Genomic DNA, 251848 nt, shown 5'->3' with positions numbered 1-251848 from the left:
CCCCAGTTCCATTTTAGGGACTTTGGCAGCTATGGAAGAAACCAAAACAAAATGAAGGACAATGTGTCAGAGAAGGACAGTGCAGTGTAGCTTTAGTATTTTTATTCCACTGCATGAAGGACTTGGATTTAGTTCAAACTTTATATCAAGGAACTGGAGCAAGTTAGAGCAATCACAGACTGGAACATCGCCTTAAATAACACTGCACGAAGCAAGCTGAAACTGAGAAAGAATATTTTAACTGAGCTAAGATGTTGTAAATATATTGTTCTCAACATATCTAGACAAGGGTTGAAGGGTTTCTTTGAAACTATACACCCAGGACACGTCTCCACTGTTAACAATTTGGAATAGTCCACATGATCCCCAGCAGCATAGTTCACTTCATGTGTTGAGTTGGATGAGTTGGGGAATCTAATGGATTTGTTGGTGTGATAGCATTTCTACTGCCATTTTGTGAACAAATCATATTTCTGTACATTGGAAAGGAGTTAGGGTGCAGTTGTAGTTGCAAATTATCCTCAAAAACGATTTACCACAGGTTCCCCTAATATTACAAGTAGCACAGAAACCTCAGTTGGTCAAGCTCAAAACTGAGACTTACAGTTACAAGACCTTTATAATGACAGGATGATTCTTAAAAGAAAAAAAGCTGCAGTTTCCTTAATGAAAGGCCTTTCTTTCCCACAGAAAACAACAATTTTGCTTATCAACAGTGCTACATTTTGTATATCTATACAGACTTTAGTTAAGGCATCTTTAAGTTTTGGCAGATCAGATGCTTTTACTGCACACACTAACACAAATGAGACTTGTTTCCAAGATAAAAGTTCTTAGTTCATTATATTTTCATCAGAGACATTTTCTCTCTCTTTTATTTCCATTTTACTTGTTTCTCTGTCTCAAGTCCACCTTCCTGGGGAAGGATTCCGAATTCCATGGGTCACCATTCTGTCACCAGTAGGTTTCTTGTTTTGCCAAAAAGCTCTGAATAATAATACACACGCTGTTTAAAAAAAATTGATGCTATTTGCAGAAATAGACATCAGTACGCTAGCAAACTCCGATATTCATGTGCTCGGCTCAAGAGTCATATTGAGATCATCATTATCCAAACAGGTCAGCACATAATATATTTCTCAAACATTGCACTAGACTCATTCTCCCCTTAGAAGTGTGTAGGCATGTTTCTTCCTATCATATTATTTTAAAAGTCTCAAACAAAGGATTTTGCAGCTTTTAAAACTTTTTTTTTTTAAGAAAAACTCCATTTATCATATTTTAAAAAGCACAAATCCATGTAGCTGTTGACAATTTTTATTTAATTAAAAGAAAATCTTTATCCCCTGAACTAGAAATCCAATATAATTTGCCATTAATTTATTGAATTGGATTTTGGACAATGCTTTCATAGTGTAGATCCACACCCCGGTATCTTATTTTCTATGTGTAAAGAAACAAATCATAAAACATGAAAAACAATTGAGATTATGCTTGCATAAACTCTAATTTGCACAGTTCACAGCTACTCCTTGTGCAGTAAATTGCTTTATGCGGCTGTAATCAATAACCTGTGAAGACAGCACATCATCTAAACCCCATTCCAAATAATATTTCTGTGTAGTGTTAGCTGTGAATTTACCCTGTACAGCTCGATCTCTATAAATATAATTCCATGTATTAATAGTCACAGAAAGGCTGTAAGTGAGCAACTATTTTTATGAAATGCACCACTATGGATAAATTAACTTTTACAGAAATCTTGTTTACTGTATGATAATCTAAACCACTGTCAAATAAAATATATATATCCAAAAAATCTTTTTTCAGCTGTACATATTGTGTATTAATTTTGAGTGGTTTTTAAGTGGGCTACCAAGAAATAAATGTTTGCATGCACTGGACTGGAAATAACACACAGTTTCATTATGCAAAAGATATTGCCACGTTGATTTCTGATTCAGAGGAAGAATACAATTTCTGAATTAAAATGCAGGCAGCCAGTACAGATACCAGAAAGAAAATGTATTTCGTATGTCTATATTTAGAAACAGCAAAAGCTCAGCAAACGCCCCCCCCTTAAAAAAAAAACACCTGAACTCTCCCTTCCCTTTTCCCCCCAATCATGAGATATAGAGATGGTCAGCCCCACAGCACTGGAAGTCATCGTTTGTGCTTATCTAGTGTGAACAATTGGAATTTGGCAGTCTGAGCATTCTAAAGGTTTGCTCTCCAGAGTGGATTGTGGGGCATGATTTAAGTACCAAGTTACCTGATAGAAACAGTCTATCAGAATATATCAAGAAACATCAGAGAGTAATTTTGTTGTATTGAATGGATTTAGGACACAAGAATGTACGTTATGGGGGCCTTCTCCTGCTCCCATTGAGCTGAATGGAAAAACTCCTGTTAAATTCCGTGGGCACAAGATTCGGCCAGGAGTATTATGTAATTTGCTAACTCGTGACACTTTAGAATCATGGACACTAATAACTAGAGTTGATGGGGAAACTGAGTTGATTCCTACAGATACGACATTTTGAAACAAAATGACAATTTTTGTTCCATTTTATCTTAAAATGTTGTTTCATGTAGATGTTTGGAATCTGGAAAATTTCAGTTTTCCATTTTCAGTATTTGGATTTTTGGCAGGGGCAGAACTCCCCTCCCCTCCTTGCCTTTGGACCCTTTTTTCCATTGGTAAAAGACAGAGGAAGTCACTGTTTAGCAACTGTTTCCCAACTTTGTCTAACTGGAAAACAAGCAAACAAATGAGAACAAGTGGGCTTTTTTTCCACGTTCCCCACATTTTAAAAGTTTTTCTTACCTGTTCCATGGAGGGGTGGGGGGGAAGAAGGGGGAGGTCTAATAAAGGAGGGGGAATACAGAAACCAAAAATGAAAACTTTATTTTTTTCAGGGGGGAGGTTAAAAAAAATCAGAATTTTAAGTTGAAGCAAAACAAAAATTTTGTTTGTTTCAAATGGCCATTCAAAATTAAACAAAACTGTTTTGTTCTGAAATTTCCAGAAGGAAAAATCAGAATTTTTCATTTAAATTACAGTTTGCCTGGAAAAAAAATCTTTTCAATTAAACCTCATTTGTCAAAAGGAAAATTTTCCACATGAAAATTTCCCACCAGTTGTACTAATAACTTTGTTGTTTGTTACTGTTACAATACCTAGCAAAACAAATACACCATGGCTTTAGAACTCTGGACGTAAGTGGAACTCTCTATCATTCCCATGTCTAGATTGGTGAATAAGGGTGTGATTCAAATCCTACTGAAGTCAATGAGAATTCTTCCATTGACTTCAAAGCACTTTGTAACAGATTCTAAATTTACAGGACTGAGTGTTTCCCTCGCTTTTACATACTCATTGCATTTTCTGTTAGCAATGATACACAGCAAGATACGTTTCCCAAGGGGTTGTTTTACTTCCAGAGAAATTAAAATTCACCTGGTTTTTGGACTCCTCTTATAATACCACCTACATCATCATGTTATCACTCAGAAGCATATTGCCCTTAGTGTTGTTTTTGCTTACACATCGTTTGATACCAATCTAGTAACACGGGAGATTGAATAGTTACACGGATTTTCCAAAATTGCAGCATGTAACATAATTGGCTGTACACTAAGAAACAGGTCCTTCACAGCAGAGCCTATTGTTATAGCCATGTGGCATGCATGTGATCAGGAAAAACAGATTTTGGGGGAGGATTTTGGCCAAATTAGCACTTTCTCCCTACAACTGTAACATTGCTGTGAGGAGCTTAGCAGCATGAGGCATATTCTGTTTGTCTCTTCACTTGATCAATGGCTGATATTTGGATGGACAGAGGAAGTCTTATTAAAATGCTAACTATGTTATTAAGGAGAAATGACCTAGGAGCAGGTTTAACTATTGTTTATACAGCGCTCAGAGTGTTTGTGGTGTTCAAGGTCTGATGTAATGAGCTGCAGACAGGCAGACGTTTTATACAGATCAGCTGGGCTTGGTAAGGTAACAGCTGCATCTGCTCACCAGTCATGCACCATTTCTCTGCCTGGTTCCACACCAATACAAATCTGACAGGACAATGGAAGTTAGAGCCTGGCCTCTTGCTGGGCATGCCCTGGATGGGGCATTACAGGTTGGGTGTCACACAGACAAATAAGGAAACAAAGTGTTGGCCAGAGGCATTTACATTCAAACAAGCTTGATAGAAACCCAGAAAAATCCCTCAAGCTGCACAGTCTTTTCAGCTGATGCCTTTTCTTTTAGTGCTTGTGAATGGTGCTCAACAGATGGCCAGGGAGACTGACAGTCTCTGTTACTTACAGGACAAATACATATGGGCAAAGGCACTGCAGGTTTCCCCACAATGTCCACCCCATATGTTTCAATCCTGAACAGGAGGGGCCACCTGTAGAGGTGCGAGTCCCTTTAGTGCTGACTGTAGAAATGATTGGGCAATGTAAATATTTGTCCAATGGGAACTGGCCTGACACCAACTACCCAGCTCATAATACATAGGTCTAACCATGGCCCCTTTTCTCTTCTCGCATTCACCACTAAACCAATTGAATGTGCCATCTACACCATTGTCCTGAGTTCCTCTCTTTCAGCTCCAGCCTGAAGCCCATTCAGTCTGGTTTCATCGTCTCCATTCCACTGTGAAAGTTAAGAACTTTGCATCGGAAGCTGCCCCAAGTACTCACACCCTAGTAGCATTATTTGACTTCTCAATAATGGAACCATTATGTATTCACAGGGCTGAGATTAAATGCTCAGTTACCTTTATCATTAACACAGCTATAGAGTCCAGGGTTTTTTTTTAATATACCAATACTCTTGTGTCTGGCTCATTTATTCATGTTTTACTTAGAAGTGTTCTTCTGACTTGGTCAGTTTTGTGAGACCTACTGGCTCTTCCATTGTCATGCACCAGCTGAGAAGGTGATGCTCCTGTAGTTATGTATTCAGCAGCCATGCTTTTTTGTCCATTGTTCCCTGCTATACATACCATAGGTAGGACTATAGTACTTACACAGAACTATCATCACCACACAAGTAGTGCTAGTTTGCCGAAGTAAATGCACTACTACCAAGGACTTCCTGGAAGTGAGTAATTATTCTGGATTTACATCAGTGCAGGAGATTGGAATTTGATCCAGTCCCCTGAGTAGTATCATTAAGTACTGCATCTACATTTGTTTTAATAAGCATCATGTACTATATATTTTATGAAGGTTGAGACCAAGTCTTTGAAGGTTGAGACCTTTGTCTTCACAGCTAGCCCTTTCCAGGTTACATTTCAGTTGGAAGTAGCAACCAATATAATAGTTCTTCATGCTACCAGTAACACCATATTGTGCTCATAGAACTTTTAATCTTCAACACAATAAACTCCAACAAGACTCTGCTGAGTTAAGCTGGTATTATGATCCCCATTTTACAGATGGGGAAACTGAGGCTGGGAGGTTAAAGTTGCAAAGGGCCAGAGTGCGTCTGTGGCAGTGTCAGGATCAGAACTCATAATTTTGTGGTTTTCAATCCTGAGCGCAAGCCATAGCTCCCGCTAAGAAGTTGCCATTCCTTATTTAGGACTGCCTCATCTGCGACTGTGGCCACCTATCTTCTCTGCCCCATTGCCCTCTACTCTGTACAATGAACTAAATACAGTGAGCCAGCTGGACAATTAATTGCTACTCCCAAGGTTTGGACTGCACTCCAGATGCTGGACTGATGTCAAACAGTAGCACAGGTCAAGGATTTTTCCTGTGGTCTGCTCCCACAACCACTCCAAGCACAGAAGTCCCATGGATTCCATTGGGAATTCTATGCATGGAAGGCTTGCAGGGTCAGGCTTTTAGAATGGCCATAACTCCTGATAGTTTATTATCACTTCTTTCTAGGAACCATAGCCACGATTCACTGGCATCATGGTGCCTGCTCCAGTTTCCTGAAAGGTCAGTCAGATCTGAATGTGCAATGCTTTGAATTGGAAGAGGCGGGGGGAAGAGAGGTTACTTACCTTGTACAGTAATTGGAGTTCTTTGAGATGCTCGACTCCTCTGGGTGCGCCACTTCAGGTCTGCATGTGCCCTTGTGCCTCCAATCAGAGATTTTCAGCAGCCCCTGTTTTGGTCCACATATGCGCCCTAGCTATCCTCGTGCCCTTACTGAGAGTATATAGGGCTTCAACAGACAAAGCACCCTTGGTTCCTTCTACACCACGCAGATGAGCCTCTGAAGCAGCGGGCGGGGGCCGAGGCATGGCAGGTGCTGCTGGAGATCCCATAAGAACAAACATCTCAAAGAGCTCCAGTTACTGTACAAGGTAAGTAACCTCTCCTTCTTTTTCAAGTAATATCCCTGTGGGTTCTCCAGGGGACTCCCAATCAGTATTCTTCACAGGAGGAGGGGGCTTCAGAGTAGGATCTGAAACTGACTGCAGAACAGCAGACCCAAATGCAGCATTCACTCGGGATGCATGCACCAAAGCATAGTGTCTTGAGAATGTGTGGCTGGAAGCCAATGTGAGGGTGTTGCAGATTTCTGTGATATAGGTGCCCATCAGTAGGGCGACAGTGGTGGACTGAGAGCTGGTGGAATAATCTATTAACTTTTGCATTTCATGGGACATCAGCAGCTTCATAGCAGGAGAGGGTACAACTGGAAACCCATTTGGAAAGTCTCTGGATGGGCACACGTGTGAATTTAACTCTGTCCACAAAGGGAACCACTCATTGAGGAGAAGCCTTCAAGGGTCTAGGTCTGTCCAAATAGAAAGTGAAGGCTCTCCTAATGTCCAAGGTGTGAAGGACAGCATCCCCCTTAGATCAATGAGATTTACAGTGAAAAAGAGGATGATGACTAGTCTGAAATACGAAAATCTGAGGTGCCTTTGGGTAAGAACTGGAAATGTGGTCAGAGGGATACTTTATCTTTAAAGAAAACAATAAAAAACCTGGCAGTGGTTTGGATTTAAGTAATTTGGACTTAAGTAATCGAATTTGTCAGAGTAAGAAAATGGTCTTCTGCTAGGTAAGCTCTAGCTGTTGTAGCATCCGGGATGGCCCCTAATAACTCTATTTGCTGACCAGATAAGAGAGAAAGGACCTCTTGGTGTTGAGCTGAAGTCCTAGCAAGCTGAATAGGGTTGTAGCTCTCTTGATGGCAACTTGGACCTCAATGTAAAAACATCCCTTCAGTAGCCAATTATTGAGGTAGGGGAAGACAAAACTGGGCAGCAACTACTGCCAGAACCTTTGGAAACACCATGGGTGCAGTAGAAAGCTGAAGAGAAACATTTGTATTGAAAGTGGACTTGACCAATGACAAATCATCAAGAAACAATTTGTGAGAATACATCAAGGGTTGCAAACCAATCCCTCGGATCTAGACATGGTATAATAGCTTCAAATGTTATCATCCTGAACTTCTGACAAATGTATTCAGCATCCTGAGATCTAGGGCTGGGTCTCCATCCATGCTTCTTTTTGGGAACCCTTTCCCTCTTTCGTGGTTCCATAGCTTCTATTCAGAGAAGGGACAGAGCTTCTTTCCTCAGCAGAGGTTTGTGAGGTGTGTCCCTGAAAAGGGACAGGACAGGAACATGGGAGAAGTGCATGGAATGGAAATGGATGGAGTAGCACAATGTTATAACGTTCAGAACCCCTTGTCAGAAGTAATCTGCTCCCATAAGGTATGAAAATGGGAGAGATGATCTCCAAAAGATGGAAAGCTGTGGGCAGGATAATGCAGGTTGAAATCCAAAAGGTGGGCATGTTCATGGGATCTCCAACCAAAATATCAAAATGAACACTGAGCTGATGAGGACAGTTGCATTGACACAGGTGGAGCAGCTGAAGTTTTCCACTTTTGTACCCTGCTTTTCTTTTTACGAGGGTCCAATGATCTGTAGTATGTAAATAATTGAGATGGGGAGGTCTTTGTGTCATCTGTGATCTACTAAATCTCCTCTTGTTTGCAGATGTATACATTCCAGGTGAGTGAAGGGTTGTCCTTAAATCTTTAAGAGAGTGCTAGGACTCATCTGTGGACTTACTAAACAGCTTGAGTCCATCAAATGAAAGGTCCTTGACCATGCTCTGAACCTCTCTTGGGATTCCCAAGTACTGAAACCAAGAGGCTCTGTGCATTACAAAAGACATAGAAATGGAGCGATCTGCCCTGCCAGTTGTGCCAAGGAAAACTTGCACTGCTGTTCTCGCCAAGAGCTAATCTTCAACAATGATGGCCTGAGTCTGTTCCCTCTGCTTCTGGGGCTGATGTTCAACAAAAGAGTTAAATTTGTTATAGCAAGAAGTGCATGGTAACTAGCAATTCTGAATTGCAGAATGACAGATGCAACTGAAGAGGTCTATACATTCTGGTCCTTATCGTGTGGGGCAGTTTTTGAATGATGTTGCCTATTGTGTTTGTTCACTGTTTCCACAACCAAAGATTAGGCACTGAACCTCTAGATGAACCCTAGAGAGGGGGGTGGGCTTCATCCCAAGCTGCCAGCTTCATCCCAAGCTCCAGGCTAAGCTGCAACTTCAAAGCACTCTCTAGTGCTTCAGCATGAGCGCCACTAATCCAACCCAGGCTGAGAGGCTGGCTCCTGCAGGCTTGTAAGCATACCCAAAATGTCCCTTGAAGAGAAAGCTCCAGGGCACTCAGGGCAAGGTTGATCAAAACAACCTTGACTAGAAATGTTGGACTCCAAAGAGCTGTAGTTTCTATAGACTACAGGAGAGGCAACCAAAGGTCGAGTAGAAGATTGTCTGATATGTCCTGTGGGTAACGGGAAACCATTTGCTACAAGCAAGTGATGTGGTACTGAGAATCTTCTCACACTCAGTAAAGGAGATTCAGGTTCATCACCGTAGACAAGCAGGTCTTTGGATCATTTGTATTCCTGCAGGACTGAGTGGACCTGCATAGAAGCCTGATGAGTCTGAGCAGTAGGAGCCTTGGGTACTGAGGACAGTGCAGAGTGCATTGGTACAGACTGACTGGTAGATCTGGCTACCGTAGATATCTCTGAAGGTCACCGTCAGTAGTATTTTCAGCATCTCTGGAGTCCTTAACACCTCGATAATCCTCAGATGGTACCGAGGAATGCTTTGCTACTGAGCAATGGGTACTAGAGGGTTTGGCTGTACTTATGGGTTTCGATGCAGATATACCCTTTATAGTGAAAAGAAAAGGAGTACTTGTGGCACCTGAGAGACTAATAAATTTATTTGAGCATAAGCTTTCGTGAGCTACAGCTCACTTCATCGGATGCATTCCTAATGGTTTGTAGAAAGTGGTGTTGGAGAGCTGCCTAGCAGCCTCTTGTTCATATTCTGACCTATTCATGGTGACGACAGCACCTCCTCTGTCAGCCTTTTTGATTATGATGTCAGAGTTGTTTCTGAGACTGTGGATGGCATTGTGTTCTGCACGGCTGAGGTTATGGAGCAAGTGATGCTGCTTTTCCACAATTTCAGCCCGTGCATGTCGGCAGAAGCACTCTATGTAGAAGTGCAGTCTGTTGTTTCGACCTTCAGGAGGAGTCCAACCAGAATGCTTCTTTTTGTAGTCTTGGTAGGAAGGTCTCTTAGTATGTTGTTCAGAGGTGTGTTGGAAATATTTCTTGAGTCGGAGACGTCGAAAATAGGATTCTAGGTCACCATAGAACTGTATCTTGTTCGTAGGGGTGAAGGGGCAGAAGGAGAGGCCCTGAGATAGGACAGATTCTTCTGCTGGGCTAAGAGTATAGTTGGATAAATTAACAATATTGCTGGGTGGATTAAGGGAACCACTGTTGTGGCCCCTTGCGGCATGTAGTACTTTAGATAGTTTAGTGTCCTTTTTCTTTTGTAGAGAAGCAACGTGTGTATTGTAAATGGCTTGTCTAGTTTTTGTAAAGTCCAGCCACGAGGAAGTTTGTGTGGAAGTGAGCTGTAGCTCATGAAAGCTTATGCTCAAATAAATTTGTTAGTCTTTAAGGTGCCACAAGTACTCCTTTTCTTTTTGCGAATACAGACTAACACAGCTGCTACTCTGAAACCTTTATAGTGAGACCACTTGGGCCTTCAGCAGCACCCTTCATGGGCATGAGGGCTCCAGTATGGCATGTTTCTTGTGGCCAAGTTAATTCAGAGGAGATTTAGGGCTCCTTTTGCAAAAGATTGAGTGTATCACCCACAGATCTCTCTCACGATGATCTAGAAGGTAATTGAGTTGCAGAAGTCAAGGAGATACTGTGGTCACTTGAAGACATCTGCACGGAAGGGTCTCAAGGTGTGAATCTGATGCAGGTCAGAGAGAATGGTCCAACATTAGGAGACAAAGCTTTACCTCTCTCTCTCTCCTAGAACAGCTCTTGAGTCCTGTGCAAATCTTGGACTTGGATGACACATGAGTATCTCCCGGACAGTGGATACACTGTGAATGGCTGTCACTAACTGCGGTGGAATCCCAGCAAGTAAAGCAACACGTAAATCCTGAGTATTTAAGCATATCACAAGGAAAAAAAGCTCCTTCAGGGAAAAAGAGGTCCCCTGAAAAAGGGGGTGGGGGAGGCAAAGCCTCCCAACACACACACACACAGAATAAAACTAAACTATTAAAAATAAAAAACAGTTAAACTAGTCTGTTAGGACTAGGTAAACTAAAGAATAAGTAAACAGAGAAACTGGTAGCTGGCTAAATAAGCTGGCACCACTGACTGCTCCATCTCAGGTCATAGGCAGTTGACATGGAACTGAGGTTGCTTCATTCATCACAGCCCTGTATACTGTTGGTATGGGGCACAAAGATAGCTGTGGCATATGTGTGGACGGAATATGCACTGCCGCTGAAAATTTCCGATCGAAGGAGCATGGGCAACTGGCACATCCATAGGAACGTTACTTGAAGAAGAATGTAAACTTTAGGAGCACAAATATGTCACAATGCACCAAAGCAGCAAATAGGTACTAATATGCTGACAGATAGTTTGTGATGGTGCCATATATTTATATACTGTATTGGAAAATACTCCATGTCCTCAGAATATTATATTTGCATAATATGTACCTATGTTCTTCCCCTCTTCAGGCACCTCTGCTTTTCACTGTGATGTGTGTTAAAATGGACTCCTGACAACATTTCAGCAGTTTGCCACTATGGGTATGTTATAAAATGTTTATTTCTACCAGACCACATGTGGCCTCTCTTAGAAAAAATATCCTGGCCCTGAATCATTACAGATTTTTTTCCTTATTATTATTTTTTGTGTGGATCCCATGAGCCCAAGCACTTGCTCTCTGGCTTTAATAGATGGAGTATCTTGCCAACTTTAATCACTTCAAAGCTTTTGGGCTGTTAATTTCCTTCATTTTTTAGTGAATGCTGCAGGTTCTAAATATTTGTGTCATTTTTTATTAGCATCATTATTTTATTTAGAAAAGCTTTTCTAAAAAGATTATTCCGATTATTTTAAAAACTAAGTCCAAGTTTCTCAAGGAAGTAGGGGCAGTGACCTTTCCATTCACGTCCCAGAGATTATGGGGAACACCAGCTGAGGGGGTCTCCTTTACTCCCTGGGAGATGTAGGTGCAACTGCACTTATACTCCACTGCCCACCTGGCATGAGAGTTACACATAGGGGTAATAAGAAGGCGCTTGGCTGGCCTTCCCAAGACATGAAGAAGAGGATCTATATACACCCAGCCACCATTGACAGAACCAATAGATAAACTGCTGCACAAGTGTAAGAAACCATGACAATCGGCACAAACAGGCCAGTTCTGCCCCCACTAAAGTCAACAGGTGTTTTGTCACTGACTTCTATATGAGCAGAATCAAGCCTGAAATACTGCCAGATGGAAATCTGATTGGTTGTCTACCATGAATACTAATATATGATCGCATTTGTCATGGGTTAACAATATGCTTTGGCACATCACAAAGACATTCTCCATTCAGAAGGGAACACAAGTAACTAATTAAATATAAAACCCTTCATAAAAACAATGAGGAATTCTTTAAACCTCTTCTGGCAAGCAAGAGCAATGCCTGGATAGCTACACCACAGCTGAATCTCTCTAGTGCCTTGATGTTATGAGTTCAAAAAGGCCTGTTAGGGTCACAAACATAGGTGACAGCCAGTGTTCCTTGTAAATGGCTGCGCTGCAATCGTCTATATAATACGCAGGTCAGAAACTATGCTGCTCAAATCTCCTCTCTGCAGCCCTGGGCCACTTAAAACCCTGCTCTGCTCGCCCCATCCTATGACAGGGCACGTGTGACCCCATCTCCTCGCTGCGGTGGGTGGAAATGCTTCCCACGCTGGGGTCAGCATGAGGAGGTGGTGGCTCTGGGTTGCCCCATGTGCAGGAGCTCAGGGGAGGGGCCCGGCTGGCCACTGCAGTGTTGGCTGGGTCAGTGGAAGCTGCAGAGTTGCAGCCTGATGGGGCCAAAGCACCAACAGCCCACCCCCGACAATTGCTTTCCAAGGACATGGGGATTGCTGCTGCTGAGAGGCAACGCAGTGGGGAGCTGCAGCCATGGCCCCTTCAGCAGCCTGGCAGAGGTGTGATCTGACACCCACCCCCATCCCTGCACAGAATCCTGGCCAGGATCCTCATTCTGCAAATGGCAGGGACAGGGTCTACAGGGACTAGTGTCTGAGACTAGTGAGGAGCAACCCTGGAGCAGCATGCCTCCCCCTGCACATCCCTGACCCCCCCCACCACACACACACACACACCCTTCACACCTCTGACCAGTACCCTCCCACACACCTCTTACTTGACACATACACACACCCTATACCCCCAACCCACACCAGCCCCTCCACACACACATCCCTACTCACCCCCGCACGAACATATACCCCTACATGCTCCTTACTCCCTCCCCACTCCTCACTCCATACATACATCCCCTGACCTCCATACACGCCCTCTACACACACACACACCCCCCTTGCTACCCCACCCCAACATCCTTCATCCTCCACACAACCCCTCACACACACACACACGCCACTGGTCTGTGGGGCGGGGGTTACAACCTTGCCCCATATACACAATCCCCTCACACACACACCCCCAACACACACAGGTAAGATTGATTGCCCAAGGACAAAAAAGTAATGGTCAGTGGAATTCATAGCCTGCTCAGTACAAAGAACAATTAGGAGGAACATTGGTGACAACTGTTATCACATTGCAATATATCCATTCTCAGAACAATATAATAAAATAATAATAATATTTCATGACATGCTGAGTGTCCTTAGTGGGGTTAAAAGAGGATTTATTTTCCTCAACCAAAAGATGGCAGAAGGGATTGAACTGCTGATGACTCAGAGTAGTCCCCATTCACCACACATAGGTGGACTGTATAGTACATGCTCCACTTGCATAATTGGCTGCAATTTATATTTTCAGACTGATTTGAGCACTAATATTTTCAGCTATTGTCTCACAAACTGTTACTGTTACCAAGTAAGGTAATGAATAGTCACTGTAGGTTAGGAGAACTGGCTGGGCTTTATGTTGATTGCTACTACTGGGGATGGGGGGCATATGCAAGATCATAAAGGATGCTGTGCAATTTGATAAAAACCAGAGGTAATTTTCTTCTTAAAGAGTAGGGAATTTTTTTGAGAATTGTAATTTAAAGGTGAGGTTTTATACCTTAATCCTGAGTACTAGCACAGAATTTGTATCCACTTTGAATATTCCTTCCATAGAAGAACAAAGACTTTGAATTTAACTAATGTTTAGTTGATGATTGCTTCATAATACTAAGGGAGGCAGCTATTAAGGACTCTAACAATATTCGGAAACTAGCCTGACCTACATTACAGAAGGTTAATAAATCACTTCAAATGCAAACCTCTGTCTGCTCTCACCTTGAGGTCTGAATACCTTTAATCTTGGAACATCATAGAAATTTTGATCAAAGGATCTAACGGCTTCAGGGTTGCCAACTCTCATGATTTCTTCATGAGTCATTTCTGTTCAACTGGGGCCAAACTCTCACCCTCTTGAGAATTTCAGCCTTGGCTGGGGAAAGTTCCAGCTGATTGGCTGTTTTATCCACTGCCCCACCTCCTGGAGACGATCCGCCAATCAGGGCTGCTGAAAAAATCAGGCAGCGCTCTCTCGCCAGGAATGGGCACCATTCTCATCGGATGGGAGTGGCTCCCCTCCCCTCTTGTGAGCCATGGAGCAAGCACAGTTCCTCTGTTGCTCACCCCTTTCCTCTCCCTCCCTGCAACATGGGGTGTGACCTGAGAATGAAGAGAGACACATATGGCCTGCACCCACCCACCCAAGTGTGTGTGTGAAGAACTCCAAAAGCTGCAGGAGGAGCAAAGATGGGGCTGAGGAGAAGCAGCAGTGAAGGGGACACTGCGGGACCAGAATTAATTGGCATCTGAGGACAGAACTGATGGGGGGGCCAGAATTAATGGGGAGCTAAGGTGTTGATAGGGGAGCCAAAGGGGAAAAATTATTGCTGGGCAGAGGGATGGGCAGCTGTGAAGATAAGAACTCTTTCATCAAGGACCTAAATCACCTTGATAAATTTAGGTGCATTGGTAACACTCCCTCTCACCCCCCACACCCCCCAAGGGTGGGGCAGGTAGAGGTAAAAAAATCAACACACAGCCCGACATGACATTTTTTAAAAAATCACTAGATTTGTGGAGGTCTTGACTCTTAATTTTGAGCCTTGGCTGCTTGCAATACTGCAGAGTGGAACTGCAACTTGGTAAGAGTCTTAAAGTTTGGACTATTTTTTTTAAGTTTGAAATTCCGTCTCTCCGAAAACTATAAAGCCTAACAAAGAGATGGAGAAGATTTCAATATTTAACAAAAGGCAAGATGGCTTATAAAGCCCCAGTATAGCTGACACCAAGATGCCAATGGGACAGGAAGGAGTCAGGGACTTTGTAAAGATGCATGAAATCAAACGCTGGGCCATTCATGATCACAGGTTAAGGAATAGTATGGAACGTATTTATGTCAGCCTATTGCAATGACTGTTTTAGTCTATAGTATAAATTCACTACCTTTGGAAGAGACCCACTGAGCCTCAGACTTTGGAGCCCCTGGTCCCAAAAGACTTACACATAAAGATTTGAAGCTGCAAGTGAATCCTGAAGGCAAAGCCCAGGCTCACAAACTTTGGAGAAGACAAAGAAATGAATCTTTGAAGATCCTGTTAAGAAGTCTGAAGGAAGCTGCACTATTGACCTTCTAAGAATATTGTCCCATACTAACTCTGCGTGAACTCTTTTGCCAGCAGTGACGAAGTGGGTATTCACCCACGAAAGCTCATGCTCCAATATGTCTGTTAGTCTATAAGGTGTCACAGGACTCTTTGCCGCTTTTACAGATCCAGACTAACACGGCTACCCTTCTGGTGCTTGACATCATTCTTTTAAATGGGTCTGGCAAGTGATAAATACAAATTTTTAAAATTATACTCTCAAAAGGGTGGATTTTATAAAATTCTTAACAAAAACATAAGTCAGTGCAAATTCCACACCAGATACTAGGTGAAATCCTGGCCCCATTGAAGTTAATGGCAAAATTCCCTTTGACTTAATGGGGGCAAGATTTCACTCAATAGTTTTAAAGGTAAGTCAAATGTTATGTCCAGTCTATCACAGTAACAGCATGTGTGATTTTGGGACAAGTCATTTAAACCTTCCTCTGCCTCAGTTTCCCTCTCTGTAAAATGGTGCCAATACTGGCACACCTCTGAAGATTTCACAGCAATCGATAATTAAACTTGCTATATGTGTGCAAAGTATTATGGGGGACTGGATATTCTATCACTTGGGCATTTCAGACTAGACTGACCACAGCACTAGAATATGTGTTATAGGGACCAATCCAGCACTGACTGGGAGATGGACAGAATCACTTCAGAGAGCTTTTTCATCTCTAACTTCTATGACACTATAATACTTATCCTACCAATCCACTTCGGGTTTGCTTTGGAACATCATTGCACTTGGTATTTATGCAATCCATATGTTTTGTACTGCAGTATTTAATTGTTTTGGTCCAAAACAAGATTTTGACCTATGAGGGAAGATTGAAAAAATGGGGCTTGTTTAATCTGGAGAAGAGAAGACTGAGGGGGGACTGGACACCAGTTTTCAAGTACATAAAAGGTTGTTACAAGCAGAAGGGAGAAAAATTTTTCTCCTTAACTTCTGAGGCTAGGACAAGGAACAATGGTCTTAAATTGCAGCAAGGGTAGTTTAGGCTGGCCATTGAGAAAAACTTTCTGTTAGGGTAGTTAAGCACTGGAATAAATTGCCTAGGAAGGGTGTAGAATCTCTGTCATTGGAGCAGATTAGACAAACACCTGTAGGGGATGGTCTAGATAGTACTTAGTCCTGCCGTGAGTGCAGGGGACTGGACTGAAAGACCTCTTGAGGTCCCTTCCAGTCCTATGATTCTATAAAAGAAAGGGAGAGAGCAATGGGGAGAAGACGTGGATTTTAATTATACTACTGTGTCAGCGGGGCATGCACTCAGCTCAGCAGGCCACAAATATACAGAACTACGGTTTGGCAGTTACTGCACATGCTCAGCAGCTGTTACTGCAGCTGTATGGGAAGTTTTCATTGTGAGCAAGGAGTCTTGCAAGTCCCACACATATTCACTAGTTGAAGGATGAGCCAATCAGAGTGTGGGGGAAGAAAGGGCACAAGATTATAAATATAGGAGTTAAAGACAGCCCTGTGGACTCAGTGAATGATCAATGTAGGGTTAAGAGATACGTCTGCTATGACGGCTGGGTCTCAGTACCTGTACCACTTTGGATAGAGGTGCATGCTAGTCCAGCTTTGCTTACTAGGGAAGCCCTCCATTAGAATAATATTTGGCCCATTGTTATGTTCTTTATGGACCTGGAAGGAGAGCTGGGGGAGGGAGAGAAATTGTCACCTGTAGGGGCTACATTGTTTATGGAACTTAACATTTAGCTGGTTTCAGAGTAACAGCCGTGTTAGTCTGTATTCGCAAAAAGAAAAGGAGGACTTGTGGCACCTTAGAGACTAACCAATTTATTTGAGCATAAGCTTTCGTGAGCTACAGCTCACTTCATCGGATGCATACTAAACACAGTATGCATCCGATGAAGTGAGCTGTAGCCCACGAAAGCTTATGCTCAAATAAATTGGTTAGTCTCAGTATGCATCCGATGAAGTGAGCTGTAGCTCACGAAAGCTTATGCTCAAATAAATTGGTTAGTCTCTAAGGTGTCACAAGTACTCCTTTTCTTTTTGCGAACATTTAGCTGTTAGCTAACTGGTTTAAATTGGGATTTTGTCCCAGCCGGAGAGAGAATGGGACAGCCCAGTGAGGTGAAGATTTTTAAGTTCTTACCTGAATTTACTGGGTATATGGGGAAAAAAGACAGTGCCCTATAGAAATCCAAATAATGTATATTTTATATGATAATCCCACTGTCTGTACCATTTTGGATACTGGCTACAGATTTCTGAGGAGACCAGTCAACTATTTGATTCAAGGGCTGGAATGCTGCTAACTGTAAGACTTGTTTGCTGACAAGGCTACAGTTTTCGGAAAAGAACCGAGATGCTGCCATTGTTCTCTAGGTCTGAAGAATCCAGATGACACACACTGTATATTAGAGCTGAACTACAGAGACTGAGAAATCATCTCTGAAAGAAGAGCAGAGTGTGTGTACTAACCGATAGAAGTGTTAATGTTACACTGAAATATTCCATTTAAATATATGTAACAGCAACAAAGGTCTGTGTAAGTAGATTTACCACCTATTATCTTTTGTTTTAGCATTATTCAAAAGTATTCCAAATACAAGTTACAAATGTTTGTGTGTATTAAATGTTTGTTTACTAAGAAATTGAATCCTCCTGTGTCTTTGAAGCTGACTGGGAACTGTTGTTAACAGGTACAGTCAACAATGTAATGTTTTCTTAAAAGACAAACCCCTTGCCTACGTTTCAGCAAAAAAGTTAATCTGAGGTGCAAGAATGTTATATTTACAGAAGGTAAAGCACTGCTTACATGCAACTTCTCTTGAGGAAGACACATCTTACAGAGGATCTCTAGTTGGTGTCTTGTTTATAAAATAATAGAATCATAGGACTGGAAGGGACTGCGAGAGGTCTTTTTGTTTTCTTATCAGCTGCTCATTTCTCACTACTCTAGACGCTGTCTACATTAAAGAAACATGTACTAATATAACTAGCTCAATACCGTTACACCAGTGCAAACCCCGCATGCAGACCTGCTGCCTGATGCAAAGAGGTGCTTACACCAGTGTAGTTGACTTGGGTATGTTACCAGTTTAAGCTGCACGTGTCAGCCTTGCTTTGCACTCGTGCAGAGTGTCTTCATCTCAATGCAGTGGTGTCGTTATGTCAGTTTAGCAACACATATGCAAATGTTCTTAAGTGTGTACAAGGCCTGTGCTTTCTGATTTCCCCATAATGAAAATCTGTGTGGCCAAAAACTCTGTAATAGGAATAATCAACAGGAAATAAAAATAAGGTAAATACTGAGGATCCGGAATGTGTTGTCTCTGAGAAAGAAGCTTAAAAATATAAGCACTAAGCAAAATTAATAGCATTTGATTTATTTTTTCCTACTGCTCAGTAAATCCATTGCTGACCACTGCCAAATACACATATTTTTGGAGCAGTATTTAACTTTACTTATTAAACTCTGTTTATGTATGTTTCAGAGAGGCTGGTCCTTTTGTTATAGTAGTTTATGATGATATGCTATTAGCACTCCTTATGTTTATCCTATTTCACTGGAGGGTTTTAGAAAAGTTTTGTGAGGTCTCTGCAAGTGGAAGGAGTGCAACTTGTTAATTACTGCACTATTGTCTTCAAGAAATTGAGGCCTCCAACTGTCTTGGGAAAAGGCACAGTCTAGCTTGCAAGGGATCAGATGCTGCTTTCAGGAAACAAGCTGCAGCTCTTAGATGTAGGAAGCTCAACTTGTGCATTACTCAAAATGCAGCTTTCAATCTCCATCTTCAGGCAGAGCAGAACAGTGCACCCCACCATCTGAACTGGGCCATTGGTATGCAACTGTATGCTATTACAGTTATATGATAGAGAATGTCCTATATTGAACTAATCATGAAGGTGAACTGAAAATAAAATCTTAAAAATCCACCTAGTGCAGAAATGTGTCCCTAGTACCCTGGCTAGAAGGACTATTCATCACATTACCACTTACTAATGTTTTTATGGTCAGGTCCTCTTAAGTTGCTACAAAATGATGGCAGTCTAGAACTCTGCTAGAGCATGGAGCTGGGAGATAGAAGCAGATTTTAAAAATACACACACACACACACACACACACACACACAGATGTGAATTTATGTAGAATTTATATACATATAAAAGGACAAAAAGTAATTATTGTTGATATGAAGGGAAAATATCTGTGCCAAGTAGTTTTAAAAGGGCATCAGTCCTAAACTACCATAGTCTGGCTCCTTGTTTTGGTGATATTCCATACAGTAGCTGTGGTATCACAAATCCAGCCTTTTTATCCATCCACACACCTAAAACTGTCATCTGAGCTCTCATCTCATGTCTGAATTACTACCAGAGTCTTCTTTGTGGCCTAGACAAATGCAATCATGCCCCATTCATATCCACTCAGACTAAAGGTCGCTTTGACCATGCCACCCCCCTCTTTGCATCCCTTCCCTGGCTTCCCCCTTCTCTATTGTAATCATAAGCTGCTTTTCTTCACGTTCAAGGCCCTTCACAGTTTATCCCCATCCCACTTATTTTCTCTTATTCAGTATCGAAAGGTCGAGTCCCATCTCTGATTGGCCCATGATGCCAGCCTCCACCTCCCATTTGTTAATCTTTCAAACAAGCACCTTTGTGTTTTCTCCCATGCTGTGCTGCATGCTTGGAAGTTGCTCCCCAAAAGCATCTGCAAAATTACCTCATTATCCAACATCAGATCCCTCCTCAAATCTCTTTTGGCTGGAAGCCTACAAAAAAGTGACACTAGTTAAGCTGCTGATGTGCTAAGACTATATCCTATCATGCTGACCAAAATTGCCATTGCTTCCTTGTATTCCACAATCCGAGCGTAACCATCTGTTGTCTTTTGCCTTATACTTGGATTGTTAGTTTCTTGGGACAGGGACTTCCTTCTTTTTCTTTTTGTTCTGTGTTTACTAAATTTGGTGTCAATACCCCAGGGCAGCCTATAATAATTTTTCTTACTTCCTACCTTTAGAAGCAGTGGATTGGAGGCAACATTTTAGTCTCCGCCCAGGGCAAAAGTAAGTGGTTCTCAATCACTGCTTTTAGGTGACACAGACTATTCCCATTAGCTGTTGAAGCACAGGGAATTTGGAGATTTTATTTGAAGTTTGCCTTTCTGCCCTTTCCTTGTGTTTGGAGGTTTCTACATTATCTAGGCACATTCCTTTGCTTACGGACAGGCAATTCACTAATATATTCAATATTATTCAACCATGTCAAAAGTAATTTAAAATCCTATCAAAATTGAAAACCTAAAAGAACATATTTCCCCAAAATTCCACTTAGTCAATGACTCCGGTTTTACTAGGACTTCTTAATGAAAATGAGTATGTAATAAAGAGCTTGCCTTAGGGTGCTTGTGTTTATTATTATTGTGATACAATTCTTTAATTACTTCTGCTATAAAAAATTAATAGTGACTTTTCTCTATTCTATCTGCCCAAGAATATGATTTTTGAGGATGAATAAGGAACTTAAATATTATTATAAAATATCTTTTCGGATTTTTCCATTTGATTCACAATATCTGCAGTAGATAAGTCAAAAACAGCTTTCATCTCACTGCCGGAATGGAATTAATTTACTATGGCTGAAATTGATGGCAGCATCAAAAGTGTTCACGGTGACTAACATCATGAATATGAAAAGCTATTTTGTCTGAACCTAAGTTGCAGATGGGGCTTGGCAGAAAATAAGTTAAAGGAAATGAATGTAATAATTGCAAAAATATGTAAGAATGATACAGATGCAGAGTCTAGACAATGTGAGATGATTGCCATGTTTTCCAGTTTAAAATGTTAAGATCTCTTATCATTTGTTTGTTCTGTGAGTTTAATGTGCAGAACACAAGTCACTCTTTGACTCTGTATGGTCAATTAATTTGCCATATGTTCTAGTACACCGAATGAGCACACTGAAATGTACCACCATTTATACAACCCCCCCAACCACCGACTCCAAACCAGCCATCTATTTCTAATACATTAACCAGAATTATAAAAACTGCCCTCCCTCTTAAACCACATGAAAATATGAAGGGACTTTCCTCAATCCCAACACCTTCCTTTTCTTCTCCTTTGCTCTCATTCTCTAAATCCCTCCACAAGCCCCAATATGCCTCCCTTTCTGCCTCATGACTACTCTTAACCGCTTTCGTCCTTGTGTCTTTATCCTCTCACTCTTGTGTCATCTTCTCACTCCTCAGAAAACCACACCCACCTCGCTAACCACCAGCTCATCTCCTGTCTCTAAAATAAGAGTGTGCTGCTCACAACCATTGCCTGGAGTTTCTCTCCTCCAACTCTGCCTCACTTGCTTCTGTCCTGCCCACTCCACTGAAACAGCACTAACGCAATGGCCTTTCTGTGACCAAACTTCAGGGCCCCTATTCCATCCACATCCTCCTTGACTTCTCAGCTGCTTTTGGCACTGTCAATCATATCCTACTATTCAACATGTCGTCCTTCTTTGAGGTCTGTAGCTATTGTCTACACATTCCCCTCTTACCTCTTTGGTGGGCTCTTTCAGTGGGTCAGCCTCCTCCCTTCAAACTTTTCCATAGTGCCCAATCCTTGGCCTTCTATTTTCCTTCCACTCCTTCTCGCTAGATGACTTCATCTGCTTCTGTTGCTTAATTTCTTTGTTACTTTACTTTTGTTAAGACAATTGAAATTTAAATATGTTTGAGACTGGATTTAAGGAAGGAATGGTGTTCCCACAGCAATCTAATGCCATCCCAGCCTGCTCTGAGTATGTTCTGCATAACATACAAACATAAAAACAGCCATAGTGGGTCAGACCAAAGGTCCATCTAGCCCAGTATCCTGTCTTCTGACAGTGGCCAATGCCAGGTGCCCCAGAGAAAATGAACAGAATAGGTAATCATCGAGTGATCCATCCTGTCGTCCATTTGCCATTCCCAGCTTCTGGCAAAACAACCATCAGCAATGTACTGCATAAACATCTCTTTCAATCTTACTCAGACATACTCCCAAAGGATCTGGAAGTGATTCTCAAGTAATAATTAAATCAGATAAGGAGTATATCAGGAGATCATCAGATTGACCTTCTTATTGATTTATGTTCTGCATATCTCCTGGTTTACTTTGTATTTCTGTTGCACCACAGGTCTTAAAAAAAACATAAAAATTGCCATTCAAAGTGATGTGTTCTGTGCGTTACATTAAATTTTGGAAGGATACACTGAAAATGAAATTATAGGGCTTAGTTTTCAAAATTAGGAATGTTCAGTTACAGTTGCTTAAGGACATGAAATGTTGACATGACTTCACCCATAAACTCGGTAAGTCCATGCATAACTAGATAGTCATGTGACTAACCACACTGCATGTAACTGCTTTGTTTTGGAGAAAGCAGAATCTCTCTGTGCATCAGATTGAAACTCCAAGGGGTGAAATCCTGGACCCACTGAAGCCAATGGAAGTTTTGTCACTGATCTTGGTGAAGCCAGAATTTCACCCCAAGTCTTTCTACAGGGGATCTTAGTGGTACCAAAGTTTCTGCAAAGTAAATCACTAACCTTGATATCTTTTTCTACCTAGTTCACTATTCGTTTCTCGTGACCTCATCTCAGTTATTTTTGATACTTTTGCAGGGCTGGGTTTGATACCTTCCGTGAGTGAAAGTCACATCCAAAGAAACTGTTAGGCTCAAACAAGCAATATTTTGGGGACTAACACCAAGTTGGTACACAGAAGACAATGTTACCCTAGTAGACTGTTCTCCATACACATGTAAAACAGATACTTCCACAGTGCATTACGACAATGAGAGAAAACATCTTCTGCTAGCTTATGGAACATATGCACATAGTATTGCACCAACATGTGGCTGACAATCAGAAGGTTAAGGGCAGGAAAATTGCCCAGATAGTCTTCTCCTTTGGGAAAGTAACCTAAGCTGATAAAGCATATGCCGGGCCTTGAAAGGTACAGGGCAAAGTATTAGGATTTTCCATTTTGGAAATAAGGTGAAAAAATTTAACTGAGAGTAATTCACCATTGGAACAACTTACGAGAGGTTGTAGTGGAGTTTCCATCACTAACCATTTTAAAATCAAGATTGGATGTTTTTCTAAAAGATCTGCTCAGGGTATTATTTTTGGGAAGTTCTGTGACCTATGTTATTCAAGAGGTCAAATTAGAGGATCACAATAGTCCCTTCTAGCCTTTGAAGCACCTGGCACCGGCCACTGTCAGAGACAGGATACTGGGCTAGATGAGCCATTGGTCTGAGCCAGTAGAGTGGTTATGTTGGAACCTCTGAATCGTTTGTGTGTTGCTACATGGCAAACTGAACACCAGTTTTAACAATTAGACAACTTTTAATTTTCCGTGTGGAAGTTCCAAGCACTCTGTTCACTGGTAGCCAGACACTCAATGGAGGAGATGATCATTTAGCAGAGATTTCTGTGGTTTACTGTACATGGATGGGCAAGCGCGGTAGTAACTGAGAAAGAGACACAATCCAGGCTTCTTTTGTGCCCCAAGTAGCATCTCTACCAAGTGATCCAAGAAGGAACTTATATGAACTGTGCTACTGAGCTGCACTAAGCAGTATTACAGTGGAAATCACTTCTTGCACAACTTGCAGTGTATATTTTTAGAGTGTGCATGTGTGAGTAGTAAAGAGGAAGCAGTTTTCCTTATTTTATAGCCCCACCCTAGTCTTGCCCCAAACAGAAGGCCCGAGTGTGCATGCTAAACCGGTGCATTGGCTTAAACTAAGTCGCCTGTCTCTTGCAGGAGAGGCTGCTAGCACAAATCCAGGGGGAAAATTGTAAAGGGATTTAAATAAAAATCATAACCATTTTAAATTTGTCTAATGACAGTATGGGTTAGTGTATATTGTATTGCTTCTCCTGCTTTTTTGAAGTCTTAATGAACCAGCACGTTTGAAAGGTTAATGCTGCCCAGAGTAGATACAATCAATCAGTGAACCAGTTTAGGAGGTCCAGTAACCAATTGCTGCTATCTACTCAGTGTAAAAATGTATCTTTTATTAAAAGAATACATGGAGAACTTTCTTACAGCTATTGTCGAGCTTATGCAGTGCTTGTTTCTCTGCTGAACCCGCACATGATACCTAACTCCTCCAAGCACACTAGATATTAACATTGAACTGTTTGACAGCACAGTGATCCAGTGTCTCAGCAGTCTGATGGTAGATTAGCTCAGGGGATTCTGGAAAAACATTCAAGTAATATAGGCAGCCAAAGTGCAACAATGTGCACAGCACTGTCGGTTTACAAAATAAGTAAACTATTTGCCATCCATTCACTGGTCTTAATTACATTGAAAATAAGGACCATAAAATGAAAAATAATTTGTCATTTGCCTGCTGTCTTGAATGAAGTAATGACTGTTGAACAGAGTTTCACTACCAGACTTTGGTAGCAAGCAGGGAAATGATTACCATTCCCAAGACTTGTCCTAAAGAAGAGAGGTTGTGGGATTTTTTGTTTTTTTTAATACATAGAGCCAAGATTGTAAACAATGAATCACCCAATATTTTCATGTCCTTGAGATACTGTTCTCTAATTACTCTCAGTATATATTTTATTCCTCCTACAGAAAGCCAATCTCCTGGAAAAGACTGATAATACCCTATCCCAGAGACCAATAGCTGTCTCAAGGAAAAGGCCCATAAAGGCTTGAGTTGTCCTGGCAAATCTGAGTTAGAAGAGGAAAACGAATAAAGATTCCATGTGGGGACTGAAGTCAGCAGTTTGAAACATAGACATGTATCATGCAATGATAGAGATAATAGCATAATTTGTTCCCAGACAAGTGGAACCAATTATACATTCAAGCCCTATCTACCATCAGAGGTACATTATGTACAATGGGAATTTATTCCAGTTCCTCTTCCCCCAATATGAAGGCCTCTATTCATCCCAGAACAGGGTGGATATTACAAGAAAAACAGCAAGATTTTGTAATGTTGTGTTCCCACTGGCAACCCCGCCTCACCCACCAACCTGACTCTCATCCTGTTTTCAAGAATACCATACCACCCAAGATCCTCCCCCTTCTGAGACCAGCTTTTTTTCCTTCTCTGTGTTGGACAAAGCATATCTCCTGTCATTTGGGTGTGTGTGGTGAGCTAGAGGCCAGCCCCACAAGGCTAGGTGCGGATGGAGTGTATTCAGACTCTGCCTCGCTCAGTTCAGACAGTGACTTTGCTACTCTGCGTCTCCATCTGCCCATCTGTAAAATGAGAATACCAGCCTCACAAGCTTGTGAAGGTTAGCTGATGCTGGCCCTAATGCTTTACCAGACATTTCCAACAGAATTCTGCTCACACAATTGGGGCCAGATTTTCAAAGGAGCTCAGCTCCCATTTAAGCACCAGAATAAAGGGACAGGTTTTCAGAAGAACTCAGCATATTGGGGGCAGCTAGCTACTGAGCAAGCTTGAAAATCTGGTCTCTGTTTAGGTACCCATAAGGAAGCAGAGCTCTCCCGAAAATCAGGCTGAAGTCATGGATGCTGAGTACTTGAACATGTGGCTCAAACAGGGTTCTTAAAAGAACTAGATAAGTTAAAGGAGGATAGGTCCATCAATGGCTATTAGCCAGGATGGACAGGTATGGTGTCCCTGGCCTCTGTCAGAGGGTGGAGATGGATGGCAGGATAGAGATCACTTGATCATTACCTGTTAGGTTCACTCCCTCTGGGGCACCTGGCATTGGCCACTATCAGTAGACAGGATACTGGGCTGGATGGACCTTACTGACCCAGTATGGCTATTCTTATGTTCTTAAGTTCAGTAATTCAGGCAAAATCTCTTTATTTGCCTCTACCTGCTTTTCTGGTACTAGCTCCAAGTGCTCTGTGCTGTTACCATTTCTACCCTATTATGTTCCCAAGCTGTTAAGCAGCAAGTTACAGAAGTGGGAGGATGCAGCAACTGTACTGATAAGCAGGTTTCCACAATGGAAATTAGCTGCTGTAATCCTAAAAAGTTACTCAGGGAGCTACTGCAGGGGCACTTAGGGTTAGCTGCCCTGAATGCACTCAAACAAAACAAAACAAAACAAAAACAAAAACAAACAGGCAGCATACAAGATGTGGATGCAAAAACCTTCATGATGGCAGAAAAGCTGTGCTATGAACTCAAAACATTTTTTCTTGTGACCAGTTAAGATTACTGTTGTTCTTACTGGTTACAGAATCATGGTTGTGGCTATATGCAAAGTGGCCCCAGGTGACTTACGGAGCAGAGATAGAAAGAGCCTGGTGCACTGGTCCTGGTGTAAGATTTGAGGCCTGAACCAGAGGCTGTGAACCAAAGTCAGGCCATGTATTAAAGCAGATGTTTACAAGTTCACTGTTCAGTACATAAACGTGGCAAAGTTGTTGCTAGTACTCTAGGCACCAGATAGCTACGTAAATATATTTAATCTAGTACAGACGCACCCCAATCTAGTACAAGATAAGATGGTTTGACAAAATAATGAATAGGGATGTTTTGTTCCAATTATCAGGAACAAGGGAGCTAACAAGCAGATGTCATGAAATATGTAAGGTGGTGTGTAAGTTGTGTATTTTAGTTCTCTATTTTATCCTATAAATGTCATGATACTTTGTCTTGTTTGTTCAGCAAGGGGATAGCAGAAATTCCTGCTGCTGACTGAGCCATTCCTTGTCACAGGGCATTCATGTGTTAGCGTACTGTAACCAAGGAGCCAGGGCACTGGGACTGTCTTTTGATGGCAATAAAACTGGCTGAGTGCCTTTGTCACTACAAGAACTGTGCTTGTAGTCTTTCTTTATGAGTAACATTGCAGTCTGCTGAATGAGCGGGCTGCCTTATCTACTCCAAGGATAGAAGCAGTGGGCAAACTGAACAGCATTATTCAGGCAATGACACTCCAGCCTTAGCACATAACACTGTGTAATACTATCGATGTCTGCTAAGCTAACTATCTGTGCAGAGCTGGACAGCATACTGACAGGACACAAACGCAAGCCAACTGACAACTCCTCACTAGTTCAGAGAGAGAGAGAGAGAGAGAGAGTTACTATTAGAGGTAGAATTCCAGAACTCTCCCCTCCCAGATGGTATACCCAACTTCTGCTACGACTAGCAATGTCGCAGTAGTCTTTTGACTTAATCAAAAACGAGAGAGTAAATGTACACCTATGTCAAATTTTATTGGCTATTTAATTTGAGATTTATATTCTGTGTTTGAATGACGAGAAACCATTAGGTTTAGTCAGATTAACTGCATCTGTCAAATAGTGAAGTGACTTGTGCTCCATTCAGTTGTGCTTATAGAATAAAGGGTAAGCAAAAGATCATTTAATTTACTACTACACCTCTAGTGGCTTTGTTTTGGATTTTTATTTGGTTGGGAGGCAGCTAATCCCTAATAAAATTTACTTTCATTACCAGAAAGATTAAGCTCAAGTGGGAGATGCTTGTAAATAATTTCTAAAGACTGAACAAAAAAAAAAGGGGGGGGGGGCGCACAGGGGAAGCAATTACAGTTATCCCTTCTAAATAAAAAAATAAGTCAAATGTAGTAGGTCAAATGAGCTTCACTAAGGGAACAGTCCAGTCCTTGTTTATTAGCAGATCCTGTGAGTAAACATGTACTTTATCTAAAAAATCCTTCCTGTAACATAAAAGCTCTTTATGTTAATCTCCTTTATGATGCTAACAAATTGATAATTCATAATGGAAGAAAAGTGTGATGAAAATTTGATGGTATTTTAATCATTCGGTGAACTCAGGTGTCTGTTCTGAAGATTGTTCTGCAGCAGTTTCAACCTTGCCCAAAGGTTGAAAAGGAAGAGAAAAATCCAGCTTCCGATTGTTCTCCCTGAAGGATCCCCAGTTATTGATAGAATGAGATATAGCATTGCTGACAGCACAGCTATAGCAGAGACCATGGGTTTTTCCATTATAAAACCCAATTTGCAGCAGTTTCAAACTGCATTGGGCTGAAACTTGAGAAACTGTCAGCTCAAATGAAAGAATGGTTTAAATCATTTAAGTCCTTTGCCGTTAGAGAAGGGCAAACCAAAATATCTGGACTTCATTTCTAGGTTTGGGGGTTTTTGGGAAGCACTTTAAGGAACAAGTTTTTATGAAATACGATCACATTCTGATCTTACTTACAACTACATTAATCCAGTGTAAATAAAGTTACATCTTGCACATGTGTAACAGACACAAGGGGGCAGATTTTTGAAGGTATTTAGGCTCCTGGGAGTTAGACATCTAAATACATTTGAAAATCTGAATCTAAATGTTTAAATAATGACTTGTCAGAGTGCTAACAAAAAAGTATCAAACAAACAGAATCCAAACGTTTTTATACCATTCACTGCCACAGTTACACTCTAAATTCTCACTGCTGTAATTGAGATCAGAATCTGGGCTTCAGCCCTTAAAACAATTTACAAACTTTAAAATCTTGCCATCCTTTATGAAGTTAGACACCAACTTGGATACCCTTTGTGTTGAAATAGTCTAACCCAGTGCTACTCCAAGTGGTGGTCTGTGGACCGGTGCCGGTCCATGAGCCATCAGCTGCCAGTCTGAGCGCACATTGGAAAAAAAATTGCCAGTCCCCCACATCAGATAGCTTGAGAAGCACTGGTCTAACCTGTAACTCTGTCAGCAAAAGCCATAAACAACTTGGATTCTAAAGGATTTAGTTCTATTAAGGCAGAACAACAAGCCCTTCCAACATTAAGAGTGTGCAGTTTAGCTTTCCATGGAAAAAAGTGAGACTTGGGGAAGAAAACTGTAAAATTGATTCAGAGGAAAATCAGATTTTGGTGTAAAAACTTGGGATGAGGTTTGAGAATCACCTTACTGCTATGAACTACTACATAAAAGGGGGCCCTAACATCAAAGGCTGATCTCCCTTATACTTCAGGATGAAGCTATAGCTACCATGAAGGCAGTCTTCAATAGGAGATATAAGGGAACAAGTTGCTAAGAGTTCAAGAGGGGGCCCATTACACATGTTAACAGTATACTGAGATTCTGAGGGGCACCTAGATTGAGGAAAAATTAGGTGCCAGACCTTTAAGAAATGTTGCAAATGCTGGCTGAGGAAAAATGATATGGCCCTGATTCGGAGGGTGGTGAGTCCAGATTGCAGCTAAATGTACCCTCTAGGAGCTATTCGAGAGACCTGATTATGTACTAGCCCTGAAACAGTCCAAAATAACAGAAATTGGGGACTCTATGGATAGCAGGTGATGCTGAAAAAAACCTCTTTCACTTTACTTTATAATTCAGTCTAGTAAAGTTTTTTCTGCTACGAATCAGAATGTTTTGAACTTCAGTTGCACAGCTCCTGTCAGGAGCAATTATCCAGACAACATCCAAACCGTCAGATGTAATGATGTTGGATCCAGGTGCAGGATCTCACTGAAGTTTTGAAAGATTACATTGGGTAGAGCTGGTAGGGTGATTGCAGATTTTGAATACAGAAGCAGAACAGAGTACAAAAATTGTCTGACCTACACTGGTGCTATTAAGATAATGAAGTCTGCCTCCTGTCTGTTTTTCTCAGGACCTTCAGTGTTAATGGAATGAGAAAAACATCTGACAGGGAGCCTGGACTCAAACCCTCTCTGGAACAAAAGTATTCGACATTTCTTGTTTTGATCAGTGGCAAATATATTGATCCTGGGGAATCCCAACCAGCAGAAAATCTTCTGCAAGATTGATTCTTGAGTGAACACATTTATGCTAGAATTCTATGCTTCACAGGGAAACATGAGTGTGAGACGCTATTCCCATCTCCTTCTGTACAAACTACAATCTAAGCCTGTCTCTCTGATGACATCTTGTGAATGTCTACTCATGAATTCAAGCTCAACATGGTTAAAACAGAGCTCTTAAACTTCCTTCTCTCCCTTCCCTTCAATTCTTCCCACTACCTCCTTTCTCAATTACTATAGAAAACACCACCATTCTATCTGTCCCTCAGGTCCATAATATGGGTGTTATCTTTGATATAGACTCCCTCTAAAGCCTCACACCTAGGCTATGTCTCAAGTCTTTCAGATTCTTTCTGCACAACATCTCTAAAGATACAGCCTTTCCTATTCATCCACACAGCTAAAACTCTCATCCAGGCTCTCATCTCGTGTCTCAATTACTGCAACAACCTTTTCTCTGGCCTAAATAAATGCAATCTTGCCACACTCATCCATGCAAAATGCTGCTGCAAAGATCATTTTCCTAGAGGTTCACTTTGAACGTCACCCTTCTTTTTGCATCGCTTCACTGGCTCCCTCTTCTTTATTGTATCAAACATAAGCTGCATATATTCACTTTCAAGGCCCTTCAAGACCTATTCTCAGCCTCCCTTATCTCTTATTCAATAAGGAAAGGTTTACTTACGCCTCTAATTGGCCCATGAGGTCAGTCTCCATCACTCACTTGCTAAATTTCAAAATAAGCACCTTCGTGCTTTCTCCCATGCTAGCCCTCATGCTTGGGAGAAGCACCCCATAAACATCAACAAAACGAACTCATTAGCCTTCAAAATCTCCTTTGCTGTGATGCCTATAAAAACCTTGACAACAATTAGGCTGTTGGTGTTCTGAGATCACTGCCTATTATTCTGACCAATATTGTTTCATTGATTCCTTGTACTCTCCCATCAGTATGTCTGTATCCATCTGTTGTCTCTTGTCTCAGTTAGATTCTAAGCACTTTGTTTCAGGGACCAGCTTTTGTTTTGTGTTTGTACAGCACCTAGCACAACAGGGTTCTGGGTCTATCACTGGAGCTCCTTGGCACTATGATAATCCAAATAATAATAATAATAATGAGAAATTTGGTACCAATAAGTCAAGATGCCATGTGTGATGTACAGTCAGTGCTGGGGCATCAGTGGAACCCAATTCTGGCTGGTGACTGGCCTTCCAATTGTGGAGCATGATACAAGACAGAGCTCTAACGACTATGGAGGGAATGTGCTTAATCTGCTCCTTGGAATGATGCTCCTACTCCTCTCAGTCATAGATGGAGTCTGGATCATGAAGACCTTTTTTGCCCTTCAAGCCTCAGCTGCTGACAACTGGGTTTAGTTTAGTAGAGAAAGCAGTTCTAACACATGGGCTAGAATTACGTCTCACTGGGGCACTGCTGAAGTGGTGGCTTAGAGGAATAGTCCTTATGAAGCTCTCTAACAGTCATTTTAACTGCACATCTCTCGCCTTCTGTGTACACTTTAGAAAATGAGCAACCAATAGAACAGCAGTCTGGAATCTGCTCTTGACCCTGATTAAAAGGCACTCAGAGTGCCTGTTATTAAGGGGTATGGTAAGCTTCACAAAAAGGAAAAGATTTAAAGCCTAAGGATTTTGCTTTTGTAAACATCTCTGTGTTGACATTAACATTGTTTTTTCATATAACTGGTTGGAAATTTTCCAACAGAACAATTTTCTCATCAGAAAATGTTGATTTGATTAACCTGAAATATTCCATGGAAACATTGATCTAATCAAATTTTTTCTTAAAAATTATCTAAGTGCTTCATTTCAATGAGTTTGAACTGGTTGTTGACTACCATTTTTTGACTTTTACGTTACAAAATATCTATTACATTACGTTATATTGCAGTGTAATATAGAAGTCAAAATGTAGTGTTTCAACCATATCGAAACAAAATGTTTTGAAAAGGGCTTTTCAATATTTCCAGAATGAAATTTTCTGGGATTTTTGTTTTGTTGGAAATTTCAGCTTTTCATTCTATTTGGGACAAAAGGAAATATTGAAATGTCTGAACTTCTAGTGGAATGGAAAATTCCAAATTTTGACCAAGCTCTATAGCAGTGGTCTCCAACCTTTTTACGCACAAGATCACTTTTTGAATTTGATATGGTCTCCTACAGTATTCTTGCCAGCAAGTTAAAGTAGTATGGGCTGGATGAACTATAAGGTGGATAGAGAGCTGGCTAGATCATCGAGCTCAATGGGTAGTGATCAATGGCTCCATGTCTACTTGGCAGCCGGTATCAAGCTGAGTGCCCCAAGGGTTGGTCCTGGGGTTGGTTTTGTCCAATATCTTCACTAATGATCTGGAGGATGGCATAGATTGCACCCTCAGCACTTTTCAGATGACACTAAACTGGGACGACTAGTAGATATGCTGGAGGGTAGGGATAGGATACAGAGGGCCCTAGACAAATTAGAGGATTGGTCCAAAAAAAATCTGATGAGGTTCAACAAGGACAAATGCAGAATCCTACACTTAGGATGGAAGAATCCCTAGGGGGGACTAGGGACCGAGTGGCTAGGCAGCAGTTCCGCAGAAAAGGACCTAGGGGTTACAGTGGACCAGAAGCTAGTATGAGTCAACAGTGTGCCCTTGTTGCCAAGAAGGCTAACAGCATTTTGGGCTGTATAAGTAGGAGCATTGCCAACAGATCGCGGAACATAATCATTCCCCTCTATTCGGCATTGGTAAGGCCTCATCTGGAGTACTGTGTCCAGTTTTGGGCCCCACACTACAAGAAGGATGGGGGAAAATTGGAAAGAGTCCGCAGAGGGCAACAAAAACGATTAAGGGCCTGGAGCACATGACTTATGAGGAGAGGCTGAGGAAACTGGGATTATTTAGTCTGTGGAAGAGAAGAATGAGGGGGGATTTGATAGCTGCTTTGAACTACCTGAAAGGGGGTTCCAAAGAGGATGGATCTCGACTGTTCTCAGTGGTAGCAGATGACAGAACAAGGAGTAATGGTCTCAAGTTGCAGTGGGGGAGGTTTAGGTTGGATATTACGAAACACTGTTTCACTAGGAGGGTGGTGAAGCACTGGAATGTGTTACCTAGGGAGGTGGTGGAATCTCCTTCCTTAGAGGTTTTTAAGGTCAGGCTTGACAAAGCCCTGGCTGGGATGATTTAGTTGGGGATTGGTCCTGCTCTGAGCATGGGGTTGGACTAGATGACCTCCTGAGGTCCCTTCCAACCCTGATATTCTATGATTCTATGATGTGCAGTGCATAGGTGCAGCCCCAGTGGACACTGCTGACCTGAAGAATCAAATTTCACACACATGGGGTGCATGTGCACTAGAAGTGGGATCCATGTGGACAAATAACTCCAAGAAGAATTAAGGTTGTGGGTGCTCAACGCTGCCCTATGCTGCCCATTAGTGAAATGAATCAAATAAGAGGTAACCCTTTATGCCTGAAATCTACACTTCCAATTGCAAAGCTCTTTGCTGGTAAAATAAGCCACTCTGCATGAACAAAAACTATCCTGAGTACATTTTTCTGTTCCTTTTCCATGGTTAAGAGGTGTATTATTGACAATTGCATTTCACAAGCCACCTCAAATTTTTAACTTGAATTCTTGCTTTAAGCTCCCTTTTCCTAAGGAGGACACTCCTAATTCCAATAGAATAAGCGTTATCTGACCCTTTACAGCATCACAAAACTGGATTTAGGTCAAAGTAAGCAAATAAATTCAATAGAAATATGGTGGAATTACAAGAAACACAGACCATTGCACAGTTTTAGACCATCGGCCACAGAATGCTTTATTCCAAGCCTCATCACACTTTCAGTTACAAAATGTGGCAAAAAACAAAACACAAGATCCGCCATATTTCTACTTACCTCTATTTTTGTACTGGCTTTTTCATATTAAGGGATGTAGAACATTTCTCTCATTTATTTCTTGCATTATTGATATACCTAATGACAGCAATTTACATGTGTCTGCATTTACTCTGAAGTACCCTTCACTTCCTTTTACAAACCCTCATTTTATTCTCCCCACGTTCCTACTGGTAGTGCAACAATCCAGCATATCACCAGTTGCTGAGGTATATGTAGTTACAAACTAATTTCCATCTTCAACCCAAACTGTTTTTTTTTTTAAACTGAAAGCAGTATATTCAACACAAATTTCTCAAAAATATTTCCATTCTGGAAAAATTAGTTTTTATAATGACAGGCTGTGAAAACCAACAACCTCATCTTTTAGCCCTACACAATTCTTGCTGTACTCTCCCTCCCCCTCCCTTTAAAATATATTCTGTGCAAAATTAAGTTTTGTGTAGGTCTGTACCATATTTTGGGGTGGAGGGGGGAACCTATTTATAAAATATACTTAATTCCTAAAAACAATCCCAACATCAGATAACAGAGGAAGAAGAAACGGATCAGATGCAGCCAAATTTATCACATGAGAAACTAAGTATAACATGTTCTTAAAGCTCCAGTAATACATTCCTTCAAAAACCAGAATGCACTTTGGTCATTATTAAACATTAGTACATAGGCAAATAAAATACAAAATGCTTGTTTGCGTTGCTTTGTATATAAAAATTTTTTATACCACACAAGTTTAAGATACATTGCCTCCACTATTTAATGATTGAGGATTAGTAATATGTCATGTATGATGGATTTTTGTATGCATGTATGTATCACATAGCCTATTACATTTTCTACCCTTTCCCAATCTGAGGCAGATGATTTTTTGAATTCTAATCATAAATATATTCCCCTAAAAGTAAAATGTTTAAGGATACTCAAACATGATATTGGCCCTCCTAATACAGTTTTGTAAGTGGGATGTTGTTATGTTTAAGCACAAACTAACTAGTAACTCTGAAGGGATGAATACTCTAAGGAAATAATTGGGCTAATCTAAAATGTAAACCCCAAAACAAATCTGTCATCAAAATCATGCTCCTTAAGTAGCATCGGGGTTTAGACTGGAGACTTGGCAACCTAAATAAAAACACTGAGGAGGAGCTTGGTGATGCTAACATTAGCAGCATGTTTTTAAAATTGCCTTAACTACAACAACACTGCATACTAGCTTTAGTTGATAGATTTTGCAAGCTACATTTTTATAACTGCAAGAGATGTGGGCATGCAAACAAATAAGACTTAAAGAAGAAATGTTTCTATATAATGGAACAACTGTTCTTAAAGTTAAGTGTGGTATAAACAGCATATACTATAGTGTACTATGGGAGAGTATTTGTCCTATTCTTGAGCGTATATAATTTACCATCTTCCATTAACAACTTTTTGACTCATAAGTGACGTCCAAATACTCAGGTTGCAAAAATAATATATTGCTCCACAGTCCACCATAATATATTCCCTTTACTATATATAAAGGTCCTAATTAAAAGTAACAATAAAAAGTGCACATACTGAGCATGCACAGTCGGATCTATGCAAATAGCCCAGTGTTTCAAATAAATACAATAGTTAATTTTATCAAAATATCTTACAGCATGTTAACCATTTACAATTATTGCTCTAATAAAAGTGTTATTAAAGAGCACTTGTTGACCTGTGATGTAATATCTTATTAATATCCAAAGGTGTTTAAACTGCAGCTTAATCAGATTAGATCCTGGACTCACCAAAAAAGTAAGAAACCAGCTTGTTTCTAGCGTTAACATAAAATATTTCCATTACCTGTCATACTGTATTGTCAGTACTTCAAGTTATTTGTAAATAGGTCTCATTTCTACTGCAACAATCAATCTACAAATATAAAGTTTTTACCCATAAATTATGAAGTATAAAAGCTTAGCATTGGTATTTAGCTTTCACCATAGATACAATAATTCAGTGTGACCCATTACCAGGATCTCAAGTATCTGGATATCAGTTTTCTAACCCTTTCAATAACTAAGCATACCAATACTTGAAAATAAAATACAAATGTCAGCTAAAACAGAAAAAAACAGTGAGATGATAAAATAAATATAAAGATTGCACAAGACAATCAGATGTAAACACTTCAGTTTTCCAAACTACATCCTTGAAGAGGCCATAACTTCTGAAGCACAGATTCAGTGACTGCTCTGAGGCAGTTTAGTCCATCAGTGGATTTTGCCAGAATACTGTGCTACATCTTCTCTTTGTGTATTGTCATGATTTGATCTTCCAGAGCTGAAAAAGTGAAAGCAGCAATGAACATTTTAAGTCTTGCATGAATTTTCAGTTAAATATTAAAGTTACAGTGCATCTCTGTGTTTACATTTAAAAACATACCGCTGTGTCTAAAGTGTACATTGTTGCATTCCTTTACTTGTGAAAGAACACAGATATTTTTGATTATCATGCACATTGTGTAAAGAGTTGTCACTTTGGATGGGCTATCACCAGCAGGAGAGTGAATTTGTGCGGGGGGGTGGAGAGTGAGAAAACCTGGATTTGTGCTGGAAATGGCCTAACCTGATGATTACTTTAGATAAGCTATTACCAGCAGGACAGTGGGGTGGGAGGAGGTATTGTTTCATATTCTCTGTGTATATATAAAGTCTGCTGCAGTTTCCACGGTATGCATCTGATGAAGTGAGCTGTAGCTCACGAAAGCTCATGCTCAAATAAATTGGTTAGTCTCTAAGGTGCCACAAGTACTCCTTTTCTTTTTACAGATATTTTTGTAATCTATTTAGAAAGATGAATGGCTAAGCATCAGGACTAGAGCCCTGATACTACTGAAAGCTTTTGTAACTGATATTCCCCTATCTCCTGAGTCTGGAAATTATGACATCTCATGCAATTCAGATTTCAGAGAGTGTTAAATTATCAGTTCATTTCTCTAGTCATGATGGAGTGACATGATGCGTAGTATGACAAGGTGATCCTACATCGTGTTGTGACATCATGTATATTGTGGGGCAAGAGGTGATATGTGCATTTTCTGTAGCACTCCAAGAACTGCAAACAAGCTAGCAGTAAGAAATAATGGCCAAGAGGCAGAGATAATTTCCTAAATTAGATGTAGGTCTTGTAAGATTAGTTAAATAGATTAACTGAGCCTGTACAGAAGTATATCTGCTAAATGAAGGCCCACGGTTGGAAGAAATAAATGTGAAAAGCTGGTGGTTGATGTGTTCTAAGAATAGAATAAATTTTATGTATTTTAAATTTGATGAAATTATTTTCAAACAATATTCATAATTTTACTATGTATTTTTACTGAGGTCACTATGCACATTCAATTGTGACATTTTGTGTGTTCTGGATCAATACATGGTACTGGAAGCGGTCACCTTTAGATTAAATCCAAGCAAGTCACTGATAACACCAGAAACAGCAGACAGGATGACAACTTGGGTGATGTTATAAAGCAGTGGGTTCATTGTAAGCCCATATAACCTGAAGGGGCTGTCCAATTCCTACCGATAGAAATATATTTACATAATTAAAACACAGAAATTATACAAAAGCAATTTTAATGTCAGGAAATATGGAACTAATACCTCTATGATCACATTAACAAGATTTGTGATATGTAATTTTGAATGCTTTTGAGGCTGTAAAGTGGTCACAGTATTGACAAATAAGACAAAATATTTTAAGGAAAAAACTGCTTACAACTCCAATTACTGCACCAGGACAGCCAAGCAGCTGATTTAACTGCCCGTTTGTATGTGCTTGAGAAGCATCTTGAAGTTCCAGCTCTGGATCCAACAATACTAAGAAAACTAGACTTCCAAAAGAAAGAGGGTGCTATGCAGTGAAAAGGGCAAGAATTCAAGGGCTGAGCAGAATACTAGGGAAAGTTAAAGAGCTCAGTCATTTCAGACCGGCTGCTGTACTGTAAAATAATGTCAAAGAGGGTTTAAAAAAAACAAACCTCATGCTCTGATGCCTCCTCACTTCTGCTGCAAAAACAAAAAGAAACCTACAACTTTTCATGACAAGAGTTGAAATATTCTGATGCTGAGCAATAATACATAACACATTAGCTCTTGGCAGAAGGAGTGCTATCTATTGTGTCAAAGGGTTAATATGACAGTTATCTTATTCTTAGTATAGGACAGAAATTAGTACTACAAAAACATTAATTCAGTTTGTTATGCAAAGGGCATGTCTCCAGGTGAACACACTTATTTTCTTAGTATGAAAAGAAACCAAATTTAAGAAATCACTTAAAAAAAATCAAGACAACACAAACAAATGCATAGCAAATATTCATAATGCTGCAGTGATTACCTTGTTCACTATTGAACAATGGTTTTATATGAAATGGTGTTTTCTGACACTTTGCATAGTGCCAAAGTTATTAAATTATTTTAAAATATTATTATTGTTTTATCTTTGACTCATAACTTTCTGTAACAAACAGTTGTTTACATTTGTCCAAAATACCTGTTGGTAATTATAAAAATCACGTTTTACAAATGGCATCCCACGTTAATAACTATTATGGCTCATTTGTTATTTATTACTTGTATTACAATGGTTCCTAGAGGCACAACTAAGACTGTGGCCCCATTCTAGCAGGAGCTATACATACACATTGTAAGGGTATAGAGAGTAAGAGGCATGATGGGTTTAAAATCTAAATAGAGAGGCAAAGGGTGGGAGAAAAAAAATTACTGTTCCCCACTGTGCAATTCTCACAAAGGCATAAGTAGCAAAAAATGTCATCAACTTTCAGGGCGTGTGAGGTTGAGAAGCTCATAAAAATAAAGTTGCTTGTCTCCTGCATGCTCATATTTGTTTCTGATCGCTTTCCCCCCACAAACTTGCTAAACAGCACAATTCAGTAATATGAAATAAGTACTAAATTAAGTGCCGATTAAAGGTTCCACTATACTAGTGTATATGAGGAAAATATCTAGACTACATGGTGTCTCACCTGTTAATTGATATTCTCTGAGTAGCCCTCTTCAGTTAGTGTGGAAGATCTATCCACTTGCTTCTGGAGGCAGGAATATGCAAATTTATTTTTCCAGGTATCAGATCCTGGCCTTTCAGAGTCACTTTGGCACCCAAACACCTAGAGAATGCTTCCAATGCTAGAAAACATAGGCAAGGAACCTAGGAAAACCACAAAGGGGGAAGGATGTTCCACACTGGCAGAGGGTCACTCCATAAGAAAACCAATTAACAGATGAGACTAAATTGGGCTGTTCTCTTAGAGTGGCCTCCCCCCAAATCTAGGTACAACTACTGGGGAAATAGCAAACAGTAAAGTCAGAGAGAAGGAAAATGAGAAAAAAACCCTCAAAACAATATGTAACTATTTAATAACCAATCTTCTGAACTTTGTTTTTAGATTCCGCCATTTAACAAAGTTCAATCAGAAATATTCTGCACCCAAAGAAGGTGCCTAAGGAGACTTCCACATCAGCTTTGTAATGCTTGGTAAATGAATGGAGGCAATTTCAGAAGGATGCATTTTTTAAACTTAGTACTGCAGAACTCTTTGATAGCCATCTTGGCACATCTAAAGATTGTAGCTTTAGAGATTTTTGGCCCTTTACTTAAGTAAGCATAGTTACCAGACTTTTGGAATAGGCTCTTTTGATTTTAAGGAGAATTTGAGAGCTCTGGCCATGTAAGGAGAACTATTTTGTTCAAGTGAAGTGGTTTATGATGACAGGAAGAAAAAAAAATGAATAACTTCTTGGTGAAGCTGTTCTAAGTGGTTCATAGGAAACCTTCAATGAGAGTATAACGTACCAAATTAAAACTCCATTTATCTTCTGGTTCTGAGATATTTGACTGCCTTGAGGAAATGTGAGACATAAGGATGAACTGCAAGTCAAATGCTAATGATGTATAGTCAAGTCAAATGATGAACCACCTGTGAAGTTCCTTCTCCCTTTAGGAGAAACTCTAGCAAAAATCCAGTGGAGGCCTGATGAGGATGAAAGATGATGCCCAACTATGTTGGTAAGCCCAGGCCAGTTGAGGGCTTTCTGGAAGGAAAGAGAATCTCTATTGCTCATGTGGAAAAAAGACTGGAGTATCAACCAGACAACCTCAAAGCTATTAAATGTATGACTCTGGTTCTGATGAAGCACTGATTTCTAATGCACAAGTACCTGAGAGAGGTGAGGAAGCCACAGCTCAAAGACTCATCTGAAAGATTGAGGAGCAAGGGTTTCTGGGGGCGACAAGAGGACAATAAAATTATCTTCGCTCTGGATTTTCCTGACTAAAGAGGAGGAGCAGGGGAGTTAAGGCAAGGAAGGTGTCATTCAGAGATCAGAGAAGTTGAGTGAAAATGTGTCCATTCTCCACACCTGGGGATCAATCTGGGTGGAATAACTGCTTGTTGAGCAGGCAGGCAAGCAGATTCGCTTGATGGAGATTTTTAACAGAGAGGGCTGTTAACCATTGGAACAAACTATCAAGGGAAGTGCTAGATTCTCCATCTCTTGTTTTCTTCAGATCAAGACTGGATGCCTTTTTGAAAGGTATGTTTTGGTTAAACACACATTACTGGGTTCTATACAGGAGTAATTGGGTGAAATTTAATGGTCTGGTATATACAGGCAATCAGACTAGAGCAGGGGTCTCAAACACGTGGCCCTCCAAGCTCCCACGCACCGCGCCTCCCCCCCCCGCCTGCTGCGAGTCCCATGCCACTCCCTGAAGCGGCCGGAATCATGTCCCAGGGGGGGCGGGGCAGGGGCAGCAGCAGAGGGCTCCATGCGTTGCTCTCACTTACAGGCACTGCCCCCCAAAGCTCCCACTGGCCGGGAAGGGGGAACTGCTGCCAATGGGAACTTCGGGGGAGGTACCTGGAGGAGTGGCAAGAGCAGCACACAGAGCCCTGTGCCCCCACTACCCCAGGGATGTGGTTCTGGCTGCTTCCTGGAGTGGAGCAGAGTGGCGCGGTGCCAGGGCGGGCAGGCAGCGAGCCTGCCCTGGCCCCAGTGCGTGCCGCTGCCACCCCAGAGCCGCCCTAGGTAAGCGGCGCTGGGCCAGAGCCTGCACCCTGAACCTCTTCTGCACCCCACACCCCAACTCCCTGCCCTGAGCCCACACACACCCCAACCCCCTGCCCAGAGCCCCCGCCACACCCTGCACCCCAACCCCCTGCTGCACCCCTCACCCTCCTGCACTCCACACCCCAACTCCCTGCCCTGAGCCCCTGCCACACCCCTCCTGCACCCCAACTCCCTGCCCTGAGCCCCTGCCGCACCCCAACTCCCTGCCCTGAGCCCCTGCCGCACCCCTCCCCTTGGGGGGCAGGAGGGGGGCAGAGTTGGGGTGGGGACTTCGGGGAAGGGGTTGGAATGGGGGCAGGGAAGGGGTGGGAAGGGGTGGGGCCTCATGGAAGGGGTGGAGTGGGGGCAGGACCAGGGGTAGCAAGGGGGGTGTCAGTAATGCGACCCTCGGGCCAATGCACTAGTCCTCATATGGCCCTCGTGGTCATTTGAGTTTGAGACCCCTGGACTAGAGGATCTAATTGTCCCTTCTTGAATTTAACAGAAACTGACAAAAGCTCAGCACTCTTTAGTTTGAGTTTGGTATTCACACTGGATTTTCACCTGGATTACAGGATCTGAAAGGACATTGTGCCCGCATGAATGTTCCATCCATCCAGACTGGAATCTGCTGCAATTGAGGGGTAGAGGATCTGACAGTTTTCCTGACATCTGTTGTTTTCCACAATAGCCATGAGCCCAAAGATCTCTGGACTTCAGTGGTCAGTGTTGTCAGGGACCGTTTCTTGTGATCTCAAACTAATAAGAGGAAGGCCCAGGAGTTTATGGGTATGTCTACATAGAAATACTACTGCAGCACATCTGCAGTGCTTAAGTGTAGACACTTACTACACTGACGGAAAGGGTTTGTCTGTCTCCGTGGTAAATCCAGCTCTCCAAGAGGCAGTAGCTAGGTCTACTAAAGCGTTCTTCTCTCATCCTAGTGGTGTATACACAGCTCCAAGTAATGTAGTTAAGCCAACCTAACTTTGCAGTGTCGATCAGCCTCCAGTCTGTACAGAACAGCTCACTGTCTGTATGTGTTTAGACCTGCAGAAGAGCTCTGTGTAAGCTCGAAAGCTTGTCTCTCTCACCAACAGAAGTTGGTCCAATGAAAGATATCACTTCACTCACTTTGTGTTTAGAACATTAGAAACAGTTGGTGAGCTGTGGACTTGAAATGTAGGCCTGGAGCATGTGTTGGATTTAAGAGACTTTGTCCAACTGCTGAGTCAACAATCAGATCCTGTAGATGTATCACAGCCTGAACTAAGAAAAAAAGAGCTTATCTTCCAGCTGATGGTGGATCTGTGAGTTTGGAGAATGAAGACAATCCATGGAGGTAAATCTGGGTAGGTTAGAACAAAGAAGTTTTGGTCAGGAGATCACCCAAGAAATTAAAAATATGGATAAATCAACAAGGCAACACGTGCCAGCCTCTTCAACTCAACAGTACTGCCAGCAATGCTGTATGGCAGCGAAACATGGGTTCTGATGAAGACAGGAGCAGCAATTTGTCCGTCATGGAGAGGGCATGGAAAGAATTCTGTGAACTTCAATCCACGACCGAGTCCCCAATGAAGTGATCAGACAGCAGAATGGAGTGAAGGATGTCGTTGTTGAGAGCAGGCATAGTAAAATGTGATAGGCTGAGCATATACCGACGCTCACCAACAATTGATGTACTGCAGCTGTTGCCAAGCAGTACCCACTGAAACAACCACTCTGCCGACTTCCAAAAAGATGGGAAGATTTTATTGTGAAAAGACATGGCCGCACACGAAGAAGAAAGGCCACGATATGAGAAGAATGGAAGATGTGTTGTGATCGGCGCAATCTATATGAGGGCTGAAGGACTGATCGATCAAGGTGATCAAGGATACTTCCCTTCCTTAGGGAATAAATAAAATAAAAGGAATGGCCACATACTAGGAGTTCCTGTTCATAACAAGGGTATTCTAACAAGTGGTTAACCAGGTGAATGTATACATAGAGATATGCCTCCGAGATCCACTGAACATAAAGTCCTGAGAGATGATCTTTTGGATGAGGAACACTAGCATTTCCACCCTGAATATGGATTTCTGGGCATGGAGATATGGGCAGAAGAGATCCAAATTGTGACAAAAATTCCATCCTTCTCAGATAACAAAAAGTACACTGTAGACACCTGTGTTCTAGTATGCCACTAGGATATGAACAATTACCCTAGTGCGCAACAGGATGCAATCTGTGTCCTTGTTTTTGCCAGATGCACAGACCAAGTCAAAATTGTATGGTAGGATGTGATGCTGATGAAAACCTGGCCTAATTATCTACAAGACTCATTTGCCATTGGTCAGCTAGGATTCTGAAACACCTCACTCTCTCTAGGCAGTCAAGGTTGGCCTAGGCTAGCACAGCCTCATTGTAACCTGATGGTATTCTCCTGACTCTTTCACTGGAGATATTGAACTAGTCCTTTGCTCTAGTGGAGTGAAAGGGATATCTGTTATCTCTTTCCAAGATATACCTAGGAGAGATGAAGCAAGAGGGTTTTGGTTTTTTTCCCTTCTCCAGAGCAAGTAATCTGAAAAACTTTCTTCAGGCTTGAAAGATTTTATTTGTATAAAAGAAATTACTTATCTTAAAATGGGAAATACAGGTAGAATCACTTCTCTCTCTCAAACAGGTAGAAACTTCTTAATAACACCCACTGTAGTAGTTTTAGTTCAGTGGTTCTTCACTGTAGTGACCAGTACCTCACCAAACAGTTTCTTGCCACTGAATAGTGTATGGATCTAGATTTGGTATCTGCATTCCAATACAGTCAGGTTGTGCTGTACAGTTACAGCTGTAGAGGTTCAAATCACTGGTGAGTTGTCAAAACCAGTCTGATACACCAGGACTTTTACGATCTCATCAGAAAAGAAAAGAAATTGCATAATCCTTCCTCCAGAAGCAAGTGGGAAGAGTTACTCCAGTAGCTGTCTCCATATTCGCAGAGAACAAGTAGATGAGAATAATGAGTAAGGTGCATTAGAATACAAGGGATTCAGAAGGTTCTGGTGAATGACTTCCTAAATCACAATCAATCTGACACGTGAACACTTCCATCCATTCGATCATAATCCATTAATCAGTTGCCAAAAGGAAGTATAATATTTCCAAAACACTCCCCATGATGATTTAGTGATATTAATTCTATACCTTGTGACAAAGTTCCTCCTCTACCTTGGTGGGTCTTGCGCTTATTGGCGGATTTGCTCGCCTCGGAGCTTCACGTCAGCCCTCAGTTTGACCGTTTTCGTGATCCACAGTCCAGGTCAATTCCTCCTGTGTCTGACCAGGAGTTGGGAGGTTTGGGGGAAACCTGAGCCCACTCTCTACTCCGGGTTCCAGCCCAGGGCCCTGTGGAATGCAGCTGTCTAGAGTGCCTCCTAGAACAGCTGTGCGACAGCTACAACTCCCTGGGCTACTTCCCCATGGCCTCCTCCCAACACCTTCTTTATTCTCACTATAGGACCTTCCTCCTGGTGTCTGATAATGCTTGTACTCCTCAGTCCTCCAACAGTACACTCACTCTCAGCTCCTAGTGCCTCTTGCTCCCAGCTCCTCACACACACACCACAAACTGAAGTGAGCTCCTTTTTAAACCCAGGTGTCCTGATTAGCCTGCCTTAATTGATTCTAGCAGCTTCTTGATTGGCTGCAGGTGTTCTAATCAGCCTGTCTGTCTTAATTGTTTCCAGAAGGTTCCTGATTGTTCTGGAACCTTCCCTGTTACCTTACCCAGTGAAAAGGGACCTACTTAACCTGGGGCTAATCTATCTACCTTCTATCATTCTCCTGTAGCCATCTGGCCCAACCCTGTCACAACCTACACAATGAGTTCACCTGTAAAAATGTGACTGACTTTATGCACAGGCATAGTCTCATTTACTTAAGTATCATTTACAACTAGATCATTTAAAATGTAGACTGGATGAAATACTCTGCAGCTGGCATAGAAATGACCATGACTACAAAATTATTTTTTTAAACACTTCTCTCACTTCTATAACAGGATTCTTAAATATGTAAAAATAAGTTGATTTTAATTTTAACAGTAACTAACCAACAACTGTTGCAGCATTTAGGAGGATTAGCTTTACAGAAGAGTATTAATGTTACAGTAATTGACTACTTAGCACCTTATATAGTGCAGAGATCAAAAACAAAGCAAGCTTAAAGACTCCGCCTTCTTTGGTCCAGTGTATTGCCACCTATCCCAAAGGCTCCCCTCACTATACTCTCCATGTACTGTTGGTACAAAGTGAAACTTAACAATGATTTTAATAAATTTCTATTTGCAATCCACAGTGATGACAGAACACAACAGACTGAAGCATATTAGAGAAAGTGTCCTGATGACAACACAGACTATTAGGGAAAGTGGGTTTAAAGGGGAAGGGTTTCTAGTGCATACTACAGAAATGCTAGAAAGGTGACTTATTAAGCAAGATGTTCTCTTTCTTGATCATGTATAATACTGTAGTACTCCATTTTCATTCTTACCTTCAGGAGTTTAGTAGCAAGTTTTAAAACATTGTTTACTAGTGTCAGCTCCTCCTTCTTATTAGGCTTCTTTTCCATTTTCAAATATAGATTTATCTATATAAATAAAATATTGATTTAATACCTCAACTGAGTTAGCAAGAATCTATTTTAAAACAATTGTTAATGGGATAAGTGATTAGTCAGTAATAATATGGTAAATGCATAACTATTGTGGAAATCCAGGGTGGGTTTTTTTTTTAAGAACGAATGTTTGTATGAGTAATACTATAATAAAACACATTTTATGATGTAACAAAATAATTGTGACTCTCATTAAGACAAAAATTGAATCTGTAATTTGACACATCCACAAATCTGATTGGAAAGAAAGAACAATAAAAGTTGCTGAAAGGACACAAGATTCTCTGTTCTCTCTGGAGTCTTAATACTCTGACAAAATTCTCCGGCTGATTATCAAATATGCTAATGAATGAAACTCCTTATTGAAGCAGAAACACAGAACACTGACAAATTCAATGATCTTGCAAGACATTTTTGATGACATCATTTTCCTGAAAGTATAGCTAAAAATTATAATTTAACTCCCTGTTCCAGGCCTTCTAGAAACTCTGGAACACAAGCAACTTTTGTTTGTCTTCAACACCCAAAACGTGGCAAAGTTCACTTGGTAATTGTTATAAAGGGTAAACCCCTTTGAAATCCCTCCTGGCCAGAGGAAAAACTCCTCTCACCTGTAAAGGGTTAAGAAGCTAAATGTAACCTCGCTGGCACCTGACCAAAATGACCAATGAGGAGACAAGATACTTTCAAAAGCTGGGAGGAGGGAGAGAAAAAGGGTCTCAGTCTGTCTATATGCTGTTTCTGCCAGGGATAGACCAGGAATGGAGTCTTAGAACTTTTAGTAAGTAATCTAGCTAGGTACGTGTTAGATTATGATTTCTTTAAATGGCTGAGAAAAGAATTGTGCTGAATAGAATAACTATTTCTGTCTATGTATCTTTTTTGTAACTTAAGGTTTTGCCTAGAGGGGTTCTCTATGTTTTGAATCTAATTACCCTGTAAGGTATCTACCATCCTGATTTTACAGAGGTGATTTCTTTACTTCTATTTACTTCTATTTCTATTAAAAGTCTTCTTGTAAGAAAACTGAATGCTTTTTCATTGTTCTCAGATCCAAGGGTTTGGGTCTGTGGTCACCTATGCAAATTGGTGAGGCTTTTTATCCAACATTTCCCAGGAAAGAGGGGGGTGCAAGTGTTGGGAGGATTGTTCATTGTTCTTAAGATCCAAGGGTCTGGGTCTGTAGTCACCTAGGCAAATTGGTGAGGCTTTTTACCAAACCTTGTCCAGGAAGTGGGGTGCAAGGTTTTGGGAAGTATTTTTGGGGGAAAGACATTTCCAAACAGCTCTTCCCCAGTAACTAGTATTTGTTTGGTGGTGGCAGCGGCCAATCCAAGGACAAAGGGTGGAATATTTTGTATCTTGGGGAAGTTTTGACCTAAGCTGGTAAAGATAAGCTTAGGAGGTTTTTCATGCAGGTCCCCACATCTGTACCCTAGTGTTCAGAGTGGGGAAGGAACCTTGACAGTAATTAATAAAAACAAACGAAAAAAATTTTTAAACTTGGTAACTTTTTATACGTAAAAAAAAATCAGCTTCAGTGTAGAATAAAATGAGCAATTTAAAGATAGACTCCAGACAGACAAACTCACAGATACCAAGTAGCAGAGGAAAAAATAAAGAACCAAAAGAATCTAATCTGGCATTAACATAAACTGAGGGTCAAACATGAGGAATGACCCAATAATGGCTACTAGCATCCAGACAGGGAAAAATGCATTCCTACTCAATGCTACTGATTTTACTTCTGAAAATAAAACAAAAAAGAGGAGAGAACTTGTCAGGTACAATCATATTAAACTTCTAATTTACAGTCAGCCCACTTAAAATGTGCATTCTGGTTTTAGACCCAAGACTGATTTAAGCAATATTCCTTATAGTTAAAGTGGGAATAGTGCTGAAACCAAAACCATCTCTAAAACAGGAATGAAGTGAGCTAACTGTATTTAGCATACTTAATAGTACTGAGAAAGTAATAACTAAAGGACACTGTGGCAATACAAAGATCCTTTGGCAATAACCAACCTCATGGCTAGTTTACAAAAAAAAAAAAGAAAAAAAGAAGGGCTGATTCCTAAGTCTGTGGAACTCTCAGGGACACAGAGTCTCCATGTTTTCATAAGTATGTTAAAGTATGCCCTGAGCACAAAGAGAACTTTGATCAAAACATAGCACATATTTTATACATCAAGGCACTAGACAGAGGCACTTTACTTACAAAAGCAATTGAAGGAGGTTTCAGAAGGACTTGACAAGCTGATAACACTAATGTCAAAGTGTCAATGGAAATCTGACTTGACCTAACTAAAAAAAGAAACTATGGAATCTCTCCTTTATTTCTCCAGCATGACTGATACCAAAACGGAAGTCCATATGCTGAACCCAGAACAGGAGGAAGCAGTGGAAAACTTAGTTTATGGAAGGCAAACTTAAGTTCCATCTTATTCATGTAGCATTTAAAATTGAAGATTTCTCCAAATGTGAGTTTGTTGTATCAATAGACAGAAAACTGGGGAACACAAAACATGAAACACAAGATGGTTGAATTCAGAATTTTGTTAATTTTTGAAAGATGTGTACTCTGTCCAGTCAGTTCAGTATCAACTAAGTTTGTTTTTAACACATATAAATTGCTTCAGTCAAAGCTACATAATATGCAAAATGCTCATAAGTTGATTAATTGTTTAAGATGGTTACTTACCTTACAGTAACTGGTATTCTTTGAGATGTGCTGTCTAAATGTATTTCACTCTTGGTGCACGGCAGCCCTCAGTAGTGAGATCAGAGCATTTTGACCAGCAGTGCCTGTTGGCCCAGGCCTGTGCCCTAGCTACCATCACACCTCAGAAGGCATAAAAGGGCACAGCAGGGCCAACTGCATCTCAGTTCCTTTGCTACAGAATCTCATAGTGAGGAAGGAGGGCATGGATTACAACTAGGTAACACATATCAAAGAACATCAGTTACTTTAAAGTAAGTAGCTGCTTTTCTTCGAGTGATTGTTTATGTGTATTACACTCCTGATGATTCCCAAACAATGACCTCCTGCTAGAAGGTGGGTCAGCAATCTTAACCAAATGGGGATTGAAAAACTGCCTTGCCAAAGCAAGCAACAGCTCAAAAAGCCTCCCCAGTAGCATAGTGTTTCATGAGTGTATGAATTAAACTTCAGGAGGCAGCTTTACAAGTTTTGGAGATGGGGACATTTTTAAAGGAAGCCACAGATGCTACCTGAGCTCCAGCAGAATGAGCTTTTATCTAAGCAAGGAGATCAAGCTTAGTTATTTAATAACATAGTCTAATACATTCTGAAATCCATCTGGATAACCTCTAGGAAGAAACTGCTTTCCCTTTTACTCTTTCAATATAGGCTATAAATAATATAGAAGAGACTCTAAATGGTTTGGTTATATGATAATAAAAATACAATGTTCTCAAAATAACAGATGTGTGTAATTTTCCTTCAGAACTGCTAGGATCAGATTTGGGAAAGAAAACCAGTAAATGAATATCTGATTAATATGAAAGTCAGAAACCACTTTAAGAAGGAATCTCTGATTAGGCCTAAAAGAAACCTAATTTCAATGAAAAATAATGTACGATGACCATGCCATTAAAACTTTAATTTTGCCAACCAGACAGGCTAGAGAGAATAGCCACTAAAACCAATGTTTCCACTGAAAGATGATGTAATGAACTCAGCAGCCCTACTAATACTACATTAAAGTCCCATGTTGGAGGGGGTTTCCCTAATCGGGGTGAGAGGGAGGTGGACTACATACACTAAGATCCTTAAAAATCTAAAAACCATAAGGTGTGAAAATATTTTTTGATTTCAAATTTATGAATTATAAGAAGATACGGCTGCTAGATTCTGTTAATTCTATAAAAGTGAAAGTCCAGATGATTTAGTGAAAGCAGGTAGTCCAAAATGAATGGAAGGTCTGTAGAAAAGGTGAAACACTGTTGTGCCCATACAGTAAATTTTTTCATTTTTCATTTTAAGTAGATCTTTTAGGGTCCTGTGATACTGCACCCCATATTTTCATAGTGATATTATGATATGATTACAGCATAATTATGATTTATTTTCTGCAAGGACGGGTCATGTAAGGTGTCATTGGAAAAGTTATGATTTGCTGAATATGATTATCCTATTTGTATACATGTATCATTTTTGTATCTGAATTTATAAATATTAATTATGTATCTGTACTTCAAATGTAATTACACCTGGGTAACGCCCACTAGACAAGGTGCTTTCAGTCTAGATAGTTGGTTGGAAAAGGCTTATTCAGGGCAACGAGCCATTAGGGAAAACAACAGGCCTTAGGAGAAGCTTATCTCCCACCTTTCTGAGAACACTCCAAACAGCCTGTAAGTAATGGCTGCTATGACTTTACAAGGATATGTAACCAAGCCACATGATTCTGGACTCCATCTTGGGATGTCGGTATTTTTCCACAAACTGCTCTGGGAACCAAGTTTTGAAACACAGGGTTCCTGCCATATGCTAAAGCTATATAAGGCAGGGAGTGACATCATCTGTTGTTCTTCACTCCTCACACAAGAAGATTCCTGAAAACACCTGAGGAACAAAGACTGAACTGGGGGAAGTGTTGGACTTAGGCTAAAGGGATTTCTAGCCTGTGTATGAAAGACCTGGGGATTCTAAGCTGCAAAGCAAGTGTAGTTTGTGCCTTAAGAATCTGCAGCCTGCTTGTATCATCCGTCAGGGTGAGGGATTCTTAATTCAAATCCTACCTTTCTCGCATATTAAGCTTAGATCACATTTTTCTTTATGTACTAAGTCATCTGCTTTGATCTGTTTGCTATCACTTATAATCACTTAAAATCTATCTTTTGTAGTTAATTTATTTTATGTTTTAATCTAAACCAGTGAGTTTGGAGTGATGTGCTTGGGAATCTTAACTTGGAGAGGCTGTTGCATATTCCTCTTCACATTGAGGGGGAGGCAAACTGGATAATAAATTCATGCTGGTTGGGGTTTGGTCCAGGGCAGGATGGTACCACTCTGGGGTCCCAGGCTGGAAAACTGGGGATTATTTTGGCTGTAGCCTCTCTACTGTTGGTTCACATGCCGTGGCTGCTGAGAGAGCCTGCATATAACTGCAAATGGTTGTGTCCCTACCTGTGAGTATGCTGGTGGAAGTGTTAGGCCGGGAGCGTGTCTGCAGCTTGTCACAGCAGCACAGAGTGAGAGGTAGCCCAGGCTGATGGGTCAGAGGGCTCAGCGGTACCCCAGTTCCAGACAGAACCCCGGGGGGAACCCATCACAGGTCCTTTCTACTATTAAAATATTTGGTATATCCCTGGAGCAAGACTTCTCTACATCTGGTTAAGCAATAAGCATCCAAGCTGTAAGGTGCAGTGTCTTCCTGTCATCTTGAAACATCTAATTTGACAGTAAAGGCAATGTTACTGCAATCCAAACTGACTGTGTCAGCAGCTCTGGGAACAAAATTTGCCTGGGCCAGGATGGAGCAGTTTATTCATCGTGGCTGTGGCATCCTTGGGCCTTCTCAGAGTATGCAAAATTAAGGGGGATAGGTGGACATCAGGAATCAAGATCATGATATTAGGAAGGCACCTGATGGAGATCCAACTCTGACCTCATGTCAAGCAAAAGATGTTGCATTTTTGTTCACTTCTGTGGCTAACAAGTCTATGATCTCTTACATTCAGTTTTGGAAAATGTGCTGAGTTCTTTATGGACCACACCTGGCCAGATCAAAAATGCCTCCCCAGCTGAAACACATGGGTGTTTATTAGTTTTGTTAGATGGATAGCAGTGACATATACTAGATGCCTTATGCATCACTCCCATAGCTGGATTACTTTCTGACACAGAAGAGGCCCGTTCCTGCCTGTTTAAATAAAACATTTCAGCAACGTCTGTCATTGCTGGAACTGACTTGCCTTGGATTAGAGGCAAGAACACAACATGTCAGACATACTGCTCTGAGCTCCAAAATATTTATGTATAGAAGAGATTCAACTTTTGACTACAGACCTTGAGTCTGATGACTTAAATGTGCTTCCCAACCTAGACTGGAAGCATCCATCACCAGTGTTAACAAGGGGAGAAGAGGTGCAAGAGGGACACCCTTGCATACATCAATCAAATCTTTCCATCATGGAAGTAAAGAAAGTACAAACTGAATAACCCTTTCCAGTATATCTCTATGAGGTTTTACTGGAGCGTAAACCGATTTCAGCCAGTCCTGCAAACAATGAAGGTTAAGTCTGGCACGAAGAGTGATGAATATGCATGACGCATTATGCCTCAGAACTCTTAGTCATGATCTTACTGTTGTGCAAGGGTTGCTCTGCAATTGAGTAATGATTCACACTGTGGTCTCAAATCTGGATTGATACAGAAGTGGAATCCAGAAGATCCCCTAGAATTTTATTTTGTTGTGATGGAGTCAGATTTTCCTTGTTTACTGCAAGCTCCAAACTGGTGCACAGATGGAGAATGTACCGAATGTTAAAAGAAACTTGCTGAGGAGAGGTATCTTGAATCAGCCAATCATCAATGCAAGGATAAACTTGAATGTTCTGCTTTCTGAGGGCTGGTCTACACTACACAGTTAGGTCACATAAGGCAGCTTATATTGACTTAATTATGTCAGTGTCTACACTACACCCGTCCTCCCACTGATGTTAGTGCCTTAATACACCAACATAAGTCCACCTCCATGAAAGGCATATGACTTAGGTCGGTGTAGTTAGGGCGACGCAGTGTTTGTGTAGACACTGCATCCTTTACAGGAGCCGTGAAATTGACAAGCAAGCCCCCACTACCTGGAAAGCTAGGCAGCTTTGGACCCTGCTCTCGTCTGGAGCCCACACAGCTTAGGACCCCACTCCTTACCGGGAGCCAGGCAGCCCTGTCAATTTCATGGCTGAAATTGACAAGGCTGCCCAGCTCTGGGTAGGGAGCAGGCGGGAGGGTACTGCAGCTGGAGCCTGTTCCCCGGTGGCAAGAATCCCCCAGGGTGTCTTGCCCCAGCTCCTGGCGGGGAACGGGGAAGGGGAGAAGCACCTGGCAGGGCTCTGGCTCCGAACAGGGCTCGGGGGGACAAGCCCGGGTGGCTTCCCCCAGCTCCTGGTGGGGAACAGGGAGTGGAGGAGGGAGGGCAGCCTGCCGATAGCCTGTGGAACAGCCAGGGTCCTGGCAGGAAGCTGCCACTGGAGCTGAGAGACCAGGCTCTCAGCTCCCCACACTGCCACTCTGAGGACAGTGGAAGTGCTCCTGGTGAGGATCTGCACTAGTGATCCGAGGATAGTGTGGACATGCACCACTGCAGTAATTACTGCGGTGGCTGAAAGTCGACCTAATATAGGCTGACTTAGGTTTGTAGTGAAGACATACCCTGAGAAATGCCTCCACTGCTGCCAGAAATTTTGTAAACAGCCCAGGGCTGCTGACAGGCTGAACAGAAGAATTCTGTATTGGAAATGTTGTGTACCCAACTATGAAATAGAAATATTTCCTGTGTGCAGGATGGTTGGAAATATGCATCATGGAGTTACAGAGTTGCGAACCAATTTTGTGGATCTAGGCAGTGGTTCTCAACTCTGGTTCACCGCTTGTTCAGAGAAAGCCCCTGGCAGGCGAGGTCGGTTTGTTTACTGGCCGCGTCCGCAGGTTCGGCGGATCGCGGCTCCCACTGGCCGCGGTTCGCTGCTCCAGGCTAATGGGGGCTGCAGAAAGCAGCGCGGTCCGAGGAACGTGCTGGCCGCCCTTCCCGCAGCCCCCTTTGGCCTGGAGCAGCGAACCACGGCCAGTGGGAGCCGCAATCCGCCGCTCCAGGCCAATGGGGGCTGCAGAAAGCGGCGCGGTCCGAGGAACGTGCTGGCCGCCCTTCCCGCAGCCCCCTTTGGCCTGGAGCAGCGAACCACGGCCAGTGGGAGCCGCAATCCGCCGCTCCAGGCCAATGGGGGCTGCAGAAAGCGGCGTGGTCCGAGGAACGTGCTGGCCGCCCTTCCCGCAGCCCCCTTTGGCCTGGAGCAGCGAACCACGGCCAGTGGGAGCCGCGATCCGCCGCTCCAGGACAATGGGGGCTGCAGAAAGCGGCGTGGTCCGAGGAACGTGCTGGCCGCCCTTCCCACAGCCCCCATTGGCCTGGAGCAGCGAACCACGGCCAGTGGGAGCTGCGATCGGCCGAACCTGCAGACATGGCAGGTAAACAAACCGGCCCGGCCTGACAGGGGCTTTCCCTGAACAAGCGGTGGACCAGAGTTGAGAACCACTGGTCTAGGGACAGGATTATTGAGGTTACGGACATGGTTCGGAATCTGAATCAAATGTATTTATTGAGTCTGCCTAGATCCAGAATGGTTCTCCAATCTCCTCTGTTGGGAAGCAGAAAAAAAATGAAAACAAGAGACCTTTCCCCTGAACTGAAGCGGAACCTCTACTATTGTTGTGAGGGACTACACAGATTGAACTTCTTGTTGTAGAATCCTCCAGAGGAGTCCCTGAAAAGGGATGGGGAAGGTGGATGGGGTGTAGGGATAGACTGGAACTGAAGAATATAACCAGGCTGGTTAATCTGGAGGATCCATTAGGCTGTTGTAATATTGTTCCAGGCTTCACAGTTATAAATGAGACTCTCCAAAAAGGGGTAGAAAAGAAAAAAAAAATTCAAAATGATTGGTTTGGAACAGCTCTCGACAGAACTGTTAAACCTGCTGTCTCTTCGTTGGTGACAGATATGAAGAGGTTGTCAGATGAAGCAGATGGATCCCTCTTATGGAAGCACTGCCTCTTTCAGCAGGTCTAGAATATGCATAAAAGGTTGAGATGGCTGCTTTGATTAAGTTTGGCTGTATTTTTTTTTAGCTGCAGAGTGTATACACCCAGTGATGGAAATGTTATTCAACCTGTGCAGTAACTGCAGTTCTTTGAGATGTGTCCCCCGTCAAGGTTCCTTCCCCACTCTGAACTCTAGGGTACAGATGTGGGGACCTGCATGAAAGACCCCCTAAGCTTATTCTTACCAGCTTAGGTTAAAAACTTCCGCAAGGTACAAACTTTGCCTTGTCCTTGAACCCTATATGCTGCCACCAGCAAGCATTTTAAACAAAGAACAGGGAAAGAACCCACTTGGAGACATCCTCCCGCAAAATATCCCCCAAGCCCTATACCCCCTTTCCTGGGGAAGGCTTGATAAAAATCCTCACCAATCTGTACAGGTGAACACAGACCCAAATCCTTGGATCTTAAGAACAAGGAAAAAGCAATCAGGTTCTTAAAAGAAGAATTTTAATTAAAGAAAAGGTAAAAGAATCACTTCTGTAAAATCAGGATGGTAAATACCTTACAGGGTAATCAGATTCAAAACATAGAGAATCCCTCTAGGCAAAACCTTAAGTTACAAAAAGACACAAAAACAGGAATATGCATTCCATCCAGCACAACTTATTTTACCAGCCATTAAACAAAAGGAAATTTAATGCATTTCTAGCTAGATTACTTATCAACTTAACAGGATTTGTAAGTCTGCATTCCTGATCTGTTCCTGGCAAAAGCATCACACAGACAGACAGACAGACCCTTTGTTCTCCCCCCCCCACCTCCAGATTTGAAAGTATCTTATCCTCTCATTGGTCATTTTGGGTCAGCTGCCAGCGAGGTTACCTTAGCTTCTTAACCCTTTACAGGTGAAAGGGTTTTCCCTCTGGCCAGGAGGGATTTTATAGCACTGTACACAGAAAGGTGGTTACCCTTCCTTTTATATTTATGACACCCCCTATGGGTGCTCCACTTCAAGTGCGCATGCACCTCTCGAGCCGTCAGTCGAAGATTTCTAGCTAGCAGCATCTGTTTGGCCCATACATGCACCCTATGCCTCCTTGTGACAGATACCAAGGCTACATAGGAGTGCGTGGATTAATCGCCCGCGGTTCCTTCTGTACTCATTCATCCCCTAAGGAACAACCAAAGCAGAGGGGAAGGAGGGCGAGTAGTAGAGCACCTGTAGGGGGACACATCTAGAAGAATCACACTTACATCACAGGGTAACATTTCTTTCTTCTTCTAGTACTGTCCCTATCGATGCTCCACTTCAGGTGACTTCTGAGAAGTATCCCTAGAAGAAGCGGTGGATCAGCATCAGGAACAGGATCCAGAACTGAAGATAGTACTGCAGAGCCAAGTGACATCAGATCTGACAGCATGGAGTAGGGTGTAATGCTTCAAAAATGTACAAATTGAAGACCAGGTAGAAACTCTCTCTCTCAAATACTGGGACATTCTCAAAAAAAATGCAGCAGATGTCACCTGCCATCTGGTTGAATTCACTTGGCTGCAGGGGGGTGCTGACCATCTGCAGACTCGTAACAGTAGCAATACAACCCAATATCCACTTTGAAAGTCTTTGAGCAGAAATGCAAGCCCTCTTAGACCTATCTGGGAAGGATATGAAGATCCTAGGAGATCATAAACTGTTTAGTCCTACCAGTTAAAAGGCTAAGGCCCTTCTAATGTCCAGGATATGGAAATAGGATTCCTACTGAGAACTGTGAGGTTTTGGAAAAAACACTGATAGATGGATAGATTGGTTGAGATGGAAATCCAGGGTAACTTTGGGTAGGAACCTTGGATGTGGATGTAAAGAGACTTTATCATGAAAGAACATGGTAAAGATGGGGATCTGCTATCAAGGTGCCAATCTCGATGGCCCTACAAGCTGTCTTCATAGATACATGAAATAGGGAGCAGGTCACCATTGGTTCAAATGGAGTTCTCGGAAGGTGGTTGAAAATCAGGTTGACGTCTCAAGATGGGGCGGAGGGTCTAACATGGGGAAAGAGATTACCCAGACCAATGAATCTTGATGAAACCAGGTGAGCAAAAATTGATAATTCCTCAACCAGGGGAAAAAAGCAACAAGATGTACTTTGACTGAACTGATGGATAACCTGGAGAAGTTCAGATCCAGCAGGTAATCTAGGATAAGGGAAAGGGGAACTGTTTCCAGCTAGACGTAGTGACAACCACACCAGTGGACGAATCTCCTCCATTTCTGCAGATAAGTAGCATGGATTGACACTTTTCTACTATTTAATAACACATACTGCACCTCTGTAGGGCAGGAAACCTCTATTCTGGAGAACCATCCAAGAGCCAGACCCCGAGACACAGAACTGCCAGTTTGGGGTGAAGCATGTGACGCACATCCTAAGGCAGGAGATGAGGAATGATCAAGAGCTTGATCGGCATTTGGACACAGAGCTGAAGTAGGTAAGAGTACCACGCTTTTCTTGGCCAGGTAGGCACTATGAGGATAAACTCTGGTCTGGTACTGCCTGATCTTGTTCAGCACCCTTAAAATTAAGGGCATTGGAGAAAAGGCATAGAACAGGGTCCTTTTCCATGTTAGAAGGAAGGAATCCCTCAGGGAGTGGTGACCCAGATCCCTCTTGGACAGAAGAGAGGACACTTCCAGTTATCAGAGGTGGCGAAAAGATTGATCTTTGGCTGTCACCATCTTTGAAATATGCATAGGAGGACCTGAGTGTCCAGTTCCCATTTGTAGTTGTGGGAGAAGTGTCTGCTAAGGGCATCAGTAGTGGTGTTCCAGATGCCTGGACTGCTGAAATCTGGATACAGTTGATTATGCACCAGTTCTAGAGCTTTATAACTTCAGTGCACAAGGAAGGGAATCTTGCACCTTCCTGCTTGTTGATGTAAAACATACTGGACATGTCTGTCATGATCCTGATCATTTTGCCCTGATGAAAGGTAGGAAATGGAGGCAAGCATTCCTGATCACCCTGAGTTCCAACAAGTTGGAAACTGATTTTGTGGGCTGTCCATCTGCCCTGAAACATGAGGGTGTTGAGTTGCGCTTCGGCTGTTAGAGTCACTGATAGGGCTGGGCAGCAGAAAGGGACGCTTGCACAGACATGAGGTTGCTCCTTCCACCAGTTTAGTGAGTTCTTTATGTGCACGGGACCCGCCCACGCAGAGCAAGGTTGCCTTCTCCAGTTGATTCTGCCAGATTTCACACACAACAGCAGCCTCGTGTTTCTCCTTTGCAGCATTAACTCCACACTTGTGAAGAACAACTTCATCACACGGATCTTAGTCCTGCCTTGAGTGCAGGGGACTGGACTAGAAGACCTCAAGGTCCCTTCCAGTCCTACAATTCTATGATTCCATAAACGAGACACCAACAAGAGATCCTCTGTAAGATGGGCCTTCCCTGAGAGAAGTTGCATGTAAGCTGTGCTTGTTTAGACACCTTATGTAAATATAAACTATACGTTTTAAAAACAGAATTCTTGTTGCTTTCAGCCATAATGTCCCATTAGCTTTTGGAACACCAACAGTAAGAGAAAAACAGTTAAAAGAAAACTTCTCTCCCCAGTATACCTACCTCTTCCTGGGCCACCTTGAAGAACAATTTCTGAACAAATACACCTGAGATGTGTCAATATTTTCATCCTCTGGACAGATGACCTAAACTCCCTCATAGATTTCCACTACAACTTCAACACTCTCTAGATAGCACTCCCACAATACCATCAACTTCCTGAATACCATGATCAGGTTCATGAGTCAACAATGGACCCACAGATAACTACATACAAGAAACCCACACATCATCATCCCTACCTTCACTACCCCAAATACATCAAGCTATCCCAAACACACCAAGAAATCTGTTATCTACCCCTAGGCAGGCATTCACATACCACAAAATATACTCTGAGAAAAAAGTCCAGGATATGCACTTTAACCCACAGAAAACCACCTTCACCAAACAACGACATTCCACCAGAGAAGTAGATCTCATCAGGGAACAGACCATACAGATATCCTGAGATTACCTGCTTCAATACAGAAATAAAACCCACTTCTACCCCACACGTCTAATTGTCTCCTACCATACCACACTGGAACCCATACAGGGAAGCATCAAACAATTACAACCCGTACTTGATGGGGTCCCATCCTGAAAGAAATCTTTCTCGAACTCTCTTCTGGCCTTCGTACAATCCCCAACCTCTCCAAGCTCATCATCAGAAGCAAGCTCCCCAGAGATCAGGACAAACCAACTCAAAATGGCACCAGACCCTGCCAAAACAACAGATGCAAAACCTGTAGACATATTTCAACTGCTATGATGATCAACACCTCTCACAACACACCTTTCAAGATCCATTAGTCCTACACATGCCTATCACAATATGTGGGGGACTTCATCCAGTGCACTAAATGCCCCAATAAAAAATGTGTGGGTGAAACCAGACAATCACTAAGCTCTCAAATGAACTCACAGAGAAAAATGACAAAAGACAAAAACATCCTATCACCTATGGGTGAACACTTTCCACAAAGCAATCACTCCATAACTGATCTCTCACTCATAAATCCAATCTATAACCCACTTAAATCCCAACCCCAGCATTTTTCCCCCTTTCCCGACCTATGACTTCACCTTGAATTGTCCCTTGAAATATGTGTTGACTAAATATGCTAAACAATCGGTTTCACCTTGTATTTAGCTATGACACTGAGTACATTTCCCAGACCCGAAGAGCAGTGTGTAAGATCAAAAACTTGTTTCTCTCATCAACAGAAGTTGGTCCAATAAAATAAATTACCTCACCCACTTGGTCTCTAAATTTTAAAAAACCCTTTTTCTTATAGGAAGCCCATTCTACTAGGGCAACAGGAACTTTTCCAGCAGCTTCTGCAGCTCGCCTGCAAAAGACTACTGTAAGATTTGTGAAGCGGCTATGTGAACCTTAAAGCACTTTTTACTGAGCATTACTCTAGATTTGGCACTAGAGAAATATATGGGAACTGAGCTACATGTTGTATATGTCTTTAATACCATGATTTCACTGAATTCAGGGCTGTTTAAAGTCCATGTCCCATGGACTCCCAGACTAAAGACATGTGGAGAGAGAAATATGCAGGTCTACGTACATTCTCACCTGCTCAGTAAGTAATATTGAGGTATTGCTGTATTTTTTACTTGTTTCAGATCCAAGTGTAACAAATCTTAGGAGAAAGAGAGTTAATGAAATGCACCAAATCACTAGTTCCCAATTGTAGTGACAATCAAGGAAGATCTCATGTACATGAAGCAACTGAAAGCAAAGAGAAAAAGCAAAATTAAGAGTTATTGAACTTCAAAATAAAGGTTAATGCTACAGTAAGATAAAAACTTCAGTTCATAATTTTTTTTCTTGTAAAAAGTATGGATCTGGTTTTTACTTTATAATAGACTTTTTAAATTAATTTATATTTCAAAACCAACATTCTATTAACCAAGATAGGTTTTCATATAAGGGCTGAGCAGGCCTAAGAGTAATTTAGGAAGGTTTGGCCTCTTTAGCATGTAAGTAAAGCAAAAAAAATATTTTAATACAAAATGAAGAGGTTTGAACTCCTGAAGTTATCGCATTTGCTTGAAAACAGCAACATACTTATCACTTGGATTAAAAAGAAAACTGAATCCATATTAAGTTGCTAAACTTAAAATTATGTTCATATTAAAATATGTATGATTAACACTACGATTTTGGTATGGAGGCCATGGGGTTCACAATAATCATGCATCTGAATAAAAACTGGCATAAGCCTGTCCCATGGGGCTGAACCCAGCTCCACAAGTGCCAGAGACAAGGGGGGTGGAAAGCCCAAGAGCCACTCTCCTCTCCCCCACCTCATTTTTAAAACTAGACCGCAAGGGAAAGTGCTGTGGCCTAATCCATCTGTCCAGCAGACAGGTCCCACTATATGTTGTTCCATGTGCTGATAACTGGGCTCTCAACTGCCAGTTGCCGAAACCATGGCAGTACCTCTCTCTAGGTGCTGTGGACCATCTGAATCCAGGAAGAGGGACAAATGTGTCCAGCAGGGAGAGTAAGGTAAGGAGCGGGCAAAGTGGAGGGTCGGGCTAGTGGAGCAGGGCTCCCTCGAATGACCTTTGCACCTCTGCCATGAAATTTACTACAAGTTTCCATTCCAAAATCATAGCCTTATTTACATTATATACCAGGAAAAGGCAGTGAAATTATTTTTGGTTAAAAAGGAAATGGAAAAATGATTGCTAGTCGATTCAAATGACAGAGCCTCTGGTGGTTATCTGCAGACATCCAAGCAAGTATTTTCAGTAAATACCAGGCTATATAAACATAGGTTTGCTTATTCCACTAGAGGGCAGGCTAATACTAGCATACTAAACAGTGCAATCTTTCCTGAAGAGTTCTGTGTAAGCTCTCTCACCAACACAAGCTGGACCAATAAAAGATATTACCACACATCTTGTCTCTCTAATATACTGGGACAAATATGGCTACAATACCACTGCATTTCCTATATCTCACAGAAATCAGGATGGCAATTTATAGCAACAGAATGAAAAGAATAGGAGACAGTATACAAACACTGGGAATGCAAATAATTAAGATGCTTTTAAAATATCTCACTGAATACTACTATATTATACCTTTAAAATCCCCAATTCATCCCTCCAGATTAATCTTATTACACAAAATGTTTGCAAAATCAGGTTTTTGACAGGTTGTGTTTTGAAATCACTAAGATCCAAAATTCACGGGGGACAGGAAAAAACTGGATGAAAAAAATTATAACAGATATTTACTTTTAATTTATACTCTTGGTAGAATACATTTAGCAATACACTGGCGCTTAAAAAGTTAAACTTCTAAAATAGATACATTGAGTAATATACAATAGAAATTAATCTTCTGAAAAGGCACTAACCATATGATAGTTATTTTCACTGTATATCTTCCAGCCTGGAAGGCTTGCTTATAAAGTGAAACATTTTTAAAGAAGCATTCTAAAGTCTTGGCTGCCTTTGCATAAATGAGGTATCCTCACCTGAGCACAGCAGGTAAATACAACTGAAATTGTCAATAAGAAGGCAGATGAAACTATTACATCGACTGACCGCTGAGGACCTCGCCGCTGAAAATAAGGGAAACATACTGAGTGAAAATCTCTGTAGTAATTGACCAAGAAACTTTGTAGATCGAGTCAGGTTCACATCCCCAGCACAGGCTGATTATGGCTCACAGTGGCGTAACCTAGAACTTTAAATACAAAACGTTGTATTTTAATTTTACAGTGTAACTACACATTAATATTTCCTGAGACAATGCATCACCAATGAAGAAGAAAGGGGAAGCGGGTGGCTCAGGGAAACTATAATAGACTATGAATCACTAGTACACTGGTTTCCTCAGTGATCAAAAGTTGCTTCTACTTTAATAGTTTTCCCTAAGCACCCTATAAATGGAAAAGATATTCTGCCTCAGGCCATAGCAAAGAACTGCCTCAGGCCATAGCAAAGAACTAAACTTGGGTTGACAGCAGAGTTGAGATACAGACCACTGCTACCAACATGCCATCTACATGCATCAGTGCAACAATCTCTTTCAGTACAAGGATACTGCACTGGGATACCAAAAGATTATCCCACATAGCCATACTACATTTCTACATGTGAAAATTCTCATGAGGAAGGGATGGAAAAAAAGAAAGGTCTGGGACAGGATAATATGACTGGAAAGGCATGTTTTTATTGTTTTCAATAATCTCACTCCTGGTTCCATATACAGCAAGATAATCCTGTAATACTGTTTTTGGTTTTTTTTTTCCTTTCAAGAATTGAGTGCCCTCTGCTGGATTGAAAAATATGTACGTTATGAACATACATTCATTTTTACTTCCCATCTTTCTTTTCCCTTTTCAAAATTTTACTTCTCTGTTGCATGAAGATGAGAAATGTAGGAGTTTTTGATGATGAGGCATTATATTTACTTATTTGGGACACACTTAGAACCCGAACAAACAAGACATATAATTTCTCCTGAATCCAGTGACTCCATTTTTTTTTCTGGATAATGATCAAAGTGAATATTGAGAACAGCTTGTCCTAGCACAAAGCAGGGTATATTAGTGCATGTGTGACAATTGTGGAAAAAACAAAAAAGGGGAAATGAAAATATCACATGCGAATGTCATTCAAAAATCTCAATGTCTTGAATCACAACAGAACATACAAGCTGCATCAAGGCAGTGTCTCTCTTTGCTTCATAACTCCCCACATTATATAACCCACAGTTTGCACAAGTTGGCACAGTTGGCTCAAAACAGGCTCTGCAGAATTATACAAATCAAAAATGAAGTACTTTGGCAAAACTATCCAGGAAATCTTTACAACACAACGCATCTGCATTCTGGATGGCTTTTGGCAGCGTTTTCATAAAGCAATACATTCATCCACAAAAAATGCATGGGAGGAGAACTGACAAATTTTTGTTTTGGACTACAGTGTAGTCTACAGTTTATCAGTCGATTTAATATGTTACAGGGGCCAAATGAACTGCATATACAGTGAAACAAAATTTTGGCTCTTGATAGGTTGAACACAGTTATATTAAACAGTCTAAAGTTCTACTAAAAATAGTTCTGTACTTTTTTCTTTTAAATAATTTCTTTGGATGACCGTAATGCGCTCTGCTTAGGAAAATACCTTGTGACCATTTGAAGATAAAGTTTGTGCAGACTGTCTGATAACATCTTGTCTGATACACCAGTGGCTCTGGGCTTACAGGTAGAATCCAAGGTTTTTATTTTGACCTTTAAAGCACTCCTATATGGTTTTGGTCCAATGTTATTTTAGAGATTGTCTCTTTCATTATTCCATATTATCACAGTTGTGATCAGTAGATTTGCTTGAAATGGAGGTCCCTTGACAGAGATGAGAAGCAGCTACCAGAAAGGTACTCTCTGTGAGGGTCACTCAGCTATGGAATAATGCTTCCTTCTTTGGTCTTCCGGAGTCCAAACTGGTTAGCCTTCCAGACATGTCGCAAGACTCTCCTATTTTCAGGGATATGTGGGGAGGGAACAGGATGAAGTGAGGAGAATTTGTGAATTATGCTATAATAGTTACATGGTGGGAACAAAAGTATAATTATATAAGATGGTAGTGAATTTCCACCAGTGTTATTGGAATGAAACCCCTAGATACTGAACCCGGCCCTTGTTGCTGCCAACTCTGACGGGCAGAAGGGTTACAAACAGAAAAACTTTTAGCTTACAAGGAAAGGCTGTTGCTTTCTTCTTAATGATACTTACAGCTTTGTTTACAGCCCATCACCATATTTCACTGGCCAAAGCCATTAGGTGGCATGATGGGCTTAGCAATGTTTATACCCTATGCCTTCCCCCCTGCCTTATCCTGCTTCAATTGAAGTTAATGGCAGGAATGGGCCCAGAGAGTCCTTCATTGGCACAGTACCACATACTGCTGTTGGGGCCATGTGTAATGCAAAAAGAGGAAATGCTAGGCTCTTCAAGGCATGGATTGTCACTTCCTGTTTGTTTGCACAGCACCTGGCATGTGAGTGAGGCCTCTAAGCACTATTGCAACATAATTGATAAATAATAAGTGTTTCAGAAAAGGGGAGTGAAGATGGGAATTCTAAATAGATGGATGGTATCAGTGAGAAAACAAACCTGAACTGGAAAGATTAGCAAAGAGAACAGATAGGCTCTCAAGAGTGTGATGGTGGAGTGAGCAGTCAGGAGAATAAGGGGATTGAAGATGTATTAACAATTACACATATTGGGCCAAATTCATCACTGACTTACTTGTAATTCAAGGGCAGAATTTAACCCATCATGTAACATTAAATTGAAAAAAATTAAGTAGTAAACTCTTCATATATGCTCTTCACATTTGTCTGATATACACTACAAATGTGCTGTAGCAAGCATGTTGTAGCAAATTTCTCTTTCTAAATCATGCTTTCTGAAATAAAATTACCAACTTGATGATTCAGACTTCATAGTGGAATTCTTAGATGCAGAAATCAAAAGGCAAATTGCTAAATTCAAGATAGTTCTGAATTTCCCAGAGCTAAAGAAAACACTCAAACTCAACTGATTGTTACATATAATGAAAGGAGAGCCTGAAGCAATGGACCGATGGTCCTAGTAGGTATGGATTTCTTTTTTTTTTAATCGCAGTGTTGAAACACAAATACTGCAGTACTAAGTAAGTGACTACATAAAGTGAAACTGTTTTCCATTGTCGGAGAGGTGAGAAATAAAGAGCATAAGTAGTAACAAGTGAGCTGTATTTCAAAACTATTATACAATATTAATTTAAATATTTTAATAATATTAGTAATATGGGTAAACAAACTTGTTTACAACATTTTTAAGTTGACAGTTCCCTTTAAGAAAGTGGTGTTGAAAGGGTTCAAAATGAAGTCATGTCCTGACCTTTCTGAAATGGAAACTTGGTGGAAGCAAAGGGGAACAGACCATTTCAGATCACAAAGGAAAGCAGAGGACCTCCTTGCCTCCCAGAAAAAAAAATGCATTTTTAACAATGGTATACTCTGGATAAAGTTAGCATTCAAAGATATAACTAAATTGAGAAGTCTAGACATTGTAGCTTTTTTATATTTAATCTTAGAAAGGAAGCTTATTTCATTAAAAAGTCCAAATAGAAAATTTATTACTTGACATTCTTTTTCTGAGACTAATCTCTTCCCCCGACAGTCACACTACACCTCACTTCCTGCAAAGGCTGGAGGCAGTTTAGTCTTTTCCATAAGGCTCTAGGGCTCAGCCAAACCCTGGAGAATCTCTGTGCTGGAAACTGAAGCTGCAGATAAAGACGGATGGAAGACACCAGATTCTATGGTACCCTAGAAATCACTATCTGCATCTTAACAAATCTTATAAATATGAAGGAGGCATCACAGCAATAAATTCTGCTACTTCTGATGTAGCCACCTGGCTCAATCAACTTCAGGTGAAATTGTAGCTGCTGTTCTCCACCAGTCATATGAAGGAAGAAGATGATCTCTGTTGTCTACAGAGGAAAGAAGTTCCACTGATCAGGGCACTAGCCTGGGATTCTGAAGTATTGGATTTGATTCCGTGCTGTCCCACAGACTTCTGTGTGTCTCTGGTCAAGTCACATAGTCTCTATGTCTCAGCTTTCCACCTATAAATGGGGATAATAATACTTCCCTATCTGAGACGTTTTCTAGGCATAAATACATTAAAGATTGCAAAACACTCAGATGCAGTAGTAATGGATATCTATTGTGGGTACTTGTATAGTAAGATTAGATAGACTAGATAGGAAAACTAGTTCTATGTTCACCTCAACTATTAGGTGGATTATTCTTGAAAGAGGATCAGGGAATGCTCTTTCAAGTTTATGATGAACCTATGTACTTGGCATATAGAAGGAGTCCTTTGGGGTCACTTCCTGCAAGATCTTCGAAAATAGTATTCTGGTAAATATGTCGCCTAAGAGCAGGTTTAAATGAGCCTGCAGAAACCTTAGCTGAACTGTTAGCAGAACCAACATCTTTATAAACATGCTGTGAATAAGTGGTTAGAGAACACTCCTGAGTCCAGAACTTCCATTTGGAAAGCAAACTGAAAATTATTTGCTAAGCAGCTCAGTTACTTAATTTAAGAACCTGGGATGATATCTTGAGTTTTTCTTTTGGAGGTGGACTGGACCTTGGACTTGGGTGGGGGACAGGGGGTGAAGTTTTGGGCTTTACGCTGAAGAATTGATGATCAGGAAGGATGATTCACTTTGTGGAGTCCTAAGAAGTGAAGAAGAGGACTGATCTGCCCTTATGGAGGAGTTTCTGGAAGACCCTTTATTGGTATGATGGGAAGCAGAAACCTTAACAAGCCATTCCTTGGAAGAAGAAGGGTTTGCAAACTGGGAGTGATAATGGCAGTGCTGTCTTTTTATGACTCTTGAGAGAGTCTCCTTGTAGATGGAGCTCCTCCTTATCTTCTGATTGTTCCATCTGATTTTACTCCTGGGGGCATTCTACGTCAAAACATTAAAAATTCTGCACTCGATATTTTAAAATTCTGCAAAACTCTGCAAATTGTATTTGTCAAAATAACATTATGTAATCATACCAGTTTCAATTATTTTGGTAATTTATTTCAAAATACCGGTCAGCAAGTATGTCTGTAACAAAACAGACACACAAAAATTCCCCCAGAAGTAGAGAGTTAAAGAAACCCCTATGACAACCCAGTTCCTGTTTCTCTGACCCTTCCCTCCCTTCTCCCAGAGTCCAGCAGGGGGCCAGACACCCACAACTCCTCCCCCACCCAGAGCCCACCAGCAGGGCCCCCCTCCAGCCAATACACCCACACCACCTCTTTCCCAAAGCCCAACCGCAGGCTCTCCCCACCCCCCAGCCCAGATACCTGCACCCCCAGAGCACAGCTGCAGAGCCCCCCTTTGCCTATACAACCATCCCACTCCCCCCCAGAGCCCAGGGATCCACAGGGAGAAACAGCTTAATGCTTGGTCCCAGGCTTGCACAGAGTTTCCTACGTGCCACCCTCTCCCTTCCCTCAGGGCATGCTGGGAACTGCAGCTGCCAGGAACCTTCTAGTTCCCTCTCCCTCCTCCCAGCAGTGTCTTCTATGTGCAAGCTGGGGCTCTGCTGAGTCCAGTGGCCCCCAGTGGTGACTAGCAGCACTGCAACCCATTTCTGTGGGGGAAAGGAAATTCTGCATGTACAACATTAATTTCCGCAAAATTCTCTGTTGCGCAGTGGCAATATATCATATTCCTGGGGGAATTTTTCTGTCAGAAGGGAGTCTATGATAAGAAAGGAGACTAAACCACCACCACTGGAGTCAAAGAAGGGCACAAAGGGCTTGGTCAGGACCAGGAGCCTGTTGGAAAAGTCTGAGCTAGCTTTGTTTATTGCAACAGGCGCAGCCCAAATGTCTTGGACTAGGAGAGAAGTGAGCATATTGAAAAGAAATTAGCAATTCACAAGAGGGCAGACCTCAGTGCAACAATATCATCAGCTTTCCAGCAATGGGACATGGATTTATATTAACTGTGTAAGAGTGTTAGGAAAAAATATAGTCATTCTACCTTCAGATAGGACCGGAGAGAGAGCCATATTTTTATATTTTGCACTTTCTTCAGCCGGAAGTGAGGAATCTCTGATTTTCTTGCCCTTCTAGCAGATGTTAAATGACCAAAGAGTTTGGCAAAAAGAAGCCTCTAAAAGAGATAAACAAAATTTTACAGTTAAGTGATTACAAATTCATTAAAAAAATGCAGTGAAACAAAGCTGAGCGCAACATGGCTTATCAATTTACTTTCATATATTAAACATGCTACTTTAAAGAGCACAAATAGAGGTAGTGCTATACTAAAAAGAATACATCAATAAATTATATGAATCCATTAATGCTACAGAATAGGAAAATTTAACTGTGCTTGCCTGAAAATTTGCATTTTACACAGATCCATTACAAGTAGAGCTGTGCAAAAGTTTATTTGCAGAAAAATGCAGTATTGGGTCAACCAAAAGTATTCACTAATTCATGTCACGTTTATCAAATAGTTTCGACCATACACACACAGAACAAAACAAATAAAATCCAGAACACATGCTGAGTGAGATTCCAAAGAAGCAGGGGTTTCTTCCTTTGAGAGGACTACAGAGTATAATGCACCTCTCATTGATTTTTCCATCAGGAAGAATTTTAAACACAGTTCTCTAGCTTTTTGGATGCATTCTGAAAGACTTATAAAATCACATACTTTCTGGGCTTATGGCCTTTTCCCAGGGGGGAAGAGAGGCATTTATTGTGTCCTTCATTTACTGGAATGATGCACAACAGATAGGTTTCAAAACCTGGAAATTCTGAGACAGCCATAGGGCTGATAGACTTGGCATTGGGACAGCTAAATAAAAACAACACAATTCCATCTCTCTCACATATACACAAACACAAAGATATATATACACAGACATATATTTATTTTTGTCAATGGGTTAACAATATATATATGAAAATAAAGAAAAACTAAGTATAGTAACTACACTAGCTATATAGCCACACAGAGACTACAGTAGCTAAAAAGACACTGAAGTTGGTCTATCTCACTGTCACAAGCTGTAAGAAAAAAACTGAGTAGTGGTTCAGGGGCAGCTCCACCCTTTATGCCATTGGGGGTGTTTGGTGGGGGTGGAGAGCAGAACAGCATGCAGAGTTCATTTGCAGCTCTAATAGACACTGCTAGTTAAAAGATTTCCATTCCTGTGTATAGGGCACGTATGTACTAGGATCCACATGAGCAGATACTCGAAGAAGAATCTGCACATTTAAGCATGGCAACCCAGAGTGATAGCTGAGCCAAACAGCCTGGTAAGGAGTAGGTGACCTATAGCTAGTTTCTTAAGTGTGGTAGGAAATCTCCATCCCTGTATCTTCCTAGGGAAGATGGGGAGGGATAAGTAGTTATAGCTTACGTACAGCAGCCACAGACCTCCTAATTACAGTTTCACAGAACTCAGTATTCTGCCTAAAAGATTATCTGTCTTTTTAAAATATATTACTGTATTATTTAATCCCTTAACTCTGATATGGACAACTGGCCTTCCTTCCTTCAGGAAAAATTTCCCCCTCCCACCCTTCCCTTCCTCCCCTCTCCCCCCCCCCGCCCCAAGTCTTTGGTTTGGTCTTTTCTATCTTTATGTGCCAACCCCCGCTCTAAGAAGAGGAACAGGGGAACCAGAGCGGATTTCAATTATTTACATCCCCTTTGGGAATCTGTCCCTACAATCTCGCTTCAGAGAGAGGAACACAATTAAGCTAAGACACTCTTCCAAAAAGATTTTCAAGTGGTTAGCAATCTCGCTGCCCTCAAGCAGGCAGGGCTCATTGCCTTGTCTCCCCAGTACAGATCCCTTCTGGATCTCTCAGGTAAGGTACCGGGGGATTCAAGAATGGACTCCCCAGAGGCTCTAATCCTATCTAGTGTACGGAATCTATAAAAACCAGATGGTTCTACATTTCCCTGGATGGCCTCAGCCTAGGATGTCAGTAGGGATCTCCTGAGAGGCCTGTTATTGAGACGGCAGCAGGGAGATGAAGCTGGGCCCGACTATCCAGTGTTGGCAATGTCCATGCTATAGCCAATGCCCTCCATACACTGCCTGAGGGGAGGCAGAAGAGGAGAAGACATCTGAGCTCCTCAGTCAAGAGTGTGGCTGCTGACATGGGATCTAACGATTTAGACACTATTTTCCATCTGGAACACGGCCTATCTGGCATCACTCCTGTTGTGCAAATAAGGGAGGGGGAGCTGCTTGCCCCTGGAGATGGCTATTCCAATCCTGCCTGACTCCTTTCCTGTAGGGGGTACAGGGGGACTGAGGGAAATTCAGCTCTGGGACATTGCTGAGAATTAGTTGGAGAATTATTGAGCTAAAGTGTTAATCAGAAATTTGAAATAAAAAGGTGAAAGTTTTCCTCAGGAAAAACTCTGTAGCAGGGATATCTTAATGAGCCACTGGTTGTAAAGGAGGCTGATAAAACTAAAGGAAACTTCAAAGGGCAAGGTGTTCCCCTTCTGCTAGTGACTGACAAGTCTGGTTCTGCCCCCCAAGAGAAGCAGTCTGAAGTGTCCACTGTAATGGATCTATGGACCTTAGAAGAAACAGTTTACATTGTTTATGCCCAACAAAACTCATCAAGCATAATACTTAGTTTTCTTTTTCTTCCACAAAGGAATGTAATAAAGAGAGGCTTGATAGTATACTTACCTGTTTGTATGTTCTCTCTGCTACACATAGCAGAAAAAAGAAAATCCATACAAGGGACACACGGACTACAAAACTTATTATAACCATAGAAAGAACCAGTATGTCTCCATTTGACCCAAATGCAATAATATAAAGTTCAGTAGCAGAATGTGTAGCTAGCTGTTCCAAATCCTTAGCTTGGGAAAGTCTAAATATAAATGGAGTTAAACCCAGGATTAAAGAGATTACGTTTCCAAAAATCTGGTATCCTATTCCTGGCATGTGGCTGTTCACCTAAAAATGGGAGAAATAAAGTTATCCATTAATTACAAGAATTAAGCTCATGCCTATTAGCATCAACAACTTAGTTATTACTTCAGTTTAGCAATGACAGTTCCAAAAAAAGCCATACAAGATGTAAAATATTTATTAAACATCTTCTAAATGTACTGTTTTAGAAAAAGTATATACCTTAAATATACAAAATGACAATGAAACTGAGGTTGAGGATGGATAGGTAGCTATGAAAATAGTTAATCCACACTGAAAATAAAGTAAGTAAATAAATTTAACCTATACATTATTGTTTTTTATAAGGAACTAAAACAGACGATAGACTCAGGGGCAGCTAAGTAATTTTATTAAAAATAAAGACAACAGTGAAGCAACATATGCGCCAATCAACCTAATTGCTTTGCTTACATGTGTGTACCTTGTTCTCCTTCCTTGCATCTTTGTCTTTTTAGATTGTAAGTTCTTTGCAGGGACAATGTCTTCCTAAATGTTTGTACCCCACCTAGCACCACAAAACCCCAATCCTACCTGGGTCTGTTCGTGTTATCACAATATAAATAAATAATAGAGGGCTATATTGTCTATATGGATAAGGCACATGTGGTTCACCTAAGCGTGTAACTGTACTGCCTTCTAATGGTTTGCACACAGAGAAAAACGCTCTCAATACTGCTAAAACAAATGAAGGGTCTCTTTAGCTAAAGTTGTGTATGTCTGGATTTGGTATTGAAATCTATTATATCTCTGCTGGTGTCCATACTGGTTGTATTGGTACAGCATATGAAGGGGTAGTCAATAGGTGGACCGCAGGCCAAATCCAGACCATCAGATGCTTTTGAACGGACCCAAAATCTTTTTATTTACTTATCATTATAGTTATTAAAAAAATTATTCTGGAGTCTGGACCTTGACCAAGAAATTTGGACCTTGACAAAAAATAACTGACTACCCCTGACACATGGGGTCATATTGGTCTTCTCTTAAGAGGAGAATTTTATTTGGGAACATTTTGGTGCATCAGACATAGCATCCATTTTCTTAAAGATTTATTTCATAAAGTAAGCAATATTTTTCCAACCTTAACTCTAGTTTTCAGATATTTATATCTCTAATATATTTCTAATTTTTGATATTCACATAAAACCCAGAAATGAAATTGGTTGTTCCTAAGAGTTGGGGGACCAACATTCACAGAATGTTCAAGTGCCTGAAAACAAACCAAATAAAGACTAACAATTAAGCTCACTGTGTGGATATATAGTAATTCGAATCTAAAATGCATGGTTTTAAGATCTGAGATTTAATAACTCTTGTAACCACCGATGGTGACAAAATGAAATCAGAATGAGATCTCACAGAGCAAGACTTCTAAAGATATTTCCTGGAGATTATCAGAGAGAAAATCTGCCCAAAACATGATAAATTCTGAGTGCTAATTATAGTTTGCATGGAGTAAAAAGAAAAGAATACTCACTCTGTTCATTATCATGCCGCTGATTTCAAGTACTGACATATCAGCTTTCTTGCAATCATTACCCTCCCATACAATAGCGCTTACTTTTTCTAGTCCTGGATTGGAACTATGGAGCCAGGGCAAATGACTCTATAAAAAGCAAGGATATTCATTTGTATATAATAAGTATTGTATAGTTCACCAACAAAATTTATTTCAGTGTCAATACTTCTGCTGACAAAAGTAATTACATCAGATTCTGTCTTGAATATTGTTGTAAAGAGCTTTCATATGTACCAGATCATCATAGAATCATAAAAATGCAAGATTGGAAGGGACCTTGAGAATATCTAGTCCATCCACCTGCACTGAGGCAGGACTAAGTACATCTAGACTATCCCTGACAGGTATTTGTCTAGCCTGTTCTTAAAAACCTTCAATGACAGGAATTCTACAACTTTACTTGGAAGACTAGTCCAGTACTTCACTTTTCTTACAGTTAGAAAGCTTTTCCTAACACCTAATTCTCTCTTGCTGCAGATTAAGCCCATTATTTCTTGTTTTATCATCTTCAGTGGACATTGAGAACAACTGTTCACAATCCTCTTTATAACAGCCCATAACACATAAGAAGATTATCAGTACTCCCCCCCCATCAGTCTTCTTTTCTTAAGACTCAACATGCCCAGTTTTTTGTTTGTTTGTTTTTTTAAAACCTTTCCTCATAGGGTGCCAGTCAGTTTTCAGAATCTACTTTCCTACTCTTTCCTCAATCGCCTGCATCCCTTCCAGTTGGCATGGTCACGAGTAACCTCAGACCATTGGGTGTTCAGTATATCTGGGCTACACCCTGCAATTCCTCGAGCGCATCCTCAAAAGGAGTGCTTCTGGCCTCCCTGGTGTTTCGCAAGGCCAGGCTGAGTGGTCAGACGGGAGCTGGAGGGGCAATGATGACTGAACCCTCTGTCTTCAGAAACCCTACCAGGGAGGCAGGGGATAGCCGGAACTGCTTTCTTGCCATCTGCTGCATATGCAGACCGAGCGAGCAGAGGGTGGCTCAAGAATTGTTGTGTCCATGCAGCCTCGCATCTGTTTTCTCTGAAAAGAGCCCGTTTCCTTCAATGGGAAGGTTATGGATGGAGGACTGTGTTTCCTGGGACAACTTGAGGACTGAAGCCAGGAACTGTGCCTCATCACTACGTCCGAGGCAACGACCCTGGCCGTCTAATTGGCTGTGTCCCAGGCCCTCTAGAGAGAGCGCCTTGCCACCGCAGTACCCTCCTCCAGGAGGGTAGCAAATTCCTGGCCCAAGTCCTGAGGCAGGGAGTCTCTGAACTTCTTGAGGAAGTCCCACAAGTTAAAACTGTATCTCCCCAACAAAGCTTGGTGGTTCAACACTCTAAACTGAAGGCTGGCTGTTGAATAAGCTTTTCTCCCAAAAAAGGTCCACCCTCCAGGTGTCTTTGTTTTGGGGGCTGGAACTCACTTACCCGTGCCTCTCCTTTTCGTTGGCCGCAGATACGACAAATGACCCTGAGGGTGATGGGTATACAAATATTTGAACCCCTTAGTGGGGATGAAATATTTCTTTTCTACCCCCTTGGAGGTGGGCGGGATAGAAGATGGGATGAGCCACAGGGCCTTAGCGATCTTTAGAACCCCTTCATATACCAGCAGTGCAACCCATGATAGGGCTGCCACCGTTAGAACATCAAAAAAGTTGTCTGAATGTTCCACCAGTTCCTCCACTTCTGAGCCCAAATTCAAAGCCACCCTTTTAAGCAGGGCGTGGTGCTCTCTAGTCATCGGGAAAAACTAGCATGTGAAGGCCCCGCTACTGCCTCATCTGGTGATGAGGATGATGATTGCACCACTGTGGAAGGGCCTGGAGCACTGTCCCCCATAGGGGAGGGCTCCCTTGGAGTGCACACCAACTCCTCTACCCCAGCATCAGAGTCTGTGCTGTGCACCAAACTTGGTACCGTTGGTGGAGGGAGTTGCTTCTCTGAAGCCACAAGGGAGGACTGGTGCGAGAAAGGCATCAGCATCGCCGGCATGCCCCACACGTTTCAATAAGGCCATTGGACTGGCCACTGGCCTCTGCTGCCATGCTGGCACTGCAGGAGCCAAGACAGTCTCTGGTACCCACAGGGGTTGCTGCTGCCGTGGCAAGGGGCTAAAGTCCTCTTCCGGTGACCAAGGTGGAACTGTAGATGCCTGGGTCTGGCAGCTGATACTAGGAGCGGCAGAGCAGTGCCTCGAATAAGGTGATTGGCACCTCTCTGAGGACTGGTGCCAGGGACGTAGATATCGGTGCTGCAAAGGTAAGCAGTCCCATACCAGTGGAGAATGATGCACGGATGGAGACCTGCGCTGGGGCATCAGCTGGTGGGAGGACAATCGGTGCCTCACTGCGGGTGATCTGTGCTGTGCTGGTGGAGACCAGGACCGCGGTGCCAGCAACCTGGACTGTCTGACCAGAGACCTCGGTCATGGAGTCGGGGAGCGCTGCCTCTGCTCTGGGGACTGACAGCATTTGACTGCCCTCTGAGGTGGTCCCATGACTGATTTTCCCTTAGCGTGGGGAGCCTTAGGCACATCCAACATCGTACATGGCTCAGGCTTCACTGGAAAGGCTCTCTGGTCCCTAGCCACCAGAAGGGCCTCAGACGTCAAAGGCACTACCAGGTACCTGGGTCCCCTAATGCTCCCAAGAGTTGGATCCCTGGGGGGGAGGGAAAGAGGGGCTGGGGAGTCCAGATGGAGAGGCACTCCCTTGAGGCTCTGGAATGAGCAGGCAGCCTGAACTGGGTCCTTTGCCCAGCGCCCATTATCCTTTCTTGCTTGGTGCCAGGGAGCCTCGCTTTTTCAGGCGCTTCTTGGGCACCAGCAAAGGGGAGCGGTGCCGGGCGGAGCCCAGTGCCAGCGGTGTCCTCTTCACCAACGCCAAGGTGCTTGGCGTGGAGTTAGAGGAGGAAGGCTCCAAGACTGGACAAAGCATGGACTCCATGAGGAGGGCCCTCAGATAAATGTCCCACTCCTTTTGAGTCCTGAGACGAAAGTTTTTGCAAATTCAACACTTGTCCTTTGTGTGCAACTCTCCCAAGCACTTTAGGAATCTGCCGTGGGGGTCGCTAACAGGCACAGGTCTATTGCAGTCTGAACAGGGCTTGAAACCTGGAGGCTGGGGCATGCCCTCTCCGGGGTAAAGTGCCTGCAAGGACTCTAACTTGCTAACTCTTACAACTTAACTCCTAATTACTAACTAACAGCTATATACAAAGAGAAGAGACAACAGGTACTAGAAAAAACACTATCCACTTGGGAGGCAAGGGGAAGGCGCTCCGACCTACGCGGCAAGAAGGAACTTAGTGGTTGTCGTGCCGGCAGTGCCTCATATACTGGTGCATGAGCACAGCACTCCAGATGCCCCCACAGCTGGCCCAATGGATACTGCTAAGGCAAAAAATTCTGACAATTGTGCATGAGGTCATGCACACATCTAGAATGGAATTGACATGAGCAAGCACTCAAAGAAGAATCTGTTCATCTCTCTCCATTGTGCAAACTGACTGTTTCCCATCTTTCAAGCAGTTACTGGTCCTCCCAGTAGAGAGAACCTTCCCTCTTTGCTTAAGAGCTTTTGGTGAAGGACCTTGTCAAAGGCTTTCTGAAAATCCAAGTATACTGTATCTACTGGATCACTTCTATCCGCATGCTTGTTGACTCCCTCAAAGAATTTTAATACAGTAAAAGCTTCGTTACCCGGCATGTTCAGGGAAATGGGGGGTGCCAGTAAATCAAAAATTGTGGTTAACTAAAAGGGAGGGAGTTTGGGTGAAGGAAAGGGCTCAGGGCTGGGGTGAGGGAGGAGGAGCGGGTTCTGGGAGGGAGTTTGGTTGCAGGAGGGGGCTCAGGGCAGAGGGTTGGGGCACAGGAGGATTTTTGGGGTGCCGGATTCAGGCGGTGTTTACCTTGGGCGGCTCCCTGCAAACAGTGACATGTCCCTGCTGCTCCTAGGTGGGCGCCGGCTCCCACAGCTCCCATTGGTAACGTTCCCCAGTCAATGGGAGCTGCAGAGCACGGAACCCCTGTCACCATTCCTCTGCCTAGGAGTATTGACTGTGACCAGTGGGAGCTGCAGGGGCGGCGCCTGCAGGAAGAGGCAGCGCGCAGAACCACCTGGCCATGCCTCCAGATAGCAGCAGCATGTCACCGTTTGCGGGGAGCCGCCTGAGGTGAGTGCCGCTCAGATCCGGCACCCCAAAACCCCTCCTGCACCAACCCCTTGCCCTGAACCCCTTCCCGCACCCCAACTCCCTCCTAGAGCCCCCTCCCAAAATGCCAGTTTATAGAGCTTTCCAATTGGTAAAGTGCCAGCTAACACAGTTTTTACTGTATATTGGTGAGGCATGATTTCCCTTTACAAAAGCTGTGTTGACTCTTCCCCAACATATTGTGTTTATGTAGGCGTCCGATAATTCTATTCGGTACTATAGGTTTTACCAAGTTTGCCCAGTACTAAAGTTCAGCTCAACCAGGATCTCTGCTGAAGCCTTCTTTTTATTTATTTATTTTTTTAAATCAGTGTTACATTTTCTACCTTCCAGTCATCCGGTGCAGAGGCTGATTTCAGTGATAGGTTACATACTACAGTCAGTAGTTCTGCAATTTCATATTTGAGTTCCTTCAGAACTATTGGGTGGATATCATCTGGTCCTTAAGTGTCATCCGGCACTTAATTTGTCAATTTATTCTAAAAAATCTTCAACTGATACATCAATTTGGGACAATACTTCAGATTTTTCACCCAAAAAGAATAGCTCCAATGTGGATATCTCCCCCACATCCTCTGCAGTGAAGACCAATGCAAAGAACTTATTTAGCTTCTCTGCAACGGCCTTGTCTTCCCTGAAGGTTTCTTTAACACCTTTGTCATATAGAGGCCCCACTGCCTAAGTGGCAGGCTTCTGATGTACTTGCAAAAACTAACAGTAATTTTTTTATCCTTAGCAAGTTGCTTCTCCAATTCTTTTTGGGTCTGCATTACATTTTTACGAGTTACTTACCAGAGTTTGTTCTCCTTCCTATTTTCCTCATTAGGATTTGAATTCCAAATTTTAAAGGAAGCCATTTTGCCTCTAATGGTCCCCATTACTCTGCTATTAAACCATGGTGGCATTCTTTTCATTCTACTGTCTTTTTTTATTTGGGATATACATTTAATCTGAGCCTTTATGATGATGTTTTTAAATAGTCTCTGTGCTGCTTGCAGGACTTTTACCCTTGTGACTACTCTTTTTAATTTCCATAAGTGAAGTTAAATGTTATTGAAGTGGTGTTTTGTTGTTGTTTTTAATATTTTCCCTTCCTACAAGCATGTTAAATTTAATTACATTATGGTCACTATTACTGAGCTGTTCAGCTATAATTATTTCTTGGACTAAATAAAGAATTGCTTCTGCCTTTGTGAGTTCCAGGACTCGCTTCTACAGGAAGCAGTCATTTACGATGTCTAGAAATTTTCTCTGCATCATGCCCTAAGATGACATTTACCCATGCAATATGTATATAGTTGAAATCACCCATTATGATTTCATTTTTTGGTTTTGTATGTTTGAAGGTTGAGATGTCATTAATATATTTATGCTATCTGGAGCTTTTTAGAAGTTTAAGGCTTTGTCTATGTTATATCTACACTTGGAGTGATTTACCGGTGTACGAATACTGGCAAATGCTCCTATTGGGAATGCAGCTATGCTTGCAAAACAGTCTATATTTGGGGCTTTTGTTGGCACAGCTATGCTTTACCTCTGAAAATGCCTTACCCCAAAATACAACTTGGGAAGGCTACAGAGTAACAAAATGTCTGGAAGTGCTGGTGATCTTGGAGAACCTGGTTCTTTCAGAACAACGCCCGCAAAGACACTGACATTGGTGTACTTTAAGGCCCTATCTATACTGGCAGTGGTATGCAGGGTGTGTTAAGGTACATGCTGTAGTAAAGCAGGCTGTGTCCACACTGCAGCATGTAGCTACACACAGCAATGGCAGCATGTAGCTACACACAGCTGTGGCAGGGAGGAGGCAGAGGGAAGTTGCCAGAGACTTTCCCTGTTGCTACCCACTGTGACAGGAAAAAACTCTGGCAGCTCTCTGCAGCGGGGAAAAGCTCCAGCAGCAGGACGAGAGACAATGGACCATGGAAAGGCTCTAGCAGCAGGATGTTAGACTGCTAAAAATATCAGTGTAGACAAGGGAAGCACTGTTTGGGTGTGTAAAGAGCTGTGTAGGATATATACTCTGAAGTTGTGGTGTGCCTTTACACATGTAAGTACTGCCTCATTGTCTTCACTGCTATATACACACACCTGTGCTAGGGGTGTGTGCTGCATATGTACGTTACACACCATCATAAGCGTAGACATAGGCTAAACCAGGTATCTCAAACTCAAATCACCACGAGGGCCACCTGAGGACTAGTACATTGGCTCGAGGGCTGCATCACTGAAAACTTTTCATACAACGATACAAAAGTATAGTCAAAAATGAAAAAAAGGAAGAGTAATATAGTATGCTATTAAAAGTCAATGTATTAACTTTTTAAAAACTGTAATGTGAAGAGGAGTTTTAACAAAATATAAACACCTGTAACTATTCCTTATGTGGTCAGTAACACTGATGACAATCTACACTAACAGTCTATCAACATAGCTGTAATGGCATGAACTTTTTAAAGTAACTATTCATGCAAAATATGTTGCCACTTTTAACAAACATTCTTCCCAACTACTCACAAACAATCAATCATACATGCTGAACTTCATGCCTCAGGCTGCTCATCTAGTCCATGAGGCCCTGCCCCACTTCTTACCATCCCTTCCCTACCCCCATTCCAACCCCTTCCCCAAAGTCCCCACCCCAACTCCGCCCCTCCCTGCCCCTATTCCAACCCCTTCTACAAATCCCCGCCCCAGCCCCTCCTCTTCTCCGCCTCCTTCCCCAAGCGCACCACATCCCTGCTACTCTCCCCCTTCCTGGAAATGGAAAGTCCTAAGCGGCGCCAAACAGGTGTTTGGTGGCGGGAAGCACTGGGAGGCAGGCGGAGAAGCGGAGACGCGGTGCGCTCAGGGAGGGAAAGAAGGGGGGTGGGGGGAACGGAGCTTGGCTGCCAATGGAGTCAGCGCCTATGGAGGGCTGCAGGAAATAACTTCACGGGCCGCCGCGTGTTTGAGACCCCTGGCCTAAACCAAGGAACAGCTGGGCTGGCAAAGACTGGTAACAATAAGACCAAGTTGAAGCTGAGGAATGACCCCGAATGTGAATATGAATATGAAGAGCCAGGGGTTCTCACAAGAAATTTTTTGGTGGCCTCAGAGTGTGGCCACCAACTCTTGCTGGTGGCCGCTCTGACAATTTTTCCTAAAATACTTTATTAACTTTAGAACAATAAATATGCACATATACATGTCTAAATCATAATTTACGTAGGTTTTTATTGCACTCAATAATAAAAATAATGTACAGTTGTCTCTATTCTTTAGTGGACCAAAACACAATATAAACAAATAATTTGCTTTGCATGGTCTTGTCTTTTTGTTGTTTCTTTTGCCCCCCCGCACCTCCCTTTTTTTTTTTAAAAAAAGACTGGCTAGCTCATAAGTCTGTTTCTATGAAAAGTGTATGTTTGTTAATACTGCTTTGCCTCCCCAATGACAACCCAGGAGCCTGTGGCTGCACAAAAAGCTCCTGGTGGCTGCATGCGGCCACAGTGGTTGCATTTGAGAAACACTGGCCTATAAAAACACTTGAACAATGGCGTAATACTCCCTCTAATTGAAGAAATTTAAAAAGAATACTGAAAGAGTATAGCTTACTAGTTTGCCTTGTAATAAAATTACAGCTAATTTTTTAACTGTTTAAAGCTAGATCTTTTCACAGAATGGCTTTCCTACTATTCATTTGGATTGCTACTCACTCACTGGTCAAATCTTCAGTGTTACTAAACAGAAAGTGAACTACATTACTAAAATGACCTTTAAATCTGGTTAGTTGCAGGGACAGAGTGGAGTGAAATTTAAAAAAAAAAGATAAAGGATTTTCTTTTCATGGAGTAAAAACCACTGGGAGCACTCTTTCTTTTTTTTAAATCAACAAATGAACATTTTCTGTGCAAAAACAAACATCTGCAGAAAAGTAAAGACAGCACATCTGGTATAATACCATTCTATTGTAAGTTTACTTATTTTATTCTTGATCTGAAATTTAAGCAAAGTGTAACTATAAATAGAACAAAAGATAGTAAATAGTAAAACTAAAAGCTAAACTGCAATCTCCATTTTTGTTAAAATGCAAATTGCAAAATTTTGTTAAAATGCAAAATTTGTTAATATGCAAATTAAAATATTCAGTTTATATTGGAAAGTTATTTTTTCATTTTTTTTTTAAGTTCTAACAATACAGCTACTGTATTTGTTTAAAAATAACTGTTTAGGAAGTATACACAAATCATAAGAACCAAAATTACAATATTAATCATTAGAAAACAGAATATATATTTTAGAGAAACTGATGAATTTTAAACACTTAATGCCCATATTCTCTAAATATGCATGTGAATGTATACAAATATTCATTTACAGTCCCATAAACTATGTAAACTAAGAATGTCTCTAAAAAAGTCCTGTTTGATCTGTGTCTAATTCAAAGATTAGTTTCCTAAATCTGCACTGCAGTAATGAAGTATAATAGCTCTGCTCATCATGTCATTCATGAATTGTATGACTGTCTTACACTTATCTATTAATAGATATTGCCCTTAAAACAAAAAGTTAACCTAAAATAAAATATGTTAAAGTTATGCTGAGTTAGAAGCAAGTTAAAAGCTGTGGTGCCTTATAGGAGTTGTACTTTTGGTGCTTCATGACCCCCATATTCCCTCTATGGACTAGGCTCCCTAGCTGGACTACATCTCCCATGATAAAATTTTCCATGTTTTAAAGGATTTAAATCAGAACTTTGCTACTAATTCAGCATTTAATTTCTGTTATTTTCATTTAAAGTAAGTTTCTCTCCCCAGTTCTAACTCCTGAACACTTCATAAAGCTGTTAGGACTGCAGGTTGCAAGTACTCCATTAGATAATAAAAATAATTACAGGACACCAACCTGATGAAATGGGTCATCTCTATATTCCTTTTTCACACAAGGATTAACTTGAGGGTTTTCTACATCTGTCTCACTGGTACAGGAAGACCGGCACTCTGCACAGTGCAACAGATCTTCCCATAGCACATCTTCTGTTTCCGATTCAGGCCTTGTGCTCTCAGAATCCTGTCTGGAACTTGAACAGCGTGAACTGCAACTAGTACCTGATTTAGGGGTATCCTGCAATTAAGATATACACTGGCATTAATTCAGTTTACATACTCTACCCTGTTTATTTAAAATGCCAATTACTAAAGTCAACTATAATAAATCCACTCATTTTAATTTTCCAGTTTCACTGGAAATATAACAACAGTACAGGTTTCAGAGCAGCAGCCATGTTAGTCTGTATCCATAAAAAGAACAGGACTAACAAATTTATTTGAGCATAAGCTTTCGTGAGCTACAGCCCACTTCATCGGATGCATAGAATGGAACATATAGTAAGAAGATATATATACACACACACACACATACATACAAAGAACATGAAAAGGTGGAGTAAGAGGCTAATTAATTAAGATGAGCTATTATCAACAGGAGAAAAAAAAGTTTTGTAGTGATAATCAAGATGGCCCATTTAGACAGTTGACAAGAAGGTGTGAGGATACTTAACGTAGGGAAGTAGATTCAATATGTATAATGACCCAGCCACTCCCAGTCTCTATTCAAACCCAAGTTAATGGTATCTAGTTTGCATATTAATTCAAGCTCAGCAGTTTCTTGTTTGAGTCTGGTTTTGAAGCTTTTCTGTTGCAAAATTGCCACCTTTAAATCTGTTACTGAGTGGCCCAAGAGGCTGAAGTGCTCTCCTACTGGTTTTTGAATGTTATGATTCTTGATGCCAGATTTGTATCCATTTATTCTTTTGTGTAGAGACTGTCCGGTTTGGCCAATGTACGTGGCAGAGGGGCATTGCTTGCACATGATGGCATATATCACATTGGTAGATGTGCAGGTGAACGAGCCCCTGATGGCATGGCTAATATGATTAGGTTCTATGATGGTATCACTTGAATAAATATGTGGACCGAGTTGGCATCGGGCTTTGTTGCAAGGATAGGTTCCTGGGTTAGTGTTTTTGTTGTGTGGTGTGTGGTTGCTGGAGAGTATTTGCTTCAGGTTGGGGGGCTGTCTGTAAGCGAGGACTGGTCTATCTCCCAAGATCTGTGAGAGTGAGGGATCGTTTTTCAGGACAGGTTGTAGAGCTTTGATGATGCGCTGGAGAGGTTTTAGTTGGGGGCTGAAGGTGACCGTTAGTGGCGTTGTGTTATTTTCTTTTTTGGGCCTGTCCTATAGTAGGTGACTTCTGGGTACTCTTCTGGCTCTGTCAATCTGTTTTTTCACTTCAGCAGGTAGGTATTGTAGTTTTAAGAATGCTTGATAGAGATCTTGTAGGTGTTTGTCTCTGTCTGAGGGATTGGACCAAATGCGGTTGTATCTTAGAGCTTGGCTGTAGACAATGGACTGTCTGGTATGTCCTGGATGGAAGCTGTAGGTAAGTATAGTGGTCCGTAGGTTTCCAGTATAGGGTCGTGTTTATGTGACCATCGCTTATTAGCACAGTAGCCTCCAGGAAATGGACCGGTTGTGTGGACTGGTCTAGGCTGAGGTTGATGGTGGGATGGAAATTGTTGAAATCATGGTGCAATTCATAGATATTAAGGTCAGAAGGGACCATTATGATCATCTAGTCCAGCCTCAAGGGCTTCTTTTCCATGCGTCCAGACGATGAAGATGTCATCAATGTAGCGCAAGTAGAGTAGGAGTGTTAGGGGACGAGAGCTAAGGAAGCGTTGTTCTAAGTCAGCCATAAAACAGTACAAGTATTATTAAGAACTGAAGTTACTCAGTTCCAATTTCACTGTTGTCTTTGTAGGCTACATTACACACTACAGTTTAAATATTCCAGTCTACCTCTTCCACATAAGTATTCTAAATGTGAAAGAGAAAATATTTTGAGTTAATCACTTGAGTTAACTGTGATTAGTTGACAGCTATAATTCCAGCTGATTCTTTCAAATGTCCTTTACCACCACAGGCTGGATTTATAGGAGCAGTGATTCTTCAAGTAGATGCAGCCATGTATTCCACTAACTGGAAATTGAGGCTTGAGTTATGTACATAAAATTAACATAGAAATATGACTGAGAATCAAGAAACCTTCATTCATACCAATATTTTAACAGAAAAAAGAAAAAATTTAGATGGACTTTTTTTTGTCAGCATTTGCTGATTTATCAAAATCAAAACATTTCAGGGTACCATGTCAATTTTGATGAAATTTCCCCTGAAACCAGGGGTTGTAGATGAAGGCCGCACATTGAGTGGATGTTTTCAGAGAACTATCCACAATGACTCCAAGATCTCCTTCTTGAGTGGTAACAGCTAATTTAGATCCCATCATTTGATACATATAATTGGGATTATGTTTTCCAATGCAGATTACTTTGCATTTATCAATATTGAATTTCATCTGCTATTTTGTTCCCCAGTCCCTATTCTTGAGAGATCCTTTTGTAGCTCTTTGCAGTCTGCCTGGGACTTAACTATCTCAAATAGTTTTGTATCATCTGTGCGTTTTGTCACTGCACTGTTTACCCCTTTTTCCGGATCATTTATGAATATGTTGAATATGACTGGTCCCAGTACAGACCCTTGGGGGACACCACTATTCACCTCTCTCCAGTCTGAAAACTGACCATTTATTCCTATCCTTTGTTTCCTATCTTTTAACAAAGTTACCAATCCATGAGAAGATCTTCCCTCTTATCCCATGACAGCTTACTTTGCTTAAGAGCCTTTGGTAAGGGACCTTGTCAAATCTTTCTGAAAATCTAAGTACACTATATCCATTGGATCCCCCTTGTCCACATGCTTGTTGACCCCTCAAAGAATTCTATTAGAATGGTGAGGCATGATTTCCCTTTACAAAAAACATGTTGACTATTCCCCAACAAATTATGTTCATCTACATGTCAGATAATTTTGTTCTTTACTATAGTTTCAACCAGTTAGCCTGACTTCAGTACCGGGCAAACGGGCCTGTAATTCCCAGGATCACCTCTGGAGCCCTTTTTAAAAATTGGCATCACATTAGCTATCCTCCAGTCATTTGGTACAGAAATTGATTTAAATGATAGGTTACAGACTACAGTTAGTAGTTCTGGCAATTTCACATCTGAGTTCCTTCAGAGCTCTTGGGTCAATACCATCTGGTCCTGGTGACTTATTACTGTTTAGTGAATCAATTTGTTCCAAAACCTCCTCAATGAAACCTCAAGCTGGGACAGTTCCTCAGATTTGTCACCTAAAGAAATTAAACTTGCTACCATGGTATTGAAGAAGACTGATCTTCTCTGAATTGGAGAACGAAATGTTAATAATGCTGCCAGATGCACTTTCAATAAACTGAACACAAGCCCCAATGACTGAAGGTGCAGCAGGTAGTCCAAAATGTCCTGGATAGAAGCCAGTGTTGGTTGGATTCCACAGGCTAATGACCACACTGAAAATCACTTCCATTTCACTGAACAGGCCATCCTGGTGGATGGTTTTCCACTGTTAAGGAGGACTTGTTGAACAGTCAAACACTGCTCTCCTTCCTCATTTACTTACAGTAGAACCCCATTTATCTGAGCCTCTGTTATCCGGCTCTCCGTGTTAACTGAACTATAAATAGTTATATTTAATTGAGGCCAACAGCAGCGGAGCTTGGGTGGTCTGCTCTGGGTGGCTAGTAGTTTGGTTAACACAGAGAGCCAGATAATGGAGAGCTGGATAAACGGGATTCTACTGTATATCAATAAAACACTGTGTTCAACTGATAGCTATATATATTGTGGCTATGAAAACTGAAGTTCAGTGTTCCATTTTAATTGCATTAAAAAAGCAGATATTTATTTATTTTTAAATCAGCAAATTTTGGATTTTTATCACGGAAAACTAGAATCCCTGCTTCTGAGTGAGTAGGTTGGGACAGGGAAGAAGCAGTACGGAAAGTTGAATACACAGTGAAAGAAGGTCAGAGAGCTGGCATTATTTCAGCCACACTGGGGTAATGAGAATAAGCTTGGTCCAATCCAGCTTGAGTTTAAGGATGAGCTGAGGGATGATTGGCACTGAGGGAAAGACGTACAAGAGAGCTGACCACCAGCTTGGACTGACGCCCCCCTTGAAAACAGAACAGACGACATTTCCTGTTGTCCCTTGGAATGCCTTGGCAAACATGCTCTAGATGAATCCACCATTACAAGGACCCCAGAACCACCAGAGGAACACAAACCAGTCTGTCTAGAGGATGAAAAGTAGAATGGTAGATCATCCTGAACTACATCTGAAAGGAGCAAAGGCACAGCCTTGGAAACCGGACCACCTGCATGTGGATAAGAGGATATGTAGTCCAAGAGCCTCAGTCATGTCCAAACTGTCATGGAAGGCTGAGACAGAAAACTAAGGCAAAGAGGGTGAATTATCTGAAAATGGTCTGTTGGCAGAAATGCTTTTGACATCAAGGAATCTAATATAGCCTTAATAAACTTGATTTTTTGAGTGGGAGTCAAAGTTGACTTTCCAGTGTTTAGGATGAGACACAGATGGTCAAGCAAGCATAACGTGACACTGATGTGAGCAAGAACTTCATCTCTGGATTGGCCCCTCAGTCAAGTGTCATCCAGATATGGGAAGATGTAAATTTCCTTCTTCTTAATATTTGTTGTAACAATGACTATGCATCTGGTAAAAAACAGGGGGACAAAAGAGTTGAACAGAAACACTGTGTACTGAAAGAGGCATTCCATCAAGGTGAACTGAAGGAGCTTTCTAAACCACTGCATGAAAGTAGGCATCCTGAAGGTTTAGAGCAGCAAGCCAGTTGTTCTGAGACACTGAGGGAGAATAGTCTATAGAGTGACCATTTGGAACCTCATGTACCCAATATATTTGTTGAGGCTGCAAAGGTAGAGGATGGCTCTTACTCCTTCCTTGGATTTCGGTATTAGGAAGTACCAGGAATAGAAGCTGTGATCCTGGTGTTCTGATGGAACCTCCTCCTTCACTCCCAAAGCCAGCAGAGCGCAGACCTGCTTGAAGAGCAGTATCTCATGAGTGGGGTCCTTGAAGAGAGGCAGGGAGGGAGGTTGTGGAGAGGAATTAGATGGCATAACCCAGTCTGATGGTGCTTAGCACCTAGCTGTCAGTGATAATCGAGCCCCAAGCATTGTGAAAGCAGGCCAGCCTGTCCCCAAAAGCAGCGAGATGAGGAGAGAGGAGCAACGATTGGAACAGTGGTCTGGACAAAGAAGTCTGCTGCTGCTGTTGAATGCCGTAGTGATGCTTCCCCACCACTGGTGTATACACCCCTAAAGACTGCAGCGTAGCCCTCTACCAGCTCATCAGCTTTGCCTAAAAACAGCATTTGGCTGCCAAAGGGCAAATTCTTAATGGCTTGTAGGACATTGCAGAATTCAGGCATTGCTCCAGTCAGGCATTGCTCCTCCTCATCGTGACCATGGAGGCCACCACCCTGGCATAGGTGTCTGCAACATTCAGCACAGATTGCAAGGATGTCTTAGTCACCAAGCAGCCTTCAGTGACAAATACCCAAAATTCCTCTCACGAGGCTTTGGGCAGCTAGTCTGCGAATTTTGATATAGCGGTCCAGTCAACAAAACTGTACATGGACAGCAAGGCTTGCTGGTTAGCAATTCGCATCTGTAATGAAGAGGAGGTGTCCTGCCCAGGAGGTCCACTCATTTAGAATCCCTATCCTTGGGCATGGACCTAAACCTGCCCTGCCGAGGTCTATCATTCACCACAGTTGGAACTAGGAAATTTGGGGCCAAATGGGAGTAAAACCCCTCAAATCCTGGCACGGGAATGAAATAGCTCTTTTCCATCACTTAGCTGCAGGCAACACTGAAGCCAATGTGATCCAGAGGGCCTTAGCCGGTTAAGAAGCGCATAATTGATACGGAGAGCGTCTGTCCCAGGTCAGATGGCTGCAAGACATCCACTAATTTATGGGTGTTCTCTTAGAAGAGCTCCACTTGGATACTGAGGGAAGCAGTTACACTGCAAAAGGTCTTAGTACACTTAAAATCCTTCAGTACGGAAGAGCAGCACAGAATTATCCAGAGATGAAGGAGAGGCCCTTCACTGAGCCAAAGCAGGATCCTGTTCCAGGGCTGACTACTCTGGAGGCTTCACAAGGAGGACTGCCAGTGCCTGGGCCTGAGGCGGATCGATGGTCACCACTGCAGACCTGGCCAGTGATCTCGCCTTCAAGCGAGATGAAGAGCAGGATCTCTGCAACCGAGGAGCATCTCAACGATTCCATGGAAGTTACTGGCATGGATAAGGCATTGATGGCCAGTAGACATGGGGCCAAGGGCCTCAATCCCAATCACAAGATGAGCGTCAATCCTGCTACCCATTTCTTCAGAGAAGCGCCTTCCCTGGAACATGAAGCAGCAGCACTCTCAGAATCAGAGGGTGATCTTCAACCAGATGCCTGCTTCTGTATGGAGGCCCTCAACATGGCCTATTCAAGCATGTGCTGTTTCAGGCAAAGGTCCCGAGCCACTTGAGTCCATTTTTTGAACAATCTGCAGATCGCACAATGCTCTTTAACATGGGCCTTGCCAAGATAGAGCGGTGGGAATCATTGTTGGAGATCACTGTCCCACATGAAGGACAATGTTTAAACCCAGTGAGGGAATCACCAAGGAAAACAAACTAATATGACGAATATTAATCTAACAGTAGGGCCACGTTTACACTATAAACTTACACTGGTATAACTACGTTGCTCAGAGCTGTGAAAAATCCACATCCCTGAGCGATGCAGTTATACCAACCTAACCTCTGGTGTAGACAGCACCGTCAACAGGAGGCCTTCTCCCATTGACATAGCTACCACCTCTTGCGGAGGTGGATTGACTACGCTGACAGGAAACACTCTCCCAATGGCATAGTAGTGTCTTCACTGAAGCAGCACAGCAGCACCAACACAGTTGCACTTCTACAGCATTTTAAGTGTAGACCTGTCCTCAGGGTACTACTAAGTATCAAAAACAAGGGAAAAACTAAACTAGTTGATAGGTTGTGAGGTTAAGACCACACTGAGCTCTGACTGCAGCCACAGGTGGTAAGAAGGAACTGAGAGGTGTCCAGGCAGTGCTGCCTCATGTAGCATGGGGAGGGGCAATGGCCATGAGGCATGAGCATCACCCCTCTACAGGCGCAGCTAGGCAAACTTCTCCAGATCCAGTTAGTGGAATACATGGCTGCATCTACTTGAAGAACCACTGCTCCTATAAATCCAGCCTGTGGTGGTAAAGGACATTTGAAAGAATCAGCTGGAATTATAGCTGTCAACTAATCACAGTTACCTCAAGTGATTAACTCAAAACAAATTAACTTGATTAACAAAAATTACCGGGATTAATCGCAGTTTGAATAGCACTGTTCAACACTAGAATACAAAGTGTACAGTGCTCACTTTAAATCATTTTTATTACAAATATTTGTACTGTAAAAATGATAAAAAAATAGTATTTTTGAATTCACCTAGACAAGTACTGTAGTGCAAGCTCTTTATCGTGAAAGTGCAATTTACGAACGTAGACTTTTTTTAATCTAACTGCATTCAAAAACAAAACAACGTAAAACTTTAGAGCCTACAAGTCCACTCAGTCCTACTTTTTGTTCTGTCAATCGCTAAGACAAACAAGTTTGTTTACATTTACATAATGCTACCTGCTTCTTATTTACAATGTTACCTGAAAGTGAAAACAGGAGCTCCCACAGCACTTCTGTAGCTGGCATTGCAAGTTATTTACAGGCCAGATATGCTAAACATTAGTATGTCCCTTAGGACACCATTCTAGAGGACGTGCTTCCATGCTGATGGTGCTCGTTAAAAAAATGTGTTTATTAAATTTGTAACTGAATTCCTTGGTGGAGAATTCCATGGTTTTACCCCCATTCTGCCATATACTTCGTGTTATGGCAATCTCGGATGATGACCCAGCATATGTTGTTCGATTTAAGAACACTTTAATTGCAGATTTGACAAAATGCAAAGAAGGTACCAATATAAGATTTCTAGAGATAGCTACAGCACTCAGCCCAACATTTAAGAATCTGAAGTGCTTCCCAAAATCTGAGAGGGACAAGGTGTGAAACATGGTGTCAGAAATTTTAAAAGAGCAACACTACAATTTGATACTACAGAACCCAAGCCACCGAAAAAGAAAATCAACTTTCTGTTGGTGGCATCTGACTCAGATGAGGAATATGAACATGTGTCAGTCCATACTGCTTTGGACAATTGAGCAGAACCCATCATCAGCATGGAAGCATGTCCTCTGGAACAGTGATCGAAGCATGAAGGGGCATACATGTTTAACATATCTGGCATGTAAATAACTTGCAATGCCAGCTACAACAGTGCCATGCAAACACCTGATCTCCCTTTCAGGTGACATTGTAGATAAGAAGCAGACAGCATTACCTCCTGTAAATGTAAACAAACTTGTTTGTCATAGCAATTGGCTGAACAAGAAGTAGGACTTAGTGGACGTCCAGGCTCTAAAGTTTTACATTGTTTTATTTTTGAGTGCAGTTATGTAAAAAAAATAAAATAAATAAAAATCTATATTTGTAAGTTACACTTTCATGATAAAGAGCTTGCACTACAGTACTCGTGTGAGGTGACTTGAAAAATACCATCTCTTCTGTTTATTTTTTACAGTGCAAATATGTGTAATAAAAATAAAGTGAGAACTGTACACTTTGTATTGTGTTGTAATTGAAATCAATATATTTGAAAAATGTAGAAAACATCCAAAAATATTTAAATAAATGGTATTCTATTATTGTTTGCCAGTGTTATTAAAACTGCGATTAATCGCAATTAATTTTTTTAACTGTTTGACAGTCCTAGCTAGAATACTAAGTATTCACTAGTTTGCTTTAAAGCCTACACGCCTTTAACAAAAGGATACAAGTTGTCACCTGAGAATTCTATTTCCACTTGGTTCCCCACATCTGAATTTCATTTCTATGAAGGACTCCACCAATAAGGGAGTGCTGGGTTGCTGCTCTGCTCTTTAAATCAAAATATTGGAACTTCTTTTGTTGCCATGCAACAGTTGTGGCTTCAATAGCATACCCCATATTCTGAGTAATTGAAAAGAATGTTACACACTCATATCCAGGAGAACCTCCACATTGGTGGATCCACTCACAATAGAGCTTGTAGGTAGAATCAAATTCTCTTGTCTGCTCAGAGTTCCCCTCATATGGGCTAATGGACTTATTGGAGATGATGGTAAAAGAAGCTAGGGTGCAGTCTGAACTATTTTCAGAGTAACAGGCGTGTTAGTCTGTCTTTGCAAAAAGAAAAGGAGTACTTGTGGCACCTTAGAGACTAACCAATTTATTTGAGCATGAGCTTTCGTGAGCTACAGCTCACTTCAACGGATGCATACCGTGGAAACTGCAGTAGACATTATATACACACAAAGACCATGAAACAATACCCCCTCCCACCCCACTGTCCTGCTGGTAATAGCTTATCTAAAGTGATCATCAAGTTGGGCCATTTCCGGCACAAATCCAGGTTTTCTCACCCCCCCCCCCCCCCAAACTCACTCTCCTGCTGGTAATAGCCCATCCAAAGTGACCACTCTCTTCACAATGTGTATGATAATCAAGGTGGGTCATTTCCAGCACAAATCCAGGTTTTCTCACCCCCCCCACCCCCATACACACACAAACTCACTCTCCTGCTGGTAATAGCTTATCTAGAGTGATCATTAAGTTGGGTGAGAAAACCTGGATTTGTGCTGGAAATGGCTCAACTTAATGATCACTTTAGATAAGCTATTACCAGCAGAAGAGTGAGTTTGTGTGTGTATGGGGGTGGGGGGGGTGAGAAAACCTGGATTTGTGCTGGTAATGGCCCAACTTGATGATCACTTTAGATAAGCTATTACCAGCAGGACAGTGGGGTGGGAGGGGGTATTGTTTCATGGTCTCTGTGTGTATATAATGTCTACTGCAGTTTCCACGGTATGCATCCGATGAAGCGAGCTGTAGCTCACGAAAGCTCATGCTCAAATAAATTGGTTAGTCTCTAAGGTGCCACAAGTACTCCTTTTCAGTCTGAACTATGACATGGAGAAAGCACTAGCATCAACATAGTAATGACTAAAAGTGCAAAACAGATTAGGAAAGTCTGCTAAATCTCTGGCAAGAAAGCTTTCTTCCTCACATAAGAGGAAACTAATTTCCTAGATGAATACACCTCCAAAGGAGATGGTTGCTGCATAATGGGGCTGCTTCTGGAAGGCAAAATAGAAAGCAGCGAAGCTCTGACGTGATGGGGTGTAAGAGCATAGCAACAGACCAGTTATTCATATTGTGGACAACTGTCCCCACCCAAAGAAGTGAAAAACATGCTAAGTTCAAAGTGATTCTTGTGCAAACTGGACACCAAATCGCAATGATTCCCAAAGACAATTACTTCACAGGAATATTTTTAACAAGCGTCAGGAATTATTAAAATGGACAAGATAACCACTAAATTCCAATGATCCAGAATGTGTTCAGAAGAAATAAGCTCAATGGAGATGTTGACAAACCAGTTACAAAAAGGACTTCTGGGAAAAGAACATACCTCCACAGGGTAGTGTTTCTTATAATGGTGGGATTTCCTGCTTCGAAGAGCACAGTCACTAGAAGCACGTTCTACATTACGGCGTAAGGGATATCCAGATTCAGGTCCCTCCTCACTTGAAACTTCATCAGATACATTTGTTACTGTCCTGTGTGTATCCTAGACCAATTAACAATTTACTATTAGTAAATCACACTATTTTTTCATAATGGTCTTTTAATTCATTTTAAGTACTGCAATCAATTTTCTCTCATCAATTCTTTTAATTAAAAAATATTTAATAATCCCCTTTTGCTGAGTAGGGCATAGAAAACAGTTTCCCTCTTTTAGGTTGTTGACTGCATGGAAAGGTGGTACCGGAAGTGATATACAATAGAAGATTATAACATACTAAAGTGGGTGATTAATCATTGCACAGCAGTCTTGTGTCAGGCCAATTCATACTATACGACAGAATGGATTCAAGATATTTATGTTCCAAGTGATGTTTTAGGTGCAGTCACAGCAACCCCAAATGGTATATCACTGTGACCTCAAAAGAAAAAAAAAAGTGACATTCTATTCTTGGTTTTGTCATCTCAAACATAGTAATTTATATTACCAGCTTTTTCCAATCTTAAAATGTAATTTATTTCTACCACCTCTCCCACCAAACCCAAAGAAGTGTAAGTCCATAATCAACCATAGAATGCTTGGACTGTGAGCATATCATTCCCTGGTTTCATGCTAATGTAGAAGCTGCCCCCACAAAAGGAAAATGGTAGGAGCGACCACCAAGAAAATTTCAGTTTTCATTCTAAAGGGTTTTTTTTTTTTTTTAAGAAAAATATACTAGTTTCATAGAGGACAACAATGAAAGTCTCTTTGGCTTCTGCCCTCCAATTTCTAAATTTCCAAGGGTGATTTTTACTTCAGTGCGCTGCCAGGGAAAGAAGCATTCAACAGCTGATTGTTTTGTCATAAAGACCATTATCACAAAAATATCCATTACTGTATTTCATTCCACCTTTTATTTTCTGTTTTTTTTCTTCAAACAAGTGGCTCCAACAGGTATGGGACGGAAGGAAAGCATTATCCCAGAGGAGATTCTGGGTGGCTCAGCTGCTCTAAATCAACCAGAATAGTGTATTGATTTTTTATGCTTCTGATGGACAGTGGCCTCTTGCAAACTGAACTGTAAGAATCATTATGCTACTCAGAAGTTACTATGTTTCATATTTTTTTCCTAAACTGTATTAGTATGGTAATTAGCAATGACAACGGTAATTGACAACACTGGTATGCAGTCTTCAGGCTCATTTTTTCCTCTAATTTTACATTATTGCTTCAATACAAAGTTCTATATTTTTACTCCTGAAAGCTCTCGCTTGTTGGAAGGGCAGATACTGGTCAATCTTATCTTAGTACCTCTAAGAGTATGTCTTCACTACCCGCCTCATCGGCGGCAGCGATCGATCCAGCGGGGATCGATTTATCGCGTCTAGTCTAGACACGATAAATCGACCCCCGAGCACTCTCCCGTCAACTCCTGAACTCCAGAGCTGCGAGAGACGCAGGCAGAGTCGACGGGGGAGCGGCAGCAGTCGATTCACCGCAGTGAAGACACCATGGTAAGTCATAGAATCATAGAATATCAGGGTTGGAAGGGACCTCAGGAGGTCATCTAGTCCAAACCCCTGCTCAAAGCAGGACCAATCCCCAACTAAACCATCCCAGCCAGGGCTTTGTCAAGCCTGACCTTAAAAATATCTAAGGAAGGAGATTCCACCACCTCCCTAGGTAACGCATTCCAGTGTTTCACCACCCTCCTAGTGAAAAAGTTTTTCCTAATATCCAACCTAAACCTCCCCCACTGCAACTTGAGACCATTACTCCTTGTTCTGTCATCAGCTACCACCGAGATCCATCCTCTTTGGAACCCCCTTTCAGGTAGTTGAAAGCAGCTATCAAATCCCCCCTCATTCTTCCCTTCCGCAGACTAAATAATCCCAGTTCCCTCAGCCTCTCCTCATAAGTCATGTGTTCCAGTCCCCAATCATTTTTGTTGCCCTCCGCTGGACTCTTTCCAATTTTTCCACATCCTTCTTGTAGTGTGGGACCCAAAACCGGACACAGTACTCCAGATGAGGCCTCACCAATGTCGAATAGAGGGGAACGATCACGTCCCTCGATCTGCTGGCAATGCCCCTACTTATACATCCCAAAATGCCATTGGCCTTCTTGGCAACAACGGCACACTGTTGACTGATATCCAGCTTCTCATCCACTGTAACCCCTAGGTCCTTTTCTGCAGAACTGCTGCCGAGCCATTCGGTCCCTAGTCTGTAGCGGTGCATGGGGTTCTTCCATCCTAAGTGCAGGACTCTGCACTTGTCCTTGTTAATCCTCATGAGACTTCTTTTGGCCCAATCCTCTAATTTGTCTAGGGCCCTCTGTATTCCATCTCTACCCTCCTGCGTATCTACCTCTCCTCCCAGTTTAGTGTCATCTGCAAACTTGCTGAGGGTGCAATCCACACCATCCTCCAGATCATTTATGAAGATATTGAACAAAACCGGCACCAGGACCAACCCTTGGGGCACTACACTTGATACCGGCTGCCAACTAGACATGGAGCCATTGATCACTACCCGTTGAGCCCAACAATCTAGCCAACTTTCTATCCACCTTATAGTCCATTCATCCAGCCCATACTTCTTTAACTTGCTAGCAAGAATACTGTGGGAGGCCATGTCAAAAGCTTTGCTGAAGTCAAGGAACAACACGTCCACCGCTTTCCCCTCATCCACAGAGCCAGTTATCTCATCATAGAAGGCAATTAGATTAGTCAGGCATGACTTGCCCTTGGTGAATCCATGCTGACTGTTCCTGATCACTTTCCTCTCCTCTAAGTGCTTCAGAATTGATTCCTTGAGGACCTGCTCCATGATTTTTCCAGGGACTGAGGAAAAATCTAAGTATGTCAACTTCGGCTACGTTATTAATGTAGCTGAAGTTGCGTAACTTAGATCAATCCCCCCCAGTGTAGACCAGGGCTAAGAAGCATTGGCGGGTTGCTAGTAGCAGCCAGACATCAGGCAGAAGCAGGTTTCTTCCTGCTCTGCACTTCCACCTCTACAAATTCATCTACTCTCTTACAGATTAATGGTTGCATAAGTAATGCCAAGTACAACTATTGCATTTCTTTGTGTGGGGTTACATGTTTCTCACTGGGTAATTGCGGTTTCTCTGGTTGTGCATGTGCCTTTTGGACTTTGAATCAATGACATGGCAGCATTGCACAGGGTACAATTACATGGGATGAGCATGGGTGGCATGCTAAACTTATTGTTTATTTTGTCCACTGAGTTGCAACTTTGGGTGGGTGGTCCTAAAAGCAGGGTTTAGAATAATGGTGTGGCAATGACCGGGTCTCGCAATGCTACAAAAATTAGGATTTGCAGTAATGCCTTTTTTTCCTGCAAATCAGGCACCAGGCCATTGTTTGTACTGAAGGGGATTGGTTCAGGTTCTTTCTCCATCACCTGCAATGCACAGAAGGCTTTGACTAGGCCTGAGAATTAAACAGCTTTACTAAATGCATTGGATTTATAGTCTGATTAGGTCTTCAACAGTTGAGCTGTTTAGCATTTGATTACTGAAAATTGGACAGGTCTGACACAGCATGAGGTGAGTGTTGCTTGTCACTTTAATATACTGCCAATTCTGGTTGTCTTTTTAGATACTGTGTTTGTTGTTCCAAATTACAATAAGTTTGCAGGCATTTGGACAAAAGGTTAATGCTTCTGTGCATCCTCATTGAACTCTGCCATTCTCAAAGTTTCTTTTAACAAAGTTATTTAAAGGAATAAAAGGCAACTTAATTTAAAATTAGTTATTAAACAGATAACTCATCCATTAAAATTATAATAATGGCTATCATCTGCTCTTAATATTGTTTGTTCATAACCCTGCTTTCTGAAGTTTTTTCTTGTTAGCTGCAGGAGTTCTGCTTTGAAGCAAAGCATCAAGACTCCTTAGGCAACACAAGCTTTTAAAATAGTCAGACTTCAAAATGCTGAATTAGCAAGATTTAGCAATAATCAATCATATTTTCTGATTTCTTTAATAAATAATGAAAAATACTTTTCCTTTTTGCTGATGTTAACAGGTATAAAGGGAAATGTCACATAAGAAGTTTAATTTCTTTGGAAATATAGTTTACCTCAACTTTTTTCATAGTTTATTCTAAATATAGAGAGGTCTTTGTTTTTCCAAATAAGTAGACTATATACATATATAATTATCCAGAAAACTGTTTACGCATGTATAAAAAGTGTTATGAGAGCCTGGAACTTCAAAAACTTGCTCACCATTTGAGTGAGATAAAGCACACTGAGGAAACTCATTTTTTACAGAAACATTTTCACAAGTCTTATTTTGTCTTCAACATACTGTAAATGATGATGCCAGAACAGATAGTGATAAATCAGTGAAAGCATCCTAAAATTTCTCAGTAAATACAAATTAAGTGTGCCAATCAGTAGAATGCTCAGCAAGGGACATGATCAAGGATAAGCATGAAACAAACTACCGTATACAAATATTCTAAATCTCACCTGCCCAAGTGTATCAAAACCTGAACTAGGTGTACAGAAAGAGTGTATACGTTACACTAGCTATGGAGCCTATCTATGGAAGATCCCAAAATGGTTCCCTCCATTAAAAATGCATCTCATTGAATGAAGCCATTGTCTCACTGAAACTTTCCTTAGGCAAAAATTCCTGTTTTACCACCACCATCACCTTCTATGAGGTAGAATAATAGGCTGCTCCTCATTTGCTTCCCTTCGCTTTCCTTAAATGCTGCACTTCCAAATCTTCATGTCGCAATAATGGTAGAGTTGTTTTGGAGGAGAATGAAGTAAGGTAAAATAGGAGAACTGAGAGCTATCAGATCTAACCAGTCAAGCTCCATGTTTAGCAACACATCCTTCCTCCTCATTATGCTCTACTTTCTGAAGACTATCCTTCTTCTCATCAACCCCCTCTGAGCTCTGCATTCCAGAGAGCTTTTTCACTTCCATGGGGAAGGGAAGGAAAGAAAACACTTGCAGATCCCTGCACTTATCCACAGGAGAAGGGGAAGGAGAAACTATGAACATGGAGGATTGGCAGGGAAACCCTTTGAAGGTGTGGGGGGTTGTTTGAATTTTGGAAGTCATCATTACTGTGAAGTTTGTCCAACTGTAGCAGAGAAGCAGACCCATCCCAGAGAAAAATCTAACAGCAGCAGGTGAGGTAGAAGCAAAGCCTTCTCATGAAGACTAAAACAAATAAGAAATACAAGGATACATGGTAAGTCAAGTTAAAGAAAATCAGAGAACCTAAAGGTCAGTAAAATGAGGTTCCTGTGGTAGGAGTCGAGCCGTAGATATGGACTTTCCGAATCCTGGGTGACCAGTGCCGCTGGGGTTCTCCTATTGTGTCTATGGCAAAACATTTATGAAGTGGCATTCACATAAATTACCACCATTTAGATATAATATTTCTGAAAAGCAGTATTTTTGCCTTTGGGATGGCCTAGGTTGTACAACATGGTATGTAATTTCCCAACACATTATGCCAGGGAAGGATGACTGCAGACATCACTACGAAAAGGTTTCAAGTCATTTATGCAAAATTCAGTTGCTTGCAGTGCATTCTGTCTACCTGCAGATATTTTTCTTTTATTTCTTATTAAAATATTGCCCTGAGATTTTGGTGGAGATTTCTTCTTGAAGGAAGAAAATATTGATGGGACAGTGAAGAGAAAACATAAGGAAAAATTTAAGAGCAAGAAACCCAGAACTAGATATTGCACTTAGGCCCTTAGTGGCCTAACACAAGTCCTTTTTTTTTTTTTCTTTTTAACTTTAAAAAACACAGGGTCAAGATATAAATGGGAACCTATCCAAACTGCTGTGGGAATACAGTGTGCATGTAATTGGACACACTACTTTTAGTTATGAAAAATGAACCATGCTTACTTTGTGAGGACTATGATTGTTGTATGTGTTTCTCACAGTTCCTGTGCTCCAAACTCCCTCTTCTGGCCTAATCACTTTACAGTGAGGCTCATGGGTCTGTACTCCATCTTCACTGCTTTTACCTGTCTTTTTCCCATCAAGGGAGACATAGCCATTATCAGTCTCTGTTGATTTATCTATTGAATTCTTTGCTTTCTTTGATCTAGATTTAAAACAAAACAAAAACAAACATGCACATAAAATTACTATATGGCTATTATTGTCTATGTCCTTCTCCCCGAACTATTTGACTTAATTGTTGAGATGGATGAAAACTAGTAATCTAAATCAAGCATCTGATACAGTAGTATCTGTGCTACTTTTCACCATTTAAAGCTTATCTGTTACAACTGTAGGAATACAGAATATCAAATGAAACAACCAGCACATGAAAGAATATTATATAGAATACTACTGAAAGACGAGACAGAGACCAAGAAAACCTGTATGTTACCATATAAGGCTTTATAACAGCAATTTGACAAAGGCAACTGCAAATTCTGAAGGGAATAGATTTCCTCGTTCACATTTTTGTATCAAACACAAACGTAAAGGTATGATCAAATAGCTGTTTATTCTCAGGAATTTTTAACTGATAATTATTGAAACTTAAATTTCATATTCCTGGCACACCCATGCATGAAGCGTGAATTAATCATATACTGAATTAAAATGAAAACCGCTATCCAAAAGTTTAACTTTTTAACCTAACTTCACTTTGCTTCATCAGCAATCTAAAAGTTCATGCTAATTAAGAGATTTTCAGAGGAGTAATCCAGGTTGTTGTAGTCTCCCATATTACCTGGCAACAGTATGACTATTAGTGTTAAAGTTCCAGGCCTAAGTCCTCCCCTTCCAAAGCACAAAAGAGTAGAGCAAGTATATACAGCCTATTTCAAATGACACACTAAGTGGAGGAAGGAAGGAAGGAAGCAGGACAGAAATAGAGAGAGAAACTAGAAACTAGAGCAATTCTAGTTCTACAAATTAGAATAACCTTCCCTGTCCTGTGTCCGTCTCTTCCCATCCTACACGCCAACATCTTTGAGTAAGCAGCAGACATAGTAACAAGCAGAAACTCTAAAGAAAGGCTTACTACAGTGGATGACTGCACTTCCAAATTACAACTTGGTATCTACGGTGGCTTCTAATGGATGGTAGTGGTGAATGTGTACAGGAAAGAGCAGGTGGCTAATTTACCAACTGATGAGGCAGATAGCTCAGACCTGCAAGCCTTTGAGGTTGACACACTTTGGACACAGCTTATAGACACGGGTGGCACTGTTAGATCAAAATCTTTACCTAGTGAGCAATGGAGATCTTGTAACAGGACAAGGTGGCACATAGCTATATGAAGCAGGTAAACGGCTGCATTTTAGATTTCTGGATTACTAGTGTATGTCCAGACCATCTCTGAACACAAGGTAGGTAAAACTAAGTTATTTGAGTTCTTTCTTCTGTATATCCTCACTAATGAGAAAAAATGGTTGTGCAACTGGACCACCACTAGATCTCCCAGTATTTGGATCATACTAAGGCTCCTCTTGAAGAACTCCCACTGTTGGCAAGTAACCTTCATCTGAACTTTAAAAGTATTGTGACAAAGTTCCTCCTCTGCCTTGGTGGGTCCTGCGCTTATTGGCGGATTTGTTCGCCTCAGAGGTTCACGGCAGCGCTCAGTTTGGCCACTTTCATGGCTCAAATCTGCCATTCACTCAGTTAACCTCATCACTGGCCAGCATGGGGAAAAGGAAGAACAATAATCCCTGCAGTCTCTGCTGATCCATCTCGTGGATCGGGGAACAGGCCGGAGACCTTCCTCTCTGGTGGAACCCACAGTCCAGGTCAACTCCTCCGGTATCAAGTAGGGAGTTGGGAGAATGGAGGGATGGGGGGAACCTGGGCCCGCCCTCTACGCCGGGTTCCAGCCCAGGGCCTTGTGGATTGCAGTTGTGACAGCTACAACTCCCTGGACCACTTCCCCATGGCATCCTCCCAACACCTTCTTTATTCTCACCACAGGACCTTCCTCCTGATGTCTGATAATGCTTGTACTTCTCAGTCTTCCAGTAGTACGCCTTCTCAATCTCACCTTCTTGCGCCTCTTGCTCTCAGCTCCTTGCATGCACATCACAAACTGAAGTGAGCTCCTTTTTAAACCCAGGTGCTCTGATTCGCCTGCCTGTCTTAATTGATTCTGGCAGCTTCTTGATTGGCTGCAGGTGTTCTAATCAGCCTGTCTGCCTTGTTTCCAGAAAGTCCCTGATTGTTCTGGAACCTTCCCAGTTATCTTACCCAGGGAAAAGGGACCTACCTAACCTGGGGCTAATATATCTGCCTTCTATCACTCTCCTGTAGCCATCTGGCCCGACCCTGTCAGTATGAAATAAATTTGAGGGGCCACATGAGGAAGCAGCACACCCCTTGATCTGGAAAATGTGAAGTTAGAATGGAGACACAAGGAAACTGAGCTCTCCCACCTACAAGCCAAAGTTATGACAACTAAAAACACTTTTTAAAAATAATCCTCATAGGTTCAAATGGGGACTCAAACACATTAAAAACTAAGCACTCTAAATAATAGATTATGTTTTGGCTGTTGTAAAGAAAAGAATGCATGTTGTTTCAGGAAGGGTTTGGGATGCTTTATCCTGCTACCCAAGGCAGACTCATGTATTGTAGAACTTGCTGAAGAGGGCACTTATAGGGAATTCACCTTAAGGCTTATCAACAGGCATTGAAGGATGCAGGAATAAATGTCATTGCCCTTCTCTTTCCCAGAAGAGATAAGATTTCAGTGACTAGAGCAAGAAGTCATCCAGGTAGAGGTATACATGACACCCCTCCTGGGGCAAACTGGCTATGAGGATGAAGAGTCTCTCAATAAAGATGGAGTAAGGATGAATGAAAAGAAAGAGCACAGAATTTGAAATGAATATCCAGGGCAAAATACAGGTAACAGTATTGGGCTGAAAAAATGGAGATATGAAAGTCCATCTTTCAGGATGACCAAATGATGAAAATCATTCTGCAACAACACAGAATGAGATATGAGAATTTCTATGAAAAGCTTCTTCTGAAAGATTTGATGGTTGAGAAAATGAAGATCTAGGATCAGACTGAAGCCTTCAGCCCCTTATAAACTAACACGTATTGATAGTAGAATCTCCAGCCCCTCTGTGCATTGGGGGGCAGGGAGGAGGGAGGAAGAGGGAAAGACAGAGAAGGATCTAAACAAGTGGCCTGCTGATGAAAGAAATCTTTGATTTTTGCTCCCAAATAGGGCAACGTCACTGGAATTACAGTTCAGGCCATAGCCAAAAGCCCCAGAAATCCCAGGTCTCTGTAAATCTGATTTTGACCACCCTGTAACAAAACTGCTCGACAAGAGTCTGCAAAGAAATGAGGATGGCCCCCAATAGGAAAAAGCTGATTAAAGGGGATTGGGTTAGCTAATCTTTCAGTGATACTGCTTTGGAGGCTGGGAGGGATAGGCAAAGCTTAAAAAAAAAAAAAAAAAAAAAAAAAGAGCTGTCAGTGGAGGAACTACACCTAGAACAGGAATGGCAGAAGCAACATTAAGTTGTTCTGTTCAAAGTTTTCTCCCTCAAAGAGTTTTAACCCTTTGGGGGTATGTAGACATGATTAGTCCTAGCTTCTACCTAGGAGTATGACAGTTCCTCAGCCAAATACACTAGCAACACACTGTAGATAGACCCAGGGATGTAACAGCTATTCTACTGCCATTAAAGGATTCCTGAAAAAGACAGAGCACCTTGAGTAGAACTGGACAATGTGCCCAAGGCCTTCATGACTTTACTTAAGGGAGGAAGAGAGAACATGGTCAGCGGGAAGTCAGGGAAACTTGCCAGTGCTGCCTGGAGAGGAGCCATCTAAACTGAATCTTACCATCCAGTTGCCCTAAAAGTTTATTGGGACCAATGCAATAGAGTGAACTGGAGAGGACAGTAGGTCTCAAGACCACCAAGAACACTACATCCCTCGTTATTTTTCTGAATAGCTTCTGACAGAAACCCAGGAAGGAGACAGCTGTGGCAAGAGATAGAGCTATGACAGAGGAATTTATTTTCATACTTCTGCTCTTCTCGATAATTTTTCATATCTACAGTTCCTTAAGGCTCTTTCCTCTTATTCGAGCTGCAGAAGTGCCCCTAGTATAGTAGAGGCTGAGCAGAATAGCCACTTATGAACTAGATGAATTAGAGTAGCAAGCTACAATTTTATCAAAGGGATCTATGGGAGTCTAATTGGGTTGGAGAAACAGAAAAGTTTGGTTCACTTGTGTCTGTTTTGGGCTCTGCTTACAATTATAAGGCCTCAGTTTGGAGTTCAGGCAGACCCTGCTAAGCAAGATTTTTTCAAGAAAGGCATTCCCCAAAAGCATTTTCCTTCACAGGGCATTTTGCCTCAAGAGGTATTCCCCAGAAGTTCCCCCCAACATTAGAAGAGGAATCATGCTGTAATATTTTTGAAGGTCTATTGTATTTTGCATGATCTTTTTTTTTTCCCCCACAAACTGCTTCAGCACAGAATGGATGTAGTCTTGGGATTGCCTACTTTAGCCCTCACTACTCCAACAGATGTACAATCTAAAAAGACACAGGCAGATGAAGAGTGAGAGGAAATATGCACAAAAAGTGATGGGGTGATGAGACTTTTTCCTGTTTTGTTTTAAGGAGAAGGATGTATTTTGTTTCAGTAAAAAATATTAAAAATTACTCCAAATCACAATTAAGCCCTTTTGACCATAATTCTCCTTCACCAATTCCCAGTTTCAATTCCACTGTTTTTATGTCCCTCTCTCCACATTTGATGAACAATTTATTCATGAGATAAATTAAACATATATGCAAGTTGACTTAGCTAGTCGTTTTGTTGTGTTGTCTATGATGTTGATCTACAGGATGGATTTAAAATAAGGACAGTCGATTGGCAGAATGCCCTTCCATGAGCTGTTCTATGTATAGTGTGACATGAAGAGGGCAGAAAGATGGTTGTGGAGAACTGGGTGCAAAACAGGACAAAGTTGGAATCATATGTGAGACTGGGGGTGTGACAAAGTAGAGTCTTTATTCAAGTTGCCCGTCTTCTGTTTCCCTCACTTAAATTTTTTTGCATAAGAAAATAAAGAACTGGATGAGTAAGTGGTTTAATATAAGTGCCACTCCATGCCTTCAGTATGCAAAAAGCAGACAAATGAGGAAGAACTGAGAACTAAAATTATGCAACTGAATGACAGAACTTGCCTCCTACTTACTGCCTGACAAACAGAACCATAAAGCTGATAGTCAGGTTTACTACTGGGTAATATGGGAGCACAGAAATGTGAAAATCATTGTTTCTGACATAGAGTATATGAATACTTCTAAAGGATAAGCTTCTTACTAAAAGCTTAAAGAGAAGAAAAGATGGCAAAATTTTCTACCCTTGCAGTGAACACCTTAAAAAAACCCCTCTGAAGACTCACTTGTAGGCCTTCTGCTTTTTTCTTACGACCAATGCTTTAGCCTGTATACATATTTTGACAGGGTCGGGCCAGACCCTGAGTGATAGAAGGCAGACAGATTAGCCCCAGGTTAAGTAGGTCGCTTTTCACTGGGTAAGGTAACAGGGAAGGTTCCAGAACAATCAGGAACCTTCTGGAAACAATTAAGGCAGACAGGCTGATTAGAATACCTGCAGCCAATCAAGAAACTGCTAAAATCAATAAAAGCAGGCTAATTAGGGAACCTGGGTTTAAAAGGAGCTCACTTCAGCTTGTGGTGCGTGCACGGAGCTGGGAGCAAGAGGCAAAAGAAGCTGAGAGTGAGAAGTACAAGCATTATTAGACATCAGGAGGAAGGTCCTGTGGTGAGAATAAAGAAGGTGTTGGGAGGAGGCCATGGGGAAGTAGCCCAGGGAGTTGTAGCTGTCACGCAGCTGTTACAGGAGCCACTGTAGACTACTGGCCCTGGGCTGGAACCCGGAGTAGAGGGTGGGCCCGGGTTCCCCCCATCCCCCCAACTCCCTACTTGATACTGGAGGAGTTGATCTGGACTGTGGGTTCCACCAGAGGGGAAGGTCTCTGGCCTGTTCCCCGATCCACTAGGTGGATCAGCAGACTGTGAAGATTGTTCTTCCTCCTCTCCCCATGTTGGCTAGCGATGAGGTGAAATGAGTGAATGGCAGATTTGAGCCGTGAAAGTGGCCAAACTGAAGGCTGCCGTGAACCTCTATGGTGAGCAAATCTGCCAATAAGCACAGGACCCACCAAGGCAGAGGAGGAACTTTGTCACAATATTTATTTTAAAAACTTTCTAAATACAGATTAGTCTGATAAAGTCCACTTGAACACACTATTGAGGGTTTAGAAAAAAAAAACATGTCAAACTACCCAAAATAGGTACATTAAAATTTTGCTTTGGTGCAGTTCTACAGTGTTGAAATTATTTAGTTAATAGATGAAGAATAGGCTAGAGAGATAGAAAAGGAGGTGCATATGAAACCTATAATTTATGTTTATGGAAAATGGATTACTAAGACTATGAAAGAAAGCAAATCAACCCTTGGGTGCTAGCTGGCCATGTTTGCAAGAGAATGTGCTTCAGGAAGTCCCAACTTCCAGCAATGAAGATGCTAAATAAGATAAAAGGAGCAATAGTGACAAAATAGTCGCAATAAGAGGGAGGCAGAAGAAGCTTATTTTAATGCACTAAAACAATATTTTTGGTATATTTTCTTCTTCATAGCTACTGTGATTGAAAAGAAATGCAAATCTCATGAGACACACAGTTAGTAGAAATTCAGAATAATACAAGACAATTAAGTGCTCAATTCTGATCAAGTCTACCACAAACAATTTGCTACAATTAAACATTAAATGATAATCAGGTAATTCAATTCCTTAGAGCTTTTTTCTGTGTACAGTATATTAATAAAGAAACAAAGCTCATTAAATGTCTTTTGGCAGACAGAGCATCAAAAGTATTAAATTAAATAAGTAGTAATAAATATGAAAATTCAATCCAGTTCTTTTAGATAGCGCACAGATAAAAAAAATGCAAAAGCCTAACCAGTGAGACTCTGCTATTCCACGACTTATTGAACTGATAGGAGGTACAGTTGTGATAATTCTTCCAACTTTGATTCGAAATGCATTCACAGGCCTTTGTGTAAAGTTCACAAAGGTTCTGGTTCAACTAAAACCTGGTTTTCCCCATGATCAACTTTCACTGCAAAGATCAGGTTAGACAGGTTTGAACATCTCTGCACACGTTTACAGGAACTGGAATTGGGATTAATGGTCACACTGGAAAATATTATGCTCATGTGACCTTTCCCAGAAAAAACATTGTTTGAACTTGAAAAGTACTGGGAAAGAGCAATCCCAAAGTACTCCCCAAAAACCACATTATTTCATTTTTTTCCCCACTTCACTGTGCTTTAAAAATTTCACCTGAGGTGGAGAACATGTGTAACTCTCTATTAGAATGTTAATACATGTCTATTATAGACTACTATATGAAGTGTGAAAAATCTAAAGGAAATATATAGGGGGATAACATGAACACTTGTAGGAATATGAAGGTGTTTTGCGATTTACAGACATACCAAAAGACAGGACAGGCCAAGCAGTACTTTGACATGGTCTTCTCTCAGGATTAGCTAGAGGAAAGTGTTAAGGAAGGCTTAAATAAGGTTTCTGGAAGACAGATTTTCATTATCATAAATTGGGGGAAGGAAGGAGAGAAAAAAAGAGCAAATCTTCTTTCTGTAAATGGAGAAATATTCTGCTCCCTTTACTTTCATTTTGTACTGCTCTTAAAGATTCTCTCATGACCCAATCCTAGAGTTGTTCAAAATTCAGAACTGGGGTGTTCCATTTTGTGTGTTCTTTGAAGCAGATACTGACTTATTTATTATGAATGTGTACAGAGCTTAGCCCAATGGGACCCTGACCTGGTTGAGATTTCTAGGTAATATCAAAATATAAATAATAAATTATACAGTTTGTGCAAGGTTTCCCTCACCAAAATGATATTCAAGACGGGGTCAGAATTTCACAAATTCATTCTTGTGCTGGATGAAAATCAAGTATTGAATGTTCTACAAGCTATTAACAATATTGGACTCTGCTATTCAGAAAGGATATACTTCAAACACTTCCAAATTATTTAGGTTTGAATGTATGTATATATTTGATAAAAACTGTTTTCTCTCTATCATGTATTTCAATTTACAATATACTCCAAGAACAATACATCCACTTCTGTAAATACGATCCACTGGTTCAGTCAGCCATTATAATAAAAGTACATAATGAACTAGCAATGTGGAGAGAGTACTGGGTGGGGGTTTACAACCATGAAATCTGTTACTGTGTAAATTTCAGCCTTTCTTGGAAGAATCATTGGGGCACACTTCCTCCACACTCATCTCTCAAAGATTCTGCATTGTGAACTTCCTGCCTGAGAATGCTGGACTTCTAGAGCCTTTAAATTCTGACCTGCATTTTTGCCAGAGAAGAGAGACATTGCTAGAAAATCAATGAGAAGCACTCCATCCCTCCAAGAGGTGTGTATTCTGTCTCTTCAATGCTCTCAGCCCCTAGTATACATACATTGCACAACTACTAGATTGGTGGCCAGCCCCACTTCTAGACCAAACTATATACATTTAACAATGTTTCTGATACTTTGTTCCATAAAAAGTAGAGTTGTCACCTTTGGAAATTAAGCTCTGAGGGAAGACAAGACTGTTGGGCAATATATGTTAAACTGCTTAATTTTATTTCTTTCAAAATACTAACAGAAAGAAATGAACGTTTTAAAATGAAAAAAGCATTGACAAGTCCCAGTTCCTAGGTGCCATTGTAACGTTGACAAACCCCACTTGTCGGCAGGCAGGACTGAACCTGGGATCTCTGGAGCTTAGTGCATGAGCCAAAAGCCATATGGCTGTTAACTAAGGCTGTAGAGCAGACACTCACTCTCTCTCTCAAAGTGGTCTCCATGCCACTAGATGGGACAGAACACCACAGCCAGTAGGTGTGTGGGTTACACCATCACACACACAACTCATTATTGTATTCAATATTTTAGGTGTTTGGGTGGAAAAAACCCCATGCAAATCATTTCCTCTATAGATGAAAAAATGCAAGGGATTGACTGAACAGCTCATACACAATGAATCATGCAGGTGAATATCTGGGCAACGATGTTAACAATTCCTTTGGTATAGAAAAAAGCCACAAATCAAATTCAGTTCAATTTGTTCCATACCAAAGGCTATGCTAGCAGCAGTATTTTCTACACTGGTAGCTCTGTATCAGCAGGAGAGCAATAAATAGCATGAAGTTTCACCACAGCCAGCGTCCATGATTCTGTGTGTTGACTGAAATTAGACCTTTCTGACTAAGGAAAATGGAAGTAATCATGTACATTTAAATGTTGAACATGCCTTCAACTACAGTGCTAAGTGCTTGTCTACATGGGAACATCCAGGAAAGTGAATCCAAACTAACAAACTGTGTGAATTTGAAGTGGCTTTGTTAAGCTGCATAAAATCCCTGTGTGGATACTGTTATTGAGAATTAAAGTGGCCTTAATATGGTTTAGTTGAATTCACTAAATGAACTAAACTAAACTGAGTACAAACCCACCTGAAACCAGGAGTATGCCCTCAGCACAGCTCAGCCCTGCCTCCGCTACCGCTACCCATACAACCGCAACTGCACTGCTGTTTACACTCATGTTAGGTTGATGAAAGCAAATGCTAATGTGTACACAAGCAAGGGAATCACACACCCCTAACTCACAGTGTAGACAAAGACAACTTGAGCCTTCCTAATGACCTAGTAATAATGCTATGCAATGTGCCATAGGAGACATTGCAAACTCAAATCTAATCTGTTTCCTGAGATGGGCTGTCAAAGAACCTCTAGCCTTTCAGGATGGGGTGCAGCAAGTTCTTCTCATTGCTTATAACCCTGAGATTTGATTAAATGATGTAAATAAGCTCTAAGGTGAGACACAGACAGTCCTGCTTAACTAGAAAGATTGTGTATGTGATGTTGACCCTTGAGAAAGTGAGGGGAAATTCTGGGGTGCTACAGGCCTGATCCTGTGTGGTGGTAAGTGCAGTTGACTTCTATGAAAGTAAAAGATTCAGCACTTTATACAATCTGCTCCAAATGCACTGGAATGGACTGCACAAAGAACAATTCATTTAGATGTGGGCTTACTCAAAAAGATCACCAGTTTGATGTTACTTTTCAAAGCCAGTTTAGTTTACATGATGAAAAAATGTAAATAAAGTTTATATGCAATTTTATCCCATTTTAATTTTAAGTGCTTTAAAATATCTAAAGGACTGCAGCTCAATATGATGCTCCTGGTAATTAACTTTAGAACAACTGAATAATCTTTATCAGAGTTAAAGAGCACATAATCACAAATATGAAAGATGTAGTGTAGTAATATTGACTGGACTTGCACAATAAAACATACATGTAAGAAAGTGCAGTATCTCTTTTCTCAATTTTAGACCACCTTACAGGACAGTATGTGATGTAACTCCTCACTTAAAGTCGTCCCGATTAACTTTGTTCATTGTTACGTTGCTGATGAATTAGGGAACAAAGTTGTGCAATGCTCCCTTATAATGCTGTTTAGCAGCCGCCTGCTTTGTCCACTGCTTGCAGGAAGAGCAGTCCATTGCAGCTAACTTGTGGGGGCTTGGAACCAGGGTGGACCGGCAGCCCCCTTCTCTCCTAAGTTCCCTATGCAGCAGCCGCTCAGCAGGCTATCAATTGCAGGCAGTTCAGCTGTCCCTCCCCCCTGCTGCCATGTGAGTGCTCCTGCCCTCTATCTTGGAGTTGCGGAGAGGGAGAGAAGGGGAGCTAATGTCAGGGTGTCCCGTCCCCCCCCACACTTATCCCTTCTCCTTATAGAGTAGGGTGGGGATACAACAGGGCTCAGGACAGAGGGAGCTTGCTGGCCGCAGCTGCTGTCTCAACTTCCTGATATACTTAAAAAGGCAGTGTACTTAGAGTAGGGTCAGTGTACTTAAAGGGGCAATGAGCATCTCTCTCACTCATACACATGGTGTGCGTCTCCCCTCCCTCCATACGTGCTGCCTTGCAGAGTGTGAGGCTACATTAACGTGTTAGCATTCGGCTGAGGCCTCTATGGTTAATTCATCATTTAGCAGTAAGGCATCCCCTGGGAAATATCCCACCCTCTTACTTGACCACCTCAACTTCACAATCATCATTGCTGTATATAGTATTGTTTGTTTAAAACTTATAGTGTGTGTGTGTGTGTGTGTGTGTGTGTGTGAGATATAAAAAAAGATAGTTTTTTGTCTGGTGAAAAAAATGTCCCTGGAACCTAACCCCTCCCCCCCATTTACATTAATTCTTATAGGGAAATTGGATTTGCTTAACATTGTTTCGCTTAAAGTCTCTTTTTTCAGGAACATAACTACAACATTAAGAGAGGAGTTACTGTATCCTGAACTGTTTCTAAATGCCTCCCAATTTCTAATGAAGATGTATAGTGCACTTGCATTTGGATTCCAGAGAGCTATTAAATGTTTTTACGTAAGTCTTCTGAGGACTATTGTTTGGATAGATTAATTGTTTGCAAAAGAAATAGGCTACTGAAGGGCATAATAACTATATTTTACCTCCAATCATATAAAGCCTTAGTTTAAAAAAGAACTGCCTCTTGCATATTTCATTACCTTAAGTGTTCTCTGGTCCTTGCTGAACAATAAAAGCGTATGGGTATTTGACACTTTGCCTTTTTTTTTTTTTTTGGCACACAGGCATAGAGTTAGAGCAAAGAAATACATACATTTGAATTTGTCATGCCATGGAATTCCATTGCCACCACTAAGTTATTCTCTGACAGGATTTTAAAATAGAGAAACTGAAGTGTCTTATCTTTGATAGTCCTTATATAATACTTCTCCCTCAAGCATCAAACACATCTGTAAAATTAAGACATTAATTTTGTATTTCACAGGGATTATTTCACTAGAATTTGCCAAAATAAAGACTAATGTCTACACAAGCTCAAATAATTCAGAGTATGTTAGAAACACAGAAAAATATTCTGTTCAATAGAAAAACATTTGATAGAAATACAGATCAAATTTTAATTTTTCAGAAAAGGGATAGTGCATATCTAACGTACATAGCCTTAAATAAATACAAACCCTGATAAAAAGAAAGCAGCATGCCAGATATCTCTGAAGACGGCGCCAATACTGTAAGAGGTGCTTGTTCCGTAGCTCTGCACTGTTCCCTCCTGCATGTTATCTGTGGTACTAGAGCCATCTCCTTCCCTATGTACTTCCAAATGTGCTGCTTTCCTTAATTTCCTTCATCAGAAGAGATTAAAATTGGAAGGCATCTTCATAAATGTAATCCATTAGCTCTATAATGTGTTCAGCAATTTTTGTAAGCATGCAAAATATGAGACTTTTCAAAATATATTTTAATCTAGTAATTTACCATTTTGCTTTAATAAATATTTTAAAACATTTAGCACATTAGAACTGTCCATTTTCATTATATAATTTCTTCTAAACAAAAATGTAATTTCACTAAACACTAAAGGCTCAAACCCACAAAAATTACTGTTGAGTAGTCCCACCAATTTCAACAGGATTACTCATAGTAGTAAACCAATTCACTTAAGTGTTGGCAGGATGGGGCCTATGTTTGTGGTTGCACTGTTATTCTTTTAATTTGTGCCTCCAACACAAAGATTATTGATCAGTATTGAATACTGAATAATACAAAGTTTATAGTCATATTTACAGAACAGTCTCTACCAATATTTAGTAACAAACAATTTGAAGCAAAAGGTAAGGTTCAATACATAGCCAAATAAAGACTAAAGTTTTTAACAGCCACTTTTAAAGATTAGTAAACATATAAACAGTACTCAAATTTCTTACAAGACAATGCATAACATCATACTCTGTAGTAGACAAAACCTTGCAACATGGTTCAGAGATTGTATATTCCAAAATAATTTCATGTACTCATGAACCTAACTCATAGAAAACATTTTAGTATAGACTGTACCTTCTTCTTTTACCCCCTGTGCTAGGTGGTGGTTTAGGAGTTCGTGTTGAAACAATCTGGCAATGCACAGTTCCAAGTAGCAACATTAGCCATATTGGCCCAATTACTTCAGTCAAAGGTATGTTATGTGGGCTTGCTGCTGTATAGAATAATACTATTGCGGTAACTGCAAAAAGGGGAAAAAAATATTCAATTCAAAGTCTGAATTATCTTGAAATACTTTACTGGTCAACAAACATGGATATTTCACAAAATTAAAAAACTGTTCACATCTGTAGAGATCTTTTTACACATCCTAACTGCTCTTCACCTAACTCACTCAAGCTAAATATATCCTCGGATACAACTTGCATTGCTAAATGACAGGTTGCAGATTCTACTCTAATCTTAGAGGTAGAACCACACCCATTCTGATATCTTAATTATATGGTGCAAATATAGATGTCATTTCTGACCCAGACACATGGAAACAATTTTCAGGTCTGGTGATCTCAGAGGTTAATTGGAAGAAATCTTTAAATAGGATTACTATAAGAATTAAAAATTACTTACAACTATAGGACAGTATCACTTATTCATACTGTCACATCTATTACAAATTTATTTTCTTCTGTATGTAGACCACAGCATGTTTACACATTTTGGAATTGTAATAAAATGGATCAATGTATTTGATTTTATGGGACATTTTTGATTATATCTCACAAACACCACATGAGCCCTCTGAACTAGAATGTCAGCTTGTTACATGGAAAATGTCTTGGTGCAACTATTTCTTACAGTTGGTCAGAAGAAATCTATATAAACTGAATATTCATGGTTGAAGAAATGTGTCACCTGTGAAAACATTTAAACTAGAAAGTGTTCATGCTTCCAAGAAAATTCTTGAGGTGCATGAGCTCATGGAATCCAACACTCAGAATAAAGCTCATATATAATTTATTAAAACTGGCCTCTGTGCTGAAAGTTATGAACAAACTCATTTCTTTAGAAACAGCAAATATCGACTGAATAGGAGATGACAGGATCAAACCTGATCATACAGCCACAGTGAACATTTTTTTCATTTTACATTTCCTAGTTGCTCATCTTCTAGAGTTAAGTAAAACATATTGTACATCTACAAAGAAAGATTTCTCTAATTCTGTCAGAGTCCTATCACCCACATTGTCAGATGCAATGAAAGCAGATCTGGACAGTACACTTTCCCTTGCTGCCATGACAAAAGATATGGTGACACAAGTAAGTGTCTGTAATTCCCTTTGGAAAGAAGGCACAAGTCCATGTACCACTGCTATCTTGGCCATGCTTGGGCAATAAGTATCATCCTGGCTGATCATCTTCACAATCTTCCATATTTAGGTGAGCAGATATCCCGTTTTTATAGGCACAGTCCCATTTTTGGGGACTTTTTCATATACAGGGTCCTATTACCACCCACTCCCTGTCCCAATTTTTCACAGTTGCTATCTGGTCACCCCATCCACATGAGAGGTAATGGTCAGAAAGCATACATCAGCTCTGTACCCCAATGTAGGAGGAATGTATCTGTTAGAGTGAGCATCTGCTGCTGCTCTTGAACAAAAGGAAGGGTACTTAGTGTTAAATCTTCTGTAAACAGATCTTTATCTGAAGTACCCCAAAGTAGCTATGAAGCCCCGAAGTACCATTTGTGCATCTGGGAAAAGTCTCTGTGTAGTTGGTCCACTGACTCATTGAGAGACCCTGCCACCTCTAATATACTGTTATACTGTCTGTGGCTGCTTGAACCACTGATCTTTGCACTGGAGTACTGAATGATCTGACCAGAGAAAGGAATGATCTGACTGCCAACAAATTGCTCTTAACTCCAGAGCACGGATATGAAGGCAAGACTCCCGGTGATTCCAGAGACCTCGTTAAAAATCTCCAGTTAGAGGCACAGGGGCACAGATACACCTACAGTGGAGCACACATAGGGACACTACTCAAAGAAGAGCTTTTGGATGCATCTGTTCAGCCCTGGATCCAGGATGGGATGAAGATCTCCATCTTCCTTTGGAATTAGGAAATAGCGGGAGTAGGAACCCCAGTTTTTGAGATTTTCCTGAACCTCCTCTACTGCTCCATCTATTAATAGAGTGTAGGATTTCTATTCTTAACACCAGTTTGAGAGAAGGATGCATGAAAAGAGAGGGAGGAGACGCTGATCTGGAGGGAAGATTTCAAACTGTCCTTTTATAATATCCAAAACCCATTTGTCTACAGTATCTTTTGCCACTTGCTGTAAACATGACAAAGAGTCTCCAATTGTTCAGGGAACTGAATTCAAGGTTGTTTTGTTGCTCTTGAACTTCATGTCACACCTGCACTTTAACTGCAGGTACAGAAGTAATGGAGGACAAATTCCTTTCTCTCATCGTGGATTTAAAGGGACATCTTTTATATTGCTACTGAGAAGCCGTGACTGCCTTTGTTGAAATACAAAGATGAAGAATAAGGTGGACAATGTTGCCTTTGCTATTTGCCTTTGCTATTTGAAAGCAGGTATAGGAATTTCCCTCTTAAAAGGTTGCAAGAAACCCTGATGTATAGCTGTTGATCCTATCTCTTTCATTTTCTCTAAGAGTCCATTTGTTTTAGAACTAAAAAGTCCATCCCCTTCAAGTGCAAGGTCTTCAATGTTTGACCTTGTTTCAAAGATTAATTTTAATGTAACATGCATGATACTGTAGTAAATTCTTCTAAATGAAGATGGCCATTATCTTTGAAAACTCATGGTGACCCAAGGAAGCCCCGGACGACTGGAAAAAAGCTAATGTAGTGCCCATCTTTAAAAAAGGGAAGAAGGAGGATCCTGGGAACTACAGGCCAGTCAGCCTCACCTCAGTCCCTGGAAAAATCATGGAGCAGGTCCTCAAGGAATCAATTCTGAAGCGCTTAGAGGAGAGGAAAGTGATCAGGAACAGTCAGCATGGATTCACCAAGGGCAAGTCATGCCTGACTAATCTAATTGCCTCCTATGATGAGATAACTGGCTCTGTGGATGAGGGGAAAACGGTGGACGTTTTGTTCCTTGACCTTAGCAAAGCTTTTGACACGGTCTCCCACAGTATTCTTGCCAGCAAGTTAAAGAAGTATGGGCTGGATGAATGGACTATAAGGTGGATAGAAAGTTGGCTAGATTGTTGGGCTCAACAGGCAGCGATCAATGGCTCCATATCTAGTTGGCAGCCGGTATCAAGTGGAGTGCCCCAAGGGTCGGTCCTGGGGCCGGTTTTGTTCAATATCTTCATAAATGATCTGGAGGATGGTGTGGATTGCACCCTCAGCAAGTTTGCAGATGACACTAAACTGGGAGGAGAGGTAGATATGCTGGAGGGTAGGGATAGGATACAGAGGGCCCTAGACAAATTAGAGGATTGGGCAAAAAGAAATCTCATGAGGTTCAACAAGGACAAGTGCAGAGTCCTGCATTTAGGACGGAAGCACCCCATGCACCGCTACAGACTAGGGACCGAATGGCTCGGCAGCAGTTCTGCGGAAAAGGACCTAAGGGTTACAGTGGACGAGAAGTTGGATATGAGTCAACAGTGTGCCCTTGTTGCCAAGAAGGCCAATGGCATTTTGGGATGTATAAGTAGGGGCACTGCCAGCAGATCGAGGGACGTGATCGTTCCCCTCTATTCGACATTGGTGAGGCCTCATCTGGAGTACTGTGTCCAGTTTTGAACCCCACACTACAAGAAGGATGTGGAAAAATTGGAAAGAGTCCAGCAGAGGGCAACAAACAGGGGACTGGAACACATGACTTATGAGGAGAGGCTGAGGAACTGGGATTGTTTAGTCTGCGGAAGAGAAGAATGAGGGGGGATTCGATAGCTGCTTTCAACTACCTGAAAGGGGGTTCCAAAGAGGATGGATCTTGACTGTTCTCAGTGGTAGCAGATGACAGAACGAGGAGTAATGGTCTCAAGTTGCAGTGGGGGAGATTTAGGTTGGATATTAGGGAAAACTTTTTCACTAGGAGGGTGGTGAAACACTGGAATGCATTACCTAGGGAGGTGGTGGAATCTCCTTTCTTAGAGGTTTTTAAGGTCAAAGCCCTGGCTGGGATGATTTAGTTGGGGATTGGTCCTGCTTTGAGCAGGGGGTTGGACTAGATGACCTCCTGAGGTCCCTTCCAACCCTGATATTCTATGATTCTATGAAGCGTATATACATTTATTCAATATTTAAAAAAAAAGGAAGGTCCATTTGTGGATATTTGTTGGGACACATATTTGCATGGTTTTGCAGCATGTTAACATACTTTTAATCTGATTTTAGGTTAGTGAACATATTACATGAAAAAATACACCCAACTATCCCCAGACTGCATCTATCCAGAGTAAAATCTCTCCAGTGATTTAAAATATACCCAGAATGCACAGCTAATTATAGATCCTAAATGCAACATTAATTATGAATTTTAAATACACTTAGAAACAGGGTATACATAAAGGCAAGCAAAAGGAAATAGTACTGGGAAGTGGAACTAGAAATTTGGGCAGCAGCGAAAAATGGTGGAGAAGAGCTACTGGAAGGGTGCTGACGAAGTTATTTTCCTCAGGGCTCAGAGTTCTAGCATTCCCTGGATGTTCAGAAAACTCTTAATATTCATATTCATCATAGAGAGAATGGAAGCACAGCACAGATTTCACTGTTCAAGTGGAAGGGGAGCTAGAATGGCTTTAAGCCTCCATTATGCCCTCCCAATCCTGGGTTGTTCCATGCCCCCCTGTGTAATTTGAAGCCTCTCCCTGATGCCTACTGGCCACAATGCTGTGTGCTGCCATCAATGCTCTCTTCCCCACATTTTTCAGGACTTACGAGGGGGTCTTTGGAAAGCAGCCTTTAGCTGGGGTAAGCTGTGTAAATTAAAGGTGCATTATTAGGACTGCTCAGCATTTTGAAAATAGTGTATCTTGTCAGTACTGAGTGAACTTGACAAGATACAGTATTTTCAAGATTGTTAAAAACAAATGTTTGCCGTTATATTATCTTATTATCCAATTATACCTTGTAGAAGGTAAAGAACAAGCAGCCAGAAAAATATGACGTTTGATGTCACTTGTAACCACCACCTACAGAAGAATGGAAAGAAAACTACTCGAACAATTCCTTTTCGGGTCAGAGAGGTCCAAGGACTTTCAGGTTTTGCTTTAGCAAAGGCAGATCCTAAAATTAAAAGACAACTGAAGTTATTCTTAAATACACTTATCTAATAAAGTTTTGGTTATCATTTTAGTACAATATAATCACAAAGCTGTCTTGTGTATAAATGCACCCATAGAGTACATATATATACACACACACATGCACCAACCAGGTTGTATAAAGGCAACCTACTTCAGGATTCAAAATTTCAAATCCACCTCCAGTACCTTGTAAAATAAAGCAATCATTAAGGATTTTTGTTGAAAAGTGAAAGTTTATTTTCAACTGCATGATTTTATTTTGCTCTATTAGAATAAAGTTACTCCTATGTGTTATGGATAACTTAGTTTTTCTACCTGAATTACCTAAAACACATTACAAATAGTCAAATGACCAGGAATTTAAGATTTACATAGACTTGGCTAAAAATACATTTTATGGACACAACTGTTAAATACACTAGCAACCAACTGGCAAACACACACTTTTGGAGACTTTGGGTAGTAATGTGGTAGACTGTATGGGCAACATAGGCATGCAATTTTCTCATGTGCTAAAACTTTGTATTTCCATATAACGTTCCTAGATTCTGTGGATCATCACAGTGTCTCCCACGGTCAGCATTCTGAAAACAAAGAATCTTTCACTAAGATACTGAAAAGCAAATAACGTAATAAAATAATCAGGGCTTGAAAAATCCACTTGCTAGTGGTGAGAGAGAAGTTTTTCCTGATGAATGTGGTTTCTAAGCCATCAATTTCTGCAGAATCACAGCAGTCAAGAAACGCTATGCATTGTGATAGGGTAGAGTATCAAAGATCTTTCCTCCTCCCCTTAACTCTTCCCAAGAAGTTTTGTGGGGGTCTCAAAGAAACAGAAACAAAGCACCTTAACAACAAATTGAGAAGGATGAAAGTTCAAGTTTACCAGTTATCTACTAGCTAGGCAGAGGCTGATACTTGAAGCCACTAAGCAGGGTCCAGGGACAACACCCTGGTGGAAATCCCAACACCTTCTCTTTTCCCAGAAAATTGATGCGACAGGGGATGGGTTTCCCATCAGTGTGATGCCCCTGGACCTTGTTGGTGGAAACCCCACCCTTATTTTTCATGTCTACATCTGGCTAATATTTAAAACTGGATAGCAGACATCTGGTTAGTGTTTCAAGCCTAAACAGATACTTTAATAGACATAATCCTATTAAAAAAAAGAATATGCTGGTGAGGAGATAAAAATGTGAGCATACATAGGATCCATATCTTCTATATGGAAAAATCAGGAACAATAAAATATCCTTCCCTGCACCCATAACGATAAATCTGTTTCTACCTTACACCAATGGGAAAGGTTTGGAAGTCTCGGCACTAGTTTAAGACCTCAGAAGCAACTATTTGTTACATTATTTTAGCAGGTAGTATGTTCATTGTACTTAGTTCAACCATGGTCATAATTAATTGTACATTTTATGCATTTGTTCGTATACATGTAGAATATTTTTTCCTGAAAAAAAAAAAAGCAGCATTTTTTAAAAAAATCATCAGAAATAAAGAGTTTTTTTCCAGGATCCACAAAATCTTGCTTAAAAGCACTGTACCTCGATATATAGCTCTACATTTTGGTTAACTAAAACAAAAGGAATTTTCCATCATGATACATGCGCTTTACTGAAGGGCATAATAATAAATGTATGTGTAAGAGGGGGATAATTATACTTCCTTTTTTAAAACACTGAGATCTATTGATGAAAAGCACTACATAAGAACTTAGTAGTATTATTATTGGCAGTTTGCTGCAATGCCTAACCCTGTGAATTAATTCTAGAATTTCTCAGGGTGGCTGACCCCCGTAACTGAAGTAGGTCCATCTTCCCTATGCCAGAACAGGTGCTCCCAGTTGGGCAAATTAAGGGGGCAGGGCTGCACCTGCAGTTACAAAGGTCAGACAGAGAGCCAGTGATGCAGAAATGGCTGAGAGAGAGCTAGGAAGATGCAGGAAGCAGAACTGCCTGGGAAGGGAAGAAGTGAGAACCTAAAATGTAAATGGTCCGCTGCAGAACTGTTTGTGTAAGTTTGGATAATAAACCTGCCTGAGAGATACTGTGGGTGTGGTAATGAGTCCATAGCAAGTTGGGAAGAAGCCGTCCTTCTGATACGTGGAAGAGAAGGCTAGCACTGAAATTGGCCCCGGTACAGGGGAGAGCGAAGAGGATTACTGGTGCCAAGAAGAAAAAACGGGAAATTGAAGCCCCAGCATTGACTGAGCCCACCTAGTTTGGCTGATTAAGAAAGATGGAGGAGATGATACATCTATTGATGATAGCACAGCAGCAACAGGAACAGCAAAGACCCAAGCTATGCTCCTACAGTTGATAAACAGGCTAGAGAAGCAACAGAGGCACAACTTGCTGCTCAACAGCACTGGCTAGAGGCCCCCCCCTCCAGCAACAGGAATGGCTACAGAAGCAGTTGGGTCAAGAGACCCAGGGGAACCTGCTTGGTGATGGAGAGGGAAGCTCAGGTCACCTAGTCCCTTGCCTGGTGAAGCCGGGCCAGACCATAACCCACAGGCCTTCCTCCATTCCTTGGAGACAGTGGCAAGTGTAATGGGCAGGGAGTCGTCAATTTGGATAGCTTACACAGCACTGTTCCTGATAGGCAAGTATTATACAGACAAAATTGCACAGGATCGTTTCAGGCGACAAGATGTCACGTTTATTATAACACAATTTGACTTATGACCAATAACTAATATCTAATACCTATGTATACACACACACACACCAAATACTCTGCAGCTGCTAGATAGTTACCAGTCCTGAATGTAGCTTGAGTTTGTGGCTTGGGTTCGTAGCTTGTGGTGGCTAACTGGCCAGGAAAGCCAGGCACAAGGAAGAGCTGGGTCTCATGCACCAATGCCCTTCCATGTTGGCAGCAGAATGTTACCCTCCAAAGTCTTCCATCTCACCCATCCTTTTTGTAGGCTTTAGTTTGAATCCAGAGTCTATAGGTCTTGCTGTGTCACGCTGCCTCTGGGTTCGGTGTGATTCATCACCCTTCAATTGCAGACATGACTTTCAGCCTAGGACCTAGCTTTGATGTTTCTTCAACTGTACTTTTGTTCTTTTCTTTTTAGGGTGGACTCTTTCTTGCTTTGTCAGGGCTGTTGTCTACATCTTCAGCTGTTGGTATTTACACTTTATTTCATCAGGACAGGCTGGGGCTGGAGGTTGATTCCATCATCCATACATACCTCATTCACACATCTAAACTACACTAATAAGATTACATCGGCTTTTGCAAAAATGAAGGTTTTGCAGCAAGCTTTTACAAAATGGAGTGAGCATTTTAAAATGGAGTTTGGGACAAGTTAAAATGGAGTTTGAGTTACAATATGGACAAGTGTAAGGAATGGCAAACAGTGAACAGAAGTTACAATGTTGAAACGGTGTAAGTTTCAGTGATTTAAGCAGCAATTGGATTGAAAGTGAAACTCAATTAGCCAGTTATTGGGGTAACCGGTTTTATGAATGAATGTTGTTTCATTCATAAAACTTTGCTTATGAAGTTATATTAATAAAGTGAACAATTAAAAACAATTTCATTGATCAGTTCTACATAAGGCACAGGCAGTATACCAAGCAGTAAGTGACAAGCAGATAGGCTCCTATCCTGAGGTGAAGGCTGCCATCTTAGATAGACTAGGACTGACTTCAGAAGTGTATAACAACGGTTTGGGGCTGAACCATTTCCATGGGGGCCATGATCACAGGTAGAGGTCAAAGATTACAAGACCTCATGGCTTGGTGACTATGTCCAGAGACCAGTTCAATTGAGAAAATCATGAACCAAATCATCCTGGAACAAATTTTTAAAAGGTCCTACTCAAGTGAGCTGATTTAGACAATGCTAGCATATCTCAGTGTGGGAGGCAGTCAAATGGGCAGAAGCCTTCTCTGTGGCTGAAGGAGAGGAGCAGCCTGAATGATATGGCAGAGTAAGAGTGACCCAGCAGGAAGCTCTCAAATAGCCCAAAACAGGGGGCTATTTGAGTAAGAGAAAGACCCAGTGAGGCAGAACTGACTGAGAGAAAGCTAGAAAGCTGCAGGACTGCCAGAGTTTGGGAGAAGAGACAGCAAGAGCCCAATATCTAAAGAGTGAGCTGAAGAATTTTTTGTTCGTTTGTTTTAAGTTTGGACAATAAACCTGCCCAAAAGAGCGTAACCGTTAGTCTGTAACAAGCTGGGGAGAAGTCCTGCCTTGTTTCATAGGTCTACAGATGATAAAGCTTCCCAAGCATAACAGAGTAATACATTTTAGATGTTTCTAAATATAGCCTATACTCCAGACTTCTGAAGCAATGGACATTTACAGATATTATCACCACGAATCCCATGTCGTCTTATAGTTACAGTGCTTTTAAACAGATTCTTGTTCATATAATATTATGTATAAACACATATGACCCCTAGTCCTAGACCAGTACCCTAGTATACTAGTTGCTATATAAACATAGAACGGAAAGGTGAAAATTTAACTGATTCCTGTTCTCAAATATAATTAATTTAATGCAAACGTATTTTAAGACATCTATTGAAAAGCATGAAGAGCTATAAAGTAAAACTAATATAAAACAAAAATAAAAACACTGACACATATATAGGACTATATATAGTCTGTTCCAACCAAAGGATCTGGTACAGGGTAAAACCCACCACCATTCAGGCAAGTCACTAACAAATGAGAGAGATCAATTCCCAGTTAACACAACCCCTAGGGATGAAAAGGAGGTAACAACATGTAAGAGAACAGAAGAGAGGGATGATGGTTCTAAAAGGATAGCCTGCCAAAAATAAATGGGATCTGCACTGCGTCAAAGACGGTCTCAGGAAGACTTGTTTCAAAGAGAGCTCCACAGCCTCAACTGAGACACTCCTGTCCCTGACCCAGTTGGAGAGTGAGCATGCCCTGCCTGATTTTAACTGTGGAGCAGAGGCGTAAGGGTCACAGATGATTACATCAGTACTTAGGGACTGTGAGGGGCTTTATACAATACTATGACCTTGAATTGTTTTCATTCTGATCATAATCTATGGATATTTCCACAGTGCCTAACACAATGGAGTCCTGGTCCAAGACTAGGGCTCCTAGATGGAACAATAATACAAATAAAATAAATAAACAGCTCTGCAGTGCTAGCCACTCATATATTCCTGGGAAGAACTACTCCTCTGTAGATTTCACTTTCAAATACTTAACAAAATACCAATAAATCTGGTCCTTCAGCTTTATATTGCCAAACAAACATTGCATTTCATGTTTCACTTAAAATAACTACAGGGTATTACAAGCTAACAACAATCCTTAGGTCTCTGAGTTTATTCACCCAAGGATATGGTTATTACTGAGTTAGCAGAAAATACTCATGCTATACTGAAATGGTCTCCACCTTCTCTCCCTTTCTTTGTTCCCAAAACCATTAGTCTTTTTTTAAAACTGACTTGTGTTTATTTTTTGTTGCTCCTTTACTTTGTACTCCCATCTTATCCTTTTAAAAAGTGAATGGGAGCAGCCCTCCATCAATTGAGACACTCCATCAATTGAGCTAGTCTGAAATGGGAACACAGGCACTTCTCAGGGGCACAGCTCAGTTTTCAAAACTCCTCAGAGCTCTTGTTGTGTCACATAGGGACCAGCCCCATTTTGCTGCCATCTCCTGATTCTGACTGACCCCTCACAGAGCCTCACAGGATTGCTCAGCATTTAGTATTTAAAAGGGAGTTGAAAGAGAGGAAGATGAAAAGAGGCGTTGGTGTGAAAAGAGGGGAGAAGGGAAGCTAAAAATATAGTAAAAGTTACTTATTGGGGTGGCGTGTAAACCTTCCCAGGGTCAAGGAGCAACAGAGATTCTGAAATCAGAGTGAGGCTGGTAAGCGACAGGGTGATATGCACACGTCTGTATATGCATTTAGATTAGGAGTTCCAAAGGCAGCAGCCAGTCAGGACAAGGACTTGTACTCTGAGGCTAAGAGCTGTTATTAGCCAATAAGTATGATCAGATACACCTGTTTTACAGGCAAGAAATAACTATACAGCATCTCCAAACACCTTCTCAGACTATGCTCAAGCTTACTCCTTGAAGTGCCCTTATCAGGATTTCTTGAACTTTCCTCTGAAGTTTCTTAAAATGGACACTATCAGATAGAAAACAATTAGTAATTGTTTCCTCTTTTCTTAAGCCTACGGCGATAATAAATCTACATGATCAACTACAGCTACAATTTAAGGAAACTAAACTGATTTAATTTTAATTTTGATGTGAATAGGAGACAACTGTTTTCTGGTGATATATGCTATTATGTGCCATCAATGCCCCTCTGCCATGTACATTGGCCAAACCAGACAGACAGTCTCTATGCAAAAGAATAAATGGACACAAATCTGACATCAGGAATCATAACATTCAAAAACTGGTAGGAGAACACTTCAGCCTCTCTGGCCACTCAGTAAAAGACTTAAGGGTGGCAATTCTGCAACAGAAAAGCTTCAAAAACAGACTCCAACAAGAAACTGCTGTGTTTGAATTAATATGCAAACTAGATACCATTAACTTGGGTTTGAATAGAGACTGGGAGTGGCTGGGTCATTATACATATTGAATCTATTTTCCCCATGTCAAGTATCCTCACACCTTCTTGTCAACTGTCTAAATGGGCCATCTTGATCATCACTACAAAAGTTTTTTTTCTCCTGCTGATAATAGCTCATCTTAATTAATTAGCCTCTTACAGTTTGTATGGCAACTTCCACCTTCTCTGTATCTATCTATATACATCTTCTTACTATATGTTCCATTCTATGCATCTGATGAAGTGGGCTGTAGCCCATGAAAGCTTATGCTCTAATAAATTTGTTAGTCTCTAAGGTGCCACAAGTACTCCTGTTCTTTTAGCCATAGGGTTTCTTCTCATTTTTATAGTTATACTCCACTCTTCTGCTGCAAGGCTATCAGGATAAAGGCAATTATTTTTATAACTGTCCCCATAAGGTCAAATTACTGACAAATTCAGCATTTACTAGCTCAAGCCCTACCTCTTACAAGATCAACATCTATGAGGTCTGGCTTCACGTGTCCTGTTTTCTTTGGCTTGTTCCTCAGACCCTGTAATATGCACAAAATATTAGAACATAAACACCAAAACAGAAGATATACATTAGCTAAAAATAGGAATGGGGTCAGTAATTGTCTTTCACTTTTTTTGAAAAAATTGAAGAAAATGCCAAATTCACAATTTGAAATCTAAAGTAACAAGTACTCCAAAGAACAATGTACCAGGTATTAAATAAAAACAATGTGTTAAAGTAAAGCCACAATGGGGTATAAAAACATTTTACAACTAATCGGATAATGTAATGAAAATTAATCAATTACTGCCCCCTTAGGGTGAGATTTTCAGTAGTGCCTAAAAATTCTTATTGACTATGATAATGCAAAATACTATACACACATTTGCCAGAGTTAGTAATATACTTGGATTGTGGTTTATTATAAAACACTACACCCTTTTTCTCTTTAATTGCAATCTATATATACTATGTAGCTTTTAGTTCTCAAAGGAGTACCAGCTAAAACAACTAATGACAAACAACGTTGTGCTCGGCAATCTGCAGGTCAACGGCAACCTCCTTTTAAGATTGCTAAATCCCAGTGACAGCAAGGGGTAATAAGTTTTCCTGACAGGTAACAAGGATCTGCCATAAAAAGGCAGAGATAGGCAAAGGAAGGTGGTCTTTTTGCTCCACCAGTGGAACACACATACCCATTATTAAGTGACTGTCCCACAAGAGATTGCTCAGTTCAACACTTGCTTTTTCAAGCCTTAGAAAACTATGCATGTATTATGGTTAAGGCTCCGTGTTAGTCACGGAGGTCACGAATTCCATGACTTTCCATGACCTCTGCAGCAGCCCAGTGCAGCTGGACCGGAACCTGCTCGGGCAGCCCCTGGGCCGGTCGCACTGGCTGCTGCTGGTGCAGTCTTGGGCCCCCCCGCCCCCCAGCAGCGGGAGTTTGGGTGGGGGGGGGACCTCAGGGCTGGGGATTGGGGTGCGGGGCAGTGCTTACCAGGAGGGAACTCCCCTCCCTCAGCTCCTAGCTCCACATGCTGCCTCCGCCCGCAGGCACTGTCCCCGCAGTTCCCATTGTCGCGGTTCCCAACCAATGGGAGCTGCAGGACTGGGGCTTGGGGTGGAGCAAAGGCAGCACATGTAGCTTGGGGCTGGGTAGGGAGCCTGCCCCAGCCCCACCAATACCCCTCTGCACTTCCCAGGCCACAACTCTCCCCACCAAGTTTTAGTCAGGGGTATATAGTAAAAGTCATGGACAGGTCAGTCTGTGAATTTCTGTCCATGACTTTTACTAAAAAATACCCGTGACTAAAACAGACTTAATTATGGTTCATTTGTTTTCTGAAATTTGAGGTCAATTACATTGGCCATATTACGTGGATATGGACTCAATGGAGTACAGTTTTTACAGATTGAGAGTTAATATTTTGTTCTCAAAAGATAGCAGGTTAGTGATGTGGAATTACCATCAGGGATTGTTGAACCTTATCCTTCTGCAGTTCTTTTTAAACTGATGAATAAACTGCAGTTGCCTTTGTAAAACATTTAAGTTTTTATTTTCAAGAATGTTAATTTCATTCATAAAATTAAGTATACAACCGTACTATTTTACGTAAGACTTAAAAGGTATATCTACACTGCAATAAAAAAAACTGCAGCACTCAGTTTTGGCGCCCAGGTCCATTGACACAGCTTCACAGGACTTGGGCTGAGGGGCAAAAAATTGCAGCACACTCATCTGGGCTTAGGCTGGAGCCCAAGCTCTGAGACCCCTCCTCCCTAATGGGGTCTCAGAGATTAGGCTCCAACCCAAACCTTAACATCTGCATTGCAATTTTTAGCCCTGTGAGCCTCAGTCAACTTGCTCAGGCCAGTTACAGCAGTGCGAAGGGTCTTTTGTTGCAGTGTAGACTTACCCAAAGTCACACTATACTTATGGCAGAAGCAAACAAATGTCAGTGATAATTAGTCATATTACTGTAATGCCAAAACTGGCAAATTCATCTTATGAAAAGTAGATGCAAGAATGCATGCAATTTTCTCCATTTAATTTAAATGGGTAATTTCAGTTTGGCACGCTCAAACAGAGGTGATGCTGGTAATGCTGAACAAGACAATGCTGTTTCTACACTTTTGATTTAGCTGATCTAAATCTGTAGCATGCTGGAGACACAAACAGGAGAAATTAATCAAAACAAAGCAACATACCATAGAGCACAACTAAACATGGTTATAGCAAGTTAAATATATTACAAGACCGCACATATGGAAAAACTAGCTGCATGTAAAAATTAAAACACTGTCAGAAAAGTCTTGTAAAGAACATGATGTGTAAAAGTCTTCCTTCAGTCTGCACATCAGTCTCATTTTTGAGATATGTTATGCTGAGCAAGAAAATAAGCCTCCATAATGAGAAATGGGAATCTTAATAGATACAAAATTAGCTGTAGATCACTGTGAAATCTGAAGAAATACAGCTCCAAATGTAAAAGGAAGTTCAACTATCACAAAAAACCCACTATTTTAAACATGTATAATTTTGGGGGTGGGGAAGAGTTTTGTATCATGGTGTGAATCCTTCCAAAACTGATATCTTACAAGGGCGTGGTATGTAACTTTATCAACAGGAAAAACAACGAGGAGTCCTTGTGGCACCTTAGAGACTAACCAATTTATTTGGGCATACGCTTTCGTGACGAAAGCGTATGCCCAAATAAATTGGTTAGTCTCTAAGGTGCCACAAGGACTCCTCGTTGTTTTTGCTGATTCAGACTAACATGGTACCACTCTGAAATTTATCAACAGGAAATCCTGTTTAAGTCTCATAGTAGTTTAATGAGCTTAAGGCAGGCTTTATTTAGGCCTTGCAAAATAAGTTAAAATGAATAGTAAAAGGGTTTTTTTTTACCAATATAAATAAAAGGAGAACAAGAAAAGAAGTAGGGCTGCTATGGGGTAAAGCAGTGGTTTTAAAGCTTTTTTCATTTGTGAACCCCTAAAATATTTCAAATGGAAGTGCAGACCCCTTTGGAAATCGTAGACCATCTACGGACCCCAAGGGATCCGTGGACCACAAGTTGAAAACCAGTGGGGTAGAGATTAAACAATCTAGGTATGGCTCACAAACTAAATGAATACGTTGCCTCAGTTTTCAATCAGAGTGATAATGCAGACCATGGGGGCAAAGGCAGGATGCTAATGGGAGCGAGTATAATGACAGAGGGATAGAAAGACCTGGATGTATTAGTCAATCACAGGATGACTAAGCCACCAAAATGATGCAGTTGTGGAAAAGGAAAGTGTATTCCTAGCATGTATGAAGCAAGGTATTTCCAGTGGAGATGGGGAAGTATTAATACTCTTGTACAAGGTACTGGTAAGACCTCATTTGATATACTGTATACAATTCTAATCATGCATGTTCAAGAAAGAATTTGTATTGGAGCAAATACAGAGAAGGGCTACTAAAATGAGCAAGGAAATGAAGACCTGGAGAGCCTACTTTACAAGAGGAAACTTAAGGGCTTGGCTTGTTTAGTCTAGCAAAAAGAAGGCTGAGAGGGGATATGATTGCTCTCTATAAATATGTCAGGGGGTAAACATCAGAGAGGTAGAAGAGCTATTTAAGCTTGAGGACAACATTGGCACATGAATAAATGTATATAAACAGGCTATAAATAAAGTTAGGCTGCAATTTAGCAGGTTTCTGACCAGAAGTCCAGTAGGACGGCGGTGGGGTGGGGGGGAGGGGAGAAGAGACACGACAGGGGAGAAACCTAACTACTTTTAAATTGGAGCTTGATATATTTATTTACAGAATTATATGATGGGGTTGTTTGCAACAACAGTGTACTGGACCTGATAGGATTGGAAGGGATCTCCTGGGTTATGTCCCTAGATTATTTTAAGTTTATACTGTGAGGTCTCTTAAAATATAGCACCAACTTCATAATTAAACATTCTAATAGGAATCTTAGATACACTTTATAAAGAGTAAAGCTACATTATATTTTGATTTCTATGGCACAAAATCTGCAACTTTCAACAGCATTTTCATTTTATTACTAATTGTTCACTGCTTATGAGAATATAAGTAGTGAAAACACTTCCTTGTAACATGCTTAGTAAATTAACTAGAATTCCCTAGATCGGGGTGGGCAAACTTTTTGGCCCGAGGGCCACATTGGGGTCGCAAAACTGTATGGATGGCCAGGTAGGGAAGTCTGTGCCCCCTCCCACTTCCCACCCCTTGACTGCCCCCCTCAGAACTCCTGACCCATCCAACCCCACCCCCGCTCCTTGTCGTCCCTGCGGGACCCCACCCCCATCCAACCCCCTCCCCTCCCCCCCCGGCTCCCTTTCCCCTGACTGCCCCGACCCCTATCCACCCCCCCTCCCAACAGGCCCCCAAGGACTCTCATGCCTAACCAACCCCCCCGCATTCCCGTCCCCTGACCACCACCACCAGGACCCCCAACCCATCGAACCCTCTCTGCTCCTTGTCCCCGACCCCTCCCTCCCAGGACCCCCTGTCCCTAACTGCCCACCAGGACCCCACCCCCTATCCAACCCCCCCGCTCCCTGTCCCGACTGCCCCGCCCCCTATCCACACCCCTGCCCCCGACGGGACTCCCACACCTATCCACCTGCCCCTCACTCCCTGTCCCCTTACCATGCCACTCAGAACAGCAGGAGCTCAGAGCCCTGCCGCCCGGCTGGAGCCAGGCACGCCATCGCACTGCCCAGCAGGAGGAAGGCCAAAGCTAGGGCAGCTGAGGCTGTGGGGGAAGGGGAGACAGCAGGGGAGGGGCCGGGGACTAGCCTCCCCATCCGGGAGCTCAAGGGCTGGGCAGGACAGTCCCGCAGGCCAGATGTGGTCCATAGTTTGCCCACCTCTGTCCTAGATGGAATAGAGTTTGATAGAACCAGTAGAAAACACTCAAACAATTTAACTATCTCTGCTGTTCAATTATCTTATGTAAAGTGGCTATGAGATCAATACACAGGCTAAGTTATCATACTTAAAGAATCTTATCACATAAAGCAGCCATTAAATTTGTTAAAATGTAAAGTTGCAAGTATTTTCTTCTCTATAAACTGTAAGCTAGTAGTCAATGAATTCAACTAAATCTTTTGAGGTTTATTCGCTATTTTACAATCAGTTAATTCTGTTTTTTTTTTTTTTTTTTTTTTTACTCCTATTAGCCCTGCAACGCTTCCACAGGTAGGACTACTTCTTCTTGTGCATTATCACAACTGTTTACTAAAGCCTGGTATACAACCACACAATTAGGTCAACGCAAGGCAGTATATGACCACCTAGCTGTGGGATGTGTCTACACTTAAATTTTGCTCCCACTGACTTAAGTCCCTCGCTACGCCAACTTAATTACTCCCTCTCCCCAAGCATCGTAGACTGAGGATCAATGTAGTTAAATCAACGCAATGTCAGTGCAGACAGTGCATGACTTATGTTTACTATTACTGGCCTTCAGGAGCTGTCCCACAATGTCTCACACCAACTGCTCTGGTCACAGTTGTGAACTAAGTTGCCCAGGGGTCAGGTGGACAGGAACCCACCACTCCCCTTTAAAGCACTGAAAATTTTTGAAATGCCTTTTCCTGATTGCCCAGCTTTCTGAGCACATCTAGCAGCTCTCCCCTGTTGAGTGTAATTGTCCAGCTGACCATGCTGGCTTCACACTGCAGACATGCTCCTGCCTGGAATACACAGGAAGTGTTGGATCTCCTGTGCCTGTGGGGAAAAGAGGCTGTGCAGACACAGCTCCAGTCCAGCCATAGAAATGTGGACATCTATGAACAGATTGTTCAGGGGATGCAGGAGAAGGGCTACAACAGGAACCAGCAGCAATGCCACATGAAAGCCAAGGAGCTGCGGTAGGCACACCAGAAGGCCAGGGAGCCCAACAATCGATCCAGTGTGGAGCTGCATACCTTCCTTTTACAAAGATCTGCATGGCATCCTCAGCAACTTCAGAGGAGCCCAAGTGACAGACCCCTACCATGAACAACAAGGAGGAGGAGATGGACAAGGAAGAGTTAGAGTAGTATAGAAGACAAGCAACTGGGGGATCCAGCTGCTCAGCAAGCCAGCCAGCCATGTTTTTGACTTCACCACAGTCCAGCATGGGCACGCCTGACGCAGGGGAAGGAATCTCCGGTAACCCACAAAGTAGCAGGACACCTTTTTATTTTTTAAAGGCAAATCAGAAGAACAAAGAAACAAACCTGTGCTAGAAGAGGTACTGAAACAATCAAGAGAGGTAGAGTTGCTATCCGCTTTTCATTCTCCTCTGGAGTTAGGCAGAGTGAGCCATGCATAGCTGCTTGTTTATGTGCACCAGGATGTCCTGTGAATCCTCCCTGGGGATCTTGATGAAATTTTCATGGAGGTACTCTGCAATCCATTGCCAAAGGTTTCTGGGGATGGCTGCCTTATTTCTTCCACTGCAATAGGACACCTTCTGCAAGCTACCCAGCACTGACATCAGCAAGCATCACTGCAGTACACAGGCTAGCAGTGTACGGGCCCAGGTGGCAACAGGACGCCAGCTGTAGCTGTGCGGTCTCTGCCTGTTACTCTCAGGAATGCGATATCAGCTAAATCAGCACCACCCATGGAAAACGGTGCCAGTATTCAGTTCCATTGCCCTACACAAATATACTCATGCCTGTGTGCTATTCCCCACTCATTTCTCCCCCACTCCCTCCCTGAGGGCCATACGCTCCATGGCTGGTGCTGTGCTGTATCAATGCCAAGGAGAAGGGAGAATATATTGCTTACAATGTTTGGGGATCAAGGGAAGTGAGTTCAGTATCCTAAGTTTTTATTTCAATGGTGAATACACTGACAATGGTACCTCTGTCTGTTGTATCTGCAGTTGCTGCCATTGTGGCCTTCAGGGTCTCCTCCTCCACATTCACAGAATGCTTGATCCAGATAAGAAGAAAGAAGAGGACTAAGGAAAACATGTTCCAGGAGATCCTGCAAGCCAGTGCTGCATTAGAGAATGAGCACAGGGTCTAGGATCACCCTTGCAGACAGCATGAAGGATCATTAAGAATTGACTGGAGAGGAAAAAGGGGCAAAAAAAGGAAAAGGACATGCAGCAGGAAATGCTTATGCTTCTCAGACAGCAATCAAAGACGTTGTGGACTCCGGTTGGCTTGCAGGTTCAACAATCTTGTACTCAACACTCACTGCAGTCCATAGAGAACTCAATATCGGGATCTCTCTCTCCCCCCTACCCCCCCAACATTCCACGTGGCATGACTGGTCACTGCACTCTCTCTACCACTCCACAGGACATTAAAGACAATCATAGCTGCACATACACTGATCTGTGAAAGCCACAGTTGGTGTATTTGTACTTAAAATGCAGTGTTCTTTCCCCTTCATAAGTTTTGTTCCCTTAATTTATTAAGTTTTAAAGATGGTTTTTTAAATTGCCTGGTTCATGTTACTGAATAAAATTATATTTTTTTAATCAATTTTCATCTTTATTAGTTCAAAAAATATGCTGTCTGGTGCCAAGCAGGTCTGACATGTACCGATTTACTATTACTTCATTTTGTCACAGAATCTATAATATTCACAGACAATATTAATAGGTGCATTGATGTTATATTCCTACAGACACAGCAATCTCTACAAGATTCATCCTGGGCTACAAAAGAGCAAGGCCAGATAGAGCACACTACAGCAACACACTATTCTGGCTCACTATTAAAATGGTCTTTCAAAGCCTCCCTGAGACTTACAGCTCCACACTGAGTTCTTCTAATAGCCCTTGTATCTAGCTGCTCAGATTCAGCAGAGAGCTGTTCCACCACCACCCTCTACCCCAGCAGAAACTTTTCCCTCCTCACTTCACAGAAATTATGCACGAAACAGCAGACTGCTATAACCAATGGGAAATTTTTCACACAGAGGTCCAATTTTGTGAGTAAACAATGCCAGGTGTTCCTTCAAATGACCAAAAGCATATTCAACTATCATTCTGTACTTGCTGAGCGGGTAGCTGAAGTGTTCCTTCGTGTTGTCAAGATGGTAGGTGTACAGCTTCATGAGCCATGGGAGCAAGGGGTAGGCTGGGTCTCCCATGATCACTATTGGCATTTCAACATTCCCAATGGTAATTCTCTGGTTGAGAAAGAAAGTCCCTGCTTGCAGCTTTCTGAACAGTCCTGTAATCCAAAAGATGCACACATCATGCACTTTCCCTAACAAGCCCACACTGACGTTGGTAAAGTGCCCCCGGTATCCATTAGAGCCTGTCATTACTATAGGAAAAATAGTCCTTTCTGTTGATGTAGTCTGTGGCAAGGTGGTCTGATGCTAAAATAGGGATATGCATGACATCTATTGCCTGACCACAGTTTGGGAAGCCCACTGCTGCAAAACCATCCATTATGTTCTGCATGTTGCCTTGACTCGCAGTCCTGCATAGCGGGAGGCGATTAATAGCCTTGCACACTTGCACGGTAACAGTCCCTCCGGTAGATTTCCTGGCTCCAAATTGCTTCTGATCAATCTGGCATTGCAAGTTTCCACAGTACAAATCACCACTTGCTTCTCAACTGTCAGTGCAGCTCTCATTTTGGTGTCCCTGCACTGGACAGCTGAGACGAGTTTGGCACACAGGTCCAGAAACGTGGCTTTATGCATCCAAAAGTCCTGCAGTCACTGCTCATCATCCCAAAGCTGCATGACAGTGTGATCCCACCAGCTAGTGCTTGTTTCTCAAGCCCAGAATCGGCATTCCACCATCTCCAGCTGCTCTGTAAACACCACCATCAATAACCTTGAATTGTTCTTATGTCCCAAAACAATCTAGCCTCCAAAGAATTGTCATGTTCCCCACGACTCCTCTTGCAGCTCTGCAATACAGATGCCCCCCGGCTTACGCAATTGTTCCATTCCAGAAAGCCTTGTGTAACTCGAATTTTGCCTAAGTCGGAAACGTATATCCATACGTTACGCAAAAATTTCCGCAACTCGAAAATCCTATTTCTGGCTTATGGAACTTTTTCTGTAAGTGCGAATTTGTGTAAGTTGGGTCGTGCGTAACCCAGCAAGCGTCTGTACTGCAGAATCAGGCACCCCATGCTGGCAATTCTCATGACAAGCTGCAGAACTGTGCAAGCTCCATGCTTCTGTCGGAGGGTGGACAGCAAGGAGGGACATGCACAGGTTTGTGGGGATTTTGAAAAGATGCACAAAATATTATGGAACGCAGATTAAATTATGGGATGGAGAACACTGCATTATGGGAAGTTGACCCCATGCTTCCAGTCACCCCTGCACAATTCATTTCAGCCTCATGAGGCACTGCAAAAGCTTCCCAAAACACTCTACACTGGATGGTGCAGAGTTGCATAAGAGACTTATCAATGGTGCACTGGAATGTGCATCGATACAAGCACTCTTGTGAGATGCATACCACCAACACAAGAAGCATAGCACGCATAAGCACAAGCAATGAAATAATTTTGTAGTGTAGACATGCCCTAAGTTCCAAGCAGCTTTCACAGGTAAAGGGGATGCACAGATGTCATTTAAGGGGAGTTGGGCTGTAGACATTTTATTCAACATGTTGAAAGACGACAACATAAGAACCCAGAATGACTTAAAAATAGAGTTTGCATGGTTAGCGCTTATTTCTTTTAAAAAAAATCATTTTACGTGTAAATAGAGCAAATTTGACACGTGAACCATTCAGACACAACATATATGGAACCTAAACATGTCATTTTTAATGGAGTCACTTTCTAGAACGGAACCACACTTTAAGTTATACTAACATGAAATGTTACATTTTCAGGTTTAAAATAAATGAATTTTTATACCCTGCCATCTTGATCATGCCATATAAATCAGACTATTAGGTTTGCCTCCTTAATGGATAGATAGGCAGACAAAGCACAAAGAAGAAATTCTGCTACCCATTTTCTTCCCTCTACCTTTGCTCTGCTATTCTCTAGGTGAAACCTTTCAATGATTTAGAGAAATGTTAGCCTGTCCTACCTACCACTAAGGACAAAGACATCCATTTCCCTCCAAAGCTTTCCCTCAGATAAGTGTTTGCATGCCATTTCAACCAAGACATAATGATCAAACTAATAAAAAATGGACACCAGTTTTTGACTCTGTGGTCTTGTTTCCCATCACAGATGGTGAATTTCTCTACAGCTATTTCCCTCCCACTCCCCCCCAAAAAAGTGTGTTTGGAGAGGGAGGGGAGACAAGATCTGGATACCACAAAGATCAGATAGATGAGATACCGGCCAGAAGACAAGGAAAATACTATGCTACAAAGGGAGAGTCAGGGGATTAGACAAAGCATTACTAAATAATTTTCGCAGAAATGGCTAACCAGTTATTCAATATTTTTATCCTCATTCAATATGGAGCCCTGGCCTTATTTATCACATACCATTCAAACTCTGTATAAAATAAAAAAAATATTCATTTCCTCCTTAGCATTTCTAGAGTGCTTTTGGGTCAGCACAGGTGTCCTGTGTGTCCCTCGTGCCCGACTCCAGCTGAAGATAGAAAGGGTACAGTTGCTCCAACCCCCTCAGTTCCTTCGAACTGGAATCCTGGCAATGTCAACAGTGTTCTTTCTTCATAGTCTTGGAAAACATAAAAATTGTTTATTCCTATCAATATAGAAAGAGTAGCCTGTGCACATCTAGAATGAGAAGTCTGTCTTCATCTTAATGGTTTTGAGGCATTTGAAAAAAATATTGGTAGATGAATCATTTGATTCAGGAGCAAATTCAATACCACTGTAAACCAGGAATTTGATGTGAGATCTTGAAGAAACTATTAATAAAGTTTACATATGAAGGTCCCATCAACAGATCCTGTAACTCTCCCACTCTTCAAGTAGATGTTATTACCACAAAGGACAGTCTTTGCAGCCAAATAAGAAAAAAAGCAGGCGGCTAGTGGTTCAAACAATGGCCCCATGAACATTGTCAACACCAAGTCCCAGGGTCTGATGGATTAATAAATAGGAGGATAACCTCCCACTACTCCCTTCATGAACCTACCAACCAAGTGAGACAAGGAATCATGAATGGGAGGGTGGATTGTTGAAGATGGCTGCCAAATGAACTTTTAGTGAGCTCACTCAGAGGCCCAATTCCTTCAAATGAAGGAGGTATTCCAAGATACGATTAATTTGCATTTCAAACGGGGACAAATGGTGCCTAGGAGACCAAACAGAAAATCTCTTCCTTTTCACAAGGTAAATTGTCCTGGTGGAACGCTTTCTGCTTTCAGCTCTCCCTGCTGGGTCCCCAATCTTGGACAATTGTGGGTACAGATATGTAGATATCTATATCTATATCTACACCCATAATCATCCATGACTGGGGAGGATGATTCAGGGTAATGAACCCCCTCCTGCTGTTCGCCTCTGGCACTGGGTGCCGGCAACGTACCTTTTTGTAACTGTTGCTATTCATATCTCGAAAAACTGGTAGGTAACTGTTTTTTCTTCTTCGAGTGCTTGTTCATGTCGATTCCATTCTAGGTGACTCACAAGCAGTATCCTTGAAGGTGAGCTTGGAGTTCACAGCATTGCGGCTTGTAACTCTGCTCTAGCCAGCATTATCCCAGAGGAGAACGTGTGGACGGACAACCAGGTGGCCACCCTACAGATGTCTTGGATAGGCACTTGGGCTAGGAAACCCTACCGAGGAGGCTTGCATCCTGGTTGAATGGGCAGTTACAATCACCGGATGTGGCACCTCTGCCTGATCATGGCAGCAGTGAATGCAGGCAGTGATCCAAAAAGCAATTCTTTGAGCAGACACTGGACGACCTTCCAACCTGTTGGCCACTGTGACGAACAACTGCGCTGATTTGTGGAATGGCTTGGTCCTTTCAATGTAGAAGGCTAGCACCACCCTCCTGGCATCTAGGGAATTCCATCTACACTCCTCCTCCAACTTATGTGGCTTTGGAAAAAAAAAAAAAGACAGGCAAGTAAATGTCCTGGCCTGTATGAAACTGTGAGACCACCTTGGGCAGAAAAGGTGGGTGTGGCCACAGGTGGACCCTGTCTTTGTAGAAGACTGTGAAGGGAGGTTCCAAGGTAAGCGCCCTAATCTTAGAGACCCGGTGGACGGATGTTATCACAACTAGGAATGTGACCTTCCAGGACAGAAGAAAGAGAGGAGAAAGCCAGTGACTCAAAGGGAGATCCCATGAGCCATGACAGCACAAGATTCAGGGTCCCTTATGTGCAGGCAGAGGCATTCGAGGCCCTTGAGGAACCTGGCAGACATATCCTAGGCAAAAACTGATCTACCCTTGATCAGTGGATGGAAAGCCGAAATAGCGGCCAAATGGACCGTGACAGCTTAAAGGGACAGGCCTTGGAGCTTGAGATGCAGAAGGTAGCCCAGGATCAACTGAAGCGAGGCCTGCTCAGACCAAATACCTTTATCCGAGGTCCAACAAGCGAACAGCTTCAATTTGGCCAGGTAGGTTGTTCTGGTGGAGAGCTTTCTGCTGCTGAACAGGACCTGCTGAACAGTGGCAAGCACTCCTGCTCCTCCGCATTTAACCATGCGGCAGCCAAGCCGTCAGGTGCAACGTTACCAAGGTCTGATGCAGAAGACTTCCGTGGTTCTGGGACAGCAGGTCTAGCCTCAGTGGCAGCTGTAACAGAGCAGCCACCGAGAGGTCCAGCAGCAGGCTGAACCAGTGCTGGAGCGGCCAAGCTGGCGCTGAGGATCACCTTCACTCTGTCTTGCTTGATTTTCATGAGAGCTCTGTGAATCAGCGGCACTGGAAGGAAGGCATAACAGAGCCCCCGACCACGGGAGCACAAAAGCATCCAACAGGGAGCCTCAATCCCCCCAAATCGAGCAGCAAACGTGGCGTTTGGAACTGACCACTTCCCGGAGGCGGGAACCACTCGTGGCGAGACAAGAAGGTCCTGCTGAGGCGATCTGCCAAAGTGTTCCTGACCCCGAGGAGGTATGCGGCTACAAGATGGATACAGTGTTGTACACAGTAGTTCCATAGCCTGAGGGCTTCCTGGCAAAGGACAGATTATCTGGCTCCGCCCCGCTTGTTGATATAGAACACAGCCGCTGTATTGTCCATCAGGACATGGACCACCCTGCTTTTTAATGAGGCAGGAAGGCTTGGCAGGCCAGGTGAACCACTCTGAGCTCCCTAACGTTGATGTGTAGTGAGTGATCATAACTCAAACAACAACCTGGCGTGCCAAGATCGCCAAGGCGGGCTCCTTACCCCAGATCTGAGGCATCATAGATGAGGGTCACCGGCAGGGATGGAGCCGCAAAGGGACCTGCCTCCAACACAGATGCAGGACTCTGCCACCAGGTGAATGACTACAGTATGTGGTCTGGGACCCTGACCACGTGGCCCATGCTATGTCTGTTGGGGACGTAGACCGATGCCAGCCACACCTGTAGAGGCCTGAGGCGGAGCCACATGTGCCAGACCACTTAAGTGCAGGCTGCCATGTGACCCAACAAGTGCAGGCATGTGTGAGCAGTGGTAATAGGGTGACTTACATGCACAAGATGAGGTCCGCCATGGCTTGGAACTGAGCCTCAAGGACCGCAGCAATGAACTCTATGCGTTGTACCAGGATTAAGGTAGACTTTTTCTCGTTTATTAACAGCCCCAGGTCGCGACAAGAGGAACAAGCCAGATCAAGATACTGTCGCACCTAATCCTGGGACTGACCCTTTATTAGCCAGTCATCAAGGTACGGGTAAATCTGACCACCCTGGCATCTCAGGTAAGCAGCCACTGGGGTTATGCACTTCGAGAACACTCTTGGGGCTGACAAGAGACCGAAAGGCAATGCCGTGATTGGAAATGGCGCTGGCCCAGCATAAAACGAAGGAAGTGCCTGTGCCTTGGGAAAATGGAAACACGTGTCCTTCAGGTCGAGGGCAGCATACCAGTCTCCCAGATCTAGGGAGGGGATGATGGAGGCCAGGGAGACCATGCACAACTTCAACTTTTTGTGAGACTTGTTGAGATGGCACAGGTCCAAAATGGGTCTGAAGTCCCCTTTTGCTTTCGGGATTAGAAAATAGCGGGATTAGAACCCCTTTCCTTTCACGTCTCGAGGGACCTCCTCCACCGCCCCCAGGCGCAGGAGATTCTCAACCTTTTGGACGAGGAGTTGCTCATAAGAAGGGTCCCTGAAGAGGGTCCGGGAAGTGGGGTGGAAGGGAGGGTCAGCCATGAACTGCAGGGTGTAACCTGAGGATATTACTTTGAGCATCCAACCATCTGAGGTCAACCACGACCAGGCCAACTGAAAGGGGTGGAGGCAGTGGAGGGGGAAAAAGAAAAAAATAAAAAGAGTGGGAGGATGGATCCTGGGAGGTGACTGGGGCATCGTCCTTGAGCACACCCTCAAAATGACTGCTTCTGGCCTCCTTGGTTCCTGGAAAGGTCAGGCTGAGTAGCTGAATGGGAAGATGATGGGCGTCGCCACTTAGACCCTTTCTCCTGTAGGTGCCCAGCCAGGGAGTCCCCCCAGGACCTAGGACTGTGGAGTCAGAGGAGATGGAGAGTGGAATGGCTTCCTGGCCTGCTGAGGAGTATGGAGGCCCAAGAAGCGGAGAGTGGCACGGGAGTCTCAAGTCCGTGAGCTCGGAGAAGAGCCCTGCACCCTCAAACAGGAGGTCCTGTATAGTGGACTGCATCTTCTGGGATAACCCAGAGGACTGCAACCAGGAGCTCCACCTCATGGCCACTGCGGAGGTGACCACCCTGGCTGCCGAGTCAGTAGCATCCCAGGTCATTTGAAGGGCCTCCCTTGCCACTGCTGTGTCTTCGTACACGAAAGCGTCCTGGGCTCGGTCCTGCAGGAGGGCCTCCTTGAATTTGTTAAGGGAGTCCCACAGATTAAAATTCTACCTGCCTAACAGGGCCTGGTGGTTATACACCCAAAATTGCAGGCTTGCTGTTGAATAAATCTTTCTGCCAAATAAATCCAGTCTCTTGATGTCTTTATTTTTCGGCATGCCACTGACTAGACCCTGCCTGTGCCTTTCATTAAGCAGCAGACACAATCAGTGGTGCTGCTCGAGGGAGTGCATACAGATATTCGAACCCTTTCGCAGGGACATACTACTACTTTTCCACCTTCTGAGAAGCAGGCAGAATTGAAGAGGAGGTCTGCCACAGCGATTTGGCAATCTTAAGGACCCTCGGGTGGATGGGCAGTGCAACGTGGGCTGGGGTGGAAGAGGGAATAATGTTAAAGGAGGTCATTGGACTCCTCTGTGACCTCCTCAAATTTTTAAGTTCAAGTTGGTAGCCACCCTTTTAAGGAGGTCCTAATATTCCTTGAAGTCATCAGGGGAAGCTGCCCATTTGGGAGGGACCCATCACTGCTTCGTCTAGAAAAGATGACAACCACCAGGGAGGGGTGGGTTCCCCTTCCGTCTCCGGGGACGGCTCCTTAGGTGCTGGACTCTGATGCCCTGCCCCCACGTTGGATTTGGTACCATTTCCAACTCCAGTGCTGGCAGTGGTTTGTCCAAGGCAACCAGGGAGAACTGGTGGTAATATGGGACCAGCATAATGGGCATGACCCAAAGGTTCCAATATGACCATTAACTGGGCCACTGTCCCTGCTTCCATGCCATCACTGCAGGTGCCAAGCCGGCTTTGTGGGTCGGCGGTGAATCACCCCTCCTTGGCGAGGGGCTAAACTCCTAGTCCATGTCCAACCATTGCCCTTCCAGTGACCAGGGCAGAGTTCTCAAGGCTTGAGTCTGCCGACAGACCCGGGTGATGATCGGTGCCTGCCCGATGAGCAGTGCAGGAGGGATGGAGACTGGTGCTGCGACAGGGAGCAATCCCGCCCCAGTGGGGACCGACGTCTGGGAGACCGACTGGGCGAGGGTGACCTGTGCTATGGCAATCTTTGACAGGAAGCTCACCAGTACTAGTGGTACAGGGACTGGTGCCTCTACTCTGGTGTCCCATTTCTTGTAGGGGGAGAGCGCAGGGGACCTGGGCCTTCTGACCAGAGATGTGGTGCCGGAATCCTAGGCCCCAGAGAGGAGGATCTATGCCTGCGTTCTGGGGATGAAGGGTGCTCCACTGTCCTATGGGGCAGTCCCATGATCAGCCTGCCCTTAGGAGTTGGGGCCTTAGCCGAGTCTGGCACCTGGTGCCGTGTCTGTGGTGCCTATCTGACAGCTTTTCTTTTAGCCTTCTCCTGGGGCCACTTCGGGCAACCAGGGCCCGAGGAGAAGCCAGGGTCCCCTGCCACTCCCAGGAGTTGAGGCAGATCCCTGGCCAGGCTGGCAGGGGTTCAACCTCAGTGGTACCCCCATGATACCTTGAGGCGGGCACATGTCCTGACATAGGTCCTTTGCCCAAGGCCCCTTTATCTTCCAGTGCCGGGGGGCTCTTCTTCTTTTGCCACTTTTTCAGTGCAGGCGAGGGGGCACAGTGCCGGGCAAAGCCTGGTGCTGGCGGTGCACTACGCACCGATGCCAAGGTGCTCGGTGTGGGATCTGAGCAGGAGGGCTCCAATGCAGGAAGAAGCTCAGGCTCCATGAAGAGAGCCCTGAAGCAACCATCCCTCTCCTTTTGGGTTCTGGGGCGAAAGTTCTTACAGATTCTGCACTTGCCCTTTCTATGAGATTCCCCTAAACAACTGTCATGGGGGTCACTAATAGGCATCAGCATGTTGCATGACAAGCATGGTTTGAAGCCGGGAGAGTGGGGTATGCCCCACCCAGGGGCGAAATCCCAGCTGGTACTCTAACTACCAACTTTGACCCCTCTCTAGGTCCTCACATTCAGGCTTTATCTAAATCTTGTTGATATTTTTTCTGCATAACATCTCTAACACAGAGACTTTCCTATCCATCCACACAGTTCAAACCCTCATCTAGGTTCATCACCTCACAACTTGATTACTTCAACGTCCTTTTCTCTGACCCTGACAAATGCAGTCTTGCCCCACTCACATCCATTCAGAATGCTGCTAAAAAGATCATTTTCGGAGACTGTCACTTTGCCCATGCCACTCTTCTCTTTGAACCCCTCCATTGTCTCTTCACTTCTCTATTAAAAACAATGTAGCATGTATTCACTTTCAAAGCCCTTCACAGTCAATCCTCACTCTACATATCATCTCATTAGTTATCAAGCTGTCAATTCTCTCATCCAATTGGCCAACAAAGCCACCCTCCACTGCCCACTTGTCAAATTTTCGAACAAATATCTTCATGCTTTCTCCCATCCTGTCCTGCACCCTTGGAGTATACTCTCTGTAAATATACGTAAAGCTACCTCATTTATCCACCTTCAGATCCCTCTTCAATGGTTAGGCTGCTAGTGTGCAGAGACTACTGGTTTCAGAGTAGCAGCCATGTTAGTCTGTATCCGTAAAAAGGAGTACTTGTGGCGCCAGACTCGGCTAAGGCCCCAACTCCTAATGGCAATTTGTTAGTCTCTAAGTGCTCCTTTTCTTTTTAGAGACTACTGGCTATCACTGAACAAATATTGTCTCATTGTTTACTTGGGACTCTTCCCCTCTGTCCATCCATCTGTTGTCTCATCTTACTCAGATTATGGTCCCTATCCCGGGGTCTTATCTTTCTGTTCTATGTTTGTATGACACCTAGCACAATGGGGTCCTGGTCCGTGACGTGGGCTCCTAAGAGCTACCGTAATACAGTGCCTTTCCCAAGCTGAGGAAGGCAAAGATCTTGACCTTTGCAATCTACCCAGAGAAGCCTCTCACTGCTCTGGAGTCAGAAGAATAGGAGTATTCTTTAGGTAGAGGCGATTCAGTGCTGGTCGGGGTGCCAGGCAATCTAGAAAGTCTATGCAGCACCATGAGAGTTGAGGGTACTGAGGCCAGTATCAATGCCGGCATTGGGATGAACACTGATGACAGCACTAAAGGAAATCTTGAGAACGCAGGTTGTTGCAGGAAGGAGGAGTTCCGCACTGATAGGCAGAGCAGATTCCTAGCTGTCAAATAAGCCTGTGTAATCCCATTAACGTTGCAAATATATTTTAATTAATATTTTTAATAGCACAAAGTTAGAACTTGTTACACTGAAAATGACAAAATGCAACAGCTCAAATATTAGAGAAATAAAGTACTTGGCAACATTAACCTTGAAACTAACATTAGTGGATGCCCAGCCATGACACCACAGTTAGCCTGGCCAAGTTTCTAGAAAAGTGACAAGGTCATTTTGGGTGTTTCAGTTTGGGGGGCTTGTTATGAGACACATTAAAGGAGCCAGATTTTCTAAAGCTTGAATGCTTATCACTTTCTGAAAATCAGACCATTTCAGGTTGATCACACAAAAATTGAGGCATATAAAATTACTTATTTTTTAAAATCTTGGTCCTTGTTCCTTTCAGAATCTATCTGCAAGATGTTACAATGTATGTTTACTCTTTAGAAACTTCAAAGCAGGTATGTTTTGTGTTATTTTTTCAGTTAGAATATTATCTCTATTTCAGTCAATTTGAATAAAATATGCACTTAGTAGGTAAAACATCCCAAAAGAACGCACATATCAAGTTTATGTGGGATTTTAGCCCAATATATTAAAAATTGACTAGTGATGATAGATGCCCAAACTGAAATGGAGCCAAATTTTCAAAAAGCACTCATGCTAGGCCTCAGAAAATCAGGACCCTTTAAGATGTCTCAAGTTGGTACCCAAAAATCAAAGCATCCAAAACTACTAGTTATTTTAGAAAGCCTTGGCCTTAAATTCTTTTCATATAGTTTTATCTTTAGAAATAAAATGCAACAGAAAAGAAAAAAGAGAATGTGAACTGAATTAAGCAATTAAGCAAGAATGCAAATGCACACTAAAAAACTTAGTTGCACATTTTCAGTTAACATTTACTGTAAACTAGAACTTAGTTTTAACATGGACACCTGAGAAATAATTGATCAATAATGAACATTTTCCAGCTATGGAGATATTTTATTTTCCTACATAAATTACTGAATTTGTATGTTTACGCAAGTTCTTTTATAACAGCAATACAACAATGCAGGAGGGTAGGTCTGAAGTTGTGTAAAGCCCCAGCTACGTATTGTAATAAAGGCATGTTACATGAAGCGTAACTATACTAAACTCTCACAATATAAATGTGAGAGTGAACAGCATTATTTTAATCACTCATGTATAATTGCTTAATTATTGTAAAATAGGACTGCCCAAACAAGAGCTATCCCTGATACGCATGCAGCATGTTTTCAAAAGAACATGATGCATATGAAACAGTTTATTTCAATTTCTAAATTTATATGATCGTTATACTACTGCAGAGGTAATTGTTGGTTTTCATTGAAATGACACTTCAATTAATAAGTACTGTGCCCAATGTCTGGATTTGAGATTATAGGTAGTTATTGTGTTGAATGCTTCTGAAGTCCCACCACTCCACCCACCCTTTTAATTTGAACATTCATCAGTCTGCATTAGACAATGTCTGTGTAAGACACAGGTCTTCTGATGAATCAGAAGACCCAACACCCAGACATCCTCCCCACTGTAACCCAGAAGGACAAACTTGAAAGAAGACACTTGTATACAAATTATTTTGCTACCTTTCTGAGGTCAACTAGTGATACCAACTGTAGAGCTCTGGTTGAAAGAGGGTTTTTAGAGCCATATATCTGTAACATATGGTCACCCTATACGTGTTGCCAAATCAAGAGAAGTTCCCACGTGAAAGGTGCTATAAAGCAGTGGTTCTAAATTATAGGTACGTGTACTTTCATAGATATTTAGGTCAGAAGAGACCATTATGATCATCTAGTCTGACCTCCTGCACAACGCAGGCCACAGAATTTCACTCACCACTCCTGCGAAAAACTGAGCTATTGTCTGAGCTATTGAAGTCCTCAAATCGTGGTTTAAAGACTTCAAGGAGCAGAGAATCCTCCAGCAAGTGACCCGTGCCCCATGCTACAGAGGAAGGCGAAAAACCTCCAGGGCCTCTTCCAATCTGCCCTGGAGGAAAATTCCTTCCCGACCCCAAATGTGGCGATCAGCTAAACCATCAGCATATGGGCAAGATTCATCAGCCACATACTACAGAAAATTCTTTCCTGGGTAACTCAGATCCCACCCCATCAGGCCTATTTACCATGAATATTTATTACCAAAACCATGTTATCCCATCATACCATCTCCTCCATAAACTTATCGAGTTTAATCTTAAAGCCAGACAGATCTTTTGCTCCCACTGCTTCCCTTGGAAGGCTATTCCAAAACTTCACTCCTCTGATGGTTAGAAACCTTCGTCTAATTTCAAGTCTAAACTTCCTGGTGGCCAGTTTATATCCATTTGTTCTTGGGTCCACACTGGTACTGAGCTTAAATAATTCCTCTCCCTCTCCGGTATTTATCCCTCTGATATATTTATAGAGAGCAATCATATCTCCCCTCAACCTTCTTTTAGTTAGGCTGAACAAGCCAAGCTCCTTGAGTCTCCTTTCATAAGACAAGTTTTCCATTCCTCGGATCATCCTAGTAGCCCTTCTCTGTACCTGTTCCAGTTTGAATTCATCCTTCTTAAACATGGGAGACCAGAACTGCACACAGTATTCCAGATGAGGTCTCACCAGTGCCTTGTATAACGGTACTAAAACCTCCTTATCCCTACTGGAAATACCTCTCCTGATGCATCCCAAGACCACATTAGCTTTTTTCATGGCCATATCACATTGGCGGCTCACAGTCATCCTATGATCAACCAATACTCCAAGGTCCTTCTCCTCTTCAGTTACTTCTAATTGATGCGTCCCTATTTTATAACTAAAATTCTTGTTATTAATCCCTAAATGCATGACCTTACACTTCTCACTATTAAATTTCATCCTATTACTATACTCCAGTTTACAAGGTCATCCAGATCCTCCTGTAGGATATCCCTGTCCTTCTCTAAATTGGCAATACCTCCCAGCTTTGTATCATCCGCAAACTTTATTAGCACACTCCCACTTTTTGTGCCAAGGTCAGTAATAAAAAAAGATTAAATCATAGAAGGTTAGGGTTGGAAGGGACCTCAGGAGGTCATCTAATCCAACCCCCTGCTCAAAGCAGGACCAATCCCCAATTTTTGCCCCAGATCCCTAAATGGCCCCCTCAAGGATTGAACTCACAACCCTGGGTTTAGCAGGTCAATGCTCAAACCACTGAGCTATCCCGCCCCCACATTGGTTCCAAAACCTATCCTTGAGGAACTCCACCAGTAACCTCGCTCCAGCCTGACAGTTCACCTTCCAGTAGGACCCATTGTAGTCTCCCCTTTAACCAATTCCTTATCCACCTTTCAATTTTCCTATTGATCCCCATCTTATCCAATTTAACTAATAATTCCCCATGTGGCACGGTATCAAACGCCTTACTGAAATCTAGGTAAATTAGATCCACTGTGTTTCCTTTGTCTAAAAAAATCTGTTACTTTCTCAAAGAAGGAGATCAGGTTGGTTTGGCACGATCTACCTTTTGTAAAACCATGTTGTATTTTGTCCCATTGACTTCAATGTCCTTAACTACCCTCTCCTTCAAAATTTTTTCCAAGACCTTGCATACTACAGATGTCAAACTAACAGGCCTATAGTTACCCAGATCACCTTTTTTCCCTTTCTTAAAAATAGGAACTATGTTAGAAATTCTCCAATCATACGGTACAACCCCTGAGTTTACAGAGGTATGCAGAGGTCTTCCAGGGGGTATATCAACTCACTTAGATATTTGCCTAGTTTTACAACAGGCTATTTAAAAAGCACTAGCGGAGTCAGTACAAACTAAAATTTCATACAGTGATTTGTTTATACTGCTCTATATACTATACCCTGAAATACAAAGTACAATATTTATATTTCAATTGATTTATTTTATAATTATATGGTAAAAATAGGAAAGTAATCAATTTTTCAGTAATAGTGTGCTGTGACACTTCTGTATTTTTATGTCTGATTTTGAAAGCAAGTAGTTTTTAAGTGAGGTGAAACTTGGGGTACTCAAGATAAATTAGACTCCTGTATGGGGTAAAGTAGTCTGAAAGGTTGAGAGCCAATGCTATAAAGTATTTCATTCTTACTCTCAATGGCTAAACCATTTAGTTCATAATTTAAAAACACCTATATGATGCAACAATTTAACTGAAGCATTGCTATCTTATTAGTATACAGTAATGTGCCACCTAAAATATATTTATATATTCGAACATTCTTCTCATTAAACAGATATAAAGATAGGAACATTTCAGTAGAAAGCAATTATTGTGCAGAATGAAAGGGGAAAAACAAACAAACAAAAAAAGCCATCTATAGTGAAGTCAGGGTCACAATTACACAGTCCAGGTCAGTCTCAGATGTGTTAATGCAGCTGAATTTCCACTTAATAAAACATGCCTGAAGCGCATCAAAATCCCCTATTCATTTTCATCCTATGCATTTTACTGCCCAAACACTAAAACCCAGTGAAATCTTAAGCAAATTTATATGTTATCAGAATTATTCGTGCTAAAATCAGCAACAGCTTTTAGCCCAGGCAATAGTAGCATATTTACCAGATGCAGAACTTGAGGAAAAAAAAAGTTGGTATAATAAATTAATTTGCAAGGAAAAATTAGAACTACTTCATTTCTATAATCATGTAACATAATTATGCATAAATTCCATAAAATCATAATCTATTAAAAAAAGACTCCTACCAATTGTTATTTTTGCATAACAAGTTGGCAGCATCAAACACTGATGACATTCTGTTAGTCACCCCAAAATGCAGAATTACAGTTAAGCATAGCAGCTTATGCATAGTAACACAAAACTACCAACCCGAAGTACTTACCAGTCCAATAAACTGTACAAAACAATGACACCATCAAAAAGAAGGATATAAGGTGGTACAGAGTAACTAACTGAAAGTAAAAAACAGCTCAAACAACTGACATTAGAATTCATACAAAGAAAATTGAAAGTTCTTGCCATGAACTGTGGATTGCTAGCGTTTTTTTCAGTAATTAGGAAATAATATACGATAAACATACAAACTACTTATTGTTATACACTGGAATTCAGAACATTATGAACATTACTTTTTCATTGCAATAAGAATTTTAGGAGTGTAAATCACCATAGTTATGTAATTTGAAATTTAAGATTAAGTTAGCCATAACCTACACTATGAACAAAGAATTATTAAAATGTTACCTTGATTTCTCTTTGCTCAACAGATTTTTCCCATATTTGTTGATCATATGCCCCAATCTAAAAAGAGAACAAAAAATATCTGAATTAAATTACATTTAATGAAACATTATGCAACAAAAAAACAAATCTGTTTTCACAGAGGTAAGGTACAGCATGAACACACAAAACAATAGACCATCGTTTCCTTGGGCTTGCACCTTATGCTGTTGCACAATCCCATAGAGGGCAGACCCGCCCCCCAGACCTTCCTCATTCCTTCTTGAGGGACTCCAATATACAGGGAAAGGAGAGTGGGTCATGCAATGGGCATGTGCAACATCTCAAAGAATCACAGATACAGACCAGGTCAGTAACCATTTTTTCCTTCAAGAGATTGCATGTCCATTCCACTTTAGGTGACTCTCAAGCAATTCAATCCAGAGGTGATTTTGGAGACTAACTGAACAATGAATGAAGGATTACTCATCCAAATTTAGCATCATCTCTGGAATATTGAGATATAGCACAATGAGTTGTAAAAAGTTATGTACCAATGACCAAGTTTATTCCTGGGGCAATTCGGTGCCAAAAATTAAAAATTCTGTGCACAATATTTTAAAATTCTGCAAATTTTATTTCTCAAAATAAAACTACATAATCACACCAGTTTCAATTATTTAGGTATTTATTTCAAAACACCTGTCAGCCAGTATGTCTAAATATTGTGATAGACCCAGACCAGTTGGGTACAGCAGAGTAGTAGAAGGCAGATATACTGGCCACTGGATAAACAGTTTTCTGTTCCCTGACTGACCAGAGCAGGGGCTACTACAGGCTAGGGTGGACACATGACTCCAATTAGCCTGCAACAAGTCAGGTGAGGCTGTTAAGCTAATGAGAACACCTGATTCTAATTAAGCCCCTCTGATACTATAAAAGGGCTCACTCTAGTCAGGCCGAGGAGAGCAAGTGCGGCTGAAGGACTGAGTAATGAAGACACCCTCAAGCCACTGGAAAGGGAGCCCTAAGGTAAGGGTGAAGGCGGCGTTAAGAGAGAGAAGTGGGGGAGCTGTGGGGAAGTGACCCAGGAAAATGTAGCAACTCTGGCAGTGAAAGGTCAGCTGCCAACAGCTGCTGCCATTAGGGTCCCTGGGCCAGAACCCAGAGTAGAGGGAGGGCCCGGGATTCCCCCAACCTGCCACTATAGAAACACCTCCTGGGAGAGGAAGACAGGCCCCGTCAGGACAGGAGACTAAACTGTTCTGGAATAAGCCCATAGGGACAACAGAGACTGGGAGTTCTCTGACCAGCCTCCCTGCTGGCTTATGATGAAAAGGGCTCAATAGACTGTACCCTGGCTCTAGAGAGAGAAGGTCTACATGGTGGGTCGCAGTGAGCCTCTGAGGCTAGCATAAACCACGTGAAAGCGTGGGACCCATGGGGGCAAGGTCGGAGCTCTGCCACACTATACACACACACAAATTCCCACAGGAGTAGAGAGTTAAAGAAACCCCTATGACAACCCAATTCTTGTTTCTCTGCCCCTTTCCCTTCCCCTCCACTCAAGTCAGGGGGCCATACACCCACAACCCCTCCCGACCAGAGTCCAGCCACGGGGCTCCCTTTGCCCTGATACCTGCATCCCTTCTCCCTTCATAGCCCAGCCACGGCCCCCTTCAGCCTAGACAGCTGCCCTCCTACCCCTCAGAGCCCAGGGATATCCAGAGGGAGAAACAGCCTGATGCTGGGTCCCAGGCTTGCATGGAGTTTCCTGCGCGCTGCCCTCTCCTTCCCTCAGAGCGTGCAGGGAACGGCAGCTTCCTCCTTCTCCCCGACAGTGTCTTCTATGTGTGAGCTGGGTTTTGCCAGGTCCAGTACCCCTAGTGAGGGCCAGAAGCACTACAGCCCATTTCTGGGGGAGAAAGGAAATTCTGCATGCACTTTCATTTCTGCAAAATTCTGCATTGAGTAGTGGTGCAGAATTCTCCCAGGAGTACAAGTTGCAGCTTTATAAATGTCTGGTATAAATACCTAAGCCCAAAAAAAAGCTATAGAAACTGTCTGAGGTCTTGTAGAGACTACTACGCTACTATGCTGCTTGGAGGGGGCACACTGGCAATGTCATAGCACAAACATATGCGGATTAAATCCTCTGTCAAGACTGGAAGGCCTTTAAGCCAGTCTGCAAAAGTCACAAACAGCTGTGGTGAAGATCTAAAAGATCTGGTTCTGTCCAAGTAGAAAGCCAACATCCATCTACCATTCAAGGTGTGCACTCTCTCCTCAGCCTTATGAGAATGGGACTTAGGAAAGAAAGTTGACAAGTATATGGCTTGATTAAGGTGGAATTCTGGTGCTACTTTAATTCTGGAGCAGCAAACAGAGGACAGGTGAACAGAGGGAATTTGCCTGGGAACTGTCTGGGAGGAGCTACAGTGAGTGCTGCACTGGGGGGGGCTGTGTTGTGAGCAGTTGAAGTGAATATACAAGTGTCTGTCTCCTGTGACTATTCGTTTGACTGGAGCTGGTTGCCAGGACTGTATGACCATGTGGTTATTTGTTTGAAAAAGTGTGAATTGGGAGTACTTTGTTCTAGGTGGACCTTGAGTGGTTGACTGGAGTGAAGACTGAGCCGGGCCAACTGTTTCAAGACAGCAGCCTTATAAAAAACAGCCAGTTCTGAAACAAGTGAGCAGCAAACAGAGGACAGGCAAACAGAGGGAGTTTGCCCGGGGGGGGGGGGGGAGATTTCCCACACAGAGGGTTTTTTTTTTTTTTGCTTATCAGGCTTCTGTGAGCAGTAAATACAACAACATCTGCAGAGGCTCTTAAAAAGGAAGATATCACTGACAGTGAGCCATCAGATATTGTGACCTGCACAGGATGTGCCATGTTTGTCTTTCTCTCAGGAGGATAGAAGCGAATTCGTCTGTATGAAGTTCAAGCTGGTCTCCATATTGGAAGACAAGGTTAAAGGACTAGAGACCCAAATATTAACCCAGCACTGCATCAAAGAAAATGAAGACTTTCTGGACAGAAGTCAGCGTTTGGTACTGCAGGCACAGCATGCTGAAGAATCAGAGTGTGCGATGCAGAACGGGGAAGAAAATTGGTAGCATGTGACCTCCAGAAGAAAACCAATGTATCCCCAATGCAGACAGGGATAAGAAACAGTTTTCAGGTTCTCTGCACAGGTACTAGGGCAGAGAATGGTTTGGAAGAGTCATCTGAGGGAAGGGATCAGAAGGAGACCCCAGTGAACGGAAGGTATGTGATGCATTGTCCTAAAGATGGGGGTTCCATGACCACCACTCTCAAGGGGAGGAGACGGGTGGTGGTCGGGGACTCCCTCCTAAGGGGGACGGAGTCATCCATCTGCCGTACAGACTGGGAGACTCAGAGCGTGCTGCTTGGCTGGAGTTAGAATTCAGGATGTGACAGAGTGCTTGCCGAGACTGATCAAACCCTCGTACCACTACCCTTTCCTACTTCATGTGGGCACCCATTAGATTGCCAAGAATGACCTCGAGCGGGTCACTGCAGCCTACGTAGCTCTGGGAAGAAGGATAAAGGAGTTTGAGGTGCAAGTCGTGTTCTCATCCATCCTTCCTGTTGAAGGAAAAGGACCATCAAATTGTGGAGGTAAATGTGTGGTTGCACAGGTGGTGTCAGAGAGAGGGCTTTGGATTCTTCAACCATGGGATGTTGTTCCAGGAAGAAGGATTGCTAGGAAGAGATGAGATCCACCTAACTAAAAGAGGGCAAAGCATCTTTGCAGGCAGGCTTGCTAACCTAGTGAGAAGGGCATTAAACTAAGTTCACCAGGGGTTGGTGACCTAAGCCCAGAGGTAAGTGGGGAAGTGGGATACCAGGAGGAAACACAGAGGAGGGTGCAATGGGGAGGCCTCCTGGTCCATACTGAGAAAGTATGGCAATCAGCTAGTTATTTTAAGTGCCTGTACAGGAACGCAAGAAGCCTGGGAAACAAGCAGAAAGAATCGGAAGTCCTGGCACAGTCAAGGAACTATGATGTGACTGGAACAACAGAGACTTGGTGGGCTAACTCACGTGACTGGGTACAAACTGTTCAGGAAGGACAAGCAAGGGAGAAAAGGTAGAATAGTTGCACTGTATGTAAGAGAGCAGTATGACTGCTCAGAGCTCCAGTATGAAACTGGAGAAAAGCCTGTTGAGAGTCTTCGGGTTAAGTTTAGAGGTGAGAACAACCAGGGTGATGTCGTGGTGGGCATCTGCTACAGACCACCAGACCAGGAGGATGAGGTAGATGAGGCTTTCTTCAGACAACTAAACAGAAGTTTCCAGATCACAGGCCCCGGTTCTCATGGAGGACTTCAATCACCTTGACATCTGCTGGGAGAGCGATACAGCAGTGTACAGACAATCCAGGAAGTTTTTGGAGAGTGTTGGAGACAATTTCCTGGTGCAAGCACTGGAGGAATTGACAAGGAAGAACTGGTAGGGGAAGGAGAAGTAGGTGGCAACCTGGGCAACAGTGACCATGAGATGGTCGAGTTCAGGATCCTGACAAAAGGAAGAAAAGAGCAGCAGAATACGGACCCTGGACTTCAGAAAAGCAGACTTGACTCCCTCAGGGAACTGATGGGCAGGATCCCCTGGGAGGCTATATGAGGTGGAAAGGAGTCCAGGAGGAGAGCTGGCTGTATTTTAAAGAAGCCTTAAAGGGCGCAGGAACAGGCCATCCCGATGTGTAGAAAGAATAGTAAACATGGCAGGCGACCAGCTCGGCTTAACAGAGAAATCTTCGGTGAGCTTAAACACAAAAAGGAAGCTAACAAGAAGTGGAAACTTGGACAGATGACTACGGAGAAGTATAAAAATATTGCTCGAGCATGCAGGGGTGTAATCAGGAAGGCCAAAGCATAACTGAAGTTGCAGCTAGCAAGATATGTGAAGGGTAAAAAGAAGGGTTTCTACAGGTATGTTAGCAACAAGAAGGTAGTCAAAAAAAGTGTGGGACCCTTACTGAATGGGGGAGGCAACCTAGTGACAGATGTGGAAAAAGCTGAAGTACTTAATGCTTTTTTTGCTTCGGTCTTCACAGACAAGGTCAGCTTCCAGATTGCTGCACTGGACAGCACAGTAAGGGGAGTAGGTGAGCAGCCCTCACTGGTGAAAGAACAGGTTAAGGACTATTTAGAAAAGCTGGACATGCAAAAGTCCAGGGGTCCGGATCTAATGCATCCAAGGGTGCTGAGGGAGTTGGCTGATATGATTGTAGTCACTACCATTATCTTTGAAAACTAGTGGCGATTGGGGGAGGTCCCAGACAATTGGAAAAAGGTAAATATAGTGCCCATTTTTTTAAAAAGGGAAGAAGGAGAATCTGGGGAACTACAGACCAGTCAGCCTCACCTCAGTCCCTGGAAAAATCATGGAGCCTTCAATTACCTGAAGGGGGGTTCCGAAGAGGATGGAGCTCAGCCGTTTTCAGTGGTGGCAGATGACAGAAAAAGGGAGCAATGGTCTCACGTTGGAGTGGGGGAGGTCTAGGTTGGATATTAGGAAACACTATTTCACTAGGAAGGTGGTGAAGCACTGGAATGGGTTACCGATGGAGATGGTGGAATCTCCATCCTTAGAGGTTTTTATGGCCCAGCTTGACAAAGCCCTGCCTGGGATGATTTAGTTGGGGTTGGTCCTGTTTTGAGCAGGGGGTTGGACTAGATGATCTCCTGATGTCTCTTCCAACCCTAATCTTCTATGATACTTTAGTCAGGAATTTTGGATGTAGACATATGTATACCTTTTCCTTATTAAAAAAGCTGCATTAAGGAGAGTCAACTACCAAAGCCTGTAATTCTGTCACTCTTCTCGTGGAGGTAACAGCTACCAAAAATACTACTTTCATAGAGAGATGTAGTAAAGAGCAAGTAGCCATTCGTTCAAAGTGTGGAACCATCACCTGAATTAGATCCCATTCCTTGCTTGGACTCCAGGGTGCTACAACATGGGGATTTAAAGTGTCCAGACTCTGTCCAGATCTGATTGACACAGGATTAGAAAATTCCAGACAGCCCATAGTTGGAGGGTGGAAAGCAGAAACAGCTGCCAGATAAACTCTGATGGACCTAATTAATAGGCCTTGTTGTTTTAGGTGGAACAAATAGTCCAAAACATGGTATAGATGCCAGGACTGGTGAAACATCCTTTTGCTTTGACCATAAGGATAATCATTTCCACTTCAACCAGTAAGCATGTTTAGTAGGTGACTTTCTGGTATTCATGAGCATGTTTTGCACATTCCCTGAACACACTGCCTCCTGAGACATTAACCATGGAGCATTCAGGCCATCAGATGAAGCAGGCAGCCATGGTCCTGGGAGTTCAGATGAGCTTCTGAAGGTAGTATCAAAGGAGCCTCGGCAAACAGACTGGTGAACCAATGCTGGTGAGGCCACGTTGGTGCTATGAGGATCATGTGAGCATGATCCTGCTTGAGCTTGAGCAACATCTGGGGAGGTACAGGAGTGGTAGGCAAACAGTAGTTTCTCTTTCCAAGGCCGTACGAAAGAGTCTGGTCAAAGATCCTTGATTAAGACCTTCCTGGAACAAAAAAGAGCTGGCATATTCTGTTGAGACAAGTAGCCAACATGTCTAGGAGACACATTGACCCCCCCAAAATTTGAAAAATGAATCGCACTATATCCTGGCTGAGAGACCCCTCATGATTCTCATGGATTGTTCTGCTCAGGCGATCCGCAAAGCTGTACTGAACACCAGGAAGGTGGAAGGCTTTGAGATGTATTGTTCTGGTGACACCAAAACTCAAAGATGTATCACTTCTAAACAAGGACTACCTGATCTGGCCACTCCGTGCCTGTTCAAGTAGAAAACTGTTACAGTGTTGTCCATGAGGACTTGTAGGGTCTCTCCCTTGATATGAGGAGAAGTGCCAGATGAATAGCTCACAACTCACATGTTTTTCTGGAGAGCCCAAATCTTGAGGAGACCATAGACAGTGAGTCCGTAGATTTCCTAGATGAGCTCCCCAACCTAGAGAATCATAGGGTTACAAGGGACCATAAGGGCCATTCAGTCCAACCTCTCTCCAAGATGCAGGACCTGTTGTGTCCAAGCCATCCAAGACAGATGGCTATCCAGCCTCCTTCTGAAAACCTCCTCCAGTGAAAAAGCTTCTACAACCTCCCAAAGCAGTCTGTTCCATTGTCCTACTATTCTTACAGTTAGGAAGTTTTTCCTGAGATTTAATCTAAACCTGCTATGCTGTAATTTTAACCCACTGCCTCCTGTCCTACCCTCTGTGGCAAGAGAGAACAACTTTTCTCCATCTTTTTTGTGGCAGCCTTTCAAGTTCTTGAAAACCGCTATCATCCCGCCTTAATCCCCTCTTTTCCACACTAAACATACCCAGTTCCTTCAGGCTGTGCTCGTATGGCTTATCCCATTCCTTTTATCTTCGTCACTCACCTCTGAATTCTTTCCAGTTTCTCTATATTCTTTCTACACATTGGTAACCAACACTGGACACAGCACTCCAGCTGACGCCTAACCAGTATCGAATAGAGTGATACTATCACCTCCCAGGTCTTGCATGTTATACACCTCTGTTAATGCAACCTAAAATTACATTTGCTTTTTTTGCAACAGCATCATATTGTTGACTCATATTGTGGCTGTGATCCACCACAAATCCCAGATCCTTCTCAGCAGTGCTGTTGTCAAGCCAGTTTTCCCCCATTCTGTATTTGTCCTTTTGGTTTTTCTTCTCAAAGTACAGCACCTTATATTTGTCTTTGATGAATTTCATTTTGGTGTCTAGTTCTTCAATTTATCAAGATCTGAGTTTTAGTGCTATCCTCCAAAGTATTAGCCACCCCATCCCCAGCTTTGTGTTACCTGCAAACTTGATTATGCTATCTATTTCTACATCCAAGTAATTAATAAAGATGTTAAACAACACCAGACCCGGAACAGATCCCTGTGGAACCCCATTTGAGACCTCCTTCCAATAGGACATCATTCCATTAATAAACTACTCTGAAACATTCCATTAATAGTTACTCTTCATTTGCAATTGTTTAACCAATTATGTGTCCACTTAATGGTAGTTGTATCAAGCCTGCATTTCTCCAGCTTACTTATCAGAACGTTATGTGGGACTGTGTCAAAAGCCTTGCTGAAGTCCAGGTATATTATGGCCACCACATTCCCCCTCTATCCACCAAATCAGTTACCCTGTCGAAGTAAACCAAGCTGGTTTTGCATGATTTGTTCTTGGTGAATCCACACTGGCTGCTAGCAATTACCCCTTCATCTTCCAGGTATTCACAAATTGAATGTTTTATACATTGCTCTAGTAGCTTTCCAACTATCAAAGTCAGTCTGACAGGTCTATAGCTTGCCAGGGCCTCCTTTCCCAGCTTTTTAAAGATGAGCAGTGCACTAGGCCTTCTCCAGTCTTCTGGGACCTCTCCTGTCCGCCACGAGTTTGTAAATATTATTGCCAGTGGCTCTGAGATATCTTCAGCTAATTCCTTCAGTATCCTCAGATGAATAGTATCCAACCCCACTGGTATTATTTCATTCAAATTGAATAAAGTGTCCATAACCAGAGTCAGCGTGGGTAAGGGAGGGGCAAAGGAAACACCCATACATACATTGCCCAGATCCATCCACCAGTCCAAGAAGGCTAGTACTCTTGTGGGCACTCAACCCAGCATGTCTAATTGGTGACGAGCTAGGGAGTACACTGATTTTAACCAGCCCTGCAACTTTCCCAGATGAAATCTGGCATACCGAATCACATACATACACATACCCAGTAGTCAGGTAATTGCTCAATGTTGAAAGCAGATGGGCTTTGAGCTCTATGGTAATTTTTAACGTTGCCTGGAATCTGGCTTGAGATAGGAACACCTTTGTTACTGTAGAATCCAAAACTTCCCCAAGTAAATTCTACTCTCTGAATCAGGGAGAATATGGTTTATCAACTGACTCTGAAGAGGGATCAGATCTTGGAGAGACTGACTTCTGTTTGGAGCTCAGATCAACCTCATACCAGCCAATCAGCCGTCTAGGTAATAAAATTCTTTCCGCCCAGTTTTCCTTAGGTATGCAGCCACTGCCACGATTCATTTTGTAAATACTCATGGGGCAGTGGACAGACCAAAGGGAAAGACTAAACTGATAATGGGTGCTGGTGACCAGAAACTTAAAAGGAATCTCCTGAGGCTTTAATGGATAACCACTTGGAAACATGTATCCTTCAAGTTAAGAGCAGCATACCAGTCTCCAGGATGCAGAGAGGGGATGGAAGCCAAAGTCACTGTGCAAAACCTAGGTTTCTTTATATATTTGCTCAGATTTTGCAGGTCAGAAAATGGGCCCGAGGCCTCCTTTTGCCTCTGGAATCAAGTAACATGAATAGAAACCCTTCCCTTGGAGAATGGGAACAACCCTCTTCTTTAACCCCCAAATGGAGGCGAGACTGGACCTTCTGGAAGAGCACAGGCTCATAAGAGTGGTCCCGGAAGACAGATGGGAAGCGGGGTCGGAGGAAAGAATGGAAAAACTGCAGGGTGTATCCCTGATCCACAACACTTAGGACCACACAAATAGGAAGTGGGATAACCTGTTGGAAAATAAATAGGGGAGGGAGGAACTCAAACAAAGTGATCTGGCATCCTGTCCTCAACAAGGCAGTCAAACAGACTGCTTCAGATTTCCAGACTAAGAACCTGCTGCAGAAGAAAACTGAGGAGGGTGAGGTCTTCTGTGGTTTCCTCCTGTTTCTGGAATGGCCAGGCTGCCAAAGTGGGAAGAGGGGATATCTCCACAGACAGAGGACAGAACTGCTTTTTTTTTCCCCCCCGCCCCCAAAGAAAAAGTATAATTCCCAATGATTTCAGCATAGCCCTCGAACCCTTCAGAGCGTGGAGCTCCTCATCCATCTTCTGTGAAAAGCGAGTAGGTCCTTCAAAAGGGGAGATCTTGGATAGTCTGCTGGACATCCTGTGGGAGACTGGATGGTTGAAGGCATGAACATCTGTGCATAGTTATTGCAGATAACATGGCTCTGGATGTCAAAACTGCCCCATCTAAGGCAACTAGCAGCGAGATCCTAATCTCCAATCTGCCCACTTCTATGATGGCCTAAAAATTCCCGTCAGGGATCATCTGGCAACTAGTCTGAGGACTTCAGTATATTGTCTCAGAGAGAGAAGTCATACCCAGCCAGTAAGATTTGCTGGCTAGATATTAAATTGTTGGCCAGCTGTGAAATAAATCTTTCAACCAAAAAAAGATCACCAAAAGTCTGTGTCTTTGTCCTTTTGGAGTAGAAGGCCATGCCTGACATGCTCTTTCATTTAATGCTGAGACAACAAAGGAACCTGACAAGGAATAGGCAGGAAAAATATTCATAGATTTGAGAAGGGACATGGTACCTTCTCTTGGTTATCTTGGCTGTTAGAGACAGAGAGGATGGCATTGGCCACAAGGATCTTTTAGGTTCCAGGAGGGCTTCGTTGATAAGGAGAGCCACTCTCGAACGCCCTGCTGAACCCAGAACGTCCACAAGACTATTGACCACCTCTACAGGTATTTCAAGAGAGGTAGCAACTCTCCTTAGAAGATCTTGGTAAGCCCTCTAGTCATCTTGGACTAGTGAGGTATCTTGAGGAGCTACAGTCTGAGCATGTTGTGAAGACAACAAATATAAAGGAGGCTGAGGCTGATCCTCTTGTGCTGTAGTGGGTGGAGGTGTCAAAGCCTGCAGGCCTTCAGGGTTTTGCTCGGTATTGACATCGGTAGTGACGCCTGGTAGGAGATCGAAAAGACTGAGGAACCAAGTAGGATCTAGAAAGAGGGGGCATTCCTCTGGGTTCCCGATGGGTCATGGGTACAGCACAGGACCACAACCATCCATGCTCCAAGTTTCTCTCTGACTGCCTCTGGACATCTGGTGAGTATCAGTAACAAAATTCCCTTGATGAAGGAGAAAGGGAATGCCATCATTTATGTCAAGAGAGAGGAGCATAAGAACCTACCTCAGACTCTGTAGGTTCTCAGTCCACCACGATGGTGTTGATGTCCGGGTCACAGCCCTAGGGATATTGGTACCAGGGATATCGCGGTAGGTCAACCTCTAGACTAAATTAGTTGAGAAAATGCTTGATATTCCAATGCTTTGTCCCCCATGCTGGACTGACAGCTGATCAGAAGCCTAAGGTAAGTCTGTAGCCAGGGCCTGAGGATGCATCAGTACAGGGTGAGCCATTTCCTGTACCATTAAGGATTCCGGCACCGAAAGGCAGAGTAGGTCTCATGTTGCTACGTATGCCTCAAGCATTGTTGGTACTGAGAGAGATTTTCTTGTTGTTGATTTTGTTGCACATAAGGTCAGTACTGTGGAAGGAGATGGTCTAGACGGCCCAAATATTAGTGCTGGAGTCAACACCCCTTACGTGAAAGGGTTGGTACCAGCGAGTGTCTTTTGCAAGAGAACCCATTCCCCTGTCCTCCTGAGTGCTTACTAGTGGATGGCACTGGGGACCTTGATGATCTAGCAGAGCTAAGTCTTGGCTCCTTGGATGATTTCAACCCGTCGTGTTTCTTCCTCGGCACCAAGGAAGCAAATCAGTGCCAATGATTCGAGGAAACGTCCAGAGGACAATCTTCACCAATGACCAAGCATTCTGTGTTCTCCTTAAGCAGGAAGGCTCAGAAGGAGCCTGCATGACAGCCTTCATAAGGATGTGGCGCAGTCTCGCGTCTCAGGTTTTCTTCATTCAGCACTTAAAGTCTTCACAAATTTGGCAGCAGTCAACCTTATGCAACTCTTACCAAGGCATTTTAGGTAGGTGGAATGAGGATCCCTTGCCAACATACATCTTTTGTAGCCGGCACAATGCTGAAACCCCAGAGAACGAGGCATACCTCAGTACTAGCCATTATCACCCAAAAACCAGAGGGAACAGATGTTCCAAGAAAATAAAGAAAAAAAATTAAACCTATACTAATCTAAACTACTATTGAACCATACCACCTATTTATAGAAATATAAGATAAATTCCCTGTGAAGGAAAAAACTTGCAAAAAGCAAGCCAACACATTCTGACTACCAATCATGGCTGGTAAGAACGAATTCAGTGGGGTCTGGGGCGGCTCCTCCCTTTATGCCATCATGCAATAGCAAGAGGCAGCAGAAGGTGCATGTGTCCCCACCTCCCCGACTGTTACCACTAAGGAAAAAAATATCTGACTCTGATGCACTTGGCACACAAAACACCTGAAGTGCAATGGACATGTGCAGTCACTTGACGAATCAGATTTTGTATTACTTCCACATATAGCAGTGTTCCTAGGTAATACCCAGTGACAGCTTGTTTTCTGTCCAATGAGGTTTATGCCTACCAGTTATGATATACTGAAGCTTTGACCATGAACAGTGAACTTAAAGAGAAAAGGCATTCAGAATAACGTAATGTTCCTTAAAAAACAAAATAATTAAGATGTATTACTAAAGCAATCAAACCTAAATGGAGTTTTCTTGAAACATTACATACAAGACAAAAATCACTATTTCTGTAACTGAAAATAACCCTTGATTGTGAAAGGGAAATTTACATTTTAGCCATTAGCTCATTTACTGTCTATTTGCCGTGACACAGAGGTCAGAAAAATACTGTAAGTATTTTTATATGGGTCCAGGAAGAACTAAGTGTGCCTACCTGAACTGTATAAATAAACCTTATAAATTTAACTTAAGGTGTGGAAGACCAACACATCAAAGAAAGAAGAGAAGGCTTTTCCATTTTTTTCATTTAGCAACAGATGCCACACTTACAAGTCCCAAAGAATGAACTCAATACAAAGGAAAGGTACAAATCAAAGCAGCATAAATTCTTGGTTTCAGATCCTTTAGGCTAAGTTTCAATCAAGCGCTATTAATTTACAGCAATATTAATAATGAAGCATATCATTTCTGGACAAAAAAGGGTCTGATTAACAACGTATATGGGAAAGAGTATATAAGAAAATTCAAGCTGACACCAGTAGATTCAGATTTATAATTAAATAAAAGAAACTAATCAATATACACTCAGCCATTTAATTTAGGTACAAAAGGAATGTCTCAAATCATTACTGACAAGTGTGACGTCGCCTCAATTAGATGTTCATATAAATACGGAAGTACCAGAAATAGTGGATATAATAATAAAACCTTTCTTAGGAGAAATTGTATAATTGTGATTTGGACCCTGCACTGAAAAGGCAGGTACATTAAACTTTTTCCAGGCTTCTGCAATCATCACAGAATTAGAATTATAAACATAGTGACAAGCTAGCATATTTTACATGCTTGTTAATATTTATTTCTCCGTACACAACCATATATACACCAACATTAGTTGTGAGTACTAGTCAAATTGAAGTAGCTGAAAAGTATGGTTGCTTCTGTTTTGTTAAGTGTTGATTAACCAAAGAGAAAGATTATTCAAAAGAAAAGGAAACATTTGGCTACCTTTTAAATGCAAAACATTTTTCAGAGTTTATATGCTATTACTCTATATGCAGACTGAACTGATTCAGTTAGGTTCAGCCAAAGTCCTGAAATGAATATGCTTTGTTATATTGTGTAAGCAACCCTCTCTACTCTCAGATCAGCTATTGCCAGGGAAAATACAATACTATCTAATAAGCACAACATGTTATTGTGGAACAAAATAAACCCAATACCAGAGAATCATGTGTGGCTATGCCCAAGTAAATGATTAATTGTAAAAACAAATCAATTTTAAAAATGAATTGAAGATTTTATTGGTATTGTTTGAGCTGAGGAACTGATCATGTATCATATATCAACTGTCAAGGGTTATTTGGCTATCTTTCCACCAAGCTGTTAATTGCCAGAGTAAATTAAAGGATTCTGATTATCTCCATGCTTGGGGACATGCATATGATTTTCAGCTTCTATGTGCGACCAAGCAATACAAATGTAGATTCTTCTGAGTTTAGGCCAGTATTAGCCTCTGAGGTTCTAGAAATCCTCAAAGAGATTTAGTCTGCCACCTGACAGTTAAGTCCATATTCTTCCTGGTTTGTAAAGTTCTGTGGGGAAGCACTGAGTTCATTACTGGAGAATCTCAACATTTCCCTTGGCAGCGTACCATTGCCTTCTTGAAGAGGAATTATTTACCCTTGCTTAAAATAAATTTATTGAAAGTGAGGATTTTATCAGTATCCCAGACTTCTTTCTTAGGCTGTGTCTACACTACGAGTTAAGGATGTGATTCTCCTGTTTATGTACATGTATTCACATTACCTCAGTGAGAGCTAATGTAAGTATAAACAACTGCAGTAGCATGGTTTCCAGCAGCAGAGGGACAGCAAAGCCATGCCAAGAACATTCTCACCAGTTTCAGGCGGGTTTGTACTCGGCATGGCTCAGCTGTGCTGCCACTACCAGTGCTACTGTGGCTAAAAAACTGCCCTTTATACTTGCGCTAGCTCGATGCCTTAAAAGGCAGCCAAAACTATCTTTTCCCCACAAACCATCCCTACTTGCCCCATTCTCTGACCACCACCCTCCTCCTCCATATTCAGGCCCATAATCTGGAGATCTTTTACTCCTCCCTCTTCTGGGCCATGTTCAAATTTCACTATTTCTTCCTCCAACGTTTCTCACAATCCTTTTCTTTCAGTCGTTACAGCTAAAATTCCTATTCATACTCTATCTCCCATCTCGATTACTGTAATTTCATCCCTCTTTGGCCTCCCTGATATCTACATCACTGTCTTCTCCTCAATAAAAAATGCTACCACTTCAACTTCCTTGCCCAGTATCTCTCTCTCTCTCTCACACACACACACACACACACACACACACACACACACACTCTTTTAATCCTGCCACTTCATTAAAATACAAACTTCTTGTCCTTTCCCTTAAGGCCTGCATAATTCTGCCTCTCCCTCCCTATCCACTTGTATCTCTTATCCACTGGTAACTCTTTTCAGTAAATTCACAGGGCCAACAAAAATGCCAGCCTTAATACACCATATGTGCTTTCCTCCATGGAATGCCCTTCCTGAACGGATATGAAACACCGTATCCCTCCCCCCCTCAAACTTTAAAAATAAGTTAATTGCTTTCACAACTTACAACCATTATTGACAACTGCCATCAATGGTTTAAGTTGGCTGAATCAACTAGTGATATATTTAAACTTGCTTGCACTGTGCAGCTAGTTAAGAGCATGAAACATTTCAGCAAGTTGTGTAGGAATATAATGGAGCCCTAATTACACCACCGACTTTACTTTGGAATCCACCATTTACTTACTGCTGGTGCAGAACTGTGCTCCAAAAGTTAAGATTCCACTTTGTTTTTAACAACAATCTTTCTAGCACTAGTATTGCCAATCCTGAGCACTCAAAAAATCATGAGTCAGGCCCTCCAAAAAAAATAATAATAATTAATACATAATAAATTATAATAATGACTCAAAAAGTAACTTTTTAGGAGAGAGTTTATTTGCCTTTTAGTGCTGAAGCATATAGGGATCAACATTTTCAGGTTCTTCTCCAGAACTATCAGGATTAAAACTTTTTTTTTTAATTATAATTTTTAAATGAAAGTGGAGATTCTCGAGTACACTGTTTCCAGCAGCTGGGGACTTTAAGGGAAAAAAAACAAACCAGAAAACAAACTAAAAATCTTGATAATAGGCAACCGCTATGTCCCTCATGATTTGAAAGATACCCTTTTAAATAAACCATAGAATATCAGGGTCGGAAGGGACCTCAGCAGGTCATCTAGTCCAACCCCCTCAAAGCAGGGCCAATCCCCAACTAAATCATCCCAGCCAGGGCTTTGTCAAGCCTGACCTTAAAAACTTCTAAGGAAGGAGATTCCACCATCTTCCTAGGTAACGCATTCCAATGTTTCACCACTCTCCTAGTGAAGAAGTTTTTCCTAATATCCAACCTAAACCTCCCCCACTGCAACTTGAGACCATTACTCCTCGTTCTGTCATCTGCTACCACTGAGAACAGTCGAAATCCATCCTCTTTGAAACCCCCTTTCAGGTAGTTGAAAGCAGCTATCAAATCCCCCCTCATTCTTCTCTTCCGCAGACTAAACAATCCCAGTTCCCTCAGCCTCTCCTCAGAAGTCATGTGCTCCAGCCCCTTAATCATTTTTGTTGCCCTCTGTGGACTCTTTCCAATTTTTCCACATCCTTCTTGTAGTGTGGGGCCCAAAACTGGACACAGTACTCCAGATGAGGCCTCACCAATGCCGAATAGAGGGGAATGATTATGTTCCGCGATCTGTTGGCAATGCTCCTACTTATACAGCCCAAAATGCTGTTAGCCTTCTTGGCAACAAGGGCACACTGTTGACTCATACTAGCTTCTCGTCCACTGTAACCCCTAGGTCCTTTTCCGCAGAACTGCTGCCTAGCCGCTCGGTCCCTAGTCCTCCCTAGGGATTCTTCCATCCTAAGTGCAGGACTCTGATGAGGTTCAACAAGGACAAATGCAGATTTCTTTTGGCCCAATCCTCCAATTTGTCTAGGGCCCTCTGTATCCTATTCCTACCCTCTAGCATATCTACCTCTCCTCCCAGTTTAGTGTCATCTGCAAACTTGCTGAGGGTGCAATCTAAACCATTCTCCAGATCATTTATGAAGATATTGAACAAAACCAGCACCAGGACCGACCCTTGGGGCACTCCACTTGATACCGGCTGCCAGCTAGACATGGAGCCATTGATCACTACCCATTGAGCCCGACAATCTAGCCAGCTTTCTATCCACCATATAGTCCATTCATCCAGCCCATACTTCTTTAACTTCCTGGCAAGAATACTGTGGGAGACTGTGTCAAAAGCTTTGCTAAAGTCAAGGAACAACACGTCCACTGCTTTCCCCTCATCCACAGAAGGAGTTATCTCATCATAGAAAGCAATTAGATTAGTCAGGCATGACTTGCCCTTGGTGAATTCATGCTAACTGTTCCTGATCACTTTCCTCTCCTCTAAGTGCTTCAGAATTGATTCCTTGAGGACCTGCTCCATGGATTTTTCCAGGGACTGAGGTGAGGCTGACTGGCCTGTAGTTCCCAGGATCCTCCTCCTTCCCTTTTTTAAAGATGGGCACTACATTAGCCTTTTTCCAGTCGTCTGGGACCTTCCCCGATTGCCATGAGTTTTCAAAGATAATGGCCAATGGATCTGCAATCACATCCGCCAACTCCTTTAGCATTCTCGGATGCAGCGCATCCGGCCCCATGGACTTGTGCACGTCCAGCTTTTCTAAATAGTCCCAAACCACTTCTTTCTCCACAGAGGGCTGGTCACCTCCTCCCCATGCTGTGCTGCCCAGGGCAGCGGTCTGGGAGCCAACCTTGTTCATGAAGATGGAGGCAAAAAAAAGCACTGAGTACATTAGCTTTTTCTACATCCTCTGTCACTAGGTTGCCTCCCTCATTCAGTAAGGGGCCCACACTTTCCTTGACTTTCTTCTTGTTGCTAATATACCTGAAGAAACTCTTCTCGTTACTCTTAACATCTCTTGCTAGCTGCAACTCCAGGTGTGATTTGGCCTTCCTGATTTCACTCCTGCATGCCTGAGCAATATTTTTATACTCTTCCCTGGTCATTTGTCCAATCTTCCACTTCTTGTAAGCTTCTTTTGTGTGTTTAGGATCAGCAAGGAGTTCGCTGTTAAGCCAAGCTGGTCGCCTGCCATATTTACTATTCTTTCTACATATTGGGATGGTTTGTCTCTGTAACCTCAATAAGGATTCTTTAAAATACAGCCAGCTCTCCTGGACTCCTTTCCCCCTCATGTTATTCTCCCAGGGGATCCTGCCCATCAGTTCCCTGAGGTTGTCAAAGTCTGCTTTTCTGAAGTCCAGGGTCCGTATTCTGCTGCTCTCCTTTCTTCCCTGTGTCAGGATCCTGAACTCGACCATCTCATGATCACTGCCTCCCAGGTTCCCATCCACTTTAGCTTCCTCTACTAATTCTTCCCGGTTTGTGGGCAGCAGGTCAAGAAGAAGAGCTCTGCCCCTAGTTGGTTCCTCCAGCACTTGCACCAGGAAATTGTCCCCTACACTTTCCAAAAACTTCCTGGATAGTCTGTGCATCGCTGTATTGCTCTCCCAGCAGATATCAGGGTGATTGAAGTCTCTCATAAGAACCAGGGCCTGCAATCTAGTAATTTCCGTTAGCTGCCGGAAGAAAGCCTCGTCCATCTCATCCCTCTGGTCCGGTGGTCTATAGCAAACTCCCACCACGACATCACCCTTGTTGCTGACACTTCTAAACTTAATCCAGAGACACTCCGGTTTTTCCTGCAGTTTCATACCGGAGCTCTGAGCAATCATACTGCTCTCTTACATACAATGCAACTTCCCTACCTTTTCTGCCCTGCCTGTCCTTCCTGAACAGTTTATATCCATCCATGACAGTACTCCAGTCATGTGAGTTATCCCACCAAGTCTCTGTTATTCCACTCCATCGTAATTCCTTGACTATGCCAGGACTTCCAGTTCTCCCTGCTTGTTTCCCAGACTTCTTGCATTTGTGTATACGCACTTGAGATAATTTGCTGTTTGTCCTGCTTTCTTAGTATGAGGCAGGAGCCCTCCCCTCTCGCACTCTCCTGTTCATGCTTCCTCCCGGTATCCCATGTCCCCACTTACCTCAAAGCTTTGGTCTCCTCTTCCCAGCAAACTTAGTTTAAAGCCCTCCTCACTAGGTTAGCCAGCCTGCTTGCGAAGATGCTCTTCCCTCTCTTCATTAGGTAGAGCCCATCTCTGCCTAGCACTCCCTCTTGGAACACCATCCCATGATCAAAGAATCCAAAGCCTTCTCTCCGACACCACCTGCGTAGCCATTCATTGACTTCCACGATTAGACGCTCTCTACCCAGGCCTTTTCCTTCCACAGGGAGGATGGACGAGAACACCACTTGCACCTCAAACTCCTTTATCCTTCTTCCCAGAGCCACGTAGCCTGCAGTGATCCGTTCAAGGTCATTCTTGGCAGTATCACTGGTGGAGAAGCAGGAAGGGGTAGCGATCAGACAGCTTCATGAGTCTCTGCAGTCTCTCAGTCATGTCAAATCCTAGCTCCTGGCAAGCAGCAGACTTCTCAGTTTTCCCAGTCAGGGCGGCAGATAGATGACTCAGTCCCCCTGAGGAGAGAGTCCCCGACCACCACCAGGCTCCCTCTCTGTAAATGACTGTAAATAGATTAAATATTATCTTCCTGAGTTTGTATGCAGCCTGAAACAATAGTCCTGCAAAGAATAAACGGCTCCACTCATCTCAACGGAATAGGAGCTCTGAAAACACAATGTTAATATTTGTATGTATAAGATCCAGGGTCTGAGTGTGCATGTGTCTCTACAGACAGATCAGAGGGGAGGATGGTAGTCATTCGTGTCTTAATATTATGCAGAAGCCAGTGCTCTCAGCAATCAACACTTTTGAAGTGGTAAGTGAGTGGCCCATTACAGACAGTTCACAAGAAGGTGTGTCTGTAATGGGCCACTCACTTACCACCTCAAAAGTTATTTTTCCTCCCTTGGTATCCCGCTGTTAATTGATTTGTCTCGTTAGACTGACCTCACACTTGGTAAAGCAACCCCCATCCTTCCATGTATTTATATCTGCTCCTGTACTTTCACTCCATGCATCTGATGAAGTGGGCTCTAACCCATGAAAGCTTATGCCCAAATAAATCTGTTAGTCTCTAAGGTGCCACAAGGACTCCTCGTTATTTTTGCTAATACAGACTAACACGGCTACCGCTCTGAAACTGATGTTAATGATTTTTAATCCCTCACGTCCCTTAATTTCTCTGGTCACATAAGTGCTGAAATTAAGGGTCCTGGGGGTGCTGTCACACCCACTGGCTTGAAGTGGTTTCCATTATATACAGGGTTTACAGTTTGGTTCAATAGCTTTCAGCACCTGCACTATACAAATTGTTTGAACCCCTGTCTGGTCAATCTTTCATCCATGTCTGTCATTATTCACCCTGGATTTTTGAATGCCATCTCAAATGCACACAAAAACTTAATTTTTCCTCCAAAGCTTTTTCCTCAACTTTACTTCACCATTACATTTAACCCTGTCAAAGAGGCTCAATCTTCATTTGTCTCCTATCATTCACTTCACATGCATTCAAAATTTTGCCAAAACCAAATAAAAGTATACTTCTAAAAAAATAGTTTGTTTGAATAAGGATACAGTGGACCAAAACTTAAAAGTTAAGAGTTGCACTAGTTTAACTGAGCAGAATATGGCTTAGAAGATCTTTAACAAGTTACAAATAACAGCTATCAGTTAACTGACAGTAAACTTAATATATTGATACTCTAAAAATTTTTTTTTGCTAGTTTATGCACTCAGTGCCTTACAACCGATTCACAAAGCAATGTACTTTACTAAGCAATGAATATGATTTACCAGGAGATACTAAAAAACTGCCAAACTACTGAAGGGTAAAAAAAGAAAAAAAAAACAAAAACACCAAAAACCACCACCATTTCTTGGCTACTATTCAAAATTTCTAACCACTAATCCACTTGAGCAACTGGATAGCTACATTTTCCCTCAAGAATATAAACTTTAAAATATGTCTAAACTCACTCAACCTAAGAGCTGCAGAGACACACAGAGCCAGGTAGGGATCCCATACCAGCCCTGCCAACCCTCTTCCTCCCAGTACCAGCAGGGGTCCCAGGCCATGCCCCCACATCTCCCCAGCACCAGCGGGGGTCCTGGGCCACCTCTCCCAGCACCCCTGACCACCACTCCCAGAGCACCTCTGACCCCCCGCCCAAGTTTTAATTAGGGATATATAGTAAAAGTCATGGACAGGTCATGGGCTGTGAATTTTTGTTTACTGCCCGTGACCTGTCCATGACTTTCACTAAAAATACCAGTGACTAAAATGTAACCTTAACTGTAAGTGATTTTGTTTATAAACTTCCCAGACAAAATCATTCAGAGAATATAATTTATATAGCTTTACTTAATTTTAATTGATATATGGATGGTGCCTCTAATACAGCTCAAATAATGCTACTATTTGGTTTAAAAAAAAATCTAATTTTATAGCAATTGATATGAAATAAGTTCTCTTTGACCAATGTGTCAATTTAGTTATTTCAAAGACAACTAATCTGTGATTTAAGTAATGCCTCATGCTAGCTGTGTTTGCATTATAAATTATTTCTTCCCAGCATCTTGCTCACGAATAGACAGAATAAATAAGCCTTATGTGCACCAAGACTGAATTTGAGCTTTGTTAAGGACACAAATATTCACTTTAAGCTAACATAGCAATGGTATCAACATGTAGTCCAATACTCACAGCACCTTGTGATTCTAACGGAATCAATTAATATTTCAGGAGTCATTTATAATTTAATGTCCAGGGTAGGCTACCATTCTCCAAGATTACATTTCTGAGAATACATGCTTGCTCTTTCATTATATATAATGTTTTAAAGACTTAGCACAAAAAACAGTTAATACATAAGGGGGGAAAAAAAAAAAAACAACCATACTATAATTTTTCTGCTTAGAAATTCTGAATAAGAATGATGCATCACCATATTTAGTACCAGAATTCCAAGATACTAAACACAATCCCAAGAGCAAATTCATTTTTAAATTACCAGTAGTTTCTATGGACCTTCTGTTCCAGAAATAAAAAATAAAACTCAATATTTTATTACGAGAGCCTAGCATAACTGCATTTACTAACATCCTTCAGAAGTTATTTTATTCTTTCTTTAGTGATCTACAGGGCAGAAGTGGTAGCAAGTCAGTAATACAGCAGTACCACAGACTTCGCTGTAGTTTACTTCTGTACACTATGGATAAGTCTCTCTTTGTTTGGAGATGGGCAGAGCTTGTTCCTAGGTATGGACTGTGTTAAAGGAGACAAGAGAATGGAGTAGGGAAATGGAGCACATGTGCAGGAAAAAAGTGGTCATACTGAGGATGGGAAGAATGCTCCAGTGGTTAGGATGCTAGCCTAAGAATAGGGAAACCTCAGTTCAATTCCCTGCTTTGCAACAAAACTTTGTGTAACCTTGGCAAGTCACTTAGCCTGTGTGTCTCAGCTCCTCATCTATAAAACAGGTACAGTATAATACCTTCCCTACCTCACATGGGTACTGTGAGGATAAATACACTACAAATTGTGAGGCACTCTGAGATCTACTGATTAAAAATACTTTATAAGAAAGGTAACAACACTACATTAGCTGATACTGGGAAGTGAAATAGGGACTTCAATTTTTCACTATTCAAATGGGACGGAGAGACGGAAGTAGACCATACAAGTTGCCCACCACACTGTTCAGGACTTCTAACCTTTCAGCTTCCTGATGTGAGTCCTGACTCCCAGTACACAAACAGTTAACCACCAATGACTAAGAAGAGAGGGTTATTCACCTTATGCAGTAACTGAGGTTCTTTGAGATGTGTGTCCATGAGGGTGCTCCACTTTAGGTGTTCATGTGCCCCTCTGCTCGTAATTGGAGATTTGTGATAACAGTGCCCGGTTGGGTCATACATGCATGGTCCCCATTTCGCGCCACTTCAGGTGGTTATTTGGTGCTGTGCAACCATCCCCCCCCCCCTTTCCTTCTCTACTGCAGAGCACTTAACCCAGGTCCACGCTACGAGTTTAGGTCAAATTTAGCAGCGTTAGATCGATTTAACCCTGCACCCGTCCACACAACGAAGCCATTTTTGTCGACTTAACAGGCTCTTAAAATAGATTTCTGTACTCCTCCCTGACGAGGGGATTAGTGCTGAAATAGACATTACTGGGTCAAATTTGGGGTAAGGTGGACACAATTCAACGGTATTGGCCTCTGGAAGCTATCCCAGAGTGCTCTATCGTGACCGCTCTGGACAGCACTCTCAACTCGGATGCACTGGCCAGGTAGACAGGAAAAGCCCCACAAACTTTTGAATTTCATTTCCTGTTTTGCCACCATGGCAAGCTGATCAGCACAGGTGACCATGGTCACCTCTGCTGATGAGATCTGCACAGAGTCCCAGAATCACAAAAGAGCTCCAGCATGGACCGAATGGGAGATACTGGATCTGATCGCTGTATGGGGAAGACGAATCCGTGCTATCAGAACTCTGTTCCAAAAGACAAAATGCCAAAATATTTGAAAAAAATCTCCAAGGACATGAAGGATAGAGGCTATAACAGAGACCCGCAGCAGTGCCGCGTGAAACTTAAGGAGCTCAGGCAAGCCTACCAAAAAACCCAAGAGGCAAATGCCTGCTCGGGATCAGAGCCTCAGAGATGCCGCTTCTATGATGAGCGGCATGCAATTCTAGGGGATGCCCCTAGAACTACCCCACACCTGCATGTGGACTCCTGCAAGGGAGACTCACACAACAGGGATGAGGTTTTTGGGGACGAGGAAGATGAGGAGGGGGAGATTGAAGATAGCACACACCAGGCAAGCAGAAAAACCATTCTCCCCGACAGACAGGAACTTTTTATCACCCTGGAGCCAATACCCTCCCAACTCGGGCTCCCGGACCTTGAAGGCAGAGAAGGCACCTCTGGTGAGCGTACCTTTGTAAATATAGTATACAGTTTAAAAGCAAGAGTGTTTAATTTGCCCTGAAGACTTGGGATGCATTCGCGGCTAGTACAGCTACTGGAAAAGTCTGTTTACATGTCTCTGGAGGATTTCCGCTCTATCCCCAGACATCTCAATGAAGCTCTCCTGGAGGTACTCCCAAAGCCTTTGCAAAATATTTCTGGGGAGGGCAGCCTTATTGCGTCCTCCATGGTAGGACACTTTACCATGCCAGGCCAGTAGCACTTAGTCTGGAATCATTGCATAAGAAAGCACGGCAGCGTGTGGTCCCGCTGTTTGCTGGCATTCAAACAACATACGTTCTTTATCTCTGTGTTATCCTCAGGAGAGTGATAGCATTCATGGTCACCTGGTTGAAATAGGGAAATTTTATTAAGGGGATATTCAGAGGTGGCCGTTCCTGCTGGGCTGTTTGCCTGTGGCTGAAAAGAAATCATCCCCGCTGTTAGCCATGTGGTGGGGGGAGGGGTTAAGCAATCAATCATCCCAGAGAATTAGTGGTGGGGGGGGGGCGGGGGATTAGTTGGGTTTGTGCTGCATGTTAACCCGAAAACATCAGCCCTTCCTTTTAAATGGACAATGGGTTTTTCAATTTTACTCTCCCTTTTTCCCCCTCCCGCAGCTGCAAATGTTTCAATGCTGCCACTAGCATCTCCATCCCAGAAGCTAGCGCAGACAAGAAGGCGAAAGCACTTCTAAGAAAGCACTCGTGATGAAATGTTCTCTGAGCTCATGCAGTCCTCCCACACTGAAAGAGCCCAGCAGAATGCGTGGAGGCAGACAATGTCAGAGTCCAGGAAAGCACAAAATGAACGCGAGGATAGGAGGGACGTGCGAGAGGATAGATGGCTGGAACAACAGGAGAGGTGGCAGCAGCGTGATGAGAGGAGGCAGCATGCAATGCTGAGGCTACTGGAGGATCAAACTGATATGCTCGGGCGTATGGTTGAGGTGCAGAAAACGCACAGACCGCCACTGCCATCCCTGTGTAATCAACCGCCCTCCTCCCCAGGTTCCATAGCCTCCTCACCTGGAAGCCCAAGAACATGGGGGGGGGGGGTGCGGCGCTCCGGGCACCCAACCACTCCACCCCAGAGGACTGCCCAAGCAACAGAAGGCTGGCATTCAATAAGTTTTGAAGTGCAGTGTGGCCTTCTCCTCCCCCACCCCACTCGGTGCTTCCCTCTTCTCCCACCCCTCCCAGGCTACCTTGGCGGTTATCCCCCATTTGTGTGACGAATTAATAAAGAATACATGAATTTGAAAACGACTTTATTGCCTCTGCAAGCAGTGATCGAAGGTGGGTGGAGAGGGCGGTTGGCTTAAAGGGAAGTAGAGTGAACCAAGGAGGCGGGTTTTCATCAAGGGAAAACAAACAGAACTGTCACACCATAGCCTGGTCAGCCATGAAACTGGTTTTCAAAGCTTCTCTGACGCGCAGCGCATCCTGCTGTGCTCTTCTAATAACACTTCTGTCTGGCTGCACGTAATCAGCAGCCAGGTGATTTGCCTCAATTTCCCACCCAGCCATAAACGACTCCCCCTTACTCTCACAGAGATTGTGGAGCATACAGCAAGCAGTAATAACGGGAATATTGGTTTCGCTGAGGTCTAAGCGAGTCAGTAAACTGCACTAGTGCGCTTTTAAACATCCATATGCACATTCTACCACCGTTCTGCACTTGCTCAGCCTACAGTTGAACAGCTCCTGACTACTGTCCAGGGTGCCTGTGTATGGCTTCATAAGCCATGGCATTAAACGGGTAGGCTGGGTCCCCAAGGATAACTATAGGCATTTCAACATTCCCAACAGTATTTCTGGTCTGGTAAGTAAGCCCCTTGCTGCAGCTGTTCATACAGACCAGAGTTCCTGAAGATGCAAGCATCATGTACCTTTCCCGGCCATCCCTCGTTGATGTTGGTGAAACGTCCCTTGTGATCCACCAGTGCTTGCAGCACCATTGAAAAAGTACCCCTTTCAGTTTACGTACTGGCTCCTTGGTGCTCTGGTCCCAAGATAGGGATATGCATTCCGTCTATCGCCCCACCACAGTTCGGGAATCCCATTGCAGCAAAGCCATCCACTATGACCTGTACATTTCCCAGAGTCACTACCCTTGATAGCAGCAGCTCAGTGATTGTGTTGGCTACTTGGATCACAGCAGCCCCCACAGTAGATTTGCCCACTCCAAATTGATTCCCACTGACCAGTAGCTGTCTGGCGTTGCAAGCTTCCAGAAGGCTATTGCCACTTGCTTGTGAACTGTGAGGGCTGCTCTCATCTTGGTATTCTTGCACTGCAGGGCAGGGGAAAGCAAGTCACAAGGTTCCATGAAAGTGCCCTTACGCATTCAAAAGTTTCACAGCCACTGGGAATCATCCCAGACCTGCAACACTATGCGATCCCACCAGTCTGTCCTTGTTTCCCGGGCCCAGAATCAGCATTCCATGGCATGAGCCTGCCCCATTGCCACCAGGATGGCCAAATTGCCGGGGCCCAGGCTTTGAAAGAAAAGTTTGTGTCCAGGTCCTCACTCTCGTCACTGCGCTGCCATCGCCTCCTCGCCTGCTTTTGCAGGTTCTGCACATACTGCATGATAATGCATGAGGTGTTTACAATGCTCATAACTGCCGCAGTGATCTGAGCGGGCTCCATGCTTGCCGTGGTATGGTGTCTGCAGGAGAGCAGAGTTGCAGGGGAAGCGGTGGTTGGATGACCAGATTTGCAGACCTACTGCACCATCTGCTGCCAGGACACAACAGCTGAGCGGGCTGCACGCTTGCTGTGGTATGGCGACAAGAGCAGCCGAGTAGAGTTGCAGCGGCGGATGATGACGGTTATATAGAGGACCCGCGAGACCACCAGGAGAACAGAGTGGCAGCAGAAGCAGTAGTTCTAGGAGGACGGTTTGCAGACCTACTACTCCGTCTGCTAAAAGCAGTATGGTGCCCTGACGGAAAAAAAGGCGTGAAATGATTGTCTGCCGTTGCTTTCATGGAGGGAGGGGCAACTGATGACATTTAGCCAAAACCACCCGTGACAATGTTTTTGCCCCATCAGGCATTGGGAGCTCAACCCAGAATTCCAATGGGCAGCGGAGACTGGGATAGCTACCCACAGTGCAATGCTCCAAAAGTCGACGCTAGCCTCGGTACTGTGGATGCACTCTGCCGACTTAATGTGCTTAGCGGGGACGCACAATCGACTGTATAAAATTGCTTTCTAAAAAATAGACTTCTATAAATTTGACCTAATTTCATAGTGTAGACATACCCTTAGTGTGAAACTCTGAAGTAGAGGGAAGGGAGGGTGGGTAGTGGGACAGCCAAAGGGGGACATTTCAAAAAAAACCTCAGTTACTGAACAAGGTGAGTAACCCTCTCCTCCTCCGAGTGATGTCCCTGTGGGTGCTCCACTTTAGGTGACTTCAGAACAATGCCCTTCAGTGAGGAAAGGGGCTTCAGTGCTGAAGTTGTGGCAGATAATATGGTGAGTCCGAATAGTGCATCGGATACTGAATGCTGTTCTAGTGCATAGTGTTGGGTAAGATGTGTGGTCTGATGCCCAAGTTGCTGCTCTACAAATGTCCAGAACATTCTTGGTGGCATGTATACGAATGTCTGTAGGGGGTTGTAGGTCATATCTGTGATAACACAATTTGATACAACCTGAAATCCATTTGAAAAGCCTCTGTTTAGATATGGTGTCCCCTTTGGATCATTCAATTATTGAGACAAATAAATTTCAGAGACCTGCAGAAGGACTGTTCTACGTAAATTGTGGACATCCTGCATACGTCCAGGGTATGGAGTGTTGACTCATCTATGCCTGTGGGGTTTTGGATAGAATGTCAGTAGACTGATGGGTTGGTTGAGGTGGAATGATGAGGCAACCTTAGGCAAAAACTTGGGATGCAGCCTCAGGGAAACTCTTTGAAAAAAAGATTATGTATGCTGGGTCTGCAATGAGAGCTCCCAGCTCTCCGCCTATCTGGCGGATGTAATAGCTACAATAAGTGCTACCTTCATCAAAACGTGAAGGAGAGAGCATGTTGCCATCGGCTCAAATGGGGGGCTGGTGAGGACTTGAAGGACTAAATTGAGCTCCTATGCTGGGGAAGGATTTCACACTTCAGGGTAGATGTTGTTGAGGCCTTTGAAGAACTGCTTGGTGAGTTGGAAGGTGAAAAAAAAAATCAATAAATCATCTACTTTGTGGTGGAACGTTGATAGCTCAGAGATGTACCTTGATTGAGCTCATGGAGAGGCCTGATTTTTTAAGTTCTAATATTAGAGGTAAGGAGACGGAGATGGATACAGTCTTTCTGTTGGCACCAGGTATCTAACCACTTCCATTTGTGTAGGTATGTGTGGGTGGGGTGGTTGTTCTGCAGCTGTTTAACAAAATGTTTTTTACTTCCTTCAACCATGTAATTTCAGATCCTTGGAGCAACCACGCTTTGAGATTGAGTATTTCCAGGTCCGGGGGGGAAGGATTTGATCTGCATCCTGGGACAGGAGAAGAGGTAGAATTGGACATGTGCGTGGTGAACACACCGCCATTTTGAGAAGGTAAGGGAATCAGGTTTGCAGAGGCCATGTGGGGGCTATATTAGTATTACTTTGGACTTTTCCAGTCTGATCCTGTAAGGAACCCATGCTAGGAGGGGGGAAGTAGGAAAGGCGTATAGGAGGGGAGCATCCCATTTGATAAGAAAGGCATTGTCTAAGGAGTGAAGACTCAGCCCTGGCATTTGGTGTTTTGTGCAGTTACAAAGCCCCAATGCCTAAATACATTGTGGAGCACACGTGTGTCCAGCTCCCACTCATGGCCCTGAGAGAAGTTCCTGCTTAATGTATCTGTTGTGGTGTTTTGGCATCCAGATAAGTATGATGCTGTGATGTCAATATTGTGCGTGATGCATCAGTGCCAGAGCCACATGGTCTCTATGCATAAGCAGCGTGAGCATGCTCCCCCTTATCTGTTTACGTAAAACATGCATGCCACCTTCTCTGTGAGGTCTTGTATGGTCTTGTCTTTTTTGATGGGTAAGAAGTGGGAGCAAGCATTGCAAATGGCTCGTAGTTCTAAAAGTTTAATGTACAGAAGGGATTCAGTTGGGAACCAACAGCCCTGGAAAGAATGTGAGTTCAGATATGCTCCTCAACCCAAAAGTGAGGTGTGTCATGATGGTCATCATTGGGGGATTCTGTACAAAGACACCCCACCCCAATGCAGATGTTGTCTGGCTGTGTCCAGAGTATGGAGTTTTTTTTTCTTGTTTGGCATTGTGAGGCATTTGTTTATATTGTGCCTGTGCAGGCCATCTCACATGTAGTCTCGCATGCTTGATGACAAAAGTCGTGACAGCCATGGGATCCAATAGTTGCAAGCAAGTCCTGGAGGTTACTTGGACTGTTTCGTGGTGATCAGATTGGTTATGGTAGAGAGGCCATCACCTCAGGAGAACTGAGGTAGGCTCCGATGAATTCTAGTTCTTGTACTGGTGTTAGCATTGATTTTTGTGCGTTTATTTGGAGGCCTAGTCTTGTAAAGAGAGCTACCGTCTGTTCGGTGGCCTCTAACGCTGTTTGTCGTGTTGACACTTTCAGTAAGCAGTGTCCAAGAAGAAGAATACCATGATTCCTTTTTTGCGGAGGTAAGCAGCCAAAATTACGAGGCCCTTCGAGAATACCCACGGGGCAGTAGATAGGCTGAAAGTCAGGACATTGTACTGGAAGTGATCCAGTCCAATAGCAAATCGGAGAAACCTTTGATGTAACAGGTGAATTGTTATATGAAAATACACATCCTGGAGCTCGAGGACCAAGAAACAGCCCTCCCTTTCTAGTGCTGGAATTATGGTGACTAAAGTGTTGGGTCTTCACAAACTTGTTGAGTTGTCTTAGATCAAGAATGGGTCTCTCCATCCTCCTGTTTTTTTTTCCCCTGTGTGAAGAAATAATGTAAGCAAAAGCCCTTCCCTCTGTGTTTTGTTGGTATGGGTTATACTGCTCCTATGGGCTACCTCCTGATGCAGCAGATGTTCATGAGAGGGGTCGCTGAAGATGGGTGGGGAAGGAGGGTGGGTACAAGGGTTGGAGATAAAAGGGATAGAATACCCAGTCTCGATTTCTAGAACCCATCTGTCTGTTATAATAGTTTGCCAGATTGGGTAAAATGGAGTCAGGTGTTCTCCAAATGGTTGGGAAATGGTGCCAGCGCTGAAAGATGTGGGAGGTCTCAGACCCTCGACCAAGGCTGCATATTTGCTGTCTGGATGTTGATGGCTGAGACATGGTAGTCTGAGGACTAGGTTGTTATCTCCTCGAGGGTCTCAGTTTCCACCCATGATGCTCGTATTGTCTGTGCTGTTGAGTCTGGGAAATGGGCTGGAACCTCTATGGAGCATAATTTCTTCATCTTTTCTTGGTCCTATATGTATAAATGGGACCTCAATGTCACCCTCAATTCCTTGAGTGTATGGAGGGGCTTGTCTGTTTTGGCTGCGGAGAATTTGGGACCATGAAACAGCAAATCTTTGACCGTCAATTGCACCTCTTTGGGGAACCCAGATAGATGGAGTCAAGACACCCTTCTCCATCAGCACTGTGGTGGCTACAGACCTCGTTGCTGTGTCCACCGAGTCCAGGGCAGCCTGAAGTGCTGTCCTGGTTGTAAATAGACCCATTTAGATCCTTAATATCAGAGGGACATTCTCCTCCTCTGGAATAAATTCAATAAATTCCAAGAATTTAGTGCAATTATTATGATAGTACTGGACCAGTAACGCTTCATAGTTGGCTAACCTCAAGTGCAGAGATGCAGAGGAATATGCCTTGTGGCCGAAGAGGTTGAACCTCTTCCAGTCCTTGTCATAAGGCATGTTTTCAGGGTATCGTTGTCTGCCGTGTTCATGTACTGCCTCCACCACCAATTAACTGGGTGAAGGGTGCGAGAAGAGGAACTCCCTTCCCTTCGCCGGTACATAATATTTTTTATCCAACCTCTTGCACGTAGGTGGGATCATTGCAGGGATTTGCCAAATTGACTTAACTGGCTCCATGATCATGTCGTTCACAGGAAGAGTGATTCTGGAAGAAGCCGCTGTATGTAAAATGTCCAGGAGTTTGTGCTGTTGCGCCTGGACCTCTTCTAATGAGATATCTAGTGAGCTCGTCACTATTTTGCGGAGATCTTGAAATTGTTTGAATTGATCTCCTTTGTTGGGATGTGGTAGCATAACAGTGTAATCGGGAGAAGATGAAGGTAAGTGGGTTGCTGGCACCATCTCCTGGACAGAGAGTTCTTCCTCCTGATCACTGCCCTCTTCTAGAGATTCCAATGGTCCTGGTACCGGAGGTGCAGGTGGCTGATGTATGGTCACCCTGGGTGGGCTGGAAGATTTTTGTGGTGGGGGGGTATGATGCCCATGGGTTCCAATATGCCCACTTTGGGGGGAAAATGGCCTGGGTGGTATCCATGTGTGACCATACCGGTGTTTGTCTTTGGTATCAGTGTAATAGCCCCTGTGCAGACTGTCTGGTCTGTGTGGATCGTGGACCAGAGAATATATTTCTCCATCATCCCCATCGCTCAAAAATGGTAGAGCGGATCGTGGTGGAGTCGGTGCAGAGAATAGGGGATTCCAGCATCAAAATAACTATGAGGTCTTTGTGGCGCAGGAATTGTTGTGGTGTTGGGGCATCAGCACTGCGGAGGACAGTCATCAATACCCTACTGATTGTTGCAGCATGGTTGTCAGTGCTGGTGTGCACATCGAATGTATGATGCTGGCAGAAGGTGGTGCCATCATGTGCAGCGGTGCACAGTTGCTCAGTGCTGAGAGTCTAGTTGGCTCCACCAATGCCAAGGCATGGGGTTTCAGTTTACCTTTATTGCCTATGTCAGAGCTCACTGGCTTAGGGTCTTTCACTCTCGTGGCACCAACAGTCTGAGATGGTCCAGCTACTAAGGCCATGGAAAAGGCTGGTGCAGTAGGTACCAAGGGTATTTGTCCATTTGAGGAATGCCATTTCTTGGCCGATTCCCAAGTCGGAGAAGTGGTAACGTGCTTCTTTGCCACCATCTTGGCAATTTAAAACAACTTTTATGCACTCATGCACACCCTCGTTGGAATCCATATAGCGGCCATCGCTTGAAGAAGAACTTTGCCTTAACAAACATATATTTTTAAAACATTTTAATGGTGGTGCTCAAGTTATTAACTAGTGAATTATTTGCTTTTGGTGAGAACATTAACAGTGTTAAATTTTGAGGGATTCACAGAACTAGAATTTTACTGAGGCTTACATCCCTATAACATTTCTGAAGTAGACAATTACCATTATGAAAATAATGACATATTTAAAATGATCAATAGTGGAGAAGTGCCTTCAAAGTGCAATAATGCATGTTATTGAAGTGTTTACAATAAACGTATTCACAAGTATCTAGGATCTAAGCATTGTCAGAGGAAAAATATGACTCAGTCAACCTTATTCATTACACCGGTATGAATGCATCCAGTTGGCCTCATTAGCATTATTTCCCTTTCTAGTGACACACCTTGGATTTTGCTATTTCAGCTGCCCACATATCTCAAGCCTATTCTGGCAGCATCAGAAGACTACAAAAAAGCCACAATTTGAGAGATACTTTATTCTTTGCTCTGCCATTAAACTATAGCACTACCCTTATTTAGAACATATTTTGAGATTTTTATCTTGAAATTACTTGACCTTAAATTATACACTAAATGTTCCAAGATATCAAAACTAAAGTCCCCTTAACACCCTTTCTCTTTGCCTTATGTCTGAGGGTAACATAGCAGCCCCAAAGTCAGAGATGCTTCAGAGATTATGCCAAAAAGAATGCTGCAGCAGTATTTCTTAAATCTGATTCAGACAATCTCCTGGTGCTAAAATTTTAATCAACTTGTTCCAACAGAACAAAGCTGTTACTGAAAGAGCAACTGGTACCAGCTTAGTATCCAATCTCATCAGTACACAGGAAACTCCAGATCCAACAACTTCTTTAGAAGGCAAAAATCAGCCGTGTCACTGATGAAGTCTGGCACCAAAAGGACTGTTTCTTTGAGCTGATGTAATTTTAGTACCCATTGAAGTCTTTATACAGTGTCGTCACAAACCCAATCCATCTGGCACAGACTTCTTTGGTGCCAGGGCCACCCATGACTTGACTGAGTGATGCCAAAGGTGGAGTGGAGGAGCTTTGTATACAATTCCCTTATGCATAACAAAATTCTGCTATTTGCGTTCCTTTTATCTTGCCAAACTCGGGACAAATTTGGTATTGATGCACAATATACTACAGATTTAAAATTAAAGATGCATGTAAACAATCCTAATTCCACCATAATCTATGCAAACCTTACCTTTTGTTAAATAAATCTACTATTAAAAACTTGAAAGAGAGCACTGTGACATAGCAAGGGCCCAAAATGTGTTCCCATCCTTCCCCTAAACTTCATTCAAAACACCCTGTATTTCAAGTGTACATTCTTGAAACGTACAGACTTTTGATACTCTTCATAACACGTTCACTTAAAAAAAACAGCAAAAAGGTGAGCTTTAAAACCAATTAAGTTTTAAAAGTTTTCCTGATCCTCAACAAATACATTAAATCAGTCAATATTAAGAGCTGGATTTTTCCAGTTTCAGAATGGAGCAGAAGGGGTCACTGGCATGAAAGGATTATGATGAAACTATTTAGAGAGGAGATATTTATATAAAAAACCCAATTAATACAAAAAGTTAAGGTCAAGCACTCAGAAGCTATGAAATTGAAGGTTTGCCCTCACAATACTTCCAATGTTGTAAACTCTAACCATTTTATCAGGAGTCCCAATATACTGCGTACTTGTGGCACCTTAGAGACTAACAAATTTATTTGAGCATAAGTTTCATGAAGCCGATGAAGTGAGCTGTAGCTCACAAAAGCTTATGCTCAAATAAATTTGTTAGTCTCTAAGGTGCCACAAGTACTCCTTTTCTTTTTGCGAATACAGACTAACACGGCTGCTACTCTGAAACCTGTCGTTATACTGAGTGTTTTTCTTAAGTCTGAGTCTTCATTTTCACAAAGTAAGTTTCTAGTTCTTGCGGTTATACAGAAAGAAGGGTCATATTTTCAAGCATAAGTGTAGCCTAAAAAGTCTTAAACTAGAAGGCAAAGAAAGAATTTTTTTTTAAATCTCATGATTTTGAGGTCTGAATCACAATTTTTGAATGTTTGGGTTGACAATACTGTAACTGCCATATTGTGCATCATGTATGTTTTACTATATATATATATATATATATATATATATATATATATATATATACACACACACACACACTCAAATAAAGTAAGGCTCCAAAACTTGCAAATGACTGAGTACTTGGGAACCTCTGTATTCAAGTGAAGCTTCACTCACTCAAAGTTAACTGACATGCAGTCAGATGCAGAATCAAGGCCCAATTCATTAAGATCATTAATTCATTAAGATCTACTTTTTCCAGGGAAAGAGGAACACAAATATTAGGTATAGTATGCACGTTAATATTTCAAGATAAACCTTAACTTTAAGAATTCATTATTGAATGCTGGTCTTGCAATCTTAACACTACACATTAATGTTACATTCTTGCATTTAAATTCCCCCAGCATTTAAGAACAAAGAAAATCCAGAGATAAGATGCTGAGCATCTTGTAAATTTCTTGCACGGCGCCAATTCAACTTGCTCACCTAACAGATCACCATCAACTTGAAAATTATGCCTGTCTAAAATTTTTGTACCTATTAGTTAACAAAAATTAGTGAAAAACTGTCAAAGTTTGTGTATTTCACAGCAAAATTAGCAATAGGTCAAATGCTGTTTTCTCTTTGAGGACCATTAGTTTTTCCTTTGCTAAAAAGGAAAAAAAAGTGGAACAGATTTTTTTAAATTTATTTTTTATTAAAAGCAATGCAGAACAAAACCAGGAAAAACTGAAAAAGGTGTTCAGGTAGACATGCGAATTGTTTAAAATAAGGTGGATTTGATTTAAATCAATTTGATTTAAATCAATAGTCAGGAAGACTCGATTTAATCATGGATTGCTACATAAAAGTACATTCTTGTTGGTTGTTATAACCTTAATACATATTCTTCACAACTCAGAGATAGATGTAGGTTTCATTTTTAGAAGGTACACACTATACATTTATAAAGTGATTTATTTTGAAAACTTTTCAGATTAGCTTTTACAGATATATCAGAAAATGAATAATTGTTTGGTTACTTCATTTACCAAAGGCAATTGAAGCAGATATTTATGAAGTCATTGGGATGTGAACAATCTCCAATTCAACAGGTTAATCATTAATATTTGGAGGATTTTCTTGCCATGCTGTATTAAGGAGAACACTACCAGACAGACACTTAAATTGTTTTATTTAACAACAAGGTTATGTATTCTGGATTTTTTTCTTCAACAGCAAACATAATATTTTAACAAAACAATCATATGCATTTTTGAATTTAGTTAAACATTCAAGTTTTTTAAAATCAGGTTTGTTTGTTAAAATTGTTTTTAACAAAAATAGTCAATTTAATTTAATAATCAGCCAGGCGAACATGAAAAACTTAAAATATTGGCTTCTGCAGCTAACTCAGTCATCTTCATCCTCATTTTCCTGTTTGTTCATAATCTGGAAAAGAAAAAAAGCTTTCCTGCTTTTTCAGATCCCAAACGATTTCTCAATTTAGAGTGAATTAGTCCAAAGGAAGAAAATCTTTCTACACCAGCAGAAGAACCTACTGCTGTTAAAAATGAGATCATCACTTCAGTCTCTGAATCCAAGTGCTTAAGTGACTTACACCAGTTCACTGGTGTGACTTTCTTTAAAACATCCCCAGCAAACATATTTCTTGAATGGCTCACCCTTTAGTTCTGAAGTTTATTATAGTTGGCATTATGGAGGGATGATTGCTGGATGCCCATGTCACAGCCAACTCCCCTGCTTCAGCAGTTAAGGTTTGATCCTGGTACAGAGTATTGAGAATATTTGCAAGAAAAGGAGCTGGAGACCGTGCTTGTCCCATTTGGTTTTTTTAATGCTTGTAATTCAACTCTGTCATTGCATATTTTTCTTTTTAAGATCTCACTCAGTTCCTTCCAAATTTCAACTGTGTCAGCAAATAAACAGCTATTTCTCTGCATTTTGTTCAAGGCTACAGAAATAGGCTTCAGGGTACTCGGCATGTGTTCAACATTTCTCTTAAGCCCAATGTTGAGAACTTGGGCTGTGACAGTGCCATCTATTTTTTTACAATTTTGTTCACAAACCGTCATCAGATTAGGCCAGTTCTTGAGATAGTGCTCAAAACAGTCCACCACTGAGTTCCATCGCATGTCTTGTGGGAGAGTTAGCTTGGTTCCTCCCCCTTTTTTCAGAGCAGCTGCTGTAAAGTGGTTGTTACAGAAGTATTTTGCAATTTCAACAACGTTCGCCTTTATTTCTGGAACACTAAAGTCTTTGACTAGAAGGTGCATTAAATAAGTACTGCAACCATATGTTATTAGCTTGGGACTCTCTTCACGCTTCTAAATAAATTCTTCTCATCTTGGATACATTTGCAGCATTGTCTGTGACCAACCTGCGTATTAGACATTTGAATTTATCAGTTTGTTACAGCTTTTACGGCTACTTCTTGTAAGTATTCTGCTGTGTGCGTGCATTTCCTGATGTATCAACTGTTTCTGTAAGGAAGACATTTCCTTCTTCTGTTGTCACACCAGCACATACAACAGGATCATTGTGGACATTGCTCCACCCATCAAGACTCAGGTTAATAATTCGTCCTCTAGACTTTTTGCACACTGCTCAATTTCTCTTCCATACACTTTATCCAGCAGTTTGCCTGTGACACCTGCACTGTTGGGTGGACTGTATCCTGGTCTTGATGACTGAACCATGTTAATAAAGTGTGGGTTCTTATTTATACGGAAAGGAGAGTTAGTTGCATAAACAAACTGGGCAATTTTTTCATCAATTACCTCTTTTTGTAATCTGCTGGTTCTTATCAAAAAGATATCTATGGTTGTTTCTGGATGATGGAGATTTTTTTTTCCCCTCTTTGCTACAGTTGATTACTGTGGCTATGTGACATACATGATGTGACTGAAACGCCATCATTGGCAGATAACTCTGAAACTATAGAAAATGATGGTGATCTTGAAGGTGGAGTTTTCAGAATCCTGTATGTTGAGGATGGATTCTCCTAAACAAAATAAGTCAATGCAGTTATTTAATTATTACCATACTGCTCATATAGTATTACTCCATTGCATTCACTGACACTGGGTACTACTTTAAAGGTGAAACTGTAAAAGGAAGACCTACCTATTTTAGCTATTTATTTTTTATCAAAACTGCATCTAAAATGATAGTACCATACAGTAACAACTATATTTTTTGCTCAAACACAAGAATTCAAGAATAGTCCAGAAGGAAGACAGGCAGTCCTTAAGAAAGAAGTATGAAATAAAAAAAGTTTATCAACCTGAAGATCTTGCATGTTCAGACATGTTCCTTTCATCATCTTCGAACGCAGCTTCCTCCTGAGAAGGAACACTTTTCATGATGTTGTTTCATTTGGGAAACCAGGCCTTGCATTTCTTTGTTGCACTGTTTGTGTCAAGGTTCCTGCCCCACTCTGAACGTACAGATGTGGGGACCTGCATGAAAACCTCCTAAGCTTATCTTTACTAGCTTAGGTCAAAAAGTTCCCCAAGGTACAAAATATTCCCCCTTTGTCCTTGGATTGGCCGCTACCACCACAAAACAAATGGTTACTGGGGAAGAGCTGTTTGGAAACGTCTTTCCCCCCAAAATACTTCCCAAAACCTTGCATCCCACTTCCTGGACAAGGTTTGGTAAAAAGCCTCACCAATTTGCCTAGGTGACTACAGACCCAGACCCTTGGATCTGAGAATAATGAAAAAGCATTCAGTTTTCTTACAAGAAGACTTTTAATAGAAATGGGAGTAAATAGAAGTAAAGAAATCCCCTCTGTAAAATCAGGATAGTAGATACCTTAGGGTAATTAGATTCAAAACAGAGAATCCCTCTAGGCAAAACCTTAAGTTACAGAAAAGATGCACAGACAGAAATAGTTATTCTATTCAGCAAAATTCTTTTCTCAGCCATTTAAAGAAATCATAATCTAACACGTACCTAGCTAGATTACTTACTAAAAGTTCTAGGACTCCATTCCTGGTCTATCCCCGGCAAAGGCAGCATAAAGACACACAGACCCTTTGTTTCTCTCCCTCCTCCCAGCTTTTGAAAGTCTCTTGTCTCCTCATTGGTCATTTTGGTCAGGTGCCAGCGAGGTTACCTTTAGCTTCTTAACCCTTTACAGGTGAGAGGAGTTTTCCTCTGACCAGGAGGGATTTTAAAGGGGTTTACCTTTCCCTTTATATTTATGACAGTTTGCATTTCACATGCATGCCTGTCTTACCCACGGGTAGAGGAACTTCATTAAAATATTCCCAAACTGGGTCTCTTTTACACCCTGCTGCCATTATAGGTTTTCCTTTCTAGAGAGAGGATGGTACGGTAGATCTCAAATCAATGAAGGCTACGCTCAGAAAGACCTCAAGACTTCTGGAATATGCTGCTCTTAACAGTTTCACTTTTGTTTCTACTGCCTGTCCTTCCCTTCAGGCTTCTCCTTGTCCAGATCTATTCTGCCCCCAACAATCTTCTATTCATTCAACTTTTTGAAACTTTGCACTTTTAGAGAGGTAAGGGATTGACTCTGTGTACACAAATTTGCAGAGGAATAATAGGGTTGAGGTCTGTTATTTCTCACCTCTATATATATTTGAAAAAACATTTTTGCTGTTAACAATTAACAAGCATATTATCTTGGAGACACAAATCCACAGTTTGAGAACTGCAAAACTAAGCATCTCTGATGGTATCTTCTAGACTGAGCACTGAGTCCCTTTGGATAGATAGAAAGATTAACCAAAATAATCTATACGGAAGCCCCTGGAACCCCATAAAATTGGGTCCCTAATCCATGAACTCATTTACAAAAAATGTTTCTTAAACATTACATGAATATATTGTCTCATACTATAGAATTAGAATTTATAATCCCTATACCATGAGGAGATATCTTAATTAAAAACTATCTTTAGATCGTATTTTTTTGATAAAATGCTTTGAGGAAAAATACGATTTAAATAAAAAAAATCGGATATTTTTTTTAAATGTCATTGATTTCATCCACCCTAGTTTAAAATAAATTGACAGTGTTTGTCAAGTTTCTCAGGACTTTTCAAGAGGAAATGTTTCTGTGCAGCTATTCATCTATTCAAGTTGTGGTATGTGAGTTCAGTGTATTAGTATACACATGTAGACCTACGGACATGTTCTGACAAGCTACATATACAATTTTGAAAGGGTTCTCTTAAGTAAAACTAATGGTTTCCCCTCCTCCCCAAAGCAAAAGCATTTGTTTTCAAAGTTGCATCCATGCCAACTCTCCTGATCAAACTTCAGGCATTTTTGCTTTAACTTCCATCTTAAAAAGAAAAAATGATTATGTCTCCTCATGCATACACCTTTTTCAAAGTTCAAAATCAGCTGAACTAATTTTGAAGAAACTTTCTGGAAAAGTCACTTTTGAGCAGAAGCAAAGCAATGAAATCACTATTAAAAGATAAATATTTCAGAAAGGGGAATATATGAAAAACAGATCATCAATTAAATTTGAACATGAACTGTAAGCTCCCACTATAAATATTTTATAAACCTCAAGTAGCGTGGATCAGTCTTAAAATTCTTAAGAGTAAGGAAATTCTGACTTAGTCACCATAACAGATCATGTTATGATACTTTTCCAGATCACTACTACAGACAAGAGCTCACATGCAGTCTCCCAAGACACAATACATTTATTGTAACAATATAGAGGGTATGAATTTTAAAACACTTAAGTACAAAAATAAACTTTAATAATCTGAGCAACTCAATTTCTGCCAATGGGACTGATCATATGAGTAAAGTTAGTCATAAGTGTTTGCAGGGCTCAGAGGCAATACGGACAATTGGTAATGACACTAACAGGGTAGCTTACTCCTTTAAGGGCCAGGGGCATGGAGTCAGCAACCCTGTTCAATTATCAGGCCCACTTGAGAAGGGGTCAGTGATGCCTATAAAGCAGACGTGGGCAAACTACAGCCCTCAGGCCACATCCGGCTTACGGGACCATCCTGCTCAGTCCTTGAACTCCTGGCCAGGGAGGCTAGCCCCTGGCCCTTCCCCTGCTGTCTCTCCTCCCCTGGAGCAGGGGGCGGTTGGATGGGGTGGAGGTTTGGGGGGCTGGATGGTGGGAAGTGGGAGGGGGAAGGGGCCAGGCTGTTTGGGGAGGCACAGCCTTCCCTACCCGGCCCTCCATAGAGTTTCGCAACCCTGATGTGGCCCTTGGGCCAAAAAATTTGCCCACCCCTGCTATAAAGGGCTGAAAGAGATACGTTGGAGGGAGAGCTGTAGGAAGGAGACTGACTCCTGTGACTGGTCCTGGAGCAGAGAGAGATATCCAGAGTGACAGGCCTCTGGGCCCCTGCAGGCTATACTAGGCATCTGAATAATTTTGTATTACTTTGAAAGCTTTTTGGTTTAAATTAATAAACCATACCCTTCATATTTAGGTTGCCTAATTCTTTCCATTTAGAAAAAGGTCACAAAATATTTCATTTTTGCAAATCTCTGAACACCTCTTTTCTCTACAGAAGGCCTTTGAATTTCAGCTGGGAGAAGAATCCTGGGGGGCAGGGGGGGGGTTAAAAAACGGCCTTGTCTTCATCCATGAAATTCCATTCAAGTTTTAAACTGTTAGAATTGCCACTTCCCTTCTATCTCTTATGACATTAGCAAAATTTGGCACCATGCCAAAACAAATGAACATAAACATGGTCCCACGCCATTACCAAAGTAACAACAGCACAATACATGCTACTTTGGGAACACCAAGATCAAACAGTGTTTCCAGGGGTAGGGAAGAAAGAACTGGTTCATGTTTCTCCCCCACAACTCTTTTTCCTACCCAGACCCAAAAGCCCATCTCTCCAGCGGCTTAATTTGTAATGAAAGAGGTGCCGGGGCTCAAGCATTTTTGTACTTTCATAACCGATGTGGCAAGTGGTGCCAGTGCTATGAATTGCCAAACCTAGAGGTGTCGGGGCTCAGCCTTGGCACAAATTAAGACCTGCACCTCTCCTTCTAGGACCACCATATGGAGGAAGAAGCTTACCCCTGCCTCTCAGTATAGAGGAAAAAGGAAGGTAAGCCAGGTGCCCCTAAACAAGGTACAAGACCCAAGGCATGGCCCTACTGATCCCCTCTCCTCTCTAGAGTACCACATGGAGCAGGAGTTTCCCCTTACCCCGCCGTCTTCTGGGGAAGAAGAAAAACAGGCAGGCAAACAGATGACAGAACAAGGAGTAATGGTCTCAAGTTGCAGTGGGGGAGATTTAGGTTGGATATTAGGAAAAACTCTTTCACGATGAGGGTGGTGAAACACCGGAATGCGTTACCTAGGGAGGTGGTGGAATCTCCTTCCCTAGAAGTTTTTAAGGTCAGGCTTGACAAAGCCCTGGCTGGGATGATTTAGTCAGGGATCGGTCCTGCTTTGAGCAGGGGGTTGGACTAGATGACCTCCTGAGGTCCCTTCCAACCCTGATATTCTATGAAACTCCCTGACACCACTTCCCAGGACAAGAAAAGCTCATGGCCCCAGTGGCCCATTTCCCCCCAGGATAAGCGCTTCCTGCAGCAGGTCCTGTATTTCACTTGGCAGAATTCCATGCTGAAGGAAGCTTCAGGGTTTAAAGCTTGAAGATGATGCATGGGGGGGGGGGGGGGGAAGGTTATTGTTGCACAGAATATAATTTTTCCCTTTTTAAGTACAGGCTAGGAAATAAACTACAGTAAAGATTGTTATTTAATATATTTTATGTTGCAAAGTCAAGCACTTGAAAATATTCAACATAGGGAATGAGACATCTATTCAATGGTTGTTTTTATCTTCATCATTCAGTGTGCAGTCCCTACTTTATTTAATGCAAGTTATCCAGATTTTGGACTGAATACAGAATTATTTCCTTGTTGTCTTTTCTAGGGCATTCACATATTAATGAATTTATCTCCCCAGTGAGATAAAAGTATTATTCTCCCCATTTTACAGATAGCATCAGGCAAACCTCTCAATTTGGCCATCTCAGGGCTTCCTCCTGATTTCCACCCCTGTTCTCATTTGATCAGCTATTTTACCACCAGAGAAGCTGAGCATGCACCACTTCCATTGACTTTAGTTGCAGTTGTGAGGACTCACCACTTTCTCACAGCGGGCCCAGGAACACAATATTAACATGAAAATAAAGTATCCCTGTGTGCCATTCACCTGTCTTAACCACAAGACCATCTTCTCCTTCAGTAGTTCCTTACCTCATTCCTTATATATCTTCCAACTTCTAAAGCAAATGAGGCAGGAATCCTACAAATAGCCTAATTTCACAACACAATTCTGAATCATTCCCTGAACACCATCCGTCTTGATCTCCGAATGGCCAGGGTGCAGTGGGAAAAAAAATAGGGGGTGATCATGGAATTAAAGACTATCAAAAAACATACCACAAGAGGACTGAATTAATGTTGCATGGGAAATGAATGAAAATATTATCTAAACTTTCAAGTCAATTACTTTACAACCTAAAATATTATTTTAAATATGGGGGTAGTTGGTATGTAATTTTATCTTAGAATGTTCAGACTCGAAGGTTTACACCAGACTTGTAAAAAGACTTGCAACTAGTACCAGAGAGAAGAACACACACCTAAAGCTTCAATCTATTTGTCAGTAATTCTTCCATTAGTTTTCCTTACAACAAAAGGTTCCTGCACTTTTAAATTTAGATATTTTATTTTATTTCTTCTAGCAAAGACCTAAATAATGGGAGACAGGGATAACTGAAGATCACTGAAGTAGTCTTCATTCACTAGTATGCTCTGAAAACATTTTACAATTAAATGTGTTTTAATATAACCAAAACTACATTATAAATAGCATCTCATTTGTTATCAAGGTTTTAGATTTGCCTTTTCAATGTCGCGTTATCCACAATTGTAAAGGTTCAACACAATAGTGCAATGAAAACAATAATTATTGCGTATCTTATATGTAGGATAGTGAACCATGATACTGAAACTGTAAACTGCTGTCACCCTGCTCATAAAAATGAGATGTGTATTCTCAACAGGTTATCCCAAGTGAACAAAAAATATTAAGAGTTGCTGATTTACAAGCAAATAAGGGTTTTTTTTAAATCCAAAAACAAAAACAAAAAAACCACCACACACAAAAAACCCATAACTTTTCATTAGAGCCTAACTAAATATAGTACATTTTTAAACTAATATGCGTTATATAAGACAGTCCTTCCTGGTTTAAATCCTAGCATCAGAGTACTGAAATCATGAATTCTAGCACCGTGCTGCTTTATAACTGAAAAGCAGTTCGAATTCTAAAGTATATTAAAAAACTGTGGCAGACTAAGTCATGAATGATACAGTTTGAAATTGTTGAGATTTTAAAACCAAAATATGGAGCAACATTTAGCAGTTTTCATGTACATTAATGGAATAGGTTAACAAATCCTAGAAACACAATTGTAGATATAACGGATAACTTAAAAAAAAACACACACCACATATCAGTACAAATAAAAAAATTTTTAAAATTTGAATATTCTGGAAAGCAGAGCCATTAACCAATGAGTTAAAAGATAAATGAAATCTTTACTTTCAGCCTTGCAGTTTGCTTTTCCTTCAAATAGTGTTATTTCAATACTTTTTAAAGTACTACATAAACTGTAAATTCTCCTATACACCAATGTTTTAGTCTACAACCAATAAATGAAAACTTTCCTTCAAAATCACATTTTTCCTTTTAAGAAAAAAAAAAAAAAAAAACCAAGCAGCCCAAAAGGAATCAACAAACTTTTTAATAGAAGTTTCATTGCCAGAAGTACTCTTAACATATGTTTAATCAAGCATTTTTGGAAAAATAGTTTGAGCTACTCATTTCTAGAGCCTACACAAATCAACACTTCAAGAGAAAAAAAAAAACTTCATATAAAAAAAGACAAAACAAAAACCCAACCACCACCACCAAAATCCCCCTTACTTTCTTTTACCACTACCACCAGCACCAACACCACATTTTAACTAAAAAGCTTACCTTCTTCTGGTACCAGACTATAGCATCCGTTACTTTTGACGCCATTTATTCTACTGCATTCGCACAGTAGTCATTTTAGCCTGTTGAAAGACAGACAATTTTTACTTCCACCTTCCAAAAAAAGACTGATCAACAGGCATGTAAACTACTCTAGTTACCTGCAGAGGAAAGTGGTCTACAGGTATACTTACATCACATTTGTCTTATTATTTTAGTAATAAGTTTTCCACATCTAAACAAAAATCTGCTGCCATAGTAAGGAGACAGAAGTTTCTATTACAAGAGCTTTCTCCACTCTGTAAAGTAATGCATACCTGGCAAACAAAAAGTAAGCTTTACTGCCCAGCTAAGTCTCATAGGATACATCTATACTGCAATAAAAAAAACCCATGGTACCAAGTCTCAGTCTGGATCAACTGGTTCATAGGCTCATAGGGCTTGGCTGCAGGGCTAAAATTTGCAAAAGACATATGGGTTCAGGCTGGAGCTCAGGCTCCAAGACCCACCCCCGTCATGGGGTTTCAGAGCCGGGGTTTCAGAGCCTAGGCTCCAGCCTGAGCCTGAATATCTACACTGTAATTTTTAGCCCTGCAGTCTGAGCCCTGCAAGCCAAGCCAGCTGACTTAGGCCAGCCGCAGCCATGCCATAGGTCTTTTATTGCAGTGTGGAAGCATAGGCCGTTAAAGCCAGAAGGGACAATCATCATCATCTAATCTGACCTGCACATTGCAGGACACGGAAACTCATCTACCCACTCCTGAAATAGACCCATAACCTGTGTCTGAGTTACTGAAGTCCATGACCCACACTGTAGAGGAAGGCAAAAAGCCCTCAGGGTCTCTGCCAACCTGATCGGGTGGAAATTCCTTCTCAATCCCAAATATGGCAATTGGTTAAACCCTGAGCAGGTCAATGATGCCCACTGCCAGACAGCTGGGAAAGAATTCTCTGTAGTAACTTGGAACCCTCCCCATCTAGCATCCCGTGTCCTGCCACTGGAGATATTTGCCAATAGCGGTCAACAATGGGCCTCATGCCATTGTACACAACCTCATCATACAATCCCGTTCATAAACTTATCAAGCTCGGTCTTGAAACTAGTCTGGGTTTTTGCCCTCTCTTCTCCCTTTGGGAGGCTGTTCCTGAAGTTCATTCCTCTGATGATCAGAAACCTTGATTTAATTTCAACCCTATACTGGTCGATGGCCAGTTTATAACCATTTGTTCTTGTGCCAACATTGGCCCTGAACGTAAATAATTCCTCTCCCTCCCTGGGTGTTTATCCCTCTGATATATTTACAAAGAGAGCAATCATCTCTCTCCTCAGCATCTGTTAAGCTCAGCAAGCCAAGTTCTGTAAGCCTCCTCTCATAAGGTAGATTCTCCATTCCTCAGAGTATCTTAGTAGCCATTCTCTGCACCTGTTTCTTAAACATGGGAGACCAAAATTGCATAGTATTCCAGATGAGGTCTTATCAATGCTCTGTACAACAGTAATAACCTTCCCTTTCCCTACTAGGATATCTCGCCTGGTGCATCCTAGGATTGCATTACCCTTTTTCACAGGCTCACTGTCACCCTGTAATCTATTAATACACCCAGGTCTTTCTCCTACTCTGTTGCTTCCAACTTATAAATCCCCAGCTTAAAGCAAAAATTCTTGTTGTTAGTCCCTTGCATTTAGCACTATTAAATTTCATCCCATGTCTTTCTCCAGTGTTCAAGGTCATGTAAATCTTCTTGTAGAACATGCCAGTTCTCCTCCTATATTAACAATACCTACCAATTAGGTGTCATCCACAAATTTTATTAACGCTCCCTTTTTGTGCCAAGGTCATGGATGAAAATGTTAAATAAAGATTGGTCCCAAGACCAAACCTTAAGGAACTCCACTAATAACCTCTCTCCGGACTGGCAGTTCACCTTTCAGCATAACCTGTTATAGTTAAGGCTAAGATTCTGTCATGGTTTTTTTTAAGTAAAAGTCGCGGACAGGTCACAGGCAACAAAAAAAAAATTCACAGAAGCTGTGATCTGTCTGTGACTTTTGCTGCTGTGGCTCCATGATTTCCCCCACCATCGTGGCGGCTGGGAGCTGTGAGGGAAATCATGGGAGCCGCAGGATGACCATATTTCCCAAAGGAAAAACGGGACACCCCAGCCACTTGCCCAAGGTGACCCACTCCCCCTGGGCAAGCTGTCGCCTGTAACTGGAACCCTGAGGAGGGGCTCCCTCAGGAGTCTATCACCTGTGCTGGAAATTTGCAGGGGGGGCCCCCCTGTCGATTGTCGCTGTAACCCTCCCAGGGCCACATTACTGTCAGCTCCAGAGTCCTGAGAATGTCACGGAGGTTTCTGAAAGTTGGATTCTGTAACTTCCATGACCTCCGCGACACAAACATAGCCTTACTTATAGCCTCCCCTTTAAACTAGTTTCTAACTCACCTTTCAGTTCTAATTTAATCTCCATCTTCTCCAATTTAACTTAACTTCCCACATGGAACTGTATCAAATGCTTTACTGAAATCCACATAGATTAGGGTCTACTGCTTTTCCTTTATCTAGAAAATTGGTTATCTTCTCAAAGAAAATCACAGCATTTCTTAGGAATTTAAATACCAAGATTCACATTGTTTAAAAAAATAAAGATGATTTTACGTGCAATGAGAAGTTGTATCCATTGCTTTATATTATTGCCTTGTTAGAATTTGTCAACAAGTACTTTTCCATGGAAATAGTGGCACTTAGTGAAGTCAACAGTATATTCAAGAAAGTGAACCAGAACATTATAAATGCAAAGGAGGACCATTTCAGACTTGCAGCCAGATATTTTAACAAAATTACTGTTGGGACCACGCTAATTATGATTTTAAAGTCTGCCAATTTTCTCACTGAAAGGGTAAACTAAAACTATATTAAGGGGATAGGCAAAGGCATTTTTTAAACTATCAAATGGTAGTATTTACTACATCCATGGAATTTTTTTTAAAATTATGTAAACATAATGCCTAAGAACGGCCATACTGGGTCAGACCAAAGGTCCATCTAGCCTAGTATCCTGTCTTCTGACAGTGGCCAATGTCAGGTGCCCCAGAGGGAATGAACAGAAAAGGTAATCAAGTGATCCATTCCCTGTCGCCCATTCCCAGCTTCTGACAAACAGAGGCGAGAGACACCATCCCTGCCCATCCTGGTTAATAGCCATTGATGGACCTATCCTCCATGAATTTATCTAGTTCTTTTTTGAACCCTGTTATAGTCTTGGCCGCCACATCCTCTGGCAAATTGTTCTACAGGTTGACTGTGCGTTGTGTGAAGAAATACCTCCTTTTGTTTGTTTCAAACCTGCTGCCTATTAATTTCATTTGGTGACCTCTAGTACGTGTGTTATGAGAAGGAGTAAACACTTCCTTATTTACTTTCTCCACACCAGTCATGATTTTATACACCTCTATCATATCCCCCCTTAGTCATCTGATTTCCAAGCTGAAAAATCCCAGCCTTATTAATCTCTCCTCATACAGAAGCCGTTCCATATCCCTAATCATTTTTGTTGCCCTTTTCTGAACCGTTTCCAATTCCTTTTTTTTTTTTTTTTTTTGGGGGGGGGGGGGAGTGAGATGGGGTGACCACATATGCACGCAGTATTCAAGATGTGGGCATACCATGGATTTATATAGAGGTGATATATTTTCTTATTATCTATTGCTTTCTTAATGATACCCAACATTCTGTTCATTTTTTTGACTGCCGCTGCACTTTGAGTGGATGTTTTCAGAGAACTATCCACAATGACTCCAAGATCTCCTTCTTGAATGTTAACAACTAATTTAGACCCCATCATTTTATATGTATAGTTGGGATTATGTTTTCCAATGTGCATTACTTTGCATTTATCAGCACTGAATTTCATCGGCTATTTTGTTGCCCAGTCACCTAGTTTTGAAAGATCCTTTTGTAGCTCTTTGTAGTCTGCATAGGACATAACTATCTTGAGTAGTTTTGTATCATCTACAAAAATTTTGCGACCTCAGTGTTCACTCCTTTTTCCAGATCATTTATGAATATGTTGAATAGAAGTGGCCCCAGTACCGACCCCTGGGGCACACCACTATTTACTGCTCTTCATTCTGACACTGACCATCTTTTGGTTCTTATCTTTTAAGAAAATTACCAATCCATAAGAGGACTTTCCCCTCTTATCCCATAACAGCTTACTTTGCTTTAGAGCCTTTGGTGGGAGCTTGTCAAAGGCTTTCTGAAAATCTAAATACACTTATATCCACTGGATCCCCCTTGTCCATATGCTTGTTGACCCCCTCAAAGAATTCTGGTCAACTGGTGAGGCATGATTTCCCTTTACAAAAAACATGTTGACTACTCCCCAACAAATTATGTTCATCTACATGTTGGATAATTTTGTTCTTTATTATAGTTTCAATCAGTTAGCCTGACTTCAGTACCAGGCAAATGGGCTTGTAATTGCCAGGATCACCTCTGGAGCCCTTTTTAAAAATTGGTGTCACATTAGCTATCCTCCATTCATTTGGTACAGAAGCTGATTTAAAATGATAGGTTACAGACTACAGTTAGCAGTTCTGCAATTTCACATTTGAGTTCCTTCAGAACTCTTAGGTGAATACCATCTGGCCTTGGTGAATAACTGTTTAGTGTATCAATTTGTTCCAAAACTCCTCTAATGACACCTCAATCTGGGACAGTTCCTCAGATTTGTCACCTAAAAGGAATGACTCGGGTTTGGGAATCTCCCTCACATCCTGAGCTGTGAAGACCAATGCAAAGAATTGATTTAGTTTCTCTGCAATGGCCTTATCATCCTTGAGTGCTCTTTTAGCATCTCTATCATCCAGTAGCCCCACTGGTTGTTTAGCAGGCTTCTGGCTTCGGACATACTTAAAAAAAATTTGCTACTATTTTTTGAGTCTCTGGCTAGCTGTTCTTCAAATTTTTTGGCCTTCCTAATTATATTTTTACACTTCATTTGCCAGAGTTTATGCTCCTATTTTCTTCACTAGGATTTAACTTCCATTTTTAAAGGATGCCCTTTTGCTAATGTATAGCTAATTTTAACATTAAAACTGAAATTTATTAAATATTAAATGTTGATCTCAGGAATTCTAGAGTGCATAAGAGGTTTCCCCTGAAAAACAAGCTAAAGAAGTCTTTGCTCCACTTAACTAATTAATAACGTTGTAAATCTAATTTAAAAAAATGAAAATTCAGCACAAAATAAAGAACCCTATTTTTAGAAGAGAGATTTTTTTCTATTTTATTGTATAGAGAGTCCCAAAAGTCTAAGCACCGGCTCAAGAATCATTCAAGGGTTGGTGGAATTTGCATAAGTTATGTAATGCATCTATAGTCCTACAAAAAACACTTTCATCTGGATTTTTGTATATATAGTTAAAAGAACAAAATAAATTACATGGTTATATTAACTGTTCTCTTACCTATTCAGTGTCCATAAAATGCAGCGTAACAAAAGGACAGATGAACTGAGAATTAAGGGAACCTGTTTTTAACGAAGTGTTTTGAGATAATATCCAAGTTATTTAATTAACTATGACAATCAAAGGAATGATTAAGACAAATTGTTACAAGGGCATTTCATAAATGTTAGATAGTTAAGGTTTAGAAATCAAGAAATTTTGGATAGCTGCATTCTTAAAATTAAGCACTTCACTATTTCAATTTAGTTATTTTTAGCTGTTTGAGACTCTTCCAGACAAACTTGCGATATTTGTAAGCCATCTATTTGTCTAGGGCCTCTGGGCTTTTATGGCAGACAGAGAAGCCACACTTTGGGGCCTCCACACAGGCCCAGGTAGGCTGATGTTTAGCTGGCCACTGGAGTCTGGCCAGTTAAGATCATTGGAACTGTACTTAGATGAATCTAGTGGGCAGGTACCCCATTCACTAGGATCAAAAAAGTTGCAAAAGGGTTGAAATAGCAGTTGCTTAGGTGCTACACTGTAACCCCACAATTTGCTCCCAGGTTGAAAGATTAATTCCATCATCCACAAACATGTTATTCTAGCTTTTTGTGGGGAGAAGTGATTTTTTTTTTTCAACCTATGTAAACAGTTTTATACTCTGAAGAGGAGAGAACGGATATGTGACCACCCAAGAACAGTGGGGTCACGTGGAAGAGTCAATCTTTTGACCCCTCCTGGGGCACTGAGCAAGCAGATTTGCCATTCTTTCTACAAATATGTGCATTTTTCCCCTATAATAGCTATACCCTTAACAGCTACAGGATACAAGGTGGCTGAAAATGTTCAAACCCCATTTGGTACAATTGATCAGTTGTTTTAGTCACAAGGCAAGATACAAAGATTGAGGCTAGGTTGAGATACAAATGCTGAGCTGGTTTGAAAAGATCTTCTAGCAGGACCTGAAGTAATTTGCTCAAGTTCACCTGCACAGTATATGCTTACAGTTACCAAGCCTATGACAGATGGCTCAATACTTCCTACAATTTATTTATAATTTGTAAACAGTGTAGAAGACATTGTGACAGAAAGCAACTAAGCGACCATAATCCAGATGCATACATTTTCCCCCTCAAGACATGCCCTGACAAACTGCCCCTGAAGTAGAGGCACTGAGGAAAAAGGTGGAGATAGGACAGACCAGGTCAGGTCAAAGAGATTGATACAGTCTTTCTACATCGTTATTTTGGCAAGGAAAAATGAGGTGCAAGCTTCTCTAGGGATTTCTTAAACTGTCCTAGATCATTAGGGATATGGCAGCTGTAGCCCATAAATAGTCACACAAGTCATGAAGCACACGGTTCACAGGAGTAAGAAGCCAGCACCTATTAACCCTAGGGCACTGCAGAAGTGCAAGCGGAAAGCTCTGAAACACCTCCAAACAGGTAACTGCTTGTTAGTCACCAAGAGAGGAATCTGTGTAGACAGTCACTTGAAGAGAAAACTAGTTTCCTATCTTACATTAACTGTGGTTCTTTGAGAGGCTGTCCATGTGGGAGTCCTGTAGTGAGATTCTGTACTAGCCCACTTCACCCTTTGTCCTTGGGTGGGTGAGTTGCAAGGACATCTAGGGAACAGGTGCAGCTCCAATGGGCCGTGCTAGCTCAAATAATATGATATTACACACATGGGGTTCGGGCAGCCCACAGAAAGCTGAAGGGGGGGGCTAGAAGAGGAGGAGGAGCAGGAGGAGGAGGATCCTGTAAAGGACAACTGAAAGAGCAGTTAGAGAAACAGGAAAAGAACCAGAATCTAAGGAAGGACAAGATTTTAAGAAGGAAAGTATGGTTGACTTGTGTCAAAGGCAGCTGACAGGTAAAGGAGGATGAGGACAGTACTGGTTCTAAGAGCTGGCTAAAAAGTTGTCATCAGAGACTTTGGCAAGAGGTCACAAAAACATTCTCTCTGGTTTGAGATTAAGTAGGAACATTAACGTAAACAAATGACTTTCTTTAAAAAATTGTGAGTGAAAACAGGTTTAATGAAAGGTTGTATGCAACCTTAACCATAATTTTTTATACTGTGAAAGTTATCACTATACGTTATACAGGACTTGAAATGTATTAGGAAATTTAGCTAATCCAATCAATTAAATCACTGAACATTCTTAGATATTTTAAAATATGGCGGTATTGCATGCATTGCCCCAGTGAAAACACCCATGGAAATAACCTGCATTATTTCGCACCTAATTTAGGGTGGCAGTTCGTCATCTTCTCAGTCAATTCTGCACTTAAAAGTTGAGAGTTTTCTACATCTCTATAGAGTCTTTAGGTCTTTGACATGCTACAACATATATTATTTAGCCGTATGCTGTTAGGGTGTGATCTCACTCCTATTACAAACAATGGCAATATTCCCACTGGACTCAGTAGCGCAAGATCAGTTTCTTAAAGCAAAGAGTACAGACTCGTTTTATATTTCTATTTAACTGTGCTTTTTACTCTTTGTATTAAATCATTCCTGTTAGTCCAACTACCCTTGTTTCCATTGCTAGGTAGTCTACAATAAACCAAGCCATCATTAATATCATATTCCATTTTAAACATACACCACATATGGCTGACCTCCAATTCTGCCTTCTCATCAATGTTCAGCCCTGTATGTTTGCTGCTGCTACTATGATACTGCAGAATAGAAAGTTGCTCAGATAAAAACTATGAAAAAAATAATTTTACACTTATTCTTTTCCCAAAATACATTCTATCAGTGTGATTTTTTAAAAAGATCCCTAAAATATCAAGTACATCTACTGCAGGGCAAATACGTTAACATACTTTTAATATATGCCTTTCTAGATGTACTAGTTGAGTATTTCCCCACAATTGATAAAATGACCAAAACTGTGCATACAAGTCAGGTATGCTGTACGCCTAATAAATTGTCAAAAACAAAAGCCAGAAACAGTGGTTGTTCCCCTTTCCCCCACCCCCAGTGATGATCTTCTTGGCCACCTGTCTGCAGAGCCATAATACCACAAATTTTTAAGTGTGGATCTGTATCAAGAAATTGGTATGACAAAGCTGTGGTATGTTAATGAGTGCATGCAGGAAGCAGAAAACCACTCCCAGATTAAAGTTTTCAGCACATTCTATAAACAGCAATCAACTGAGCTTGTGAAGGAACTTAGGTATCAAGTGACTGAGCTGCTAACAAAAACATGCAATCTCTAAATACTGTGCCTATATTTTAAAAAAGTTCTGGGGGGGGGGGGGGGGAGGGGCAGAGAATCTGAGGAATTACAGCAAGCAGCAAGCCTTACATCTGTATTGGACAACTGGTTTAAATGATACTTTACTATTCTGTTTTTTTAAATTATCTGAAAGATCAGTATATGATACGACGAACCAGCAGTTTCTCCACAGGAAACTTGTATCTCACTAATCTATTAACGCTCTTTGAACACATCAGTGAAGTAACTGATAGAGAAGAAATGGCTGATAAAACTTTACACTTTCAAAAGGTTTTGGATTAGGTTCCTCACAAGAGACTACTAGAGAAAATAAGTTGGTAGAGTGAGAGGCAGAGTATTGCCATGGGTCAAAAACTAAAAATAGGTAGGATTATATATGATTGATATTCATCATGACAAAAGGTTAACAGGGTGCCTCAAGATTCTGTACTACATCCAGTGTTTACTATAATTTATTAATGATCTGGAAAAGGAAGCAAGTAGCAAAGCAGCAAAACGTATAGATGACAAAGCTATGCATGTTCATTAGTCAAAACTACAAAGTACTGGGGATCAACTTCAGAGAACTAACCAAACTAAATGAATTGCAATATGAAGGCCAATAGAGTTCAATGCTGATAAATCCAAAGTAATACACACAAGAGGGAAACAAAACTACACATACACCTTACAAGGTTCTTACTTAATTGCTATCAACCTAGGAAAGGAACTCTGGCTTCTTCATAGACAACTCAGTGAAGACTTCTGTTCAATGTGCAGATGCGGTCTAAAAAGCAAAACAAGACATCTGGATGCATAAGGAATGGAACAGAGAATAACTCATAAAAATATTATAATGCCATTATATTAATCAATGATGCATCCTGTTCTTGACTACTGTGTGCATTACTGGTCACATCACCTCAAAAAGCATATTGCAGAATTAATAGGCATTCAGAGAAGGTCTCAGAGGATGATATGGGACATGGAAAACTCTTCATGAAACTGAAAAAACGGGACTGTTTACTTTAGAAAGACAACAAATAAAATCATAATAAAAGTATATAAAATATTGAACGCCATAAAGAAAATAAACCAGAATGAGTGGTCAGTGAGTGAAATTCAAAACAGTAGCAAATTCAAAACTGATTAAAAGGAAATCCTTTCACACAACGGATAATTAGACCATGGAACACACAAACACAAAATGGAAAATAACTGGCTAGGTAGTAGGACTGCTGAAAAGGCTTGGGTGGTGGGGAGGAGCAGGGTTAGAAAACCTGACCTGTGAGGAAAGGTTAAAAAAATGGGCCTGTTTAGTCTTGAGAAAAAGACTGAGGAGAAATCTGATATTTGAAGACTTATGTTAAGGGCTGCTATAAGAAAGGACAATGATCAATTGTTCTCAATGATCAGGGAGAGTTGAACAAGAAGTAATCAGCTTAATCTACAGGAAGGGAGATTTAGGTTAGATAGTAAGAAAAACTTTCTAACCATAAGGATAATTCAGCGCTAAAAAAGGCTTCCAAGGGAGGTTGTGGAATCACCATCATTAGAGGTTTTCAAGAACAGGTTATTGAAATATCTGTCAGGGATAATCTAAGTATACTTGATCCTGCCTCAGTGCAGAGGGCCACACTAGACCTCCTGAGGTCCCCTCCAGCCCTACATTTCTATCACCACCACCACCAGTCTTTGAGATCAAAAACTAAAGATTCAAAAAGGGATTGGATATTTATATGGATAACAAATTAAATTTTGGAAGGAATATTAAACCTTATTCTTCAAAGTTTGAGACAATCTCTATTAGAAATCAGGATGAAACCTAATGTGAAGAGCCAGATTATCCCACATCTGCCTGTTAGAGTTTTTTTTACTCTATCTGTGAAGCAACTGGTGCTGGCCACTATTCAAAATGCAATACTGGACTAGATGGACTTCAGATCCGTTTCAGTAACGGAATTTCTAGTTCCTTACAAATACTTTCTTGTTCAAAATCTTTCTATCTATCTGACATAATGAGGCTGCACAGAATTCATAGTTCAATCAATCATTCCACAAATGTGTTGTTATCTACCTTTTTGGGCACATTTCCATTGTCGGTGTCTCAAATGACCCCAATTACAAAGAAAGGTTGGGTACTGCATATCATCTTTGAAGGTAATTGCCAAAAATCCCCTTACAAGTATCTACATGTGATGGGGCGAGGGGGAGGAAAAAAACCTGTATTAATGCTGACTGACATCCCCCCTTAACATTCAAACAAAACCTATTGTTGTAGATCCACTGACAATTTAATGGATATCTACATATGCATAACAAAGTCTAATTATTATATTTAAAAAACATTTGTCATCCAAATGTTACACAGCAATAAGGCATATGCAACATCCCAACACGTACTACTTTGAACATTTTGTTTCCCCACAGATCAATAAACATTTATTACTGAGGTTTTATTCTTTTAAGTCAAAGATATATACTGTCAAAGTCATCTCTGTTCTCTATCCATAGACTTCATTCTGGACCCCTACAGACCAGAAGAATACTGGAGCAGCACAGCGTACCTATGAGAGAAAGCACCCTCTGTTAAACTTAGACGATCTCCTCTTAACAATGCTTCAGGAAGGTTTCATCCTTTGAAGTTATGTTCACCTGTCCTCTATGGGGCAGATGTTCACAATAAGAGGAGGTCTTGGTGAATGATAAAAGAATCTCAAAGGACTGTTTTCTTTTACCTAACTGCTACAAGGTTAAAATGAAATCAGTTATGTTCTCAATCTCAGGAGTGAATCTGTACGCCATGCACATGTGCTCTGAGCTTCCCCATCGCAATTCAAGTACTTGTGAATTGCAGTATTCTCACTCAGATGGGAACACCAGAGATAAGCACAAGAATCCATGTTCTTTTAAATTTCAGAAGTTTACAGAAGAACAGAGGATGATGCTAAAAACATGTTGGTGCTTAAAATTAGGTTTGGCACAATGATTTTTATTTTCTATAATTTTGACAAAACTTATTTTTCTCAGATTTTTTGAAGATTTACAATTGCAGGAAATTATTAAAGGGGTCAAACGATAGGGGGTCAAACAACTGTTTCATGACACTAGACGTTGAGATTAAAGACATTAAAACTTTTGATTATTCACCTGCAATAATGTTATTTGAGATGTGCTATGCACAGATACACATCTAAAGTGGAGTGTGCACACCCAGGGAACTCACGTAGGAGACTCTTGCCAGCCGTACCACTAGGCAGGGCACACACTTCATCTCTCTTTGTGTGCCCAGATGAGGGCATAAGTGGAGAACATATCTGCTGCCTCCCTCTGTGTCCCATCTCGCCACTTCTGAAACATTGTCTGAAATAGTGTGGAAGGTGGGAGGGTTGTGGAATGTATATGTACACAACATATCTCAAAGAACGGTTACTGCAAGAGAGAAACTCTCTCTGAGTGGATTGTAAATCTTACATTCCACTTTAGATGGCTCTGTAGCAGTTCCCAAACAGGTGGTAGAACTTCAGATCTGAAGCACCAATTTGCTGAAACTGGCATTGTCTCAAGAGGTCCGAGTGATAACAAAACATCTTGAAAACGTATGCACAGAAGACCACATTGCTGCTTTACAAATGTCCATAAAAGAATGGTTACTCAGAAAGGTTGAAGAAGCAGACTGAGCCATTATTCTCGGTGGAGGAGTGACTTTCACAAGTTCAAAACAAAAAGTTTGATAAAGTAAGAGAGACAGTTGAGATATGCTGAGCTGCTACTGGTTCGCCTTTAATTTATCAAGCATAACATGCAACTAGCCCGGTAGAGGCTTTGAACAACTTAGTACAGTTGATATAGAATGCCAAAGCACAATACACACGTAAGGTGTTAAGTTTTCCCTCTGCTTTAGAGGAGTATGGTTTTGGAAAGAAGGCTGGAAGCTGAAAAAGAGGAGTTCATGTGGAAAGCTCACACCACCTTTGGTATGAATTTAGGATGTGGACTGAGAGAAAGGTTGTCCTTATAAAAGACCATATAGGAAGGGTCAATTAGTAGAGCCTGGAGCTCTGAAACTCTTCTGGCAGAAGCAACTGCTACCAGAAACTCAGTTTTCATAGATAGCTGAGACAAAGGCGTAGTCTCCAGGGGTTCTAAAAGAGACACCATTAATCTGGACAGGACAAGATCCCACACTAGTACTAGATGAGAGAGATTAAGTCTTTCAGAAAACTGAACACCAGAGGGTGAGGAAAAAAAAAAACAGAAACACCCTCTATCAGTGGGAAAGCCACAGATACGGACCCTAGATGAACCCTTAGAGAGCTAATCAAAAGGCCAAATGATTCCACATGCAATAAGTAATCTAGTATATGGCTAATGTCCATGCAGTAGCACATTAGTCTTATATTCGACTAGATGAGATGACTCCCAAGGAGAAAAATCTTTTCCACTTTGCAGCATAGGTGGCCCTAGTGGAATCTTTCCTGAAGATCTGTAGAGCAAAGTTTCTCATGATCATTTAGCCAAACATCATCCAGGCAGTAAGAACCTGAAGGAGAGACCAAAGGGTTGGGTGCAGTGACTGACACTGGTTCTGAAATAGGAGATCCTTGATGAGAGGTAACATGATGGAGGGCTGATGGAGACTCGATGCAGCATAGTCTTGGCCAAGATGAAGCTATTAAAATCAATGTTGCTTTATCTTGTCTTAGCTTCCTGATTACCCTGGGGTTGAGAGAATGTATATAAGTAGCCAACCAGACCATGGGAGAAAATGGGGACTGTGACTGAACCAGCCTGTGGACTTGCCCATGAGCAAAACTTCTTGCATTTGTTGTTGAGATCTATCATGGTCAATTAATGGGGTTCCCCACTACTGAAAGATCAGAAGGAGTATGTCCTTTTCCGATGGACCACTCATGATGGTCCACATGACTCCCTCAGCAGGTTTTAACAATGGTGTTTCTCTCTCCCAGGAGATGGAAGGCTTTTAAACAGACACGCAATTCCTAATCCATATGTTCCAACGATGGAGAGCTTCCTGACATAACCAATTGGATCTCACACACGTGGCACTACCCAATTCCTGAGAGTGGGCATAAACATCTCACTTGCTCAGCAAATCACCTGCAGCTCCAACATGTTTGTGTAAAGCGAGACTTCTTAGCATTACCAATGAACTTATGCCTTCAGTGTACTAAAATGGGCACCCCAATCTGTCCTGGACATGTGTTAAAAATGTCATTGTCAGTTCTGGGTCTAGAAAAGGAACCCCCACTGAAATAGTGTAACCACCAGGTCTTGGGATCTAAGCACTTGTGAATGTACGCAAAAGAACATTCTGCAAGGGACAGGCAGACAAAAGAACAGTGTGCTGCCTTCCTGGACCCAAGATACAAGACCTCACTCTAAGATTGGAAGAGCTTCTAAAGTTGACAGGCAAGGATCCATTGGTGATGGTTCATATCAGCACTACAGATATATTTCATTGCGGGGTATCTTACAGATAATAGATGACTTCAGGGAACTTGGAAACATATGAAAGAGGCATGTCCAATCATCTTCTCTGATGCTCTTCCTTTCCCACAAGACTCCGTCAGCCAGATGGGTGGGGAGGTGGACAGGCTCCCACTCCTGACCCCAACCTATATGTCTGTATGGAGTTTCCTGGGGCCAGGCCCCTCGGACCTCCAGTGGGAGCAGAAGGTGATGGTCAATGGGGAGACATTCCTGGGGTGGCGAGATCCTGGGACAGAGAGAACTGTTGTCAGGCCCTGGGTGGTGCAGCCTCAGATGCTGAGGGGCTGTGTGAGCTGGGTGAGGGTCCCAGGGATGAAGCCCTCACCCTGCCTATGTCTCCCGTGCAGACCCAGGAGGGGTCGGGCTGGCTGGCCGTTGGGGTGCTCCAGGATACCAGCTGCGAGACCCTGTTGCGGTGTGACTGTCTCTTTGGGACAGGATCCAGGCCCTGCTCCGGTAACTGCCAAGGGTTTGAATTTGAATCCAGGGAACCAATCGGTGGAGAGAGAAATGGTCAGTGAAAAGGCAGATGACCTGGCTGGCAGGGGGGGAGGAGCTGCTCGGCTTATGCTACCTGCCTCCCTGTAACAAGACCCCTGGGGCTCCCTGCCCCCCTTGCACATTGGAGAGGGGGCTCAGGCTGGCTCTGATGCAGTGAGGAAAGCAGGGAGCTCGCTGCCTACCCCCACTAGGACAGCAAAGGCAGTGCTGAGCCCAGTGGGAGCTGAGACCCCAGCTGAGTGGGGGAGACACAGGCAGGGCAGGTGATCTGCTGGGAGTGGCAAGGTGCTTGGTAAGGAAAGTCTGGATGAGCCTAGGCAGCCTTGTGAACTGATGGCTGTGTCTAGTCAGCAGTGTGGGAAGGCGAGGAAAGTGGAAGATGAGTGTCCCTGTACCTTACCTATTACCTGGGTGGAGAATTGTGACAGTGAAGGAAATGTGCCTGTGTCTGTCAGGGGTATTGACTTGCCTATGGAGGGAGCTATCCTGATCTCCAAGCAGTTGCCTGTGACCAGCCTTGTGTGCTGGGACAAGGGGAATGAGATCCCAAGCTGTGTGTCTGGTAAAGGAGAAAGTGTGTCCGGCTCTTCTTTGTCTGTGGAGCAGAAAGAAGGGGCCTTTCAGCCTGTGATGGTTGAGGGTAGTGCAGTTGTCTCAGAGCTGGTTCTGGATTCAGCTAAAGCCCAGAAAGGGAATGGCCCTAAGTTTGTGTCTGCTCGGGAGAATGGCACTGTAACTAGGTCGCATCCCGTTAGGGTCTATGTAAAACCCCAGAGACCAGACAATTCTGGTGCTTGTATCATAGGAAGACAGAAGGCAGGAAATTCTGGAAATGAACTGCTGGCTAAATAACTGGAGGAGGATTTTGGTTTGATGGAACATTGGTCCTCCTTCTGTAGGGAAAGAGCTGTATAATTTGGATGGCCTCCACCTCAGTAGAAGGGGAAACAAGCTCCTCAGGGACAGGCCTGCCTGAGTAGTCAGGAGGACATTAAACTAATAGCAAAAAGGAGAGGGTAAAAAAATTCAGAGAATAGCCTAGAGCCCTCAAATGGCAGATTTTCAATTGAGTTTTGCAGCTCTTTTGGAATTCCTGATGCCTGGAGCGAGGAGGAACACCTTACATCAATTCCAAAGGCCATGAATCATGCAGCCATATCCACTGAATCAGTTGCTGCCTGGAGCAAAATCCTTGCACAAAGTGTCCTTCAGAGACTTCAGACATACACTGCTCTCTCTAGTCTTCTGGCAGTTTGTCCACAAATTTAGCAATTGCAGAGAAATTAAAGTTATACTTGGGCAAGACAGCTTGATAATTTGCCACCTTCTTTTGATGTGGAATAAGCCTTTCTGCCACAGAGGCTGAGTCTCTCATACTCCTTCTCTTTAGGACGAATTTAGGGTGTGATGGGCACAAGCGTTCAATTGTGGCTGTGATCACTGAACTGGGATTGGGATGAGTGAAGAAGTAATCAAAGTCCTTCTGGGGGACTTGATGTCTATCCACTCCCTTGGCAGTCAGTGGAATGGATTAGGATCTTCCAGAGTTTGTTAGCTCCACAAAAGCCTCATTAATTGGAAGGGCACCCCTTCTCAGAGCTGGGATCTGTAAAGTGTAAAGGATGGTTTGCCGATTCTCTGTTGAGTTATCTGAATTCCCAGAGAATTGGCCACTTGTCTCATCAAATCCTGAAACAGCTTGTAATTCTCTGGGGGAGGACAGAGACACTCAGGCATGAATATATCGTCCACAGACAGTGACGAGATATGGAGGGACATCTGTGTGTTCCTCCATTATTTCTCCTCTCTCAATAAAGGTCCAACCTGGATAGCGGAAGGACTGGTTAAGCAACTCGTTCAGGGGCTTCTCAAATTGAGAAGGAACTCTTTTCAGCATGGGACACTGACAAACATCCAAATTCTCTTTGACCAGCCATGACCAGTAAAGCCTGGGTCACCCATGGAAAAGGGCACCATACAGTGGCTTCCTTATAAGACCACTATTTCCTAGGTACCAAGTCACTGTCATGATGCCAGACTGCTGATGCAGATTGTGTGGAGGGCACACTTGGCCCATTGAGGTTGAAGGAGGTATCAGTAAAGGAGACCCCCTATAATCAATAGATTGTACTGGATAAGGTGGTCAAAATGCCAAGGATACGATCAGTGCCAACTGTACCAGGGGAGCTCCTGGTGCTGACAATCAGCCTAAGAGAATGGAGAGACAGCATCAAAGGTTCTGACAGTGCCAGCCATGTTAGCACAGTAGACTGCTTCAGCAGCGTTAGCCTCACGGATTAGTACTAATTGCGTTGATGGTACAGACCATGTTGATTGTATGGAAATTTTTGGTTGCAGTGCCTGGTTGGGCCACGCACGTGCAGTAACTGCCTTGAGGCGCTGTTGGAATCTCGTTCGGCGCACACACAACCAGACCCCCTCAGTTCCTTCCCTACTGTAGAGTCCTAGTTTCGAACACCAAAGCAGAGGGGAGGAGGGTGAGTAGTGGAGCACCCACAGGGGGACATATCTCGAAGAACCTCAGCCACTGCACAAGGTAAGTGGCCCTCTCTTCTTCTTTGAGTGCTGTCCCAGGGCGGGGGCAGCGCTCCACTTCAGGTGAATGTAGAGCAGTACCCCTTATGGTTGAGGGGACTTTGGAGTTATGTGCATAGTAGAAGTGGAAAGGACCATAAGGCCTAGTATGGCATCTGCCCTGGAGTCCTGTGTAATGGCATAGTGATTGACAAAAGTATGTTCTGATGCCCTGTGGTGGCACTACAAATTTCCAAAATGGGTACATTGTGCAGAAATGCCACAGATGTTGCCATAGCCTGAGCAGAATGGGATCTGATCCCTGCTGGGGGGGGTTCTATCTTATGTGTGTGGTAGCATAAGCTAATGCAGTTAGATATTCACTTAGAAAGCCGCTGTTTGGATATCTGGATCATTCAGCAGTCAAGACAAACAGCCTTATGGATTTACGGAAAGGTTTCATTCTGTCTAGGTAGAAGGCTATAGCCCTTCGGACATCCAAGGTGTGCAGTGCTGCTTCCTGTGAGATTTTGTGCAGTTTAGGGTAAAACGTAAGGAGATTAATAGGTTGGTGACGTGGAAGGTTGACATCACTTTGGGGAGGAATTTCGGATAAGGTCGCAGCATGACCTTGTCCTTGAAAAAGGTTGTGTAGGGTGGATTGGCCATTAGTGCGCTAATCTCTCTAACCCTTCTAGCAGATGTGATAACCACCTGGAATGTTACCTTCATAGACATGTGTAGTAATGAGCAGGTAGTCAGTGACTTGAAGAGGGGTCTCATTAGTCCCTTGAGCACTAAGTTCAGATCCTATGTGGGTGAGTGTACTTCAGGGTAAAGATTCTGGAGGCCAGCCAGAAAGCGTTTTGTAGTCAGATGTGTAAATGTCAAGAATCCATCAATCTTGTCGTGGAAGGTGTTTATCAAGGTACACCTCCTGGCGATTGAGCTTAAGGGCAGTCCTGAGTTCTTGTTCTTCAGCTCTAAAAAGGTACTCTAGCATCACTGGTAGTGGCATGGTGCAGCGAGTGAGCTGTTTGGTAAGACTCCATATAGAAAAACATTTCCATTGTTGTGGGTAAGTACTGTGTGTGGATTCACATCTGCTGTTTGACACTAGTCAAACACACGTTGAACAGGTTAACTCATGCAAATGGAACCATGGGAAAAAAATGCTTTCAGATGGAGTATCTGGCCATGGCTTAGGACAGGAGGTCTGGTCTCATCGGAAGAGTCCGCAGAGAACAAACTGACATACGCAGCAGGTAAGGGTACCAGCTCTGTCTGGCCCACGATGGGGCAATCATAATGATCTTGGCCTTGTCATCCTGTATCTTGCATAGGACTGTGTATCAGAGGGATTGGCAAGAATGCACACAAGTGTCTTGTCCCACTGGATTAGGAAAGCATCTCCTAGCAATCAGGGACTGAGTCCTGCCCTGGAACATAACAGAGGTCATTTGTGGTTCTGTGCTGTGGCAAATAAATTGATGGAATATCTGTTGTAAGACTGTAGGATTCAACTCCCATTCGTACTCCTGTGAGAGCCTTCTGCTTAGTGTGTCAACGGTGGTGTTTTGGAATCCTGGATGGTGGGAAGCTGAAATATCGATGTTGTGTTGGATACACCAGTCTCATAACTTCGGTGCATAGAGAGTGAGATCAGGCTCCCCTACGTCAACAGACAAGAACGTGCATGCGACATTGTCAGTTATCACACGAATTGATTAGTTCCTTATGAGTGGTACAAAGTGGAGACATGCGTTCCTTACTGCTTTGAGTTTTAGCAAGTTTATGTGAAGGCATCTCCCCGATGGAGACCACCTGCCTTGTACTGTGAGGTGGTCCAGGTGTGCACCCCTGCCACACAGGGAAGCATCTGCTGTGATCATGATTGAAGATGCTCTGTGGTGAAAAGGGATGCCTACACAGAGGTTTCCAGGGCTTGTCCACCACTGTAGAGATGTTAGAACATCAAGAGGTAGTGTTACCATCATACTCAGGCTGTGTTTGTATACTGAACTCAGCCAGCCCTGGAGACACTGCATGTGTAACCTGGCATGTTTTACCACAAATGTGGTGGTGGCCACGTGTCCCAGTAGTTGTAGACAGGTCCTTGCCTCAGTTCGCGGGCAGATGGAGACAGTGTCTCTGAGATGTTTGATGGCCAGGAAGTAGACACACGTGTGTCCCACTGTGAATTGGAGGAATAGTCTGTGAGATGGATGTATTGTAATGTGGAAATACGCATCTTGTAGGTCAAGGGCTAAAAACTAGTCCTCCTGTTCCAGCGCTGGGATTATTATGCCTAAAATGACCATCTTGAATTTTTGGAATCATACAAATTTGTTGAGTTTTCGTAGGTCTAGTGTTGGGCACCATCCACCACTTTTCTTCTGGGTCAGAAAATAGTACAAACACCCTTCCTTCTGTATTGTGTTGATACTGGTTCCACGGCAACTAGCTGTCATAGACTATCTACTTCCAATCTTAAGAGGTGCTCATGAGAAGGGTGCCTGAAGAGGGTTGGGGAGGAGGGTAAGGTAGGGGGACAAGAAGTAAAAGGGATAGAATAGCCTGACTGTATTATTTCTGAGACCCAGCGGTCTTGGGTTATGCGCTCCCATGCCTGGCAGTGGTGACCAAATGGGAAGGTAAGGGCTGGTGTCAAGGGGAGGTCATTCAGACCCTTGATCAGACCTTCAAAACTGTGGTTTGTTCCCTGAAGGTTGAGACACCGCTGGTTGTGGTTGTGTCTGCCAGCTTCAAGGTGGTCTATTTCTGTACCTGCCCTCCTCAGATGGTCTGGATTGAGAGCAGGTATATTGAGTATCCCTGGTTCGTTGGTAGAGTTAGTACCGCTTCTTTTTAGGGGGCAGCGTATAGATGCCGAGCATACGAAGAGTCACGAGAAAGTCTTTCATGGTGTGAAGAACTTCAGTTTTTTCTGAAAAAAGTTTTTCCTTATTGAAAGGCAAGTCCTCTAACTTTACTTGTAGCTCTTTCAGTATGCCAGATGACAGTAGCCAGGAGGCTCTGCGCATCACTGTAGCTGTGGCCGTGGTACGGACCACATTACTGGCGACATCCAGGGAGGCCTGTAGGGCCATGCTTGTGACCAGTTGTACCTCAATAAGCACGGATTTGAATTGTGCTCTGTCTTCAGGGATCTCCGCAGTAAACTCGAAGAGTTTTCCATAATTGTCTAAATCATATTTAGCCACAAGGGCACTGTAGTTGGCAATGTCGGGGAGGTGTAGACCTTGCGGCCCAAAAGGTCCAGTTGCTTATGGTCTTTGTCCTGTGATGTAGATCAGTGTTGAGTTTGTTTGGTCCTGTGGTTAGCAGCTTCAGCCACTAAAGAATTTGGCTGTGGATGGACAAACAGGAAGTCCATTCCTTTGGCTGGCACATAATATTTTTGGTCCACTCTTTTGCATGTTGGGGGGGGAGGGGCGATGGCTGGGGTCTGCCACACCGTTCCTGCTGGGTTTAGAATAGCATCATTTATGAATAGGGCTATTTTTGAGGAAGAAGATGGTTGCAAGATTAACAGTTTATGTTGATTTTCTTGGACTTCAAGTGGGAGGTCCTGAATAATCACTATGCGTTTGAATAACTCCTGGAATTGTTTAAAGTCATCAGCCAGGATGGGTGGAGATGGCACGATGGCTTCATCAAGAGAAGAACAAGAATTATGTTCAAGGGATACTTTCTTAGGAGCGGGTTCTTCCTCTGGTTCCTCGGATATCTCCTTTGTGGTTGGTTTAGACCTAGTTGGAGAGCACAAAGGAGAAGGTTTCGGGGTGTCCCTCTCCGATTCAGGTTGAAGTGATTTTTCCATTAGGATCATTTTTTGAGGTGGAGATCCCAGTCGCTCTCACCTTCAGGTTGCCACAGCGGACACACTCGGATGGTATGTGCGTCTCTGTGAGGCATCTCACACAGAGAGAGTGCCCATCAGAGCACAGCATAGCTTCTTCGCAAGAGCTGCATTTTTTTACACCAGGGGAGCCTGGCATGATCAAAGTAAAGTCCCAGGTGGACCAAGAACTTTGAGTTTTGTGCTCCACAGGAAGCAGGGAACAGGGGAACACAGAAAAAACTAAATTTTTTTTATATAACACTAACTACTTATCTAAGGAAAGTTAAATTGAAGCGAACAATTAACTATTTTGCCATCTCTAGGGGTAGAAGCTGACGCACTACCCCAAGCTCAGTCTTCAGTCGAGGACGGTTGAGAAGGAACCATAGGGGGTCAGGCAGTGTGCACACTGAACGAGACTCCAACGACACCGCAAGACACCTATTGCACATGCATGGCCTCACCAGGCACTGCTACCGAAAATCTCCAATTAACAGCGCCAGGACGCACCATCACCTGAAGTGGAGCACCCACCAGGACACACATTTTGAAGAACCTCAGTTAATGCACAAGGTAAGTAACCCTCTCTTGCACTGATGGTGCAGACCATATTGATGTTGCTGGTTGTTACAGCAGTGCTGAGCAACATGACTGCACGGAGGTGCTAAGTGTTCTGATTGCACAGAACAAACAATAACGCTGTTAGCTTTGGATGTACTGACATAGCCAATAGTCCTGAAGAGTCCAGTAGAGGGAGACATCAAATCTCTTCCAAGACAGACATGAGGAGTTAAAGGCACCAAGAGAGGTGGGGAATGTAGTGAAAGAGCTTGGTACATCAATAATGCCAAAATAGGGCCTTTTTCATCACTTCAGATTAGACAGGTGAAGACACCAGACTTCACGGTGCCAGAGTCAACAGCACTGCTTCAGAGACAGCCAACGTGCTCTTGTGCTTTTGATGTGCTGAACCAGTTCCAGAAGACTTACTGTACAATTTCTTTGATGAGGATGTAGACTTTTGAATGCTTCTCAGGATAAGAACACTTAGAGCACTTACATGAGACAGCAGAAGCATATGAAGAACAATGTTTCTCATCCAACTTGTGCTTAAAGTCTTGTGCTAGAGGAGGGGCACTCCTGATACAGAATCTATCGGTTCAAAGTTAGGGTCCAGTTCTGATACTGGACACACAGGTCTGATCATGTCCATTAGATGGACCACTGAACAACAGTCTACTTTTCATTGTAGTGGGCAAGGAGGTACAAATTGGGCATCTGTCCCTCATATGCCCTTCCCCTAAGCAGAACAAACATCTTTCTTATCTATTCAGGACAGGGAACACAGCCCTGCATGTAACACATTGTTTGAAACCCAGGGATTTCTTCATAATTAACCTCCAGGATTTACTTTAAAACTAAACTAGCTAACCCAACACTAATTAAACTAACCCAAGTATAAACTATTTGCAAAAAGATTTTTAGAAAGCTGGCTGAACTGCAAAGCTATGGGGAGCTCATACTCTTGCCACGGGCCGTGAGAAGGAAATGAGAGGATAGCAGTGGACACACCCACTTTACAGCCTTGGCTGGGCCCATGTACCACCTAGACATACTGCTGGCAAGAATCTCCCACTTTAGGTCTGTGCAAGTCTAGTGCACTAATGTGCACAATCACTTGAAGGAGAACCATTAAAACACAAATTATCGACATCACATGTCAAAATATACTAAGTAAATATCCTTAAATCAAACTCTAATAAGTTCTCAAGGAGCATTTTTCTCCTACTCTGCCTACCTGCAAATTTTAATTATAGATGTATACATTTTTAGTTGGTTTGTGTGTGAGGTGAAATCATAGTTTACGAACATTTACTGATAACAATCTAATTCTTCTAAACCTATTTAGAATACATTCTACTCTCAGGAATGAGGACTTTCCAGTGACCCCTTCCAGTCAGTACAGGAACAGCATTGTTTGGCTCCAAGAGCTGCCCCACCCTGCTGGGTGTGTAGGAATAAGCTCTCTTGCTCCATCAAAATGAACGAGGTCTCTTAATTCAACTACACTATATGTCCATGCCCAATATCATTAGTATTTCCTTGTTTCCCCATGCATTTGTGAACTTATTGAAACACTTCAACTATTCTAGCACTGGGCCTTTTTCTAGAGTAGAAATAGCTTATAATGTTACGTTACTGGAATAATTTTCTTTAAAAGTTATGTACAGTATAATTCATTTTTTCCTACAAATCCATATTGAGTAAGTCTTTCATGAATTCAAAGTTGCCGCTCAGATGACTCAAACTCACATTTTATTAGTAGTAACGTTTATATTTAGAGTAATAAATATGTTGGTACCAAAAACACACTGCAACAAAAACCCTACTTACATGGAAATTCCATTTCAAATATGAATCAGGATCTTAAAATGTATCATTTCCAAACAGTATCCTTTGTTTTCCCTTTTAGCACTGAAGTAGTTTGCAAAGACTGTATAGGAGCCATAGAAACAAAACAAAACTTAAAACTAAAATAAATGTTTTATATCTTACACACATCAGTTCCTGAACACTTTACAGAAACAAAAATAAACTTGTTGAGAAAAGGATAATCCTTTCCAGGGAGCTACAAATTAAGCAGCAAAACACGGTAGTTCACTAGAGCCCACCAAAGCAGCAGAAAAAGTCAAATGCATACAGCTCCTCACAAAGAGAGACATATACTGGAAACCAAAAATAGCAAATACAGAGCATTAATGAATTGTAACACATAATGAGACTATAACCTGCCATTTAGTAATGGGACTAAATGTAGTTAAAAATGGTGGCCTTTCACATACTGGGATTAACAGATTATATCCGTAGGAGATGCCTTAGTTGAAACAAAAGATGCAGCCATCTGGTTTCTAGAATCAGCATAAAGAAGTAAATTGGGAGGATTACTGAGGACACATTCTAAACTGCCAAATTGTATCACTCTTTGGAGAGTGGAGACCCAAAAAAAAAAGCTATGCCATGTCAAAATAATAATACGAATACTTAACATTATCTTCAACCATTTTTTATCAAAAGGACCTCAAAACACTTGACAAACATTAATTAAACCTCACAACACTCTTCGGAGGTTAATCATATTTCAGGTGGGTATCTAACGATGAGAGAGGTTAAGCGACTTACTCAAGGTCACATAGCAAGATGCTGGCAGAGCCTGGAATAAAAACCAGCATTCTCAACTCCCCATTATTTTTCAAGCACCTAAAAGTATAGTAGACACCTGATAAAACATGAAAAAACCCATAAACTTTAGTCTAAAGAGCATAGAGACTAAAATGTACAAAATGTTGTAAGTGAGGGTCATAGACAAAGGGGGAAGACGGACAACAAAAGTAAGGCAGCTACACAACTTGACAGTTTTATTATTTTGCTCATTTTAGCTGTTCGCTCTTTCCCCTCCACTTCTCATGGAAGAAAGGTCAGGAGGAGTTTTAGAGAGAACTTCTAATTTGAGGAAGGAGGTGGCCTGGCAAACAAACAGTTTCTGAGAGGGAGATCCAAGCATAAGAGCAGCTTGGAATAGAGGGGCTGTCAGCGTTGGGGTGAGGAAGATGCAGAAGTGGGGATAAAAAAAAGAAAGGCAAATGAGTGGAACGGATGCAATGTATGAAGGAGAGAATATGAAAGGTGACCAGGTCAGAGCTGAAAGCATGGACTGTGTGATACAGGGCCTTTAAGGCAAGGGGGAAAAAAAGTCCATGTGATTCCCATCATCTGCTCAACCTACTGAACCAAATTCACCCTCTCCCAAGAAAATAAGGGTTGTTCACAACAGCCCCAAAATTAGGCTTTTCACACAGCACCCATGAATAAGGAACCATTAGTTCAGGGATTGAACAATGTAAGAGTACACCTATTTGCCTGAAGACTAAACCCACCACCTATAGCCCAATAAAAAAGACCAGTGAGCTCCAGTGACAACAGCTCCAGCCCCTCAGTCTCCCCCACGACTGCCACGCCTTCCTCGTGAGTGGAAGCTACTTTACCCCCCAATCCTCTTCCCTTCCCCTGCCTGCTCCATAAAGCTTAAACCCCCTCCCCACACACTATCGCCTTATCCCTTCCCCAGTATACGGAGGAGCCAGAGCCAGCCTGGCTCCCCCCACCCACGCGGGGTACGTAGGCTCCTCTGCGCCCTCTCCTCCCATGTGTAAGGAGGTTTTTCCTCTGCCTCCGACCCCGGTAACCGTTGGGGTTCAAACCTTACCGGTTACCCGGCGCCGCGATGAGGCGGCAGCGGGGAGAGCGCGCGCCGCAGACAACAGCAGCTGTGCGGGGGTAACGAAAGGCAACAGCTGTGAAGACGCGCGAGCTCGAGAGGAGGCAGAGCCGTCGCGACGGCAGCAACAGCGCGCGGCCGGGATACAGGGGAGGGGGAGGGAACAGTGCGCTGCCAGGAGACAGAGGTGGGGAAAGGGGCCGGGCTTTAAACGAAGCTCCGCCCTAGCCCGAGGAAAGACATACGGAGATACGTCATCACGCCAGTTACCACCTTCCGTAAGAATTTAAGGGAGCTCCCACCCATTCGACTACATGAAGAGGGCGGGCGCTATATGTGATGGATAGCTACTTTATCCAATGGGAAAGGAGGTGAGGCGGGATTCCGTCAGATGGGCAAGTCTCTACCACAATAAGAGTCGCTGACTTTATGTAGTCCTTTGTTTGATTGACGTCCCTGTCCCTGAATTGGCAGACGGGAAAAAGTGGGCGGGCTGAGTGTGCATTCAGGTTCTCTTATACCCAATGGCTATGGTACGAAGGCAGGGCTCCGTTTGATGGGCATCTGGCCCACCTAAAGACGTGGCGCAAAGACGGCATCAATTTGATCGGCTCCTCTGCCGTCCAATAGGAGTGGGTCAGAGTCCAATCATGGCGTGATGGGCTAGCCAATGGGCGCGCCGCAGAGGTGGTGTGAGCGTCTCTCGCGCTCTCTTTTCTCTAACGAGGGGGCCCCTCCTCTCCACCTGCAACCCGCTTGTTGGCTGGGGCCCTTGCAACGCGCGTCGGAGCTGGGGGCTGTAACGTGATGAGCCGAGACCCTGCGAAGGGAGGGGGAAAGCTCTGGCCTCGGGGTGAGGCGGCGGCGGCTGCGCAGGGTGGCCCGGGCCTGCCTGGTAGGTACAGGGAGAGGTGGGGGCCTCTCGTCTCCTGGTCCCGGAGACGGGTTCCCAACGGGGTGGGGGGGACCCTCTGTCCGTGCCCGGGCCCAGCGCGGGCCGAACGGGCTGCAGGGAGGGCGAGCCGGACTCGGCCCTGCGGGCGGGCGCGGGTGCCCCTCCCGGGGGCACGTAGGGGACCCCGCCCCCGAGCCTTTCAGAGCTGCCGGTTGGCTGAGGCGTCCCGCTGGGCGGGGAGCCGGAGCGGCGGGGCGAGTGAGGCGCAGAGGGAAGCCTCCCCTTCGACCCGGCGGAGCTGCGAGCCCTGTCGCGGCGGGGCAGGGGCGCCAGTTCAGATTTTGGTCGAGGTTGATTCTTCCAGCAGTGGCCCCTGCCAGGTGCCCCGGGGGAATGAACAGGACAGGCACCAGGCAATCCTCGAGTTGCCCGCTCCCAGCTTCTGGCAAACAGCGAGGACCATGCAGACCATGGTGTTGGATCCCTGCCCGCCCTGGCTAATATCCTCCGTGAATTTATCTAGTTCTTACTGGAACCCTGTTACAGTTTTGGCTTCACAACGTCCCCTAGCAAAGAGTTCCACCCGTTGACTGTAAAGAAATACTTGTTCGTTTGTTTTAAATCTGCTGCCTGTTAATTTCATTTGGTGACTCCTGGCTCTTGTGTTATGAGTAGTAAATAATTCCTTATTAAATTTTTCCACACCATTCATGATTTTATAGCCCTCTGTCATATCCTTCGTTAGTCATCTCTTTTCCAAGCTGAAAAGTCCCAGTCCTATTAATCTCTCCTCATACAGAACCCATTCCATACCCCTAATAATTTCTGTTGTCCTCCTCTGTACCTTGTCCAAATCCAGTATATCTTTTTTGAGATGGGGTGACCAAATCTGCACACTCTATTCAATATGTTGGCATACCATGGATTTATGTAGAGACAATGTGATATTTTTCTCATATTATCTATTCCTTTCTTAATGATTCCCAATATTTTGTTAGCATTTTTAATTGCCACTGGACATTGAGCAGATGTTTTCAGAGAACTATTCACAATGACTCCGAGACTTCTTTATTGATGGGTTCAGCTAATTTAGACCCCATCATTTTGTATGTATAGTTGGGATTATATTTTGCCAACTGCATTACTTTGCATTTATCAACTTTTGAATTTCTTCTGCCATTGTGTTGCTCAGTCACCCAGTTTTGTGAGATCCCTTTGTGACTCTTTGCAGTCTGCTTGACCCAACACTCTCACAAATCTTGGGAGACAGGCCAGTCCTTGCCTACAGACAGCCCCGCAACCTGAAGCAAATACTCACCAACAACCACATACCACACAACAGAACCACTAACCCAGGAACTTATCCTTGCAACAAAGCCCGTTGCCAATTGTGCCCACATATCTATTCAGGGGACACCATCGCAGGGCCTAATAACATCAGCCACACTATCAGTGACTCGTTCACCTGCACATCCACCAATGTGATATATGCCATCATGTGCCAGCAATGCCCCTCTGCCATGTACATTGGTCAAACTGGACAGTCTCTACGTAAAAGAATAAATGGACACAAATCAGATGTCAAGAATTATAACATTCATAAACCAGTCGGAGAACACTTCAATCTCTCTGGTCACGCAATCACAGACATGAAGGTCGCTATCTTAAAACAAAAAAACTTCAAATCCAGACTCCAGCGAGAAACTGCTGAATTGGAATTCATTTGCAAATTGGATACTATTAATTTAGGCTTAAATAGAGACTGGGAGTGGCTAAGTCATTATGCAAGGTAGCCTATTTCCTCTTGTTTTTTCCTACCCCTCCCCCCCCCCCAGATGTTCTGGTTTAACTTGGATTTAAACTTGGAGAGTGGTCAGTTTGGATGAGCTATTACCAGCAGGAGAGTGAGTTTGTGTGTGTATGGGGGTGGGTTTTTGGAGGGGGGTGAGGGAGTGAGAGAACCTGGATTTGTGCAGGAAATGGCCTAACTTGATTATCATGCACATTGTGTAAAGAGTTGTCACTTTGGATGGGCTATCACCAGCAGGAGAGTGAATTTGTGGGGGGGGGGTGGAGGGTGAGAAAACCTGGATTTGTGCTGGAAATGACCTACCCTGATGATCACTTTAGATAAGCTATTACCAGCAGGACAGTGGGGTGGGAGGAGGTATTGTTTCATATTCTCTGTGTATATATAAAGTCTGCTGCAGTTTCCACGGTATGCATCCGATGAAGTGAGCTGTAGCTCACGAAAGCTCATGCTCAAATAAATTGGTTAGTCTCTAAGGTGCCACAAGGACTCCTTTTCTTTTTGCGAATACAGACTAACACGGCTGTTACTCTGAAACCTGCTTTGGGGACTGAACTATCTTGAATAATTTTGTGCTAGCTACAAATTTTACCACCTCACTGCGTACCCCTTTTTCCAGATCATTTATGAATATGTTGAATAGGACTTGTCCCAGTACAGACCCCTGAGGGAAACCACTATTTACCTCTCTCCATTCTCACCTTTTATTCCTACCCTTTGTTTCCTATCTTTTAACTGAAGTGCCTGGCAGTGCTTTCAGGATCACTTACTTTACTTTAATGATGGGTTTCAGAGTAACAGCCCTGTTAGTCTGTATTCGCAAAAAGAAAAGGAGTACTTGTAGCTCACAAAAGCTTATGCTCAAATAAATTGGTTAGTCTCTAAGGTGCCACAAGTACTCCTTTTCTTTTTACTTTAATGATAAGCCTTTTGTTATCTTAATCACCCTGTCTCTGGTTATAAACAAACTCCCTGCACCAAAGGCTGTGCTGCTCCCAGCTTCAGAAGTTATTACATATCACACTCAAGCTGTTGCAGTTAAGAGCTCTGTCTGTGGCTAGAGTGAGAAGACCTCCCTTAGGGAACTCGGGGAGAGGGTCTAGAGTCGTCGTCCCCCCACGCACCCAAATGTCACCCCTGGGCCAGGGGTGAAGACTCATGCGCTTCGGGGAACATCGCTGACTCACAAGCACCTTCCACCATGGCAGAATCCTGCTGACACAGAGGACAGGAATACAGCTGCTGCCTGCTCCAAGTAATCTGGGTGGGGAACAGACCACAGTAGTGCAGGGCCCTGAGGAGTTCATGATATCAGAAGTCAACTATGAATTCCAGAACCCTGCTAATCCTAATTGGCCAGGCATAATCGCAGGAAATGCTCCTCTAGACTCAGGCTTGGATGGCCTACACATGATACTTATAGCTACATAGCTGTGTCACAGGGGTGTGGGGGAAAACACTGACGTAACCCTTACTGTTGATATATTCCTCAGCAGAAGTATTTGTCCATCAACATAGCTAACATCATTCAGGGAGGTGGTATTCCTACCTTGACAGAAAAATTACTCCTATCAGTGTAGGGCAGTGGCTTTCAGACTATTTTTCTGAGGACCCAGTTGAAGAAAATTGTTGATGCCTGTGATCCAATGGAGCTGGGGATGAGGTGTTTAGTGTGTAGGAGGGGCTTAGATCTGGAGCAGAGGGTTAGAGTAGGGGGGTGAGGGCTGCGGGGTGGGACCAGGAATGAGGAGTTCAGGGGTGGGAGGGGGCTCTGGGCTGGAGCAGGGGTTCGGGGGGTGTGGGCTGTGGCTGGAAATGAGGGGTTATGGGAGTGGGAGGGGGGTGCTGGGCTGAGGGTTGGGATGGAGGGGGTCTGTGACCTGGGGATGAGGGGTTTGGGGTGCAGGAGGGGGCTCAGGGCTGGGGCAAGAGGTTGGAGTGTGGGAGGGGGTCAGGGCTCTGGGCTGGGGGGGCAGGCTCTTGGGGGGCAGGGATGAGGGGTTTGGGGGTGCAGGAAGGGGCTCTGGGTTTGGGGGGGCTCAGGACTGGGGCATGGGATTGGGGCACGGGTTTGGGGTGTGGGCTTACCTCCGGCAGCTCCCAGTCAGCAGCACAGCCGGGATGCAGAGGCAGTAGGCCAGTGGGAGTGCAGAGCTGGTGCTCGGGGCAGTGCGTGGAGCCCTGTGCCGCTCCTCCCCACCCCCCAGGAGCCAGTCCTGCTGATGGTCACTTGTGGGGCGCAGCGCGGTGTCAGAACAGGTAGGGACTAGCCTGCCTTAGCTGGGCAGCACCACTGATGGGACTTTTAACTGCGCAGTCAGCAGTGCTGACCAAAGCCACTGCGACCCAGTCCCTTCCATTCTGTGACCCAGTTCTGGGTTGTGACCCACGGTTTGAAAACCACTGGTGTAGGCTATGTCTACACTCCAGTCTCCAGTATATAGACATAGAGTAAGGGTTTATTGACCTAGGGAGTTATTAAACTAGATTAAACGAATTTGGAATATGGCATTTATGGGGGAGTGAGAGCATCCACTAAAACAGTTAATCTGCTTTAAATTACATCCTGCTTTATTCCAGATCAGTGTCCAGGGACAGACAAGCCCTAATATCCCAAAATAAAAGGGGTGTCCAGGATTCTTGCTATCAGTGCCTTCAGGCCAGCAAAAGAAGGCTGTGAATATGAAGTGTCCCAAATAATGAGGCAACTGACAATAACTTGTTACCCAGAAGCAGTGAATATACTATGTGCCAAAAACACAACAGAAGATGGCATTTTTTTCCATTTGGATAATTAGTTGGAGTTAGTGAATGTCAGTAGTTTTCTTTCCCTAAAAATTTTTTAACTCGAGAAATAAAATGCCTTAGCATAGTAAAATAGATATGTGGCTAAAGCCGTTCATAAGGTAAAATGCCCATGGATTAGTTGAAGAAAATTGATCCAGACAATCATTCTTAACATTCAGCGTTACAGGGATGAGGTTGTTCCTTGAACTGGAACATTGTTTTAGGATACCTTATCTTTTAAAGGTGAGAAAAACAGTTTAAAAAAAAAAACTGTTTAAAAGTCCAAATCATTAATATACTACACAGTTTAAGGATGACCAATACATTAACCTTTTCTTACCTGCCGAGCTCTATGTTCAGGTTCTACCCTTGTTCCATGCATCAGTATTTCCACTAAAAAATGTGAGTTGCGCGCACACATTCTCCAAGAGCAAAATTTTGACTTCAAGAAATCTAAAAGAGCAGACAAGATTTTCTGCATTGCTTGGACCATATCATGCTCCCTACATCCCTATGTGAAGAGGTGCCTCCATGCTGGGTTTTCAACTCCCCAGTCAGCCTGTGTTGCCTTTTTCTGTGGTGCATTCCCTGCAAGAGGGCATTTCCTCATAGCACAGTTCCATTGGAGCCATCCTGCCTGAGTGCTGGGGGCCAGTTGTGGTGCAGGGATAAAGTCTTCTACAAAATCTCCTGGGATCTGACAGATTTGTCTTACTGAGGTAAAGGATTGACCCCCAATCCCCCTTTTACAGGATTACAATGAGGAAACCTCTAAGGAATTGTAGTAGAGATTTCCATACAAAAAGCCTCTGTTCCATAATTTAACATGTTTGGGGCGGGGGGGAGATGGATGATCTAATCACTTGTTGTTAGATCACCATTTTTATGGAAGGAAGCTGGCCGTTTGGTATATGTAAGTGTTTTGGCTATACATCTCTTGTTAAGTATTCTTTCTCTGAAGAACATATTTAAACTGCTGGGTTTTAGTCATATTTTTCCATCTAATTTTTCTTTCCAATAAGTTTCTTGCATAATTTTTCTCAACTGTGAGAAATTTAGCCCTTTTAGTACCAAATACATAAATTATTAGTTGGGACTGTCCTCATTGTCTACATTGAATATAATCAGATCGAGATCATTGGTCAATGGGCAATTTCCAGTCCAGTGATTAACTCATCTTTATCCATCAGAATGTGGTCCAAAATAGTTCTTGTGTTGGGTGCAGTATTTTTTTGTGTTATAAACTATTATTTTCTAAACTCCAGTGTTTTACTACCAGCTGCACAAAACCTCCATTTCATGCCTCTCAAATTGAAGTTCTCCCTAACAGTTCCCCCCCCCCCCATACACTAAACAGTTACAAAAGGAGTAACTTAGAGGACAATTTAAGAACACCCTGGTTTGATTTGGTGGTCTGTAACAGATCTCCCCAGTAGTTAGCACAGTGATCTATATGCAGTCAAGATCCTATAGTTTTGCATTAAGCATAACTCTAAAACAGGTAATGGTGTCACTATCCTTCCTAAACAGGTTATAACCAATGATATTTGACATTCCAGACCTGTGACTTGTCCCACCCGTTTCATGAAGGTCAATGTCTATTTTCTATTAATTGAGAATTTTCAGTTCCTCTTGCTTGTTACCCATACTCCTAGCATTGTTAATTAATTTTTTCTCTTCACATGTTTTCCCACATCTCTTCAATGTGTTTGGAACATGTTGAATATGAGTTGGTACGACATTTGGCTCCTCCACTCTCACCTTTCTTTGTTAGGTTAATGCTCTCCAGGCGGCTTCTGCTAGTCTCCAGCTGAGAAATTCAGCCCCCGTAACTCCGAGCCTGCAAGATGCAGGCCATCTCGTTCATTGTGCCCCCTCTCCCACTGGAACGTGGCCTACTGTTCCACAAAAATTCCAGTGTCACACTAGTAGTGCAGCCAGCAATTCCTCTCCTTCAGCCTTCTGTTGATGGGACCAGAAGGATCTATGAGAATATCACTTGGTCTTTTATCTTCATCTCCTTTTCAAGATCTAAGTCTCTTGTAGTCTGTGTAGTTCCATGTGATGCTAAGTCATTGGTTCTAATGTTTCAACAGCAGTGGAGACTTGCCAGATTACTTCGTAATTCTGTCCAATCATGCAATTACATGTCAAATTTTTGCTCCAGGGAGACAACACACCATCCTGTTATTCTTCAGTCCCTTGCTGAGTTCTCTCTCCACTCTTCTTTATATGGAATCACTAATGATAATTGTTTGCATTTTCAGGATGACTGAATAATCTGTCACAAGGCAAACAGCTACCAAACTGCAAGGATGCCCATCAGCTATGACCCCAATAGCTTTCTGTTCCGTTTCTCGATAGTTGACTTACTGGTTATCTGATAACTATTTGATAATTTTAGCCAGGCTGAATGCCTCCTAGCTCTGTGTCACAAGTGGTCAGTTTGTTTGTTGGCTTTCTGCTCTTTCTAGTTCCCTTATTGCCAGTCCTTCCCCTTGTGGTGTCTGTGGCAACAATTGCTGAACCTGGTTATCCAAGAAGTAGTCACCTTCTTGGATGATGTACATTTATGAAACTAGCATTTCCAGACTACATCTCCGTGATAGTACCCCCACCAGCCAGGCAGCATTCTTGTTTTATCCCTTGCCAGCAGCTTGTGTTGTTTATCCCTTTCTATCGGAATTTGGAATCAGAGCATGTGGGAGAAGTACTTTCAGTAAACAGTGGGTCTCGGCACTCAAGTGGATAGGAATAGCTTTTTTTGTCTCCTGGGCAAAGCTCTTTGCCTCTTAAAGATTAAATAGGAAGAAAGTTGTACAAATCTGAATATGTGCTGTTAGGCAGCTGAAATCCTCTTTGGAAAAATGTCTATAGGGTTTGACTTTCTGAAAACACCGCCTGACAGAGAGTGGGAGAGAAATAGTGGAAGCAGAAAAAGCTGTGAGACCATGGATCTAAAATACATTTCTGAAGGTGTGGGTAGGAGGGGTTTGGTATTCCTGAAATCACTTGTCTTTCTTTCCTGCTTTGAAATTTGGTCTCTAATATTGTAGTAGCAGGTCATATATAGGGCTGTATGCAGGAGCCCTCAGAACTCCAGCTCTTGTGACACCAAGCTAAAATCGTGAACAACTGGAACTGTGAATAGGGAACAAAATAAACTTAGATTGTAATTGGGGCCTGTTTGTTCATATACACCATAACCAGTTCAGTGGGGCATTGATCCCTGACTGCCCTCGAAGCACGACTGTAATACAACTGATGTCAGAGCCAACACTAACTGTGCAAAGGGCTGGGTGGCTATTGGCTAAGTTATCACAAAAATTGTCCTTAATCCTTATTAGTTTCCCTTAGATCATTCAGTCTGAGCAGCAGTTTCCAGGACATTTCAGTTAGTGTCTTTGCTACCTTGTACTTCCTCTGCATTTTACTCCTTTGATGAGAAAAGCATCTCTACAAGAGCAGCATCCATTTTAGAGAAGTTTACACACTATTTGTGCTTTGACAGGAACTAAGTAACATAACACTTCTGTGTATGTCATAGTCCCGGAAAAAGCGTTCAGCCTTGTACAAACCTCCAAAGCAGAAACTGTATTTGTTGACCACAATCTAGAGAGATTCACAAAGATGACAGCCTGCACAGAGAAGTCCAAAGTTAAGGATGATTTAGGATTAAGGCCTCTATAGTTTAACTGTAAATTGCTGTATTTGCTCTGCAGAATGTGTTTTCTTAGGGACATGAGAGGATGAGGGCTTGGCTAATTGGCTTACAAAAAGCATTCAGGTTTGAGTGGTGAATTCATTTGGGAAGAGGACCAGAATTAAAATGCTCAGTGTTAAGACTTGTATCATTGGAAGAACAGAGTCATAAAAGGGAAATGTGAAATATGGTCTGCTATCTAGGTGAGGTGGGATTGTGATGGGTTCTGAAAGCAATAACAAGGAATGAAACTTTTGCTTGTGAATCTTCAAGATATATTCTATATGTTCTTGATATGCCATTTTTGACTGGTTGTTTTTTTTTCCTGATCTTAGGTTGTTGCTGACAGTTGGGGGGGGAAAACTCCCTATCAAAGCTGTTTAAATGAGAATGTCCCTGGCACAGAGAGTGCTGCTCACATGGCTTTTCACATTACTCTTCCTGATTATGTTGGTGTTAAAATTGGACGAGAAAGCACCATGGAACTGGTTTCTTATCTTTATTCCAGTCTGGATATTTGATACTATCCTTCTCGTTATGCTAATTGTAAAAATGGCTGGGCGATGTAAGTCTGGCTATGACCCTCGCAATGGTTCTCAAAACGTAAAGAAAAAGGCCTGGTACCTCATCGCAATGCTGCTTAAATTAGCTTTCTGCCTTGCCCTCTGCGCTAAACTGGAACAATTTACTGAAATGAAACTAGTGTATGTCTTTATCCCCTTATGGGCCTTGCTCATGGGGGGAATGATTGAGCTTGGATATAACATCTTCTATGTACGAAGAGACTAAGTTGTAACAAAACTTTTTCAAGTTGACCAATATCAGATTACTGGATCATCCTATCTTGGTACAAGCTTAAACTTCACACAGCAACTACAAATAATAAATGTCAATCTGAAAATTTTATTTAAGACAGGCTGGTATTTAAAGTGGACTTGTTCAGTTTTTATTTTAGAACTGTCACAAATATCTTCATGTAAATAAAGTATGTTTGACTTCAGCTGTGTTTCTAAACATGATGTAATTTGTTAAAACAGAATTCATGCATTTTTGTGACACACATCTTCACCGCCTCATAAAACTACTAGACCTTCCATTCTAAAGAGTGCAGCCTGTTTAAATTCTGGGAGGAGGATTTAGTTTTCCACTACATATTGTAATAAGTAGCTCCTTGGAACTGATAGAATAGTTCTAATACAGTTTTCTGTAATGTACTAAATTTTCTGTGGAGCATTGATAACAGATGAAAGTATTTAAAGTGGGGCTAATACCCCTGCCTATTACCATTGCCTGACATGTCACATAAGATGCTGTTTTTCTGTAATTTACAACTATGCCAGACTAACAGTTCAGGTTGAAATTTTCCAGGGGGTTTCTGCCTCAGAATAATTTTTTTTTTTAGTTAATTAATTTTGGCTAATAGGGTTCAGCCATTTCTGAGACTGGTTCTCTTTCAAAAACTGTAGCACTCCTGGATTTTGGAGCAAGGAATTTGAAATGAGGGAGGAAGTCACTTTGTGTCAGGGAGGTGCCTTTTGCCATTCTCCGTGACCATCTGCACAAATTTGGGCAAGTTATAAGCCTTTGGGCAAAAAATGTTTGCACATGTTCAGTACAGGCTTGAGCAAAAAATCTCAAAAGATTCAGTTCCCACTCAGACCTCTCTCAGCTCCTAGTGCTGACCAGAGTGTTCGTGCACCATCCCCACAAAGCCCAGGGCAACAAAGGTGAAGTCAGACTCTCCCAGTAATAGCTGCTCTGGGGTTAATGACTAGAAATAAGACCTGGGAGCTTATCTCTTCTGTGCTGACAGTGACCTCCCTCCTGGCACCAAAGCAGCATAGAGTAAGCTGTGTGATGCAAATGGAGAGAGGACAAGACCCAGACTCAGGAAATTGTGGAGTAGATTAGTAGAAAGAGCCTGGGGGTGGGAACTGGGCCTGTCCAGATAAGGAGACTTAGGTCTGTAACCTAGCAGGCACCTAGTGGGCCTGGGAGAAGGAGAGACATCAGACAAGCTAGGGGAGATGAGGATGTTGAAATTAGATGACAGGTTTCAGAGTAACAGCCGTGTTAGTCTGTATTCGCAAAAAGAAATGGAGTACTTGTGGCACCTTAGAGACTAACCAATTTATTAGAGCATGAGCTTTCGTGAGCTACAGCTCACTTCATCTAGCTCACGAAAGCTCATGCTCTAATAAATTGGTTAGTCTCTAAGGTGCCACAAGTACTCCATTTCTTTTTGCGAAATTAGATGAGACACCCAGGGAGGGAGACTGACCGGGAGCCAGTGGGGATGGGAACGTGTGTCCAATGGTTAAGGGAGTGTGTAGCCAAAGGCTATGGGAGGAAAGAAAAAGATCAGGGAGTGGGGGAGAGAACTGGGAATGGGCAAGGAGATTGACTAGGTTAGAAAACTGGGACAAAAGGCCAGTGGTGTGGTAGACAGGCAAAAGAAATCAAGCTTGGGGGAGATGGGTAGTATATTTTATGCCTAGTGGATAACACACTGCTCCAGTTCCTGGAATGGATCCCAAGATCTAAATTTCACCATTCTTTGTCAGCAAACATTTGAGACCACCCCTGGTAAATGTCCATCCTCTTTTAGAGATGGTTGACCTAAAGAATGATTTCCTACTACTACTATCAGTTACATAGCTCTAGTAGCAGAGGTTTGTATGATGGATGTAAAGATCTCAGTCCCTGATGCTGAGCCATGTAGTTTTCACTATTATGCCTCATGATGGGATTTGTTTTCTCGGTTTACTTTTTTAACTATTTAGAAAATTACATACAAAATACATTTAAAACATGCAAAGGTACAAAGTCAAGCATACAAAAAGTAGGAAGGGCTGGAATTAAGATTGCCTGTGAAACCTTATTTCAGCACTTTTTTTTGCATGTGTGTCAGGTCCAGTTGAGAAGATAAAGCCACTAGTTTCATGTGTTTTAAGCCTCTGGCATCTGAACCAGTGACTTCAGGCACAGCCCTGTCTTAGGATCACTCAACACACTCAGGTTTCTGATCTATCCAGAGAGGTGCAACCACACAGCCTGCTTCACCCTCCCAGGAAACAGGGCTAAGGCCCCAAACTCCCCTTGACAGAACTCCACCTGAAGGTGTGAGCTTTCTTGTTTACCTCTTCAAAGGGCAGATGATACCTGTAGCATACTTTCTATGTTACAGACTTTGGTTAAGGCAGGTTACATGGGCATATAGCCAGTGAAGTTTATATAATTTGGGCATATTTGGCTGCTTGTATCAGCTTTGTGCTTACCGGGAGCACTTACGTTGATGTAAAGGGTGGTGCACCATGGGGAGGTATTCCAGTGTGCCATGCATCGCTGTCCAGTGAATACCTTTTGAGTTATTTTTGCAATGTTTATGGGATAGTAATGACTCACCCAGGGTATCTCCAGGAGCTAGGGTTCAGGTTCCCAGCATGCAACTGTTTCCATCCCATACTTTTTTCAGCTTGTTTTAAAAATCTCTCAAACTCACACACAACTTTTTCGTTTCTGCCACTCTGAAAGAAGCATGGAGCGCCCAGAGCTTTGCACCAATCTCATGAATGTTGCAAATACATGCCATGATTCTACTGTATCTGCAGACTCTAGGAAGTACCACAACAATCAGGGATATGACAATTTCTTTGAGGGCAGTTTGCTGAGGGACATAACGGAAAATATTTCAAGGTTGTTTGGTTGTATTCATGGAGCAACTGCAGACAGTGGAGTGCTGCTTCTGGATCAGGAAACAAGCACTGACTGGTGGGATCATAATGCAGGTTTAGGACGATGAGCAGTGGCTGCAGAATTTTTTGATGCAAAAGGCCACATTCCTAGAGCTGTGTGCCAAGCTCACTCCAGCACAGAGACACCAAAATGAGAGCAGCATTGACAGTGGAGAAGTGAGTGGGAAATGCACTCTGGAAGCCTGCAACACCGGATTGCTTCCAGTCTGTGGGAAATTATATTGGAGTTGGAAAATCCACAGGTGTATGTTGATTTGTATACCAAATGCAGCTAGCCTTGCAAAAGGAGTCGCAGGAGCAGGTCCCTTTATCAGACCCAAGATTAAAAACACACTGGCTAGTTCCACTGCCTGGATATGTTCTCAGAATATGTCCTGTGGTAGGCAAGTTAGAACTCTTATAGAATATATGGGGAACCTTATAAAGGTTTTGAAACCTTTAGTATACTCTTTTATAGAGATCTGAACAGAGAGCAAGTGACCCAATATGGGAGCTCTTCCAGAATTAGCTGGTGCAATATTCAGATCTGTAGAGTCCACAACTGCTACTAATTTCAGGCTTGGTGCCAAATATATTCTCAGAACTGGGAAAAGCAGATCTCTTGCCATTCTGCTGCAATCTCACCTTTAAAGTGATTCTGGTTCAGGTACAAGAACATCTTTAGAATCTCACATATCTTTGGCAGTTCCAGAGGTTAAATCTTACCACGTTTTTCCTCTGTATGGGTACTTTAGGATTTTGAACCTAGATCTGACAGGTTCTTTGTCTTCAACTTTCTCTCTTAATTGATGTACATGGCTCCAGAATTCAGGTATTTCTATAAAATATCAAGTCAACAGATGAACTTACAAAGGTAGGTGATCTTTAGTTTTAAAACGGATGAGGTCTTGGAGAAACGAAAGGCCACCAGATTTCAGATTGAGTCAATCAGTGCCTCACAAAATTCTTTCAGAAGTCAGCAGGTGTGATTTCAGTAGAAATCTTCTGTATCTGTCTACGTACAGAGACCCAGACGGTCTAGTAAAATTTTTTGCCATATCAAAAAAGGCAAAGTTTGTTTTTCCCTAGCCTCTGCTGCCTCAGAGGATCCCAAACCAATTGTAAGATTTAAATCCTCTCTTTCTTTTCCTCCTTTTTGGAGACAATTTGTCCGCAATTGTTTCAGGTATGACAAGCTATTTAGTTAAACTGCTCTGTACTAGAAATCAAACAGAACAGACTTCAAGGTCATACCAACATCCGGTCCTTCCTCACCCGCAGGAATCTTTTCATGAAAAAATGATGCGAAAAGTGGTCTTTACCTTACTGAAAATTGAAATCTGGAGACAGAAGTAGTACAAGACTTCGGAGGGGAGAAAGGAGAATGGTTTTATTCCTCCTTTATAGCCACGTCTTATTTCTAATAGAAACGGTCTTACACATTCTGCTGCATCTCTGCAAATTGAAAAAATGCCTATGCAAAAATTCTGCTCATTGGAGAAACCATGCACAATATCTTCTTTCAGCCTTTAGGACTGGTTTGCCACAGATTCTTGGGAGGGCTACTTCCATAGTGTTGTAAGGACAAGACAAAGTTTCTCCAGTTCATAGTAGACAAACACCCTTGCAAACCTCATAAGATTCATTAAGTGCTCAAATGTTCTCTGACTCATTGGCATCACCCAAATCTACAGGTGTAGCCAGATCTGGATGAATGACTCACAACAGATTCTCACCAGGAAGAGGTCTCATCCGTCTGGTGCCAAGGAGAGAAAGACTGGTCAGGAGAAAAATCTTATATGAAGCAGTCTGATGGATTCCAACAGGTTGTAGTTAGGGTTCATATTCCTGGGGGAATTCTGCGCCACTGCGCAATCCAGAATTTTGCAGAAAGTAATGTGCATGCAGAATTTCCTTCCTCCACAGAAATTGGCTGCAATGCTCGTGGGGTCAGCTGGACCCAGCAGAGCCCAGCTCGCATATAGAAGATACTGTCTGGGGGAGGGGGAAGGAGCTAGAGGGTTCCTGGCAGCTGCAATTCCCTGCATGCCCTGAGGGAAGGAGACAGAGGTGTGCAGGAAACTCCACATGAGTCTGGGACCCAGCATCAGGCTGTTTCTTCCTCTGGATCCTTGGGCGGGGGGGGGGCTGTCTGGGTTGGGGGGGCACAGCTGGGCTCTGGGGAGCATGGGGGTGGGCTGGGGGAGCCCATGACTGAGCTTTGGTGGGGAGGGGGTGTGGGTATCTGGGCAAGGGGGTTCATGGCTGGGCTCTGGGGGGCATATGTGTGAATATCTGGCCAGGGGGCCTCCGCAGCTAGGCTCTGTGGAGAGGGGGTGTGCAGGTATCTGGGCTGGGGGGCCCTGCGGCTAGGCTCTGGGGGGAGGAGGAGGCAGAGAAACAGAAACTGGGTTGTCATAGGGGTTTCTTTAACTCTCTACTCCTGGGGGAATTATTTTTGTATCTGTATTGTTACAGACAGACTTGTGACAGGTATTTTGAAATAAATTCCCAAAATAATTAAAACCGGGTTGATTATGTAGTGTTATTTTGACAAATAAAATTTGCAGAATTTTAATATATTGTGTGCAGAATTTTTAATTTTGGGTGCAGAATTCCCCCAGGATTAAGTTCAGTATGACAGATGACAGTTCTTTGTCCTCCAACATCTCTTCCACAAGAGCCTTTCAAGGCTCCTGGTGTGTTAGGCAAGATGGACTATGTGGGCACCTCAGTGCAGATAACCAGTGTAACCATCCCAGATCTGAGGAAGCTCTTTCTGGGATCCAAGGAAACTAGGTACATTTGGTGAGACCCTTGTCAGAGGTCTATTACCATGCAGTCTCTTGGAATCACTAGCACTTAAGAGATACTTTCCTTGTTTTCATCTGCAAAACTTTATGGATTCCTGGTCCTTGTGGTTCCTCAGGGGATATTTTAACAAGAGGATGACCCCTTTCAGCCTGGTATTTCATATCAGGCTTAAGCACTGAGGGAGCCTTAGCAGTCACGCTACTTGTAAAGTGTTACAAAAGTGTTACAAAAAGAAAACCAGGAATACATCTTCCTCTCAGCACAGAGAAAGTCACAAGCCAAAACAAAAATAAGCTAACGCATTCCCTTGCTAGTACTTACTGATTTTAATGGAATTAGATCAAGGAAGCAAGCAATCCATGTCCCCTTATTGGTCCTTTTGGTCAGGTGCCAGCCAGGTTACCTGAGCTTCTTAACCCTTTACAGGTAAAAGGATTTTGTGCCTCTGGCCAGGAGGGATTTTACAGTACTGTATACAGGAAGGTTGTTACCCTTCCCTTTATATTTATGGCACAAGACATAAAAACACTTTTAATGTCTATTTGAAGGACAGAACATTGCAGGGAAAGGGAAATATCTCAAACCATTTTTAGATGAATCCATAATCTTGAGAGACATGAAACTACCACATATTTAATTAAAGTAAAAAACTAAAATAAAACCAAGACCTTTCAGCTTAAACTCTAAATTCCAACTCTTCTTTCTTCTCCTCTATGCTGCTGTCATCTACCATCTGCCCAACTCCTCTCTATCAGCTTTTCTCTCTGATTTTGACTCCTGACTTCTTCTGTTCCTCTCCTCACTGTGACGTTCTGTACCTTGGGGGAGCACCCTGTAACTCCCATACCCCTCATTTATATATAATTGTGATCTTGCATATAAAGCATGCCATGTAAGGTATCAGGGGAAAGGTTATGGTCTGGTGAAAGTCACTGTTCTATTTAAATATGTACATCATTAGTGCATATGGAGTTATGAGATTGTGTTGTCTGGTTGTCACTAAAATATGCTGTGGGTTTAGGAAGCGCCCAGATACTAGCTCTCCAGAGACAAGGACAAGGGAGGTAACCAATGCCTGGGTGGATGCTGAACAGCAGACATCACCAGTCATTGTCTAGCAGAGGAGTTACAATTCAATGACTCACCTGCATAAGGCCACACCAGGGGAATTGCTCAACCTTGCCTGGGGACTCAGCAGTGCCCACCAGATGTGCCTGGACTTGTGTTCTCCAAGCACTTGGAACTGAGGGTATAAAACAGAACACAGGGGCCACAAGTTGGGCCTTTCTCTCTATGCTGCAAGCAACAAAGACACTGAGAGGACTGAAGACTCCAACAGAGGAGACTGGCCCAGGTTTAAGGAACAAACCTGTATATTAAGGAATGCAATATTCAGTGGGGTGAGAAAAACTGCTTAATCTAGATGTTGCCCAGTCTAATAGGGTTGAGAGTTTAGACTGCGTGGTTATATTTTATTTTGGTAACTAACTCTGACTTTTTGCCTATCACTTATAATGACTTAAAATCTATCTTTTGTAGTCAATAGATTTGTTTTACTGTTTATCTTTACCAGTGACTTTGCCTGAAGTGTTTGGTAAATCTGCTCAGGTTTGCAAAGGCTAGTGTATATCCACTTTCCATTGATGAAGTGGTGACCCAATTAATAAATTTTCACTGAGCATCTTGAGCAGTGCAAGGTGGTATATTTCTGAGGTGCAAGGCTGGGAACTGGGGGGATTTGGCTGGTGCTTTTCTCTATGTGATTCATGAGTGGCTGTAGGAGCATTCATGCAATCTAGCTGGGTGCGGGGCTCCACATGTGGTTGTGCTGAGTGATAACAGCACCTGGAGGGGTTTGCTGCTTGTCACTAGCAAGGCAGTGTGAGAGACAGACCAGGCTGGAGTGAGTTAAGGGGGCACAGTGGTCCCACAGTCCCAGGCTGCACCCTAGGGATCCTGTCACACTCACAATCTCCTACTCATCCTCTGTGCCTTCAACTTGAATGTTGATGACCCATCCAGCCAAACTGCATGTTTCCTTGCTCTCACTGTGACACTACACCCCATATCCGTTATAGTAATATTATTATTATACAAGTATGGCATAATTATGATTTATTTTATGCAAGATAGGTCATGCAAGATATCATTGAAAAGGTTATGATTTACTGAATATGATTATCCTTTTTGTATGCATGAATTATTTTGGTATCTGAAGTTCTATGTATTTATTACAAATATGTTTACACCTGGAAAACGCCCACTAGGCAAAAGACTGTCAGTCTAGATGGCTGGCCCATTCAAGTCAATGGACCATTAGGGAGAATAAGTGTTAAAAGAAGCTAATCTCCCACCAGGGAGCCTTTCTGAGGATGCTACAAACAGCCTCTGAGTCATGGCTGCTATGACACTACAGGGCATGTGACCAGATCACCTGGTACTGGACTCCATCTTGGAATACCATTATTTTTCCACTGAAGGGCGTGGGAACCAAGCTTGGACACAAAGGGTTCCCGCCATATGAAAAAGCTATTTAAGGCAGGGGAGTGACATCATCGTGGTTCGTCACTGACTCCTCACCCAAAGAGACTCTTGGAAACACCTAAGGAACAAGGACTGAACTGGGGGGGAAGTGCTAGACCCAGGCCAAAGGGATTTTTAGCCTGTGAAAGGAACACCTGGGGGTTTTAAGCTGCAAGCAAGTGCATCTTGCCCCTTAAAAGCCTGCAGCCTGCTTGAATCAACAATTAGGGTGAGAATTTGTTACTCATATCTGATCTTTTTAGTATATTAAGCTTAGATTTTGTTTTTGTTTATTTGCTAGGTAATCTGCTTGGATCTGTTTACTATCCCTTATAATCACTTAAAATCTATCTTTTGTAGTTAATACATTTGTTTTTGCTTTATCACAAACCAGTGTGTGGGAGTTATACTTTGGGGCAAAAAGCTGCTGTATATTCTCTCTTCACTTGAGGAAGGGGGCGAATTTCATGAGCTTACAATGTGCAGATCTGATGAATATGACATGACCTGTCTTCACCCTCTCATCGACTCACCTTCCCTTCCTTCTTTCCCCAACAACTCTCTCTCCTTTCTCCCCATTTCCCAGAGAAGTTTCTCATCTGCTCTTCTCCTTATGCCTTGCATTGCCCCAGTGACCCCATTCCATCCCATCTCCTGATCTCCCTTGCACCCACTTCTATTCCATCCCTTACTCTTCTCCTTAATCTCTCTGTCCCCTCTGATTCTTTCCCCTCACAATATAAACATGCTTTAGTCTCTCCCATTTAAAAAAAAACAAACACACTTGATCCACTTGCTTCTCCAGCTACCACTCCATCTCCTTTTTCTCACTAATTTCATTAAACACACTGTTTAGAATTGCTCTCTAGAGTTCTTGTCCTTCAATTCCATCCTAGACTCCCTCCGATCTGGCTTCCATCCCTTGCACTCCACTGAAACTGCTCTCACCAAAGTCTCTGATGACCTCTTCCTATAGAAAGCTCAGAACTAGTAGTCCATCCTCACCCACCTGGCTTTGACAGTCAAGCATGCTCCTCTTCTTGAAATCTTGTCCTCCCATGCTTTCTGTGACTGTCATCTCCTGGTTCTCCTCCTACCTCTACAATCGGTTCTTTAGTGTGCCCTTTGGAGGATCATCCTCATCCACCCTCCAACTTTTTGTCAGGGTTTCATAGGCCTCTGTCCCTGGTGCCCTTCTCTTCTTCCTTCTGCACCTGATATCTGGGTAATCTCATCTGCAAATGCAAATTCAATCACAGTCTCTCTGCTGATGACTGTCAGATCTACCCCCTCTATTCCAGACCTGTCTCCTTCTGTCCTGACTACAATCTTACTCTGTCTCAGAGATATCTTCTTGGATGTCGAATCATTAGCTCAAGATCAACATAACTAACAAATGAGCTCTTAATTTGACCCTCAATCCTCCCCACTACCTCCTCTCAATCACTATGGCCCCCCCGCACCCCCCCATACTGCCTGTCACTTAGACCCATAAACTGGGTGTCATCTTCAGACTTCTCTCTAGAGTCTCAAATCCAAACTTTGTCTGGAGTTTTGCAGATTATTTCTGTGTAACATCTCTAAGATATGACCTCTCCTGTCCATCCACACAGCTAAAACTCTCATCCAAGCTCTCATTTCACTTTGATTAGTCTAATATCCTTCTCTCTGGCCTTGCACATATCCATTCAGATTGCAGAGATCATTTTCCTAGCCCATGACTTTGACTATGTCACTCTCCTCTCTTTGAATCCCTTCACTGGCTTCCCATTCTCAATCTGATCAAACATAAGCGGCTTTCGTTTTCAAGGCTCTGCACAGTCAGTCCCTACCCTACCTATTATCTTATTCTCTATCAAGACCCTGGTGCTTGTTTCTGATCAGTCTTCCCTGTCCACTTACTAAATTTTCAAACACCTTCATGCTTTCTCCCATGCTGCCCCACATGCTTGGGAGGTGCTCCCCATAAACATCCATAAAGCTATCTCATCCACTTTCAGATCCCTCCTCAAAACTCTCCTCTGCCATGATGCCTACATAAAACTTCACAATGGTTAGGCTGCTGGTGTGCAGAGACCACAGCCTACACCATGCTTGCCAATATTATCTGATTACTTGCATTCCCCCATCTGTCTGTATCCATCCATTGCCTCTTGTTTTACACTTAGATTTTTGTTCTTTGTCTCTACCGTACCTAGCACAATGAGGTACCCCATGGCTAGGGTTCCTAAGCACCATGTTAATACAAATAATAATAATATGCTAACAATGTAAACCACTTTTACAATTATTTACAAGTATATCTGATTATCACAGAAGAGGAGAGGTTAGTTCTGTGACAGCTCAAACTGGTGGAAAGAGAGAGAAGGGAGAACAGAAGTCAATCTGTAGAAAGTAGTATTTAAGGGAATTGCATGCATTGCCTTACTGCCAGCTAAGGCTCAAAAAGATTATGTGGCTTAAACTTTCATCTACAGAATTGTTTTCTAAATGTAACTCTGAACCTGTTTGGAAAATGGAAAGAAACGAGCCCCAGAATTTTCAAATGGAGTTGTTTTTTTTGTTTTTTTAAAATGTATGGAATAAATACCTTAATATTTTAGTGCAACTATTTTTACACTCGTATCTCAAGTGGTCATACATATTTTTCTCAATGTCCAAAAATTATCATTTTTGGGTTAAAAACATGAGAAACTTCAGTTCAAAGTTAGAATGAGCATATGAAAATAGGGATTTATGATTATATTCCCATAAATTTAACTGCTATCAGGCAACCCTTTTAATAATCACTGCACTCAAGTCCAAGGGAAAGCAATAATTTTCCAGTTAGAAAACACTGTCGGTTTTAGAGTTGCTGAAAATAAGCTAATAGTTACATTATGAAAACATTTTACCTTCTGAGATCATCTCAGACTGGAGCCCCCTCATTCCCAAATACCGTCATAATAGACTGGAGGAAATCAAATCATCCAAATGGCTGCACATCTTGTCACATCATGACCATCAGCTTGGTTGTGTTGAGACTGGGGTACATCTATGCAGGAAAAAAAACAACAAAAAAAACCAACCCAAACACTGCAACAAGGCTCAGAGCCCAGGTCAGCTGACTTGGGCTCATGGGGCTTGTGCTACAGGGCTAAAAATAGCGGTGTATATGCTTGGGCTGGACCCTGAGACCCTTCCTCCTTGCCAGAACTCAGAGCCTAGGTTCCAGCCTGAGCCCAAACGTCTACACTGCTATTTTTAGCCCCATAGCTCAAGCCAGAGTCAGCTGGCTCAGGCTATAAGATTTGCTATTACAGGAGGTTTTTTGCTGTGTACATGTACCCAGAGGTGGAAATCATGCAGCTAAGTTTTACTGTTGAACTACGCACAAAATGTGTGTTCTCTTCATGGCTTCTTTGTGATGTACGACATTTTTTAAAACTGAACCCATCTTACGTTTGAACTTCCAATTTTGCTGGAGAAGGATAGTCACAGTACCAGAAACCTGAGCTACATCTTTCCAAGTCTCAGGCAGTCTAAGCAGCTACCACGGTGTGACCATTAGAATAATTACAACACAAATTATCTAAGTCAACACCCATCCTGAGTTCAGGGCTCAGAAAGCTGCCGCTCAGTGTTCAGACTATTGTGATGTCACTGTCCACCTCCAGCAAAAACAGAAGTCAAGTGCAAATCATCTTAAATGTAAAGTAGTATGTGTGTGTGTAGGGTGGGGCAGAATTAAGACAGTGTCATAAAGGAGCAAGAAACACATTTCTAACAGCAGGAAGGAAATGAGTGCTACAGCATAACTAAATATAAAGATGAACAATGCGTTTCATAAAGAAACGGTTACTACAGGATGTATATTAGTCTAACATAACATTCGGAGGTGATGGAAGCACTCAGCTGCATGTTACTACACCACAGGCACGTATTTTATGAGCATTATTGCTTAGGACATGACTTTTGGAATCTTGACCCAAATATTCTTGTCAGTGTCTAATGCCCAAGTCTAACAGCTAATTTATATATTTTGTTTCCTAGGATTCACCACATAATTTCAGGGCAGGTTCCTCAGCTAGTAAAAGTCACTCCACTTTGTCATAATGCTACCTGAGAAAAGCAATACTTAAAATGCATGGCCTCTAGAAAACAGACAGGCCACCCCTCCTTCCCCGCAACTCCAGACACTGACATTTTCATCTACATGGATTGTAATCCATCAAACAATTAAGTACTTAAATAATTTCTTTCAAAATCCCTGAAGTGTTAGAACAAATACATTAGAATACTTGCATTTAAAATGAGAGGTGACATTATCCAACTATAATGACTATAAGGTGGATAGAAAGCTGGCTAGATCGTTGGGCTCAACAGGTAGTGATCAATGGCTTGATGTCGAGTTGGCAGCCAGTATCAAGCGGAGTGCCCCAGGGGTAGGTCCTGGGATCAGTTTTGTTCAACATCTTTATTAATGATCTGGTTGATGGGATGGATTGCACCCTCATCAAGTTCGTAGATGACACTAAACTGGGGGGAGAGGTAGATACGCTGGAGGGTAGGGATAGGGTCCAGAGTGACCTAGACAAATTGGAGGATTGGGCCAAAAGAAATCTGATGAGGTTCAACATGAACAAGTGCAGAGTCCTGCACTTAGGATGGAAGAATCCCATGCACCGCTACAGACTAGGGACCGACTGGCTAAGCAGCAGTTCTGCAGAAAAGGACGTGGGGATTACAGTGAACAAGAAGCTGGATATGAGTCAACAGTGTGCCCTTGTTCCCAAGAAGGCTCATGGCATATTGGGCTGAATTAGAAGGAGCATTGCCAGCAGATTGAGGGAAGTGATTATTCCCCTCTATTCGGCACTGGTGAGAACCCATCTGGAGTAATGTATACAGTTTGAGGCCCCCACTGTAGAAAGGATGTGGACAAATTGGAGAGAGTCCAGCGGAGCGCAACGAAAATGATCAGGGGACTGGGGCACATGACTTATGAGGAGAGGCTGAGGGAACTGGGCTTGTTTAGTCTGTGGAAGAGAAGAGTGAGGAGGGATTTGATAGCAGCCTTCAACTAACTGAAGGGGAGTTCCAAAGAGGATGGAGCTCAGCTGTTTTCAGTAGTGGCAGATGACAGAACAAGGAGCAATGGTCTCAAGTTGCAGTGGGGGAAGTCTACGTTGGATATTAGGAAACACTATTTCACTAGGAGGGTGATGAAGCACTGGAATGGAGGTGGTGGAATCTCCATCCGTAGAGGTTTTTAAGGCTTGGCTTGACAAAGCCCTGGCTGGGATGATTTAGTTGGCGTTGGTCCTGCTTTGAGCAGGGGGTTAGACTAGATGACGTCCAGAGGTCTCGTCCAACCCTAATTTTCTATGATTCTATGACAGAATTAGGCTGATAAATTAATCAGCTAATTTTAATGACAATAAAATAACTAGCAAGGGTCTTACACCACCAGCAAGAGAGTTCAGAATATTAAAACTGAACTCTTCTCATGTTCTTCCTGGCAAGAAAGGAAGTAAGACACTACTCAATTTTAGATATTGAAAGCTAATTGGAAAATAAAAATATAATATTTAATCTCAAATATTTTGTGGAACATGCATGTACAGTCCTTTGTTTTCATAAATGCTTGTCCTTTTAGGCTATATGTGCATACCTAGCAAATATTTAAATTAATCTATTTGGACTAATGAGCTCAGCAGTGGACTCCCATAATTGTGTGACCAGAATGTGAGAAGACCAGTCTTTAATTGACATTCAAGTACAATACACTCCAAAGCAGAGCGAGTAGCAGGGAAGAGCAAAGAGGAATAGCGCAAAAGCTAGATGCCAAGTTTTTGAAATCCAGATCCCAGATATCTCTGGAGCATGTTAAACAGAAGCTACTAAAACTTAGACATTTTTAAATCAGCAGATCCAGATAACTTGCATACAAGAGTTTCAAGATAGCTGGCTGAGGTGCTTGGTGTTCTGTAAATTTTGATTTTCAATAGGTCTTGGAACACTGGGGAAGTTTCATAAAACTGAAAGAAAGCTAATGTTGTGCCAAATTTTAAAAAGCGGTAAATGGAATGACCTGAGTAATTATAGGCCTGTCAGACTGACATCAATCCTGTGCAAGATAATGGAGCAACTGATATAGGCCTTGATTAATAAACTAAAAGAGGATAATGTAATTAATGCAAATCAACATGTGTTTATGGAAAATAGATCCTGTCAATCTAACTTGATTTTTTTTTAAAATGAGCTTACAAGTTTGGTCAATAAAGGTAATAGTGTTGACGTAATATATTTAGACTTCTTTAAGTGTTTGACTTGGTACTGCATGGCATTTTGATTAAAAAACTAGAATGATATAAAATTAACCGGGCACACATTAAATAAAAACTGGCTGATAGGTCTCAAAATGTATCTGCAAATGGTGAATTGACATTGAGTGGGTCTGTTTCCAGTGGGGTCCCGCTGGGATTGGTTCTTGGCCCTATCATATTTAACATTTTTATCAATGACTGGGAAGAAAACAAAATCATCACTGAAAATTTGCAGATGACACAAAAATTGGGGGAGTGGTAAATAATGAAGAGGAAAGGTCACTGATTCAGAGCAATTTAGATTGCTTGCTAAATTGGACACATACATTTTAATATGACAAACTGTAAATGTATACCTCTGGGAACAAAGAATGTAGGCCATAGAATCATAGAACTATGATGTTAGAAGGGACTGGAAGGGTCATCTAGTCTAACTCCCTGCCAAGATGCAGGATTTGTTGCGTCTACTCTAAACCATCCAGGACAGATGGCTATCCAGCATCTTTTTGGAAACCTCCAGTGAAGGAGATTCCATGACTTTTTAAGGCAGTTTGTTCCATTGTCTTACTGTTCTTACAGGAAGTTTTTTTCAGGAAGTTTTTCCTGAGATTTAATCTATATCTGCTATAGATCTATAAATCTAAATATGCTGTAATTAGAACCCACTGCCTCTTGTGCTATTTTCTGAGGCAAGAGAGACCAAGTTTTCTCCATCTTTCTGATGGAAGCATTTCAAGTATCCAAAGACCACTATTGTGTCCCCCCTTAATCTCCTCTTTTCCAAACTAAACATAACCTGTTCCTTCAGCGTTTGCTCATATGGCTTGCATTCTACCCCTTTGATCATTTGTGTCACTCACCTCTGGATCTTTTCCAGTTTCTCTACATCCTTTCTATATAGTGGTGACCAAAACTGGACACAGTGCTCCAGCTGAGGCCTAACCAGCGCTGACTAGAGTGGTACTACCACCTCTCATGACTTACATCCTATATACTTCTATTAATGCAACCCTAAATTGCATTTGCTTTTTTTTTTTTTCTCAACAGCATCGTATTGTTGACTCATGTTGAGGTTGTGATCCACTACAACTCCCAGATCCTGCTCAGAAGTGCTGATGTCAAGCCCGTTATCCCCCATTCTGTATTTGTTCATTTGGTTTTTCTTCCCTAAGTGTAGCACCTTACATTTGTTTTGTTGTTGTTTCTGTGTAGCCCAATTCTCCAATTTAGCAAGATCCCTTTGAATTTTAGTTCTATCCTCCAAAGCGTGCAATCCCCCATCTCCTCCACTGTGGGTCATCTACAAATTTGATCAATATGCTCTCTATTCCTACACCCAGGTAATTAATAAAGATGTTAAATAACACTGGACCCAGAACAGATTCCTGTGGAATCCCACTTGAGACCACCCTCTAATCTGACATCTTCCATTAATAGTTATCCTTTGTTTGTGGTTGTTTATCCAAATATGTATCCACTTAATGGTAGTTGTGTCGAGCCCACATCTCTCCAGCTTACTTATGAGAATGTCATGTGGGACTGTCAAAAGCCTTGCTAAAGTCCAAGTAACTTATGGCCACCGCATTCTCCATATCCACCAAACCAGTTACTTTGATTTGGCATGATTTGTTCTTGGTAAATCAATCCTGGCTGCTAGTGATCATCCCTTCATCCTCTAGGTATTTACAAATGGAATATTTTATATATTGCTCTAGTAGCTTCCCTGGTATCGAGGTAAGGCTAACTGGTAGTTCCCCAGTTCCTCTTTTTTCCGCTTTTTAAAGATGGGCACTATGTTAGCCATTCTCCTGTCATCCGTGAGTTTGCAAATATTTTTGGCAGTAGCTCCAAGATTTCTTCAGCTGATTCCTTCAGCACTTTGGGGAGAATAGCATCAGGCCCCATTGACTTGAATTCATGCAAATTAGCCAGAAGATCTTGACGTGTTCTTTAAGTGATCTGCATCCCTTCCCCTTTATTGTCTATGATTACTTTGCTAGTCATCCAGTTACATATTTTGAGAAGACTGAAGCAAAATAGGCATTGAGCTGCTCCACTGTCTTATCTTCCATTACCTGCTCACCTCTTCCATTGAGCAGCGGGCTCACACCACCCCTGATCTTTTCTGTCTGACATATTTGTAGAACCCCTTCTCCTTGTTGACACTAATATTTGCTGCAAGTTCTAACACATTCCTTGCCTCAGCTTTCCTCATTTTGTCCCTACACACTCGTGCTATTCTTGTATATACATCCCTAGTGACATGTCCCTCCTTCCATTTCTTGTATATATCCCTTTTGGTGTTTAGATATCTAAAAAGCTCCTTGTGCAGCCATATTGGTCTCCTGTGACTCTTCTTATCTTTCCTCTACATAGGAATAGCTTGATGTTGAGCCTCTAATATTACATCTTTTAGGAACTGTCAGCCCCCTTCAACTCCTTTTCTTCCTAACTGGCCTCTCCATGGGACCTTGCCCACTATTTCAGAGAGTTGGTTTAAATCTGCCTTTTTGAAGTCCAGTGTTCTTGTTTTGTTGTTTTCATGTCCTCCTTTTCATAGGATCGTGAATTCTATCAGATCATGACTTCCTCCCAAGTTCCTGACCACCTTTACGTTTACAACTAATTCATCCCTGTTGGTCAAAATTCAATCCAAAATGAATGACCCCTTAAGTTGTTTCCTCAACTTTCTGAATCGGAAACTTGTCCCTTCCACATACTAAGAACTTGCAGGACATATTATGTTTTGCTGTAATTGTTTTCCAACAATTATCAGAGAAATTAAAAGCCCCCATTAATACTAGCTCATGTGTGTTAGCTACTCTTGTTACCTGCTTGAAGAATGCCTCATCCACTTCGCTGTCTTGATTTGGTGGTCTATAACAGACCACCACCATAATATCGCCCCTGTTCTTTTCCCTTTTTATCCTCACCCAGATATTCTCAGTCGGTCTGCTGCTCACTGCCTCTTGGACTTTGGAGCAAGTGTATACATTCTCAACCTACAGCACAATGCTTCCTCCTTTTCCCCCATACCTATCCATCCAGAACCAGCTATATCCCTCAATGCTGGCACTCCAATTCCGGGAGTAGTCCTGCCAAGTCTCAGTAATGCCAGTTAAATCAATTTTCTTCATATACCATGACTTCCAGTGCACCCTGCTTGTTCCCCATGTTCCTTGTATTGGGATACAGGCATCAAAGATATTTTTCAGACTGCCCTATTGTTTTTCTTCTTTACTTTTTAATACAGTTGTGGCTTCTAGTCCCTTTTCCAGAATGTAGCCCCTTCTCCTTGTCTTCATTACTTGAGCCTAGATGCACAGCATCCGGATTTTTGTCATCATCCATCCCATAAGACTAGTTTCAAGCTCTCCTTATCAGGTTAGCCAGACAATGACCAAACATGCTTTTCCCAATATTTGATAGATGGAGCCCATCCCAGCACAGTAATCTTCTTTCCTGGAACATCACCTCATTCTCAGATGACTCCTCTAAGGCATTCCCAGAAGTAGTATCTGTGCTGAGAGCCTGAAAGCAGTTGCTTACCTCTATCTGTATTGGGGGATACTGGTTCTCCTCCTCCTCTTGGAGGTCACACACTGCCAATTTTCTTCCCTGTTCTTCAGTCCCTCCTGTACTGCCCTTTCAGATTCTTCAGCATGCTGTGCCCACAGTACCAAATCCTGACTTCTTTCCAGAAAGTCTTCATTTTCTCTGATACAATGCAGTGTTGGTACTTTGGGCTCCACTCCTTTAAACTTTTCTTCCAGTATGGAGACCAGCTTGCTCTTCATACAGACGAAGTCATTTCTATCCTCTGGGAGAAAGATAAACATGGCACCTCCTGTGCAGGTCACAACAGCTGATCCCTCACAATCCATATTTTCTTCCATTCTTACAAGTTGGGGGACTCTATCCTGGGAAGCACTGATTTTGAAAAAGATTTAGGGATGGTGTGGATAATCAGCTGAACTTGAGCGCCCAGTATGACAGTGACCAAAAAAGCTAATGTAAACATGGGAGTCTCAAGTAGAAGTAGAGAGGTTATTTTACTTTTGTATTTGGCAGTGGTGTGTCCACTGCTGGAATAGTGTGCAGTTCTGGTGTGCACACAATTGAAGAAGGATGGTGATCAACTGGAGAGGGTTCAGAGAAGAGTCATGAGAATGATTAAAGGATTTGAAAACATGTCTTACAGGGATAGCCTCAAGGAGTGGAATCTATGTAACTTAAAGAGAAGGTTAAGGGATGTATCGGTAACAGTCTCCAAGTACCTACACTGGTAACAAATATTGAACAATGGGCTTTTCAATGTAGCAAAGAAAGGTATAACACAATCCAATGGCTGGATGCTGAAGCTAGACAAATGCAGACTGGAAATAAGGTGAACATTTGTAATGGTGAGAGTAATTAACCATTGGAACAATTTACCAAGGGTCATAGATGGAGAATCCATCACTGACAATTTTTAAATCAATACTGGATGTTTTTTCTAAAAAGGTATTTTATAGGAATTATTTTTGGGGAAGTTCTGTGGCTTGTGCTATATAGAAGATCAAACTGGATGATCACAATGGTCCCTTCTGGCCTCAGAATCAATGAATATCCTGGTGATAGGCACAATATAAATACCTAAACAGTTGTAGTTTACTGCTGGCTAGAATGAAAGTCAACCTTCACTTCTGGATTGGCAGATGACACTAAACTGGGAGGAGAGGTAGATACGCTGGAGGGTAGGGATAGGATACAGAGGGCCCTAGACAAATTAGAGGATTGGGCCAAAAGAAATCTCATGAGGTTCAACAAGGACAAGTGCAGAGTCCTGCACTTAGGACGGAAGAACCCCATGCACCGCTACAGACTAGGGACCAAATGGCTCGGCAGCAGTTCTGCAGAAAAGGGATTAGGGGTTACAGTGGATGAGAAGCTGGATATCAGTCAACAGTGTGCCCTTGTTGCCAAGAAGGCCAATGGCATTTTGGGATGTATAAGTAGGGGCATTGCCAGCAGATAGAGGGACGTGATCGTTCCCCTCTATTCGACACTGGTGAGGCCTCATCTGGAGTAGTGTGTCCAGTTTTGGGCCCCACACTACAAGAAGGATGTGGAAAAATTGGAAAGAGTCCAGCGGAGGGCAACAAAAATGATCAGGGGACTGGAACACATGACTTATGAGGAGAGGCTGAGGAACTGGGATTGTTTAGTCTGCGGAAGAGAAGAATGAGGGGGGATTTGATAGCTGCTTTCAACTACCTGAAAGGGGGTTCCAAAGAGGATGGCTCTTGACTGTTCTCAGTGGTAGCTGATGACAGAACGAGGAGTAATGGTCTCAAGTTGCAGTGGGGGAGGTTTAGATTGGATATTAGGAAAAACTTTTTCACTAGGAGGGTGGTGAAACACTGGAATGTGTTACCTAGGGAGGTGATGGAATCTCCTTCCCTAGGTATTTTTAAGGTCAGGCTTGACAAAGTCCTGGCTGGGATGATTTAGTTGGGGATTGGCCCTGCTTTGAGCAGTGGGTTGGACTAGATGACCTCCTGAGGTCCCTTCCAACCCTGATTTTCTATGATTCTATGTGAGTGCACAGAATAAATTAATTCAATAATTCCTGAAGTAAAGAAAATGTATGGCCAGCAGGAATCAGCATAATGAAGGATTTTACAAAGCTTTCCTTCCTTTCCTGTAAAGCATGTTGTATACCCACTGGAATCTGCATAAAGTGCCAACTGCACCTGTTGTGGCTCTCAAGATGCATTTCCTCCAATTTTTTTGAAAATATAAGCTTACAAAATACCTGGATTTACCTACAGTAATCTGCCCTGGCAATGGAGACTCATTTCCAAGAAAAAAACCCCAAAACATTCTACAATGGGGTCCACAGAAGAATCTAGATAGATAATCCAAGTTTGTCCTTTCAATTGCCAACTTGTTTTTCCAACAAAAATTCATAGACCTTGAAGTATGAATACATGCATACTCTCACCCAGGGCAAGGGCACAGATCTGCCTATATACAAGTCTTCTTGTATGTAAATAGTATGACTACTTGCAAATTAGTAAAAGTGTGGGAATTTAGAAGACTTCAAAGTTTGTAGATGCTCTCCCACCATGTAATTGGAGCAAATAAGTACAGCTCTCTTCCTAAGTCACAGTATATGTTAAATTTATTTACAGGACTAATTATAGGGCCATTTTTTCAGTTGCTCATTCCAATTTCAGACAGATTCAACATCCTCATTTGCATGACTACTAAGAAATAGAGGGACAAGGTAGGCAAGGTAATATCATTTACTGGACCAACTTCTGTAGGTGAGAGAGACACGCTTTTGAGCTTACACAGTGCTTTTCTTCATGTCTGGGAAATGTACTCAGTGTCATAGCTAAATACAAGATGGAACAGATGGTTTACCATAAGCAGTTAACACATATCAAGGGACCACTCAAGGTGAAATGGCCAGTCATTGGGGGGGTATGGGGGAGGTGAGGAGGGAGGCAGCTGGAGGGGTTTAGTGGGTTATAGATTGTTGCAATAAGCTATAAATCCAGTGTCTATTCAGTCCATGATAGCAGCTGTGCCACTGTAATGTCTCCCGTGTAGCCACACCATGCTGGCAGGAGAGAGCGCTCCTGCTAGCATAATTAAATCACCCCTAACAAGCAGTGGTAGCTACGTTGGCAGGAGAGCATCTCCCGCCGACATAGCGCTGTCCATACCGGCGCTTTTATCGGTCAAGGGTTTTGGTTTTTTTTCACACCCCGACCGACAAAATCTTTACCAACAAAAGTGCTAGTGCAGACATAACTTTAGTGCCTCGCAAAATAATAAAAGATATTACCTTACCCACTTGTCTCGACACATCTACAACACTGCATACCAGAAAAAAGTCACTTTAAATTTTTGAGATTCTTGTCTTACATTTCTTGTAAGATTCATTCATTCAAGCATCTTTTGAAATTGTAATGGACTGCTGACCCTTGTCTAGTGGTACACTCTGTCCATTTATTGTCTCTGTGTGTGTATCAGTTTCCTATTTTTAGAACGTCAGCTATCTGTATTGAAGTTTACTCATGTGTGTAGAAATATATGAAATGTAGATCAATTTGATTGCGTCCTATTCAGCTGAATAATCAGTACTTTTTGAAGTTACACTTTACTTTTAGTACTAGATGGAACTAATATCTTCCAGGGAAAATGTATTCAAACATTAAAATAATGTGAACTATGGAAACGGGGAGCTAAGTCAGAAAATAAATGTAATGGGAATACTTCAGGAATCAACTTGCAGCAAACATGATAACTCATGAAGCCACTACCTAAAGTGTTAGTAGAAGAGATGTTTCAATTGCATTTAATTGAGGGTTCCAAAGAAGAGGAAGGTACTACTGAAATAGGGACGTTATAGACCTTAGTTTGAAAATGAAAAGCCCCTGGCTGTGACAGTAACAATAGCAAGGCAATTTTTTGCTAGCCGGAAACATGATGTGAGAGCCTGGGAAAGCAAATTTCTAAAACTTTGCATGCCAAGCAATTGACTGGGACATCAATTTAAAGGCATGTGTGTAAATGGAACAGTAATATATTTAACGGGTTTATATATGCATCAAGAATAGATTTATCCCAGCTTTCAAGAGAGCACATGGGGCCAAAAGAGAAAAACAAAGGCAATACTCAAGTTTCCAACAAGAACAAAAGTTAACAGAAAAAGTAGCTTTATACAAAATTGAAGAGCCAAGAAGAGGCACATGGGAAGAAAAAGCAAGAAATCAAAGACTAGTTTCAGTAAGTTGGAAGGCATGAAAAGATTTATTAAAGTCTAAATATGAAACAGAGTGGCTGGAGTAAAAGGTTACTAGTGTGGGATTACTGAAAACCAATGTCAGCAGATGCTTGTCAGAGGACAGACAAACAGCTGGAGACCTAAATAAAATTCTCAGAAAAGGTACTATCAAAGAACTACCATTGTGTCTAAATAAATATACCATAGGCAGGGGACAAGCTATCAGTTTGCTTGCAAAACTCAAAAGTGTATATATTAATAAGTCACTCAAGTCAAATTGTTTACGCTTCAGAATATGAAGGAACCTCTGATAGTGGTTGGTAATCTCACTATCGTTCATATTCAATCTGTGAGGGATTGTGTCAGCTGTTTGGAGGGTGGCTGGCTACAATAATCCTTTAAACAAAGGATATATTAAAAAGCAGGAACCAGAAGACTTCTAACTTTAAAAAAGTCTGAAAATGTTAAAATGGAAAGATTGGGTTGAAGATTCAAGAGTTTAAATGAAAACCCCAAAATTAGTTAACAAAAATATACCATCCAACAGACTGAAGTCTTATGAGTCAATCATGACCAGTGAACATTTTTTAATGGTGTTAAACTGTGTCTACACTAGTTGCAAAGTCATGGTTTAGTGAATAAGATTTTAAACATTTTCAAAGAGGACCTATTCTCCTAGTCTAGACAGGGACTAAAATCAGGCAGGTTCTTTATTGTCAAGGGGAATGGATTTCATTTTAGTAAATTTTTTGACAACAAACCAAAAACACCTAACTGATCCACATATGGATCATGGGCATAGAAAGGAGCTAGAAATATGGTTAAATAGCATCAGCAAAAAGGCAGAGAAAATCAAGTCAGGTTTAAGTAAACCTAGAGCCTCCTGCTAAGCCATTTGGAAAGAGTTTTATTGGTTCTTTGTCCTAAAATACCATTCTTCATCCTTGGCCTAAAATACCATTCATTGTTCTTCAAATAACTTTCTTCATCCTGCCCCAAATTCATATTCCCTTCCAGCAGGTGTATAGTAAGGAACTATAATGGAACATTTTAATGAAATTAGAAGAATTGTGTGTGGAGGTTTCCTGGTAAATGCGAAAAACAGGGAGGTAAGCTTGGATTGTATTTCAGTCAAGAATTCCTAGGTCTTCAATTATCACGAGCCAGATGATAGTCCAGCACAATGTAATTTGGAGCATGAGTTGTTAATATCACACGGCCGCTTGAATCTCTCTTCTGGTATGGTGGATGCCGAGGCTGCATGTTTAGTAGCACCATCTGAACCAGCTTTAATGGAAATAGCAATAGATCCTACAGAAATCACTAATGACTCCACATGAGAGATTCATATGGTGGCTGGTTTTTTGTTTTTGTTTTTTTTTAAGGTCATGTTTAATGACTTAATACAGAATTACAACTATCTAAGGGTAAAGTTTATGATAACGCCAAGCATTTTAATTATTAATACTTTGACAGACCTATTTCAGAAAGATTAAACCACTTAGCACGCTGCTCTATGAAATGGCTAATGGATTTTAGGGTATGCAAGTGTCAAGTAATATATTTTAGATAAGTAATAAAAGCAAACTATAAGTTTGAGTAAAGAAATGGAAATTTAATGACAACAGAAGGGCCTTAAGTAGGATTAGCAGAATTGGGGGGTAGGGGGTGGGAAGAAACACATTGTTCTATTGCAACAAATGTGGCGAGTGTACTCCTAAGATATTTCAAAGAAGCCTTTCAGACAAGGTCAACAGTCAAGGCCTTGGTGAGGCTACCTGTTGTATTACATCCAGTTTTGGATATTGGTAGGGATGTACAAATTTTGCAAAGTCCAGGGGAAAAGACACTTAAACTTAATCAAAAGGTATGGAGGAGTCTTAGAAATCGTGACAGGATTGGGATCCTTTATGCATTTGGTAGAATGGGAAGCTGAGAAATTTACTGCTTTATACAAGTAGCTGAAAGGGGAGGGCAGAGTTTGGATCTGTTGGGACTAAACAGTAACACATGCCCACACAATTTTTTAAAAATTAGTTTAAATTACAGAGTTTACCATTACCCCATCAAATAGTAATCCGTGTTTTGAATTCTCTTCTCTCAGAGGTATTGACGCAATACACCTGACAACTATTCAGCAACTCAGTATTGGAAGGAAAGGAAGTGGATAGTTAACCTGGACACAGATATTACCCTGTAAACAATTATTCTTGTTCATATCCAAATTGGGGTTGGCAAGGAATTCTCTTCAGGACAGACTGGCAGGTACCTTTTTCCTACTTTACCCTAGAGCATGGAGTATCTGTTTCTATCAATTTACAAAACACTTCAAGTCCAAATTTGTGCATCAATGAATTATTTTGTATCAGTGCCAAAGATTCCCAGGTCTTAATACCCCAATTAATAATTGTCTTAAATCAGCGGTTCTCAAACTGTGGGTTGGGACCCCAAAGTGGGCTCGCTTAGACTTGCTGGGGTCTGGGGCTGAAGCCTGAGCCCCACCATCCAGGGCTGAAACTGAAGCTCAAGGGCTTCAGCCCTGGGTGGCAGGGCTCAGGTTTCAGGCCCCCTGCCTAGGGCTAAAGCCCTTGGGTTTCAGCTTTGGCCCCTCTACCTGGAGTGGTACAGCTTGGGCTTTGCCCCCCCCCCCAAGCTCCCTGTAAGCTGTGCGGCTGCACAGCAACCTATTTAGCACCGTGCAGGTGCTCAGGGAACCCGCCTGGGCACTTGCTGCGGCTGGGGGAAGGGCACCCTTCCCCTGGCCCCAATCTAGCCTGGCCCCAACCTGACATGGCAGAGGACTCCTGGGCCCAACTATGCTGCAGCCTGGACCTGCCATGACTGGGGTGGCCCCCGACCCCAACTATGCTGTGGCCTGGAACTGCTGGTGCGGTGCGGTGCTTTGCGGTCCAGACCCAGCCGTGGCTCAGCCCCAGCCCAGGACCTGTCACGGTCGGGGTGCCCTTCCCTGAACCCAGCCCCGGCTGGACCTCTGCAGGGGCTGGGGGAGAGGTGCCTATCCTGTGGCCCCAGCCCCGGAGCTGCCGTAGTGGGGAGAGGCACCCCATGGCTCCAGCCCAGGTGCTGCTGTGGGAGGAGTCCTCTCTCCCCGCTGTAGCCCTGGAGCACCCTCCTGCACCTCAAATTCCCCCCAAAGCCTGCATCCCCTGCACCCTCTGCCCCAGCCCTGATCCCCTCATCCCCAGCTCCACCCCAGAGCCTGCACCCCCAGCCGGAGTCCTCACCCCACAACTCTCTGCCCCAACCCTAAGACCCCTCTCACATTCCGAACCTCTCAGCCCCACCCCACCACATAAATTTTGTTAGGTGCACCGATATGAAGGTGATGTGTCACACATCACCTCCATATTGGTGCATCTAACAAAATTCATTCCGCACATGGGTGGGAAAAATTAGAGGGAACGCTGCCCCCCGCCCCCCGAGGGCAGTGGTGCTTAGGGGGGCTCAGGCTTCGGTCCCCCCTCTCGGGGTTGTGTAGTAATGT

General features: G+C 42.3%; 2 protein-coding genes across 4 annotated transcripts; one reads left to right on the top strand and one right to left on the bottom strand.

The window, feature by feature from the left end:
• Positions 1-33813: 33813 nt before the first annotated feature.
• On the bottom strand, positions 33814-216124 carry PHTF2 (putative homeodomain transcription factor 2). Of its 3 annotated transcripts, XM_077836097.1 has the most exons (18): positions 215978-216124; positions 190614-190693; positions 146662-146718; positions 123365-123434; positions 116139-116297; positions 111099-111264; positions 110222-110386; positions 97961-98162; positions 91953-92111; positions 81230-81448; positions 72084-72212; positions 70337-70609; positions 67651-67782; positions 61569-61655; positions 59651-59806; positions 45548-45643; positions 37334-37459; positions 33814-36224 (listed from the first exon to the last, which is right to left on the bottom strand). In XM_077836097.1, the coding sequence occupies exons 2-18, from the start codon at positions 190656-190658 to the stop codon at positions 36204-36206; spliced, it is 2262 nt and encodes a 753-aa protein (XP_077692223.1). In that variant the 5' UTR covers positions 190659-190693; positions 215978-216124; the 3' UTR covers positions 33814-36203. The 3 variants fall into 3 exon arrangements, with proteins under 3 accessions (XP_077692223.1, XP_077692232.1, XP_077692242.1); XM_077836106.1 differs by lacking the exon at positions 110222-110386; XM_077836116.1 differs by lacking the exons at positions 33814-36224; positions 37334-37459; positions 45548-45643; positions 59651-59806; positions 61569-61655 and adding an exon at positions 63461-63575.
• A 535-nt stretch (positions 216125-216659) lies between these two features.
• TMEM60 (transmembrane protein 60) lies at positions 216660-226184 on the top strand. The gene is made up of 2 exons (XM_077836086.1): positions 216660-216884; positions 225520-226184. Exon 2 carries the CDS (start codon positions 225569-225571, stop codon positions 225971-225973), a length of 405 nt encoding a protein of 134 aa, XP_077692212.1. The 5' UTR covers positions 216660-216884; positions 225520-225568; the 3' UTR covers positions 225974-226184.
• The last annotated feature ends 25664 nt before the right edge of the window (positions 226185-251848 follow it).

This window comes from Eretmochelys imbricata, chromosome 1 (assembly GCF_965152235.1).
Source record: "Eretmochelys imbricata isolate rEreImb1 chromosome 1, rEreImb1.hap1, whole genome shotgun sequence".
Classification (NCBI taxonomy): Eukaryota; Metazoa; Chordata; order Testudines; family Cheloniidae; genus Eretmochelys; species Eretmochelys imbricata.
The sequence above is the reverse complement of the archived record's forward strand: the minus strand, read 5'-3'. Positions and strand labels throughout refer to the sequence as shown.

Bases quoted from the DNA above. Each gene is read 5' to 3' on its own strand.
- PHTF2 (XM_077836097.1), bottom strand. From the start codon at position 190,658: ATGGCGTCAAAAGTAACGGATGCTATAGTCTGGTACCAGAAGAAG. The intron at 110,387-111,098 runs GTACAGTCTATA...CTTCTGATGAAG, and splicing joins ACAGGGGGTAAAAGAAGAAG to GAAATTAAGGAAAGCAGCAC. The intron at 72,213-81,229 runs GTTGGTGTCCTG...TGCTTTTTATAG, and splicing joins GAGATGACCCATTTCATCAG to AGTCATTTGCCCTGGCTCCA.
- TMEM60 (XM_077836086.1), top strand. From the start codon at position 225,569: ATGAGAATGTCCCTGGCACAGAGAGTGCTGCTCACATGGCTTTTCACA.